The 288,358-nt window shown below is 38.2% G+C and overlaps 4 protein-coding genes across 6 annotated transcripts in view; 3 read left to right on the top strand and 1 right to left on the bottom strand.

Annotated features, from left to right (window-relative positions):
* Positions 1-56,712, top strand: part of LOC121327578 (ralBP1-associated Eps domain-containing protein 2-like) — a 63,227-nt gene extending 6,515 nt beyond the window's left edge. The window contains exons 2-20 of one of the 2 annotated variants that reach the window (XM_041271682.1): positions 11,609-11,732; positions 13,008-13,186; positions 13,574-13,688; positions 19,169-19,275; positions 21,329-21,467; positions 22,840-22,903; positions 24,841-24,989; positions 27,017-27,111; positions 29,013-29,090; positions 30,012-30,099; positions 30,392-30,475; positions 34,331-34,379; positions 35,252-35,388; positions 36,593-36,651; positions 38,371-38,463; positions 43,122-43,205; positions 43,904-44,055; positions 45,649-45,754; positions 54,471-56,712. In XM_041271682.1, the coding sequence (XP_041127616.1) occupies positions 11,609-11,732; positions 13,008-13,186; positions 13,574-13,688; positions 19,169-19,275; positions 21,329-21,467; positions 22,840-22,903; positions 24,841-24,989; positions 27,017-27,111; positions 29,013-29,090; positions 30,012-30,099; positions 30,392-30,475; positions 34,331-34,379; positions 35,252-35,388; positions 36,593-36,651; positions 38,371-38,463; positions 43,122-43,205; positions 43,904-44,055; positions 45,649-45,754; positions 54,471-54,539 (1,971 nt within the window). In that variant the 3' untranslated portion in view covers positions 54,540-56,712. Of the gene's footprint in view, positions 1-11,608; positions 11,733-13,007; positions 13,187-13,573; positions 13,689-19,168; positions 19,276-21,328; positions 21,468-22,839; positions 22,904-24,840; positions 24,990-27,016; positions 27,112-29,009; positions 29,091-30,011; positions 30,100-30,391; positions 30,476-34,330; positions 34,380-35,251; positions 35,389-36,592; positions 36,652-38,370; positions 38,464-43,121; positions 43,206-43,903; positions 44,056-45,648; positions 45,755-54,470 lie in introns of both variants that reach the window. The other variant, XM_041271681.1, reaches the window with a different exon arrangement.
* Positions 56,713-69,635: 12,923 nt separating this feature from the next.
* LOC121327921 (Nance-Horan syndrome protein-like) lies at positions 69,636-212,531 on the top strand. 2 transcript variants are annotated; one of them, XM_041272266.1, is made up of 9 exons: positions 69,636-70,122; positions 193,461-193,613; positions 196,323-196,459; positions 199,367-199,429; positions 201,869-202,085; positions 203,279-203,410; positions 203,918-206,935; positions 207,399-207,522; positions 208,157-212,531. In XM_041272266.1, exons 1-9 carry the CDS (start codon positions 69,843-69,845, stop codon positions 208,749-208,751), a joined length of 4,719 nt encoding a protein of 1,572 aa, XP_041128200.1. In that variant the 5' UTR covers positions 69,636-69,842; the 3' UTR covers positions 208,752-212,531. The 2 variants fall into 2 exon arrangements, with proteins under 2 accessions (XP_041128200.1, XP_041128201.1); XM_041272267.1 differs by having other exon boundaries at positions 69,637-70,122; positions 201,869-202,064.
* Positions 212,532-234,017: 21,486 nt separating this feature from the next.
* LOC121327770 (retinoic acid-induced protein 2-like) lies at positions 234,018-256,209 on the top strand. Its single transcript, XM_041271965.1, has 2 exons — positions 234,018-234,312; positions 253,505-256,209. The coding sequence occupies exon 2, from the start codon at positions 253,603-253,605 to the stop codon at positions 255,262-255,264; it is 1,662 nt and encodes a 553-aa protein (XP_041127899.1). The 5' UTR covers positions 234,018-234,312; positions 253,505-253,602; the 3' UTR covers positions 255,265-256,209.
* Positions 256,210-258,520: 2,311 nt separating this feature from the next.
* LOC121327769 (sex comb on midleg-like protein 2) lies at positions 258,521-288,050 on the bottom strand. The gene is made up of 14 exons (XM_041271964.1): positions 287,955-288,050; positions 286,560-286,628; positions 284,868-284,938; positions 284,157-284,391; positions 283,400-283,486; positions 282,825-283,070; positions 267,222-267,499; positions 266,794-266,929; positions 265,763-265,966; positions 264,790-264,972; positions 264,226-264,351; positions 262,948-263,238; positions 261,157-261,320; positions 258,521-260,569 (listed from the first exon to the last, which is right to left on the bottom strand). Exons 1-14 carry the CDS (start codon positions 287,974-287,976, stop codon positions 260,444-260,446), a joined length of 2,238 nt encoding a protein of 745 aa, XP_041127898.1. The 5' UTR covers positions 287,977-288,050; the 3' UTR covers positions 258,521-260,443.
* Positions 288,051-288,358: the final 308 nt, after the last annotated feature.

Raw genomic sequence — 288,358 nt, 5'->3', positions numbered from 1 at the left:
AGTTTTTGATTGTGCGTTCAGTGGGTTGCGCTGTGTTACTGTACATTATGTCACCAAGATGCACACATGGGTGGTTAAGTAATTTTGTGGAAGGTTGTGCCTGCAGGATAAAATAGGTATAGTTTTACCTATGGAGTTTTAGGAGAAGGGCTAGTTGAAACCATAGAAATAGTGTGCAGCAGTCTAATGAATTCAAGATGGGTCCTTAGCCACCTCCCCTGTATTTGTATGAGAGAACAACAGATACTATAAATTCACTCGCTGCACAAAGTCTCCTTAACTGTTTTTTGATACTGGTACACGAAAACTTTCATTATAAAAAGCTAATCAAACACTTTTACTAGATTCTAGCTCTTCTACTCTTCTACTACTGAATTATCAGGCTCCACCTGTATTCAAGCCAACAAGGAGTTTCCTTCACTGTGTGATGTCTCAATAAAGTGGCAGTTTAACTGCGAAATGACGTGTACTGGACAACATATATGCTGCTAGTCTGAGAGTAATGTTCCGTTTGATTGTGGTAGAGGCTGATGTCAATGATCCTGAACCCTTGGATTGGAGGTTCGTCAGGCAAAAAGAAAGGGAATGTGCTCCTGGACTGTATTGCTTGTTTGCCAAGAGGAATGCCATTCTCTGCATCAAGCTGTACTCTGTATATGCAGGACTGAATGGTGATCTGCTCACTATGTACAGCCTCAAGAGCTGCTGGGACTAACAGTCCCTCCTTGAAAGTGGATCATTGTTTTGTAGCAGAACTAAGTACAATACCATAACTGTCCAAATAAAAAGACTAGCAATCTGGCAATGCTGTAGTGCCATGTCCATACTGAACCTTTCCAGTGCTTTAGTTGACATTGTAAAATAAGAGTTAGAATTTATTTTAGCATGGGCATAACTGTCATTGTTTGAGTGCTAGTGCTAGACTGTCCCAGTAACGTGCTACTATGATTGGCAGTTGGTGGTCTCAGGTAATTGATTCTGTTTTACACTGTTTTGATTGGACACCGCTCTCCTGCATACATCTGATAGGCTGAACAGACTTTTGAATGTCAGTATGCAGTATGTGAGTAGAGGTTTATGAAGTGTCACCATTGGACCCCTACCGTAGGCTTTTAGGAAGCCTAAACAAGATGTGATTCTTTTAAAGTTAACAGCAGAACAAACTTTCCCTGGAGAAACTATATTTCAGAAGTAGAAAATGGATAAGCTGAATGAAATCTCTACAAAAAAAAAAAGAAAAACACATTTCAGTGCTGTACTTTTTGGTTTTAATATTGATTCCCTGAAGTTCCACGAAAAAAAACAACTAGCATTTTTTTTTGTTTTACATGTCTGTGCTCCCTACTTATTTAACTATTTGATTAATTCATGGTTTGACCATTTTGACAGTAAATTGTAGAGCACATGTACAATACGTTATTGTGTAAGGACCCTTCATCATTTCACTACCCTCAATATTTCACATATGTTTTAAATGTCAGATTGCAAAATACAGGAGTACTGTGTTTATTTAACCAGGGTGAACGCTTGAATTCACTGAAGGGCTTTTTATCTCCACTCAAGATTTACTACTGTAGGGTCACATTTCCACAAACATTTGGTAAGTAGTAATTAAATTGAACAATCAGAACTTGATTTAGAGCAAATATTTTTGAGCAGTTAGGTGCCGTGCCAAATGCTGTCGTTGATAAGTTTGTGTTTTTGCTTTCTGGTTAGGGTAACCCTGCAGTTAAACATACAGCAGCTGTCGTGAAAATGCTCATATAACTTATCCTTAGGTCCGTTCAGTTGATCCAAACGATGACGGATCTAAATACCACCATCATTCAAGTATTAAATTAGGACCAAATATTGTGCTTAGTTTTAAAGACAAAAATGCACACTGTGTTTGAGATGTTGGTTTATTGAATTAAACAATGGCAGTATTTAAATTTGTGCACAACTCTGGTCCTCTAGATGCATTCTAATCGGTCCAAACTTGGTTAATTAACCCTTACAGTACCAGGTTCAATGAACTCTTAGAACCTGCAGAGTTGTGCACCACTGGTTTGGATCAGACCTCAGTCTTTTAATTATTATGATTTAAGAATAAATATCTATATGGTTTTGGGTTTGCATGCCTCGTGGGTCAGATTCTAATTAATCTTACTGGCAGTGCAGATTATTGCTCGGTTTGAATAAGAGAACTTTGCAGGCAGTATTGAAAGTCTGTGTTTAGTTTGAATCCCTGTTGTGTATCTAGGTTCCCGTCTAGCATGCAGACAAGCCAGCCATGTGAGAATGTGGCTGGCCTGGTTAGTCTCACCTGTTTGGAGGTGAATATGAAAAACACAAGAGGTCAAGTCAGATTGGACCATTAATTTCCAATTTGACTTGAGCACATATTAGGAGGACCTGGAGACAGCTCCTCAGCTTATTCCAGCTGAGTTTATTTGTACAATACAGACCAGAGCAACCTTCATAGACTATGCTTGGGTGTTGCCTTTGTTTTGCATTGGGTTTATTTATTTTTTGCTTATTGGAATAAAAATGCAATCTTCTGTCTTCTGTTGTCATACCTTACAAAAAAATGGGGAGATGTGCATCTGATGTCATTTTTATTTTATTGTTTCATTTAATTTGTAATATACTGTTGATTTTTTTTTTTTTAACTTCTGAATATTTTCCTTTTGTTATCCCCACATGGGACACATATCCCTGGCGACAGAGATATAATAAAGGTGGCTGTACACATACAAGAGCTGCTGCATCCACAGTTTGTTTCATATCTTACATCTTACATTGACCATTTTCAGTGTGTTGCAGTGAGACAGCTTAATGGTTACATTAGTATACTGCATGAGGGGTCCAGTCTTCTTGCTTCCTGTTTTCAAAGGTTCTTCCAGTCAAACTTTCAAAGCTACCAGTTAAATTGGTATGTTTTGTTCTTCAAGGTCTTTTATTTTTTAAATAATTCTCACACAAGTTTATTACAGTAGGTGTAATGGATTACAACTTATACAAGAATGTTAATACTATTTAATGTCACCATTTTCTTTTAAAGTGTACTAACCACCTGCTGCTGCAAGTAGAGTCAAGCTTGAAGGCTGGGCGTTCAGGATATAGTTTTATGAATGTTCATGTCACTGAGGCCCTGCACATATATGTTCATATAGTTTAATTTGTGCTTTGTTTATTTTTCCTTTTGGGTTTTGTGTTTGTTTTTGTTATGTAGTCAGACTCTCCACCTGAGATGCTACCTGCTGTGTTTAGTTGCAGGGAAAAGCAGCTGGGCATTGGCCATCTGCAGATCCCTTAGCAGGTGGGTGTGTCCGGCAGAGTGTCTTGCTTTAAAAATGAGCCCCTGGCACACCTCCATGTGGAGAACAGAGAGGCCAGAGTAGGAGGGTAAGGAACAAAACCTTTGTGAGCACTACCGAAGACACGGCCACTGTGTGTCTAACCAAGGTAGCTATTGCAAACAATCATTTCGATCGTTTCAGGATGCTTAAAATCCCATTTAAGTAGAGGTAGTGTGTCAGCAGCAGGAGCCCCTGTTATAGCATGTTTAAGGCAAACTCTTATTTTCTAGCTGTGTTCTGACAGCATGTTTCTTCTGGGTTTTTTGTATTTTACGCTACTATGTATTGTCGCCCGGCTGCTATCATTGCTGGTACCTGGTCATGGCTTTAACTTTGTATTGCAATACAAATAAATCCTGCATGCCTGAGTGGCATGACAGTATTTCCTGTGTCTCTCTCGTTTTGTCAGCACATAACATACGCCCCTGTCACAGTCACAAAGAAAGAATGGGTTGTTTTGAGCTAGAGAACTGCTTATCAAGTTGTGATCAAATCTGTTTATGTTGTGTGTTATTGAAAATATCAGAACCTGGGGAGTATGTGAAGGAACCTGTCTTAATCTTCATATATCACACTTACATTTTAACAGTTGGATACGGTTGAAGTGTACTATTATTTGTATTTATAGCATATATTCTGAATTATATAGCTAATTAAAAAATACTTTACATAACACTACATTTATAGTATAGCATTATGTGCTTTGTAAAGCTTTATACAATGCCTGTATGATGCGCAGTTTGTTTAAATTCCCAAATGTAGCTTTGCTGGGACTTTTCTCTCCACCCCACTGCAGTACCTGAACAATGAGAGGTTAGAAGCTCTATTTAGCACTGGAAGCAAAACCCATTTTAAAGGGCAGCAGCTTTTAATATACAGATCTGGTATTAACACCATAATATAAATACTTAAAATAATTATGGAATTTCAAGCAAAATAACTGTAAGGAGCATTGCCCCTTTTAAAGCGGTAACCTGTTTATTTAAAATGTACTGCATACACTTTTAATTATCTGTAAAAATCAATATCAAATAAATGCTTCCAGACTTCAGTGTCCTGACACAAAGCCTGCATTGACAAACCTGTCCAGCTGCATTGTCTGTCACGCTCTCAAACCCGTTGGAAACCACAACCGGAATTGCGTTTATAGTTAAATCGGCATGTGAGTAAAATTGCCGAAGTTAATTTGCTACAGTGAAGGGAAAATCAAACAAATAATTATATTACCAGCCAAATAGGGAACCTGGGAGTGAGGGGTAAACCTGAAGGCATGTGACTTTGTAATTTAATATAAAAGTACCACACAGACACGTGGGGGAAAAAAATCAAATTAAAAAAAATTATTGGTTGAACACTATTTCTGGTGGAGAAACCAGAAATTCCGCCCTTTTCACCCCCGGGAGTTTTTGTTCGGACATCTAGAAAGCGTCGGACCTTTTGGAGCGGTTCCACCCGAAGTGCCCTTATACTCACCTGGGGGCAAACCGCTTGGACCTGAAATAAAAGGAATAAAGAGGGAACTGAAATAGGGAAAATAACTGAATAACTGAATGACTGAAGCGCCCGTGGCGCGACTGAGTCTCTACTCACCTTACATAAATACGTACTGCTCTGTTGGCGAACAGGGGAAATACTTGACTACAGACTCAAGCTGTTTTTGTTTGTTTGTTTGTTTGTCTGTGTAGTGAGGAACAAAGAAGAAAGTCAGTTAGGCCTGGAAAAGGGCTATTTGTTTGTTTATTTTTGTGTAAACAATAAACTTACCGTCCTCCCTTCGAGAAACTCCTGTCTGGACCTCCGGTTTTTGGACATATCCACTTACCTGTCTGTCACAAGACCTTTAATTATATTGCTTGCCAGTCAGTTTCAAGTTGTGTAAAATTAACATGCTTGTTACAGACTGCAGTTACGGCTTGAAAAAGCTCACTTTTTGAGGGATTTTCTCTCAGATTTAAGTACTGTACCAGTATAACAACAATGTTGTGTAACAAATGTGCTGAATTAGGCAACAAGCAAGCAATCACATGACCAAACTATGAGTATATTTGTGGCCTTCCTCAGTAATATTTTTGTAGGATATTCTCCTCCAAATCTCTGTCAAACCGTATTACCACACAGACGTAGAACATTTATTTTGGAGAGCAATATATTTATTATTTAAATGTGTTTAATATTCAGCCAAAAAAGTGGATGTGATCAAAAAAATGTCTGCTGTTCTGAAGCCTTACTGTAATAATCTTTCTTCTGTGTGTGCGCCACTAATCTAATCTGTAATCCTTTTCACCAGGTGCTTGGGTCTGTGCCCTGCCTCATGTGCAGCGTGTTAAATATTTTCTGTGGTGCGCTGTGGCAGTGACTGAGGTGATTTGCCACTGGCCGTTGTGATGGATGTCATACAGATTCTTTTATCTCTCATCAGAATTAATCTTGCTTTAATCCTTTGATAGCGCTGGAAGAAATCAATTTGCTGTGCTTTGTTTCAGAGGTTTCAAAGCCTGCACGGTGTGCCTACATTGCTGCAGATTGGAAGCGGTCTGGCTTCCCTTACAGGAGCGCTGCTCAATATCAACGTTTGATTGCTTTGGTTCGATATCTTCTACCTTTATTTTGATATTCAGGAAGCAATAGCTTTTGTATTAATGTATAGTAACTAGTGATACTGTACCTTGCTAAAATAGCACCATTACTTATACAATACAATGGCGGCTGGTGGCCAAAAAAAAAACAGGGAGCTGACCCCATGCATTCCCTAGTCGCAAGCCCGCATCACAGAATGCGGAATTGTTGGTTATTCCCAAGCTTAATAAAATAAAAATGGGAAGAACAGCTTTTTGTTACAAAGCTCCAAAATTAGGGAACGACGTGCCCATTTTGAGAGGGAAGCTGGGACTTTTAAATCTAGATAAAAACTTTTTTTATTTTTTTAAATGAGTCTTTTTTTTTTTGTTTTAATATTTTTATTTATTTTTTTAAGTGTAAGATTTTTATCTTTTTTTTAATTTCACAAGTAAACTATATTTTAATTCCAATTTTATTACATTTTTGTATCAGACTTTTTTTCATTGTTCTATTTTTACAAACTACTTTTAATATCTTATTTTAAACAATTTTTCCTGTAGTTTCAAAACCAAATACAGGATGATTTACTATATTTTATGAATTTCAAAATTCTCTGCTTTTTAAATGATACACTGCCTGGCTGGCCACTTTATTAGGACACTTACCTACAGTAATATCCGTTCGGTCACAGTTTGCCCTGACCATAGCCATGGCAGAGACTCCACAGTGTCAAAGAACATTCATTCAGAGATACAGTAGGCAGATTGATGCTGACCTACAAACTTTGAAAGCATTTTGTTTCTATAGTAGCTAGGATTGATCGGGGTTTACAGTAGCCTTTTGTTTAGCAGGGTCTTGCTGTTATAAATTAACTATCAGCTCACCAGAGAGTTTAAGCTGAGCAGATTCATTAACTGTGAATAATCAATGGATATTACTTGCTCTCTTCGGAAGAAACGGTAAGAATTTTACAGAACTCGTGAGACCAGTTGTTAAACAGAGGTTAATAGGGAGTGGGGTTGTACATTGCCACAATTTAGGGTTTATAATGTACAGTGTGTAACCATTTGTCAGCTTCTTGCTAGGTTGAAAAATGGTCTAATGCGGACCTAATAAGTCTGGTGTTTTGTTTAATAGACTGCACTAGAATAGTGGTTTAATGACTGTCATGCCCTAAACTCACCCGGGGTTAAAAGTGCTGCTTTATCAAAAAACCCACATTAACATCAACTTAAACAGCATCAAATTCTTATTCTCTGTGAGTATTATAAAGTCATTACTGAATCGATTTCAAAATATCTGCTTTCTCAGAACACAGCAAGAGAAAAAAAGACATGACTGCTCCCTGGAGTGGAGCGTCAGCAAGCGTCCTGCTGCCTCATAAAGCTTTGATACATGTTGCATTTTACTTGTGTGTTGAGTGCGGCTGTGGTTTTCATTGGACTTGCTCTATAGTGTACTACTGTAGAGGTTTTTCTTTTTTATACAAGTCGCAGAGCAAAAGCATATGCAGTAAAATATACAATTCCTTTTCGATAAGGATCTACCAGTAACCTGCTTCATCGCAGCCCTCTTAACAAATCATCCTTCGGGTCTCAGTTTCATCAGAATGATACAGTCTCTTTGAAAGTACAGGTCATGTGAGTTTCATTTAGTGTGTGAAGGCTGAGGTTTAACTAAAGGCATTATGATGTTGGGTTTATATATGTGATATGATATAATGTACAGTGCTGATTCTGTATATTAATATACTTCCCTAATGAAGTAAGATAGGTACTTTCCCTATAGTCTTCATTGTGGAGTGGGTAACGGCTGCTTGAATGCAAACCTTAAAACACTGGCCTATTACAGGGAGGGGCATGAAAATATTTTCCTATCTATTTTAACCCTTTCAGCCCTAGTGGGACCGCTAAGTCCTGCCACATCTTAGCGCCGTATGTTATAACGTCGGAAATAACGTTGGACACTCACCTAGGTCCAAGTCGGTGGTAATATATAAATATATGTATTTCATGTATACTCAGTAAAGAGGTTTATTCTGCAGTTCGACAAAAATAATTCAGGACTGAAAGGGTTAAAATCAAAACAGTATTTTCTACACTATTTCTATTTCAAATACTTTTAGAGTCTTTAATTGAAGTATGTGTATATATGTGTGTGTGTGTATATATATATATATATATATATACCATGCCTTGCAAAAGTATTCAGACCCCTGACCAATTCTCTCATATTACTGAATTACAAATGGTACATTGAAATTTCGTTCTGTTCGATATTTTATTTTAAAACACTGAAACTCAGAATCAATTATTATAAGGTGACATTGGTTTTATGTTGGGAAATATTTTTAAGAAAAATAATAAACTGAAATATCTTGCTTGCATAAGTATTCAACCCCCACACATTAATATTTGGTAGAGCCACCTTTCTCTGCAATAACAGCTTTAAGTCTTTTGGGGTAAGTATGTACCAGCTTTGCATACAGTGTCGGAGTGATTTTGGCCCATTCTTCTTGGCACATTTGCTCCAGGTTGTTCAGGTTGGTTGGACTACACTTGTGGACCGCAAGTTTCATATAGTGCCACAGATTTTCAGTGTGATTGAGATCAGGACTTTGACTGGGCCACTGTAGGACATTCACCTTTTTGTTCTTGAGTCACTCCAATGTTGCTTTGGCCTTGTGCTTGGGATTATTGTCCTGCTAAAAGGTGAATTTCCTCCCAAGCTTCAGTTTTTTAGCGGACTGAAGCAGATTCTCTTGCAGTATTTTCCTGTATTTTGCTCCATCCATTCTTCCTTCATTTGTAACAAGATGCCCAGTCCCTGCTGATGAGAAGCATTCCCACAGCATGATGCTGCCACCACCATACTTCACTGTAGGGATGGTGTGTCTTGAGGCATGGGCAGTGTTAGGTTTGCGCCACACATAGCGCTTTGGCCAAAAAGCTCTATCTTGGTCTCATCTGACCACAAAACCTTTTCCGACATCGCAGCTGGGTCACTCTCATGCTTTCTGGCAAACTCCAGACGTGCTTTCAGATGGTACTTTTTGAGTAACGGCTTCTTTCTTGCCACCCTCCCATACAGGCCAGTGTTATGCAGAGCTCTTGATATGGTTGACTGGTGCACCATTACTCCACTCCCAGCCACTGCACTCTGTTGCTCCTTCAAAGTGATTGTTGGCCTCGCTGTGGCTTCTCTCACAAGTCTCCTTCTTGTTTGAACGCTGAGTTTTGAGGGACAGCCTTTTCTTGGCAGTGCCTGGGTGGTGTGATGCAGCTTCCACTTCCTGATTATTGATCCAACTGTGCTCACTGGGATATCCAAACACTTGGATATTATTTTGTACCCTTTCCCTAATCTATGCATTTGTATTACTTGATCTCTAACTTCTGGTCTTCATTTTCCTTCAGATTCACAGCCTTACCAATGATCCTTCAACAATGGGGTTTTTATACAGAAAATGTGACAGCAACTTTAATGGTTCACAGGTGGTGGCCAATGGTAAGGTAATTGTGTCCTCATTAGGGCAAATTCTGTCATCGGTGCAAACTGGGAGCTTCCACAGCACAGGGGTTGAATACTTATGCAAGCAAGATATTTCAGTTTTTTATTTTTCTTAAAAATATTTCCCAACATAAAACCAATGTCACCTTACAATAATTGATTCTGAGTTTCAGTGTTTAAAAATAACATATCAAACAGAATGCAATTTCAATGTACCAGTTGTAGTTCGGTAATATGAGAGAATTGGTCAGGGGTCTGAATACTTTTGCAAGGCACTGTGTGTGTGTGTGTGTATAATATATATAAAAATAATGTATGTGTGTGTATATATAGAAATGTATTTGTATTTATATATCACAACCAGTACACGATGTCTACTGTTTATAAAATGCTATTCGCAAAATTATTACTATTTTCTATTCAAAATACATTACTGGCAACCTATTTTGTATTTGTATTTGAAATATATTTGTGGAGCACTATGTTCTGTGTAAATAGTTTCCTTGACTGTTTTGCCCAACCCTGGCCCATTATATCTGTAAACCCTGTTACACAGCAGAAGAAGAAGAAGAAGAAGAAGAAGAAGAAGAAGAAGAAGAAGAAGAAGAAGAAGAAGAAGAAATTCTCAGTGATTAAAGGCTGTAATGGCAGAAGACAGCTCAAGTGCACTGTTTGGCAGTAAATGCATGGTAACAGTATACAGCACTGGCCTCTTCAGACTCTCTTCAATGCAGCAAGCATGAGTATTGAGCAGCAACCTCCTCCTGAAACACTGAGGTGGGACACAGTGCTGCATAAAATCAATGTGGTTTTACTGTTTGATCCTGCAGTAGAACTACTTTTGGATCACAAAACTGTTATATAATACACAATTCTCAATTATTGGACAGTAAAATCGACTGCTCCACTTATATAGGGATTTCAAGCTATATCCTACAATACACAGTGCAGAATTCATATGTTGCAAAAAACACAATGTCATAATGGCTTTTACTTTTTTATGTTTTCATTTTGATTGAAGATAAATTAATTTATTTGCACTCCAGTTCCACTGTTGACTACATGTTCCCGTAAACAATACCATGTTTATTTGCTTTTACACTGAACAGGCCCCAGAGTTATCACTTAAGTAGCATTCCTTATTCCTTACCGACCTTTGCTTTCTCTATGAATCCTGGATCTTTGATTAACTTGATACACTTACAGGATTGCAGAGTTCTTCAGGTGTAACCTTGCTTTTGTTTGTGCAATACATGTCTCCTCTGTAGTTCTCAGATCTAGGACTACATTTGCATTTAGGATACAAAGCCCAAAACAACCACAGGGAGGCTATGAAAGGGACTGCAATCAATTGTTATTTGCAGTAGTTCAGTGGTCATTCAGATTTATCAATATTTAAGTATAGGATATAGTTTACATACATTTTACTGGTAGTGGAAACTAAGTAGTATTTTAGTCCTCTGTATTCATTCCGGCCATGTTTTGTAACTTAATTAAAAAACGCTAAATATGTCGCACAACAAGAGTCTATTGTGCAAGTCAAAAGAGTGGAGTTAATGCCTTTACATGGAACTGATTTGCAATCTTTAGTCTGCAGTCTACAATTGCATCTTCTTTGTGTTTCTTTCTATTTCATTGCGAATCTAATTAAAAAGAAAAAGGGACCAGTGCTACCGTACGAAGTGATGTAAAACCTGACTGGGTTTCCTACAAAGAATAAATCAACTCCTAAAACACAAACGTTTCTTATATTTTCACTTAGTGATGTCATTGAAATGATGTCATTCTTAACATCATATTTTGTCTGGGAGTTCTAGGGGGGCAGGATGCGTGAGCTTCCTAAGTCTTTTTTAGAACCACACTGGAAAGATCGTCTTGGTCATTTCACATTATTACAAAAAAAAAAAAAGTTTCATGTATTAATTGCTAAATACTGAGATTGAAATCTGCAGCTAAGAAAATACAGGTGTTCATTTTCCATGTACAGTATTGCACCCTAGATTTGTTTCTTTCTGCAGAATTGCAGTTTTATATTTATATTTTATAAGGGTACAAGACACTAAGGCTTTTGTTTTGTTAATGGAAATACTGGCCCCAGTGGTCTCCTTTGATTATAAAATATAGTATCACTAAGAGTGTGGGACCTATTGTCTGCAGGATGACTTATCTTGTTCGCTTTTTGTTTGTTTCCTCATCAGGTCACCGAGCTGTGTGGAGCAAAGCGCCTGGGATACTTCGGTACTGGGCAGTTTTATGTAGCTCTAAAATTATTAGCTGCAGCACAATCAGGCTTCCCAGTACGGCTCGAAAGCATTAAAAGTGGTAAGTAGTAAAGCTGTGGTCTTGTGAGCATGGAACCAGGAGCTTTCAGTGCAGGGATTCATTGCTAATGAGAAAAAAATGGGTGGCCATTCAGATCTGCAAGATACATACTGTACTGTCCCAGTTACAATATATATATATATAGGTTGCCAGTAATATATATATATATATATATACACACACACACACACTACTGGTCAAAAGTTTTAGAACACCCCCATTTTTCCAGTTTTTATTGAAATTTAAGCAGTTCAAGTCCAGTGAATAACCTGAAATGGTACAAAGGTAAGCGTAAACTGCCAGAGGTTAAAAAAAAAAGTTTAGGTTACCAAAAACTGAAAAATAATGTACATTTCAGAGTTATACAAAAAGGCCTTTTTCAGGGAACAAGTAATGGGTTAACAACTTACAGCTGTTCTGCAGCAATAGAGGTAAATTAAGCCTTGAAAGTTGATGCTAACAATTCCTACAGGTGTCCCAACTTTTGTTGAGTACTTACAAACCCTCTGTCTGTATAAAAGCAGTGTTGGAACAGACTGTGTTACTGCACCTTCTTAAGCATTATTTGGACAGTATTGTACTGCAGGAAGTAGTATATTGCTATCATAATGGCAAGAAAAAGGCAATTAACAAAGGAAGACAGACAGACCATTATAACCCTTAAAAGTGTAGGTATGTCAGTGAGTACAGTTTCCTACACCATCACAAGGCACTTGGAAACTGGAGGAAACTCTGACAGGAAGAGGTCTGGCAGACCCAAAGCCACAACAGAATAAGAAGACAAGTTTCTGAGAGTCAACAGCTTGCGTGATAGGCGGCTCAAAGGACAAGAGCTTCAAGCACAGCTTAACACTGGTCGAAGTAAGCAAGTCTAAGTTTCAACTGTAAAGAGAAGACTTCGAGCTGCAGGTTTGACAGGTCAAGTGGCAGTAAGAAAGCCATTGCTAAGATGGCAAAATAAGAAACAGAGGCTTGCCTGGGCCATGAAGCACCGCCAGTGGACTACGGAAGACTGGAAGAAGGTCTTATGGACCGATAAATCAAAATTTGAAATCTTCGGTTCATCACGCAGGGTTTTTGTATGCCGTCGAGTAGGCGAAAGGATGGTTCCTCGGTGTGTGACACCAACTGTCAAACATGGAGGAGGAAGCGTGGTGGTCTGGGGCTCTTTTGCTGGATCCTGCTCATTTCAACTTAAAGTTTCTCATAAAGTATGTTTAATTACTATTATTTTGATTGCAAGTTGTGAGTGGTGTGTTTTTTTGTTTCTCCCAGAAATGCCACTTCCCAGGTTTGTGGGAATGAAAAATGATGCTGAGGTGCTGAGGTACCCAAACCATTCCCAAAACACTGAGAGCCAGGGGCTTCACCTCGGGAAGCCGTCAGTGACAATCGCCCAGCCCAGCCTGGACAGGAACGCCCTGAAACGCACAGAGAGTTTAGGAGATAAACAGGTAGGACAGGGCCTGTGGCTGAGGCTTTAAGCCTGCTATATAGACAATGAAGTCAGTTAGTGCTAATGTAAATGTATAATCTCTAACCTTGGGTGAGAGATGATGATATTAACAGGCAATGCTGGGTCCCATACCATACACAGTGCTGTTCCATAGTTCTCTTCTATTACATACAGTGGTTGGACAAAAATCCTACAACACTGTCATTCACTACGGACATATGCAGCTAGAGGGATACAATGCCATTTATTGCCTTCCGTGCAGTGCAGTGAAAAGTTCAACCATTATAGCGATCATAGTACTGGCTAGGAAAACAGATTTGAAAACAATGAAGTATAACTTTAATTCAATTTAAACTTGTAGTTTGATTGTATGTTCTTTTAACAGGAGCCCTGGTCGCCTCTAAGGTCACCTCCCAGTTCTCCTTCAAGCTCAAGCAACCAGGACAAGCCTCTGAGCTATACTTACAGGAAACAATGGAGCAGCACGGAACAGCTGACAGGTAGAGAAACCAGACACCCAGCAGCATCTGAGACGTGTTGGTGGACAAGATCCCATAGCACTCAGAGTAGTGAAAAGTTCATTTCTGTACATCTTCCTTCTCCTATTAGCATGCACAGGGCACTGTTAATGACTTCATCGAGGGCGTCTTCCCCCATTCCTTCATTAATCAAGTAGTGTGCTCGCTTCTGCCCTGCATTCTTGCTCTTTTTTACATTGCATTGACTAAACAGATGTTCCCTAGACAAGACTGAAAGAGCAAAATAAAACATACTGTACCCTGGCTTCCATGTTAGAAACTAAATAAAACTGGGCTGCCTAACCCTACAGTGATAGCGTTCCTCTAGTGTTGTTAAAGACTGTGCAGCACCAAGGGGTTGCACGTCCTCTGCATGTCTTGTTAATTAAAACTGTCTCGCTTTGGACTACTAGTGTTCAGTCACCTGTGACAGTAACCTAAATTAACTGTAGGAAATGAAATGGTTTAAGGGCCGAATGCTCTTTGTCAGATTTATTTTTTTGTAATAAAAATTTTCTAGGTCTTGCCCTCCTTTTCATTTTAGATTTCTATTTGATTTGGGAACTTGGTTAACCTGCCAGTTTTTTCCTTTCAAATGTCAGTCTTTATCCAGACTTTACTGGCTAAGTTTTAAATTCTCCAATTCAGTGTTAAAACACTAAATGCCAGGGTCCCTGATTGGCTCACCTGGTAAAGGCACAACCACGTAATATGCAGGGTGCGTCACACAGGAACAGGTTCGCATCCTGGCTGTGCACTTTCATTGCAGGTGTAGTTCAGCAAAAACTAACCCTTTCCTGCCATCTCTGTATAATGTTTTAACCCCATATTAATGACGGAGACTTTTTCAAATTAGAGAGCCACTCTCCCCTTGCATCATTGCTGATTCAATTTTAATGTCTACTGGGGATCATACTTGCTGGAGGACTTTGAATAAAAACAGTCTGTGCTGTTGTTCTTATATATAGTTATATCCCTGACTCAAAGAAATGGAGCAGAGGGAGAGCGTTATTAAGTGAGTGTAATTAATTGTATGTTGTAGGAGCACACTTTGAGTATGGTTTAACCACCTTGGAGACTTTGACAATCTTAAAATACACACAATACTGGTACTGGTACTTTAATAAAGCATGTGCTCATATTCCTAGAATAACTGCACATAAACCAAAAAATAACAACATTCTCTATCCCGGCTTGTCAGCTGCTTGAAAATCCATTATTGAGTATAATGCAGAAAGAAAACTGATAGTACTATATACAAACTGAAGGCATCTGTAAATAATCACCTCTGCAACACTGTGGACAAGAGAGATTCTCTAATAACCTCTCAGCATGATATACAGTAGTGTTTCATACAGAGGTACAAATAGGTACATTATATTGGCCAGTGTTGAAAATGTCAGTTCTGTAGAAAATATTAGAAGTATAACAAAAACAAGTGTACAGAAGGATGAACTCTGTGTAGTAATGAAATGTAAAAATAAAAACAAATTATATTGTAATGTAAAATTGGAAAATAAGCCTTTTGACATTGAAAAAAGCTCCTACTGCATAGGTTACAACATTCAATTTGATGAACCTCTTATCGTAACAGTCCCCTAGTAACCACCTGTGTTGCGTGCAGTGCGGCTCTGCCCCGTTGCCATGGTTGCACTGACCACCTTTACAGCACAGTCTACAGTCATATGAGAGGGTTGGCAGTGAAATGTAGTATTTTAAATGATTCTTTAGTAATGTAAATACCTATCCAAAATGTTTGCCAAACTTCTCCAGCAAACTAAGATTCACTTCTGATAGCTGTGTAGATTAGGCATACGGTAACATCTTCTTTCAAGAAACTTCGTTTAAGCCTTCCTGTCTCACCCATAAGCCTTACTGATAGTGCCATAGTAATATCCTAGACTGTGTCGGAGGCCATTGGCACACACAGAACAGTTTTGTGAAACCATTTTTTTATTATGCGGTGCCTCAGGGTTTCGTTGAAGAAGAGAGCTGTAGAGATTATGATAAGATTAGCTGGGTGTGCTGCTGCATGCAGTGTAGTACAGACAAGCTCCACAGATGCACAGACTAGAAGCTGCTTTTTTTTATCTGGATTCCAATTATCAGAGTTCCCAGCAATACTTGTTATTGCTGCAGTTTGGAAATCTAATGAGCAAACGCTTGACATTTGACCCTGGCTTTGACCAGTGGCGTAACGTAGGTTTCAAAAGATGAGGGAGCAGTTTCTGTAGCTCTGGCACTACAAATTCAAAATTAAATGTTCATTTTATTCATATTGGCGCCTTTGGGGTCATGAACATCCTTTTTGGAGGGCAGGAGGGATTATTTACCAGCCACTCTACGAAGATAAGGTCCCAGTGTTCCAACAGAAAATATTTTTTATAGCATTGAGACCATGGACATCACAAATGGTGTCATAATTGAGAATTCTCACAATGAAAAGAAAAAAAAAAAAAAACTACTACCAGGCTCCGCTTTCTCCTCTCTGCTTACGATCTCCTTAATGCATTGTGTGCCAACTCTGCCTCAGTTAATTGGCATTTCCGCTGGGTCCTAGTGGAGATTTATGTACTGAATAGTGATTATACTAATAAATAATTGATGAATACAAGTTTTAGTAGTGTTGCAATGGGAGGTATAATCACACTAAAACATAGCTCCCAGGGTTTTTGTACTCTTAAAAAATGTGGCATGTTTATACACCAAAGACTACTATTTGTCCTTGAAGACTTTTCAAACTCATTAAGCCTAGAATGGGATACACTCCCTCCTTTATGATCCATTTTCAGAGAACTAAGGAGCAATCCCTTCGACAGTCTCAGAAAATGTAAGTGGCACAGAGCCCCTGCTGGATGTAGTTGCAATGACCCTAAACTGTCTTTGGGCAAACCCTGATCGCTCTTGCGAAAGATTGTTTATGCAATAATATTGCTAGTTTCCATATCGCATTTTCTTTATCCCGAAACCAAAACTAGCCATTTTCAGTCCATGAAAGGGTTGGAGACGGGTATCGCTTGTTTGGGAACAAAACTAGGAAGGCACAAAACAGCAGATGTCAACCAATCACAGCTTACGTTCCAGACCTTCCAAAAGAGGCGGAAACAGGAAGAATGCTACCGAAAACAAACAAAGGTAAGCGTCTGATCATGCCGCTGCCCAGGAGCCTCTACCTCCACCTGAGGCCATCCCCTCCAGAAGGGGAAGGGGCAGGGGCCGGAGACGGAGATGAAGAAGACATGGCACCTAAACATCTGGAAGACCTCTGCTTAACTGGAAAATCCCTCCAAATAATAAAAAAAAATATTGCAGCTTAATAAACATTCTTTTGGTTTACATTTGTAGTTTTATTTATTTTTTTACACATTATCATATTTAAACACTCCAAAATTTTTTTTGATAGACTATTTCAAAGTGCAATGTAAGGCTTAGGACATGTTGGAATGTGGGAATATATGCGATTACTCTGGTACAGTTTATGCATAACATATATCTGCATACCTACCTACATAAACCTACTTCTCTACAACACTGCGGCTTCTGCACAGGGCTTCATTGTAGTGCCCCTCCGCCTCGGTCTGTGGATTTTTCACAGGTGTTAAAAGCCAGGGGTGGAGAGGATAGCCACTCTAGGAACTCAGAAAATATACATAATCAGCTTAACGCAGTTACCGCACGTATTACTTAACAATACAGTACTGATATAACATGATGTATAAAGTATTAAACACACATGCACTTACCAAAGAGGTGACCTGTGCTGAGGCGTCCCTCTTTGCCAAATGCTTCAAGGGGACTTTGCCACAGAATGTAGGAGTCATGGCATGATTCCGGGAAACGTGATACAACGCTGGTGATTTTGCATTCTAATGTTGTTGTCATTTGCACACAGAGGAAACATTTTCACTTCAGATAGGCACATGCGTGTTCCCCAGGAGACTTGATTGCTCTATGAGTGCAATCAAGGGCCCCTATTATAGTGGGGAACCCTCCTACACTATGGCTTTCAACAGGTGGAAACTTAATGAATTGGTCAGAAGCAGCCACCAGCGCATCTGTCACAGATGCTATGACGTTGCTGGTAGTGTCCTGGCACGCTCCCACTGTATCCCTATAGTGGTTTGAAAGGAGCCGTGGCATAGAATGCCATAGCGACACAGACTGCACTGTGCCTTTAAGAAATGAAAAATTGCCCGTGGACTTCAAAATAAAAAAGTTTGTCGTGGACACAATAAAGACCAATAATAAAACAAAATATTGTATATCTAAAACGCTTTATCATCACCGAAAGAGGCATGATAATAATAGGCATAATACATAATATTTGATACTGTAAATTATTAATTTTAAATTATTCAGTGTTGTGTGGAAGTGTTTGATATGTTAGTGGAGTACCTTAGTGGAGTACTTTTGTGTGTGCGTGTTTAGTTTTATTTAATTATTTTTACTATTTGCTTAATACGCAATAGTTTCGACAACTTAGAAGTTGAATATAGAATCAGGTGCTGCGAAAGTCTTGCGATGTGATTTATACCTGTAATTGATTTGGTCGGTTGAGAGCAAACCACTCTCCCTTCTCAACCCACTTGTCAAAAAGCGACAGCTGCTTTTTGCAGCGCAAAAAGGGCTTGTTTTGGTTCCGCGAGATTTCCCTTGGAATTTTTATTGCTTTTTATTACCGAGAATTCTTTCGCGTCCTCGTTCGCCAAATTACCTATGTTTTACTACGTAGTAGAAAGTGAACTAAAATCAGTATACACACTGCAACGTGCTCTCAAAGTCTGTTTTTATTCCATTTGAAAAATCTGTATTTTATGATTTCATTTTACATTTTGTAATTAACTCTTAGTTAAATGTCAAAAGATAAAAATGGTCATGCCCTCAGCTAGGGCTGTGCTTGTACTCCCACTCATGAATGTGTTGATTTCAAAATAAGAAAAGTTGCCTTTCCCTCACCTTTCAATTGCGTTGGGCAATAAACTTCCCCAGTGAGTGTTTTAAAATCTGTTTGGAAGGGATTTTTCCTTTCACCTGGGGCGCTGACATTGGTATTGCTCTGCTGTCACACTGAGGCTGTAAATAATATTGTCATTGTCAGTTCACAGCCTCAGCAGGGCAGTAAAAATGTCAGCATGAGATGAAAAATGTGCTCCTAGTCGGTTTTTAAAACACCCAGTGCGACAGTTAATTGCCATTGATTGGTACCCAATTGTAAAGGTTAGAGAAAGTTAGCTTTTCTTGTTTTGAAATCAACACATTAATGAATGGATTTGTTTAATACCTGACGATAAATACGAGAACAAATATCAGCACACCCCTACCCCCGACCATACCTGTGCTTGAGGCCAAAAAACGTAGAGGACCACTCATGTAAGAGTTCTACCAAAAAATGACTTTGTAGCATTTCAGGCAGTTGTCCTCCATTTGTTACCATTCTCTCTTCCTGTGTTTGCCTCCTACAGCTTCCTATGAAAGTAAACACCCGAGTCGGCCTCTGTTCCGGCAGGAAGTGTCATCTCCTAGTAACTATGGATCCAAATCTTCACTCACGCATTCCTCAGTCACGCAGGTAAACACATTTTTAAAACTGGTGTGCTGCCTTTCATTTGCTAATTTGAGAAATAAGCCATGTGTGTCTGGAAGGACGATCCTGGAGATCAGTCCAGACTGTCTGTCCTTCTCATTCATGCCCACTCTTCTTGAGACTGGTTTCAGGCCTGGGTTAAATCAAAATGATGGAAGTATAGCTATTGTGGTGCCATAAACTTGTGTTTAAATCAGGCCTCAGGCTGGTGTGGAGCAGAGTGGTGAAAGATTAGCACATTACCCACTCTGCCAGTCTTGATTTTAAAGGTATTATTAAAGTAAATTACTATTAATTCACTTGTTGGAGAGGAATTGGTCATGTCATATAAAGGTTTATTGGCAATTAAGCACCCTGGAAGTGCTAATAGTTAGTATTAATGCTAGTAAATCTGCCATCACCACTCTTTAAACACTACAGGCAAGAGGAAGGGAGCGCGGTCCAAAAAGATCTAGGACTAGAGGATTCTGTATTTCTCCCTAGTCAGTGTATGATGAAATTGCTGGTGCCTGGCCTCTAACCTTATACAGCCTATGGGGTCATGACACATTTTTATTTACCCCTTTCACACAGATGAGTTACGACGGCTTGGAACCGGCACTGATGCTGCATTTTGGTCTGTGTGAATTGCCTGTACTGTCACAGCCATCATATTTTAGACCGTCTCTGAATCACCCCCTAAAGTGCTTCAGAGACGGTACTGAACTGTCTTAACTGCCTGTGTGAAATGCTATGCCGGTACTGAAGCGCTATAGTGGGTGTGGATTAAAAGACAACATTCCACGTGACTGTATACCGGACGTGCTATTCAGCCAGGTAAAATGTTTCTCTTCCCATGTGGAAATGTTTTTTCCCCTCTATACGAAAATCTTGGGAGTGTTTGGTTCCAAAATACATCACCATGTTGGTGTTCCATTACCCAAGTGGAGTGTTCACACGAGCATCCTTTATATATAGCAAATACCAGCATCCACCATATTTGTGCTCTCTGATTTTGCCTGAAGAGCTGGACTCTCTTCCTTTTAAATATATTGTGTTGTCGCCTTTGTAATAAAATACGCAACCTACATTATGCCTGAAGCTCCTGCAATTCAACACATAACATGTTATAGATTGTATAATATAACTGCAAATTAAAAGCAAACAAAATTCAGCCAAATTTACTACTTATGTTTGATTTGCATTTTGTTTTTTGATTTTCTTCGGTTTCCATTGCCATGAAAACGATTTGTTGACTGACAGGTATGAAAGTTGTACTCACATGATCCCTTTGGCTGTGTGAAAGGGTTATGACGGTGTTATACTGGCATCGCACAATTTTGTGCTGTGTGAAAGGGGTATTAAAGCCAGCCGCTTTGAGTTATTGACTTTGACTTCCTTACACACAGCTGTATTCTTTAACTGTAGGTTAATGTAATGGACTATTCTGTGCCACAGGAGGAAGGTTTGTTTTTCGCACACGAATACCATACAGAGCTGCCTCCTTGTCTTTTTTGTTTATCAACATGTTCATATGTATCAGTACGTGTGCTGTGTTTCATAGTCAAATCTCTCTTATCTTCATTATCAAAACCTTTCTTAAACAGCCTTTATTGTTCTTGGTGTATGTGTGTGTGTGTGTGTGTGTGTTGTGTGTCTTTGTTTTATTTAAAACTCCCAGGTATTAACCATTCCAGATCCTCCTTTGACCATTCTGGAAACCTGTTGTACAGGCTGTCAGAAAAATCTTGGTTCTGTGTGAATTTTAAAATTGAAATGGAACCATACTCATGAAGCCAGGTCCATTGTTCACTTTCTGTTTGAGTACCTGTTGGTTGATTATGGAGTGCATGTATTGTGCTTGAACTGTATTGCTTTTGATATTTCAAAATTGTTTTTTCAATGCTCGTACGCCCTACATATAATTATCTTAAAATGATCATCACAGCATATTTCTCTAGGCAGCTTTGAATATCCTTTCAGCTGCCTGTCTGTGTGCGAATGGGACGTGTTAATGAACAGTGACACTCCCTTGATCAGAGCCTGCTTGCCTCCACAGGCCCGTTCAGTGGAGAGAAGCGCAGAGGAGGGCAGTGCTGATTACCACGATGACCCCTGGAGGATTACTGAAGAACAGCGGGACTACTACACCATGCAGTTCAAATCCCTGCAGCCAGATGTCAGCTCACTCATTTCAGGTAGAAGCAAAATTCTAAAACAATGTGGAGGGTCTGCCAATGTAGATAGTTTAGTTATTTTGGGGAAGGGGGGTTCTATTTTAATTATGTAAACCGTAGCAGATTTAAATGCAGAGCCCTTTAAATGACCATAGAATAAAATGGTATAATGGGGTGCAAAGATAGTATCCTATAGTATACAGTAATACATAATATAGAATAGGAATCTATTGTGTTTTTGGGCAGTGCTGTAGTATTTTTACATGGGTCTATATTCATCTTGCTAGGGTTTTCCCCCAGGGGTGAAGATTGACATTAATATTATTATTATTATTATTATTATTATTATTATTATTATTATTATTATTATTACATACAATAAAAAGGCTGATTGTGGATTGAAAATGCTGGTTAATAGATGTATGTGTAGATCATTAACATTGACCCCTTGGTGTTATACTGTAGTTGTGTCTTGGCTCAGTGGTATGTCATCTTCCTTTTGTACAGTACATGAGAGTAACAGCTAGCATTCTTTTAGTGTAACTGAAAATCTTTTCAGTATTAATAATCTGTGAGCCTAATTTACACCTGAACCTGTTTAATTGCATTCAGCTGTGGCTGATTAAGCACACAGAGACTGAAGTGGGAGAAAATTCTATGGGAGCATTTCTGTTACCCTGCTGCGAATGAGCACTGCACTTCTATTTAAGCAATATCTAAAGGGCGCATTGAGGAGGTAAAAGTTTTATCTAGATGAATACTCTGTTTCTAGCTATTATGTGTCACATGCTGTGGGCTTTCCCTTATTAAGGACCTGTATTTTAACAACATAAGAAGTTACAAATGAGAGGATGCAACTTGGCCCATCACTGCTTGTCCTGTTCCTAGTAGCTGATTGATCCCAGAACCTTGTCTAATCTTTTCTTAAAGGATTTTAATAGTTCAGCATCAATAACATGGTGTCGTTACCCATTCCATACACTCGCCACTCTCTGTGTAAATTAAGTCTTTATCCTAAACAATAAACTCCCAATGCCCTTTGCAGTTGGCACTTAAAAACAAACTTCTGATTAATAGAAGGTGACATTAGTGTGCTCTGTTGAGCCCACCCCAGTAGAGCTCTATAAAATAAGCAAGCATTGATCTTTGCAATTGTAGAAACCCATTGATTTTTGTATTACTTTAAAGCTACAAAGTCGCACATAATTTTTCCCCCCTAACAGTTTATTTTTTATTTATCTTTGGTGCAAGCATGGGACACTCTTCATAGAATTCTAGATGTCAGAACTAGTTCCATCAGCCTTCAGATACTGCACTGTACACCTGACATGTTCCAGGTAATATCCCAGAAAATCTGTACTCACACTATTGTTATTGTGCTTTATTTTCATAGGTTCTGTTGCTAAGAATTTCTTCACAAAATCTAAGCTTTCAATACCTGAGCTCTCCCATATATGGTAAGTATAATACATAATATAAAATATTATAATCCATAATAAATACTTACTAACATAAATACATGCTTTGTGATTGTAGTGTGACAAAACCTAGTAAGAGAGGGATGCTCACACTTTCATGTTCAATGCTGGGCCCCAAACCCTTTTCACAAAGGGTAAACCGTGATCCAATCCAAAATGACACCTAGGTACAGTACAGGGGGTCTCCTACATCACCAGACATTTCGCTGCTTTGTAGGTACCTGTCTTGGAAGTAATCCTGGTAATTGCCCAATCTTACCAAATCAAAATATTTCTCATTTTTTCTAATTGCGCTACAGTTCTGCTGGGATAGCTTGAAAATAGCGGATTGTTGTACTTCTACTAAGCTTACCGCTTACTTATTACAATGGATGCTTTCCAGCCCCCAAGGAATTTGGGGCCTGCTGGTACAGAGCTCCGGTTGACAGCAGGAACATGTATTAAATGGCTTAAACAAGAATTCAAGAGACTTTCTTGTGAGACTTTGTATCCAGTCAGTAGTTTTCATGGAAGGCAGTATTCTAAAAACAAAGCAAAACAGAATATCTGTGAAAAACAAGGTTGTGCCCTGCAAAACTGGTTGTGGTATTACAGCATATATAGCAGTGTTCATAATTCAAGCCACACAAGTAGTAAGCAAGGTGGGGGTGGTGGTGGTGGGGTCCTTTGAATATTGAGAGACTTCAGAGGGAGCAGCACATCGGCTCTGTGACACCCACAGGTTAGGGAGGCAAAATCTTTAGGGACTGTTTCTCCTCACTTCGCTATGTGGACCCAAATGTTGAGGTGCCGGTGGACACCTGCAGGACTTGCCACTGTGTTTCAAAGGCCTGTAGCTTGCTGACATCCGCTGTAATGCTCCTGGGTGTAAGAAAGGAAATGGGACTGGTCGTGGGATCGGAGAAAGACCACTAACCTTCGGTTCTCTTGAGCGCTTGTTGGGATTGCTGAGGTGAAGGAACTTAATTGGACTTTCTAAATTGAGGTAAAATAATTGGGGACAATACATTTATAAAAAAAAAAGTAGGCAAAACCTGAGTAGCTGTTTCAGACGAGATTTCCTATCTCTGTGTGAAGCAATCATGATATGGACCCACTAAAAACTAAAACAAATAGATGATTAAAGTTGATGTAGCTAACAAAATAATTCCATTAAATGTATTTGTCCTGCACTTCCATTGGCTACATAGGTCTCAAATTTGGCTTTTCAAAGAAACAAATGTAGGAGCAAACGTGTATTTTAATGATTTACAACACTCTGGTATCTGATATCTGGTACAACACAGGGTTAAAGAAAGTTCTCAGCTTGCTTGCCTTATCTCCAGGAAGCGTGGCATTTCTCCTTAGTAAAGTCTCAGGGATCAAGAATGTTATTGACTGCAGTATTAAATATGTTTAATTTTTTTTTTTTTTTGCTGCTGCATGTGTTTGTTTTAAAAATGCACATTTTAGACATCCATCGTTGCACTGTACACTACCCTGCTTCGACATGCTTGCAAAAAATGGATACACTATTATCATTATCAGTATTGTAAGATGGATTCACAAATGGGAACTTATTTGGTGACAAAAACATACAGACCAGTTGTCTTCATTGTGTTGACTGGACACACACCTGCTGTAAGTGACAATTAAGCACTGCAATAGCAGCATTGTCAACTGCAATGAGAACCGATGTAGACCTTTGGACACACACTCATATATATTACTCTCAATAGATTGTCATAGAACAGGTCTATACATCTGTAAGTATGCCCATTATTTTGAACATACAGATGCAGGTTTTAACTGCATTATAAATCTTCTAATTGAGTGTAAAATGCAAACTGATAAACTACCCTAAAGCACCAGTTGGGCTTATTTCAGTCCATTCCATGTCAGGATGGCCACTCTTCTGTTTGCTTCTGTGTTGGTAGGGAACTCAGCGATGTTGACTGCGATGGAGCACTGACGTTGCTCGAGTTCTGCGCTGCCTTCCACCTCATTGTTGCCCGTAAGAACGGATACTCTTTACCAGAAAAACTGCCGCAGACACTGCAGCCTGGTTTTCTGCAAATAGATGCAGGTAATTAAATTATTTGTGTGTATGGTACAGTAGATTAATGTATGGAACTCTTTGTTCTGTATTCTAAGCTGTAACTGCTGCAGCTTTCCAACCAATACATAGTATGGTTATAAAGTCATCAAGTGAGTGCTAAACATATTTTACTAGCATCACCATTGGCACTAAAAGACCCTGTAACAGCAGGGCCGTTGCACTGATTGACTTGGGCACTGTTTGTCTCACAGAAGGGTTCAATCAGCAAGATAACACCTGAAGCACGCCGCAGAATGAAAACATTTTAGATGATAGCATCCTTTTAAATCAGTTAGGAAGCAGCTTTGCTGGACCTGTATAAATGTTGGTCACATTCAAATGCAAAATAATCAAAAACATTACTGTTACACAAGCAGTGAGTCACAACAATTCTAAAAAAATACTTTGACAATCATGCACAAATACAGTGCCTATAGAAAGTCTACACCCTCTTGAACTTTTTTTTTTCACATTTTGTTGTGACAGTGCCTCAGAGTTTCATGCATTTAAATGAGGATTTTTTTTCCACTTACCTACACACCATACTCCACACTGTTAAGGGAAAAAAAGTTGTTACTGAGAAAAAAATTATGTATTAAAAATAGAAAACCAAAAGATCATAATTGGATAAGTCTCCACCCCCCCTGAGTTAATACTTGGTGGAAGCACCTTTGGCAGCAATTACAGCTGTGAGTCTGTTGGGATAGGTCTCTACCAACTTTGCACACCTAGATTTGGCAATATTTGACCATTCTTCTTTACAAAACTGTTAAGTTCCTTGGGGAGCGTTGATGGACAGCAATCTTGAAGTCATGCCACAAATTTTCGATTGGGTTTAGGTCAGGGCTCTGACTGAGCCACTCAAGGACATTTACCTTTTTGTTCCTTAGCCACTGCAGTGTAGCTTTGACTGTGTGCTTTGGGTCATTGTCATGCTGAAAGGTGAACTTTTGTATTTAAAAACTTATGTAAAATCTCTGTACTTTGCTCCATTCATTATCACTTCTATCCTGACAAGTGCCCCAGTCCCTGCCGATGAGAAACATCCCCATAACATGATGCTGCCACCACCATTCTTCACAGTAGAGATGGTGTTCTTTGGGTGATGCGCTGTGTTGGGTTTGCGCCAAACATAACGCTTTGCATTTAGGCCAAAAAGTTCCATTTTAGTTTCTTCAGACCACAAAACTTTTTGCCACATGGCTACAGAATCTCCCAAGTGTTTTTTTACATACTTCAGATGGGATTCAAAGTTGACTTTCTTGAGTAATAGCTTCATTCTTGCCACCCTACCATACAGGCCAGATTTGTGGAGTGCTTGGGATATTGTTGTCACATGCACACTTTAACCAGTCTTGGCCGTAAAAGCCTGTAGCTCTTGCAAAGTTGCCATTGGCATCTTGGTGGCCTCTCTGATCAGTCTCCTTCTTGCTCGGTCATCCAGTTTGGAGGGACGGCCTGATCTAGGCAGGGTCTTGGTGGTGCCATACACCTTCCACTTCTTAATAATTGTTTTGACCGTGCTCCAAGAGATATTCAAGGCCTTTGATATTTTTTTATAGCTATCCCCTGATCTGTGGCTTTCAACAACTTTGTCCCAGAGTTCTTTTGAAAGTGCCTTTTTGCTCATGGTAGAGTCCACTTAACTTGGTTTGTGATTTTGAAGGTGGTTGGTTACAGCTGAGCTAATTTAGGGTTGCTATTACAAGAAGGGTGGATACTTATACAATCAAGCTATTTCAGTTTTTATTTTTAATTAATTTTCTACAGATTTCTAAAATATTTTATTCACGTGGAAGTTGTGGAGCAGGATGTGTAGATAAATGAGAAAAAACAAAAACAAACAATTTTAATGCATTTTAGTTCCAGGCTATAAAGCAATAAAAGGTGAACAGGGGTGTAGAGGGTGCAGACTTTGTATAGGCACTATATGTATTCTTTATACATATAACCTGTGTTGTTATTAATAATAATGGAGTATAATGGCCAGTAATTATTATTTTTACTTATTTTAGTGTCTCCCAAAACAAAGCGTGACGGTGCATTTTTGGGTTCTTATTCTGAATTGGTGCCACCAAGTCAACAACAGAAAGAACCAGCTCATTCTGAGGTAAAACAATATTGTGTTTTTTAACCTAAATGTTGCCCTTTAGAAACACAGATATCCACAATGTTGATGCTGTTTTTGCAAATCAATAGGCTGTTTGTTTCTTTTCAAATATATTCACTATCCTTTGTCAAAGGAATCTTCAGTGTTTTCAAAAGGAACTTGGATGCAGGCAGGAGTGGAGCTGGTACACGCTGCATTTTTGCTTGATTAGTGTTGGTGTATTTTCTTAAATATATAATGGTGCAAACCGTGTTAGCTGCTTTTCCAGTCGTGTTCTGAGTTTAATGCTAACTAGACATTTACACTGCCTCCTCTCTGGTGCAAATGCTTTGAAAGCAGATAACTCTAGCCCCTTGACATCTTTTTTTAGTCTTGCCAAGAGTCTGTGTCACTCTTGGGATGATAGACTAGGTTGTGTCAAGCCAGGCCTGGCTCTCAAATTAAATTTGCCACCTCTCAATGTAAAGACATTACAACAATAATTACAACAAAAGCAGTAAAAAAAAAAAAAAACACCACCACAAATCAGAGCCCCTATGTATAGACTGGATATATATCATGGTGATCTACTTTTTTATGATACTAATAGCTTTTTGTGTACTACCACGTCTAACAGATTACAAGAGTTTCCAGCAGTTTCCTCTAGCCTCCATAATCTAATACCCACACTAATAATATAGCTCAGCTCAGAGGACAGTTCTTGCGCAACCTGGTGCCATCATCAGCCAGATGTGGATTCTGACACAAGGTCACTAAGCAATTTATGGCAGATTGTCATTGCATTGTCGGAAAAGGCAGTCATGGCTATTTTGCTATTGGGGTGCAGGATTCAATTCATTACGACTTTCTGCGCCAAATTTAAAATTTGATTGGCTCCTTAACTGAATAAACCCTGCCACCTGAGGTCAGGTGTTTTTTGTTGTTTTTTTTTTTACATTTGCTGTGAAGTATTGCCATGAATTGTTGTTGCACGAAAGTGTCCACTGCAGCGTGCAGCACAGACACTGCTCCAGCTGCTGACGTGCATCTCAAACCCGATGGTTTCAGGGAGATACAAAACCATAACTATTAGAAGTTACTAATATATCACTGATATATCACCAGGAACAGCCTCTGTGGGCCATTCTAAGAAACTGAGATCTGACCACCGAGTCAGAAGTCATTGAACAATGGTGACTATCCCACCAGACAATTGTGTCCCTAAAATTACAGTGAGAAAGAAAAGTAACCTCAGGCAATGTAACTTTCTATTTAACCTTAGCAATGTGCAATAAAACTTGACTACTATTACTGAACTAAAAATTAGAACTTAGAATAGAAAGCTATTTCCACTTTTCTTATGCTGCTGTTGCAGTGTTAAAACTGCACTTCACTATCTGAAGTATAGCATCCAATCGGTCAATGTCCTTGTGGAAATACATTTCCCAAAGCTATTCACGCTATTTACCAAGTAGTGCTTTTTTTTTTGGTTTGTTTTTTTTGTTTTTTTAAAGTAACGCAATTAAAGGAATAAGAAACAACTTAGGACTATTAACAAGCCCCTAAGTATCTCTGTTGCTTATTTCTGGTTTGGTAACTTTATTGGCTGTTTTGTTCCTTTCTGAAAAACCTAATGACAATTTGGAGTAAATAGCTCTGAGAATGTATCTTTTTCTAATTATATATGAGATAATATAAATTAATTCTGTATTTGGGAACTGAATTTAAAATAAAGACAGTAATCAAAGAGCAGTATTCTATTTGTTGTCAGCACCAATTACAATTACAAGTATTTGTTTGTATAAGTTAAACTGTTGGTGTCAGCTTTTAATTGTTATACCTGTTTGTTTAAACTATTATAGGGGATTACATTGCTGCTGGTGGTGTTATGTAACCTTTCTTACTGTGTGTTGTTTAAGCAGTGGGAAGCCATCAATGAACTACCCAGAACACCGGAGCCTCTCATTGTATTTAAAGATGACTCCAGAACTGCTCCACAGGTAAGCGGTTCTTGCAAAGCCCATTTAAGATCATCTTGGTTAACATTAAGTCCTGGTTTCATCATTCTGTTGTCCTGTGTTTTTTTTCAATTGTTTTTTTCAATCAAACTTCATTATAAGAGATTTCAGTTCTATTTTTCCACAGTCAAATTATTGATTCTAAATCTTGTAACTAAAAGTGGCTTTGAAGAGAGCGGGGCAGATATATTATTGATGAATAAATTCACAGTTTGTGCTACGAATCCACAGAAAACCGATTCATTGATAAAACCACAGTCAGAAATTTTCAACAGAAAAAGAATACCATTTTATTAGGCAACAATCATTTTAAACAATTATTATAGTATTACACAGTTTGAAAACCAGACGATGAGTAAAATCCATCAGTTTCGTGTCGTCCTTACAGCCCACTTATGTTTTGCATTTTAAGTACTTTTCGAAAACCAATCGCTGGCAATGATATTCAGGTCTTCATCTGTTTTAGGTTTAACAAAACCATCAATAACTTTAATCTCTGAAACAATTAATTATTTTTTACAAATTCAGCACTTAATGTTGTTTATCCCTTAATTAACAATTGTAAACACCATGGTTTACCAAAATGTACCATGTCTCCCAGTGATTTACAATACTTTGTGTGTAATACCATGATAACTGTGCTTTTACTATTCTTCAGTACACTTTTACTTTGCTAAAGCACATTTAGCTTTTTTAAGGGAGAATTATTTTTGACCTTTCAAATAAAAAAACTCTAAACGTAGATCTACCCCAATGACCTACTTTAACCCATGTAGGGCCCCAAATACAAAATATACCAGTAAGAAATCATTACATGCATTTCCCAGCATTTAGTTATTTCTGAAATTGGGTGAGCAAAATGCATTGATTGGTCTTAGCTTTTCTTATTTGCCTTTTTTATAGGAAACAAACACAGTAGAATCCACATACCCACCTTTATCTGATATAAGCACACCGAAGCAAGAACCAAGGATTGACAGCTGCATGTCAGGTAGTGGACTTGTTTAATTCATGATCTGTGTTTTATGTTATAATTATAGGTTCTGATTTTCATTCACTTTTCACAGTTTTCAGGTTTTAAAAAAATCAAGTTTCATTTTTGAACTTTTAAGAACGGACAGAACAGTGTGAAAACAAATAAAACACGGGATGTTTTTCTTTTTAATATACTTCCATTTAGTACCTTGTAAAAATGATCCTGATCGTTGTTTAAGTTTCACATAATGAAGTGATCTGTCAGGTAACAACTTCATTATTTTTATTTTTATTTTGGTTTCCTGCAGCCTTTAGCCCGAAGAGAAACCCAGCTTTCAAAGACACGTCAGCTGAACACAAACATTTGGAAAATACCTCGGCTGCTAAGACAGGTAATGAGCGTGGCTGCAAACCATATAACCACAGAACAGCTTCAGAGACAATGAATTGCAATATCAATAAAACTTGATGTGGGTTTTATTAAATCGTTAACTATATATACAGTATAGTGTGTTCCTTATTTAGCAAGCAAAAATAAATAAATAAATACACTATATAACTTTCAATGTTGACCACTCGTAAAAACTGGGGAAGTACTGTAGTACTGATTGATTCTAAAGCTGTCAAAGGCATCATTAACCATTTCAGTGCCCAAGATGAGAAACCTTGTATTGAAGAGAGCAAAGGTAGCAGTGTATAATGATCATAGAATAAGCTTTGAGGCACAGAACACTGCCCTGGTCTGATCACTTTTTTACCTTTTTAGAAAAGAAAATGTAGTAAATATTTATTACAATGAAACATATACGTTCTTCAGGATCAGGAGTTCATGTTACTTGGTTCTGAAACTAAAGAGGCCACATAAAGTATAGAAAACACTACACTATCTGTTTCTAAAAAAAACAAGTTTTTTCATTTAGATTATATCAATATATTTTGGTGATGTTACAAAGACATACATGAAAACATGCAACACTGGAACATTTGAAATGTGACACTGCATTCAATTTACTGTGGCATTGTGTTTGATACTTGGCAATGTCAAAAAGTCAGGATCCAGGGAGAAGGAGTTACAAATTCCCCAGCTTGACCGATTTGTAATAAGTCACTTCCCACTGCTCGTCCAAAGGGGACTGGAGATGAATACTAGACGATGGTGTCATCCCAGCACGTTTGCCCTTAGAATCAAAATTGGCACCACTGCAGCTTTTTCTAGAAAGAAGCCGTCAACACACTCTGACCTGGCTGATCCGTGAAGCATGGTAAAGCATTAATGATGTTCATGATGAAATTCACTGACCCGTGTGCCAATAACCCTGTCTGGTGTTGAAATAGTAATAGAACCAGAGAGGAAACTGGAAAACAGTGTATCCTATATGTATCAATGAAATGGGTAAGGGCTGGTGCACACTGTTGCTATTGAACTGCAGTGATGTTCAGTTAAACATATGTATTTTACCACTTATAATAAAGGTCAATGAATACATCTAGCACAATAACCCCAAAAGTGAATGTGGGTGGTAGGCAAGCTGAATGAGCCAGAACAGCACACAGGGAGTTACATGTAATGGATTTTTACAAATCACAAAAAATAATTAGACAGACGTTTTGATGTGTTTATGTCTTTTGTTTAAAGTAGACAAAGATTTTAGCTAATGCTTCCTTGCTTTTTGGATAATGCATCAGGCTTTGTCTATTTGACTTTCCTATAGTATTAATTTGCAAATTAAATAAGAAAGGATAGCATTGAAGACAATTTGTTAAATGTAAGAAATCTGCTAGAAATATTTTGAACAAAAGAAACAAAAGGATAATACACCATGCCTGCCTAATAGTGTTTAATATGGCCCTTTTAAAAGTTTACCATGATAGATTTGCACATATTTATTTTCAATATTTATATTCTGCATTTTCCAAGGTTAACCATGAATTTTGCTTAACCAGAGTTTTTTTCCAATCTTCTTTGTGCTTTACCATACTTTTACTGTGCTTTACTACACTTGTCAATTTTTGTCATACCATAGACGATAGTAAACATTTATAAGGTGTATTTAAATGTCTTAATGTGAAATAAAAGGACTGATGAACAGGGTTGTTAGTAATATTAATGACACTGAAGAGGGCTGTGTTTTGTTCCCTTGTTTTAAATGCAGTTGGTTTAAATGTAATTCTTACTGTAATAATTGACAGTTTGGGTTTCAGTGTTTAAGGCTACATGCCCAGGTTAAAAACTGAAAATGAAATACTTTCTGTCTCAGCAGAGAAATGGCACACTGGTTGTTAATTGCACGGGAAAAAAATAAGATTTTAAGGATGGTGTTATTTTAATGCATTCACTATGAATTCTGTTCATTTCATTTTAATTACAGAGCACTTCACTGAACTCTATTTACCTAGAAAAGACAGATTGAGGTTTCTCAGAATGGTTCCTCTCATATGTCATTTTCTCTACCCTATTTAATTTACTGCAGTAAAGTTTTCAATCTTTGACCTGTTCGTGGCAGCTGGACCAGAGCATTTGTTACAGCGCAGTGAAAGAAATAGAATGCAGATGGCAACAGCAGCAGTAAGAGACGTAAGGGTCACAGCTAGGGTGGTGCTGTGCTTTCTTTTTTGAACAACTTGAGAGCAAAACAACACTTTCCATTGAAAAAAAAATAAGTTCAGACTGGAGGTTAAACAGTACTAAGAATAACAGACCAGAGAATTATGATGACAGTAAGTAAATTAACTTTTTAACTTTAAACACTTAATCATAAATTATGAGGTAACACTATCAGAAACTTAGTCATGGAGACAAACTTGTCAGCTAATGCCTTCATCAGTTTTTAACAGCATTACTGGACTTGGGGGTACATTTTATCCATGGCTGATTCTAGTGAGGTATAGATTGATCAAGTTACTTTTAACTTTTAGTTTACAAAAGAGGTAATTTGAATCATTTTTATAAAGTGTATGCATAGGTAATGCAGTATGTTGGAAAAATGTACTGTATATATTGAGTATTTATTAAAAATAATAGCAATGTACAAAAGTATAACTTTTCTACACATTGTATAATATAGCAACATACATATATAGAAAGCTGTAATAGCATAATGTGTAAATATTGAGATCAGAAATAAGGTGGAGATGAACCAAAACATTTTACTTAAGATAATAATAATCTTTATTTTCATATAGTGCCTTTCATAGTGGACCACCATCACAAAGCACTTTACAAGATACGAGACTAAGGTGTGTGAACTATACACCAGCTGCAGAGTCACTTACAACAACGTCTCACCCGAAAGACGGAGCACAAGGAGGTTAAGTGACTTGCTCAGGGTCACACAATGAGTCAGTGGTTGAGCCGGGATTTGAACCAGGGACCACCTAGCTACAAGGCTGTTTTTTTTAACAGCCTCCTGTAATACAGTTTTTAAATAAATTACTAAATACAAAAACAAAACAAAAAAACAGCTTCAAATTGCAAACTCATGTTTTTTTTCAACCCCTTATGTTTTGTATGCAATTGTTGTGGGTGTTTCTAATTGCACTCACTCAAATGTGCTATGTACTGGGTTTAGCTGCAGCTCTTGTTGCCATAGATCTCTGTAACCCAGGCTTAATCAGCCCGTGCCTTACAGTCCGAGCCAGTTTAATGAACTGGTGCTAAGGATCTTACTTACCAAAGACCCTTGGACTGATACAGCCTGGGTTACGTATGCCTATAGCAGGCAACTAGAACTTTAAAGCTGCTCCTGAAATCAGGTAAAAGTACTTTACGCAGAAAGTACATTTTAAAAAATAAATCAATATCATCTGGCTTAGAGTGAATCTCCCAAACCAAATGGTTTAAGATTTTCAATTGACAGTCTGTTGAACTTTGTGATCCATCTCACTCATAAGGTTTAGCCCATTTGGCTCATTTTCAGAATATCATGACTGGACACCTTGCCATTCACACAGCAGAAAAATCACCTGCAAACAAATCATATCTCAGACATTAACCGTGGCAAGCTGAAAGCAAAATGTGCAACACACTGTGAAATAGGCATAGAGAAGATCTGAGCAAATCCTCATGTCTTGTAGAGTAACTCCTGGAATCATTTATCTCAGAGGCTGGTGACTGATCCCTTTAAAACACCTGCAAACACCTGCAGACATCTAGATCCAAAATGTTTGGAGGTTAAGTGGTTAGTCATGAAAGTGTTTCCTTAAACTCTGTAAGGAAGCCTTCACTTCATGTCACTGTTTGTTTTCAGATCCTCCACAAGAGCTGGATCTCCAAGTAAAGTCAAGAACAAGACAGAGGTAGCATATTCTTTTATGAGTCTAAAGCTGTCAAGCAAAATGTACTGCTGCATGTAGTGTCCAGGGTTATGATTGAGGTAGTGCATGTAAGGCAGTACTTCAGCTCTGTAACTGCTCTAGCCAACTGGCCTAGCTCTTTTGGACAGTGGATGAGAGTCTGTACCCAGTCTCTCCGCCTGTGCATCGGGTTGCCTCGCCCTGTGATCTCCCTTCGTTGGCCAGAACACTAGCACCTTCTAGACTGTATACCCAATAACATAAACTCATATTAAAACATATACACAGTAGTAAGGTAGGAGATGGCCAAACATTTTGTTGGGTGGCAAATCAGATTTAGCATTTATAAAGTTAAGTGTTTGTGAGATGTTAAAAAGAGATCATGTTGGGAGTTAGCAGCTGTTTCAGAGTTAATGTAGAATAACTGAGGAACATGTGAACTCTGTATTTTGCCAGAGAAGAAATCGGATATTGGAACATGAGTTTCCTAACATGTATAAACAATAGGCTATGTCTGGTAAACTCTGCCCTTTCTTTATTTAAGCCTTTTTTTTGCTGCTTCAGCTGTGGTTTTAGTCTCTGTATAGTTTAAAATTCATAATGAATATAATATGAAGAAACACAAAAAAACATGTTCATGCCAGCTTTAACTGTCACGCAACACTTCCTGCCTAGCTCATAAAAATATACTCCAAATTCCACTTGGATCTAGAGAGAGGTTTACTTGAGGTTCCATTGCTTAAAGAAAATGTACTATGTACAGTATGGAATTGTTGTGAATGTACTCCAGAATGTGCATTGCTGGTATTCTAATGCATGCGAACTTGTGTGAATAGTGGCTTCTATTCTAATGCATCTTGCTAATACCCAATCAGATCGTACTCCAGCACCTCAATAGGCGATGCCATGAAGAAGGTTGAGGAGCCCCCTACACCACCCCCGAGGCCACAGAAAACACACTCCCGAGCATCTTCTCTGGACCTCAACACAATCTTCCAGCAGAGTAGTCAAGGTGGCTTAAAATCGCTCTTTCTTATAATGCAAAACTGGTGGGGGAAAAAAAACACATTGTCACATCGATTACATACAGCGCTTCCTTGTTGTTTTTTTTTTCTGTTGGATAATTTGAGAGTTTGGTTTCATGCTTTAGGCTGTGTGGCAAGTCAACTGTACTTGCACTGTACTTTGCTGGCCTTCAGTAATTCACGTTTTTTCGTATTTCATAGATAACAACGGAGCAGTGTACAGTACACGCACATTCAATCTCTAAAAAAACAATCAATATCAGGGCCTATATCCTGTCAGTTTTGCTTTCGAATAGGATATCAGCTAAGCTGTCCATGACAAGCTGCTACTTGTCCAGGGGCATACCTGATAGACTGGACTGTTTGCTTAAAAGGTATGTGTTGAAGTAGGGTTCTGAATGCAGTTGATGAGCTAACACAGCAGAGAACTATCAAAGGGACCAAAATACGAGTGTTAACTAAAAACAGGTCAAATTTTATTAATTGATTCTATAGTAAACTCAACACATATTTTAAAAAGACTTATAAAGAAAAAAGACTCATATTTGGTGTGGATACCAAATAATGCACCTCATTGGGATACATTCTATATTTGATGTTTCCCAGGCAACCCCAGTAACAAATTGCAGCTGTTTTTGCATCTTCATTGGATTCAGTTTAACTAGGGAATAAAAAATAATCAGTTTTGACCGAGTACACGCTTGACTTCCTCTTAATTCATAATAAGAACTTCCCCTTGTCCTTTATTACTTTATGGGATTGTATTATTTGGCACAAATTAAAGTAACTATTTAATATTGTTCATGTTAAAGAACAGAGTTTAGAATAAGAACTATAGAAATATCACTGCCTTGTATAGACTGGAGAAGGTGCTGCCAACAGCATGGAAAGGTATATGATTTTTTAAAAAGGAAATCAAAGGCAATGCTTTAGGACTTGTCTTTCAACAGCATACATAATTGTTTCTGAAAGCTTGTGTGCAACAACAGTATGAAAAACCTTATATCATTATTGAAGCAACAGAATCACTCAATGATTATAAACATCCCAAAAAAAAAAAAAAACATAAGGGAGAAGTTAAAAAAAGACACAAGAATTGTTTTTAATTTTTTGTTATTTTGTGAAGCAAATCCAGCGTGTTGCTTGTGGTTACTATATGATTTCTAATGTCCTGTAAATCTTTTACTTTAGGCTACAAGGGTGGTTGGCTGCCCCCACCAGCACTCCCTCCAAGGCCTTTGGCAGCACAGGTATAAACCAAAGCAGTGAAGCTCCGGCACACAGTGAATTTGTACCCACTTGGACTGTCTCCCTGGGATATTCTTCAGGGGCATCCCCCATGTTTCCAAGTTGTAGCCAGTGAAAGTACAATATATATATATATATATATATATATATATATTATATATATATATATATATATATATATATATATATATATATATATATTGAGTTATCAAGCTAGTTAAACTGTAGTACTGAAATGCCAGTGTCAACGAAGGTATCAATTCCCATCTAGCAGTATGTATGGTGCTTATACAGAACAAGAATCTGTTAGCTCTCATTACCATAACAGCTTCTTAGCAAATTTGAAATAATTTTTCACGGTTTTAAATTAATTGGCCTTATCAAGTACATTGAAATGTACTTGCAATACACAACTGTTCCTGTTCACTTCCATAGGTTTATTGGGGTATTGTTCTCTAAGTTTGTAAGATATCTCTCCTTTCTTTTAATTATCGTCACGCATGACTGAAGTAGCAGTTACTTCTTTCAGACTAATGCCAGACCCAAGGCATTTTATGGTGCTGGGTCTATTGTAATGAACTGAAGTTTGATCTTTAAAACGTCTTGGGCTTGCTAGTAGTCTAATATTGCTGACATCCAAAAAAACTTTTTTTTTGTATATGGAATTGTTTCTAACATTGAAAAGTGAATCTGGGGCGAATAAAAGTTAAGTGCTTACCTCGCAACAGTGCAGTCATATTTCAAATCAGGCAGGACTAACAGGAAAAAAGGAAGCCAATTAATCCTCACTTGCAGGCAATATGGGGGACTTAATTGGAGAATAAATCAGTGTGCACACTGCTGTTCTTAAGTTGTTGGTTGATTTATATAGATAGATAGATATTGTAAAACTTCAAAAAAAAAAAAAAAGCTTAAATGAGATCTAAACCCTATTTCTAATGTTAATACTTTCTAACATTTATAAAATGACTGTAACCCGGACTTGAACCTGCTAAAGTGTGGCTTGCAGGCTAACTGCTCTGTCATCACCACTTTAAATCATACAGCTTCCTTGCGGGTGGATAGAAAACTGCTTAATAGAATCTCTGGTTAATTGAATCAAGACAAAACCTGCTTATTGAATTAACCACTTTAGGTGATTTAAAAGTTATACAGATGGGGGCTCCCGTGTGGCGCATCCAGTAAGGTGCTCCACATGGAGTGCAAGATGCACCCTATAGTATGGATGTCGCCAGTTCAAGTCCAGGCTATTCCTTTGCTGACTGAGGACAGGAGCTCCCAGGAGGCAGCACTGAATTGACCAAGCACCACCCAGGGGTAGGGAAGGTTAGGTCAGCCAGGGTGTCCTCAGCTCACCATGCACCAGCAACCCCCATGGTCTGACCATGCACCTGCAGGCTTGCCTGTCCAGGGCTGTGTTGTCCTCCAACACTGTAGCTCTGGGTGGCTGCATGGTGAGCCTGCAGTGTGAAAAGAAGCAGGCAGCCCCTCCCTGAGCTAAAAAAAAAAAATAATAATTGGACACTACTAAATTGGGGGGAAAAAAAACAAAAAACTAATTGGGAACTACTAAATTAAACATATATAATTTTTACCACAGTGTACTGTCAGGATTTCACTGTAAACATATACAAATTAATTCTCAATAATCAATAATAAATATCTACACCATGACAAATCATTCTTTGTGAACTGGTTCTGTGTTTGACTCTGTTTTTCAGATTCCACACTTTGTTTCCAGCACAGAAACAACATCACAGCAAAAGCCAGTTCGGAAACTCAACTTCGCAGATTTCAGCAAATTCAGTGAAGAGGTAAAAAGATGCCAGTGATAATACACCTGGGGTTTGTCCTGTTTGCAAACTGTCTATGTTATAAAACTAGCAAAAAAAAACAAACAGTTATTTCTTACTAGTTATATAATATTTACAGTTTTATGTGTGTTCTCTTTTTTTTCTCAAACAATTGAGGCATTGCACTGTTTGCATATAGAACAAAATCTGCTCCAGATGGCTTCCATCAAATAGAAAGAAAGAGTTTTTAGTGCTGCTGTCATTTTTTCCTAAAATGTATAAGACAAATGCTTGTGAAGGTGATAGAGAGATTATGTATTTCCAGTGTGGGATGAAAAGGTAACCTACTTAAAAATGTAAAGATTGTTCTGCAAAGGGTCATGTACTACAGTTCACTCAAAGAATGAAGGTTGACAGTAGTGTGTGGTGGGTCTGCACCAACTCATTCTAGCGCTGCTGTTTTTGTCACAGGCTAAGTTGGTCCACTGCTGTGTTGATCCTTTTCTACCGTCTAATGGAATGCTAATCCACAAAGTGCTTTCCGAAGGGGTTTAGACGAATTCATGTGCAAAGAGTAAAAAGCAGGACTGCAAAACAACAAAGCAGTAAATTGAAACCTACAAAGTATTCCTAATGAAAATAAAGAGTTTTATATTGGTCTCCAGCCATTGCTATGGCAACTTTTGATTGCCATGGAGACGTGATTCCTAGTTTTAAAAGCATTACTTGTGCTGTTTTTGAACCAATTTTGATCTATTAGAACAAATTACCTGCCTGTCATATTGACTCTCATTTTGTCTTGAGGATTTGTTTCTCTTATTTATGTTTTTTCATGTTGGTATTCAGTCGACCCAGGGTGCTTTATTAGGAACTTTCATGACATGAAACAGTTGTTGACTAGGCTTTAAATTGGGTTCTATAGAAGTCAGTCTGAAATTCTGACATGCACAGCAGTGACCTTTCAGAAATAGTGTAACCCTCTGCCTTTACATTAGTGATGCCTCTGAAACCCATCCATTCTGCAATATTGTTTTATCACTGGTCTATTACCCTGTATTACGAATTTCAGAATCTTCATCCACCAATCATAAATGACTGCAGAATATTCTGGTAGTATGTCCTGCATTTAATTTAAATAAATATATATATATATATATATATATATATATATATATATATATATATATATATATATATCATAATGGACTGCTGAAAGCTATGTTTAAAAGGTGCCTTTAGGCAATATTCTTGATTGTAAACCTAGAAAAGAGAAATCACATGATCGATTTTAGGCAGGCAAGATTTACAAGTCATGACGGGTTCCAAAATAGACAGATTCCGGATTGTAGCGGGTACAGTGTCACATCATAAGGATTTGGTTATGACTCAGAAATTATGATACAGTGTATAGAATGCCGAAATGTAGAGGGGCTAGATTAGACTATTAGACTGTTTTACTATCAAACAGAAGCAGTGATGTAACGATCCCACATCTAAATAATGCCCCATGTACAGTGAGTTTCAAACCGTTTGGATGCAAGGCCTGCTGTCAGCTGCTTATTGTGCTCCAAAGTGTTTATTTACCTGAACGAGTTTAACACAGTTTTACTTCATTTATTTGTGAAATATGATCAAGTTGTGGATTAGTTATTGGTGAGAGGTGTTATATCCACTGGATTGTTTAAGGCTATTAATAATGTACTTTTCCTATTTGGCTGTGGAATTGTATGATCTTTTCCTCTTGTAGAATGAATATGATATCCCCACAGAAGCCATTCGATGTTCTCATTAAATCATTGTACAACTCTGATTAGAGACATAAGCCAGGGTCTGCTGCAGGACTGAATTAATTTGGGGTGTTTGCATTCACCCTTATAGAGATTGCCTGTCTTCACTTTCATTATTGTGAAAACCTTATGTTATATGCAAATCTTCCCTCAGTAGAGATACAACATAGGGATTTTACAAAATATTAGAAAACACCTACCATATCACTGTCAATATGGTATAGGTCCTCTTCTGGTTTGACCATTGCTCAGTGACAGCTGCTGTTAGTTTGTGGAAGTCAGGGCTGGACTTTTCCTGAGTCTATTGCTTGTTCCCATTTGCACATATGCAACTATGATTGAGTGTGAAATTGATCCAGCTTTTCACAAGAGCAGCAGAGCGATATCAACACAATTGGAAGGCTGGTGAATTAATTTGACCTTTGTGTAAAGTTCGGTTGTATATTCATTTTTGGAACTTCTTTTGCGTTTTACAGGCTGGTTACATGGAGCAAATGGAAACATGGCATGAATCAGTTTTGAGAAACATTAATAAACAGTACATTCTTGAATACAAAACCACCTGCCAAACTATGTACTATGCACCTAAACTATGTTCCCTTCTTTTATAAAGTGCAGACTTGAATGCTCTGATTAGTCAGCCAGGTCCTAAAATTAAGCTTCATTCAACCTGTGATAAATCTTTACTTCCTCCCATATTTTAGACAGCTAACATCTGTAGGTCTTACAGGCTGAACTCATTTCACCTAACCTTTTTTTTTTTTCCTAAAAGCTTCCAAGAAAGAGTTTTCATTTGGAGCTATCGGCAGTTAATTTTACTGGTTATGAAAGTTATTTAAGACCCCCACACACATGGCAATGGCTTCGGGCCCTTTGAGTTAACCAGTTTTGTCTTTGTTCTGGACCTAAGGGGAATGCCATTGAGTTTGCATTTATATTGTGTTTATTTCAGTTACTGGTATGTTTATGGATAATTACTCACTCAAGTCCAATTTTCAGTGAGGCTCTAGAGCAATGTTGTATAACATTACATAATCCCAGGAAAGAATCTAACATTAAGTTTGTTAAGGGTATCAGTGGGCTGTACTTCTGTCGTTGTGGGTCCAGAGAAAGAATGAAAACGCTACCACACCAAAATGTTCAGCTTAAGAAGCGGAATTGAATGCGGGCCTGTAAAATATGGAATAAATTGATAGAAAGGTATGAAGCCTATTTACAGTAAACATTTTTTTAACTTAGTTTTTAAGTAGTAGTTTTAGTTTACTTAGTTTGAACACATTTCATCCTTTTAATACACTTCTAAAGGTTTAGTGAGGTATCATAACGCCATAGCAAAGTGCAGTAACGCTATAGCACAATCACTGTGAAGATTTGTTTAGTTGAGCTCAGGAAAGCATAGTAAATCAGTTAGAATCCTAATTACAAATCACCTCCCTGTTGTAAAATTTAAGTGTTCGGAAGACATCTAATTTAGCTGAGATGGGCTTCTTGTGAACCCTGATCAAAACTTTTTAGTTAACATTTAAAAAACATTAAGTGACCGAACCATTAGGTCAACATTCCTGAGTGGTGCGAAAACACACACTAACAAATGAATACTTTGCTAAATACTTTGTTATAAAATGAAAAAAAAAAGTGTTGCACACTACTGTAAAAATGCTTGTTCAGTAAGTTTTTTTTTTTAAAAAGCTGTCATCTTTTTTAAGTAGTTGAATTCAGTTTAAGAAAAGTATCTAACCATGTTTCACGTACCTGATTAATAAAGACCACGGTCTAGTCATGGTTCATCAAGCCAGCTCTGTACTTTAAGTAGGGTGTTGTTATTCTATGTTCAGGCACTGCAGACTGATTGATACACAGTATGAAGACTTCCATCGTTTATGTTGTTTGTCAACAAGCCTATGGAAAATTATTCCTGGGTTGTATTATTATGTCTTTGCCACATGATGGCACTGCTAGGAGCAAAAGCTGCTAGCAACCTGGAAGGCAAGAACCAGCAGCAAAATGCTGTTTCAGCAACAGACAACACTGTATACACAGCACTGCACATAATGAAAGTTTCATTATCTCAGACAGCTAATGGCTTAAACATTTCATCACAAATATTTTAATTAACTGAATCAAGGAAGTTGAACAAGGTTTCATAAGAGACCTGTCTGTGTGGATCAGGAACAGTGTGCTTTGGAACAAATAGAGGATACTCCATGTAATGTAGTTATTCCATGAATTTTTCAATTTATACTGTATAACAAAGGGTAACGAGAGTAAACAATGTTTAACTTCAACTCAACAGCTGCCTTTCTTTATATCAAGCTCATCACCAGTATCTCTGTGCCCCATTCTTGGGCAACATGTAGCCCCAGGATTACACAGTTGGTACCTTGTGTACCACTGAAACCCAGGACCTCTGTCTTTCAATATGCAGATGTTATCACAACAAATGCACCGCCACATCTCCCTAATCATCAGGAGTGTAGAGCAACCCTCACTGCATGACAGGCTGACTCGCGTTCCAGTTCTAAAGATTGTGTCCATAATAATAAAGTGAAAAACAGAACTTGTCTTTAAAATTAGCTGTAAAAACATGACAGTTGGACTGATAAGGGATGTGCTCAGAGAAAGCTGAATGTTGAGTTTCATAAAGATGGACTGGTGATTTACTCTAGCAAAATTTAAATCGCATTTAATTTTGTCACATACATAACCAATAGCAAAAATAGACATCTGTAGTAAACCAGGGAATTGGATCATAACTTATGGTTAGGCAAGGAGAGAGTGGGGCGCTGAGTGGGAGGAGGGGACCTCGGAGGATTTATCTTGTTTTTATTGCCTATCATGCGTGCCTCGCTTGTCGTTTTCAGTTTATAAATTGCTGTCTGATTTGCTTTGCAGGAAGAAAACGCTGTGAAGAATGATGCTCAGGGTCAGCTGGGCAAGGCCGCTGGAAGCTCGGAAGAACGCAGCTCACTTAAAAAAGTAAGACCTGTAAGTTAAATAAACATGCACTGTAACAGTGCGCTGTGATGAGGAGATGTACTGTTTTCTCCTGGCTTCTCCTTCCCACTAGCTTTTGACGTCACCAGATATTAGAACCAGAATGACATCTGACAACCTGTCAGTCAGACCTACAATCAACGTGGCTCTAAAAGGCAGCCTGGGAAAAAAGTGTTTGTTATTTGTACTCTTGCAGATCTCTCTGGGCGAGTGCTTACGTGGCACTTTTCACACTACACTTTAAAGCACCACTATATCACATTTTAAACATCCAGAATGTGCAGAACTGTCACAAATGGACTGCCCCAGAGCTATTAGTACAGATCAGAGAAGATGAAGTCTGTACTGTACAGTGAACTCACTGTGACCCAGGCTTGGGTAGTTATTTGGGGAGGGGGTCATCCTTTGGTTAATTTAAGCTCAATCTGTGTAAAACAAGGTAAGCAAACACACAAGGTTTAGGGCATCACATGATTTAGGTAGGTCTAATTTGTAATTTGTGACATTTTTTTTTTTATGTAAATGTTAAAGCACTCTGGAGGAGTGAACCATTATTACATGTGTTGTGTTTAAACTTTATGTATCATGTGCTGAGGAGAACTGATTATGGTCTATCAGCCAATGCAAAATGGACTACATACTGCACAGTAAACCTTTTTTTTTTCTTTTTTTCCTTTTAGGATATATTGCCGGCTCAGCCTCCATTGAAACCAATCCGCAGGAAATACCGTCCAGAGAGTCAGAACCTAGACAACCAGGATCCCACCCCACCCCTGCCACCTCCTTCCTCCTTCTCTGCTCCCGGGACCAAACCACATCCTCCTGTCCAAAAGTAATAACCTGGGGAGGGGCTGCAGGGTTATGACTCTTCTAGGGGTTGTAAATATGAGCACTTTAGGATAGGGATCTATTATAAACAGTTATATGTGTATATATGAGTTTTGTAATAATATATGCAGTGCTTCCTCTATTTCACAATTTAATAATTCATGAATTTTGTTAATTCACTGTTAGGCCATGTTGACAGTAAGATGTCTAAATGTTACGGTATAAAGGCTCTTAATTCACTGCGTTCAATATTTCCCTGTCTTATGTGTAGTGAAATAAAGTGGCAGCACGGTATAGTAACATTTTTCTAACCTGTTCCAGCAAAACATTTCAAAAGTGCATGGTATTAGTTCTAAGCATAGTCGATAACTGGTAAGAGCATAATTAATAACATGTTTATAGATTGTATATAAGCACTTAGAATGGATCCCTAAACCAAAGTAGGGCCAATATTGTTACCTAAGAGTTAAGGATAGGAGGTGAGTTCACCAGTCATTTCTAGAAGACTCACTGATGTGTGCAAAAGATTGCATAACAATCTAACCAAACCGTATAATTCCTTACAGAATTGTATTTATTTCCAGAACTTTCCAATAACAATAACTGGATAGAATAATACATAACAATTCTGTAACTTTACACAGTAATAATAATAGAATGGGGTAATGCATTACAAGTAAATTAGTAATGTACTGCGTGTTGGCACTCAAGCCTGAATTGTTATTGGAGTATTTGTGATTCTGTGCCTTCAGGTCATTGTGCTTGAACACTTCCCTGGTGGGGGCCTTCTGAAAGCAAGTGGATCAAAGAGATGCCAATGTGTGTCTTTGATCCAGTTTTCAAAGGATTTTTTATTGAGATATGGATTACTGGAAATGTACAGTGAAGAGGAGCCTGTTTGCCCTTTAGCCCTGGTATTATATGAACACATTTTTTTAATCTCACACATTCCTGTAGATACCCTTACAAGACATAGTAAAAGATTCAAAGCACTAACTGTGAAGTGCTGTGTATATTCAAACTCTTCTATTAAAAGTAAAGGCACTTACATTTTTTTATTAATTATATTTTTATAATTTATTAGTCACCAATTGATTTTTTAAATTTTTTTTTGTTATCATTTTCTCCCATTTTAGACTAGCCAATTATTTTTAGGCTCAGCTTACCACTACCACCCCCGTGCTGACACAAGAGCAGCGAAGACGAATACATGCTGTCCTCTGAAGCATATGCTGTCAGCTGGCCGCTTCTTTTCACAATATAGACCCACTATGCAGCCACCTCAGAGCTACAGCGTCGGAGGACAATGCAGTTCTGGGCAGCTTACAGGCTTACAGGGGTTGCTTGTGTGCGATGAGCCAAGGACACCTTGGATGACCTAAGCCCCCCCCCCCCCGGGGAATGAAAATGCTAAAATGTTGGATATTCTGTCAAAAAAAAATGTCAGTATGATACAATGTATAAAGGTGTGAGGTCATTATTTGAGGAAGTACCCATCAATAAAACTGTGGCTGATGGTTATTGATGTTTAAGTCAGTTACAGCATCTTGTGTTGTCTGCTAACAGTCATCTATTGTCTTTCTATACTACTTTGCAGGCAGTCATCCAGGCAGAAGAGGGCTATTCAGACTGCCATCCGCAAGAATAAAGAAGCCAACGCAGTCCTGGCCAGACTGAACAGCGAACTCCAGCAGCAGCTCAAGGTGAGAAAGCCTTGTCTATCTAACAACAGCTTGACTCTAAGTTTCTCCCAGCAAGATAATAATTCTCCTGATGAGCAGGATATAGAAGCGGGCATATGTGTTGTTACGTAGGGGCATTTAGCCAGTCCAAGGTTACAGAACAACCCTGGCTTAGTATTATTTAAGTGCGTGCAGGCCAAGAATTGGAGACATATATATATATATATATATATATATATATATATATATATATATATATATATATATATATATATATACAGTACTGTGCAAAAGTTTTATGCAGGTGTGAAAAAATGCCATAAAGTAAGAATGCTTTCAAAAATAGACATGTTAATAGTTTATATTTATCAATTAACAAAATGCAAAGTGAGTGAACAGAAGAAAAATCTAAATCAAATCAATATTTGGTGTGACCACCCTTTGCCTTCAAAACAGCATCAATTCTTCTAGGTACACTTGCACACAGTTTTTGAAGGAACTTGGCAGGTAGGTTGGCCCAAACATCTTGGAGAACTAACCACAGTTCTTCCGTGGATTTAGGTAGCCTCAGTTGCTTCTCTCTCTTCATGTAATCCCAGACAGACTCGATAATGTTGAGATCAGGGCTCTGTGGGGGCATACCATCACTTCCAGGACTCCTTGTTCTTCTTTACGCTGAAGATAGTTCTTAATGACTTTCGTCATGTTTGGGGTCATTGTCATGTTACAGAATAAATTTGGGGCCAATCAGATGCCTCCCTGATGGTATTGGATGATGGATAAGTATCTGCCTGTACTTCTCAGCATTGAGGAGACCATTAATTCTGACCAAATCCCCAACTCCATTTGCAGAAGTGCAGCCCCAAACTTGCAAGGAACCTCCACCATGCTTCACTGTTGCCTGCAGACACTCATTTGTGTACCGCTCTCAAGCCCTTCGGCGAACAAACTGCATTCTGCTACAGCCAAATATTTCAAATTTTGACTCATCAGTTCAGAGCACCTGCTGCCATTTTTCTGCACCCCAGTTCCTGTGTTTTCGTGCATAGTTGAGTCGCTTGGCCTTGTTTCTATGTCGGAGGTATGGCTTTTTGGCCGCAAGTCTTCCGTGAAGGCCACTTCTGACCAGACTTCTCCGGACAGTAGATGGGTGTACCAGGGTCCCATTGTTTTCTGCCAATTCTGAGCTGAAGGCATTGCTGGACATCTTCCAATTGCGAAGGAAAGTAAGCATGATGTGTCTTTCATCTGCTGCAGTAAGTTTTCTTGGTTTTTCTCTACCTTAAAATTTCTGCCTGGGAGAGACCTTGCTGATGCAGTATAACTACCTTGTGTCTTGTTGCTGTGCTCAGTCTTGCCATGGTGTATGACTTTTGACAGTAAACTTTCTTCAGCAACCTCACCTTGTTAACTGAGTTTGGCTGTTCCTCACCCAGTTTTATTCCTCCTACACAGCTGTTTCTGTTTCAGTTAATGATTGTGTTTCAACCTACATATTGAATTGATGATCATTAGCACCTATTTGGTATAATTGTTTAATCATACACCTGACTATATGCCTACAAAATCCCTGACTTTGTGCAAGTGTACCTAGAAGAATTGATGCTGTTTTGAAGGCAAAGTGTGGTCACACCAAATATGGATTTGATTTAGATTGTTCTTCTGTTCACTCACTTTCCATTTTGTTAATTGATAAATATAATCTATTAACATGTCTATTTTTGAAAGCACTCTTACTTTACAGCATTTTTTCACACCTGCCTAAACTTTTGCACAGTACTGTGTGTGTGTGTATGTATGTATGTATGTATGTATATATATATATATATATACACACACCATACCATACCTGTACAGTGCCGATAGAAATTCTACACCCCCTGAACTTTTTTCACATTTTGTTATGTCAGTACAGCAGTTTCATGCATTTAAATGAGGATTTTTTTTCCTCCACTTATCTACACACCATACTCCACTGTTAAGGGAAAAAATGTTTTTATTGAGAAAAAAAATCATATATTAAAAATAGAAAACCAAAAGATCATAATTGGATAAGTCTCCACCCCCCTGAGTTAGTAGTTGGTGGAAGCACTTTTGGCAGCAATTACAGCTGTGAATCTGTTGGGATAGGTCTCTACCAACTTTGCACACCTAGATTTGGCAATATTTGACCATTCTTCTTTACAAAACTGTTCAAGCTCTGTCAAGTTCCTTGGAGAGCGTTGATGGACAGCAATCTTCAAGTCATGCCACAAATTTTTGATTGGATTTAGGTCGGGGCTCTGACTGGACCACTCAAGGGCATTTAGCTTTTTGTTCCTTAGCCACTCCATTGTAGCTTTGGTTGTGTGCTTTGGGTCATTGTCATGCTGAATGGTGAACTTCCGTACCAGTTTCAGCTTTCTTGCAGAGGGCAGCAGGTTTTCCTCAAGGACTTCTCTGTACTTTGCTCCATTTATTTTCCCTTCTATCCTGACAAGTGCCCCAGTCCCTGCCGATGAGAAATTTCCCCATAACATGATGCTGCCACCACCATGCTTCACAGTAGGGATGGTGTTCTTTGGGTGATGCTCTGTGTTGGGTTTGCATTTAGGCCAAAAAGTTCCACTTTAGTTTCGTCAAACCACAAAACTTTTTGCCACGTGGCTACAGAATCTCCTGAGTGGTTTTTATATACTTCAAATGGGATTCAAGGTGAGCTTTCTTGAGTAATGGCTTCCTTCTTGCCACCCTATCATACAGGCCAAATTTGTGGAGTGCTTGGGATATTGTTGTCACATGCACACTTTAACCAGTCTTGGCCATAAAAGCCTGTAGCTCTTGCAAAGTTGCCATTAGCCTCTTGGTGGCCTCTCTGATCAGTCTCCTTTCTTGCTTGGTCATCCAGTTTGGAGGGACAGCCTGATCTAGGCAGGGTCTTGGTGGTGCCATACACCTTTCACTTCTTGATAATCATCTTGACCGTGCTCTAAGAGATGTTCAAGGCCTTTGATATTTTTTTTATAGCTATTCCCTGATCTGTGTCTTTCAACAACTTTGACCCTGAGTTCTTTTGAAAGCGCCTTGGTGCACATGGTTGAGTCTTTGCTTTGAAATGCACTACCCAGCAGAGGGAACCTACAGGAACTGCTGAATTTATCCTGAAATCATGTGAATCACTACAATTTAACACAGGTGGAGGCCACTTAACTTGTCGTGTGATTTTTGAAGGCGATTGGTTACACCTGAGCTAATTTAGGATTGCTATTACAAGGGGGGTGAACACTTATCCAACCAAGCTATTTCAGTTTTTATTTTTTATTAATTTTCTACAAATTTCTAGAACATTTTTTTCACTTGGAAGTTGTGGGGTAGGATGTGTAGATAAATGAAAAAAAAAAACTATTTTAATGCATTTTAATTCCAGGCTATAAGGCAACAAAAGGTGAACATTTTGAAAGAGGACTTTCTATAGGCACTGTATATATACCATATGGTACTTTTTCCTAGACACAGGTCTCTCCACTTCCTTCACACACACACAACAGACATTTCAGACCTGTTTAAATACCTGCCAGGTGTTCCTCATTCCATTAGAGCCAGGTGTTCCTTATTTCTGGCTCTAATTCCAACCTGAGGCATTCTGGGTGATGTAGTCCTGCTACCCGTTTTAACCCCAGGACTACATTTTCATTTTCCTCCCCCTACTCTGCCACTAATATATATATATATATATATATATATATATATATATATATATATATATATATATATATATATATATATATATATATATATTGTGGTATTAGTATAATTTCCAAGTCTATCTTAATTTCTGCCATTTATTTCCATTACAAGAACCTGAACTCTCAGAAGCTCCTCGTCAGCTTGCCTTCCATGTAACCATTCATTAATTTTCTTAAGACTGAAATCTTGTTTTGAGTGTCGACAATTTTTAAATGAGAAGTTGAGCATTGAAATGTCTGTAAAGGACGATCAGTACATTTGCTGACAGCCGTATTTGCTTAATGCTTCTAATAATCATTTAGGACAGTACATCAAGCCTCAGGAAGCAAATTCATTTATTGCAGTGAATTGCTAGCACTATAGAAGTGTTGTAACACTTATGCCAATTACAGAATTGCCTGTAGGAAGATGAAATTCTGAGAAAAGGTTTTTGAAACAGGTGTGGCATTACCTAAGAAAAGAAAAAAAAAGTGATCTTCCGGAACCCTGTAACAAAAGGGTCACTTTTCTGCTTCTTTAAATTGCCCTGGCGTAACCTCAGCTGTCTTTATTGTAGAACAGCTGTGTTTGTGTTGGTGAGTGTTTGAAAAGCAGCATCAGAGTGGAGAAATATATGAGTAGGATTAGTCTCTGTGACAGTTACCAACACCTGTAGAGGGCAGAGAATGTACAATGAAGAACAGCAATGCTATAATATTGTCGCCAAGAAGTATTGAGGTCCTGTAATTTTGGAGACCCCAATAGTAATTTAGTTGTCTGAATTCACTGTTTCTTGTTAATTATTAAATAATAAACTCAGAAAAAATATCAGTACTTTTAAAAAATACATATGCATTAAGAATATTATAATCTTTTGGATTTAGTTCAGCAACTTGATCAGATCAGTTTCAACTCTTCAGCTCTTGAAGAATCTTCTTTCAGCAACTTCTTGATTTTGATCCGTCAGTGTTTTATTGGTTTTAGAACTGAAGATGGATTTTGAGCTGATAGCCTTGATGTTTTCACCCTAGTATTAAAAGATTTTATCGAAAACAATATTATTGCCTGCTGGAGAATAACAGTATATTAGCTGTGTCTTACTGTATGCGTGTGTGTGTGTTTCTGAGTGTCAGTTTGTAAATCCATTAAAGTTGCTAACAATTCCTGTTTCCCACGGGACTGCCCATGATTATATTGATGCTTCCTCAGATCCCCAGTGAATTGGTAATGGTTCTGAAATGTGCATTAACTGCTACAATTGATCCCCCAGCTCTTCCACATTAAGCATGAACGGTGGTGTGCATTTCATGCTAGTATAATAGAAAGGCACATTGAGGGTGATAAATAAACCAGCCGTGTGTCCTCATCTGTTCTCTGTGTCTGGTAAATGTCAGTTACTTAAAACACACACCCACAAGCATGCGTATAGTCCACACATAGGCATACATACACATTCATTCAATTACTCCTTCAGAAGGAAACATTAACACTTTATCTGCTGAGGTGAAATTAAGTGACTTGCAGCAAACAAAAAACAGAAGTTGACTTACAGTTTGTTTCAAGCCAAGGTAATACAGCAAATATTAAGGTACCTAAATCTGCAGAGCAGTCAGACGATATTGTATTCAGATTTGGCAAGTCTTTATTTCGTGTCTTGACAATTAAACAAAAGCAAGTGACTTGCTACATAATGTTTGAGTCATGTGAAGGACAGGACATTTACATGGCACAGGGGTTTCTCATTTTTGTGGTCTAGTCACAGAAATGCACACAGCAAAGTTTAATAGCCTGTATCACCTAATAAACAAGCAAACAAGATTGTTAATGCAAAGCAGTATTGTCAAGCCATTTTGTTTTACTGACATTCAGACTTACAGTGGCCTTTGTTTACTGACACAATTTTTTTTACTAAAAAAAATCAGAAACATTATAAAATAGAATACTTTTAGTACTTCTGTTTCTTTAGGTCTTAATTACTTCTTATGGTCATACATGGACACATTTGCAGGCTGGATCATTTGCTTCGTCGGTTTGAAGCTGGTGCTGTTTTTAACAGCAGTCTTGATAGTCAGAATTTATTCCCAGAATGTCTGTAGACAGTTGATTTCTTATTTCTGTTTTTACAAGGTTCATCTGAAATAAAAAAAGAAACTTGTTCTAATTCTGCAGTACTGTGTGGCAGTATTCATCAGCTGCCAGATCCTGTCTAAGATCTGTCAAGTCAGTTACTTACAATACATACATTACATTTCTAGGCTAGCATGCATATTTCCAATATCAATCTGTGGGAAAAGAATTGCAAGCTGGACGATGTCTCTGAAGCTCGTTGTGCTTTGACTACTTGGTTGAAGAACGTGTATTAATTCCAGCACAGTATTGTTAATTGGAACTTCTTTTGATACTTTTCAGTGCCATCAGAGAAGGTGCAGGTATGTGGCAATCGAGCTGATTAGGAAAGCCGCAAAGCAATACAAAATATACCATCCTTTATTTAGATCCCAAATCACTGACACTTTTTGTCATTTACAGGTTTACGGACAGTGTGACTTTTTACTGACTATCCGTAAATTTACAGACAGTTGGCAACCTTGTTGCAAAATTATCAACAACATTACCACCTGGAATATAATAACACCTTCCCAACAGCGCCCTTTCCCATATATAATTGTGTGGGCACTACCAGGATAGTCAGCAACCACATGCAGGATTTCCATTTGAGAATCACACACATGGAATTAAAGCGCTTCCTGATCCAGAATATGCTCCCTTTCACTTGGGGGTGACAGTGCTATGTGAGTATAATCAATAGCACCCATCACATTGGGGAAGCCGGCCACCTGGTAGAGGCCCACTTTCAAGTCCTGTAAACCTGTCCTCTGTGTGGGAAATCTTATTTAATTCCCTGTGAGGTTCAGCAGGGCATGCAATACCTGCTGGAAACACCTTGAAAAGGTGGGTTTGAATCACCTTGCAACTAAACCCACAGTAGATTGAAAGGAGCCAGAGCCTAAGTACTGTCATAAACAGAGAAGCTTCACTAGACCAGGCACATCTTTATTCCTGGCAGTTGTTGGCTCAGATCATCTTGTAGCTGATCATACGAAGCAATATAATCTCTATGCTCAATCGATACCTTCCCACCACCTCCTCCTCAGTGAGGCCTAGGTTCCCTTCTCCTCCTAGGCCTCCTTATTGTTATGCATTTATTGTAATACACTTCTTATTGTAATGCATCGTTCTCTGGTATCAGAAAAAGAGACCATATTCCTCCTGTTTTGGCCTCTCTGCACGGGCTCCCTATTCAGTGTAGACTTGATTTTAAATGTTTTGCTTTTAACTTCTAAGACCCTGAATGGATTAGCACCCAGTTACAGGAATTGTTGAACCCCATTTACTCCTAACCACACCCTTATTGTTTTTAAGACAAAATTGAAAATATTTTTATAAAATAGATTTTCAATCTAATATCCCTTTCACACACAAATGCTGCTATTGAGCCATCTCTGAGGTGTTTTAGTTTTTTTTTAGAATACCGATTCACACAGCACGAAATTGCACAATCTATGCCGGTGTAATATTGTCATAACCCTTTCACACAGCCAAAGGGATCATGTGAATACAACTTCCAAACCAGTCAGTCAACGGATCGTTTTCATGGAAACGGAAAACAAACAAAATCACAAAACCAAATAAGTAAATTTGGCTGCATTTTGTTAGCTTTTAATTTTCAGTTATATTATACAATCTATAACAACATGTTTAGTGTCAAATTGCAGGAGCTTCAGGCATAGTGTAGGTTGCGTATTTTATTACAAAGGCGGCAACACAATATATTTAAAAGAAAGACTGTCCAGCTCTTCAGGCAAAAGCAGAGGGCAGAAATACGGTGGATGCTGGTATTTACTATATATAAAGGATGCTCATGTGAACGCTCCACTTGGGTAATGGAACAAGAACATTGTGATATATTTTGGAACCAAACACACAAGATTTTTGTATAGTGAGTGGGGGAAAAACATTTCCACGTGGGAAGAGAAACATTAGCTGAACTGGATGCCTCATTTAAGTACATTATCATAAAGTTCACCTATTCATTCTGATTACCATAGTGTGTAAGACTAAATTTAGCGCATGTGCTATTTTCAGAATAGTGAATTGGCCACCAAATTAAAGTGCGCACAAATTTTTTGCACGTCTTAATAAGAGGCCCTTAGAGGAATTGTAGAAATATGTCCCCCCCCCCCCCCCCCCCCCCCCCACCCCACCCCCCCCCCAAACCCACCCCCCCCTAAGGCTTAATCCGTAACATATGTTTAGACAGACCAAAAACACAATAACACATTCTTCTGTAGTTGTAAAAATCTAAAAGTAGCGTGTTAGGAACCATATACTAAACTACGGGTCAGCAGAGTAACTCCTGAGGCTTTTAAAAGGACCCATACTTCACCTGCACTCTTACCAATGCTTGAGGAAAAATCAGACCTTGAATTTGTTTGTTAACATCCTGCAGAATGAATTTTGCATAGTCCAGCAGTACACCAGAGCAAGGTCATTTGATAGATCTTATATACTGGGGGGAAAAAATGGAAGGTGTGTTTGCATTTTGCAGCATGCATATCTTGTGAAAATGCCTAATTGCAGGTCAAAAGTCTAAGCCCTGCTGTGTTTATTTGACATGAAATACTAGATAACTTCCCCTGGTTCTGTGAAATGTCTGGTTTTAAATAATCCCGAGAATCCCTCGAAAATCAGTGCAAAAAAACCCCCAAAAAAACCAAAAAGCAGTTCCAAGAACATTTGTACCTGCTGGCTATGCTTTGTAAGAAACAATAAAGAAATCTTAATATAATACAGATGGTGCCTCGACCAGTTGCAGAGCCTTATGGCACCCCCCCCCCCCCCCCACTCCATCATTGGGGTGTCCATGAGATTGGCAGGTGTTACTTGAAAAAGCTGTCCATGGAACATAAATATAACTTATTTCTCAATATATTTAGTACATCCTGTAATAATTGTCTCTTGTCTGTTTTAGGAAGCTCACCTGGATAGAATCGCTTTGGAAACCCGGTTGGATCAGCTTCGCCCTGTCTCATACTCATGACCTTCACATTCCCTTCTTCTGAGCGGAAAGCCTTCAAGCAAAAAATAATCCAGTCTTTGAAATAGTAAAGAAAGGACTTGTGTATGCTATTGTACTATAGATATAGTACAATATGTGCACAGTGCAAGCAACAGGGGACATCTGAATGTCCCCTGTTATAAAATATATATATAATTTTTTTTTTTTTTTCCAATTGAAAAGTTGTACTTTATTAGAGCCAGGGTAGTCCTTTGCACAACTAGTGACAGTGGAATTTGTTCTGTGTACAACCTTTTTTTTATTTATTGTCATAGCTGGATAACCCCTTATGAGATTTAAGACATAGCTCTGATATAGATATGACAGCGCTTTGGTGCATTTAATAACGTCTCTCTTGACAGTAACATGGCTTTAGCTGTGCTAAGACAGCTTGGGGATGTCTGAGCATTCCCGTCTGGATGGCAGCACAGAAAACTGTATCTTTACACTAGAACTGGAGCACCTTGGACATCAAAAGAAAGATACAAGAAAGCAACCAGCATCCAGTGTGTTCATGTTCTATTGATTTTCTGAATGTAGATTTACATTAGTAATACACTGGTAATACACAAGTAAGCCTCAGAATACAGTTGCCTAATGTTGGATCTGAAAGAGCACAGAAGGCTGGTTTAGGGAACACAGTAATAGAAAACCCATTATCTTTTATGGACAGGAAATTACGGACCTGAAGGATATTGGTTCTTTCCCCAATACGTATAGTGGGTACAGTTAAGGAAGCCATCAGCTTGATACTAGAGACCTTTGGATCTCTTAACAGTCTCCTACTACTGCTGGCCCCGCTTTAGACTTTCCCAGTCTATGTTACTACTGAACACTGCCAGCTACACAACCTGCCTGACTGCAGTACTGCCATTCCAAAGTGTGTTGGCATGAGAGTTCATCTTTTGCCAGTGATGAGAGTAATGCTCATCACAAACTGTAACATGACATAGCAGCGAAAATATAAACAAGATCAAGTTTTTTTCTTGTCCATGCTGTTGAGCTAGATTTACTAAGCTTTTACCCAGTGTAACGTTTTCACCACCGTCTTAGGCATGACAAATTTGGAAGTGCTACATGTTGTACTGAGTAGATCAAATTTCTGCTTTTCGAACAATCAGCAACTTGTGCATGTCGTGTTCCTGTTTTCAAGGTTGTCTATTATTTTATCTGCACACCACCAGCAAGCAGGCAGCAAATATGTATACACTGGTTAATGGCAACTTGACTGTCCTGCAAATTTCCTTATATGGGTTTCCTTACTTACCAAGCTTCAATACAAAAATGGTGCAAACACAGCAGCAAAAGCTTAATATATCTGCTCATGTGGGGTATGGGTCTGATTCAGAATATTCAAATGCAGTGTTCTGTGATGATGTACAGTATACCCTGTTTCTAAATATGTAAGGGGATGGGGGTTAATTTGTAAGTTGACAAATGAAAGCAGCAATCCTGACCTTTTCTGCGTCTTACATTCTGTTAAAGGCCTCCCTCCCCCTCAAAGCTGATAGTCCATGCCCCCAATATAGTACCTGACTGATTATATCCCCTTTAGTCCTGATTTTGTATTTGTATTTTATTCTCTAAGCAGAAAGTGAAACTCCATGAGTGATCAAATGCATGACCCGAGTGACTGAAGGGGATATTTTTCTGTTGTTTCACATTCTAGTCATATAAGCTGTTTAAATACTGCAGCTCTATCGCCCATGTGTGGGCTATGCCTAATGACTTCCCCACCCTGGATTACGATGCAGCGTTGTTTCTGAATGACACGCTCCAGCAGTAGCAGTAGAAAAGATCTGATTCCACAGCAGCTCTTATTTCAAGTGAAAATTGTTTACACTTAAGACTTACTGGTTTATATCCAGCACAAAGTTTAGATGGAAATTGTTTTCTTTTATACCACTCACAAAGAGACCAATATCCAGAATACCTAAGTTGTGAACCATTGCAGCTGCTTACACATTACAGCTGATGTACACAGCATACATACAAACACAGTGAACTTGCAATGTGCATTTCATAACATAAAAAAGCTTTGATTTGATAATTGCACGTGTCATTTTATAACACATCTACAATGCCTATAAAAAGTCTACACCCCCTTTCAAAATATTCACCTTTTGTTGCCTTATAGCCTGGAATTAAAATGCATTTTTTATTTTTCATTTATCTACACATCCTACCCCATAACTTCCAAGTGAAAAAAATATTCTAGAAATCTGTAGAAAATTAATTAAAAATAAAAACTGAAATAGCTTGGTTGGATAAGTCTCTACCCCCCTTGTAATAACTCAGATGTAAATTAATAGCTCAGATGTAACCAATCACCTTCAAAATCATACACCAAGTTAACTCCACCTGTGTTAAATTGTAGTGATTCAGATGATTTCATGATAAATTCAGCAGTTCCTGTAGGTTCCCTCTGCTGGGTAGTGCAAAAAATATCAAAGACCTTGAATATCCCTTGGAGCACGGTCAAGAAAATTATTAAGAAGTGGAAGGTGTATGGCACCACAAAGACCCTGCCTAGGTCAGGCCGTCCCTTCAAACTGGATGACCGAGCATGAAGGAGACTGATCAGAGAGGCTACCAAGAGGCCAATAGCAACTTTGCAAGAGCTACACACTTTTATGGCCAAGACTGGTCAAAGTGAGCATGTGACAACAATATCCCAAGCACTCCACAAATCTGGCTTGTATGATAGGGTGGCAAGAAGGAAGCCATTACTCAAAAAGCCCACCTTGAATCCCGTTTGCAGTATGCAAAAATAACACTCAGAAGATTCTGTTGCCATGTGGCAAAAAGTTTTGTGGTCTGACAAAACTAAAATTGAACTTTTTGGCTTAAATGTGAAACGTTACGTCTGGCGCAAACCCAACACAGCACATCACCCAAAAAACACCATCTCTACTGTGAAGCATGGTGGTGGCAGCATCATGTTATGGTGATGTTTCTCCTCGGCAGGGACTGGGGCAGAATATAAGGGAAAATGAAAGGAGCAAAGTACAGAGAAGTCCTTGAGGAAAACCTGCTGCCGTCTGCAAGAAAGCTGAAACTGGGATGGAAATTCACCTTTCAGTATGACAACGACCCAAAGCACACAGCCAAAGCTACACTGGAGTGGCTAAAGAACAAAAAGTCAGAGCCCCAACCTAAATCCAGTCGAGCATTTGTGGCATGACTTGAACATGAAGATCGCTGTCCATCAACGCTCCCCAAGGAACTTGACAGAGCTTGAACAGTTTTGTAAAGAATGGTCAAATATTGCCAAATCTAGGAGTGCAAAGTTGGTAGAGACCTATCCCAACAGACTCACAGCTGTTATTGCTGCCAAAGGTGCTTCCACCAAGTATTAACTCAGGGGGGTGGAGACTTATTCAATTATGATCTTTCAGTTTTGTATTTTTAATATATAATTTTATTCTCAATAAAAACTTCTTTTCCCTTAACAGTGTGGAGTATGGTGTGTAGGTAAGTGGGAAAAAAAATCCTCATTTAAATGCATGAAACTGAGGCACTGACACAACAAAATGTGAAAAAAGTTCAAGGGGGTGTAGACTTTATAGGCACTGTATGCTAACTACATTCTAAGGTTGATTCTTATCACAGGCCATGGGAAGAAGAAGTTTTATTCCAGCTTGATCAAATGAATAAGGGGAGGATTCCTGTTCCCCTGTGGTAATTAGGTGGGAGACGACTAGGTATTACCTTGTTTGTGCAGTGAACTTGGCAGAAGAATGCACTAATTATGGGATTAGTCATTGCATCATTTGTAATATTTCAGAAAAACAGATACCGAACACTTAAGGAATGTCAAGTGACTAGATCCGATACAAAAACTTTGTCGAAAAATATTGTGCAACAATGTACTGCAATCCATTCTTTGTTCTTTTCTATACAACATTGCGGTGCTGGTACTTCATTCTTATTCCCTTTCCTTTTTTTTGATATACGTGTGTACATTTGTACTTTGGTATATGTAAATGATATATAGCCTACAGAGAATGGTTATTTTAATGTGCGTTTTAATGGGGGTGGTTTGCATTGTCTGTGAAGGGACACATGCTGTACTGCTTTTAAGAATGAAAATAAAAAAAAGTGAAGTCAAATATTAAAGCTGACATTTATAAAAGTTTTTTTGTGATTTTTAAAAAAAAAATGTGTACATGAGCATGCATGCATACATCTTCATGTCACTATTGGAATTAAATGCCACTAACATGTGCAACTTAGATATTTTAAGACATGTCAGCTGAGTCAGCTGGTATGGTCTTGAGCTAGTCCACGAGTATAGTAGTCAAGATCAAGTTTTAAAGCCTAGCAAAGTTTGTACTCTGTATAACCCCAAAGGTCTCAGGTGTGAAGTGGAAACAGAAGATGAAGGAAGTCCCTCTTACAGGTCAGTTCAGCTGCTGTTTCCACTTCTCACCTGAAAAAGAGACCTTTGTGGTCTTGAAAGCTAGTGGATTTTACAGTATGTACATATTTATACTCTTGGATATGGACCAGCACAGCTTATCCTATTCTACTCTATATCAAAACACAACTGTATCCCTACATTATGTGCTACTCATTATTATTTGAATGTCTATATGTATGATCTATATATAATATAAATTATAGATATATATATATATATATATTATATAACTATATAATATATATTTATCCTTAAATAGTGACACAAGAGTATTGTATCACTGTGTTCTCACTTGAAGGTCTGGGAAGAAGGTTAAATTGCAGCTTTTATTTTCTGAAATAATATATGTTCAAGAAATATATGTTCAAGAAAACATGCAAACTGAACATCAACACCTATCACTTACAATACTAACTTCTTTAATACTGTGGGGGCTGGCTGAACACATCTCTGCCATCGGAGGTAACTATTTATTTGTTTAATTTTTAAAAAAAATATCTTTATTATCAGCTTTTAGTTTGGAACAGAAAAGAAAATAATGTTAAACTTATGTAAGTATACATAAGTAATGACTTAATCATAAATAAATATATAATTACATTCAATACATCATAAGAAGATGATACAACAATACTCCTTGACTCATGAGGAAAAGAATGAATAATAATAATAATAATAAATAATAATAATAATAATAATATAATAATAATAATAATAATAATAAAAGGGAACGTATATACACAAGGAATATGTTGACCTATGTCTAAGTTTGGACATGTAAGTTCTCAAAGTACTCCATGAAGGGCAACTGCACCTTGTGAAACTTGTCTTTGGAACCTCTTAATGTAAAATCTGAATTTAAGCAGTTAAAACCTTACTATGACATCATCCTTTGTACTGCTCCTTTGTGCTGGCCTGGGTCTTATTAAACGATTATTGTATTTGGGGTTTGGTGATGGTGGTACAACTCAAGATCTGGAGCTAACTTTGACAGCCACTTGGCGCTGTCAATTTCAGATACTGGCAGTAAAGGGATTCATTTAGGCTAGATGGCTTCTTTTTTTTTCATTAGAGTGGCATCTTCTCCACTAGCACTGTGCCCACAATCACATTTGCTGGTCTCCCAACTAAGTAACCCCAGTCTGAAAGCTGTACTGAAACTGTTGCTAGCCTATTTCTTTGTGACACATTAGCATGCAAACAGCCCAGAATTTAAAATTGAATGTAGGCAACCCTAATCATTCTTGCTTGGCATCATCAACCAGACAGCTTTGCTGGAATGCAGAGACTGCGACAGCTAACGCTAATGGCTCTGTTTTCCAATGCATGAAGCTGTTTTCAGCACCCTGGCACCAAATTTGCAACCCTGGGTGTTTGCTTGCCTGCAAGCCTGTCACCAATTTGTGAAGAATTCAAAGTACAGTCATGTACTGTGTGGCACTTGTTTGACATTTAACTTGCAATATGTGAATAAAACAGCTGGCACAAACCAAGTTGTAACATTAACAAGCAAAATAGGATGCTGAGCTGGAGTTTTTTAAAGTGCACGTCCTTGCCTATACAGTAAGAGAAAAAAAGCTCACAACTTAAAGAAACATATACTGTGCAGGTTAGCTCAATGCTTCCCTTACTGACATCCTTTACTGGGACTAGTCATTTATTCAAGATCATACTTCAAGCATGTAGAGACACTGACACACAGCTGTGAACTTCATAAGTATTCAGTATTAAACAGCAGATTTCAGAATTTATAGCTGAGCACAAATTGGTGGATATCCAGACAACAACATATACGTAGACCATGTGACCAGCAGCACAGGTACCAGGATGCAGTAAGGTTTTTTGTGTTACTATATAGTAAACTACATATGAATTTTAAATATGACGATGATTTCAATATAATGATCTGAACAAGTATAGTGTCAGATTGTCTGTCTATCTTGCTAATTAATCAGTGAAGGGTGGAGTGAAAAATTGTTACCTAATTTGTGTCTGAAAATGTATTTTGAAGTTCAGAAATTGATTTGTATTTATTCAAATACTAAAATCAGTATACTGACATATGAACCAGTACCTCACAGATGACTCTGATGATGCGCTGTCAAAGGAAAAGGGGGGCTTCAGCACAAAAAGCTTGAAAACCACTAGACTAAGTAGTTGCATCACGTGTAGCTGTTCAAAAACACAAAACGAACAACCTCACACTGTCAGCAGTTGCACGGCCCTAGAAGATTAAAAACCATACTTACTGTTACAAAAGGCTTTATATACAATATCACTGACAGAAAGCCAATTTAGATATTTATATTACCTTCTAAGCAGGGTAGTGTTTTATTTATTCTCTCTCTCTCTCTCTCTCTCTCTCTCTCTCTCTCTCTCTCTCTCTCTCTCTCTCTCTCTCAATATCCCGTACACGTGGAGTAGGTGGCCCAGCAGAGATAGAGGGGTAGATGTAAGTATAGGCACAGTGCAAATAATTGCAGATGCAAAACTCAAATTGCATTGTGGCCAGGCAATTATTTTGCACTACACCCTAGGTAAGCTTAAGAGCAATACAAATTACTCAGCACAAAAAATGATTCGCAGTTATGATAACGAGGGTCTCAATGATCGCATCAGTCTATATAGCGGCCGCACCTGCAGCCCAGAGGGGATGGAGTTAGGAGTACAGAGCAGTAGGCGTTGTATGACATGAGCACAAAAATACAAACCAAAAAAAAATATGTCAGAGGAAGGGCAGCACAGTCCTCTTGGCGCATGGAAAAGAAAAGTTTTCTGGGAAGCAGCTGAGAGTCCTTACGGGTGAGGTCACACAGCATGAAACAGAGTTGTCTGGAATAGCCTCAGCCAACATCAGTTATGCTAGTATTCTTAGGAAATGATATGTATTGGCCTGCCCTTTTCAGCGTGACATCCAGAATTTTGCTTAGCATGCTGGAAAAGGTGGATTGGGCTATCCCTCCAGACATTCCAGCTGTGGTCTGAAAGGAACAAGAGGCTAAGTAGTGCAGAGAACACAGCACTTGCACATGTGCAGGGATAATGGCCCCTAGATTCAATTCAGCTATTAGGTCTAGGATGATCTACAGAGTGAGATGCTTTAGCACCCTCCGTTATGCCAAACAAAGTGATCTTGGGATTGGATATGAGGGGTCTTCTTCGTCTTGCCCTTCTCCTCTAAACGTGCTCCTGTCTCCTGAAGCCAATGACAGGTCTCTGCAGGTGCATGCTTTTATACAGCTGTTAGTTATTTGCTTCTACAATGGTTTGCACCTGGTAAGAAGAGGTGTAAAGTTTTTGGAGGGTCAACAGTACAAGTACAAGGGAAAATCCTTCCATCACATTATAATGTTTGTGCCTGCTTAGTATCCAGATCCCACCCAGTATCATGCTCTTTTCTTCATTCAATTGCATTTCAATATAATTTTAATGGATTAATGATGGCAAGGTGCAAATTTGATAGCGTGTGCAGAATGCAGAATGTGCAGTGAATGACTGATTGTCAGTAGTGTATATAGTGCAGGTACAGCAGATTCAAGATGCAAAAATATGCTGCCATATAGTTTTACCTTAGAATCTGATATTCTAGTGTTTTTAATATTGTGAGTTGCAAAATTAAAGCTAAACAATTAACCCTCCTTAAATGACCTTTACATGAAAGAGCTGTGGTGTTTTGATATTAAACCCCGCTGTGATGCTGTTCGTGATCTAGACCAGCAGGACACATTGCATTGTGCCAGTGAGTTTGATTTCATTTCATCTCGGTTTGTGAACAAGCATCGAAAGCCTAGTGGCCCATTTCCAGGAGTTCATATTCAGTTCAACCTGCATCTGGAGGGGTGGTACACTGGACTGTTTAAGCAGTCTCTTACTTCCAACATGTAGAGCCCAGCCAGAGCTGATAAAACACAACGAGGACAGAATAATGTCTTACTGATCTGAAATGTAAAAATTGCAGACAGATACTTAAACACTTATTCATAATGCCTCAAGAGAAACTAAAGTGTAGGTAGTTATTATTAAAAACAGCAATTAATAAAGATTTTCCCCTGTACCTTAAAACACAATATCAGTGTATTGCTTAGTCAATGTACCATGTTGCTGTGAAGGAGTCTGGCTCAATTAAATTGACAATAATTGGAACAGAATAAAAAAAAAAAACACAAGGCTTCCTTTATTAAGGACAAACAAATTAACAAAGTTTGTTTTAAGTTCACTATAAACTGCACTGGACTAAACAAACTAAATCAAAGTATAAATGTAAGAATAGTACTTTCTGTTTGAGGTACTATAGTTACCATTAATTACCAGTATTAAGAGCAATGTTTCTTGTTCTGTATAGTGTAATAACTACCATAAAAACCGGTGTATCAGTCTCACTGGTGTATAAGTTTCCGCCCATCCTTTTTGAGACAACAATTTCAGGAAAAGACCTATAGGTCACACTGGTTTATAAGTTGCTCCCCCATTTTTAGGACCCCCTAAAAATACCCAGAAAATAGACTTATACAAAGGTTTTTACAGTAGTTGTTAACGATGCTTAGCTTGAAATAATTCTACTTTCTGTTTAAGGTTTTATAGTTTAAGAGCAGTGCTTTCTGTTCTGTGCTCTGTTACGGAAATGGATGATATCAGCTAATTGTAAGTATAGAAGCTTGCCTATTTTTCTTATAGAACGGCAGCAAGCAAGTTGCAATGTTTGAGCCATGTAAACCATCTGGACTGTCAACAAGAACTATATTCTGACAAAGAGGATGATCTGCAGTTATGTAGTAAGAATGATGTAGTTAATGTTACAGAGTAAGTAGCTTCAAATGACCTTTTTTTAATTGTGTACTGTATATATATACAGACAGAGGTATCCAGGTTTTATTTATTTATATAATAATAAATATATTATATAATATATATATATAGATATATATATATATATAATATATATATATCTATATATATATATATATATATATATATGTTGGTTCTGTAGCTTGGTGGTGGTTCTGGTATAACATCTGACAAAATAATAATATATATTTAAATATGAAACCTGGATACCTCTGTCTGTCTTTCTCACACGCTGTCAGTGGACTCCAACACCATTGTACGGAGCTGTATGTTTGTTTGGCCTGACGTTTCAATACAATAAACATAAACAACTGAGAATGTTCACATAAAGGTCTTACAGCTGAATGAATAATTCCAAGAATGTTTTACCTGACGTTCCCTTTCATGTGTGTCTCGCATTAGTTTTGAAAGACACACATGCTAGAGCCCAAATGTATTTTCTTTTAAATAATGATAGCTGGTACCTAATTAGGATAAAAGAAATCTCTGGTTGCATGCCTTACTTTCAGCTCATTTTACATTTCCCATTTCATTTCACCTAGATAGTGAAGTTGTCCCTGTTGTTGCAATGCCCTCTTTCCTACTATTAACCTGCTCATCCCAATGACTGCCGTGCTTTGCAGCTAGTGATATGTTCTGACCCTGAAAGCACTGATGATTCTTCTTGAAAGCAAGACAGTCAAACTCAGAGCCTTCTTTTACTTACTATACTACTAGATAATCGTTTTTTTAAGTGATAATAAATGTTTGCTAGAACATGTGCTTCTTTCAAACTATGTGAGACATACATAGCAAATGGAATTGGTCAGCTGCTATTTCATTAGCTAAAACCCCTTTAAGATGGTAAACTGATTCTTGGCATCCTTCAACAAGAATCCCAATATTTGCTGGAAGGCAGTATATTAGTCATTGGTGTCCAGTTACTACATTTTATCAACAGTTTAGCCTGTGCTTTATACTTGATCAGAAAAAAACCCAACAATTTAACCTCATGCCAAACTAAGACTTTAACTGTAATGTGATTTTGCCTTAGCTTGAATGTGTGGGCAGTCTCCTGATATCACCAGTTTCAGTCAGATGAGGTCATTCATTCCAACTTTACTATTACATTGTATTACATTAGACCTTGTCTACTTTCAAAGTGAAAATGCTGTTTGCTGATATCAAAGATAATTAGACATGTATTAAGGTTTAGTTTTTTTTTTAAAGTCATGTAAGCTCCTGTGCTTGGAGATATTTTAACACAAATAATGTCAGCATACAAAATTGTTTTTTTTTTTTTTTTTTTTTTTTTAATTATCAAATGCTATTTCAATTGTTTTATAATTTTCATATGCAGCTCTAGTGAGTTATTATAATTTTTTTTAATATAATTTTCATTTGAGCTCGCCCTGAAATGTCACTTTTCCTGTTCTTTGAATCATGACTCAGTCGATCAAAGTGTTTTTTTTTTTTTTTTTTTTTTGTATTTGCATTCAGTCTGAGCGATTCTGGGTTCAGCTCTAGTGAGTTATTATAATTTTTTTTAATATATCTGCCTTTCCTGTCTTTGAGCTCGCCCTGACTGGTGGAATCATGTTCAGCCAATCAGAGTGCTCTGTTCACCCAATCCATTTTCTTATTGAGCAGTAAGACCAGGCCTTCCATGTTTCTATTTGTAGTGTCCCCTAGCCTATGATGTTTGCATCATGTTCGATTCTCATTGCATTTCCTCAAAGTCTGCGCTGAGGACCGGAGCTTAACATGAGCTCAGAGCTGCTCTTCAGTTTTAGTTGCCTTCCATAGACCAGGTAAGATAGATCAGTCAAAGTGTCATCACAGAACTAAGAGCCAGCGCCATCTAGTGATCTTCATTTTGGATTAAGTTTCCTTTTGCTTTGCTGGCAATATGCTGCTGTGGACCGATGGTACTGGTCTTTGCTAATATTAAGAAACTTTGAATGGTGTAGCCAGCATTGCATACGTCTATGGAAACTACAACTGGAGAGCAGCTCCTGAACCTTATAGTCAAAGCACCGTAACACAGATTTGTCAAACACTTTGACTATATTTGAATAAGCGAATAACTAAGTTAAAATGCTGTTGACTAATAACCATAACCCAAATGAGATGTACTTAAAAACGTTACAAATAGATATTGTTTTGGTGCTTGCCGTGTAGCCTGTGGGGATTTCAGTTTTGCTTGAATACCGAGCTGAACCTGAGTGAGGACAGCAGTCTCAATGACGCCGTGACAACAGAATGCCCTATCAGCCACTCACTCAGCAGTGTACTACACCAGCCAACAACCCTATCGAGAAACACGCGCTAGCCTGCTCACTCACTACATCGCCACTGCTTACGAACCGTAATTACGTACTTCAGTGGGGGCTCTGCTGTCTGCCGCAGAGTTAATTATCGTTCATAAAAGCTCAGGTAGTAATTTTAAGGGTCTAAATTATGAATTGTAAACAAGATAAGAGGGCTACAGGTAAGAGCCTCAATTAAACTATGAATACCAGTAAACTCTACACAGACAATTTGCTTGTTTTTGATCCCGTGAAGTAAAACACAGTCTAGTAGCATTTAAATGAAGAGGTAGTGTATGTTAGAGCGGCTCTCATTTATAAATGTTATTAGTACTGTGTTGCTGTATTGCTCACTCTATTTATTCTATAACATTGTCTTTCTATTTCAGGCTTTCTTAATTAGGTATATTAAGAGTCTCATTCTGAAATTTAAAACTGTGTTGTTGTTCAAGTGTCTAACATGTTTCAGGTTACTGTAGCCAATCTTTTTACACTTTGCTTTGTTTAGGAAAAGCATGAATTAAATTACATTTTACAAGAAAAACACACATGGGATTGCCCAACAGTTACACCACATCTGGGAAACAGTGTGTCGCCTGTTCCCATCAGAACTCCTAACTCTTAGCATGTGATGTTGAAATAGCTTAATTTAGGCTTATTTCGATTAATATTAAAAACATTGCTGTTTTGAAATATTTGTCCTGTTATACAAAATTGTACTTGTTCATTAAAATGTTGCCTTTTTCCCCCTGAGTTTATCCCCGGTTCAATCCATTGAAAAAAAAAATAAATAAATAAATAAAATGTATTATAAAAAATAAAAGACGGGCTGCTCTTGTGGTTTATGATGTCCCTCAATTAAATTATTTTCTTGCAGGTTTGGTATTTTTTTTAGACTATCAGGCCTGACATGTTGTAACTGGATAAAGTTTTTTTTTTTTACTTCAATTGATTTATTTTTTTAACTTGTTCTTTGCAGCTGTTACAGTTCTGGTAGAGACATTAGCACAGGGTGGACTTGAAAACATCTCTATGGATTCACAGGTACATACCATTGGATTTGCTGAAATACTCAGTCAGAGGATGTGAATGCGCTTTTATCCCACTGACAGCCATGCTGTGGATAACAGGGAGTCAGGGAGGACATCATTTCATTTTATTTAACCTGATCATCATTTTTTTTTTTTGTCTTTGAAAAAAAAAAAATCAGCTTTTGCAGCTACTGTCATGTTATCATGCATGAATACATTTGAGACAGTAGCATAAAATATTACATACTGTAGCATATTGGTTCTAGCAGGTTGTCATACAATATGAAACCTCTCTGGCCACCTTGAAGCTAAGCAGGGTTGTGCATCGTCCAGACTTTGATGGGTGAAACAGCAGGCACAGCAGAAAGTGGCACTGGTGGCTCAGTAGGGCACTCTTCCCTCACAGCTCAACCAATGCCCTTGCATATGGACAGAGTGCGCTGTGGTGTAGGAGGCACTGCCTATTGGCCTCAGTGGCTCAAATAATAAAAGTTGTTCATATCCTGTTTGTCCCAAGATGCTGATATTGACTGGGGAACCACAGGAAACTTCAGCTCGTCAGCAAACCCTGCTGGTCAGAGGCCTGATGAGACCATGAGACCAAGCATAGGCTTCCTGGGCTGGGCCTCTGCGTCCAGGTTAACCTAGCTTCGTAACCTGGGGGAGGGGGAGGAGAGAAGTGGTTCTTTCATGTGCATGGCACATTTTCATACGTTGTCTGGCAATAGTTAAAACTGTTCCATTACACTACTGCTTGCATATGTGTGTGTGTATATATATATATATATATACACACACACACACACACACACACACATATGTGTGTGTGTGTGTGTGTGTGTGTGTGTGTGTGTGTGTGTGTGTGTGTGTGTATATATATATATATATATATATATATATATATATATATATATATATATATATATATATAAAGTTATAATGATAAAGAAACTTTGGCAACATTTTTTGACACACCCTAAATGCAACAATCTTCCTTTCAACTGCAGCAGGCCATGATTTAGTGTTGTCTATTTTGCAGTCCTGCAAAGTTTTAAAATGCTTATGAAATATTTTCTGTCTTAAATCTGACCTCTCATCATGTAAGATGACACTGGCGTATCACTACAGATACTTGGTGGTGCTGTATTTCAGTGTGCTGCTACTCATTTATAAATACCTATCAAACACATTCCGTAGGAAGAGTCTTAAGCAGGAGGACGTTGTTCTATTACCAGTGTGATCACAGAAATACACACAGGTCCACTCACTAACAGTAGCATTTATTTATGGATGTGCTGCGTCCATTTATAGGGGTCAGGGAATGTCCATAAAGTAGCCAGGACCTCCAGTTACTGGGGTCTGTTTCAATGATCTAGAAAGTGATACGGACACTTCTTACCTCCCACTAGTCGTGATTTATTGACCCCTTTAGTTACATCCTCAGAATACAAGGAGGTTTCTAAATTTGAGGGTGGAGGGATTAAGGGATCCGCCACTGTTTATATCTTTAAAATTGGCACTATTGTCTCATTAGCATGGCTGGAGTTTTATCTGGGATTAGGGCGCTCCAATGCTGCTAACACCTTTGAGCGCCTTCAAAAGAGGATCTTGTCTAGTTAAAGCATTAGAGGGTGGGGGGCTGATGGAGTCATCATGTGCACAGGAGTTTGCTGGTTGGAATCCTGTTCATGTCAAGTTGCCAGTCTTGACTGGGAGGATGACCAGTAGCACTGCATTGGCATTGCAGTGCATGGGGGATGGTTCACCTGATGGAGTCCCCTCTTCAATGGTTCAGGTTTGGTGCATGATAAAAGGTGATTGGCCTGACAGTGGGAACAGTGGAACAAGGGATGTATAGTACGTATGTATAGTACAATATGTATGGATTGTTCACACATGCACACCAATATACATTTTTAAAAAATCTATATTAAAAAAAATATGACTTCAAATGATTTTTATCACATAAAACTAAGTTCAAGGGTATCACTTTACACATCTGCAAAAATACAAATCACACAGGTCTCATATCTTGAGTATCTATTATCTACATGACAAAACATCATACCAAAACTAATATAATAATGGCAACAGTTCCTGCAAAACCGGTTTCAATTATTTAGCAAAAAGGATCGAAACTGTTTTTTAAAAAAAGAAAAAAACAGAGCACAAAATTCAAATAACACAATTGTTTGCAAACACACCTCGCCTTGTGCTGGAATATTCCTGTGTTTTTTTTTTTTTTTTTGTTTGTTTGTTTTGGACCAGATTTTTAAGATATCACTTCAACTTTATGCCACTTTTTGGACTCTGTTCAATCCCATATAAGTTGTTGGCGTTTTAGTGACTCCCTGCGGTTTAGAGCAGAATCATTCTCGATCCCGATCCAGCGCATGTATCCTATCTCCGTGTTTTGGCGAAATTCTTTAAAACCCACCTCTACTTTACAGCACTGGAAAAAAAAAGCTACGAAAGGCAACCGCTAACCAGAGTAGCAGCGAGTCGGGAGGCAGGCAGGCAGCGTTACTTTCAAACTGAGTGATCATTACTGTAAATGTGGGAAATGATGGGGGATAACGTACACCATTCGGGAATCTCGGATTGAGGAAAAAGCTGAACATTTATTTTTTCTACTGGATCTGATTTTTTGTCGTCTTTTTTTTTTTTTTTTTTGAGGGGGATTAATTTTTACTTCAAAATGCCATTTGCCAAGAGGAACGTGGAACCCCAGTTACTGTGTAGACATGCTATTCCCAATGATGAGGGCTTGCTTTTTGAGGATCTTTGCACGGTCAATAATGTGTCGCTGTCCCGGACCCTCAGACAGCTCTCAGACCTGGCCAAACACGCCTGTTCCTTATTTCAGGAGCTGGAAAATGAGATCATTTTCACGAACAAGCGGGTCTGGGTACTGCAAAGCAAAATCGGCAGAATCCAGCAAACTGCCGGCAGCCTGGATCCCAAACAGGAGGCAGTGCGTGAGTATCTGATTGTGACATTTCTATTAGCTCTTCCTCTGAACTTTGTAAAATTGATGATGTCATTCTTTATTAATTGCATTGTAGATTAGCTTTATTTAATAAAAATCCTTCAACCTGGGAGGTTACTGAGGTTAAGGGATTGATCCCTGGAAAAATGAGGACCATTGGTTGTGGAAAAATAAGGGGAGTCGTTCATTAATCCCTTGCTATATTCATATTATTATAATTATAATCGCAGTGCCTTGGTGGACCTATTGTATAACATGTTATTTGTTCTAAATGCATAATATTAATAACAGTCAAATTCTTATTATAGGGGATCATGAAGATACTGTATTAATAAAACATTTGTGTGCGCGGGATAAGGGGGGCGTGTACAGTTTACAGCGCTGATGGCAGTGGCACCGGTATTTTGCATTTAGCATTTATGCTAGTACCATGCCAACAACCCTCTTATTCCTGCAGGTAGCTAGCTATAATAATAATAATAATAATAATAATAATAATAATAATAATAATAATAATAATAATATGATTTTAACCTTCGATTTGCGGAATCATGACAAATATTTTTAAGCAAGTTGCCTGTACCCGGTGTTGATTCCATTCGTAAACATATGCAATGCCAGTGCAGAGAAAAAACAGTCTTTCCCGGGCGGAGCGTGCATCAGTCTCCAGATAAGAATTGATATATATCCATATATTTACCCTTTTCATGGAAAGCTTCCTAATTATTAATCGAAACAGTACCTATATACAATAGCAGAACACTAAATAAATATTACCTGGATTTCTAAGGCCAACGCGAGATTTGGAAAAATGTGCCTCCGGTGGACAGGTTGCCTCGGGTTATTTTTAACTGTACAATATTAAAGTCCAAATGCAAAGAACAGCAAAAAAACAAAACCAAAAAAAAAACACACCCTAGTTTATAACAGGTGGTGATTATTCATAGTCGGCCATTGATGTTAACGGTATTTAATACTTATTTAAGCTCTATTTACCCCCACCTACTGCAATTCCTTGCGATGAGAACGCAAATGATTCCATTCCAGAACTATTTAAATAATGATGTATACAGCATACAGTACATGTTCCAGGAGACAGTGACAAGCATAGCAAATTACATCTCGAATGAAAATTGGATCATTCAACGTACATTACACTTTAATCCCCCCTGTAAATAAATACATTACAGGTATTACAATGTGAGACTTAGACATGCAGTTGTCCTGTAAGCAATGGCTTGGTTCCATTACAATGTGTCAAGTTTTACAGCGGTGCGCTCTTCTGCGCCAGGGTCCAGATGCAAATTAAGCATCCACAGTGACACACAGTACTGCAGCTGAGGCAGAAGTGTACATCAGATAGACACAGTATTTAATAGAGATACTAAATGGGTGCTTTCTATACAGAGATGAGGTCTGTAACCCCTTGTTGGCTATCACCTATTTTAAACCTGCTTCAGGTTTTCCAAACAGATTGTGGGTAGATGGGGAATTAGACCCTTGGAGGAGGGGGGGTTATAATAAGAAGCTGAATAAGGGAGCCGTCTCACCGTTGTACTATTTAAAATCCAATGTAAATGAAGGCTAATCTGTTTACATATGGTATTATATATTGCACATTGCATGTTACAATCTGTCAGTGGGGCCTGCTATTTTATTCTGCTGTCACGATGTAGCAAGCAGAGTGAACCAATGCCTATAAAAAAGGCTAACAAGATACTCGGATACATTGTGAAAAGTGTTGAATTTAAATCAAGGGAAGTAATGTTAAAACTGTACAATGCACTTGTAAGACCTCATCTTGAATATTGTGTGCAGTTCTGGTCACCTCGCTATAAAAAAGATATTGCTGCTCTAGAAAGAGTGCAAAGAAGAGCGACCAGAATTATTCCGGGCTTAAAAGGCATGTCATATGCAGACAGGCTAAAAGAATTGAATCTGTTCAGTCTTGAACAAAGAAGACTACGTGGCGACCTAATTCAAGCATTCAAAATTCTAAAAGGTATTGACAGTGTCGACGCAAGGGACTTTTTCAGCCTGAAAAAAGAAACAAGGACCAGGGGTCACAAATGGAGTTTAGAAAAAGGGGCATTCAGAACAGAAAATAGGAGACACTTTTTTACACAGAGAATTGTGAGGGTCTGGAATCAACTCCCCAGTAATGTTGTTGAAGCTGACACCCTGGGATCCTTCAAGAAGCTGCTTGATGAGATTTTGGGATCAATAAGCTACTAACAACCAAACGAGCAAGATGGGCCGAATGGCCTCCTCTCGTTTGTAAACTTTCTTATGTTCTTATGTTCTTATGTTCTTATGACATTTAAATGTATGTTATGTAATGTCTTGCACTGTATAAGGTACTGTATGTATACTTACAAATATGCCGTAACAAACCTGAAGGGTTTGTTATGCTTCAGTTTGATTGAAAGTTGATGTGAAGATGATTTGGCTTTTCAACCCCTTTAGAGAAGGTCCTTATATAGCTAAGACCCCCAATCTCTCTGTTGGGGAGGTATTTTCACTAGGTGGCAATACTCAGGTGGGATGGCTTGTTAAACTAGTCACGTGTGCTACGCTATATTGTAAAGTTAATCTGGGGGGGGGTGAAAAAACACGTGGCATTGTACAAACAAGCCTATGTGGAGTCAAAGCCGTCAGAAAGAGGCTTGCTTCTTTTCCATTGGCTGTGCAGCATGCAGATCTCCTTGGTCATATAACAAACACGCTGGGGGCTCTTTCACTTCCAGAGGACTGTGTTCAAACCTGGCTTGAGTCACAAGTGAAATTAGTTGTGCAGTATTCAATTGAGTGGGAAATTAACTACAGCACCACACAACTGGCCCTGTATTAAAAGAGGAGCTGGAGACTGTCCCCTCAGGGCAGGCACTGGGCCGTGCATGTGGAGCAATATGCCCTTAATAAGAAATAATACAAATTATAATAATCTTTGTGTTTTACTATAGCACATTGCAGGCACTGCAACGTCTCAAAGGGCTTTTTATATAGCAAGTGCACGACAGAGCAAAATGCAATGGTTACAGTATGCAATGAATTTCTTCATTTGTTTGGACTATTGTTCCCTCAGAAACAGACAGAGAACATCAACACATATTAAAAAAATACTGTATATTGCCCTGTTATAGATCAACATAATATGCCAATTTATTGCAAAATACAATGTACAGTGCTAGAGACTTGAATCTTTACACATATTTCTGTATATGTCTCTGGCACACTACCCCCCCCCCCCACCTCCCCCCTCCCCCCCTCCCCCCTAAAAACAAATGACAAGTTCTTATATTTGCCTAACCATGCATTACTACTGTAATGTATTGCACACCAAGATACTGTGTCCAAAAAAGGTTTTAAACCGCAGTACACTGCAGTAATACTATAAGTATTTTTTTAAAGGGGAAACTCCCTTTGTACTCAGCAGGTGGGGCTAGTGAAAGCACAGGTTTCCTGTCTCCAAGTATTGGGTTCTTGAGAAACAAACAACAGTCAGCTTTTCTGATGCTGCATAAGATATCGTTTAGAGTTTTCTACAGATATTAAGGTCCCAGGCTGTTAATAGTTAAAATTACACTGCAGTAATTACCTATTTCTCTACTTTATAACAATACTATCTGCAAAATAATTTACTGAACTAAAACTGCAGCATATTATTGAAAGAGTTTTTCATTTTTTATCATTTTATAAGTAGGGCTGAGGGGTGGGCTTCTGTGGCCTGGCTGTGAAAATGCATTTCAAGGCAGGTTCTGCCCATTGGGTGTTTAGATATGTGAGGAACCCAAGGTTCTGCTGTGTGAATTGTAAAAGAGGGTGGGTGTTGTGGGTGTGGTTGAGATCTCAGTGGTTGGAGCGCTCATCACAGGGCCTGGTTTGAACTGGCCCTGAAGGGGGATCCTGGGATACTCCGGTCTCAGAACTCTTAACCTGACGGTGATGTGATGATGATGTTACATCAGGAGTTAGCAAGACTGTTGTGAAGACTGCTTCTCATTAAGACTCTTGCAGACTGTTGTTTATTTCTGCTTTATTTTTATTTATTTAAAAAAAAAAAGAACTGTTGTCAATTCGAAGTAAAGAGCTTCGAGAATATTGCCTAATGTTATTAAATCCATCAAAGCAGACTTAAAAAAACTTGTCTTTAAATAACTCACACCTTAAAGCTTTGTGAATAGGGCAGAGTCCCTAGCGAGTCCCTAGAGTCGCTCCAGGGTTCTTCAGAAACGTCCTCCCCCTTATCTGTCTAAATAATTGAACTGCCTTGTTATTGTTAAATCATTACAAAGCAAAGCACTGTGCCTTACCGTCTTCAAACAAATTAGAACTTTCTTAGCTTTAAACATATTTATTGTAGTTCAACTGCTTCACAGTAGTTTTCTTGAGGATACAGTTTGGTAAACAAGTGTGTGTGGTAACTGGTAATAACTGATAAACCATGAAAGAGCCTTTTGTAATTGTTATTATTACAACTGTAATGTTAAATATGAGGGTTTGGGTTGACCATTTGGATTAAACGGCATCATATAAAAAAGTTATTTCTGAAACACAGTGGATAGGAGTGCTGGTGAGACTATGCTTGTCTTTCCTTTTCATTGGGCTCATCCAGTACTGTAGATTCTTTCCTTGGGGTTTGTACAGTATGGCTTTGATGAGCTGCATTACATTCCCCTCGCAACACTGTATTTAATATGCAAATCTGGGATTGCATACTTCCTGGAATAAATCATGCTGTTGCTTTCTGCTAGATTGGAATTACATGTTAATTTTGCTGTACACTGCGCAATACAATGTGATCTGTAATGTTTTGGATGTTTGGGAAATCTTAAATAAAGAGGTTGTGTAGAAAGTATAACCAGCGACTTTATCTCCACGCAAGCTTGTTGACCCGTAAACCCTGTGTTATTTACAATCTGGTAATTATGTCTAGTTGTGCTGTACCACACATGAATCGTTTTTGTTTGTTTGTTTGTTTTTTATTTTGCTCGCTGTGTCTCGTTTGATAGCCAGAACAAGCAAACAAACGTGCCTTTCTCGGGAGATCGTTTTGGGGAATTGCGTAAGTAAAATGCTCTTTCTGTCTGATTATCTGCTTTGTTTCCCAGTCAAACCTTGTCCTCTGTTTCTTTTACAAACAAATGTTGGCTGAATGGTAAACTTGAAAGGAAAACTTCAAAAAATAAACTCTTCCAGAATAACCCTACTATTTGTAACTTCAGAAAAATCTCAGTGACAAAAAACAAACATTTACGGATGCACATTGATTTTTATATCTGTTGAAATTTATGTTCTTAGTATTGTATGATAGACAAATAATTGTTCTACCATATTTACCCTTATAAAGGGTATATATAAAGAATATTTACCGTATTCATATTTTTTTGTTTGTTTTATAAAAAAAATCACAACCACCAGATTATTAAGGCTTGTGCATTGATTAACCAGTGAGAATGCGCTATTATAGTAGATTGTTTAACCAATCAGGAAGTAAGAGGACATATTTTGCCAGTGAGGAAATATCTGTAATTTAAATAAGACTTGCCTATTACATAAACCAGTGACAGAGAGCAGAACACATTTACAAGAAACCAACAAACATTTTCTGAAAACTGTATTTAGTTAAGCAAAAGGGAAGAAAATAAAAAGTAAACTCCTACTGTAACTACCCAACCTTGGAGTCTGGAGTCGGGTAACAGCAAACGGTAATTGTTTGACAATAAATGTAAAGATGATGAGTGGAGGCATGTTTTTAAAAGGGATGTTCACTGAAGGATAAATGCAAGCTGGATGCTCTATTGTAGTCAGTGCTTGTAGTTAGCAATACAAAATGTTAATACAATAAAACAATTCACATTATGGCAGTGCTTTCCTTGGTTTCTATATTAGCCATATGTCTCTAGGGCATTAAAAGGAGGTCTTGCAACTAAGCAATTTACATACGTTTCAGCTTGCAATCCACATTTTTTATATTGCTAAATTAGGTGGGAGATTTTTTTATACAGTATTTCTTCTTTTTTCCAAGATGTCTGGCAACCCAAGCTGAGTTTTTGGATTTTTAGGCTAAAGGCTTAAAGGGGGGAGACTGTAGCTTAGTTGTGGTTGTATTGTACCTTGACAACCACACTTGTCACTAAAAAGTATTGACCTCTCTGTTCTTCCAGTTGAGCTTTATTGCCCAGCTCCCCCATGGAGTTCTGTTTAGTGGGTTCCCTTAGTTCATACCTTTAGATAATAATTACCAGAGGGTCACATACAATTGGAGGCCTGAATTCTGTGATGTCATATTGGGGATAATTTGACTCCACAAGATTCTTAGTGATGCTGATTCTGCAGTAGTGTTGTTTCATGGTGCTGAGGAACAATATTTTCTTTATTTGATTCAAGGCGTTAGGCATTGTCTTTTCTTTATTTGATTCCAGGCGTTAGGCACTGTCTTTTCTTTATTTGATTCAAGGTGTTAGGTACTGTCTTTATTTGATTCAAGGTGTTAGGCACTGTCTTTTCTTTATTTGATTCAAGGCGTTAGGCACTGTCTTTATTTGATTCAAGGCGTTAGGCACTGTCTTTATTTGATTCAAGGTGTTAGGCACTGTCTTTATTTGATTCAAGGTGTTAGGCACTGTCTTTTCTGGAATTGGAAGGCATCTGTCGGCTAATGACCGGAGTGTAGACAGGCCTTTGAGCCGTAGATTATCCAACTTTAGGATTATGCAATGAGAGCTTTTCATGGCTTTTAGCCACTGTACAAGTATATATACTTCTGTGGTGTCTCGTTGAATTCAGGTTAGAAGTGGCAAGTCAAAGTGACTTAAATAATGTGTGAAAAACTACTCCTTAATTAAGTTATAATAGGACTGTGCAGTATAAGTGCGACTGAAACAAAAGCCTCAGAAAAAACAGTTACTCTAACTCTAACAATGTTGAAAACCGAAAATCATTTTAAGACTGCCATCATGGGTTATAGGGTTGTTGCTGTGCAGCCTGCACTATAGGTGTTATTGCATTAATGTCTCAATATTGCTCTAGATCACCTGACATGGCATCATGTTTGAAGAGAATAAGTTGCTTTACAGGCACCTTATCTGTTCTGTTTACATTTTAGCATGTTGTAATAGCTGTCATTCTCAATATTATTGAGTTTCTTAGCCTACAGTTAGTGGTAACCCAAACCCCCTCTACAACTCAGAATTTCCCATTGATTAGTTTTGAGAGCATGCGGATTGTTTTCCCACTGTGTTGTAGTTGAGTGGTTAAAGTTACTGGTGTGTGTTCTGACGCACTTCTCATTCGGCATGGTACACAGATGTGTTTGGTGTTTGTAAAACAGCTGGTGTGATTGTCCCACCACTGTGTAAATGATACCCCTCCAATATACCCTTCAAAGCACATAGAGATCTACAGTATATTCCTGCTCTTTCTTTGATCATAAGTGTGACCAGTCCTTGACAAAAAAAAAACCTACTGTCTCTTCCATACTTCGCAGAGGACTGTCTGAGTTTCTGCAGACACACATTATCAGGAGGCTGGTTGTTTTGGGCCTGGTAATTTTCCCAGAGCACTTTTCAATCTAACATAATTTATTTGCAACAGAAAGACTTTTGAAATCAGACATGTAGCAGCTAATATAAATAACTTTTAAAACTAGATTGCTCTACTTTGTTTATATACTCTATATATATATATATATATATATATATATATATATATATATATATATATATATATATATATATATATATCTCATTACCCAAGGTGTCTTTTTAAGCACTTATTAAATTAAAAGCTGCAAAAGTAGCCCTACAGGCTCATAACAATGAGGTGTCAAATTTGGAGAGAACTGAGATCCACCCGTGTGATTTAATCCCAGTCTACAAGGAGTTAAAGTCAGAATGTGTATGCCTACTCATTTTTAATTTTTTTTTAAGCCGCAGTTGAATGGTATTTGCAGTTTGAAAGGAGAGTGAAATATTGCCATAACTCCTTTTCAATGGTGGAGATTTGAATTGTTTGTTGTCTTCTGCAGGTCACTTCCAGGACATGATTATTTTTAAGATCCATGCCGGAGATTGACATGGAGCTAATCTGCTGGGAAAATAGTACAAAACAAATGGAAATATTTAAAAAAGCATAGCTGGCAGGGCATCAGGGTTCAGTGGCAGAGTGCAATGAGCTGCCTGTACTGTATGGAATAAGAAATAACAAAGCTTTGGGAAAGGACTAAGGTGATGTATAGAAGTTTTAGCTAGCCTGGGCACAATTTGTATTTAAATTATTGCAGAAGAATGTTTGCAAGCTGGTTTTCCCTGCTGTAGTGAACTATATAGATTAATGTAGTGTGAGATTAAGAGGACACTCCATATGTGTGCACAGTTCCTATGCATGAGGACACTTGGATTGGCTCTCAGCTGAAGCTTTATAAGCTAAGCACCACAGTGTTTCTCCACACAGTGTGCTGGGCTATAGCTCTAAGAGAGGTTAAAGGAAGTTTAATGCTGAGCCAACTCAATCTTTTCACATAGCCACTGCATCGTGGATGCACATTCTGTACAGACTCTTCATGTTCTTTGTTTAAATACACACAATTATTCATGTCTGCAGAAGATAGACACTGCGGATGTAGCTGTTTTGCTCTACGCCATGGCCTTGTTTAGGTACTTTTCTTGAATGGCAAATACATTTTTGGAACAGAATAGCAAACATTCCCCTCACTGTAACTCTGTAATGCAAATGACCTGGCAGACGATCACTAAAACATAACGTGTCTAACCTGAAATCTTAATTGTAATCTCTCTCTGTGGTTTAGAAAACAATGCAATCAGAAGTTACAGTCCGTTGCTATGGCTTTAAAGTTTTATTTCCTGTGCTGCAGTGACCCACAGGCACGTTACAATTGTGATGAAAACTGCTCAGGACTTTCTTTAGCCAACTCATCGAGACTATCAGAATCTGCCGATATCGAATATGGTGGGTATAGGTCACAGTGATTAACTTTTTCATGATTTAGTAGTTACAGCCGTAGCTGAGTATATAAGTTACTGACGTATTTGTTTACTACTGTATAACCATGAAACAAATCTCCAAATGAACAGTCTACAATTACACTTTCACACGCTAAACACTATTAATCTGCACTGCACATAACACATACTCTTATCAAGGTAGCTTTGTGACTCCCAACGACATTCTAGCGGCAATGTATATATCCACCTATTCAGAAGACTGTGGAATATTGCTCATGCTGCTAAAATGTAACGCAAGCTACCGTTTGCAATTGCCAAAAAGAAAATCCCTCATAAACACACAGAGGTGGTCCTCACCTTGAAAAAGTTTTTTCCAAAAGAATACCATAGAATTCTATTCTATAACCTTTTGTGAGTTGTACAATTACAGTTTGTTTGTAAGTACGTTTTAGCTGTTAGGGCACTACACTATCCTTGAATAGTGTCGTGATGTCTGGTTGATGGGACAAAATGGTCACTGAAAGGATATGATTATGCTATCATGAAAACATTCCAATATCCCACAGTGGTGGTCTAGTGGGTGTGGGTGTGGGTGTGGATAGGAACTTGATTTCTGCATGAGAACCTTTACAGTGTCCAGTGGGGTTCAGAGTGACACACCACTTATGAGACCCGCCTCCTTAAGATCCTGCACAATCTCCATGTAATCAGCATTACACACTGGGCTGGAAGGGGCGCTATCTGCTTCTGATATTAGTCTGGGTGACGAGAGATGGCTCCAAAGCCATGAGCCTGTTTGCTGCCCACTCTGGTGATACTATCTTGTGAGATATACAGGTGGTACAGTCCTGGGTTCTTCAGAACAACCCCGGAAGATATCTGAGTTGTTAATCTGATTGAAAAGTACAATTGGCATTTATGAGTTAGTCATAATAAGCAGAAAGGGATTTGGGTTGGGTACGTTTAATTGTACAGTAAGTTTAGTGTTTTTTTTTTTTTTTTTTTTTTTTTTTACAGTAGGCAGTATGCTGTTGTTACACACATTTGCACTTAAGCTTAGTACATTTAGATCGGTGTTGCCTGAAAATGTGTGCTTCTCTTCTTTTTTAAGTTCAGATTGTAGCTAAAGCTCATGTTTTAGCAGAACAAGTCACAGTTCAATCTTATTCAGTTACCTACCAGTGGCTTTCCTAACTTGACTTCAATGGTGACTCTACCAACATCTTCCTTATCCATCAAACTTACCCCACCCCCCTCCCCTCAGAGCCACTGTTCACAGTATGCTGTGTTTAGACAGGTCTCGTTCTTGACGTGCCAGGTTGACCCTGAGGTACTTGTTTCAGTTTATTTTGGTAAGACTTGTAACTTGATTTTTGCTAATGAAGCCAAACCTTGTCAGTAGGGGTAGGGATACTTGGTTGATTGCATAAGAAAAACCACAACATTCAGTAGAGAGTAACCTCTTTGCACTTCCAAGTGATAGTCTGGATAGCTGGAAATGTGCCAAATTCTAGTTCCTCACAAACTAGAGCCACTAGAGGCAAAGCAGGTTCTGAATCTAAAAACAATGCACAACCCGCCCGCTGTACCTTCTCCAGCCCCAACATTCCACACACCACGCGGGCATGGCAGATAGCTTTGTTTCTCATCTTATATGCTTTTTATAAAGTGTTGTTTATCTATTATGTAAGGCCCAGAGATCTCATATTACACCATTTGTGTGAATTCAGTCATGGGTTTAATATCAGTGCTTGGTAGGCCTTTGAATAAGCATGCTAACAATTGCTTCGTGGAAGCACTGTCTAAAAAAACCTGCTGCTAACTCCCTTCCGTCTAGTCCCCTTGTTGTCATTCCTTTTTAAGGCCTTATAGTTTATGGTTAGTATTGGAAGCTAGGAGTTTCTGGATGCTAATCCCTTCTGGGTTTACTGTTTGACCCTAGGGTCAAAGTTCAATCTATTGAGAGCTGGTCTCCATTTTCCAGACAGTCTTTGTGTCTCATTTGAGTGCATAAACTAAGTAAATAGAATTTAACCTATGAAGTGGAGGTTTTAAACAACAGTGGTTGCATCAAGAAGCCAAATGTTAAGTAACCTGTTAGGTCTGTGATCATTTGAAACCCCCCCCCCCCCCTCCCTCCAGTTGCAAGAAAAGATCAATATAAGAGAAACTCATCTGGTTTTCAGCCAGTGAGAATTTGTACTTTTAAATCAGGTTGCCGATGAAGCATTTGACAGTATTATATGGTTATTATCTCTGCTATTGTACCACTGAGATTTATAAATCCAAGACATTTAGGTTTGGTGTGGGAATAGTGTTTGAATTAAGTTTTTTAGGGTGTAGTGGATATGTGCTTGGCCCATTGCTGCTTTTTTGGCAGTCTGAAGGTGTAATATTTACAGTGGTTTGCAAAAGTATTCACCCCCTACCAATAATGTCACATTTTGTTTTTTCAAACAAACTTTTTTTATTGAAATCTGTAGTGGTTAAACTGAATGCTGTTATATGATGAGGGGGTTATATGTCGGCAAAACTTGCAAAGAAAATGTACAAAATGAAATTTACTGGTTGCCTAAGTATTCAGCCCCTTAAGTCAGTACTTGATAGAAGCACCTCTTGCAGCAATTACTGCTATGAGTCTTTTTGGATGCATCATTTACATGCTTTTTCGCAAACTCCATACGTGCTTTAAGATTGCGCTTTTTGAGTAATGACTTCTTTCTTGCCACCCTTTTATACAGGATAGCTTTGTGCAGGGACTCCCATCTCAGACACATAACTTTTCAGATCTCTCAAGGTCATTGTTGGCTTCAGAGTGACATCCCGAACCAGTTTCCTGCTTGCCTGGCTGCTCAGTTTGGGAGGGTGACAGATCTGTGTAGTGCCTGGGTGATATGATGCATCTTCCACTTCTTAATGATGGGCTTCACTGTGTTGAGAGGGATAATCAGCGTCTTTGAAATTTTCTTGTACCCTTCTCCTACTCTGTGCCTCTCTACCACTTTATCCCTGACTTGTTTCAAAAGCTCCTTGGTCTTCATGGTTGCTTTGTTGGATCACTATGTGAGTTGCAGCTTGAAAGTCTTTATATACCTGAGGGAAATTATATACAAGTTAAACAACTTTGAGTACGTACAGGCTGACCTTTCACTAATCAATTCAAACAAATCATTTGCACCTGAGCTGATTTAGGGCTGCAGTAGCAAAGGGGTTGACTACTTATGCAACTGCAATTAATCTGTTTTTCTCTGTAAATCTTACATATTTATATTCTAAATGCATTTTCTAACTTTATCACTGTGGAGTAGTTTGTGTAGATTCTACATGTAAAGTCTAATTTGAAAGCGTTGTGGAGTACGCTCAGGTGCCAACAAAATGTAAAAACTTTGCAGGGGGGTGAATACGTCTGTAAACCACTGTATATGTCCTGAAATGGGCTGTTGAGGTTGCATGTGAGTGTCAAGGTGAAATAATTTAAAATATCTGTACAAAGTGCTTCTTTTCCAATCATAGCAGAACCAATGTATCTCACAGCAGCTGGGGTGAGGTGGCATGCATAACTGGATCAAGGATATAGGTACATATTCAGCTTGTCTGTTTGAGCTGAAAGGGTCCCTGTGAAAATGTTGCATTCTGCTTGTCTCTAAAATGGGATCCTTCCTTGAGACAAATGGTGCCCATATAATGGGACCTTTCCCATCATTTGGTATCTTCACCTTCTAAGTTTAATACGTGGTGAAAGTTTCTTTCTGCAGCAGCATTGCCCAAATCTGTTTTTCTGGAATTGCTATATTGTTTATTGTGGTGTTGGTTCATTTGATGCTCTATTAGTTGGTGTGTTTTATGACTGTGTTTTATGACAATGAGTACATTTTCTTTGTTACAACACGTTGTCACGGGGCAGAGTTAGCTATTAAAGTCATCAGCCAGAAAATCTACTCTGACGTTTCCCCACCCCTTCATTTTGCAGTCTACTTTGTTACTATATTCTCACTTGTTATTTCGCTCTTGCATATAAAAAAGCATGAAATAGTAAGGTGAATTGGTGAACTGTGTGTAGAGTACATGGTCTAACCATGAATGAACTAAATTATTAAATTATTGAAACATGAAATAATGAGGGACCAAATGTGTAATCGTGAACCACTTTCCCCCATCCTTTACCTCACTTATTGAACTTATTTTCCTGTGCTTTATATACTATACCTTTACCTTCCTCTTCCATGCTTTGCTATGCTTTTACCATTCTATACTGTACCTCTGCAGACTTTCAAAGGACATACCTCTCCCCAACAACAGAGTATAAAACCAAACATGCTACAAAAATAAAACATACATGGAATTCACATTGCATATTGCTAATTTTAACATGTAAATAAAATACCTGCCATGTTAGTAATTGCTATAATCACAAACAATTTCTGTGTGTCGCTGGCTACCATTTCTAACGCATTAAACAGCATGAACATGAAGCTGATAGGAATTGGAATTAGCATCCATTTACAAAGACAAAAGGATCCATACTGTGAGATATAAAATGGAGCTATGTAACGTAGCTTTCTTCTGTAGTAGCACAGGAATGCAATAGTTACCAGCACGCTAACTCTTTAAATAACTTAAAGGTACCAGCCCTTAGACATTCTGATATAATCAGATGTTGCATCTTGATTTTGACCCTATTCCAGCTGCAATGGATCAAACCCTTAAATCATCAGGAATTGAATTCCATCTTGTTTTGATACTACCTGTTGTGAACTATAGTCCAGTATGGCTTAAGAGTGCACTGGTATCTGTTTCCTGGAATGACTTTGCTGAAATGAAACTGCTGATAACAAGTTTTAATGCAACAATAACAAGCATTCTGTATAGTTTATCAGCATTCCCAGTCAGCCAAAAGCAGGGAAAAAGATACAAAGATGGGTATCATAGCTGTGATCATAATTTTAAAGACATCATGCCCAGTGGCACTGGACCAGTTTTTTTAGTCGGGCTGCTGAAAGCCATTGAACAAAACCGTAACCTTGGTATATGATGAAGCAGCTGTTTAACTATTTAACTAAAAAATGCTTTAACCACAGTCCTTGCAACAATGTTTACAGCATGCTTACCACGAAACGTTTAGAGCAAACAAACCGAAGAGTAGCGCATAATGCCATAATCCACTTAAGTACTGAAATTTAAAAATGTTTACTTGTAAAAACAGGTTGAACAGTTGTATTTTATATACAGTAGTCATTGTTGACAGAAGGCTACAAAATGTCACTGTGTACGTGTGTTTGTAGTATTGCTCCACAAAGCAGCACCCCAGTTAGTGGCATTTGGATGAGCTGATTTTAGCAGGTGGTGCCGCTGAAGAATCTACAAGAAAATGAGACATTCTTTTTTTAAGGGCTTTTTCAATAACTGTACTGCTGTATACAGTACAAGCTTCTAATGTGTTCCAGTTACTAAGCGACTCTTGTGAGATTGCAACCATGCGATTTATAAAATATCCCGCCCCTGTTGTGACAGTCAGCGCTGATTGGTCTATTATCTTTTGTGTTCAAAAGCCATGTAAAAAGACACAGTGCACTGCACACACAGCTCCTAAGATTCACCAAACTAGCAGGTTTATCATTGTACTTCATGCCAGGGGGTTCTGCCGCGCCCCGGGTACCCCTCGTTCCTGCACCCCTCATCATGCCACGTAATGAGAAGTAGCAGTGCCTTACTGTTTTGGAGCGAAAATGTTTTAAGAAAAAAAAACATTTAATGGATGGAGTGACTGAAAACAGAAAAATACATTTATTAATGGAGTCAGGCGCTTAGAACAAACGGTTGGTTTGGAACAGAGTTATTCACAGGAGCTGTAAACTGTTCACAATGTGATTGTCACCAAACTTATGGATCAAGAAGACAAACTTTTCGGCTTTTTCGAGAATTTCCTTCACCTGTAAGATGTGGAAAAGAGCAAATGCCATCATTGTAATGTACAAGATTTCAGCTCAGTTATGCAATTAAAGAATATCCGATCGTACAGACTTAGTATAAATATGTACAAGTTTGGAGAAGGAATTACTCACTGAGGCACTCACTTGTTTACAGTGAGTTACACTTACACAATCCTCGGTTGGGAACAGAGTGTTTGTTTTATAAATAATATTGTCAAAGCCCTGAGAATGACCTCGGTTGTAAGCAGCCCCAGTTTAATAAGACCTGCATGGTACCACCAAGAAGAAAAGGCAGGATATAACTTACTCTCTTGTGGTTCCACATTGCTGAATTCCCTGCATTTATTTGAATCGGCCAGCTGATTAGAATAGGATTCTGTATGGTTACTGGTACACTAGGTTGTTTTAAAAAAAAAAAAATCATTAGCTTTACAGTTCTAAAGATCATCCAGTTAAATAAGAAATGTGGAGAGATTTCTTTCAAGTTCCTTTTGCCTGGTAATGAGTGATAGCAGGCAGCAGATGACCCTAGCAGCTCTTTGCAGATGTCAGTCGGCAACTGTGGCCAGCTTAGAAGAGGCCATGTGCATTCAACAAGAGGCAAGAGGCAGCAAAAACTCAATATTAGATGTGTGCAGTAGAATCTTTTTAAGAATAGGTGCTCCCTGAAGATCCCTTTCTCTTGTAATGAATGGTGGTGTTGATCGACTCACTTGGGGTTCGCCTTTTTACTCTCCCTGATGTTTGAAGTTTATTTTATTTAAGGGTTTTACTGTAGTCATACATGCCAACAGTCAGTATATGGTCAGAACAGTCCCGATTTCTTAGGAAATGTCTTGTGTCTCAATGCATAGGGAGAAAGTCCCTATATGTATCCTTGGAAATCATTAACAGCTCTGTGAGTTCGCTCTCGCACCCTGTAACAGGGCGATGTTACATACATGGGTCGTCACTGAGTAATACTGAACCAGACACACAGCAGCGGGTGTTGACACACTACCCAGGCGCCCAGATTTAATAACAACACAGGCCTCGACACTAAGATCGTGGCATGTCATATGCAGACAGGCTAAAATAATTGAATCTGTTCAGTCTTGAACAAAGAAGACTACATGGCGACCTAATTGAAGCATTCAAAATTCTAAAAGGTATTGACAGTGTCGACCCAAGGGACTTTTTCAGCCTGAAAAAAGAAACAAGGACCAGGGGTCACAAATGGAGATTAGACAAAGGGGCATTCAGAACAGAAAATAGGAGGCACTTTTTTACACAGAGAATTGTGAGGGTCTGGAATCAACTCCCCAGTAATGTTGTTGAAGCTGACACCCTGGGATCCTTCAAGAAGCTGCTTGATGAGATTTTGGGATCAATAAGCTACTAACAACCAAACGAGCAAGATGGGCCGAATGGCCTCCTCTCGTTTGTAAACTTTCTTATGTTCTTATGTTCTTAAGATACCAACAATGATAATCCTACTGCTGGATATAAAAAAACAAAAACAAAAAAAAGCTAAAAATAAGTTTACCACACAAGGCATGCACTAACCTCACTAAAAGAGACATCCCGCTCCAGGAACCTACTACTTAATGAAACCCTGTCTATACTTGGTTTGGAATAAAATCCCCTAAACTAACCTAGTGAAGTCCCGGCTTCCTCCTGGCGACTCCGGCCTCTTCCTGATGGCCTACCGTCTTGGAGTGGAAGGGTATCGTGTAGCTGTTCTCTCCACGGGGAGGACACTCTCCTCCTTGATGTAAACACAGCAATCTTTTGTTCAGAGCCTGTCTGTATGGCAGTGCACGCCCCATCAGCCAATCAGGACCTCCCAATTTGCTCAGCTCTGGACAAGCCTTCCTGTTTACCAAAGAACCAGTCATATTGGAGAAGCATATTGTTTCCTCAGTGCTGCTGCAATATGATTTGATGTGTATGATTTTGAGTATAATGTGGGAGCCAATGAAACTTGAAGAACTGAAGTTAGCTACACCCTTCATTTGCATACAGCATTCGTTGATCATGGTTCCAAGATTAAAATGAAAAAAGTCAAAAGCGAAAAAAAAATTCTTACCAAAATAATAATAGAAACTGGAAAATGTATAAAAACTAGAACGAAACAAACAAATGTATTAATGTGGTTTCAAGAAAATGCTACATAAATAATTAAAGTATTTAATCATGATGGGAGTTACATCTGGAGGTATCAGAAATAGACAATCCCTGAGGAAATTGTCAACTGGATCACTTATCAATCAATCAATATTTATTTTATATAGCGCCTTTCATAGTGGACCACCATCACAAAGCGCTTTACAAGATAGTGAGGAATAATGCATAGTACATTAAATACAACAGTAAAAAGCTATGCAAATACATTAAATAAGGCTTGGATGTGAATTCTAAAAATTGTGGGTGCATGTATCATACGAATAAGATGGAGTGAAAAACCTGAAATAGCAATTTAGACTACATCTAATAATAGAAATCAGGCTTAAAGAGCATTGAAAGCAAGAGAGAACAAGTGGGTCTTGAGAGTTGATTTGAATTGAACGACTGTGGGACTTTATGCTGTGGCTTTAGGGTTTTAATAGATGCATTGGGATTTGCACAGTCACTCCCCACTACTGTCCCACATAAATGGAAATGTTTAGGAGTGTTTTGCTCCTAACTTCACAGTAAGCTTAGTTGGTTGTGTCATCACAATGCAGGTTTGAGTCATCTTTTAACACCCTTCACCTGATGCATGTCATCTCCCCATTAGAATAGTAGCAACTACACAAAAAAGTGTTGACTCATTGTGACAGGGTGCTTGTGTCACAAGTGTAGGTAACCGCTGTTCAGGCAATGCAGAGAGACATGGGAGGTGGAGTTGAAATGCCAGCACAGGTTTAATAACACAAAAGTAAATTATCAGGTCACGTGAAAAAGCATGCAACTCATAGGTTAAATATCTGTGATTTTATAACAGCGATACAACATTAATGAATTGTCAGGTTAATACCTACTACAGTACATTATTTTAAACCATTTGCTGGTGAATTCATGCTTTAAATGTATCTAGCACCTTCTAACACTGAAATCAGACAAGTTATTAGATTCTGTTTCTGGTACTTATGTTTCGTTTTGATTTTGCCTCCAGTTTCTAAGTGGTCGCCAGCAGTGGTGTAGTCGAGGGTATACGCAGGTAAACAGCGTTTACCCACTTCTCATGTAAGGGATACAGAGTTTACTAATTTCTACTTTCCTGTGATATGTAAAAACTAGGTTAAAGACAAGATATTTTATATCCATTTTGATTTTGTTTGGCAAGCCTCAGAAATATATTTAAAACACACACACACACTTAAATGAACTCTGTATAATAACAAGGAGGTTGCTATTCTCTCTTCTACTGTACGCGTAGAGCTACAGGTCTGGGCAGCGCATATTTAAAAAAAAAAAACTTGCTTATAATACTTAAAGAAGACAGACGTGCATCAGAATGTATCGACGCTGTGTTTGTTTGTTTTATATGAGCCAAATCTGTGATGGTGGCATAATCTGCCTCAAATGATCTCCTCACCTGCAATTCCCCAAATCGCAAATAATGGAACGTGGAGGACGTGAACGTGAAGCTACTGTCTTTGGATGCTAGTGACTTTATAGACTTTATGCTGTGGCTTTATGGTTTTAACAGATGCATTGGGATTTGCACAGTCAGTCCCCACTACTGTCCCACATAAAGGGAAAGGTTTAAGAGTGTTTCGCGCCTCTAACTTCACAGTAAGCTTAGTTGGTTGTGTCATCACAGTACAGGTTTAAGCCACAAAGAATTCAGAATGCGCCAAAGCTGTGTTTGTTTGTTTTGTATGAGCCAGATCTGTGGAAGTGACATAATCTGCCTCAAATTATCTCCTCACCTGTTTCCCCCAGAGCTGTTGAGGTTTCAACACATATTAAAGAAGAACAAATTTCAAAGCAAAAACAAAGAAAGAAATAGTTCAAATATATACAATAAATTACTTGCATCAGGATGAATTTACTTCTGCATGGTTTTCAACTTACATATAGGCCTGTAAAAGTATAGCTAGAGCATGCTTTGCAAAAGAAAAATTACCCAAACCACAAATGAAGTAAGCCCTTCTCTTAAATGACTATGGCAGCCTAGTCAATGCTATACAACTACAACTGCTCTAGTTTGGGAATCCTAACAGCAAATTTCTGGCGCAGGTAATTTGTAAATAGTCTTTCATGTAACAATTTAGTAATATTTGAACTTTGCTGGCCCATTGTCGCAGAACATTGATACAAGTCACTTGTACTGTGTTGGATATCCTTCTAGTTTTGTCATTTTCACTGTGAGCATACTGGAGTCATTTTTACAAAGTTTTGGTACGAAATGTTGTAGAAGGATTACATTGCTTTTGCTTTTGAAATCTTAATAAAACAAATGTTTTGATCATATACTGCTGTATTATAAATCTTTTCCCTTAGAACCTCTCTGTAGCAAAACATTTCAACATACATTTTTCAACAAACTGGTAACATAAATGCCAAATGGAAAAATGGAAACCATAAACACTGGGTTAAAAGCGACAACAGCTACAATAGACTGTCTGAACTAGATGAAAGCAAGGCAAGCCATAGATCTTTCAGTGTTAATATATATTGTATGATATTATAATATATTGTCTTTTGTTAAACGCTTTCTTGAGGTGACGTCTTGCAGGGCTGCCTGAGCATTTTTAGTGTTGAGGAATGCTTTGTCTGCTTTCTGTATCGCAAGCTTGCATAAAAAGATCAACAGCGACTGTGCTCCTGAAATGTTAAGAGGTAATCCTGTGACAAATAGAGATGTAAAATGTGATGTCATAGTGCAAGATTATGAAAGGACAAGGACTTTTTTTTTTTTTTGGAGAAATCATGTTACACAGGAACTCTAATTACTTTTACTGGACTATCTTACATAAATCTGATAAGCACAGTTAGCTCTGTTTTTATATAAGCTTGGGTTTTGGTTCAATATGAGACTGATGCAGATGTACAGCTTTGGCCAAAAAGATTTGCATAACCTAGAATTTTAGGATTGAGACATATTTTTAAAAAATATATAAACCTATATCAACATAACTTAGATATTTTGTAATCCAATTTAACATGATATTGTAATTCATGTAATTAACGTTGTTTTAAACAAATAAACAAAATACTGATTAGGGGTTTGTATCAGGTTAATTACAGTCTGCTTTGAACTCCTGTTGCTTATCGAGTGGAGGGAGGATGATGGGGAGGAGGAGCACATGCTAACCACAAGCCATCAAATCCATTAATTTATGGCATCCTATAGGATTTCACCTCAAACATTACTGGCTGAGCTGAGTGTGTTTGAAGTGGTTTTCAGTGAACTGTTTGTTCAAGTCAAGCAGTTAAAAGAGCTGAAAGTTAAACAAAATGGGAAACCAAATACCTACACTTTGGGGGCTGTGAAGCATTCTTGTACGTGTGTTTTAAACTGTGTTTGAAAGTGTTGTCATGAAACAACATTTTCAGTCAAGAGCTTAGGGGAAGGAAATTATAATATTTTTTAAAAGAGGAGGAGGGAAAGAATGACCTACAGGGGGGGGGGGAAAATCCATGTCGTGTAGCCCGCACCTGAACGCGACCATTATGACAGATGGAAATAATTAATATAATATCCAAAACCAAATGTTGCAAAAGTCTACTGGAAGCCATGATAGTAGTACACATTTTTTAATTTTGTCAAATTTTCGTTTTGTCAAAGTTTTGTTTGTGGAGGAACTGGCACACCCACAATATAAAAAACTACAAAATGGTATTTAATTCAATATGTTAACTTAACATTGTTCTGCAAGTTTCATTCGACTGTTATGAAGCAAAATTGTTAATTCTATAGGGTGATGCAAAATACCACAGTAAACAACCAAAAGTACTTGAATCATATTGTTTATTTTAGTTAGTTAGGGGTTTGTATCAGGTTAATTACAGTCAAAACAAGGACAACAACTCTGCACTAACAGGTAACTTGATAGGTGTTAGGGTTGTCTGAGAGTGATGGGGAGGTGGGTATACACTGTATAGGAGACACAGGACAGAAGAGGAGCTATAACCCATGTTAAATCCTGTTATAGACCGATTATCATTAGAAATGTGTGTAGCAGTGGAGGGAGGATGGAAATTAACAATTGTAGGACCCCCCAAAAAGGGGGAAAAAGTACACAGAGGAAAAAGAGTACACAGAACTGCAAACAATGCAAGGTACAAAGTCAAAAGGAAGTTTTAGAAGGCCACCCCAAACAACCAAAAACGGGGGGAGAGAAAGGGGAGGGAGACGAAAGAGAAAAGACCTGAACATTGCTAAGGGATGCGGAGCTCTAGCTATCATAAAACCAATTTTCCAAAAATTGTTTTTTCAAATTCCACAGGCAATGAAGAGAGTTTTTAAGCCTTCCAAAGGGAGAAAATGGTCATGCTAACCACAAGCCATCAAATCCATTAATTTATGGCATCCTATAGGATTTCACCTCAAACATTACTGGCTGAGCTGAGTGTGTTTGAAGTGGTTTTCAGTGAACTGTTTGTTCAAGTCAAGCAGTTAAAAGAGCTGAAAGTTAAACAAAATGGGAAACCAAATACCTACACTTTGGGGGCTGTGAAGCATTCTTGTACGTGTGTTTTAAACTGCAGCACAACTTACTGTAAATAGTGGGCCATTTAGTACAGCACATCTGTATGAAACACGGGGTCTGTCTGGTGTCCTGAGGGAGCTTGGCTGCATCCAAGTGACCGAAAGTAATCGCTTCCCCCAGTGCTGCCTGAACAGCTGACTTGGTATGGGCTTGGAATATCTAAGCTAACCCATTCTCTTGTTGTTTAGATTGACTTTGTATCACCTTCTGTTTCAGTCATCACATCCTGGTGACTTTTTAAAAGCCACAAGTTTAAAGTATCCCTGTGGCCTGGTTTCCAAAGGATGTATCAGTAGAATAGCCCCTTTAAGTAATAAACAGGGTGTTCCTGTAATACTCATTTATTCACTAATTTACCTCTTTTGTTTTTTTTGTTTTCCTTTTGTTTCTCCTTATCCTCTCCATTGTTATTGTTAAACAGTACTTTAAACCTGTTTACAGAATTATCTGCAGGCCATAAGCTTTGTTACGCAACACCTGCAGAGCTGTTGAGGAAAAGGGGAATGGCTGAATGGGAATGGGAAATAGCTCAATGGAAATAGGAATGTCTTTCTCCATAGTCTAACAACCTGAATTAGTGTAGCCTCCAGGCTTGTAATTCACATGTCATGCTATGTAATTTCAATCAAGTCACATCGCATAATGACCCCTAAAATAAGATAAGCTTTAACCTTAATATCTAAGAATGGCAGGCACACTGATATTGACAGATGTAATGCACTGTGACTTTGACAAACTTTAACTTTTTTTTATCAAAACAATGTATCCCCCCCTCAAAAAAAAAAAAAAAGAAAAACTACCCCCCAGCTCAGAAGCTTCGAGGGCCTCAAAGATTTCTTGATGAGTGGTGAGTTTAACATTTGAGCTTGCGAATAACTAAGTGTTGTGTGACTTCTGGGGGCCAACACTGTAATGTGTGCAAAGTGTTGTTCACTCGGATAACAATCTGAAGTGATAAACCAAGTGTGGTCAACTGAGACAGTCAAGCCACATGAAGTCCTTGCTGTGTCAAAGATGCTTCTTAAATTAGGTGCCAGAAGTCAGCAACATATTAGGATTTAGCAAACTATTATTGGTTAAATGAGAATATGTCACAAAAGGTACTACACTGATCTAGTTATGTCTCTTGTTTTGAGTTTCTTAATAAAAAAAAAAAAAAACTTTTTTTTTTTAAATGAGACAAAATCATTCAAATTCACGTAGGAATTTCTTTAAGATTTGTTTGGGTTGTCAGCATGCTGTGCAAATGAATCTTGTACTGCACAATGCTCTTTATTTTGATAACACATCATCAATGATGAATCCAAATAAAAATGTATAAACATGTGCTCTATTTATTTCATGTGTTTTGTATTTTCCTAAAATGCTTTTCCCTAGCTAAACGTTTTGAGTGTGTTTTGACTGTGTTTTGGCTTGTTTTGACTGTGAGTAGAAGCTCCCACAGCAATTGAGTTCAACATCTGCAGCTCACCTGTGCACTCGACTCTTCCAACAGTTTCACTTGCCGTATACAGTTCTTACGCAATACAGCCATCTGTCTTTTAAAAAGATCAGTAATCCAATCAGTAGTGTTTGGATGCAGGACCACCTTTCGACATATCCCCCCTTGCCAGCACAGGCTATTTCAGTTAGTTGAGCGAGGAAATCAACCTCTGCTGGGGAGCTGTGGGATATTCATTTTGCGATAGCCCTGTTTTGTATTTCGGGCTAGTGGGGATTCATTCATTATTGACACACCATAGAATTGTGCTTTAGGACTCAGGTCACACCTGGTGCAGGTGGGAAAAAAGTATGAAAACATCTCCAAATAGAATGACTGAAGAGGACTTTGAAGGCCCAATATTATTTTCATATTCTTTAGTACCTAAAATATATATCTTGATATATCTATGTATGAATATCTTGCCTGTAGTGAATATTAAATGTGTAGTTATTTCATGTACCAAGTAGCAACATTCCTGCTTGGAGTGACAGAGTGGCATCATGTGCTTGCAGCTGAAACTACATTTAGGAAAACTCACAAGATCTGGTTTCTACACGAGAAAGTAAACTATGGGAGAATATAAAAAACCAAACATGTTTTTGGGACACTAGCTTTAAGTAGACATAAGAAATTTTGAATATTATAACTGATATGTTTTTAGTACAGCAATTTATATTCAATTATATTCTAGCCAAGAGACTGAGATGAAGGCAGTGATGGTATGTCTGCACATCCATATGGGGGTAGGTTGGTTGTGGTATCTTGCTGTGTTTGGATTTGAGCGCCATGGCAACTGTCTGCTTTCTGTCTCTGAGCGTATGCAGGTAAAAGCAGGTAAAATTGACAGAAGAGGGATCAAATCCTCATTCCATGAATGTCAGCAGAGAATCATACTGAAACTGAATTCCTTAAAGTAAGAAAGCCCAACAAACCCACCTGACAAGGTGAATTAACTACTCTAACCAGCATTATGCTGTGATGTTTGAATAGACTGGCACACATTCTGTGTATATGGCTGGATAGAAATTGCTTGACAGACTTACATTTTGTTGTTTGAAACTTGCTAATGCCTGCCTTTAGAAAAAGCTCCAAAAGGGACTTCCTCTAAACCTGGTGATATGGCTGCATGTTAAACACAGTAAACCACCCTGTTTTGCCTGCCTGGTTGACCTGTCAGAAGAGTTATATTAATCATAAAATCAGATAATCAGATGGTTTACCTAAAACATTTCGATCAGATCCTTAAAATAAATAAATATATATATATATATATATAAAATATATATATATATATATATATATATATATATATATATATATATAGTGTATATATGTGTGTGTGTGTGTGTGTGTGTGTGTGTGTGTGTGTGTGTGTAGCTGTGTAGCTAACCCAAGTTCACAGAGGTATTAAAGACCGTCATTGTGAAGATTTTCAAAGCACAACATGCAAAAAGAACAAGGTTCGTATAAGACAAGATATCTGTCTACACACACTTTTTTTTTTTTTAAACCATATTTCTCTGTGAGTTTTCATGTTGGCTATGCTTTACTGCATTTTGCAATGCTTGTACCATAGTTTACCACAGTAAACTTTTATTCTGTAAAGTCACAAGAATCCAGCTTCACAAGAGTGAGTAATTCTGAAACCCCACTGGAACTTGAGTCAAAGTAAAACTTTTTACAGGGAATCTATAGTTCTGAAATAAGAAATACTTTAAACATAATTTGACTGTCCCTGACAATTTGACAGCTTTCTGCTTCTTAGTATTAAAGCCTTTCTGCCCTACTTTTTTTCCCCATAGATGATCTAGTTCTGGGTTTTGACAGGACTTTTAATGTTTAATTCACTTTGATATCGACTGCAGACACATCTAAGGGTCTCCGCAAGGCAAGTCTATGCAGTGTGCAGTGTGATATAATGTAACTGGAAACTGCACCCTCCCAAACACTGGCTAAGAAAAAAAAAAGTACCATGCAGTAAAACAGCTTGTGGACAGGGTAAGCTATTACCCACAGTGGGCAGAAATACCAGCCTATTCCTATGGACCCACTCCCAGAACCCCTGTTGTAAATGAGTAATAGAACTACAGTATCAAAAAATGCATTAGCTACAACAGTAACTAGGCTAAAGTATATACTGAAGCTTGTGCCTTCTTATTTGTTTTGGGCACGCCTGATTCTTGTTTTTGGCCTTCTAGTTTTGTTTGCTTTTCAATTGAATTTAATAGGAATACCCTCACAATGGCTGATCAATTGTTAGAAAAGAAAATTAGTCATACAGAAAACAATGGCAAAAGTACAGATTCCAAAATAAACAGCCAAATCTAATACGTGCACTGGCTACCACGACCAGGATAACATGTTTATTTGGTTACAATATTTCCTCTCAGTGAACGTTGCATATAATCTTGTTTCCAGCAGTTAATAAACTGAGCAAATGAGAGAAGAGGGAGCAGAGAGGTCTAGTTCGTACTACAGCACAGTCGACTGAATCCACTGAGTTGTTGTTCATTGTTATAATGCCATGGTGCTCGGATTAAGACCTAACTATCTTGGTTCTCTAAACCCCTGAGCATTTCTCCTGTGGGTATTGATCTCAGGAAATCAGCAAATAATCATTTGCGGCCTAACATGTGAGGCACTTTTAACTTTGATGCCACTGGATGGATCCTGTCGTTGTATTTTTAGTTGCCGTAAGCTTAGAGAAATGGCAGTCACGAAACATCAGTAGTCATCAAAATCAAACCACATTCCAAAAGCACCCAACAAGAGATAGAAAGAAAGTGGGTTATGTGTATGTGTGTGTGTTTTGGGGGCAAAGATGCAACAAATGAGGGATAATGATGGCATCTTTAATGAGGGCACACACTTCCATGAGTATGCAATTCAACTGAAATACATTACTGAGCAGGATCTCAATGGCATTTTCTCATAAAAATTCTGATTTATTTATCTATTTGCTGTTGATTTAGATTCCTTGCTTTAGCTGTTTAGTGCATGTTATTTCAGCCAGTTTTGAAGCTTACAGAATGGAATTATTTTTCTCTTCTTTTTGATTGATGTGCATTCAAAGAAAAACCAAATCATTAATGATCAGAGTTGCAATATTGCATTGCAGAATTGGAGCTAAAGTCATACTTTTTGAAAGGCTGTGATTGTAAGAAGAGTTCATGGTTTCACTTGTACCTTTCAGATGTAATTATGCATTAACTTCACACAGGCGTGCTGTTCTCCTACACCTTAGAGTTGTAAAAGTAAAAGTGGCCTTGCACATAATAGAAGAACAGCTTTCAGGTCTGGAAACATTATGAAAATGATGTCATTTTCTACTCTTAATGCCCACTAGCAACCAAAATGACAGCTTGTGTGACAACTTTCTTCACACAACTAGCAATTACAACGGCTGACATTTTTCCAAAAGAGGCCTAAAATGGGAACCATTTGTTTTCGACTTGCACAGCAGTGTGGAACTTATGATATTCCAAACAAAGGGTGAGAAGAACAGCTCAGCATGCCTGTGTGTGACACACAAACACATCAGCTGTTGGGGAAAGTAGAAATAGTTCTCATGGGATGTGAAAATCTAATGTCTTATAAGGCTATAGCCTTTCTGTTTCCCCCAGACAAACTGATAAAAGTTATTATTCATCCATATAAGTTGTAATAATAAACATGCATTTAGCTACAGTATTGCAAACCCAGACAGGAAGTATTGAGAGCTAGCAATGGGTCTGTAATCTTCTTAATTGTGCAACTCAGTTTTTCCTGGCAATGGAATGAAAGGCTTCAAAATCATTCCTAAATCTTCCCAAGAAGCTCTTGGGTTTCAGAAGAAAAAGCAAAGCTCTTGTTCTATTTTGCTATCCACTCCCATCTTCTTACTTTCTATCTCACACATTCTGTCAGTCTCTTGGGGCAGATTTCTCAAAGGGGTATTACTGCCGGAGTGCTAGTAGAAAATAGTTTGTTTCTTCGTTGATATTATTATGACTTGAGCAGTGTCATTGTAATGCTTTCCAGTGATGTCACATGAATTCCTGTCCTGTTCTGGTTAGGTTATGTCACAGGAATCAGGATTGCCATTGTAACAGTCATTGTGCAGTTACCATAGCTTACTGTAGTTTTTATGACGCTTTTCCATGTTTACCTGTGCTTTACTACACTTTGCTTTGCCTATACCTTATACCTCGCAGTAAACTTTTATAAAGGCTGTGGTGCTCCATTTGCTCCACGTCACAGACTGAAATAGATATGTTGCTGTCTTTCTGCATTCATAGTTGGATTATTGTGCGTATAGACTATTTTCTGATGTCACAATTATCTTTGGGGATAGATATGCTTAAAATTGTAGTACATGTTAGCTTATACATGTTTTATAAGAGCTAACTAACTAATAGCTAACCGGTCCAGTTTAATACACCTGACCTTGCATAACGTTATCTGCTGACTGTGTTTCTAATCGTTCCTAATAAGGTGGTCATGCATCAAGTATATTGTGGGTGTGTAGGAGAGACTGAGAGGGCTACAAATAAAACACTGCTATTTATTGGTATTTCAAGCCACAGTTATTCAGGGATTGAAGAGGGTGTTCCTCAGATCTGCCTTAAATTCTCATGCTCCCTCTTTCCCTCTCCCCTCTGCCTGTTGACAGTGTAACTGACAAATTCAAGGATTTTATGATTGTGTGGTAATCTCTCTGAGGGAGCCTTTAGAAAAAGCAAATCCTTTAAAGTGCAGGTGGTCTCTATTGCTCACCATATTTCATCACAATGAGATGCAGACCAGCTGTTTTCAGACCTGGACGACTTGAGATATGCCACTGACATTTTCATTCCCTGACCATTTCCAGCTTCTCTTAAGTATAGGCCTTCATGGTGTGCGAGTCAGGCCATGAAGGCTGCTACAATGACAGATGACAGTCCACAGGTAGGACCTTCTTTAATGTTACACACATTATAAACGTAGCACCTGTGTAGTAAGTGAATTGGTATACATGAATCGATGACTACATGCAAATTCAGCAAACTCTAATAAACACAAAATCGCTGGAAAGTATGTGTTTAATGTTTTATTACTGTTTATTCATATCAGAAGAATGTTTCTGGAATTTCTCTCCCCCTGTCGTTTAATTAAGATAGGGATCTACAAAGCTGGAGATACAATATGGTTTATTAAAAGTTCTCTTTCCGCCTTTCTAAAACGACATGAACTGCAAGTAATCTCGTGTTTCTCAGGAAGGAACTAGTTTTCGACCTTCATTTGTTATGCAATTGATTTTCTTTTCTGGGTCTTTAATCAATTGGTAAATGGATCGGAGAGCCGTTTGTTTTAACAAAGATGGATCTTGGCGTTAACTGTTTTCCCGTCATTGGACGAATGGAAAATCTACATGTTGGGGAAAAAAAGTGTCCTATTTTGCACATTTATAGGTCGCTGCTTCAAAAAAGTCAAAAAGAGAAACCAGGCTTTGCTGAAGCAAAGTTGCAGCAAGTCACATGCAGTTCATTGGCATTTGCTTAGTACTGTAGAACAGCGCCTTAAACAGCAGGTACTGCAGTTCCAGTTCTGGGACTGCGTACACCACTGCAGGACATGGGGCCCTGTGTGAATGAGCTAAATCAGTGCACACTCTTTATACACAATTAAGAAAAAGTACAGGAAAGAAACTCACAATCACTTTGAAAGATTTTGGTTGAAATAACCGTAAACACAAAGGACCCTTTTAAATTATGTAAACAACAGCTATATTTAGGTCCACCACTTATCACTACTGAGCTGACTTGTGCCACTTACATAGACAAGTATTTAATTTTTTTTAAATATATTTAAACCAATACATTAAACTACCATTCCAGTAAAGTAGACTAGAATAGTTCACCAGAGTTGAACAGTGGTGGAAAATGTTGGAGGACAGACACTCCTTCAGGTCAGAGAGTTGTACTGGTTAAAAAGCAGGAAATGTTTTTGAATGCCAGGGGACATTGAAAAGAGAGTCCAAACCGTATTATCACCAATCAGGATTCACATGGACATCAGCAGTTTTAATTAACACTGTGAAAGGAGCAGCTGAGAGGCAGCAATCAAGTTTCTCAACATTACAATTCTGAAGGCTGACTCTATGTCCTAGAAAAAGAAATGTGATTTCTGCTGAATTGGCAGACTCTGATTGATTGGCAAGCTTTGATTTTGCCCATTTAAAAAACAAAACAAAAACAAAAAAACACTTTACTCTTAAGAGCAAGATCAAGAAAGAAGAAAGATTATGACTTTTTTTTCTGGCTAAAAGCCTAAAGACAATATGCATATGTTATGCAAATCAGAACCCTTGTCGTATAAAACCTGCCTGCATTGAAATCCGGTGTGATATTCCAGTTGTATGCATGGAAGGGCTTTATTTTATTGCATCCAGTGACATTTTAACTCTTCAAATGGCATCAAACACCTACGCAAAATGGATGACCTCAGGCTTTCATGGCCATAGAAATCAAGGTCAGAACGCAGGCAGGAACAAGCCTGTAGTAGATTGGAATGGATTGCTTACTTAATGGATTGTTGTGGTTTTGTGGTACAGTGGTATTGTAAATCTAAAATCCTGTGGTCTAATGGAGATCTAGTGCTGGCATCACCAAGACAAGCTCTGCTTGTAACAGATGGCATACAACCGATGAAGACAAAATATTTAACTATTGCTTAACTTAGAATGTTATAGTTCCTTATAATTTATGATTTTTGAGTGAATAGGCGATAAGACTTTAAAGTCTTGGCAAATATTACCTCATACATAACTTAATAGCATTAAGAATTGTAAGGTAACATTTATAAGAAACTCAGCCAAGTAGACACATGTTTCATTTAGTGCCTTCATCAGTACACTGACACATGCACTAGCCGAAACCATATGTCTACTTGGCTGAGTTTCTTTTAAGTTATCGTTCTTTTATCTCTGGAATCGACCTATTTTACCTCCAGTAATTTCCCCAGGTTGGTGAGTCACCTGTGATACTTTTCTGCCATCAAAGGTTCTAGCATAGAGTCCATATGTACAAGAGGTGGTTACATTGCAGACTGATAGCAAGACAGTTAAAGTGGGATTTGGGGATGTTGAAATAACTTTTGTCACTACCACTGCCACTAACTTGAAGCTATCAGAAAACTCATATAATACTTGCTGTAGCTCGAGGGCCTGTGCTTCAAATGACAGAGAGAAAAAATCCCATTCAGTCAGATTGTGTCAGCTTATTTTACTTTATGACCTGTCCCTTAATTTAACATCAGAGATTAAGCGGATGCAGCTGTGACACCGGTGATATGACTCAAATGCAGCACCAAGACACTACAGCTGGCCAACCTTTGATTAGTCCAGTTAAATCTCTTAGATTGACAACATGGACCCTTATTGAGGGAAGCAGTTGCACAGGCCAGGTCCCGAGGATGTTCCTGCCATTGTAAAAGAAGGATTTGAGTATCTTCTATAAGCAAAGGAGAGAGGCATATTATCCCTCTGTACCCGCATTGCAGGTAACAAGGTCTGTGTGGATGGTAGAAATAGAAGGTGCCTTGTAGACAGATATGCTGAATTCCACATTTCTGTATCTTGTCACAGAAGGGGGAGATCATAGTTGTGTGGTAGCAGAGTTACAAAAGCTTCAAATGAGGATGGTTTGGATATTTAATGGCTATAAATATATATTTTGTAAAAGTAAGCAGTCAAAAAATGTATTGAGGTTGTGATGTCTAAATAAGCTTTGGAGGTAGTCTTTTTATTGCTCGAGTCTTGAGTCTTTGCCCTTTTAGGCAGTGTGCCATATATGTCACTCCCAATCTCATTCCCTGTAGGCTATCATTTATAATAAGAGAACAGTAAAAAAGGAGATGTCTTTCTAAAAAATATGACCCATGGTGCATATTAGTGTATAATGGGAGGCAATTTTGTCGTACATTACAGTGCAATCAGGTTTCAGTCATTAAAAGCCCCCCCCCCCCCCCCCCCCCCCCCCATTAGATGCCAGTTCATTTTCATGCAGCAAATGACATGATTTGCAAAGTATAAGAAAAGCTGGCATGGCTACACCCACTCTATTGGTAGCCCCCAGCCATTTAATTCAATTTACAATGTAAACGTCAACTGTACAAAGTGATGATATGGTACATTTCTGAAACCCAAGCTGAGTACTGAGATAAACCTAGACACTACATCAGTCTAAAAAAAACAAAAAAAACTTCTTGGGAACTTCTGAGAGAAACTCAGACTTGTTATTTCTTGAGAATTTGTGACGGAGTCCATGGGCTCCATTGCTGAAGAGTTAATAGGAACACATTGCAGAAGCTGGTAAAATTGCACAGTGGGGGCTAGGTTGCATTCTGGTTTAACTCACTGGACCCTATTTCCTCTTACCTCTTGAGTCCTGGGTTCAAATCCAACTCGGGTCATAAAGCATATGAGTTTGATGGGCTCATTCTAACCCACATAGGACATTTTTTTTTCCCACATCATAAAACCAACCACATAATTTGCCACAATTCAGAGCCATACTGGAGTAGACCGATGCCACACAGCATGGCGACTGAGCTTTTTCAGGAACAGTGTGTAGTACCTTGTGAAATACTTGGTAGCAGGGTCTTTTTTAAGTTAGTCAGCAGTTGTTTGTGACCCTAAGATAATTTCCCCTGCTCCAGGTATTGTCTGTGACTATTGCTTCCTCCAAAAATGTTATCCCCCGGGACAAGTGAATATTTGTACCCCCAGAGGAACTAATATTTGTTCCCCCCTACATGTATGTGTGTTATTTATCCTATTTTCATGTAAATTATCAGATATGACGGTAGTAAATGTGAGCAATTTTGCAGGCTGTTATCATGTATTATTGTAGGTTAGAGGGGACTGGACAGTACAAGTTTAGGGTTAAGGAAATTGGAATTAAAATTAAAGTTTCAGTATGGATTTAGACTTATATGCAAAGAAAGATTACATTTTTTGCCCCAAAATAAGGGGTACAAATATTAGGAAGGTTCTTAGGGTGAACTAATATTTTTTTCCTGGGGGAACATATATTCTCTGACACCAGTACTGCACTGCAATAAAAAGGTTCTAGCCTATAGTGAATTTAACAGTTCCATTCAAACTTGGATTGTGTAGAAAAATGTTTCTTTTCTTATTTTGTGTTCTTTATTACTGACTTGATAGGGTCCTAGGATATGAGACCGAAACACAACAGCACTAGTTTGAGCTTGAAAACAACATTTTATGTTTTGCCCAGTTAATGTACATTCTTTATGAAAAAAAAAACAAAACAAAAAGAAACATTTTATTATCATTATCATTATCAAATACACCAACGTTTGGAAAAACTACACCGCATTTTTTTTTGTTTGTTTTTTATTCAAAAACTGCCAGGCATTAAGGCTGCAGTACGTGTATAACAGCTCCAGTGTGGCAACAATCATTCCTGTACTTCCTCAGACAATGATAGCCAATGTTGCAGTAAAAGATCAAAGTCATACTTGACTAAGGGGAAAAAAAGTCCCCTTCGACTGCCAAATCAATTTACATCATTAAGACAAGAGGGGAGTAATCAAATCCTGTTGTAAATGTGCAGGAGGGCTTTCCAAATTGGATCCCTTGATTGCAGAGCGCTTCTGACAAAACGAGAAAAGGCGTATTTTTCAGGGAACTAGCTTGTGATTGCAAATGCATTTCTGTCTTTAGGCACTCGGCAACATTGAAGTTGTGGCAGCAAGCATGGAATTGCAATACTGATTAATACCACAATACCTGTTGAAAATGCAACACATTTTTATTTGCAGAATTATTGTGAGGTCCAAGTACTGCAGTACGTACTGTATATGCGTTTGCAGGCTTTTGTACATCATCCTGTTGAAATTCTTCCTTTGAAATGTGCATAAACTGTCACTGGAGTCAGGTTAATTGAGGAAAAAAATATCTATATCAAATTGTGCACAACTTATATCACTTTCAGTGCCAATTCTATTAATTAACCATTCTACATTTCATTCCAATATATCGCAGAAACCGTTTGAGAAACATACTTTCTTTAACAGAATTATGGCGTGACCTAGACCTTGACTCAACATGACAGCCATATTATGGTTGTGTGACTTTGAGTTACTGGATGACAGATCAAATGCTGAGTTATTGGCTTGAAATGTGGTACATATCTGGGTTCTATTATTCCATCAGTGCAATTTGTAGCCATGGGCATCATCCAATAATAATAAACCCTTTAGTACCAGTCATGTTCTCTGCAGTTCTCTGCAATAATGCAACACATTGGTCTGCTATGGATGGGAACAAAACATAAGTCTCTAGTTGCAGGATTTGAGCAGCTGGGAGTTCATTGGCAGTCTTTACCTTGCTGCTGCTGCTTCTGATCCAAGGTCAGCAATATTCTGCAGCATGTCTGTTTGGCGCTGTGGGATCTTGAGATCTGGTCTTTCTCCTTTACAGGGGGCAACAGCTTTCTTCCTGCAGTCCTAAAGTGACCTCTTTAAGCTCTTAGCCAGAGAATTGGAAATCTAGCTGCAAATCTATACCGACTCATAAAAATGCTGTACCCCAGACATCCTTCTACTGTATTTATTATTGTATTGATAGTGATTTTAATAAGGGGGTCAATATATCCTCAACCTTGGGACACTGGCAGGGTAATTATAGGGGTGATGGGAGGCAGTGTTTAGATCTGCAGCTTAAATTAGAGCCCATGTGTCTCATTAGACTGAACTTTCCATAAGTTATTTGTTAAAGATAAACCCTGATAATAAATAAATACACTGATAAAAAAAAAAGTAATGAGCAAGTTTCTGCTATTGAGCATTTCAAATCATCAGGCCTGCAATTTCATTAAGTAGTGAAGCCAGGGTTGGGTTCTAGGAATGTTAGTCAAGAACGTTCTTTTGCCAAAGCCAATTCAAAATTTTGGCGTTGAGTATGTTTGTATCCATGTCAAATCTGGACCATTTTAAGAGGAACAACAAAAACAATATACCATTTCCTGTCTGATTTATTATTGGATAAACACATTTCATTCAACTCCCAAGTCTGCCCAGCCCTTGATTAACAACTCTGTGGTTTTGGAAGGTTTTTTAAAATAAAAAACTAAAAGCACATAAGAAAATGCTAATCAGTCTTTAAAATGTAATGATAAAAACATTTATATAATTAGTGCCTCAATGATTTATGTATGATTACATCTTCTGTGGTCAACTCAAATGTGTTTAATAATGCAAAGCTACATTTTTTTAATAAAATAATTATTAATTCTTATATCACTGTCCAATGTGTGACTTGACTGGTGAACTTGGGAAAATAATTCAATTGAAACAGCTGTGCTTGCACATTTGTGGTTTGGTTATAAACATTCATAAACTTGAAGAAACAAAAAAGAAAACTTGGAATGATATATAGTACTGCAAGCAATACACTATGTCATTTCGATACTTAATGTTTAGTTTTTCATCATCTGAGAAATGCAATATACAAATGTCAGGGCCAATAAGGTAGTTTTTGATTATAAAGATAATTTGGTAAAATTTGAAAACTGTTAAAATTATACAAATCTTCTTTTACAAATGTATCACAGATATAGATTCAGTACATGCTACTGAATCTAGCTTTTTTAAAATTAAACACAGAAGAATTGGACTATAATGTTTAATCTATAACATTTTTCCTGTAGCTCTATTCAGAGAAATCAGTTCAATTCAATTCAATTTTATTTTTATATAGCGCCTTTTGCAACAGGTCACCACAAAGCGCTTCACAAAGGCAAAAACAATACATATTACTGAACAACAGTAAACACTAAAAAAAGAACAGAATAAAAACAAAACAAAATATATAAACTGTATTATAAAAATATGATTTTAATCTCGATAAAAAAAGAATAATAAATAAATAAAATAATAAAATAATAAATAAATAAAAAACAGTGGGAACAATATATAACAATATAGTTGTGACAACCAATACAGCTGCTGTATAAATGAATACATTTATAATTTTAAAGATTACATTTTTTCTTTTGTTATCTGTCCATGAATCTGTCCAAGATGTCTGAATTCTACATTTTTTTTTTTTTTAATTTCCATGTTCTACTAAAGCTTTCGTGACAATCCATTTGCAAGCGTTCTGCAGCTTCCACAGTAGTTCTATTAATTTTCAATACTACAGTAAATAGTTGTTGAGTTGACATCGAAATGAAAAATTAATCTAAGGTCATTGCCTGTACTGTCTCCATCTGCTAATCTCAAATCAGACAAGGGCGCCTTGTCTTCACACGGCTTTCATCTCATCCGTCTAAATGTTTTATTACCTGATGATTTTAATACACCGAAACAAGACTGCAAATGATACCTTCAACTAACGGATTATCAGTGGTTTCTATAGGTTTTTGATCATTGATATGGGACCTTTTATCTTAAGTTTTACTGATACAAGCTGTACCTTCAGATGTTTGTTCTCCTTTCTGGAGAATATGGGGAGATTAAAAGGAATTCAAAGTCTTGGCATGGCCGTGATGGACCTGTTGCTAACCTGCAACAAAGACATTTCCAAGTCCAGCGAAGCTGCAAATAATGAAGTTGTAGACTATAGCAATACAACAGAAGCATATTTCAATATTTCGAGTATATGTATTCACTAAACAGGTTGATGTGAAATCTACGATTAGGGTGACCCCTTAATGAAAATCCTTCTAACTATATCTGAACTACAGCATGCCAGCTTTACAGTGAATTTATCCACTAAAGTGATTAACGGTGAGTAAAGGGTCTGCCTCTAAGCCACGAGTTGTCCATTCGTAACTGAGTCACGGCCCCTAATAAACTGGCTGTAAAATACCATAATGGTTACCGTGGAAAATATTATGGACCCATTTCTGTTGGCAATTTAAATTTATGGCACTTTCCATACAGAACTTGCAGTAACTGGGCTGTTATTAAGAATCAAGTGCCATGCCTTCCCCTACAGTACACAAGACAGGAATAGCGTTCCATGTAACCACAGCCCACATCCACTTTGCATTCTCCTTCCAAATGCCTTGCGTATTGGTGCATTCAAAAGCAGCTGGACAGAGCAGGTCTTTGGAAATGTTAAGTTATTTTTCATGTAGGCGCTGTATGTCTGTTTGTTTTTGTGTTTGGGAAGCAGGAAATTGTTCTTGGAAATCTCCTCATAGTCTCTCATTTAATCATTTACAGGAAAACAGAAAGTTCACTGCTTTAATTCAAGGGCTAATAATAAAAGGACATGTTTGTGCTTGCACTGTCAGAAAACCGTGCCCTTGAGGATAATCAGAGGGTCTGACACATTTTAAAAACACAGTCAAGATTTGAAAAGTATCAACATTGCTACTTTCTGTGGTTTGTATCATTGAAGAATGCTGTGCATCCCATTAGGGTTTAGCTAAGTGCCCTCAACCCCCCGCACCAACCTTTCTAAGTTTGTTTGACCACTTTGTCAGCCCTACACACATTCAGTTTATTCAACTCATGCAGAAAACCACCACCAAGACTGAAAAACAACTCAGTGGGCTGGGTCCTGGCCTGGTAGTTGTGTGCAAATAATTATTATTATTGGAAAATGGCATGCACACTGCTGTGAACTTTTTACTGTTTCCAAACTCGTAATAACGTTGGCTTGGCCAGACCGCCCACATTTTGTCTTACAATTGAAACTAAAGCTGCAGAGCCAGCTTTTCGTGTGCAGAAAACTGTTCAATATTGCGCTACTTTGGGAGGGACACACACACAGGGGGGCAGACTTTTTAAGCAGTAACAGCTGGTGAACTAAAAAACTGAAACCTTTTTATTTTTTTTTTTATTTTTTTTTTTAAGTTTGCGAGCTGTCCTAGTACTGTGGGTGGCAAATCTGATGCAGGTCCCCCATATTTAGAAAACTAATAGAAGATAGTACCATCCAACAAGTACTGGTTTTCTCAATACTTGGAGTATAATGAATATACGTTCAATAACGTTACTCCCAAAAGATAAGCTGGGAGTCACACTTGTCTGACTGTAAACTATCCAAGACTTTGTAGCCACAATCAGTGACTCTTTAATCACCTAATATGTCTCCTCTCTTAAAATATAATTAATTAAAGCTTTAGGTAGCAATTGTGATGATACCCACCAGTCTGGAAAGGCTCCATTTAGATGGATCACTGTTCATTTTTGGCTGCAAAAGTTGTTAGATGTAAGTGGCAGAAAAACATGGCTGCTTGAGAGAGAGACAAAACTTGTCAGAGTGGATGTCAGTAACCCTGGTTTAATTGAGGTCTGGCTTGAATAATGTCTACAACAGGGATCTTGTTCTGGAGTCTCAGGCCTGTGTTTCTATTATGCTGAGGAGGGGCCTACCAGTGGCTGGCTGCTAATATGTTAAATTAGAGTCATTGCTCTCCAATAGAAAACAAGAAGGCTGCATGTACTTGGTTGGATATGGTCTGTCATCCGTTGACAAGACCAGGATAGAGGCCATAACCTCCTGATGAATGGGTCTACTTGTTGTTTTGTTGTGAAAGACTGTGCTTAAAAGGCTGCAATTGTAAATTATTTTTCCAATAGGAAGTCCCCACCCTGTTTGTGCTTTTTTAGTTACCATGGTAGCCAAAAAAGAGCAACAAAAAAAATGGGCCTACTATAGAAACTTGTAGTTCACAGTCAGTCACACAAACATTTTCAAAAACCTCCCACAATGTATATCTGTGTTATTCTATCTATCTATATATATATATATATATATATATATATATATATATATATATATATATATATATATATATATATGGATATTTTAAGTGAAAGTCTGATTATACAGTATTACCCTCTGTGGACTGTGTGGAAGGATGGAGCCCAAACCATAGATGAAGGAGGCTATGAACAACCTATGAACAGAAGATTTAAGGAATTATTTTGTTAGCTTCAATTACTTTAACTGTAATCCTCAAGATCTCTAGTTAATAAATGCCCCAGTTTCACATTCGTGTTTAAGAGGCCTCGTGTCCAGTTAAGACACAACCCTGATTAAAGAAAAATATAGGAGCTGTATAATAGGAGTGTATAGTGCATTGAAGAATATGATAAACTCAACACTGCTTTACACTCATGCACTAGGATCTTATTGGTGAATTACAAAATTGTGATTTTTTTTTTTTAAGCCTAGAAAAATAGAACACTTCACTGTTACAAGTTGTTTTTTTGATCAGAATATATTTTTTCCTTCTAGTTCATTTCTTTATAGGTGATGTTAGTTGTAATGTACATCCTAAAGGAAGTGCCAATAAAGTAATATATTAAATGTATTAAAAAAGGGAAGAAAACGGTTGGAGCCATCTGGAAAAACCCAGGATGCTTAAGGAACTACCATCTCTAGACAGATTACTTTAATCAGTACCTTACAATGAAGCAAAGAAGGTTCACAAGCAGATAAGAAGGTTAGTTCACCGTGACTAATTGGACTAACAGTCCTCATAGAGACTGACCCACTTAACACATGAAGTTTCAATGGGGCTTGCACTTGGACACTTTGTGAAGCATCTCGCTTTTAACTGCAGTAAAACCACTGGAAAGGGAGGTTGAAAGATTCACTATGACTCTCCTCTCTCTCTCTCTCTCATCCCTGTCTTGGGGGGGATGAAATCTCAGTGATCTGCCTGAAATATGTTTATTTGTACATTCACACACATACAGTGTACAGTATGTCACTTATAAAGCATTCGCATTTAAAGTGCTGCCCATATTGTTCATTCTGGTCTTTGTGGGTGGCTGATAATGTGTTTATTTACTTTAGAGCCAAGGTGATATCTACAGTTCTAGTGGGCAGTTGCTTGCATGACTGATAATTGCAGATCATGCAGCTATCAATGACGCATATGTGGCTGGCTACAGTTTTGTGTAAGGTTTATATTCCAAATGACTGCTAAAGTATACAATATACAATACAAATAACATTTAACAACTGGAATAAAGCATCCAAATTAAGTGGTTGACATATTATGTATCCAGCCTTATGTACCTAGCACTTGGAATTGGTTCTCAGATAATGCTATCTCCAGGGTCCTAACCAGCTGCACAACTGCAGCTTTATCTGAAAGCCATCCAACTGGATTTCCCTAAGCCCCTCCCCAAATGTAAAACAAAAAAATCTCTGACATTCGTGTTATCATAGAAAATCAAACCGGTAATGTGATATGACAAGGCGGCCCTAAGTCTGATTTGCATTCATACATACGTAAGGCTGGCCCTGGTCCTGGATTGCAGGCCCTGGGCAACATCTAAATGTAGGCCGGCCCTGGGCTGCGTTTTCTTTTTTGGAGCGTTAATATATGAGAAGACGGCCCTGAGGCAGCCCTGGGTGGCCTTTAATCACAAGTGCGAGTGGGGTCTTGGACATTAGTTATCACATATGAAGCCACTCAGCTCAGATCTGTTGGAATCTCTAGTTGCAGGTTGACAAAAGTTATCGTTATGCTTTGTGTCATGAAGTTTTTAAAGGTTACAAGGGTGCTGTCCTTATTTTCTCCTTCCACCACATACTCCACTGTAACGTAAACCATTTTGCCTGAATTTGTTCTGATGCAAAACATTCACTGAAACAACATTATGAAGACAGAACAGAGTGAGGGAAGCTTGAAGCTGTTCTCAGTAAAACAATAAGAACAAAAAAAAAAGAAAGTATAGAGTTAAAGCTTCTCTGAAATGCTGTTCAGCAGACCGGGTATTCTCTCTCAATCTATCTCTACAATTTCATGTTGGATCTTTGAGAGATCTTAATAACTTACTCTTGCTTCTTTTTGCTGCTGCTTCTTCTTGGGATGTACAATTAGAAAAGAACGATCTTGGCGAGGTTAGGATAAGCCCTTGTTGTCTGTTTTCCTCCGGTTGATGGGTAAAGTGACATGCTCCAAACTGACAGCGCTGGGACGTGCTCGTGGGCTCCATTAGAGTGCAGGAGCTCCATTGGACATTGCTGAGGTGGAAGTAAAATGTGCTGTGGCTGCACCAGGTCCATGCAATGCATCTACAAGAAGTCAGCATCAGACAATCCTGTCGTGAACAGGGTTGGTAGATATGAGGGGGGTGGGAGATACCCCCCCCCCCCAGAAGCACTCCGAGTTCTAAGAATGTTCGTCTGATACAGAGAACAGACATATGTCTCTTGTCTGTATACAGGTATGGCCAAAGTTTCACATATCTAGATTTTAGGATCTAAGTACATTAATTAAAAAAATTAATATATATATATATTTTATTAATATATATATATATATATATATATTAATATATATATATATATATATATATCATATATATATATTTTTTTTTAAATCTAGAAAAATAAATTGTGGTGCATTAGTTTCTTTGATGTTTTGTATAACACTTTCAGAAGCCATAGTAGTAGTACAGTATTTTCTTCAGTTTTTTGTGAAGTCAAAAAAAACTTACGAAGCCTCAATGATTCGCCATGGGTGCCACACATATGTGTAACTACATTATTCAGCAGACTTCATTCAACTTCATGAAGCAAAACTAATTAATTTGATATGCTGTATATTGTGGACTGTTAGAGTGGTAGCGCAAAAATATTTTCCTCTTTTAATGTGTTCTTTTTTGGCTGTAATGGGAATATTATAATAATCGATCAGAGAAATCTTATTTCAAGAGGCTGTAGTTCATTTCCCAATGACCTGCCTTATAAAGCGTTTTTTTAAAGCAGCTTAACATTTCATTTTCTTAGTTATTATTTCCTGTCCCTATACCTTTTCATGTTTGTAATGAGTCTGATTGATTCCAATTTCAATTACTCAACTACTTTGGATCAAGTTTATTTTCGCTTAGCTGACAATAGATGTACACTAGATGATGCTGGTGCTTTCTAATATAAAGACACTTTTGACTGATCTAACCTACATTTCACGTCTATGGCAGACAAGTAGAACTCCTAGTCAAAGCACTTGGATACGAATTAACACAGGATTGTCTGTAACTAATCATATGGTACAACACGGTTCTTTGCAAGTTCCTACAGACAGAAATCCAAGTTTTGGTATGTTACTGTTAAAAATCATAGCGTATTTGTTCAGATCACAGCCCACTTCAGTGGGGACGTTACGTGAGACCCGTGATTAACCTGGTGTTTGAGTGGCCTGCCCTCTGTGCCGTGCCACTGCAGTCCTCTTCAGTCACAGGCACGGAGGCAGCAAGCTGAGGATGAAAGGCGATGAGTGAAAGAGGGCTGCAGGAGCATGAAAACTGACTGATGGGAAAAAGAGGCTCATGGTTTTTTTTTTTTCACAACCTGTCTCTCAGTAGATTTAATTATCTCAAACCTCCGAGGGATCAATGAAGATAAAAAAAGAAAAAAAAAAAAACTAAAGCAAGACTAAAAAAAAAAAGCCTTGGATATTTAAAGAAATCATACTGTAGCTCATCTGGCCTTCCTTGTGTGTGTGTGTTTTTTTTCTTCCCTGACTACACAGAGAGACATGTTATTTTCTGTAATGAGACGTGCCCATAAATTGCAAATCCCAATGAAAGAAGTCTATATTTTTTAACTTTGCAGATTGTTTTGTGTATAATTACCACCGACTGTGCTTAACACCAGCTGCATATATCCGTAAAGAAATATTTAGCTTTGTGCCAACCCCAAGGTCTTTACAGTGTTAAAAAAAAATAAGACAAGGAGCATGTTTTATATGGTCTTTATATGTCCTTCTATTAATAAGTGCTAGCACCATCTAGTGCACAACAGTGAATTGCCAGCAAAACAAAAGGCAAGTTGATCCAGTGTGGAAGATCCCTAGGTGGCACTGGTTCTTAAAAAAATATTTTCAAGATCTAACCTATGTTACATGTATCTATGGCAACTGCTGAAGGGCAGCTTCTGAACTCAGGAAAAAGCACCTTTACACAGACTTAGAAAACAATAAGAAAACACTGTATTTGACTAATTGCATTAAGACGCACTCATAATGATTGCAAACACCCTAAAAACGAGAAAAATAATTTCCTCTTGGCATAAGCTGAATGTGGCAGAAACATTTACTTGGCATTCTGTCTTGTGTGTTTCCTATGACTGGGCATACATAAAAAGAACAGACTCTGTTTAGTTAGTTGAACCAGATAATTAATGAACTTTGAGTAGCTGGGAAATCTGTTCGTCTGAAAATTAGCCAACAGATTATAATCTCGCTTCAGTTGGTTGCTATCATATGGAATAAAAATCACAAAACAACTGACAGATTTTTTTTTTTTTGTGGGTTCTTAACTTTTTAGCTTTAGAAAGCATACTGAAAATGTTCTACTAAGGGTGAGGAACAGCTCATGAGTCTAGTGGCATGTTTCTTATGTTCATGAGCACAAGAAAAACATACTGTAGATACAGTGCTGGTTAATTCTTGAAATCATAATCCTATTTTGATTGGCAGTAACATTGTTATGGCCTTTGGGTGAGATTTGATTTCAACTTGAGGGACCAGGTTTGACCCATACATTTTGATTTTGCTTTCTCACACGATAGGAAAGATCTCTGGTAGACTGGGCACTGTAGCTGTCTAAACTTTTCAGGATTTGGAAGTTGATAGTTGTTTTACATGGTCTGTCATAGTCGTGGTTGTAATGTTTTGCTGGTGCGCCTTTGTAAACTTTGTATATGAGCTGTTTCATTTCAATGGGTTTTCCTATGAATGTACCTATGAATTAATATACTAGATCCTGATATTGATGTGACACAACCATCTAAAATGTCTTTGTGTGTGGGATTTTGTCAGATGGAAATGACATCATACTAGGATTATCTATACACTTTTGTACTATATATTATGAAAATAATGTATAGAGTGCTGTAAAGTACAAGGTGATTTTCACTCCATTTAAGCTTTGCTATTGACATACATCATGCAGCACCCGTACAATATTGTCTATAACATTTTTACATATAGCCATCATATATTCATTTTCCACCTAGGACATTATTGAAACAAACAAGGCAAATCCTGAAAAAACGGATGTCACATTGAAAGCACTCCCATCAATTGCCTTGGAGATGTTACAAGTTAACCTTTTGTTCAGCACGCTTTTCTTTCTGCTGCACATTTCCTTCATGGCAGCTTGCTGCAGGCTTTAAATAAGTTGCATGACCCATTTAGTAACACTGCAGATTCCTATCTTCTGATGAGTCTGGCAGGAAATACAACATGACTTGGAACCCACTGACCGAATCAAACCCTGTTGATTGCATGGCTTTATACCTGGCCCGTTGATTCATTTGTTGTCTTGCCATTATTAAGAGCATTGTGCCTAACCCCACATATTTATAAATATATGAGATCTTATTTAAAGGGGAAACGGGTAAGCCTGCTATCTTTCCTATCTCCAAAACAAGGAAAGCACACTTAAGACATTGGCTACAACTGACATTTATCAATGCTGTACAATCAATCAATCAATCAATCTTAATTTTATATAGTGCCTTTCATAGTCAACTATCATCACAAAACGCTTTACAAGATGCAGTAACAACAAGAAAATCCATAATAATTTAATTACAGAGAAATGCATAATACATGATATACAGTTTTAAAATAAACTATTTATAATACATTAAATACGGTGGAAAGTGCATAATACACGATAGTAGCATAATACATGAAATAGTACATTAAATACCGTGGAAAGTGCGTAATACGTGATAGTAACATCATTCGTGAAATAGTAGCGGCAACACAGCAGCTAATAGCAGATATCAGGCTTGGAAAGAGCATGGAAAGCAAAAGAGAACAGGTGAGTCTTGAGAGTTGATTTAAAGCGAGCGATGGTGGGAGCATCACGTACCAAAGCTGGGAGAGAGTTCCAAAGAGTCGGAGCCATGAAGCTAAATGATGTCTCTGTCCAAATCTAGACCCCTTCTAGAACTTGAGGCAAAACCTGTTTTGTTTTATTCAGGAGGCATCAAAAACCATTGAACCCTTTTTTTGACATTCAATCCAAGCATCCGCAAAACATGTTTGTCGATCTGCAACGCCGCTTGCATCCAGCACACTAAGCTCTGTACAGTTTAATGATTGTATGCCTTTTAAAGGGAGTATTGGAAATGTGCTATCTTGGACGCAGGAATGGATTACTTAGCTTATTTCAATTGGTTTTACAACAGAAAGACTCTGGCAGCAGAGAGCCCTTTGAAAAAAATCTGCTGTTTCTTAGAGTTGTCAGAGGCAATTATTGAGGGTTGCTTTGTAACATGCTGAAAGGTCTTGAGGGTCACTACCTTACTGTGGCAAGAAAAAGTTATGTGACAACAGTAATTATTCCCTGAGAGATGAATATCCCCTCAACATGGATATACAATAGCCATACATAGTTAATGCTCTTAATTAAATGCTTCTTCTTCATTCGGAGTTAATACTTGTGGTTTAGTTGTACTTTAAAACAAATACTAAATTAGTGCACCCTTGTCACAAAAATGTGCTTCACCCTTTTTTCCCTGTAAAAACAGTATTAAAGCTATAGTGGCCCACAATCAACACTGTTTAAACTGTGCTTGACTTGATCTAAAACTTTTTTGACAGTCCCGTTTGTTTACATTACCCAAAGGTAGTTTTTGCTACACCACCCCGAGGTCAACAAAGGTTGCATTTCACATTTCAAGTAGCAATGAATAAACACTGACTCTCTTGTAATGCTTTTCTTTTGAAGGGGCATCGTTAATAAGTAATCATGCATTCATTGCAAAGTGGTTAACACATTGTTCATAGATCCACATGTAATTAGTTGAGATACACACATAACTACTTTGGTAAAGATTCGTTATATTTCCAATTTGCCATTGTTCATGCGTTGAGAGCAAGCCTCACACAGTTGCTGCTTTTGGTTTGGAGCATGGTGAATTCAGTACCCATGAAAGGAGAGGGACGATGGCATTGGGTAATGGTAGCTCTGTGATATAGCACAATGTGGAGGCCTAAACTAGGAAAGACTGTAAGAGTGCCACAGAATTTCAACTGTGATCTTTCTTCAGCATTGCTGTTAAAACAGAAGTTTTCAGTCGTTCTATTTTTTCTTCTTTTTTAAAACAAGGACAGACTGTCCAAGGAGCAGGTGGGACAGTGCTTCGTAATTAGAAATATGTTCTGTTATTTCCCTGAAGCAAACTAGTTCCCGTTTCCAGCCCACACATCTCATTACATCCTATACTTGATAATATATGATTATGTTAATCCTGTTAAATACCTGTGCTGGCTGGGTTAGATGCCTGCGCTACCACAGTAAATCACAGGATGCCAGGGACTCAATGGAGTGTCATAATCCGTTAATGTTTCTGTTGCAATAAGAATATGCAGCGCACATCGTTAGATGATTAACTTCAACAACTGGACATTATTTCCCTGTCATTTTAATTTAACTGAGCTGTTGAAGGGAAATTAGTTATTGTTTGTTACTGTACTTTTGTATTTAGTTTGTCGAAAAGCAGAAGCATGTTAAACGATACAATATAAAAACACACCATGCATGGTGTAAATATCATACATACATTATTTGCATTTGCAGGGTCACATTTGAATACATACATATTTTGTTATTATCTAGGTCGAATTAATTCCTATGGGGCACTGAAGATTACACTTCATCTGTTGTACTTTTTATATACAACAGCATTCCTTGACATTGTTTTTTGGCTGCTGGTGTCATTATTATGATTACCAAGTTTTGACATTGGTATGTCAGTTGCAACATCAATGCCAGTGGATATGCAAAGCCTATAGGGCTGTGATTGGCTTAGCCTAAGGAACATCTCAGTGTATGTTTCTGGGAAACCCAGAAGAGAGGCCTGCTGCAGCTCTGCAGAAAATGGTTCCTCCCCGGGATGATCCTGTGCGTGCTCTGGGAAGTATTTATGAACTCTGCCAGGGGCTCTCAATAGCAGCCAGGCAGTTGTTATTCCTCTTGTTTTCAGAATTATTCATGCTGGGATGAGTAGAAGTACAACAGCAAAAGACCTTTCTTGCTCTTTTAAAACTGGAGATGCTTTTGCAAATATATGCCACCATGTGCCTATGGGGATGCTGTATAAATTGCCTGCATTATTTGGAATTGTTTTTATAAAAAATACACAATTTTTCTAAATGGGTACGCAAATATAAGCCATGTGTGAGGAAAAACATAAACACAGAGAGACAAAGTCAATTTACTTTTGATGATAGGTTTCCTTAAGTCATTTCTTGTTTTGTTTTACAGATTAAATGTTGCCATTGCTGTGGGGAGCTCTGAATTCAAAGCTATTGGCAAACCTATTATTGTGACATAAAAGCTACAAGCTCCCCATTTAAATATGGAAAATATATATTCTTTGGAACACCCACACGCATAGTATAAAACTACATATCATGTGTGATTCAAAGGTTGGTAAACCTGTAGCTTTTTTGCTGTACAAGATGCAGTATCCAAGGGTAAAACACATGCAAGCATGGTTCGGTAAAGCATTTTAAACACCAAAGTTAACCATAGTGAATAGTAGTAAATACATGTGAAAATGCAAATGTACTTACCATGGTAACTTATACTTCAGGCTGGGCCTTAAAATTATTCAGTAGTAAAAAACTGACAGTGTTGACAAGGCCTGCACTGGTGTATACTGTATAATATGTGACACATTTTAACATCAGTGCCAACGGGCTTGGAGTCTTCCCAGCTTTCCTCCTGGCGGGTGATGTAAGAATTCTGAAATGATGCTATCCTTTTGGACTCTTTCAATTAAAAAACAAAACAAAACAAAACAAAAAAACTCCCCATAAAACAATTTATCTTACAGATTGAGGCCATTTTTTTCTGTTGTTGGCTATGAAACATAGATTCTCCTGACACTGCAGCCTTGCATGGGTTGAAGTTTCAGACTTCAGGCAGCATCAGAATAAAGAGGTGACAGGGCAGGCTCTTTGGTTCTCACGGCGGCCTGCAGTCCTGTTCCCATGACATGTCTGACAAGGTGCCTTCCCCAGGCCCTCAGGGGAGTCTCAGCCCTGGCACTCTCTTTGGTTGGTATAATGTTACAGGACTCAATGGGAACCAGATTACCAGGTGTAATTTTAGTGGCTGTTGAAAGATGCTGAGAAATAATTAAAAATGATTAGGGAGCTAACAGTTCTGAAATTGCATCCATAATCACTCATCTAAATGGATCAGCAGATCCAAACTGATACTCATTTTAAAGGCCTCCACTGTCACAGGTGTTTTGACATCTATACTTTCAAATATATTTTTATTTTATTTATCTATTCAATTTAATCTAGATATGTACCATTCATTTAAGCTTCTCATTTAAATGCTATCTTTCTTGAAACGATCACTAGGCCTTTTTATTTTCCTCAGATATTGTTGACTTTTTATTATTATTATTATTATTATTATTATTATTATTATTATTATTATTATTATTAATATTATTATATTATTATTTATCAAAGGTGACTTACAGAGACAATATTTATCTGTATATTTATGATCTTTCCTCTTTTATAAAGTTTTATTTTGTCTTTTATCAGGTAATGAATATTGGATGTCGCTGTAGAATTTGTCCATGTATTTGTCATTTACGGTATTGTATGAAGAAATGAACACCTTATTTGCATGAGGTCAATCTAGTAAACAGAATATAAATATAGAAGTTCTTCAGTTTTACTGTTGAAGGGACACCTGGCATAGAACCCTAAAAGTTGCCCACCAGTGTGTCGTCTGCAGATTTTTATTCTGTTTTTTTTTGTTTGTTTGTTTTGTTTTTAAGGTTAAAATAATAGCCACAACTTGATTTCATATATGAAGTTGCACTGTTGTGCTCTCCATTTGATGATGAATTCTAATACCCTTGTGGAAATAACCTCTGTTCAGTTACAATAGATATGCAGCCATTTCAGGTGTTCCAGACCCCATTAGTTTTAAGTCCCCACAAAGGATATACAAAAACATACTCAAGGATAACTAATGTAGAAAGCTTAACACTGAGTGATTGTAGTAACATATGTATATTATAGCTGGCTGTGACTGATGGGGAATTTTGTATCCCCATCTACAAATTCTTCTTTTTGTTTTGTAAGAGGCCAAAACATGTCAGAGTTAGTTTGGCAGCCATGAGCTGTGGAACTGTCCATTTTCTGTGGGGAGAGGGAGAACTAATTTGAAATGAAAAGCTAATAGGCAAATAGTTTGACTGCTTTGTTTTTGCTTTTTTTTTCTTCCTCCAAAGTGTAAAACTGTGTTTCTTATCTCTGATCCTGTTTATAAACAAACCCTCTGAGTGCAGTAGTTAAAATAATGTGCTTGTGATTTTCCATGTAATTAGTCATGTTTGTGGTAAATGGCCCTAGTGCATTCCGTCTTAAAGACAAAGATTGATTTCTGTTAAAAGATATATCTTGTTTTGTAGAACATGCTTGTTTTGTCATCAAAGCTTTTGCTGTCCGCTGCTGGGACTGTGGTAAAGTTATCTTTTATCACATCGACTCAGTCTTGCTGTAACATCACAGCTCCCTTCCACTGGCAGACTCTTACTTAGCCATCCGTCTTGATTTGTGTACAAAATGAAGATGCTCTGTGTGAGATGTTGATAAGAAGTTATTCTTATTCTGAACACTGTTCACAAGTAACGCATTAACCAGCAACCAGTTTGACATAATAATATCTGTCTGGAGACAGGTCACACAACAATCTCATACATCTACAAAGCACCCCTGAATACTGATGTTAGTCAGTTAGTTACGGATTACGTAGCTGTTAGTTATGGTAAGAAAAGGCCAATGCAAATGCTTCCCAATGCAAGGATAGGCACAGGGTCTGGAGGTATACTGGTAATCGATTGTCCTCAGTGCTAAACAGATAACCGTCCTGCAAAGGGGTGAGCCTTGTGCTTTGAATACAGACACACTTTAGGTTTTGATATTTAAAGCAGCTGCAATGAGGGCATGTAGAACAGTGATAACGAGTAGTGCTGCCCTCTTGTTGGTAACATTTTAGTGTATTATTATGCAGAATTGTATCTGTGATTTGTTAATGGTCCACTGAAGGCTTCCCAAGGGAAGTTTCAGTAATTTTATGGGCCTCCTCTGTTTCCCCAAATGCTATTAGCAGATTTGTGCTGATAGCAAATACAGTATAGTGTTGTGTTGGAATGTCAAATAGCTGTCAATTACCCCGTCCTTTAGAGTTTGCGATTTATAAACTTTGAGATCATTAGAAGAACAGGCACAGCCATCCAGGTGCTGGATTCAACACCTCTCTGGAGCTCGCTAAGTGGTCTGGCAGCACTCTGCCTGGCTTTAAATAGTTCTGTCAAACAAAAGGCCAATTAGCTGCAATGAATTAATTCTCCATGCTAATCACCTATGTTTCAAGCAGCAGAAAAGAGTACTTTATACAAAACAATATAGTATACATATTTTTGACTTGACAGAGCTCAAAAGATTGAGAGAGGTCTGGTGGCTCCTCTGGATTAAAAGTTTTCAAACAGTAGTTTTGAAATATTGGTATACTTTCTATAGAGTTTTCCAATACTCTAGTGAGTGAATTTAAAAAAAGTTTATAATAAATACATCTGAAATTAATTTGGATGAAAATGTGTTATGGCTGCAAAAAGAAAGGTGGCTGAAGCTGATATATTTTCAGCACTAATTACATCATATTATGAACAAAACCCAAACTATCTCAAAGTTATTCCTCTATTAATTTGTTTACTCCCTCAATAAAAAAGGGGTTTCTAACCCTGCTGTGTTGTTATAAGTAGAATGGCAAGATATCTAGTGGTGTTTGTGATATATCATGCTTAAAAAATAAATAGATAAATAACTGAAAATGATGAAAATAACACACAGTTTCCCTCCAGTTTCTTGCTTTACATCCCTTGGGTTACAGTTAGATATTGGCCAATAATTTCCCCTACGAGCAAATCGCAAGACAGTTGCCCCCTGCATAGTAAATGTATTACATGGGCAATTAGCCCACAGTGGAAAATCGGGTCCAATGTTTTTTCTGTTTTCTTGTTGTTGGTAATCTGTATGAAAATATTTGTTTTGTTTTGCCCAGCATTGCCTCTGCAGCCAGACACATGGCTTGTGTATGTCTTGGGTGTTAGTAACAGCTGACACTTGCGGTAACTGAGTAGGAGTGATGCTGGGGTTGGTTACGACAACAAGGGGGTTACGACAACAACTCCTAGCCTGTCTAACTGTTGTAGGAAATTTCTGGAGTTGGTACAAAATGTTGTCTCTCAGGAGCCTAAGCTTGCTACAGGACATTAGTAATCATTAATATAACATAATGCTCAAGCAAATATTTTTCTGGCTAATATTTTCATGTAATCGTTTTAGCATTTAAAGTGATCATGATTTTCATGTTATCAGTAAACAAATGCACATCACAATGTGATCAGATATTGAGGTGTAGATTTTTTTGTGGCTACTCAAATGCATGTCAGGCAAGGGAAATGTTGAAATGACTGTTAACTCTATACAAACTTTTATGTACTGCTCCATTGTTTGGACTGAAGAATTCACAAATCTGGAAAATTCACAGTGTAGGACGTATTCCCTGAATATGATAATACATGAACATGTATTAATGATATAACTGGACTAATTAATGAAACTGCTGTGTCTTAGGAAAAAAGCAAACTGCTGTGTCTTACGAAAAAGAGCAAACTGCTGTGTCTTAAGAAAAAAGGCCCCTTGGTTCCTGGCAGGAATATTGAACTGAAGATGACCAGGGCTAGGAGGAGGTCATCTGGACTAAGTGAGGCTGAAAGGACAGTGAAGAGACTGTGAAACAGCACACACAAGCAGTTTGGTGTAAGACATAAAGTATAGATGTCAACCAGTCCCAACTGCAACAACAAGCTGCTGGATGAAAGGAAGCAGACAAAGGAAAGATCTTGAAGATTTGTGAGTTAAAAAGGCAAGATACACAAATGATCTCATGAAAGTGGCTACTCAGCAGAGGAAAAAGACTATAGAAATCAAAGCGAAATTGAACATTTGAACATGCTAAACAAGGTGCTAAACAAGGTGTTGTTGTATGAAATATTTCTTTAGAAGTAAACTTTCCATATACTTAATCTATCATTAATAAGCTTAATATGATATATTCTAAGATTGTCTGCAACCTTTCAGTTGAGGCTGTGTGCTTGCTTGCTTGCTGCTGCTGTTGTTGTGTGAGGAGACAGGTGGTGTCATATCTGAATTGCCTGCTAGTCAAGTTAAGGCAGTGAGAGTTTTTGAATTGTGTTTGTGCTTAGAGATTAAGAGGTTTAATTTATGACTTTTGTGATTTCTGTTTACTATTTGTGTACTTAATAAAGTACTACTATTAACCATTCCTTGTGTCTGTGTGTGAATGTGTGTTTGTAGTAAATCCTCGATCTTTGGAACACGTTAATTAAAATATTGTTAGCAAGAGAACTAATCAGCTCAGATAAACATTAAATTATCAATTATTGAATTGTTTCTACAACGGTCAGCCGTGTGGATTACAGTACATTCTGTATACAGGCCCTCTAATTCTGTGATTAAACTCTTTCTTTCCTTGGACTACACCTTTCTCTCTACAGAAAGAAAAGCATGTCTCTTCCATTTTTTTTTTTTTTAATTAAGCAATGTTAGTTTTTTAAATAGCCCTTTTTCAAACAGAATTATAGCAGACGACCCCCTGAGTAAAATCAATTCATAAACGTAAAATCACAAACCAAAGCCACGAGTTTCTGAAACAATTAAACTAACCACAACCACATTTTAAAATCAAAGGTTTATTCTGTGTTGGATAGTCTTATGGACAGCAGGTTTATGGCGTACATATCTTTTTGTGGCATTGAAGACCCTGGTGTTGGCTGAGGTAATTCAGTTAATTATGTTTGAAGTTACAGTAATTATATGGTGGTCCGGTTGTTAGAATGTTGAGGCCTAGGAGATTCTGGTGCCAATCCCAAATTAACCACTGCTGACTATGTGAGTGTTACTGAGTAAACACACAGGACCAACTTTACAACATACAATTTAGGCACTCATTGTTCACTTGGTGTTTTATCCTAACATCCCCAGGTTTATAAACATCTGAAACAAAAACACATTGGAAATGTGAAAAAAAAAAACAGCAAGTTATCAAAAGTGCCCAGCCATTTAAAGTGGAGAAATCAAAAACACAAGCCAAGTTTCAAGAAACCATTGGGGCAACCTTGGCCCCCATCTGTTTTACAGTTGTGCCTATTTGCTTTGTGCTGGGCAAGGTTGTCTCAGTGGTTTCTTGAAACTTGGCTTGTGTTTTTGATATCTCCACTTTAAATGGCTGGGCACTTTTGATAATTTTGTGTTTTTTCACATTTCCATTATCATATAGTAGAAGAATTTAGGAAAGAAGGGGTAAAACACAGACAAATTCTTCTAGCTATTTGACTTTTAAACTTATTTAACTAAACTGATTTACGCAGCTCATATTGTATGTACAACATTTAAGAAATGCCTTACCTAAATTAATGTTTTCAGGTTAGACCTTGAGAGCAGTCTTGGAATTTGTACTTGAACACAGAATGTTAGAGTTAAACACTATTCTGACCAGTCAACACTAATTCTGAATATGCCTCCTTTCAGTTCAAATATGTCAGCTGTTGCTCCTTAACACTTGCAGACTACGTACAACACTTAGGATTTCTTGATTTTTTCTGTAGTTTACCAGTTACATGACAGGGTTTTTTAACTCTGGGCAGCACCATGCTGTACGTGATTACAATCGCCAACAACAACCTTTTTCATTACTCTGGCCTGGAACATAACTGCATGTTTGTTTTCAGTGCTGTGGAAACTGAAACTGAAAGGGGCGGAAAGGTTCTCCAGCTAGACTCCGTTGGAGATTTCAGGTTTCTCTTTTCAGTCTCCAAGGGAACGAGAGAGCTCTGTCTCCTCACTCTCGGGCTCCAGAAAGAAGAGCAGTGTATTCCTGTGAGGACGCGCCCTCGATAACCTTCTGTTGCCCTCCTCTCCTAATCTCCATGACTGCAGAAACTTTGCTCTCTGTTACCCCATGCTTAGACTCACAGTGCAACAACTTGACAAACCCAGTGCCATTCTTTACATTAATAGGTCAGTATAATAACCTCATGCACCCAAACAAAGCAATTGCTCCAGCCTGTTTTATTGAGGGCCCCAGTTCAGTTTGTATAGGAAGGACATTGTAAAAAAACCTAGTAGAGGGATCCAACGGTTAAAGCCATTTATGATACTCTCTAAGCTTTGCTTTATTGTGTCCTGCACTACGGGGTATTTGAATCAAATGGTTCAGGGTGATGAATAAGTAATGAGTAGATTTACAATTTCATGGACATATTGTGTACAGCTATTTTTAGATTTGACATGGAAATGAAAACTAAAATGTTGAATATAGGGTTAGCTTTTGTCTGCTTGTTTATTTATTTTTATGAATAATATTTGTTCAAGAGATTTATATTGAACTGAACCACCTTGATGTTAACAGGACTGGACCTGTGGGACAGATGTGTAGGGTTACATTGTGATGAATTTACAATCGGGCTTAAGGCAGCTGAAGTTGTAAAGAACCTGAGGCCAGTAGTTTAACATAATGTCATCTTGCAGCAATGTACATTCACTTTGAGGTAAAGGTTGATTGACTACATTGTGAAGTATTAGCTGGGTCTTTTATAGCTTGTGACAGGTGCCTCGATATTTTGCAGAAACAGAAACGTGTCTTTGTACATGTCCCAAAATATGCAAAATGCATGTATACACTATTATGCTATCTTTGCACAAGCTACCATTTCTATATTATATTATATTATATTATATATATTATATTATATTATATTATATTATATTATATTAAACACTAATGATATTGTTTTAGCAAATTTGATTGACTTTTCTGTAGGATAAGAAGCCTGCCAGCGAGCTGTTTATCCCTCTATAATTGAATTTCCAGGTAGCAAGCTGATTAGCCCTTGTCAATGTACAGGGAACATACAAGGAGCGATGACTTCATCTCTCTTTGCTGGTCTGCTAGGTATAGGCTAAGACAGGCTTCGCTGAGGAGACACACACAGCAGCCTAACAAACTGCTTCTTTGCTAATGCTGCTGTTCATGAAGCATGATGTTGTGTTTTGGTTTGTGGACATCAGAGAAACGATAAGCAGTGAAAACACATACAGACAAAACAAAAAAAACAAGGACCGAGCTGGAGAGCAAGGGAGTGGTTTCATGTGGTTATTTAATTGACTGCTCTGTTTGTGTTCTCTTGTCTGGCTGTATTCAAACAACTGTTTGTACATCAGGGCTTTTGGAATTATAGCATTCTGCTCCCTTCAGCGCCTCCCTAATGGTGGTGCTGCCTGAGGCTGAGTCCAGACTGCTGTGAATTAAACAGGGACATGTTTCATACAGGTCCAGGCTTCTACTGCTTCAGGTGGTTAGAAGTTAGCGCTGCTGCTGTTTTTTTTTGTAATTCAAGTGAGTAACCCACATTACATGAACCAAGGAAGCACTCCCAACTTTTGCAATTTGTAATTCAAATCTGTATCAAATCGGCTTTTGCTTTGTAGATCATGCATCACTTTTAAAAAATCTGTTTTCCCACTTGGCCTTTGTATTCTTAGCTGCCTTTCTTATACTTTCAAAAGAAGATTTAAATGACTTAGTTCTATGTTGTATCTTTGAAGTAATATAAGTCACACTGTCTGGCAATACTGAAATGTATTAAAAAAGGAAACTGTTATAAAACTACAGTATATTAATGTGTTGTAATACACAAGACGTGTTTTAACAGAAATATTGTGTTTAATTAAAGTTATGGAAGAGGAACTACACTGTTTTTAAAGTAACCCATTTGAAATGGTAATAATGCTTCTTCATTTAAAGCAATTGCCAGAAGAAACCGTTCCAGTCCAAGAATCCAAATGGGCGTATAGTGCGGTCTCTTAAAAAAAAAAAGGGGGGGGGGGGGGGGATTTTTTATATATTAAAGTAGTGATTTGTGTTGAAACATATCACTGTAAATCAAACCTAAATTATAGGCAAAAATAAATGTGATTTGTATTTTGTCAAAATTTCTTCTCCACTTCCAGGCAACCTGCTAAAAGACAGCTTCTGTTACTTCCAAGACAAGTTGCTGGACTTGCGATGATGTGACAGGTGGAAAACGTGAACATGGAATTTATTGACTAGCTGGACCGGACTGCTGTATCGCACTCCTGTCAAGTGGCCCAGTAACAACTGTAAAAATGTACTGCAATGGGTTAGAATTTCACTTCATAATAGATTAACGGTTTAGTTGAATAAGTGTGAAAAGTCACTTCAGGAATAAATATTTACTTTATGAAGTAAATAAACAAAAAGTATTTTTCTTACAAAAACATTTGAATAATTGAAGAGTGAAAGGATAATATTTTTGCGTGAGACAATCCTCTTGGAAATAGCCATTGTCTTTCTTGGATCTTTCCTGCTAGTCAAAAAGGGTCTGTTTAAATTGTTCATGGAAGTGAGGGGATACAACAATGGATTATTAAAAATAGGGCAGTGGAACACAGATAAGCTTCAACAGTGTGTTCTTATTGGGTGCCAGGGAGGGTGTTATTATTCTTTATGGGGGAGGGAGTCCACTTAAACACTACAGTTTCTTTTTTAGAGTATTAAAAAGGAAAAAAATAATATAATATAAGCATGCAGACTTCAGAAACAGGACAATGACATTATTCTGCTTCACTTAGCACTAATACTTGCTTGAATTCCTCAACGCTTTTTTTTCATGATTCCCAGAGTGCTTAAAAACTAAGAGCTGAGTGACCACACAGAGAGATGTTCGCTGTCTCAGACAGCCCAGGGCGTTGTGTGTGTTCATGGACACTAAAGAAAGAAAAGAAACACAGACACAAAAAAAAGAAATGTAGGGTCATACTGCCTTAATTGTGAGACAGTTTTTCACAATGTAGTATTCACAGATAGAAGCAGCTGAAATTTGAATTCAAGTTGTGTTGTGAGCTGCTCTCAAGCATACTGTACTGGACCTCCTCTTGTAAGAATGTCAGGCGAGTTTGCAACTGATGCAACTTGTTTAAAATAATGTTTTACATGCCACTCCTGGCTCTTGAAGCTGCTGTATGTGTTGCTACTGCGAATACAGGACAATTGTAGTGCCAGCATGTCCCCCTGCATCAGGAATTGGATTCTTTTCACTGACTGCCAGGTAGATGCAGGAGGTTTTGCATACCTTATTTGCAGATCATTACATTTTGTTGCTGTTTCTTTGCAGAAAAGGTGCAAAACACCTGTCATAGGAGGGGTTTGCAAGTAACCCTGTCAGCCAATTGAGTTTCAGAAATGGTTGTTGGTTAGTTATCAAGCCTACTGGACAAAAGCATGAATTAATGCAAGAGAAATGTACAATGTGATGATGAAATCATTATAATTAGATATATTACATATCTTGTAAACACCATATCTTATTAAAAAAAAAAAAAAACTAATACACTGTCCAGTATACTGGCCTCAATGTCAGATTGGGGTACATTGTGCTCTGCACTGTAATGTGTACCACCAAAGTGTAGGATCCCACATACATATCCTGTAGGCCGAGCCAATGCAAAGAAGCTGTGCAGCAGACACGCACAGCCACGCACAAAGATTAGGCTTCACAGAGACAGGGAGAGACTATAGCAGAACAGCTGTGGCATCAGTGAGAAGGAGAACTCTGGCTGGAGTTGTTTCTGGATAAACTAGAGGACACAGGCTGCCATACTGACACAAAAGGAGGCCTGTGGGGAAGCGAGCCCAGCTCGGAGCTGCCATGTGTGGGAAACTGCGGAGGGAAGGTCCTAGTGACAGCGAGGGAGCGGCGCACTGACAGCCTGCTATCTGCTGTCTGATTGCCCTGACTTATGTGGAACAAAACCCTTGGGAGCTGTGTATGTGTGTTTGGGGGGTGGGTTGCCTATTATTAGAGACAGTACAGGATTGATATTGCTTATTAAACATGTAATTTGATCTGTTCTCCAGATTTAGCTCTTGAAACATCAGTTGACTTGGATGTGTGTCCATCAACCAAGCTACTACTATTCACCCCCATTCAAAGTGTGTCAGATCTGCAATTGACCAGCAACAGAAAGATACAGCTTTTATATTGTACATAATACATGTCAGAGATTTGCATACCTAATTGTGACAACCCTATGTTCGCTTGCCACACGCAACACCGTCTTCACTTGTCTTTTTATGTAAAACTCCTTCCAGGTGTGCTAACTTAAACTTTTCCAGTTTTAAACTAATAAACTGGACAGCTAAGCCGTTTACCAGTGTCAAGCCTATATATTCTTGATGCTCCTGCCCCATGGTAGTCCCTCCTAATGGAGCTTCTGGTTCTCTTCATAGTATATGGCTGTTCCCAATTAGCAGCAATTATTCAATTTGGGAACAGTCACATTCTCACACGTTTTTGGCACGGACAGGAATTAACCCTGTCCTTGCCAACCACTGCCAAAACACATACAAACACCAATACGATTTACAGGCAGGGCACTTGCTTTGCCACACTAATAATTAATTAATATTTATATATTTTCAGTATTTTCATAAACCCTCTAACATATGTTTCTCCCTATAGTGCAAACCCAAGCCTTCAAAAGCATTTAAAGAAAGCTTCACGAATACCTGCCTAACTTTTTACCAAAATGTAACTTTCATGTAAGTGTTAGGAAAGATTTATGTCTAGACCTGCTCTCCCTGAAAACAAATAAACAAGAACTTTTCCGTATTGTGAAGTGCATCCTCTTTAAATAGGATTCGAAATAGCCACGAGTCTAGGTAAAGTACCCTTTGCTTCAGGAGGGTATCAGGAAGGATGGTCTTGTAATGGGTATGGAGCGCACTTTACTTGCACTGACTGCTATTAAAAAGTGCCATGATTGAAACCACCTCGCAGTGCAGTGACCTGATCGACTCCCACAGACTGTGCTTGAATACAGACGAGTGTACTGACAAAGCTGCCTCATTGTAATAGTGCTTTATTTTAGTCTTACAAAGAGCTAGTGTGTTTGTATATACAGTTGGATTGCATGCCTTATACAGTAGTCAAGTTATGTATACAGTCAAGGAAGACACAGTAAACATGCAAAATACAGGCAGCACTTTCCTTTATACAATGCAGGAACAGGTAACAATTTTCCCAAACTTGTAATATTACTTGTCCCTGCTCCTACTGTTTCTTTACATTGAGACTGGACAAACTGTGTGGCACAGGCCACTAGCTAGGGGGGTTCTGAAGTGGTGAGTGCGGTCATATGGAAGAACATAAGAAAGTTTACAAACCTAGGAGGCCATTCAGCCCATCTTGCTCGTTTGGTTGTTAGTAGCTTATTGATCCCAGAATCTCATCAAGCAGCTTCTTGAAGTTTCCCAGGGTGTCAGCTTCAATAACATTACTGGGGAGTTCGTTCCAGACTCCCACAATTCTCTGTGTAAAAAAGTGCTTCCTATTTTCTGTTCTGAATACCCCTTTATCTAATCCCAATTTGTGACCCCTGGTCCTTGTTTCTTTTTTCAGGACAAAAAAGCCCCTTGGATCGACAGTCAATACCTTTTAGAATTTTGAATGCTTGAATCAGATCGCTGTGTAGTCTTCTTTGTTCAAGACTGAATAGATTCAATTCTTTTAGCCTGTCTGCATATGACTTGCCTTTTAAACCCGGGATAATTCTGGTCACTCTTCTTTGCACTCTTTCTAGAGCAGCAATATGCCTTTTGTAGCAAGGTGACCAAAACTGAGCACAATATTCTAGATGAGGTCTTACTAATGCATTGTACAGTTTTAACATTACTTCCCTTGATTTAAATTCAACACTTTTTGCTATATAGCTGATCATTTTGTTAGTCTTTTTTATAGCTTCCCCACATTGTCTCAAGGAAGACATTTCCGAGTCAACATAAACTCCTAGATCTTTTTCATAGATCTCTTCTTCAATTTCAGTATCTTTCATATGATATTTAGAATTAGGGCTTCTAGTTTTGGGGTTTTATTTTTGGTCACTTGGTGTCCCTTTTAAACATATTTTGAGCTTATTTGCTTTCTTAATTAAAAACTAATTACCAAAGGCAGTTGCTTCTTTTTACCCCCATATCTTGATTGAGTTTTACCCTCATGTCTTGATCTCACCTGATTATATTTGAACCTGCATTTTGATCTGGCTGTGATCGCTGAATTCAGTTTATTAATTTCTACTGCGTTAGTTTCTAGTAGTGCGTCGCTAATTTAAACGATCTGGTATTCAGTTATGGCTTAACAACTATTAATTAAAGTTTATTGGGAGAGAGAGATAGGGAAAATAAAAACTAGAAGCCCTATTTATAATGCACATTTTTATTGCCTCTGTGCAGTACTTTACACTTTTCTATATTAAATGTCATTTGCCATGTGTCTACCCAGTTCTAAATGCTGTCTAGATCATTTTGAATGACCTTTGCTGCTGCAATGGTGTTTGTCACTCCTCCTCTTTTTGTGTCGTCTGCAAATTTAACAAATTTGCTTACTATACCAGAATCTAAATCCTTAATGTAGAGTAGGAAGAGCAGAGGACCTAATCCCTGTGGTACTCCACTAGTTACCTCGCTGCATTTTGAGATTTCTCCCCTAATCAGTACGTTTCTGTTTTCTACTTGTTAACAACTCCTAATCCATGTGCATGCATTTCCTTGACTCCCTACTGTGTTCAGTTGAGAATTAGTCTTTTATACAGGTCTTTGTCAAAAGCTTTCTGGAAATCTAAATAAACCATGTCATATGATTTTCAATCATCCGTTATTTATTTAAAACTGGATAATATATTTGCTATTTTTTCTCTTCATCTACTATTTTGCTATTTGTATCTCTTAGACATTTTGCTTCCTCCTTGAATATTCTTTTTGCTTATAATATTAGAAGAGCTGTAGGGCTCAGGATCCCACTGTGGTTATTGCGAACACCATGCATTTACTATTGAGTGGGAAATATTCTTGCAATTTGCGTGCAGTGGAAAATATAAATTGTGGTGTCCTGTATGTTGAAATATTCCAAATGTGCACATTTAATATATTGAAATAGATTGAAATATTATTTGAATATTCATATATTCTCTGGCACCTTTCATACAATATATCAAATTAAAATAATTGGGGAATTTAGGAACAACTTAACTTGTAAAGGCAAGAATGTGTGTGATTGTAGTTTGAGATGAACAAATGACCAGGGTTTAGGCCCAATTTTCGTTCTGTTTGAACTAGTATTTTGGTCTGCATTTATGTGTACGAACCAAAAGATTGATTCTTAAATTTGCTTTAAATTTTCTGTTGTAAAACTAGGTGGCTCGTTTTGAACCATAATATTTAAAAATAAACTTTGTGAGATGGTTTGGAAGAGGGGAGCAAGGCTGAACAGGTTACAGAACATAGAGTCACCTGTCTGTCTGTTTGCTTCTCATGTGTCTCTGTGACAGGGAGACCCTGTTGCTGGTTCTTGTGTGTATGTGTACCTTTATGGAAGCAGCTGGGATGCTCAACAGGAGACCCATTTCTAAGGAATCAATCAGGAGATCCTGGCTGGGGGGCGTGCCCGGGGAGGCTGAGTGGAGCTCAAAAAGCAGCTATGCTCTAGCTCGAGGCAACTGCACGACCACAGCCGTACAGACCGGCGCTGAACGAAAGCTTGTGTTCGTTTACATTGAGGAGGAGAGCGTCCGCTCTGCAGGAACTACTACACAAAACCCTTTCACTCCAAGACGTTGCTCCTGAAGGCATTGCCCAGCCAAGACCTTGTGAAAAGGCTGTTTGAAGAGGCAGAAATCGTCGTGAGGGTGCTGGGATCCAGGAGCCGAGAAATAGGTCAGTTTAGGGGATGTTGATCCCAAACAGTGTATAGAGAGGGTTTGCGAAGAGTAATAGGTTCTTGGAGTGGGACGTACCTTTTAGTGGGACTAGCGCGTCATTTGTGTAGCAAACTTTTATTTTTAGCTTTGTTTTGTTTTGTTTTCTTTATTAAATGTATATGATGCTAGGGTTGCCATTGCTGGTACCCTAGTGTCAGCACTTGATATTAAATCTGCGCTCCTGTGTGGCTTGTCAACACCTAGTGCTCTGCCTGCCTCAGTATTGTTCAGCGACGACCAACACATGTAACAAACCCCACTGTTACAGTATCCCGATAACTTGTATCACACAGTCTTAGATTCTTTGACACTAATCCAAATGTTTAATCTTTGCCAAAAGAAAAGGGGACTGCAATTTTATGGCTGGGCTTAAAGTGAGGAGAAGATAAAAACAGCAAGAGCTTTTATACTGAAGAAGTCATTTTTTTTACTGTATGACTTCTTTCCAGGCTTGTAAATCTTTTAATTTGTCTTTTAAGAGTATACAGTTCCCACAACTGAGTTAACCTGTGCCAAGGAGTTCAAATAAGTAATGACATAATATAGCACTGGCTCATTCTTCTCTACTTATTGAGGTTAATTAAAGCCAAAAGGTCATGGCTGTGTTGATAAAGAATAGAACTGACAGGCAGGTGATGCATACAAAAAATCCAGCCTGCATTCGGTTCACACAGTATATATGTGTATAAAATTAGGGCTTTTAGAATTTTTAACACACATTTTGGGCTCTTTTGTGAAGGTAGTTCAGGGGGTGTCCTATATTTTATGACTTCTATTGAATAGGGTTGTAAAATAGGAAAGAAACCAGGGTCATAAACCGATGCGTTATCTGTGGTCTATGAGTCAAAGGTTTAACTTCAATGTATGAAAGAGTCAAGAACAGACATACACAAAGTTGGTCAAACAAGTAAAAACACAGTCAATAAGAAGCCCCCACTAAGACAGCACGTATTTGATCAGACATATGATCATCCCTCAGCTATTGGTCCATCTTTAAATTCCCTAATGTTATCTACACTAGTTTATTCTCACCATATGTACTGGTGAAGTCACCAAAAATCTAATGTAAGGCACCACTTTGTTGTTACCCTGAATGGGGTTTATTTGTGATGTGCTGTGGCCTACAGCTTGAAATGTCAGGGATTCCATGTGCATTATAATTAGTTATATGAGGGCTAGCCTTTTCACACAAAACTGCTGTGCTACACAATGCAGGTATTCTGCAATGGGTTCCTATCCAGCAACTGGAATTTCTGAGAAACCGGCAATCACTGTGTCTCCTACAAGTCCTGTGACTGTAAAACTCCCATGAGTCCAGCAACAAGGAAATAAAAGTAAAAATAAAAATAAAAACAGAAACTGAAAACAGCTCATATGTTTGTTTTCTTTTTTTATTTGCTGATATTGTAAAATCATGTGTGAACAGCACTTGACAAGGGCAATTTTACTAAATGAAGTTATACTGTAAGCTTTTAGTAATTTTACTTAGAAAGACTGCAAGAGCATCAGCCTGTTGTTAAGGCAGGCCTGTTTTCCCAGGTGATATATGGTAATCCCTCTGGATTTCAAAGTAACATAAAAAATGCTGATGTTGAGCTAATTGTTAGAAGAAAAAGAGTTAGTGGAGGTAAGACATTGCCATGGCTAAATCAACACTTCTAAAGATGTGAATTTGAGTTCATTCAAACATGCACTACAGAGTGGCTCTATTTCAAAATGTGGTTCTCAGATGGATAGGAAATTATGAAAAAGATACCCCTTGGTATTTGTGTACATTTCCCCCAGCTTGTTTGTCAATATTTATGGTGATAAGTAGGGAAAAGCATTTATGTACAGTAGCAGGTTTTGTCTAATAGCCTGCCTTTTATGGTTTCCTTTTTTGGGGATTTAATAGTGTATGCTCTACCATGCAAAAGGGATTGGGACATCCTATGTTCCAATACTGTCCCAATACTGTGCTTAAAGAGAAGGGTACCCATTATTAAAGTTTACCATAGTAAAAGCATAGCAAAGTGTAAGAAAGCATAATGAAAGCATGGTAAGGCAGTTAAGCATTATATAGCCCAGAGAAGTATGGTAAAGAATATTAAAAAAACAGAGCAAAGCATAGTAAACTCATGTAAAACCATGGGGAAGGCACAGGGAAAAATACAACAGTACTGTGCACATTTACCATGGTAAACTTTCATAAGGGATGGCCCCCATGTGTACTGTAATCCATTCCAAACCATTTTATGTACAGTATTTGTGTGTGCTTTTGTTGAGTGTTGGTGTGTTTGCACATTCTGTAGTCATTCAGACAAAGTACACAACCAAAGGTAGTGGACTGATATTTTAAACCAAAATCAAATGAGTTATTGCTGTGCCTATTCAAGGTTAAGGAAGGAAGAGTATTATATGACCGGCTGAATATATTACTGTCATATAAGAAAAATAAAAGAGAACAATGAAACGTAACAAACAATCAAAGCTCACACACACAATTGATACTCATAATAATATATTGTTCTAATATACAAGCGTATTAATGCACCTGTTGTAGTTAACTATGGACTAAATGGACTCATGTCTTTGTAAATCAGCATCTGTTTTTCCTCTGACACACATATATCCCATTCCATGTCAAAACCAGATGGGCAGGGGTGAACATCAAAGACGCAGCCCTAATAGGCACTGGTGAGGCATGTTGTAAATTTTGAAAAAGCCCAATTATTTTTTCTAATGTTTTACAGACTGTGTCTGGCTCCCAGCCAGCGAGCTACACTAACAGTAAACCCAGCCCGCTGATGTCAGACAAGATTACCTGGCTTCAGGGCTTTTGTTTGCCATGGATAGTGTGGTTTGTTAGGAACAATGATTGGTTCGGTAGCTGTGGCTGTTGTACATATAAAGAGAGGGTGGCAGTGGCTATGAGGGAAGGGGGGGCTGTCTGATTGCTGAGTCTGTGCAATCTACAGACAGATGGAGGGGTCAGCCTGTGAAACAAAAGTAAAGCTGCAGCCAGAGCATTGATATAAAAGGAATGAAATGATGAGCAAGCTCTGATGATGAGGTGCCAGCAGGAGAATTTCCTGAGTGTGCCCCCAGGAACTCATAATCTCTGTCACATCGATCAGACAACAGCCTCAGCAGACGCTAGTGTGTTTTTGTTTTTTTTAGCTTTGGAAAAAGTGTGTATGTGTGTGTGTAGGGGGACGTTACAAAATAAACAAGTCATCCTTATTCTTTGGCTACACAGAAATTGTCTTTCACAAAATGAAAAGGGGTGTAATGAAACAAATGTCACGAATGCAAAGCAAACGTTTTGCACATATCGCTGCAACATTTTAAATATACAGTATAGTACTGCAGGAGTAAAGACCTCCACCTGACCACATATACAGTACTCTTTGATTCCAGGGAAAACCAAACAGATCCACTTTTTAAAACCTGTACAGTTTCAGTGAGATCTGTCCTGGATGTAGTTCGCCATTTATAAGTGTGCAGTTTTTGGTGTACTATTCCTATACTGCAGTAATTCAAATTGCATTAAAACACCATTCCAGTAAAGTAAAGACAACAGGTAATTCTATTTTAATGCACAATAATTGTGAAACACTGCTGCTATAACCAGACAAACTGTAGTGGCAAAATGTGAATCCACAAGTATTCCAAACATTGGGGGTAGAATGTTTAGTTTACAAACCATAAAAAGCTTGTCTCACAGTGTTTACTGCCAGAATTGGCAGGTCTATTACATTTGAACTTTAAGTGATATTCTCTGGTTTGCTTTAAAGTGCTTTGAGGCAAGCTATAAAAGCAATAAATGTGGCTTGTATTTATGTTTGTTTTTTTAAAAAAAAAAAAGCCTCACAGCCTGTGATATTACAAGCTTGTTTTTAATCAAATAAAGCACCAAGAAAGAGAACATCTTGGTGACGGGGGAGCTAAATGTGTGTATGTATGTGCAGCATTGTATTGGCTGTATAGATGGAGAACAGTACTGCGTATTTGGTTCTTGCAGTACATAAAGTGGAAAAACACCAGAAAAATATTAGCATAACCTACACTATTAGGAAACCTACTGACGTAGTGTACATGAGCCGTCCAATGAAAATACCAGACAAATTGTAGAGGCAAAAAAAAAAAAAAAAACCTGCAAAACTTTCTTTATATGTGTATGACAAACAATGTAAACCATTTTCAAAAGAGTGGCTTGCCACAAATATCACCAACATCGAAATACCTCTCGTTTTCTATAACCTACTCTATACACCAGCCCAGTCCAGCTATCAGTTTGAAATCTTTACATTATCCTGTCTCGCCTCCCGTGCCTTTATTTATTTTTGAGTCAGGAACTTGGCGGGAAGACAGCAGCTTGGTTCTAAATGCCATTTGTTTGATAAAATGCAGGTAGCCAGAACATTAAATACATCAAGGAGAAACGCAGCTGGTTTTGCTCAGTATCTGCTGTGTTTGTTCAAGTCTGGAGGAGCCTTACTATTTTCCCGTATTGTATTACTGTACCAAGGTTTTAAAAACATAAGACGTTTAAAAACTACACCCTGAAAAATCTTGTTTTTTACTTGTTGGACACAACAAAATTTTATAAACCTAGTTTTTTTTGTTTTTAACATCTTTTGTTGGTAAAAGGGGGAGAACATCCCCTCTACCAATTTACCAAGGCAGAGCAGTGGTACTACAATAGCAACACTATGGATCTATACTAATGGGCAATAATAATGAAAAGGCAGTGGTATAAGCTGATGGTACCATAGTGCTAACATTTTTATATTTTGACACACCATTAGTATGACAATGGTTATTAATCCATTATTACACGCTTGATATGCATGTATTAAGACCAATATGTTACGCGAGCGAGAATATTCTTTACTTAAGGAGAGGGCATCAGACAGTTGATTTATTATGGGCCAGGTTAGGAAATTAGGAATCTGTTTCCAAGTTTCCTATGAGATGAAAAACAAGTCAGAGAGGGCTGCAGTTTATCTATATAAGGTAAAACGCTTCAAACAAACCCAGGCTCAAGCTCTTAGTTTTTTTTTTTTTTTTTTTACTGGTGTTCTGTCTTTTATTGTTAGTTGTTACTGAGTTTTCTTGGTGGTCCATTTCTTTGCTATCACAGTCTTGCATATTATAAGGAGTTGAGTCCTTAGTTATGGCAGCCAACTCACAAGACCAGCTGAATCCCTTGGTGTTTTTTGTGCTCCTGTGATAGGAGAGAACTGTGCTGGCTGTCAGGCGCATGTGTGATTCTGCAGGCGTTGGTCGGGAGCCCCGTGGGATCTGTCTGCCAATCATGGCAATGACACAGAGGATGGGTGAGGATCTGTCGCACTTCCCTCTCTCCGAGTAGTCGGGAGGCGGGGGAGGCGAAGCGGGGGGGGGGGGGGGGGGGGGGGGGGGGGGGGGGGGCGGTCGATAGACCAGTATAAATTACTCTTTGCTGTTCCTTCGCTCTTGCCCTTATAGGAGAAATGACAGTGAGTGCTGGGTTTGTAAACCTGGAATAAGCAGAACAGGAACGCCAGTGTCTGGAAAGAGAAAAGGGGAAGCCCGGCGGAGGAAGGCAGCCTCCGTAAAGAATTAACGTACCCGAGTGGGGCGGTGGCAGTTTAGTTGGGAAGTCTAGGCAACCCTGTGACTGATAGTGAGGGAACAACAAAGCATAACTGAAACACGAGCTGCACCGGATAGTGGAGGCTGCGGGATGCTGCAAGAAGCAACAACTTTTGTTTGCAGTTTTGTTATTTTGTTTTATATTACTTTTTCCTTTCACTGGCCCTGCTAACACACTCTGGGAGCAGAATGGATCCCCAACAGTTCGCCACAATGATGGACCTCCTGCTCCAAACTTTGATGAAGGCGGTGCAGCGGCTGCGAGACCAGACCCAAGGCTACAGTGGCCTACCAAGTTGACAGCAGAGGATCATCCAGAAGCCTATCTGGACATGTTTGAGGCTATGGCTATCTCTGCCGGGGGAAGCACAGGTGGCAGTGAGAACGCTGGCCCCGGCAGAGATGATGGACTACCCCACTCTGAAGGCGGTTATCCTCAATCAAGTAGGGGCTACTCCAGAGGGTTTCTGGAGGAAATTTTGGCAGGAGATCTTTTCGGCGGGGGAACACCCCTGGACCATTGCCTTAAGGATGGAATGGCTGAAGCTGGATGTGACCACCAAAGCCAGGCTGGCAGAGGTGATTGTGGTCGAGAATGCTTGGCTCCAGGGGAGCACCTGTGGGTGCAATGACAGGCACCAGCCACGTTGTTGCAGGTGGTACAGGTGGCGGAACGGTACCAGGCAGCGGAACCAACACCCGTTAAGCCATCTGGGAAAGCCGGTATTCCAGCATCACCATGACCGGCCCAAGGGAGGGCAAAGGGTCTGAGGGGGAGGGATAGACAGGTATTTGAATGGTGTGTGCCGGCTGGAACTCCCAGCACAAGAACCGGGGAAGGATGAGGTCATCCACGGGCTGCTGCGGTGTCGGACCGGGGTCTCGCGCAGTCACCCTACTGTTGAGCTCCTTTGATGACTCCTGTTTCCAACCTCCTAGTGAAGTTTCATGGCAGGGAACCAGTCCACCGAGGTGTTGGACATGCCGCTTGGAATTGCCCCGCTATGGAATATGACCTCATCTGACCAGGTAAGACTGTTCAATTACCTCAGTCACTCCAGCAGGTGGTTTTTGTCATTCCTGTGACAGTGGATGGTACACAAACCCAAGATCTCTTTTTTTTGGATTCATGGTGTGGTCAGTACCTAATACAAGAAGGTTTAATCTCACCGGGGCATAAACAAATAACAGGACAGGTTCATATTAAATGCATGCACAGTAATATACACAGTTATCCAAAGAATGCTCTAAATTAAAAAATTGGCCAGCAGGTGACGCGAGTGCAAGTGGGTTTGTGTCCTCGCTTGCCAGTGCCTGTCATTCTGGGACAGGACTGAGAGCATTTCAAAGATTGGGTGGCTGCTGTGACAGCCCTGTCCTTTCTATTGACTAAGAAAGAAGAAGTAATTGGAGAGATCTTCCCCTTTCGTGACCTGGCGTGGTTTTGCCATAGATTTAACCCTTTGCGATCCATTTATTCAGCGCTTGTCAGGCGCGTCAGGTCCAATTTATTTTCACAGTCGCTGTTTGTTTTACAGGCACTATTCAATTTTTTTTTCTTTCCCAGAGTAAAACAGGTTTAAAGGGCATTGAATCGCAAAAGGACACTCAGTACTGTATTTCCAGCCAAGCCCCGCCCCTTGTTCGCTGTATTTTTCACATACCTCTTTATAGATGTGCATATTGATAAATCCTGATCACTCGTTTTTCCACCAAACTCCTCAATAATGCGATCCAAGTCATTATTTTATTACTATAACATCTCAAAAAGCTCTGCAAATGTCAGCTACCTCCTTTGTGTATGTCCGTGTTATCTCTGTGGTGCATGGGGCTATCAGATACGCCCTTTTATGAACTTCATTCGGCTCCTATCGGTCTCACTATGCCATTGAAAGGTTTTCTCTGTTTTTTTTTTCCGGAGACAAAACAACTAGAGTCTTTTGGATGGTGTTGGACAGGGTCCGACATCGGACTGGAAAGGGTTAAGACCATCAGGACCTCAGTTTACCACCCCCAGACCGATGGGCTTGTGGCGCGTTTTAATAAGACTCTGAAAAACATGCTGCGTAGATTTGTTGCAAGTGACGTGTGCTACTGGGAGCAGCTGATTCCTCCCCTTCTCTTAGCTATCAGAGAGATGTCCCAGGATTTCACTGGGTTTTCTCCATTCAAGCTGCTGTATGGGCGGAGACCACAGGGTGTGCTCTATCTGGTCAGAGAAATGTGGGAGGAGCAGCAGGACAATTCAATCAATACTATCCAGTATGTGTTGGACCTGTGCAAATGTATTAAGTCTGTGGGGCAGTGGGCACATGACAATTTACAGCAGGCTCAACACAAATGGGAGACCCAATATAATAGGGGTGCTTGGTTGTGCACATTTCAGACGGGGGTTATAGTGCTTGTATTATTATTTCTGTTTTAGCGAAAACTGGGTCGGTACAGATTGGACACAATCTTGACAGCAAAACAGAAATGTCAGGCCCGGGTGCTGGTGGTGGTATTTCTTGATATGTTCTCTCCAGTCCCGGGGCAGACTCAAGGAGCCCAGCATCACATTGAAGCACAAGTTTGCCAGAGGCCATACCGTATACCTGAATGCAAACGACAGGTAGGAAAAGCAGAAATTGACGAAATGCTCAGGCTGGGGTTAATAGGGGAGTCCCAAAGTGACTGGAATAGTAGAATTGTTTTAGTGGATAAGCCAGATGGATCAGCTCGGTTTTGTATTGTCTTCAGGAGTGTCAATTAAAAGTTGAAGTTTAATGCTTATCCCATGTCCCAGGTAGATGAGTTGCTGGAGCACCTAGGCACGGCTCATTTTATGATGACACTGGATTTAACAAAGGGGTACTGGTAGATACCCCTAACCCTGGAATCCCAAAAGAAGACCGCGTTTTTGATCAACTGTTGAATTCCCTTTGTTTTTCTCTCAATACACAACCTGCTGCAGTCATGAGAGTAAAGTTACAGCAGTCAGGTTCCAATGGTGGAAGAAGCTCCTGTCCATACAGTACTTACTTAATTCAGCTTAATACTATCTAGAATACCTGTGATGAAATGTACATCGACATTTCTTATGGTGATTTACTAATGTTCACTACAAAATAACGTTTGCCTTGCAGACCTTGGTTATGGTGCTTGGTCCTGCAGTGTCCAGAATGGCTGTCAACCTGGCTCTAAAAACAAACAAGTTTGACCATGCACCTTGATGTTTTCAAACAAGGATGTCTTAATCATCACTTGTGTGATAAGGACTTTAGACTTTGGACCTACCCTCTGGGAGTCCCCCATCCCCGTCCTCCCTCCCCTGTGACTGTTAAAGGAGAGGATGCTTCTCTACCAATCACAACACTACTTTGAGTTTTACTCATTTATTACTTGTTCTATTTTCAATATTTACACAGACAATCCCTTCATGGGGGAGTGTCAAAGGATCAGCATTGAGGTTGCAGCATTCAGGCTCAGCAATTAATTTAAATCCGAGGCACAAACACAATGCTATTTAAAACTGTGATGTTAATGTTGCCCAATGTGTTACACACCATCATTACACTGTTTAAAACATACACCGGAAGAAGTTTTTTTTTTTAACCATCTTTTGGATGAAGTTCATGCTCACCCTTTGAGATTCTGTGTTAAATTGTAGTTGGTAGTCTCTGACTGGTTTTGAACTTTGAGCTGGCCATGGTATTTGACACAGTGACCTACTCTTCTATACCTCACAGAGGCATTTTGTCATGGCCATAGAAAAAAACTTACGCCACTCAATATTGGAAGAACTGGAATTTTTGCGACACATCCATTAATTTGTGTATAATAAAACGTTATGTAGGATAAGATGTGCTTCAATTTGGACAACACCATTTGTTGGGTCTTTGGAAATAAAACAAAAAACATGAAAACAGTAAGAAACACTAAAACTTCCAAATTAATAAGGACAGTAAAAAAAACGGATATTCCCCAATTCCTTTGCCTTGTAAACTTACTCTTGGCCAGCCACATCTTCAGACTTGCTCATTTTGGAAACATGTACAGTACTCAACCAGTAGTGATACTGGATGTGATAGTGAGCCATGTCCTCTAGAGCCTACAGGTCTGTACTGCACATCCGCGTACGTTTGAGTGCCCTGACCTTCCCAGTTAACACCACCACTGGGTGGAAGAGCTGTACAGATTTCAACACCACATGTGTGCGCTGCCCTTTGGAACACACCCAGTCCATTACTGTTTTAACATAAGCTATGAATTGTAGGTTTTGTTCAGGCGTAGCCAGATACCATTTCTGTGACCATGTCCATGGCAGCCAAGGGGCAATGAAATTCCAATAACTTGTGATGACCCTGGACTGATTATTTGCTAAACCCCACCCTGGAGTGTATCGTGCCTAGCACAGAATTAACTGCATTTAAACCTCAATATAGTGTTTTTAATTTTTGTTCTGTGTTAAAGGTGCCAAGCACAACAGGAACAATCTGCAGATGTATACATTTGATTGTTTTCATGACTTTGTCTTCACTCCCATCAGGGATTATGGACCCAGGGATCCTGCTGCCTGCTATGATATTTTTGTTAAGCTTCCTGACAATGAACTGTTTTATTTAAGAGGCCAAAATGTGTGAGAAATCGCAGGAATCCACTGGGCTTTATTACCGTCTCATAATAGTGCATTAAGTCTTTTTTTTTGTTTTTTTGTTTTTTTGGACTTCCTGGTTTGAAAAGATTTTATTTTATATTGCTTTCCTGTCTCTGGGTCGCTTGAAAAGCCTTTTGATTAAAGAAAAATGACAGCAACAAAATACAAAACGGTTGTTTCTCAGCGCTATATTTCTGTGCAGTTTATCTAATTAAGATAATTAAGCATTGCTTTATAGGTTCCCCCTTTCATTGACCCGAAGGCCTTGTGGTTGTCTCAGCAGCTTCTTTGGGGGGAGGGGACAGGGTTGTGAGTTTGGACCTTGGCTGCTTGACATAAGTTTTGGCCCTTTGTTCAGTCTTCCCACAGCTGCCACTATTCAGAGTGGAGAAATTAAAGACAAAAATCAAGGGAACTGTAGTACTGATGCTGGTATAAGGTAAGGGTAACTGTGTGTTAAAAAGTTCCTATCAAAACAATGCGATTTTAATAAGATTTTTCAATCTGTACAAAATATTACCTTAAAAAAAGGAAATGACTGTTGCCACCTTTTGGCATATTTGTACATATAATAAATTAACTGATTAATTCATTCAGTGAAAGGTATGTTTTGTGTGGGGCATGTTCTTGTATTCCCGGAGGCTTGATTAACAATGCAATAGAACAGGGAACCCCAGGTCAGAGTATTTTCTTGATTGGATCCACCTCCTAGTCCCTGACCATGAAATGGCTCTTATTTTTGTAACCGAATACTATAAAGAATCTCAATGCCAGTGATTTGAACCCTCCATTCAGGGATTGTCTTGTCATTTTTTTTTTATTAATGAAGGTGCTGGGCTTTTGTGCTTGGGGCCCTTTGATTGGAGATGGGATGAACCATCTGTTAGGCATTAAATGACATGTTTTTCGATGTGAAAGATAACTTTTTTGCCTGAAACTCCCAGATTTTTATCCACAGGGCAGACACTGGACAGTATGGGTGGCCGCTGTACTACACTATAACAATTATTTATAAAACGAAAACCAAATAAATTAGAGAGAGGGAGGACTTCACATCATTAGTATTTAAACCACATCAAAGAAAATTTGTATTAGACAAGTACAGCTATACTTCAGAGCTACCAAGAACCGCCATTTTTAAACTTTGTCAACCCTTTCTTTTGTGTTTTCTGCTCAGGTTTCTAATAATAATTTTTTTTGAAAACAGTATGATGACACAAGAACACCGAATATAATGAAATGGACACTTTTTAGGCTACTGGGAGGCCCAGTCACATATTGCGACATATTAAAATGTTGTGTTTCCCTGTAGATATTCACTATCCTTGTCTGTGCCTACTGTACTTAAAGAAGGTGAGTACCAGTGCTGTACGTGTCCAGTATTTTGCCATGTAAATGTCAAGGTGTGCACCACTGTTACTGATGCTAAAAACAAACATCAGGGAAAACTATATGACATATGTAACCAAACTATTTCTCCACATTACACAAGGGGGATGAAGTCCAGCCATTTACAGGCAAAACTGAATCCTCTGAATGTATCAGCTTCAAATTAAAGGTTACTATACAGTAATATGCAATGCATTTCATTTTGTTGATCTTCCCTAGAATACCATGCTGATTTTCTTTTGGAATAATTGCTTTTACAAAAGAATGATTCCAAATGTAAAAGGGTAAGGACAGTGGTTGTCTTTCTCTGTCTCTGACCCCGGATTTTAGTGCATTAGATATGAGAGGAATGACCTACATTCGTGCGTGTGTGCACTCTATTGAATGCTGCACATCTCACTGCAGCAGATATGCACAGGTACTGTATAGCAAAGGTCTGCTGCTCCAGTGAATCTGTAGCTTTTGGTATAGTAGTACAGAAATAAAAATATACATCATAGATTCCTATTCTGTATTCAATACTGTAGATTTAGTGTTGAGGGTATTCTGGGTAGCTCGGTGACTACCATGGGGTGAAAGCTGAGGGTATTTGTAGGCCAGGAATATTGTTTCCTTTACCCAAATTAGATACATTGCCTGCTGAAGATGTTTTGAGCAATCAGTTTGGTTGTTCTAGTCCATCTGGCAGGGTATAAAAGAGGATTTTAATAACTGTGCAAATAAACAGCCGCACCTCAAAAAAAAAAAATGAAAAAGAAAAAGGAAGTTAAACCGATCTGCGTAAGTCTTTCTGAATAATGACATTACTGTTTGGTGCTTTAATCTTTAAGTCGTTTCCATAGAAACGCCTGACAGTGCAAGCAAGTCACAGCCATGTTGATTTACATCCTTTTTAAAATGTACAGCATTGTGAATTTTTTCATTTATTTATTTATTTATTTATTTATTTTTAGTTGTAAAACAAGCAATTAATTTGTGTTTGTGGAAACCTCACTCACTACACAGCTTTCCTCCCTCTGTGAGCAAGCCTTCAAATCCAATCTATTATTTATGTACAGTTGTATAGAGCAAGTAGTGTACAAAAGGCCTTGATTTACCCCTCCCATAGGCTAATGCTCCGCAGAAACCAGTGCTGAGTACACACAACACTGCTGAGAGATGTGGAACCTGCGCAGCTGCAGTGCCCCTCACATCACCTGGTTGGATGTTCTCCAGTTATAACGCTAGGGCCTACAGTACTGTGATTTAAATGCTTGGGGCCTTCTGAGGTTTTTTTGGGCAGGTGTTTAAGTGGAGAAACTTTCCAGAAACATTTTCATCCTGTTAACACGGTGCCTCGAAATGGGTATTCTGTCCCAATTACCATAATGCACCCATACAGTTGTGCTCTACAGCAGTTTATTGGAGATATTGCTTTCACAGTGTATAATGACTACAGGCAAATTAACTTGGTGACCCTCAAGGAGATAACAAATGTCAAGAAGCTTTCAGAAGAATATGCATAAAGAAATTCCAAATGCAAAACTACTGCAGTATTTAATAACTACTGGTAGATCATATCTGCCCACTGTTTTAATTTGCTTAAACCTTTAGAATTAGCAGATGTATACTGTATATTTTAAGTTTGACACTGTGTAAGCTAATTGCTTTCTCTCTCTTTCTCTCTCTCTCTCTCTCTCTCTCTCTCTCTCTCTCTCTCTGTATCCCTGTCCATTTCCCTCCTTCTTTCATAAGCAGCTGGAAAAGAGCACTATAGCCCTCGGGTCCGTTCACTGCAGCAAATCTTATGTATTTGTTCAGGGGTGTTTTTATAGGACGGCTTGTTAGTCTCCCTGCAATGCTTATTTATAGAAAGAACGGGCTCATATATAAGAGACTTCTATATGGAAACAATCCTGTAGACAGGTAGGATTTTTGATGTGTATTTTGCATAGAAGTGATGCAGTGCTAAAGCTGAACAGCAGCAGCCAGTGAATATGCAGATGATAGGATTTCACATGACCTGTAAGTAACTGAACTCCCTATTGAATCGTTTCATAGCAGACTTCAGGCACAATAATGCTTGAATTGCTCGGCCTCTCATTTGCGGTTTGGTTCAGCTCAGTGTCCCCAGTGACCATACGGATGCAGTTTGGAAGTGTTTTAAAAGCATTTTTGGCTAAGACGGAGAAGAGCCATGAGGAATCAAAATTGTGTTCCCCAGCAGATGTGGAATTTGGTAATGAGTGTTGCTTTTCATAATATTTGAGCTTACATCAAATAAAAACACCATATTATTGTGATAGTAGAAATAGTAGCATTGATAAACGGTAAAACTTGCCTGGTTTATCAAAGAGGCTGTCCTTAAACACTGTTTCATTCTTGCTGAAACATTTTTGACTGAATTTTTCAAGTTACTTATTACCTTTCTGCACTTCTCCAAGAAGTGTGCCCCCTGATCGGAAATGCATTTTGCCTTGACATTGTTAGATTTACTGCTCAGGAAATTAGTGAGAAGCAATCAGGATTTCAGTCAAAATGGCTTCTTTGATGTCTGCCCCATGGCATGGCTTTTCATCTGTAACTATTAGCGCAGCCATGGATGATGTATTTCTTTTTTCCGTCTTTCAACATTCACTTCCTCAGGTTCAAACACTTGCTTTCCCATAGAGCGCCTGTATTTTCACATTGTCTTAACAAGCTTGCAGATTTGTGGGATCTACAGATGGGGTGGGGCTGACTGATGCATAGGCGTACATTCATCAAAGACACACAGCTATGCAGAATAACATGCATGCTCATTTGTTTGTGCAACCATAATGCATATTAATCTTTCAGGGCCAGACTGACAGTTGAATAGATCTCTATGTCCCAGCACACACATACGGTACTCAGCCTCATTCCCTAAGAACAGTTTACCACAGTAAATTGGCATGGCAATTTTCCCATGGTTATACTATGTGTAACCAATCGTCTATGGGCTTTATAATGCTTACCTATGCTTTACCATGTTTTTACTATGGTGTATTACACTTTGATATGCTTCAACAATGAGAAACTTTTATAAGGTATACATGCCTGCATACATACCTCTTCCTTTACATGTTTACATATTCATGCACACATATACCTAAATATTTATTGTTGTTATTGTTGCAGCTAACGCTCAGTTGTACAAAAGGGGCAAGAAGGTATGGTTCTTGACATAGTGTTTTTTAAAAGGAAGGAATCAGTGGTTGCACCCTTATCCACCTCTATGCCTGCTCAGAAACACATGTCAGAGTGTGACCTTTCCCTTAATTGGAAAATAAAATATATTTACCCTCCAGAAGGTATTATCTGTCACCTCTTCTGACTCGCTTAGAAGTCTATCGGGGACACTTCTGACATGTTTTTATATTTAAAGCAGCCTAGTAACTAATATCACTACTGGGAATAGTAAGATGGCTGCTGCACTGGCTTCTGATGTTTTTGAGGACTGTATCTTGAATTACTAGTAGTAAAGGGAAATCTACACTCAACTCCACATGCAAACACATCTCCACCCGGCTCTCTTCACTGATAGATGGGAGTTGAATGAGCCCTCCTTTTCTTGGCTGGTTAGCTGAAGTGTGTACTGTAAATACTGTACACAGGGAAGCGCTCTAAGCATGCATGCTGGTTTCCATAGAGATGTTGAGTTAAAAATAACAAGAATTGACTTTCTTGCGCTGCTGACATGCCTGACATGAAATGTCAAGATGTGTTTTGTTTACATTACCATGATAGCAATTTAATGTCCCATGAGACAATGAGGAGGCTATGCTAGGGAGCCCATTGTAAACAATTTAGTCAAGTAATGTGATTCTGAACTATAAGGCTATAATTCATATAGTATTGGGGTTAGGTCATTTCTTCTGGATGTTAATCCTATGAAGCAGTGTCCTATGTATTTATATGATCAAGGTAGCCAGTAGAGGATAGTTTCTCCTTTTTTAATGGGCGAACTGAAAAAAACAACATTACATTGTGACAGACAGCTTGTGCCTTCATAGCAACCTCTGTAGTTTGAGCAGAAAGAGTGTTTCAAAAGGAATCAATTTTGGAATAAGATAAGCTGTAAACCCTTTATATGGGTAATGCAAAAAAATATATTGGTGCGTATACATGTGTTTTGGAATCTATTTCGGCTTCTTTCAAAATCAACAACAGAATGACTGGACAAATTGCACTGTTCCAAATTGCACTGCATTGTTAAGCAGGTGCAGAGCTTCATGTAAGGAAACTTTAATTATGTTGCTTAATTTAGGTTTAAACTGTATTTTTCATACATTGTACTTGTTCTATACTTGTTCTATGAATGTTCATGGAGTGCTGTGGTCGTTTCACTCATGAGGATGGCACTCTTCAGGGGCTGATTGCTTATTCAGACATCCTCATTCATAGAAGAACTACAGCCTTTCATTAGTTTTGTCCTCCCTTTAGATATGTCAATCTTCTGTATGTTTGTGTTACCCATTCAGAACCAGCATGTATGCTCTATGAATTCGCCCTCATAGGTAGGTTTGTTGGGTACTGCCACAAATCCTTTCCAAATGGGTGTTTCCTCATAGTCACTTCAGGAAACAGTGTTCTCACAGAATGATCTGAAACGAGTGATTGTGGGGAAACAGGGGAGTGTAACCAGTAGGTCAGGCTTGGATCCTGTAACTCTCCCTGGTCCGGTCTTTTGGGTATAGGTTGAGAAAAGGTGTGGCTCTCGTTCCCACAATTCCCCTTGCAGCCCTGACAGACACACCACTTCCTTCAGGGAGAGCCGGAGATGTAAATAATACTCCCTGTCACTTTGTTTGGCCACTTGAAGCAAGGAAATAAGGAACTGGCCATCACCAAGATAAGCACTGATTATGACATGTGAAAGTGGCCCGTTTGTAGATTTCCCTATTTCTTCTTAATTTAGGAAGTTATCGGCTCCACGGCGCCCTGCTGTAATCAAACTTTGGGGTTACGGTCAAAATAATATAAATGACTAAATAAACAACAAAGGATTACTGACAAACATTGACTATCATCCTGCATGATGTTAGGAGCAAGCCTGGGTAGGTTGTGTCATTATGTATTTGTATAGTGAAGTGAAGAAACTTCTATCAGAAACAAATATTGATCAGAGTGTTTCCAGATTCAGAGTATAGGTCCCCGAGTGGCTCACCTATTATAGGCACAACCACGTGGTGTGCAGAGTGAGTCAGGGGAGCGCAGGTTTGCTTCCTGGCTATGAAGTCATCAGTATTTGCTGGTGAATCCATAGGGTGTCACATTAGCTTTGGCGCACACCCCGGTTGGAGTCACCCACTGCGCTTCAGTGGCCCCTACTGGCCAGGGTTTCTTCTAAAATAACATAATACAATGTAATAAAGTAACAACCAGATTACTCAAAACCAATATGTTCCTGTTTAGCATACCATGCTATTTTAAAGTGAATTGGTATATATTTGAAATAAAAAAGCAACTGCATTTTGAATATCTGCATTCGCAACACCGGTTTCAAATAGGTTACAGAGTCTCTTTAAAAACCCATTTGGAAAACTCATTGGGCTGGACTGTATGCTTGAAAAAATGATTCTGATTCAACAAGCAGGGGAGAAATGTCAGTCATCTGCAGAGGTTAGTGGTGCCAGACAGCATCTACCACCTTAGCATTGTCAAAGGGGTGACAAGCATAAAATGCCAGCTTTGGCAATCTATGATAACAAAAAAAAAAAAAATAGAAAAGAAAAGAAAACAGCTGACATCATACAAGTGGAATTCAGACAGTGAGAGAACAAAGGAGAGAGAAAGACAGTGAGAGATTCCATCTGACCAGAGGCTCCCAGTGAAAAAATACTCTTGTGACATCAAAGACTCAGGAAGGGGTGTGTTTACAGGTGTCCTCCTGCATTAAAATTTCTTCGGCTGTTTTTGGTTCGTTTGTACAGCTGCCAACCATTATTCATTAGGTTGTGGTCAATTTCAGTAGCATTTTTATGTAGAACTTGTATTATTTGTTTTACAACTAAATTAATGTATACTGTATATACAGGGACTGGTCAAAACAAATGATCATCACAACCCTCTGTACGCACGTCCCTGATTCTGTGATATATAAAAGCTGCATCTCCCTGTTGAAAGTCTGTTTCAGTTATGATGGACAAGACAGCAGATTGGATAGACTTAGATGATATCCAAGTCTGTACATCTTAGTGTCCCTAACTAGGCCTTGTAGACTCACTGCCATGTCAGTCCAGCACCGTCCTGGCTTCCCATGTTAATGGAAAGTATTCTATTTTTTGTCCCTCCACCCTATATGTGATCTTTTTCAGTGTGGTTTAATCTCAAGATATCTGTTTGTACTGCAACTACTTCAACTATGACAGACGTCCGTTTTGACAGATCTGTATAAATAAAATGAAACCGATAATTAAGAACAACTATTCTCATTTTAATCTGTCAACACATGATCTTACAACAAACAGGCCAACTTCTAATCAGTCCTGCCTTCATCCAGTTTGGCTGAATGAACCAAATCACAGCACTACTGAGAGTAGCAGGCTTGTAAAATAAAGGGGAGGCTTGGTAAAATAAACACTTGTAATGACAGACATTCAAAGAAATGTATTGCAGTGAAAAAGCCTTGAAGCCAGAAGTAATATATCTGTATTTGTGACTTTTTGTATCCACAACTTAAACACTCATTCATAAAGCTATTAAAAAACAAAAGAAATGGGTCGTTTTCAAATGTGACAACCAGTTAATTTGTTAAATTGATGTATTGCTGTTTAAAATAAGTTTATTTTCAAAAATCTCTCTGTGTTCTGTCATTGCAATTCTAAGAAAAGCAGAAATTGGTTCTAACATTTGTAATACAAGGATTTTGTGGTTAGTCCAAAAAGCAGTTTTGTTCCCCTCAAAATCGAAGTGGTTACAGCATGGAGGTTTTGTGATGTAGACTATCAGTGCTGTAGTATTGTAACAGCGTGGTGGTTTTGTGATATAGACTCTCAGTGCTGTAGTATTGTAACAGCGTGGTGGTTTTGTGATGTAGACTCTCAGTGCTGTAGTATTGTAACAGCGTGGTGGTTTTGTGATGTAGACTATCAGTGCTGTAGTATTGTAACAGCGTGGTGGTTTTGTGATGTAGACTCTCAGTGCTGTAGTATTGTAACAGCGTGGTGGTTTTGTGATATAGACTCTCAGTGCTGTAGTATTGTAACAGCGTGGTGGTTTTGTGATGTAGACTCTCAGTGCTGTAGTATTGTAACAGCGTGGTGGTTTTGTGATGTAGACTCTCAGTGCTGTAGTATTGTAACAGCGTGGTGGTTTTGTGATGTAGACTCTCAGTGCTGTAGTATTGTAACAGCGTGGTGGTTTTGTGATATAGACTCTCAGTGCTGTAGTATTGTAACAGCGTGGTGGTTTTGTGATGTAGACTCTCAGTGCTGTAGTATTGTAACAGCGTGGTGGTTTTGTGATATGGACTCTCAGTGCTGTAGTATTGTAACAGCGTGGTGGTTTTGTGATGTAGACTCTCAGTGCTGTAGTATTGTAACAGCGTGGTTTTTGTGATATAGACTCTCAGTGCTGTAGTATTGTAACAGCGTGGTGGTTTTGTGATATAGACTCTCAGTGCTGTAGTATTGTAACAGCGTGGTGGTTTTGTGATATGGACTCTCAGTGCTGTAGTATTGTAACAGCGTGGTGGTTTTGTGATATGGACTCTCAGTGCTGTAGTATTGTAACAGCGTGGTATTTTGTGATATATGCTGTATATTGTAACTGGTATTAAAGTCCTGCTGCATTATTACATTATGTAGTATTATAGAAATGTATTATATTAGTATTATTATTATTATTATTATTATTATTATTATTATAATTAGTATAGTAGTAGTATAATAATAATATTAATATTATTATTATTATTATTTATTATTATTATTAATACAGTCGCCACAGTTTACACCTTACAGAGTTATTTCGAGCAGCCTTATATCTGACAAATAGCGTTTGCCGTTTGCCATTCCCATTGATTTCAATAACAAAGGCATCATTTATACCGTGTTACACGCTGTATATTTCGGGCAAACTCGGCTATTTGGCTCTCATTATGCGCCATAAACATAGATTTAATGAACAAATGCACCGCTTTATACTGTAGTAATCGCTTTTACTAATCCACCAATTTCACCTCGTTAACTTGCCATTCACATAGATTTCAATATGAAAGGACACATTTTACTGCAGTAAAAAGCTTGACAGATCGATCAACCAGCTGTTTGCACCTCGTTACTGAGGATTACCCCTGTACTGTACCTTGGCTATTTAATCCCTGTTTGCAGTGTCAGGTTTATTTACAGTTTGAAAAAAACAGCACCGACTGCAACAGCAAGCAAGGTAAGAGAAAAGCGATGAGCATCAGCACGAAAATTCAGTGTAAATAAACTGTCTCTGCTAGATGCTGTGCGCTTGCTAAAGCATGCTTGGAACTCTGTCAGTCAGCAAACAATGCAACGTTGCTTCAAAAAACTAGGGACAGTGTGGGAATGGACCGGATTTTGGACAGGGGAAGGGGATGGGAATACTCTGTAAATAATGCGTGCTGTAAACTGTAGTTCTTGTTCAGATCTGTTAACGGTCTCTCTGTTTTGGTGCTTGTGTGATTAGCGCTGAAACACTGTCTGCGAGTGCTTTCGCGGAGGGGGGTGGCAGCAGAGGTGAGTTCAACTACTAGGATCACGTTAGTGAACGTTTGCGACCAGTTTTTCCTGATGGTGGCCTGTTCGCCTCAAAAGTTTGCTAATGAGGGGAACACTCTGAAGAGGTAGTTTGCGTAAAACAATAATCGCGAAAGGATGGGAGAAAATGTCTTTGACTCCGGGGGGATGGACAAGTTTTGTCAATTTATATGACAAAAAAGAAGACGAAAGAGTTACTTCAGGTATGTTAATATTATAATTTGACATATTTATAAAATATTGGTATTTTTCAATACAATTGATAATATGTATACATTTATTATTATTATGATTATTAATATGAATATGATGATGATGATGATGATGATGATGATGATGATGATGATGATGATGGTGATGATAAGGGTCTGTTTACTTAGAAAGAAAAAATATATTAATTCCAGTTTTAAAATAGCTGCTCTGGCCGTTTTGCTTTTGGATTTTAAGGTGTGTTGCATATTTGAAATGTTCGTGGAATGTTCAGTAAACCGTTCAACTGGATTTGTTCAAAGCTAACACTGTTCTTTTCAAAGGTTTGCCTGGTTAAACGCACCTCAGGTCTGACGAGAGCAGTCAGAGATAGGGATGGACCAGTGACTGAGAAAGGGGGAGGAACTTGGGTGTGTGTGTGTGCGGGTAGTTTGAAAGAGAGTAGCGGGATCTGGCGTCGGTGTCCAGCAACTCCGTCGTAAAATAAAGATTGGACTTGTAAAATCTATAGATCAAAGTTAATGAACATCCCTATATATCCAACAGTTTTATTGTTTTCATTATAATTAGTAGTAATTGTACGGTTATAGTATTTTTTGTGTGTGGTACCAGTATTAGTAGTATTAAACCCAAAAGCACGAAGTGTTTTTCAGATTTGTTATTACTATTAATTTATTTGGCAGATGTTCTTATCCGGGGCGACAGAGTTAACAAGTTATTATAGTATAATAAGAGCAAGTACAAATTAAGACAGGTACGGTTATAGTCATACATTTACAAATAAGTTACGGTTGCATTAAAGACATTTACAGTTAAGAGCAAGTAGAGCTTGTGCAAGAAGTAAGCAAAAACATGTAAGTGCAGGTGGAACCAGTGCACATATTGTAAACTATAAGAGCAAGTGCCAATGCATTCAGATCAAAAGTGCACATTTTTCATTTAAATGCTGGATATGTAGACTGCATCTATGGTCCGGTTTATTTTTGCTTATTAATAAATATTTTTATGAAACTTGCACAATCGGAAAGAAAATGTCTCTGTGCTGCTGAATGCACCACATGTAAGCCACAACTAGTGGTACTACATAAAAATCGCTCAACATAAATTAATTTTTCGTTGTCCGTGATTAACTTGTTTTGAGGCGTGTGTTTGACGTGTGTCAAGGTTGTTAACCATGCTTCTGATTGGTCAGTTTCATTCCAGACGCGCGACGAAAAAAAAAAAAAATAGAAACAGGTTCTATTTTAGCGACGCGACATTTTGCTTGCATCGCTCCCGACCAGTGTTGTACTCTGTACTTTTTATTACATTCATTTCTTTTATTACATTTGTTTTGATTACTGTACTGGTGATTGGGGGGCATGTTGAATGCCAGGTTATTGTATGGGAGTTTATACATGGCTTACTGATGGTGAATCATGTTAACACAAACGTGCCCGTTCTATGCGGTGGCGACTATTACTGCAATGATTTAAAACAATACAACCTACAAAATGACACACAGATATATTAGGGAACACACACATTGTAAAGGATAACAAGGTTATAGTACAGTGTGTCCTGTCATGGGCAGTTCAAAAAGATTATCATATTAATCCCAGTCACAGGAAAGCTTGTTATAGCACAGTCAATCCTGCAGCTCCTGCAAATTCTGGATTTTGCCGTTGTGTAGGACATATATACTGTATTGTACTGTATCCTGTAGTTAGATGTTAACAGCAGCTTACTCCTCATAACTGAAGGTGGGGCATTACCCTTCAAAAGCTCTACCATCTAATCATTGGAAATTAATGCGTTGGACTGAGGCTTTGTTTATTTTGATTGGCTAGATACATAATATTTATCTAAAAGCAGGGATAGTACATGCATATCAGCTATATGCAATAAATATGCTATTGTAAATTTGTCTTTATTCTGGACAGGTCAATTAAACTTGACTAAAATTAGCTAGCCTCAAGCCTGCCCTGGAAGGACCACTCTCTTAGTAGGATGAAGGAGCAGTTCAGTCTCTATGCCTATCAAATCCATCCTTATTTTTGGCCTGCAAAATGTGTCATTGTGTTGAATTGTGTGGTATTCTTTGATGCGGTTAGAGGTGAAAGGCTTTGCATTGAGCCACTGCCCTAGCTAAACCAACCTTTTGTCAGAAACGAGAACAGCAATGCCTTCTAAGAATGATATTCCAGAAGATAACTAGTGGAGCTGCTTTTCATTTACAAACAGGTGAGAGCTTCATTATCAAAGAAGGAGGAACCTTAATTGTTTACCGGTTGGGGTTTATTTTGTCAAGAAGATGTGACAGTGAGACTCAACTTCATTGTGGACTGGAGCAGGTTGCCTGCCAGGAATCTCCTTGAAAACGGTCTCCATAACAACCTACTGTCTTCACATTCCAGGGGGAATTGAACTTCTCTTACTATTGTACAGCTTGTGGTCCCCAAGTTAGGTACAGTAGTAGATACAAGTAGAATGTAGTTGTAGGTAGCATCTCTAACATTAATAAGCCATGAACAGCAAAGTTAGCTTGCCAGAATGTTCAGGCCACCATAGTACTGCAATGTGTAGCCTGTGTGAACAAACTGGCCCAAAAGAAATACAGTTTTCCAGTTGGGCTATATCCTGTGCAGCTTTAGTATATCTGAATTACATTTTATATGAAATCGTCTCAGACCGTCATGTTCCAGTCACTCGATCTGCATGCTATTATTCCCTTTGTTTTATTTTTTTTTGCTGAAGCCCAGATTTATTCGGATGCATCGTGAACCTTGTGCCATTTCTAACATGATTTAATCTGCTCGATGACTCCTGTAAGATTGATCCCTCCATTGTGTTTGCTGAATAGATTGTGTGATGCCTTCCTGACTGCTCTTCCTGCCAATGCCAATTTGTGTCGAGCCAGCTGGATGAGAGACACAGAGCTTTTGTATTTTCTATTCCTACTTTGACTCACCTATAGTGCTTATAAAATATAATGGTCTTGTGCATTCTGGAGCCTGTTCACAGCAAGTCTACCATGCTACAGCATAATATCGTACAATATACCATAGCTCTGCTAAATAAATTCAGGGCTTTTCTTAAATTTGACTAAATTAACATGTAAAACAGGGGTTAAACTGTTTGCAATCGAAGAACAAGGCCCTCAAATATTTGCTTGGTTAGAAGTTATGTAATTCTGTAATATGTTGCAAAAATAGCCTCTTTCCATTGTAATGTTTCAAGTCAAGATGTATATCAAGTCCAGGATTAGCTCTGAGGCACCGGCAAATGAGAAGCTATTGTACCATTCCTGCACTCTCTTAAAAAAAAAACAGGAAACTCCCAGGAAACCTTCACTTAATTTCTTACCCAAGAAGGCTGTATTACGTAACATTCAGCTTGTTATTAGCTTTTTTTTTTTTTTTTTTTTTTTTTTTTTAGCTTTAGGCCTTCATTTCTAGAGTTTGGCTGGACGTTTTTGTTTTGTTTTGTTTTTAAGGGCTCTGCCCAGCCCTCAACATTGTGGATGGAAGTCTGGGAGTCTGAGAATGATAGTTAACAAGTTCAAAGGTTATCTTTAAAGAAGTGTAACCAAACAATGTCACGGCTGGACGGGCAATTCCAATAAATTCCGAGTTTTATTACACTGCTGGTGAAAGGGGCTGTTGTAAAAGTAATTTAGAATTTCTGGACAGGTTTTACCATTTTTTGTATCCCCCTTTCATTAACATTTTCAAACAAGCCTACCAAGTATTGACCACTGCTGGAAACGGTAACTAGAGCATTTGTTCAACCAATTCAGGGCATTGTTTAATGGGATGGCTCAGTTATAACCATAGAAACAAAAAGGTAATTTCCAGAGAACCGTCAAAACAACCAGAACTTACCTGATACAGACACTCATTTCTAACGCGTGCTGTGACCTGTCTTCTAGTAACAATTTAGATACTATACTTACCTGTGCAGCAAGTGGCAATTACACTAAAGCAGCACTCAAATTACATCTTTCATATCTGTAGCCTGGCACTAATTTATAGTTAGCTTTAATAGTGCAGGTCAATCTAAAGCCGTATCGTTTTGTTTATTTTTAACATCACTTCTGAACTGCTGAGGGATTGCCCCTTGCTGGTCAGATTATTACATAACCATTTATGCTAATGCCTACACCAACCATGTACGGTACCTTACAATAGTGGTGCGCAAAGTGGGGGCCGCGGAGAGTCAGTAAGGGGAGCACTAGTGTGACTATGACTAAAGGGGCAGTTCTGTAAAAGGGTAGAACATTTAAAATAAATAAATAAATGACAGCTAATTCGTCCAAGTTCTTACCTTTCAAATGAGCCATTGACGATCATTCTAGGACTTGTACGACCGGAGAAATGATGTTTGAAGTGGTGAGCGTGATTGAAACTGCAGTGAACAGAGCCCTGATGATGGCTACCATGTATGGGACTACAAGTGTAAAAAAAAAAAAAAGCACTAATGTTTTAACGGCTGGGTTTTTTCCCCCGGATTTAATGTAAATCGTGTATTGTTTCCTCGATTTAACCAAAAAAAGTCCAGATTTAGCAAAATACATAAATGTTGACAGGCACATTCTTGAAAGTCGGAGTACAATGGCCACTCTGCAGCATACAGTGCTAACTCAGCATAGGCTTGCATGCTAGCTTCAGATCTAGTTGGCATTTTTTTTGTAAAAACCCAGATTTATTTTTTCAGATTCATTTAAAAAAAAAAAAAAATTTAAATGTTGAATTTGTGATACACTTATGGATTTAGCTAAATCTGGATTTTTTGCTGTTAAATCTAGGGAAAAATGTGCAGTTTACAAAATTGTATGCTAAAAGGTAAATTGTATGCTAAAAAGGTGGGCAGCATATTAAAAGTTTGCGCACCACTGCCTTAGAACACTCATACCAGATGGTCAAATGTTGTAATTGCAGGTGAACAGCAAAACCTTCAAGATACTCCAACCCCTGCTTGTTAAATAGAGCAGATAGTGCTGTTGGAAGATCTAGGCAAGGCCACCTCTATTCAAAATGTTATTTTCAGGCATTTTGAATCGGTTATGTTTTTTTATGCAGGCTGTCTGCTAGCATGTGGTAGCATCGGAGGCCAGTTCATCAGCTGGATGCCCTTTGTTTCTGCAGTTCATATTCATATTCAGCTCCTGCATGAAAAACATTGCAGAGAAACCTTCCAGAAGTGTGAACTAGGAACGGAGATGGACAGAGGAAGGTCAGAGGATGTCAAGGTGGAATGATGAATTTTGTCCTAGGCATATAGGTGTTGCAAATCAAATAAAACTATTGCATATCACCTGTTTGCATCTTTGGCGTAACTGTTGTATTTTAAGCAAATCATGAAAACAAATACGTGTACGTGACACATTTTCAATCTAAACCCCAACACTGGCATGGGTTTAGCATGAACAGGCCTGAACTGCACAGTGAGTCCAAGTATAAAGCTACTCGGGTTTCACACACAGGATTGGGGGTCATCACCATCATGTAACATGCAGTACAGCTATGGCCAAAAGTTTTGCATCACCCTACGTAATTACAGAATGTTGCTTTATAAAGTCAACTGAAACCTACTGAATAATGTTACATTGAAAATTTCCATATACTTATCAAAAAACTGACAAAAATGTAAATCTAACATGAAATACTGTACTATTATTATGGCTTCCGGTAGACTTTTGCAATATCATTTTGTAGTTTCTTTGATTACGTTAAATAAAATATCTAAATTATCTTTATATGTTGTTGTTTTTTAAAATTATTGTTATGTCTCAATCCTAAAATTTTAGGTGATGCAAAACATTTGACCAGAGCTGTATGTGCAGCTCCTTCCTAACTAGACAGTATAATACCTCCTTACCAGGGAGTAGTATCACAGAGGATGTTAATCCCAGCTCTCATTCACTCCATATGGGCTGAACAGAACCAGCCACTCAACAAAGAGGTGCACTGGACAGTTCTTAAAGGGATCGTACAGAACATACACAGTGACATTAATTCTTCCTATACATTTTTGTCTTTCTCTCTGCTATGGGATGACGCATACTTAGAAGAGATACATGACAACAATGTTTAAGGTAATCCTTTAAGGAGACAGAATTCCTTTTGAGAGTTTTCAAACAAAGTTTGTAAAATCTGCCACAAATAGAGCATATTCATTACTATGTTCGTGTCTCTGACAGGTATTTAGGAACTTTCAACAGGGATAAAGGGATAAGGACTTTGTGGAGGTTCTCATTGCCTTCAAAACCTCAGAAAACAGGGAAGCTGTTTACAGAAATTCCTGAGTAGCAGTCTGGCATCGAAAAGAGATTTGGCAAATTATTGTTTAAACACATTTTTTGGCGTCTGTTTTCCAATACACATTTATTATCTGTTTGTGCACAGTCAACTGAGATTTTTTGTGCACAGTCAACTGAACTTTTATTAATTAAAAAACATATTTCGTTTGACATTTTTATGTATTTATTTATTTTAAAGATATTTTTTAAATAAATCTTAGATGTCCAATTATTGTCCAGATCTGGTTGATTAACAGACATAAAGCACTGACTGGATTCTGTTGTAATTTATATCAATTTATTTATTTTAAATGAAACTCCTATTATTGAGATGAACTCATTTCGATTCATTCAAGGTTTACATCCTGGGAATATAGTTAAAATTGTTTCTTATAGAGCTTGGGCCTGTGATATTTTAAAAGAAAAAAAAAGTATATTTTTAAAGTAAATCTCTTGTTATGAAATGATCACCATTCCTGATAGGTAATAAAAACACCCTATACATTCTGATTGGCTGATGGTGGCTGCATGTTTTTCAGCAGATGTTGGGATTGGTGAAACTGTTTCCGAGGCCCTGACAAAGACTCAATAAGTGATGCTTATTTGCTGTTGCAGAAGTCTGATTTAATGGAGATCACAGCTACATAGTGAGGGCAGAACATTAATTAAATGTTAACATTTCTTACACTTGGCCAGTAACGTGCTATGAAAAGGGAAAGATCAGCTTAACATTTGTCAGCGCACTCAGCAGTTATTTCTATAATAGCACATCTAAAAGTACTGTGTCATGCTCTGTCATAGCTACCAAGTCAATTTGTCTTGTCTGAGGTATGTAGTTAATTGAATCTGATGGTTTCCAGCTCATGAAAATGCCTCCACTCCCACCCCCCACCCCCCAACCGCACACAGAAATGTAATCATGTGACTTGCAAAAGCACATGGTGTGTGTTCTGTTTTGGGATTGCTATTGTGTGTGCTTCAGTATTTATGGGTACATGAGATGCCCTCACAAGGAAAGCAGCAGCCTAAGTCTAAACGGTCAGCGCTTCAGAAGTAATGACTAAACAGCGTACAGCTATGGGGAATGGCAATATACAAGGTTTCTGTATAGTGCCCTGTGGTATTCCTTGTAAAAGTTTACCACAGTATTTTTGCACTCATAACCCTTACTATACCTCACTACTCTTTACAATGCTTACCTATGCTTTACCATGCTTTATTACACTTTGCTATGGTCAACTTTTATAAGAGATAAGCTGGCACAGAAGAATAAACTGCTACCAAAAAATAATAATAATAATAATAATAATAATAATAATAATAATAATAATAATAATAATAATAATAATAATAATGTCTATTCTTTTACCTTCTTCAAAAAATAAAATAGCAAGGTAACCCATTTAAGAAACACACATCTTTCTTACTTTTCTGCGGAGGGAACATAGTGAAGAATTCTGGTTTGTAAGGGGATACCGTCTCATCAATGAAATTTCAAGCTTGAGTTCCTCCCTTCAGGTCGTTGTTCTATTGCCCCGGGCGTGGTAAGAGGCATGTAATTAACTTGCTTGAGAAACTGCAGCAGCAGATGACAAAGGAACAAAGAGAACTGGTCAAAAGCCGTACGGTCTTGTTTGTGGAACTAATCATCCAGGTTTGCCGGACAGCATTATATCACTTGGTGGCTGCTGTTCCTATAAAACAGTTGAAGCTTAACACTCTCCACTTACTCTGCTGTGTGGGAACCTTGCCAAACTCAGTGTCAGCACCATTACCTCTTCATGGGCCAGGCTCTAACCTCAGAAGTAAATTAGCTTTGATATGTTTCAGATTTAGGAAGTGCTTCATTTATTTCTACTTTCCTCCCACCCTGTGAAATGACAGCTTTTTTAATTGCTTATGGTGTTTTTTGTTATTGTGATCACAGGATTCAAACAACAATGGTGACAGGTCGACTCTAGCCAAAAATAGCCAAACAATAAATGTCCATTTCTGGGCAAGTCGTTTAGTTTTCTTATGCCTTAATCATACTCTTCTTGAATTTGTTTAAGCAGGAAAATACGACATAATTCCTTCATGACAAGTAAAGAATACACATGAGGCCAATTTTGAGACAGGAGTAATGTCATTTTAAGGCATACAACTAACCAGAAACCACTCAAAACAATCAATTGACTGCCCCTCCTGCCACAGAGTTGTTTCTGGCGAGTATACCATTACATTTGTTTTAGTCGTCTCCAGAAAATGTGTCGTTCTACTAGCTTTAAAGCAGGATCCCTGAAGTGAAATCATGAAGTTCCTCAGCAGATGCTATCAGCCATCACTGCAACACATGGCAAAACAATGGGTGTCACATTTCCCATGCCTCTCTTAAAAGGTTCTGGCAACATCAATCCCCATTGGAGCCAAACATAGTCAAAGTGTGATTGAAGTAATGGACCGTGTACAGAGGGCATGTGTGGAGCAATGGTATGTCAGCGGTGATTCGAATACAAGATGTGGCCACATTATTTGGAACTTTTAGGAACAATAGTTGAACCATGTGCAGTGTTTTAAAGCTGCAATAGTAGATGAGTCAATGAAAGAGGAGTGCATGATAATAGGCGTTTGGTATAGTCGGCACAGCTGCATCAAGGGTGCTTGTTAAAATCCACTCAGTATAGATCTCCAGTGTGGAGATCTAGTCAAACTGTTGAGGGAGATGCACCCTACTGTGACTGGATGACAGACGGGCTGAATGGCGGGGGGGGGGGGGGGGGGGGGGGGGGGGGGGGGGGTTGGGGGCTGCACGAAATAAAAGCCCTTTTGAATGTGAAGAATTCCTATGTATGTATTTAGCAGTTCATAATAATTGGAAATATATGCTTATTTATTTTGACAAAAAATGTGGTCTACTTTAATGATCCATGGAAAGAGGATGAGTATGTTTTGAGATTATTAGCATGTTTAAAAATGTTGATTCAATGCTGTTGAGACTTGTTCAGTAGAGAACTGGCAAAATGTCAATTCAAATATCAGTAGGATCCAGCTTTGTGTCTTAAAGATGTCTCCTTCTTCTAATTATAGCCTGAACATGAGTTATTACAGACTAGGGAAAAGAGCAACATGGAAAATGTCCTTTCCCATGAGTGGAGAAACCACACTAGCTTCCTACGAAATGTAATAGTATTTGTGCCAGGGTTCCCATAAGAAAAGGACACTGGCACAGTTTGCGCTCCTGTTTGTGCCACACAATTCAAACCTGAAAACGGCCCAAATGATTTCCTTGCTTTAGAAAAGTTTCCTTTTTTTCTATTGTCTTGCTGGTTGCCAGTTGAACATTATTTTTAGGATTATTTCTTTTTATTTTATATTAGACTACAGCTATAATCATTGACCTGTTGTGAAACGGATATGTGTCAGTCAAGAGGGAAGCCATTATAACATTCTCTTATTGCACCTGGAGCATCTTCAGTAGCTTGCTAGCAATGACTTGGGGGCGATGATTGTCTCTGCATCCTCCACATTCTACGAATGCGTGGAAGGGTTTAGGTCTGGTGGTATTGTTTACCCCACTCCATGATTGGGTGTTTGTGCGTATCTTGAGGCATTGTAAACAGTTCAGCTCAGGGATAGGGGCATTATCACTTACTGAAAAGTTTTTTGTTTTTTCTGGAAACAAAAGTATTTCAGTACAGGTAAACAAATAGATTGCTCATCTTTGTTATCTCTCTCAGTTTGTAACTTGACAAAGAAACAGTAAACAGCCCTCCCTAACCTAGTATTGCAGTATGACTTTGGAACTTTCAATATTGTGTTTACCTGGAAAGATTAACCCATATGAAGCCTCTGTCGTCTTAGCAACCACAACCACATTAAATGCTGGAAGAAAGTGTAAGCACAGCTACTTTAGTACTCATCCAACAGCTACGTGAAGTAGAGCATACAAATCCTTTCTGAGATGTACTGAACTAAACTGTACATGTTTGAAACCCCAAGTACTGACACCCCAAGTAATGCTTCTATAATTATATAAATGGCTTCCAATTCGTAGACACAGACAAGGATTTGAAATCTACACTTGCACACTGACGGCATAGGAAAAAGCCTACAGGATTCGATTTTCTGCAGATGACCTTCAAAGCGGAGTAGATCTACAAGAGAGGTTGCAATACAATCATGCATTGCTTTATTTAATCAGCGTGATCAATTCAAGACAGCCTTGGCCAAGATGAACCACAATGCACAATTTGGTGTGTGTTCACACCCCGTACATGCCTCCTCTCCACTTGCATGCCATTTAAGAAACTGATAAGAAACAGAAGGCTCCCCAAGGTTTGGTATTGCCCCTCTGTCTTAATTACCGTATTACTTCGAATTTAAGACTCGCTCAAATTTAAGACAAAGCCCAAATTTATCACCATAAATTTGAGGAAAAAATAAAACATTCAATAATTATGCATCTGCAAAGATATAACCTGAATTACGCTTATGGAGGCAGTTTGCGATCGCCTGCTATCACACAGAATATTACAGCTATGTGCTGCTTCTCATTTCCAGTCCTGATTACTCACACCTGTTTTTCTATCAATTTGTGAACTGTGATATTGCTTGGCATGTTGAAAAATATGGGGATCAGCATTTCTGATCTGTCCAAGCTGGTAAGTTTGTTAGAAACACTGAAATTGTAAAAGTTGTCTGGATTCCTCAGGAAGCTAATGACACTTGAAAATGGCTGCCTGTACGTCATGGATGATTCGAGTTCCGGCAGTAAGTCACATTGCTGCTTGGGTATTCGGGTAGCCACATGTTTTGTTGGTGATTTTAATACACACATTACTACTGTACTCAAATTTAAGACTCAGGCTATTTTTGAGAATCAAAATGGTTAAAAAAGCGTGTCTTATATTTGAAGAAATACATTAATATTAATTCGCTTCACACATTGATAGCACCCTGTTTCTCTGGATTGAGTTGTAAGTTGCCTGTTAACTAAAGCATTATATATGTACTTGTTGCAAGCATATTCCTGTTTGATATGCCTGCCTGCAAAATTTCATCACCTGGCTGTGTACTAGTGTCAAATGCGCTGCAAGGTGGAGACAACCTTAGTGTTGAGTGGCTGTGCCAAGGGGACATTTTCTTTAGGTGACCTCTGAAGAGAAGTTGTTGTGTGATGCATAAAATATGTCCAGTTCTATTCTAGTTTTGAAATAATCCTTTTTTAGGGTGGATGCAGAAACAGAATAATATAGGGAGTCAATGTATCTAACACTGGATCTAAGTAGCACTATTAAACCATTCAACAAAAGAAAACCACTCATAATACAGGTTTTGAAACCGTGACAGATGCCTGATTTAATGATTTATAGGATGGCATTATTAAGATCAGCCATTGCTGAGACCAGTAATTCAATAGACCCTTCGTAGAGTTTATCAACCCTGGTTTTAAATGCTTTTAATTATATTGCGATTTAGTCATTTTAGATTTTATTTTCTTCATAGCAACACTAACTGACCTAGTTTTCCTCCTACAGTGATGTCTCAATCCTAAAATTCCCAGCGATGCTAAACTTTTGGCCACAGCTGTACAAAATATTAAAAGAAAAAAGTAGGCGTCGGACTGAGTTCTGATTCTACAAACACTAGGCCCTCATCACCTGGGGAGTCTTGTGATTTTTCATTCGCTACTGCACAATATTATGCCAAGCACTTGAAAATGACTGTCAGTTGTGTTTTTGTGAGGTCTGTGAAGCTAAAAAATAAATAAAAATATGTTTTTGTGTATCAGCAGCCCATTACTACCGAAGGGTGAACTGATAGACGGTATTTAATCACATTTCTTCCCAACAATAACACAACCTAACAATTAACCAAGAATACAATTCCTGTAATCCTGCTCATAAAATCCAAGGAGTTCCTTTGTCATTTGCCATCTCAAACAAGGCTGTGGAGCTGGTACTCCTAACTGTGACAATACGTGGAACCGAGTCAAGGTTAGAGATGTGTGGAGGGATACATTAAACACCTGCTATTTAGCTATAGGATCTCGCTGTTAGAAACCATTTGTGTAAGAGGATAATTGAAAAGATTTCTTTTGGAACATGATGCTTGGTGGTGATTAATTGTCATGATGTCATCCTTGATAAAGAGAAGTATCTCTGAAATGACATTTCAGAGGGCTTGCTGGGTGTAACTGGTTGGTGGTTCAGTCTTTGTACTGTACCCGCCCAAAAGTTGGCTGATCTTCACCACCACCCATTGCTAACACTGTTGACTGAACAGAGCCAAGAAACACCACTGTCTGCGAGAATCGTTCAATTTATGGTTGCTATGAAAGTCCATATTTATTTCTAACGATATCAGAAAAAGTTGGAGGCTTTACACTTTTTCTGATATAAACTTTTGAGTTTGTACTGTTACATGTTTGCATAAAGGAGTTTTATGCACCAAGCATGATAACACAAATATGTACTGTAGTTATATTCACTTCAGCATTTTCTTTTTTTTAGATTTGTGGCATTTGGCTGTATTCATAAATCAACATGCCAGTAAATGCAATGAAATCCTATGCACTGTATTAATGGCAGACTAGGCTTCATTACAAAATTACCTGCTGAAACTAGAACTAGATTTTGATAAATAGCTGGTGTTATCTGTATTGAACTGCTTTTCAGAACTGAGACTTGTTTCTCCATAGAGCATTATCTTGAATGTTGTTTGTTGAGGCTAGGTGTATTAAGCCAGAAGAGGGCGCTTTTTAAGGTTGTTCTCAGAGCTCCACACACCCAAGAAAGCTTCTCTAATTTGAATATCACAATATTCGCAAATGGGTATAATGTGTGAGCTGTATAGGATCTTACTGGGACTGTATATAACATTTCCTTTCATTTGAAGTTTCTTGTGTAATATAAATTGGCTCACATTTGATAAACTGTAAAACAAAACAGTATTTTAAGGGAGCTTTCTGCTCCCCTAGACCAGTGTGTGACTGGAGTGAAGCTAGTCATTTATCTGTGCAGCTTTGACATTGTAAGAAAAATACGCAAATAGACAGCCCTTTTAATTTAAGAAATTAACTATTTGAGTCTCATATTGCAATAAGTATTTGCAATAATGTTTTTTTTTTTTTTTTTTTTTTTTTAAATTGTATTTAGTGTAATTAACATTCTGCTACCCAAAGGATTTGGCATGATTTGTGGAATGAAATAAGTGAAAGCTATAGGCTGAAAACAATGAGTACCAATGTAAAGGAAGTGGTCCAGGCAGTGTTACATTGACACTAATTAGACTACCAGTCTTTGCACCCCACACAGGGTAAATGTTTAACAAATGCACATGAACGGTAGGTAGGCATATGCAGAAGGGTCTCTTTGAATTAAGCTTCTCCTTTTTGTTTTTAAAGCAGCAGTTGACATTGTAACTTAAGTATTCCAGGCTCAGCTTTTTCTGTTTTCCAAATCGTTCTGAAGTATTTTTTATTTCTCTCGCAGGGCTAATTCAGTGACAGGGTTGCTGTGCTCTGAGTTGCTCCAAGTGTTTTTAACCCTCAAGCTGTCAGTCCACATTACCGTGATGCGGTGGTGCTCTTCCGGCTGGCTGCCCCTGCGTGTTAGCGTTAGCACATGGCTACACTACATCGGCTTGTGTGTGTTTGTTGGGGGAGGGGGGGTGAATGGAGAACGAGAAAAGGCTTCTGTTAACATTTTATTTACCTCACCATCGCCCCCCTTTCCAGCTTCATGAGGATTTACTGCTCCAATCTGCTACTTAACATCCTTGAATTTAACAATATGGTGCGGGCTGAGCCTGCCCTGCACGGCTTCCTGCTGCACTCAGACGGACGTTGTGGAGGGCCAGGCTCACTTCCAGAATTTGATGGGATAATTATTTTATTTAGCTCCACCAACAAGCAGTTCTTGGGTGGGCTAACTAGTCAGTGTAGCAGAAGTCAGTACATGTACTTAGGTGTTGTGTCTCAACCTCCTGGCCAGACAGACCTCTCCTGTCATGGACTGTTAAATAAAATGGATGGTTAAAATAAGCTGTTAAAATAGCTGATCAATTATAACCAATTCACCATAAATAAAGAAGCTGAAATACCTCTGCATGTATCACACATGTGCTGTAATTTAACACTTAAGTTTAACCTTAAATGATAAGTATTAAGAAATATTACACTATGCGGTAACTGCTGAGGGATGGAGTTTCAAGACATCCTATAAAAGGGATGATGTTATACAAAAAGGTCTAATTAAAACCGTGCACAATAGGGGCTAAAATACCCCTCTTTTTTAATGTCACCCACAAATGATGTACTTGACTTGGCCATTTTAATCTCCATAGTATTCTCTGAAATCAACCCCATACTTTCCAGACCCTGGGTACTCACCTACAACAGGACCAGGCCAGTTATTAAATTTTTTTTTGTATTATTACTTACCCTACAAACACAGTTATGTACGATATGTGCTTCTCTGTTGCTTTTCTGTGTAGATTAATTACCATGATCTATTCCAGAACAAAAGGAGAGTGTATAACAGAGTAACTTGCTTCTGAAAAGTTGCCTGCATTTTAAAAATAAAAAAGCCTAGTGGCAGCACCTTTGGTTCCATAAATAAATGGGTTTGTGGATTTCTACAAACTTCAATGACTGTTAGTGGCCACTCTGTGTGCTGTTTTCATTCCCTTTTAGAGTAAAATGATGTACTGTAAATGGAACTGTAGCCCCTCTAGACATGATGTAAGTGTTTTTAGATTAAATATATAGTGGGGTGCTGTTTGCTTCAAGTTTTGCTTCAAGCCTTTCCTGGATTGACAGGGTATTACAAATAATGTTGAAAAAAACCCCACAATATCAAAGAATTTGAAAGTGCCAGTCTGAGAGACTTTTCTTGGTTTTACCTAGGAGATCTAGCTTAGCACTGAGAGCTCTGTTTAAAAGCGCTAAGTATATGTGTCACATGTTTGTGTTCGTAACAGAACTGTACAGGTTATATAGTTTTTATATACCCTGATTCTCAGAAAACTACAATATACATACTCTAGTAAGAAAATTGATATTTTAAAAGCAGGGTACGAATGAATTGAGTTTGTTGATCTCCACTTTAGTCACCATACCTTCACACAGCAGTCTCTAAATGTTGGGGTGTTGTGAGGGGAAGCTGTCTCTTGAACCAGGGTCATGGTCCTTCGCCTTTCATGAGCACTAAATTCACGAGCACGAAATTAAAAAAAAAAAAAAAAAAAATTGATAGCAAGTCAATTTAGACGATTAGGGAAATGCAGTTCATTCGATTAACTTATCTACCATCTCCAGGAAATGGAAGATGGTGCATGGACAGGGGATAACTGATCCAGATAAAATCACTAATATTATAACCTTGAAGTGATAAGAAGAAATAAGCCATTCAAGACAAGAGAAGAGAACCCTGAAAGTTTAATTACTCTGTATTGCGTCTGCTTTTCTTTGTTTTCTCTTGGGGCTGGAGGGCACTGGAAAAGCAAAACTAGTAACAACGGTTCATTTACCAGGTAGGTAACTCCCACAGATGCATTCCACACAAAGTACTGGAGCTGCTGCTTCCCAGATTAAAGGGTTTCCCTAAACAATCACAAGTACTTTAATAAATGCTAGGAAGGTATGCCCTCCAGATAAGACGAGAATACAGGGCCCCTTATTTCATTAACTCCAGGAAGCGCTACAAGCAGGTGGGTTACACGGAGAGAGCGGCTATTTGTTCTTGTGAGACAGAGCTTGTAAACCTTTGTGTGGAAGGTGAAGCTTAAACAAGGCTTCTTTATACGAGTGACACCTGTACAGTGAATGGCTATAGTAAGCATGGGATACAGCTGATATGGACGCTGATTATACAGAATGTGAAGTTGAGAAAAGCTTTGATAAAGCTTATCTTCTAATACAGGATCGGACACACATTGTACAGTGGAATCCGTTCAAACTAAATGGGACGAGGTCATCCTGTAACATCCCATAATATTTCTCCTCAAACCAGGTGTTCCCTGGGGATGGTTTGGTTTTACCAGTGCCTCTTGTCATGAATGATCCCTTCATAGAGATTGAAAGGGGAAATAATAGTTTAGGTTCTTGTGCTTCTTGGTACATTGGAAGCTCCATAGCCTGTTATAAATTGTTACTCACACTCCGGAACTGTATATTGTAATCAGTTCTCTCAGATATGAATCTAAATATATAACATACCTAAAAACCTTGTCTGTCACACACACCCAACCTTTTACTGTACTGAGTTGCAACATTCTTTCTTCACAGATCTTGTTGGCTTTGATCTATGTGTATCTTGATTAGTTGGCACTAAAAGTATTTTTAAAAAATGAAGACAGTACTGAAACTGCGCTGCTGGAAGTTACTAACCATCTTGTGTTGCAGGCGGACTCTGGTAAATTGTCTCTGCTGGTTTTGCTTGATCTCCCTGCTGCCTTCGATATCGTTCACCATGGGAGATTGATCTACTGCCTTGAATCCGACATTGCTATCTCCAGCTCAGCACTTGACTGGTTTAAATCTTACCTTTCCTCTAGATGTCAGTTTGTTTCAATGGGAGGTTATTCCTCAGGTTGTCTGCCAGTGACTTCTGGTGTCCTCCAGGGTTCTGTCCTAGGCAGGTTATCCAGAAACATAACGTGGCATTTCTATGCCGATGACACTCAGATTTATTTATCTTTTAGTCCTTCTCATAAACATGCTTATTCTGCTCTTTCCTGTGATATTAAGTCACAGGTGAGTAACAACTTTCTCTACCTAATTCAGGTAAACTTGGTTCCAGGCATCAGTTGAAAAAATCCTCCTCTTACTCGCTGTTCTTTGATGACAATCAACGTGAACTTGAATCTGCAGCAAGGAATCTTGAAGTTATCTTGGACCCTGAGCTCTCTTTTAATTCTCACATCCATGTGATTACAAAAATGGCCTACTTTCATCTAAGGAATGTTTCTAGAATCCCACCCATGCTGTCTCAAAAGTATGCAGAGATCCTGAGTCACGCTTGTATCTATTCAGGGATTGATTATTGTGAGTCTCTCTTTATAGGACTTCCTGACTCTACCTTGCCACGACTTCAAGACTCGTACCAAACTAAGACAGCACATTAGCCCTGTCTTGGCTTCTTTACATTGGCTGCCTGTAAAGCAGATAATTGATTTTAAGGGCCTACTTCTGACATATAAGGCTTGTAGGGAACTTGGTCCAGAGCTGGTGACGCCATACACTCCAGACCGCTCTGTGATTTACTCAACTCATGTCTGCTCTCTGTTTCTTCTTTCTGCCTTGTCTCTATGGGTGGAAAAGCTTTTTCTAATTGAAAAGTGCGCTATATATATAAATTGTATTGTATATGTGTGTATATATTAGGGCTGTCAAGCGATAAAAAAAATAATCTTAGTTAATCTTGTTTTTAATTGCATATTTAATTGATACAATTACTGCATCCATCTCATTTGTTTGTTTTATTACTGATTATTATTATTTTTTTAAAATTATTTTAAAGTTCTTCTTATTACCTATAAGGCCTTACATGGTCTTGGACCTTCTTATCTTCAAGATCTGCTGACCCCATATGTCCCTGGAGATCGGAAAATGCTAATCTTCTGATGGTACCTAAAATTAGTTTGAACTCTGTCAGAGCCAGGGCATTTAGTAATAATGCCCCTCATCTTTGGAACTTGCTTCTGGTTCATATCAGGAATGCTAGCACAGTTGAATCTTTTAAATCCTGTTTGAAAACGTATTTGTTTGGGTCTGTTTATTTGTAGCTGGATTATATACTGAACACAGGATTTTTTATATTTCTTTTATAAAGAGCCCTGCAATGCTTGCATGAAGAGCACTATATAAGTGAAATGATTATACATGACTATATTAAATATTTTGGCAACACAGTATTTGTCATGTTGTGGTAGTTTTAGTGGCAGGCACACAGTATTGCTAACTATCCAGTTAATTCAGTGTAATTACACAGCTATTCATGCTCTGTAATTTATAGTGCTAATTTTCTTTTTTAACATGACACCCACATTCAGAGGTTCTGCCCTAAGTGCCACAGATTTGATGAGACGTTTTCACTCAACATTCAACACTCTACACTGTGCCCTTTGTAGATATATCTGTTTTCTCCCTCTGTTTTTGGCTATTGCTAGCAAGTTGTTACAGTATGACCAGCTAAACTGCAGGTAAATAACATTTTACTGCACATGTGCCTGAACATGAGTAGCAAATTGTTACCAGATGCTCTGCAGTACAGGTTATAACCTGTAAGAACACAGTAATCTTTTGCCAGTGGTGCATGTCTTTTTTATGAGGGCAGATGAGATGGGATTGGACACCCGTGCCCTTCTAACACTTGGCATCTACACAAAACTGCCAGCGAAGGTGCCAGTGAGTCTTAATTGTGATTGCAGGTTTTGCAATAAGCTGAGAGAAACCGAAATCATTTCCTAGGAGAGACTAGGTGGTGCATCAAGCAAAACACTAAAGAATATTGTCCTTGTTATGTACTGTAATCCTAACTGGATTTCACTGAAACGCCTTCAAAAAGTGAATCCATCAGTAACATGCTGATGGAACACAAAAACCGCAGCAGAGCTGAGAATAAATCATTTATGCATGCACTGCACATTGTGCTGCAGAGGACAACATTACCAGGGGCACACTTTCTAACAAACGTAGAGAAAGGGAGAGAAAGACGTGACGGGGGGTTTAGCCCTGATCCAACCCGATCTGGACTACTTAAACTTCAAGAATACAGGTGTTCTCAGACTGCTTTGGGATGAGGGAAATGAAAAGGTGCATGATCTAAGACAGGAGTTGTCCTTGTGTCATCCTAATTTTTTTAGACTTGCTTGCAGTGACATTTCTTTTATGTGTCAGGGTTGCTGGGGCGATGTCGGCCTGGGGAACATGTGTTTGTAAGGGCTGGCAGACTGTGTTAAACACACACACACACACACATTCATTGAGCTTTCTAGACTCGTTTGTTTACGTTTTTTACATGATTTGTTGTGCGTATTTTTTTTGGGGGGGGGGGGGCGTACAGTGTCTATGTGCTTTTTGTGTGACTGTATTCATTCAAAATACAAAATTCCGAAATTATATCAAAATTTTATCATCCAGTGGAAACAATAAAATAAATGAGTCAATAAAATAAATAATACGTTCTGCTGTAATATGATAGAGAACCATTTTATTTTACTATTGAGAGATATTATTTACTGTCACGTGGTACGAATTATACTTTTGTTTTCCAAATTCAAAATTAAATTATTTTACATTTTTAAAAGAATATTCGAACATGAAAACCCCATTTTCATCCCAGTACCAATAATTTCACAGCTGCATATAAGTAATAACTATTTCCACGTTCACTGGAATGCGGGTGAATTGGAGAAGAACGTGGTTGAATATCAAATTGAAGGCACATTTGACTTTGTTTTGGTTGGTCTGCCAGGAGACATTGATATCCAGATGCTCTTTAAAAACCCAATACTCCATCTGTGAGCGAGTATCCATCTTTGTCAAATCGGATACAGGCTGGCTAACCCGTACTGCTGTTTCAAAACACATTTCTGCTGGGCTTGTTAGACATATCTAATAGCTTACCTACTGTATAGCAGCATGGGGCCAAGGTCAGAGCATGAGAGGGAGAGAGATTACAGAGGATTATGTGTAAGCACCAGTATTATTCCATAGACCAATGCATTATGGTTTTATTGTACTGTACTAAACAGACATGAAAAAATAGCCCTTTTAATGCTTAGTGTATGTAATATAGTATTTGCCAGTAAGGGTAGCTTACCGGTTCTTTGGGTGCAATGTTAAACAGAGCTCCTGCCAACTTTGAGGTCCCAAGGGCATCTTTTTTAACTGGCAGACCTAAACTGCTGAACCCTGGCTTTTCAAGTTTAACCCTAAAATGAAATATGTACCAGTATTAGATTTAGCTAGTTTTTCCAGTTATCTGTATTTATGAGTGTTTTTTTTTTTTTTTTTTTTTTAACTATCGCAAAACAATGGTTGAAGAGAGTGCCTCCTAGTAAATCTCCATTGTTGCTCTTAGAGAAGCACCCCATAGTAAAAGCATAGCATACCATAATAAAGCACAGTGAAAGCAAGGCAAACCCATAGATAAGCTGTGTAAAGCACAGAGAGGTATGGTAAAGCATATTAAAAAAACTATGGTCAACTTTTGTAAATGCGTAGTATAATCGTGCAAGAAGCATGGGAAACCTGACCATGCAAATTGACAGCGCTAACCTTCTATGATATCAACAGCACCTCTGTTTTGTACCTGAGCAGGCTCGAGCTCTTAGGCTAATCTGTATGATAAAGATGTGTTAGCATGTCCACACCTCTCCGGGATCCACAAACACAGCATGCGAAGGAAAATGACAGGGGGAGCTTGCAGCTAGGACTATAACCTGTGACCTAATGACCTGGAAGTGAATGTGATGCAGAATCACTGACACAGCTCTGTTTGTGTTGTAATAATAAAAAAAGGTGAGAGGTGTGAAAATGTTAAGAATCCAGTTAGCATAAAAGCCATGCAGTACTGCACAGTTAAACAGCTCTATTTTATTGCAATGTTGCCTCTAAAGTCTGTTAATTTTTAAAAAATATATGTTTTTATTGAGTTTTATGACATTTTTTGAAGACTTGCCCCAAACCAAAAGTATTTATAAATTAATATTGACAATGCCTTTAATTTGCCATATATATATATATAGCTATATGATTTATATACACTAACATATATCTATCAAATTGTATATATATATATATATATATATATATATATATATATATATATATATATCTATATTTGTATACTTTTTTTTTTTTTTTTTAGTAATATTTGTTAAACATTGTGTTAAATTCAGGAAACTTTTATGTCATTAGACAACTCAATGTCAATAAACTGATTTGTCGTATCACATTCCAACTTGACACAACAAAGCACCAATCTTTTCACTTTTTTTTTTTTTTAGTTGTATACCCTAGTTGTAATACCTCCCCCAATACTAGCAGCTTCTTTTGACACTGAAATGATAAAAAAACACATATTGACACAGCAATTGTAATTAGTCCTTGCCATCTGTGTGTGGCATGTTTTTCATCGGATGAAATAAAAACATTGCACATTGAACAGTCCCAAGCAGTAGGAAGGGTTAAATGCTCTGGGCTTTTTCGTAGCTGTGGGATTAGTGTTTCTCTAACTTGCTCCACTGTTGGACTGTAAAGAGATTAGTGATGGACCATGTAGGAACAGGACTGAACCATCTGTAGATTCCAAAGGGGGTGGGGCGGGAGGTCAGTGGAGGCTTGCAGATGTTCCTGGCTGGTTCATTTGGCAGTGCTCTCAGAAAGTAGTGGTGGTGGTGCCTCAGTCCGGGTGTAGGTCTTGTCTTCAGATGCAGATCACCGGAGCTACGGGAAGAGGGGGACCTGTGTGAGACATTTTCTTCCTTGGCTACCCCTGGTCACTTCAGGCAGGAATATCCACAGCCATGACTTTGGGATGTTGCATCCCTTTAAGGACCTCAGGTACCGTACCCTAATAGTAAACTCTGGGATGGCAAAAAGCAAACTAAAGGGAATTACAGAGAAGCTGTATTTTTTGCGGCCACTTTTGTCAGAGTTTGAGTGTTGAAGTAAATTCTGTCTCCTGTGTCACAAAGCTAGATGGAGGATACTGTAACAAAACATTAAGAGCTGAAATTTTTAGTTTTGGAACATTAAGGTTTTTTTTTTTTTTTGTCTTTTTAGATTATGTGGTTCAGATATAAAGGCATAGTAAACTTGGTGTGTGTGTCTGTGTGTGCAGGCTTTTTTTTTTGTTGTTTTGCTTTGTGTTTGTGGATGTTTGCCTATCTTCTTATGTGAGTATGTAGTTTATGTTTGTTGGTTTATTTCATGTTAAAAGGTCTTGGTCTAAAAGTGTTATTATAAGCCCTGTGATTTTCAGTTACCCTGAGGTTGTGAAAAAGGGAATAGCTGATATTTAAATGCAGAGACTTTGCTCTGTAGGGGGCCTGTTATGTTTTCTTTGGCCTGTCACCTTATTTTTGAAGACCTGGCAAGTGCTTGAGGGCTGGTAAACAACTCCAAAGACAGAAGGGGAGGACATTCTCATACAAGACCTGTGAGCACTGGTAGAAAACGCAAGTTATGTAAAAAGGCATGGGTATTTTGCCTGAAGGTGCATTTAAAGTTGACTGTATCCTAAGGGTATAGAGATAGAGTACCATAACAGAAAACCACAGCTCTCAAGTTATTAAACAGTGAGCATAAACTGTGTATATCTGAGATATTTGTTTCGGGGGTACTGAAATGTAGTATACATTGTTTTTACTCATCTGTCCAGCCTTTATTTATCTTTATCAAACAAAATCATGACTATTTTTATGAACAGTCCCTGGTAACATGTCATGCTATGTGGAATTCTCTTCTGTTGTCGTGTGCTACCCAAATTTAAGTTATTCCCTCCAGGCTATGGAAAGCGTGGCTGTCTAATGCGTTTCTGAAGTGTGTAGTGCTCCCCTTATCAGCCACCTGTCTGTGTCTTGATATCTGTGGGTAATAAGCAGGCCCGCAGTCACAGAAATATAAGGCCCCATCTGCTCATGCATTCAAATGATCCAAAACATTAAATCAGATTTTGTATCTCAGTGAAATGCCATCCAACGTATTGATGTAATGGACTCGTATTACAAGAAGAATTCAACAAAGTTCTTAATACTGAAATGACATCATCAAATCAGTTTTGATTCGTGGATTTGTTTTTGTTTTGTTTTGTTTTAATACCGTCATAGGCTGTTGCCAGAGGAATATTCTCAGTTTACCTTGGCTTCTGACTAATAGTCTTGTACTCTGACCAGCAGTGTTGATACGGTTACCGCAGTAATTAACCTTAAATTACAAGGGCCTCCTTAAAATAACATCTGTTTTGTGTAGCATTATTACTAACCAAGAGCAAGGAGATATGTGTATATATAATGCATGGTTTCACTTGAAAGATGAAATTATAAAATTAGCAGCATGATTATCATGTTGTTTGTTGTACAATCCCTTGACCTCTTGATTGGATTCCTCCCTTGTGCCCCCCAGCATTGCATATCACCTGTCTCCACAAGTTTACACAATCTAATGGAGACAATGCAGGGAGTTTCCAGATTCTGAACTCCGAGGCATCGCTTTGGGGAACATCTTTATATTGGGGAGCAGCTGCCCTCTGATTTGGAGATATCCTGTGGGATTTAAACCACCCCCCTTATAAAATGTTGCAGTGTTATCAAGCTTTTCCCATGGTTATACTATGCATTTATCATAGTTTACCATGGCTTGACATGTTTTCTTTTTTTTAATTTGCTTTACCATACCTCTCTGTGCTTTACATTGTTTACCTATGCATCTGCTTTGCTTTATTGCACATTTGATGCTTTTACTTTGGGAAACTTTTATAAGGGACACACCACACATCTCTGAGGGAATGGTTGAGGAGATGCTTGAAACTGTGCTAATAGTGGAAAGCAGACTAAAAGATAACAGTCATGAATATGAATTCCTCATGAACACGGCAAGCACGGTTGAAAGAAATGACCTTCTGCAAGTGAAAAACAATTTGCAGGTCAATAAACTTACCAATAAGATAAATCCAAACATACTTAAACAAGCCACTGACTGTGTTTTCTGACAGAAGTGGGGCCTGTTAAGAAAATCCGTTATTGCCTAATCGTTCATGCACCATTTAATGTGCAAAACAAAAATCTCACAAACCCTTTCTTTTTTTGTCAGAAATTCAGGAAAGCTGTCCATCTATCTAACTGACACTAGACGACATTTCCCTTACCACAAACCAACTTTAAATGCATTCATCAATAAAACATGTTTACGTAAACTAAACATTGTGGCACTTCATCGTGTCCAAAAATAAGCAAAGTGCTGAACCTTCACAGGTCAACTGTCCAGAATTTCCTGATGCAAATAACATTGTCTCTATAAACAATTCCCAAGTAAAAACTTTGTCATTAGTGAAACTCCCAGGTAACCAGTGAATTAAAACCTTAGAAATGTACGTTTCAGATACTGTGTGATAAGATGCTAAACCTGTTTCATGTCTCAGTGCCCTTCACAAATGGTGAGTTGCAATAAATGACTACAGAATAGAGCGATAAGCTGTTTGACATTGCTTTCAAACAGGGTAAGGAAGGGCCCAAGCTGGTCATTTACAAATGAAAAACGATGTTAGATTACATTTCACATTGTTATAGGTTCAGGGGTTTGTCAAACATGTAACTGCCTTTGTGCTCGCTCGTATTTTTTGTTTTTTTATGATGTATTTACAGAGTGCCACCTGTAGCCAGATCTCCACAGCTCCTGTACGGAATCACAAAAAAAAGCATAGAAAATGCAGCAGAAACCAGTCTGTTTAATGAATAATGTAAGCTACAAAATAAACAGTGTATCAGAGCAGGAAGGACTAATAAAACAGGTACTGAAACACAAACTGTACTGTATCATAATCGATTCATAGTTGGACAGCAAGGGTATTGTGCCACTTTAAATCCCCATGTTCATTTTTAGACAGACATATCATTTCACAACAGTAGGCCACTCAGACCAAGACTTTATGACAACAAAACTAAGGTGTATTAGAATCAACCCATCACCATGTTTTAATTTGATAACAAAGTACTGTTTTAATGAAATAGCCCAAAGCTTGCTGACTTGTTTACTTTCTCTTGGTTGTAGTTTGTGTGAAGCAAGCTTCCTCCCCCCTTTAAACCAGATTTCCATTATGTCATGTGTGAGTGAAATAGGCCCTCTTCAGCGGCTGTTTTCTGTGACAGGAGGTTTTATGAAGCATCCAAACCCTGCTATCACTCAGAAAAAAAGAGGCTTCTTTTATATACTGTAGAGCTGATATTTACAACAAAGGCATATAAAGTAGCAATCTATTCTGTTTTAAAAAAATAAAATCTACATTTAATGGTGCACGAGACCTTTAAATTCATAGCTTGGTTTGTTAAATGTGCAAAATGCTTTCACTATTAATCTGACAAAAGCCTTTTTTTTTCAGTGCCTAGTGCGCCGCAGCAGTTCAATTGTCTGAAGATAGTCCAATACATTTTTTTTTTCATTACAGCTTGCTGTTTATAGGTCAGGATCAGATTAAAAGGGATTACAGATAGATTGAAACTCACTTTTCCTGATTCGGCTTGTTCACAAACTTCCTGTTTGTGTTTACTTTGGTTGAAACAAAGCACATTGATAAACCAGAAACTGTCTGATTTTCATAGACATGTGGCATTGGCAGGTTGTGCTTCATCTTTTGAAAGAGCCGTAGACCCGTCAGGCGGTAGTAGATGGAGTACAGTGGGAGGTTAGCCCTTCAAGTTGTCTGCCTGGAATCTATGCAACAACATTAAAAATGTAATCAGGCTGCACAGGTTAATGGCAGTCTTTTGAATTATATAATATCTTTCATATAACACATTAACAGTTAAGTCCTGTTGAGATGTTTGTCTGGTTTTATTACTAAAGCCATGTTTATATTTGCCTTTTGAATTGAAAGCGATTTTAAACTGATCCATTAGTGGTTTGATATATGGACTGAAATAATTGGCTGCAGCCCAGTCGTTCTGATAGCTGTAGTTAACTAAACAGTGTACAATTTGAAAAGATGCTAGAGGCGTGTTTTAAAACAAAGATTACAGTAAAAAAAAAAAAAAATTAGGGCTGTTACATGAATCGTGTAATCTTTTGCGTGACGTCCGGTTACAGATTGCACTGCTGCAGATGGAACTGGCGGCATCCCCAGTGACAGACTAGTTCATAATGCAGATCACACACGGCAAAAGTCTTTTTCGATTACTTCAGTACTGTATATTTAGCGATTTCAGTGTTTTCATACAGATCAATGGTTGTATTTCTATCCACTAGTTTTAAAGGAAAACAGATGGTTCCTCAAGACTGGAGTTACAGGAAATAGTAATTAAAGAAATAAAGAGATTAAAGTGATCACTAGCAGAAATTGCTGTCTGTTATCGAGAAGAAGAAAATAACACTGGCACATAACTATCCCTGGCAATCAACTAGTTCCTCAGTATCTGTTTCTTATGATTTGCAGTTCCAGTGGAACACACTGGACGAGCCAAGAAGAAACCTCCATTGTTAAAGCAAATATTTATCTGCATATTCTGCCTAATGACGAAACAAGTACAATTTAATCAACTGGGAAATGCAGTACGTTGATATGGTTGACAGAACTGTCAAAGTAGAAAAATGAATGTCATTTACATTTGTAAGGAGTAAAGTGGATATTGTTTCTATTTTTATGCACGTATAGATCTCTTGATTGTGGTTGTCGTTGTTCATTTCTAACAGAACATCCCCACCGCGTAACAACTTTGACCCAAGGGTTTACCATCATTTACTTTGCATGATAATTCAGCAGTTGCTTCTTCTGCTTCTTTTTAAATGAAGGCTTATTTCTGCACAGGCACCAATACCACAGTTATTCCATACTGGGTTTATAACATTTAATAAAAAATTAAAAGTAAAACATCAAACTGTGCACTGTACAACAAATCAATCACTTTCTCATGATGCAACTTTTTACAGTTTGTTTATGTTGTTATTTAGAAGACAAATGACCCAGACTAACCGCGGTCAGTGAATGCAAGATTGGAGTCTGTCATTTTTTTCAGGCTCAGGCCTCCCAGCACCAGCCACTAGTCCCTGTGTCCTCTCTCCATGATATTGCGGTCAGAACAGAACTTCCACAAGGCCACAACATGTCCAGTTTTTATCTGGGAAGGGTCAACAGGCTGCTATGATTACTTGACTTTACTCTTTCACATTATCTTATCTCTGATCTTTGTCTAATAGTTTCTAAGGCCTGTGTTTACAGCTGCTGTGGTCTGACAGGTCTCTCCGTTAGCCACACAGCCCAGCAGCCTCATTAGTTAGCTACGTATTCTGCTCTGCGTTTGGTAATTCCATCAGGCTTCACTGTGGATACAAGGGATTAAAAGACCTCAGTCCCTGAATTGAGTTAAATTGATTCCTGATTTTTCATTCATGAATCAGGCACAGTACAGTTTTTGGTGTGGGTATGCACAATGCCTCCACTAAAAAAAGCATTTCTCCCACTACCACAAGATGTATTGTTTGTGTTATAATAAACATCTCAATATCCATTTAAACATGTTCAGGGACTGAGGGAGAGATAGTCCAGCTGGGTGGAAGTGAGATTGAGAAAAAGCATTTGTTGTTTTTTTTGCCATTTCTCAGTGATAGGTATAATAGGCGCAGTCAATTAAAGCCAAGATAGCAATGGGTTAAATGCTTTCTGCTATCAGTGGTTGTGTGCTTCAACTTAATTACAACCAGGGCTGCCAGGAGTTGCAATTAATGCTTTGGGATCAACGAAAAGAAGTTATTGTCAAATCAATAGCCCACACTTCGGTAATAGCTAGCAAATAACAAAACAAGAACAAGCAGTTGTTGTCTTTGGGGTCAACAGAGAATGATAAGGACCAGGTGAAATTTATAAATTGTGTGCTTCCTTTAAAAGGAAACAAGATTGATGAAGCTTATTATAACTAAACATATTTATAACAGTGTGATTTTTGATTGGCATTGGATCATTCTCAGTACTGGGGTATTTTTATATTGCTTGACACCAGACTTGCTATCGAAAACGAAATCCTGGGAACTACTTGCTACTATTTTGCTGAATATCTGTGCATGTTGTTCATTTGTTATGAGGTGTTACCTGCTGTGGATAAAGGTGAGAACCTACCGACATCCCTATATATGAAATATCCTCATATGTATGTTCCGTGTTCATTAGTTTTAACAGACAGAGGGACTTATTTTTGAAGCAACTGTAAAGAGAAAGGCAGATATTCTGAAAGGAATAACATGAACTAGGGACCAGAAAGGAAGATTTGTTAATGCTTTAAAGCCCTTGGAAATTCTAGTTTGATTATAAATTAAAGTAAACACAGGTACAGCTTTTTTCATCTCTCAATAAATCAATTCTTGAACTGTTTGTTTTTGGAAAACAGAGTTGTCTGCACCTCAGAGTTCACCTTTCTGTTCGCAGGGGCCTGAAGGTGGGCACAGGAATGCTTTTGATCGCGAGCAGAGCTGAATACAATTGTTTTTCATAAACGCTAGGCTGTGGTAAGCGGCTTCTCCAACTTTGGCAGGAGATGGAAGCGAATCGGTCTTTTGAAAATCGGTCCTGGATGTTGAACAAAGGAAACCTGGAGCAAAGGATCAAGCCAAGGGGTCTGGTAGTAGTTACTGAATCAGGGGTTTAGACTAGCCCTCCACTCCTGCTCCAGAAAGTCTGCAGTAACATGATGTTGTGGTTTTTGGGCTGCAGCACAAAGGAAATGGGTTACAGATGAACTGGGGCGGCTTTTCTATAGAACATCAGGTTGAGAATCTGTCTGGAGACAATAAATCCTGCCGGAATATACTGTGGCGATTTAATTCTGTGGTTTACTAGTGGAATTTTGGAAAGGTATTAGAAATAACTCCAGTTGTACTGACTGAAGAATGTGTTACAGTGTATGTCATAGTGAAATTATTTCTTAAGATATGCCAAAAAAAATGATTGATAGTATATGTACTGTAGTTTTTTATAACAATTTTTGTAATTGTAAAACATGTTTTCTTTGAGAAGAGGTTATTTAAGCAACTATCTATTTTTTAAGTGTAGTGTACAAGGTGATTCTAATCAAGACTTGCTGAATCAAGACTTGCTGACTCATTTGAATTCGGACTGTTCGCTACACGTAAAAATGAATCAATGCTATTATATGCCATTACTTTTGTAGAAAATGGACTAAAAAACTACTACATAATACACATTGCTGTTCATGCTATGTAAGTTCCGGAATAAGAAAAGGCAATTTACTTAAATAAGCCTGGCTATTTCTGATACATGAAAAAAAAAACAAATAAATGGATTTAACTTCTGTGTAGCGATGTTTACCTGCTGATGAATATTCTTTCATCTCCCTCAGGCTTGGTGTCAGACGCAGGCTGAGTGAACGAACCGTGTGCCCCAGTGAAGAACAGAACTTTCACCGATTGCTGTTTAATTGTTTAGTCATTTTAATCACAGTTCAAAACCCCCTTTCCTAGCAATCCTATCGTCATGCAGGGTCAAAGGGTAAGCACGGATAAAAAGATTCACCACTCACAAGTGAAAAAAACACACACAGGTGAATTTGGATGAACTTTAGGTGAGAGGTCACAAGTTCAGTGCACATAATCTGTCCAACTTCAAGACTAAAGATAACCCAAGTGCTACAGCCAATTGTGTACAGGCTGTGTTCACATCAAACAAAGTGCAGTGATTACTAAAACATGCCAACTGTATCATTTTAGCATCTGATCTGTTGTGGAAATGAATATTACATTTGTGTCATTCTTCAGGTTTTTTTGTTTTTTTTTCTTTAGTCATTTCTTGCCTGTTAAATAACATGAATTAGCTGTTGTAAAGTATTTTCAGTTATTAGGTCTGATGTTAAGTGTTAGCTGCATTGCATATAACCTTGTTTGTGTTTCCCATCTGAAGGACTGTATTTAAATGTCACCATATTGTTGCAGTTTATCATATGTTTCCTCTACTATGCATTTCAAAATTCAGTGAACTCCCATCCATGGTCGGCAAAGGAATAGCCTGGACTTGAACCAGTGACATCCAGGCTATAGGGCACATCCTGCACTACGTGTGGAGTGCCTTTACTGGATGCGCCACTCGGGAGCCCCTGAACTTTTTTGTATAATAAAGAGTAAATCCTCATTGGCACGTCACCTTGAATTAAAAAAAAAAAAAAACATGATTGCATGTTTTACTGCAGTGGACAAAAATATGACAAAAGGTATGTTGAGATCCATGGACTGTAAAATAAATCCAAAGGAAGGCTTAGAAAAAGAAGAGCTGTACTGTAAGATGGTCGTTATTTATCACGCAACAAGTACTGCATTAACAGATCTTGCCTGCAGTGCTCTTTTGAAACCCTGACCTAGATTTCTTTGCCCTAACACTATTGAATACTAATGACTCCTGCATCTGTAATAGAAACAGGGTAGTGGCAGGGGTGTTTGCTTGCATTATCCTGCCTTCAGTGCGCTCCTGGTATCAGGATAATGCCGACGCAGCTGTGCAGTGCGTAGCTGAGTCAGACATCACTAGATATTACAGAAACATTTGTGCAGCTGATCTTCGTGCTGGTGCAGGTGTGTGTTTGTGGTTGATGCAGACATCACTAGATGATCGCCAATGTTCTCATCAGCGGTTTAAAGCCCAGCACAGCTTAGTTTGCTTGTTGTTTTCGCACTTTGCAAGACTGGCTGTGTTGCACAATCTCTGTAGTCTGCTGCAAACTTATCTAATTTCATGGGACAAGACTGTCATGAATAAGTCACAGTGGCTGTACTGCAAATAGCTTGTATCACTCCACTATATAGGTAGTCCTTCACTAGGGTGTCGTTGTTTTGAATGAAGAGGATGAGATATCCTCTGAAGAGGACTACTTCCTAGTGCAATTTAGCTGTTTTGATAACATGATATTTTTTGGTGTTACAGTATAAGGATTCTAACACGTTTTAATTTAGCTGTTCTACTATACTGTACTATTGCGCTGATGGTCCTCCAACAGGTATATAGTGGAGGCAGCCATACGTTCAGCATGTATTTCCAACTTTATAGACTTAAATTTCATTGGAGGACCGCTTGTCCAACTGAGATGAAACTTGGTTAGGACATTCTTTAGCACACGTTATTGAGGGTATCAGAATCTGGGGGTGTACAGTAAGGTCTGTCAGTCTATCTTTAGTATGTGTGCCACACTTACATATGTATGGATACCTGTCATGGTGATTTACTTTTCCATTACTACTACTACTTCTAGTTGTATTGACAGGCAATGTGGGGATGTATATGTTCCTGCTAGCATACTTGTTGATCATGTTTATTATTCCAGTGGGTCATGCACCATGTTCAAATTTGCAATGCTTCAACATAAAATTACTCACAAGGGTGATTTAAGGACTTTGGAGTCCCTACAAGAGTCTTACAATAGTTTTGTTACAACTGGTGTGTTTTCATTTTATGCATAACGGCTTCAATTTCACCCTGGGGGAAGAGCGCTTTGATAAGTAGAGACTGTTGTGATGTCTCTCTTCATTAAAAATCTAAACAAAAAAGAGAAGAAAGTAGTTCATGGAATATTACTACAAACATGTTCATGGTGAAAAGACACCAACATGTTCTGTGTTTGCGTCACACTGGCAAATGACAGTTTGGTGTTTTGGTGTCTGCACCAGGGGAACGGCTAAAGACAACCATTGGTAAACACTTTACTCCTAAATTTAACTTTTTTCTAAAATGCTTAGATCCATTACTATGACTGACCTGGAACTTTACAGCCTCATGGTTATACAGGCCGTTGAGACCTGGGTGTACTGCTGGCTGTCCGAAGTAACTTTTTAGGTTGATTACTTTATGGGTTTCTTCCTAGTGACCTAGAGAGGCCGAGCTGGTGATGGTCAGGGGTTAAGAGTGTTTCCATGGTGACCCCTTTGGGTATAGCAGAACTGGGTACAGTGGGACTCAAGATAACTTACTTCTGGCAGTCGTTGAATAAACAAGTCTATTCAACTAGATTTGGTTTCTTACCCTTTGAACATGGATCATTTTGCTTCTAATTCAGTGACAACAAAATGGTCAGAAAAAGTGGCTTGAAAGATGCCCCATGTTTTGTTATCTTTACACCTTAACAGTGCAGATCTGTACTGGTCTAGTGTGCTGAGTGCTACTGGGACATGGCTGGTTTGAAAGGATATAGAGTACATTAGTACAGATGTGATGGCCATGTACATAAACCTGTTTACTGTTCAAGTTTTAACAATTTCTGTCCATTGTTAAAAAAATATATAAAGTCGTTAATTACAGCTAATATGTTAATTAACGTTTATTTGAAGAGTAATTCGATATTAGTTATTTAATACTGTATGGCTTTTACCATAGTATTAAGACTATTTACTATCATGCTGTTTAATGTCAAATCAATACAATTTAACAAGTAGTTTTGTATTATTTGCAGGCAGCATTTAGTGCTTTTGATTTTTCACATAACTAACTTGGCAACCTGACAGCAGTCCCTGCTGATGTTAAAGCATGACCCCTGCTTAATACTGTGGTGTAGCACTTAACTTAATAGAAGCTATTTCCGATTTGCAGATTACCTCAGCAGCCCCAGGGTGTCCTGCTAGATCTGGTTGTATAGGTATGGGTAAGGAGGTGGTGACTTGTACTGTATTTAATTATATTATAGAAGTGTCCATCTATGGTGGCCTGAACAATACACGGCAGTGGCAAATACTGCTTATTACCATACCATTTTAAAAGAAAAAAAATGGTGGGCCTTTGTTGATTTTAAATATTGAGCAAGCGTTTGCTGCAGTGCAAAGTTTGCAGCATTTTATTTTACTAAAATGGAATTCAAGAAGCGTGTACACAAAACTTCCAGGGATTTGCTTCTACTTTTTTGACACAATAAAGCCGCAGCCTCTTGCTTATTTTAAATCTTGCACCTTAGATTATTGCTAAATATCAGTTTATCACGAGACAAAATTGCAATTTTTTTCTTTCTAAGATTTTCTTCCTTACGTTCCGTACTGACACACAGTATGACTGTGTCCCTTATCCAGTTAAATTATACTCCTGTTGAGTTAAAATGTGTTAAATTCAGGAGAATATGGCCTGGTCCCAATTAATTTGCCAAATGAAGGGGTGGTGAGGTGGGGGTTTCAAAAACTCTCTGAGACAAAGAACAACTGAAAACAAACAGCCTATTCCATTGATTGTTGCAGCAGGAGGACTGGATATTTTCTTAAAGCATTAGCCAGATCCCCCTTGATGATAGCTAAAGAGTTGGAAGTAGTAATGGTGTCTTTTCCAACCCACCCCTAAGAAACCTGCCCCTGAAGATAAAAAGGTATCAGGAATCCTGCAGCAAATTCCCACTTAATTACCACTCACATTCTAGACTGTGCCTTGGTTACTGCTGCTGCTGACTCTGCAGTTCCTGTTTGTGAGAAAGCAAATTAGTGACAATGCAGTATCTGGCTTCTTCCATATAGCCAGCACAGCTCCCATACAGACTCAGCCAGGTTGTTTAGCTTGCACATCAACCAGCAGGACAAGGGAGAGATGGGCAACTCTCAGCATAAACTGCAGCCGAACAGTGGGAGGAGAGGGAAGCACAGAGGTATGACATCTTCTTTCAGGGTTCATGCAACAGTAGCACTGCCAGGACAGCAGCAGAAGCAAGAAAAATCCTTACAGTAGGAGCTAGATTGCCATCAGGCTAATGAACAGAATATTGGGAACGAAAAATGCACCAGCAGCCATGTATGTATATTATAGAGCTGTGGAATGAACTGCTAACAGGGAGGTGTGTGGTTGTTACCTGATGTTAGCTGCTCTGTTTTAATGATATATGGTACTAAGCTGCAAGCGTGACGTGTTTGTGGAAAAAGGCATACAGTAATAATTCTGTAAATCGCATGTATAAAAGGTAGTATGGGAAAGTTATATATTTATATAAACATGGCAATGAAAAGTGGTAAAACAAGCTGGAAAGCTGGAGGTCAAAACGTTCCGTTTTCATACGGTTGCTTTGTGATGTGAAACAGGACTCATTTGCAGAAAAGTTGCTGACTGCTTTATGTGCTAAATCGTCAATGTTCTGAGCCTTTTTAATTAACACAGTCTCATTTCTATTAACAGCAAGGGGTGGGGGTATATTTGCATTTAGCTGGGTAACTTTTGTTTGCGTGTTTATGGTGATGGTTTTTGACAGCTGATGTGTGAATTCAATTTGCAGTGTTGGTTGTAAAGTTCTGGAGGGAAGGTTTACTCTGTGTTGAATCGCTGGTTGTTCTAGATTCCAGTAAAAGCTAATCCTTGGCTTCTTTGTTTCTTAGGAAAAGAGTTGGCTTGTTGTTTATGCCAAAATACTGGTCCATAATGCCAGAGCTCATGTTGAAGAAGCTGTAACTTCATCATCCGCATGCACTCTGTGCTGTGAACTGTCTTAATGCTGAGGGAGGGGATTGAGTGTCTCGTGTGTTTAATCTTGGTGGAGGGAGCTCTGGTGAATACTTGTTTTGAGGCATTGTTTTGAATTAGGGACCCCCTAACTAACCCATGTTAAAAACATCAATGAATAATCATGACAACAAAACCAGTATTTTGGGGGTTTTCATTTTTTATTATTGAGATACAGTGTAGCAGTGCTTGTTCTGTATAACTGTATACTTCTGAATTTAGTGTCAGGAGTATCTGTATCTCTTAGGGTCATGCTGGTAAGCTTGTATCAAGGGGGGGTAGACTGTGTGTCAGCTAAAATAACTTTCAGTGAAAGTAAACAAACAAAGGTCAACAGAGCATGTTTTTCTTACACCAAAGACTATACAACAGAAGAACCAGGAAAACAAGCACTGCAGCAAGCTGATTTACACTGAAGCACAGACTTGTCTTATTACTGTAGGCTGTAGTTTCTAATTTCTATCTGGTTTGGTTTATAATTTCCATAAAAATGTATACAAACATTTACTTGAATTATTTTTGTTACCCCCAAATATATTCACAAAGTAATAACAAATCTTTAAAGATAAGACACATTTCTTTCAAAACCAGCTAAACTTTTTCTGTGTGTGTATCTGTTGTTTTCTGAGCTATATAAAGATACCCACTGCATTTACAGTACCTTCATACTGAAGCGCTGAGGAGTCCTGATGCCTAGACTGTGGCTCCTTAATCCTGTGAGCCTTTCACCTTTACCAGGAAGGTATTAGGATTGTATTGAATAAAGGGGGAAGGGATGACTTTAGAGGTATTCACAGCAGGAGGGACCAGGTGCTTCTAGACCAACAAATAACAGTACTCCCCAAACCCCCTTTCGATAGACCACTAAATGTGTGGCCATATATAGGAGTAATCCAAACCTATAGTATACTAGAAATTGCTATTATTCAAACAAATTGACCTTCTCTTATTGTCATGCTTTAGCATCGCTGCCTGTGCTTTACAGTGCTTTGATAAGGTTTTACTACACTGTGATAGGGTGTACGGCAGTAAACTTTTATAGAGGCTCTTTGAATTGCAATTTGTAACACATGCATTATGATGGCACTCTCAAGAAACACACTATAATTGCGAGCCCCTTTGTATGTCTCACCTCCACCCCTGCACCCCCCCCCCCGCTCCATTTAATAGGTGGCTGACCTTGTACCTGAAAAACTCAGAACTCTTCCCTTTCCTTCAAAGTGCAATCCTGTTCAATTTTTTTTTTTTTTTTATTACTTCCTATGCAGACCCAGCATAAGTAGCCCTCAAAAACGGTATCTTTCAAATTAGACCGGTAATTATGGTTTGATAAAGATCTGGCAATTCAGTGTAAATGAAATTTGAAGGGTTGCTTGGATACAGATGACTTTGGGTTATGCAGGGGGAACGGCAGCACTTTGAATGCTAATGGGCAGATGCTGGTTTAAAATTAAAAAAGAAAAGAACCTAAAAACAATGCACCTTATCTAGACTTCTCCACAGATAATACAGGCAATCCAGGATTCCGTTTCAGTATTCCAAAGTCATGATTAAAGATGACCGCCTTCTGTATATATAAGTGACATGTTCAAATGATCGCACGAGAATGATATGTCACACCCTGGACACAGAAGGTAGAGATTAGAAGAAGCAGTAATAGCTGAATGTTAATTTTATGAGCCTGGCAGTATACTTTCACTAATAATTACAGCACAATTAATCAGCTCCTTAAAACTATTTGAATTATAGAAAGTGTTTTGTTAGCTGCCTGTATCATCTATATTATTTGTCATTTTAGTTTATTTTGCCAGCAGAATTATTCCATCATAGTGAAGCAGCACATTCCTCCTGCAGGCTGAAGTGACCTTGAAATCTTGTTTGCTGATCCTAAGCAGATTTTTCTACGTTCTCGTTAATGTCAACTTTGTGGGCTTATCATCACATGTTAGGTTGTTCGCTGTTCCGAACCATCAACAATGAGCTCCAAAAGGGTATAAAAATTGATGGGAGAAGACCTTCAGTCCTGTGGAGAGGTGAAACAAGGGAAAGGAAGTCATTTTATTGCGCTAAGAAGTTCTGCTACTGAACAATAAGGGTGAAACACTGTATTGTTAAATTGAGATGCTTCATTACTGTACAAAGTATGTATTGGGCCATATTCACCAAGCGCTTTATTTTTCTAAAAGGAAAAATGTGTATGTAATAATACTGCAAATACTGCCTGAGTTGGCTCTGATGTTTTTTTTTTTTTTTACTGTTTCTTGCTCGGTCTGTAATGTTTTTGAGAATTTTGCCTTGATGAAAGGTAATTCCAATTCCACAAATAATTTCCCCTTGCTAACGTTGGCATGATTATTTGGTAAAAAGAAATCTGCTGACGTTACAAAATGAGCAAGCAATAACTAAGGTGCAATTAGGAGATCTTAAAACCTCCTGAGGTTTTCATTTGGAGCTTTGTAACTGGGGGAAATGCTTTGTAAATATGGGCCATCGGGAGACATAACCACTAGCATCATTCATTATAATTGTATGTTATTACATATAAAAAGGTTAATCAGGACTATTGCGTGCACCATCATAAGTATTGTATTGTGACTTTTGTGTATAATTATTGTAACACCTTAATTATTACGCCCTTTAACACTAAATCTGCATCTTCTAATAAAACACAATTAGTGTCTTACTACATTGCCTTTTGGGATTTAAAGTTGTAGAAGCATGACTGATCTCAGAAGGGTATCCAAGGATCAAGATATCTGGATCTAGATAATCCCTAACTGAACCTATGCCTAGCACTAGTAGTGCAAGATCTCTTCTGATTGCTCATAGAAAATATAATTGAACTTTGGGATCTAATGCAACTCAGCAATTGAACCAGGAACAGAGTTTCACACAGTGTCTGGAATATGCAACATTTGTTATACTGGATACAGTGGCAAATCGAAGATATTTTGATGATTGTACATCTCCACAAAAATGTAAAGCTTTCCTTTAGTCTGATATCGATGACTCACATAACAAACATTCCATTGTAATGTCCCTGTATCAGCCTTTGGTTAATTATCAGGTCATTGAAAAGCTGTTCATTGTAGAAGAAGGGATGAAGTGAATGTTACAGAGCTATGCACTCTACCTTTCAGTTTTCATACCTCCATGGTGGGATATGAGTTGTTTTTGAGAATTCTGTCACCAGACCTTAGGCTTTCAGAGCTGCAGGTTAAATTTTACTTTCACACATGTTTGAATTTCTATTTGATAGTGTTTGACTTAATGGTTTAATGTTACCTAGTTAATGCCTTTTTAAAGATAGCATTTTGGGGAATGTGCCAAATGGTATTCACAAAATCTCTAGGATGTCAGACAGTAACACTGTATACGTTAAGGATATCCCTCTCAATCATGAAAAAAGGAAGCATTTCCGAGTTGTGCATGCATGGGTTATTGAAGGGGTAAAGCTCCCCATGTCAAAAGTCTTGGTAGGTTATATTCTGAATTTAACCCTTTGCTAAAGAGAACCTGCAAAAGCTGCATTTCTCTTGGAAATTGTAGATGATAATCACATCAGAAGACACTGAATTGCATTTGGGTATCCTATACATTAATGCAAAATTATGAGGAACCTCTGTATGTGTGCACTGGTTTAAGCCTTAACCTCACTCTAGGTTCTCAGCGTTCTTGCCAGTGTTTTCGTTATGTTTTACAGCACTTTGCCGTGCTTAGCAAATGGTCTACCCCAATAAACTTCGATTTGGAACCTGTCAGGTGGGTGATGTTTAAAGAGTGATGTGATCAAACCTGGTGAACGACACTGAGCAATCGTTGAAAAAATATGCTGTAGAATCAAGTTTTTAAATATCAGTTTTGTTTGCGGAAAATTATTTTTAAATCAGGTCACAAAGAAATAACCAAACGGGTAATTTTACAGCAGAAAAATTAAAATTCTTCACCCGCAGATTGAGTGCCCTTTGGTCATAAGGAACTGGAAAAAGCACTTTTTTTTTGGCTCAGTGTGGGATCAAAGGATTATTCAAGCTCATTACAGACTCAGGCTTACCAGTCTCCAGTTAAAACTGAATTTGCCAGCTAATTTTACAAATCTGTTCGATATCATATGTGCTGAAGCTGCACAGTTCTTTAAGCCCCTTGGGAACAAGAAGGCAGCTCAAACTCTCAAATGCGGTCTTTCTTTCCTTAAGATGCCAGTGAATGCAATTACAGCATGGGGCCAAATTGTTAAGAGTCCTAGCCATCTAATCAGCAGATCCTGATTTCGTATTCCAGCTCAGACACTGGAAACTATAGTGATTGCTCTGCGATGTGACTCCCCATCAATTTCAAGACATGACAATGACGTTCCGGACACAATCAGTGGCATCCTGAAGCTTGCCTCCTTTTTTGTTCTGCTTCCTGGCACATGCCCAGTCAGCATTAGGACTTCTTAGATATTTTTAGTCAGCCGAAATGCATGCCAAGTCAGGATAGCTGAGCAGCTGAGAGACTGAGAAAGAATGTCTTTTGTATTATTATTATTTTTTTGTAATTCTCTGTTTCTGATTAATTCATTATTACTAAATCTTCTTTTTCAACAGGGTTAGGGCTGCTTCTGATAAGACTCCTAAAAGCCACATTTCGAAAGTGAGGTGGCATTAGATAGTATACAATTTAGTTACGCTCCTGTCTACACAAAATCACAATTTCAGAGGGGACAGAAAATAAAGTGGCACGGGACTATAATAGAATATTAATAGAAAGCTGCACACATACTTGGGAGAGTTGAAACTTAATGCTCCACAATTGCTCACAATAACCTTCGCAGCTGCATACAGACTCTGCAAATGCAGTACCTTGCCCTAACCTTCCCAATTAAGATTACTGGGTAAATAGAGCAGAAGTCACTCCCCCCCACTGGTCCTTCCAATTGCTGTTTGCCAACATGAATGGAAAGAGTAGAACTAAACTGTGCGAGTCAATTGGGATGTTGTTATATATAGTGCTTTATGTTAAACATGACGCATTCCTGAGGAAGGATATATGATTCTGGTCAGGAAAAAGCTGTGCTTGTTTGACATAATGGAAATGCATGTTCAATCAACTGGGACAAAGCAGGCCTGGTCCAGTTTGTTAACTTCTTCCATAAGCTGTATAGGATGCACATGCAGTATGGCTAATTGAATTCACTGCTGCCCTAAAAGACAGCTAGTATAAACAAGAAAACTGATAGCATCTTCTCAACCAACATCAACGTATCAAATCTTGTATATAAACTGGGGCAGGCACCACCAGATCTGGAAAAGCTGTGCAGGATGGCAAACTACTTTTACTGAAGGGCAAAGTTTGAATTGTTTTGTGCATATTTGTAGTTTGTGGTTTTCATTCCTTTTTGAAGAGAAGTATTGCTATCCCATTAAAAAAAAATTAAAAATGCTATAGCAACATGCGAAAACAGTATTGTTTCATTTAATGTACTATAGTATGTACTGCAGTGTACTATAAGAAACTACAGAGTACTTGTGGATGGTACTATAGTATATTCTTGATGCCCTATAATGGATGCCTCATTACCAGTAAACAGTAGCACACAGTACAAGTTTATTAATATAGGGCCCTTACGAGTCCTGATTCTAAACTACTCATGTCACTACTGTATGTAACAGGTAGAAATAATTGCAACAGATTGGTTGTCCATTTTATATTATCTATTAACTAAGCATACTTGATTAGCTGCTGAGTTCCCCTGTTTCCTTCTTTGTGTCCATGCTGCTGGAGCGCAGTGACTGGTTCTTTTGGATTTCCTCTAATGGCTGGCTTCCAAAAGGGGGTTGATCTTGAGGTTGAGATTGTGCCCACTTAGTTACAGAAATGACACAGCCACTGGACCTGAATCTAATCCTCTGCACCCCTGTGAGGCAGGCATCTGCGCTTAGTGACCTCTTGTCAATTCCCCAACTTGGTTCATCTTATTCAGACATAATGCCATCACCCTTCACTATAGTAGCGTGTGACAGTGATTTTCCACTCATTTACAGCTAAGTCGGGGGATATATTTTATTTATTTATTTATTTATTTTTAATATATATAAATATTTTCACAAATAGCAAATAGCTAGTGTGATAGTATAACCAGGATGTATTACACACTAGGACTTGGCAGTTCAATGTTACAGTATTTTCAAATATAATCAAAGTTGAATGCACATCATCCGATGCAGAATATTATTGTTTGATATTAAACATCAAGTATGGGTGCTGACAAAGGAAAACAATCCCATTCCTAAAATCCCACATGCCATTTTTTATGTTTGCATTGCTGGCAGCATGCTTATTAAGTTTAATTACTTGTGGTTTTATCATAATTTGATCATGTTTTCAGAGAGTATTATGTTCTGTTGTATCCCTACAGTACTCCGCATTAGACAATAATGTTATGAAAGGTGGATTATGATAGATAAATTAATCAACGGTGACATCTGTCCATCACATTTTTAATTATACAGACAGGGACCAATTGAGAACAGGTTTTCAATTACAATGTTGACCTGATGAAGGAGGGGGGATTAGTCTGGGAGGAATTTAGCTCATGATTTATATAAGCTGTGCCCCCTACAGCACTGCTTCCTCTTAACACTGTGCTATCTCAGTTGTTGAGCTCTGGATCAGAGATAAAATACTGCCCCCTCTGCTCCTGCAGCAGATTAATTACCTTGGTCCACCGTCCAAGCGTCCAAGCACTGACTAGGCTCAAGCATGCTTAGCTACTGAGAAATGCTGCGGCTCCAGTGTTAAGTGAAATCATTCTAGTAAACAATTGCACTAGTACTTCATTAATTAAAATGTACTGAAATAGGTCATTGTATAATTTAAAACCAATGAATGCATACTTTGCTGTCTGTTTTACAGTTACAGTATAAACAGATTTTACCTGAATAATTGAATGGATACCTCAGTTGGAAATATAGCTTGCTAATAAATATTCGCGTTACCTTACACAATACAGTTAAACAAATGATTCACTGAACCATCCCGTCTGGACATTTCAGGGCAGCCTAGCGTACTGTTGAAAGTTTGCTCAAAAGTTTTCCCCTTCTTTCTGGAATAAAGAAGTCCAATAGCTTGTTTTTTTTTGTTTTTTTTAAATAACACATTTTCATTTTAGATTTGGCTTACTCCCAAGGGGTGATTTATTTGAGCATTTAGTAACTACAGCAAATAAAAGCAGGCATGTCAAAGGAGATCATTAAAACAGACCCCAAAGAAGTGTTCTAAGATGCTGGATGTTGGAAGCGCTGACGGTTCCCCTGTTCCTCTCCCTCTCTGCAGCTGTGTCGAACCTGGACGTGGAGAGCAAGCTGACAGTGCACTACCAGGCCCCGTGGTACCAGCAGCGCAATGTCTTCCACCCCTCGAGCCGGCCGCCCTGCGTGGAGGAGCTGCACCTGCATGCCAAGCAGAACCTGCGAGCGCTGCGCCGAGGTGAGACACCGCGCACTCCCTTTCTGAGTGCCTCTTACTGCTAGATCTCAAAAACGCTTTCTGTTTTATGTTTCATTGTTAAGGGTTTTTTTTTTTTTTTTTTTTTTTTTTTTTTTTGGATAAGTCTTTATTAAGTTGCCAACTAAGTAATATATTCTAGGCATGCCAGTGTCTTTACATTAGTAAACGACCGCGCTGTTTGGTGAACACGTACTCTCTAGTAGGCATGCAATAGATGGCACCAGAGCTTACTTATAGAAAGACAGTTTGGTTTAATACTGTGGTAAGTATCCATATATATATATATATATATATATATATATATATATATATATATATATATATATATATATATATATGCTGCCAGTTTTTAGAATATTACTGTTCATAACCTTGTTATTCAAAGAAGGGCCCTATAGTAACTATTTGGAATAATATTTATATGTGCTACTGTTTACATAAATTCATTTGAACCTGGAAGTTTCAGTGTCTAAAAGTGAAGAAGGAAATGGTACATTCTGATTATTAGTGGATTAGCAAACATGATAATGCTGCCCCTTTGGGTGAAATGAGGGAATGTGATATAAGCTCTACAGTTAGCAGCAAAAAGCAAAAAAAATGTTGGATTGCTTTTTAACCTGTTTAACTAAAGCCTTTAAAACAATCCTATATTACTACTTGTGTATTTTATTTTGGTAAAAACAAAACATATGTATATACATGTTACCTAATTAACCTTTGTCACCAATTATTGTTAACAGGTGAGGGTCTATGATTACTGTAAATATAGGTAGCATAGGCACAAGTTTGTCATTCCTGAATGTAAAGGAGCAGAAAATGGCAAAAAACGCTCAGTTAAGCAAAGAAAAAAGACTCATTAAGAAATGAAGGTCAATCTTTAAGACAGATCGCAAGAACTTTGTAAGAGTCTGTAACTGCTGTGGCCAAGACCATCAAACGATTTGAAGAAACTGGCACTCATGAGGAGAGAACAAGGTCAGGCAGGCCAAGGGTGACCTCAGAATCACAAGTTCATTCGAGTCACAAGTCTGCGAAACCAACGATAACTGACCCGTAACACAGCTCAAAGTTGTGCAAGAACTATATGGTGAAGAAGGAAAGTGAAGGACAACTCAATCTAATGACCTGCCCTCCCCAGTCTCCAGACCTCAATCCCATAGAACTTGTATGGGACGAACTGGACAGAAGAGTCAAAGCAAAGCTACCCACAAGTGCCCTACATCTCTGGGAATTGCTGTAGAAGAGCTGGGAAAACATGTCGTGTGATTTCCTGCTGAAACTTGTTAACCAAACGCCTCGTGTTTATGAGGCTGTTATTAAGGCAAAGGGTGGCTATTTTGAGGAATCCAAGATTTAGAGACAATTTTCAATTTTCATGAACATTGCTTTGATACTCCTTATGTTTTGTTTTGTATATTGTAACATGTGTTTTCATTTTCAAGTATTTACAGAAACGTATACGATGTAAAACATTGCCAATTATGAAAAAAACTAGTTTCCAGCAAGTGTATATATGTGTGTGTATTTGTCAGAGGATTATTGGGGTGGTAGAGCACTTGGTTTTAGTTTACAGATTTAATCTGCACTTTCCTACCCCATAGATTTGTTTACTAGATACTTACCTGCATTAGCATGGTATAGTAAGTATATTTACTAAGAGACACTGCCACCTAGTGTATAAAGGGGCTGAGTTCATATAATATCTCACTACAGGTATAGGGGAGAAACTGAAACAACCAACACAGTTTTTATCATATTTTTATATTACATTTTTCAAATCCATTCACTATCTAATAAAAAGCCTTTTATTTCCACTAGTAACTGACCAGAATTATTCTAGTTCAGTACTTCTTAGGGGAAAAAAAAAAGTGAGGAGCCAATCTGGTGTCCGAAACTCAGATCCCAAACCACTAGGCCTCACTGCCTTTTTTGTTCACTAGCTAGGCCCAATGCTTAAGGAATATCAAGATATGTCACAACTATATTTGTGGTTTCCATTATGTAATCATGTGAGCAACATCGTTTAGGGAGTTGAAACCCTATAAAACCCAACTTGACATTTTGCAGCTGGGTGATTCACCACAAATGCTAATGTGTTTAAGGATGTGGTTTATATTGTAAATAGTTTGGTTCACTGTGTCCAGGCCTAGAATTACAAATACAGTCAGCAATGTAGTTGCATTACATTGTACAGAATTGTCTTTAAACCTGTAAAGTCTCTCACCATTTGTCCAAGATTACTCACAGAAAAATATGGAAATTCAGTTTTTATTAGCTATAAAAAAAACAGTTTCAAAACCCTTGCTGGAGATTTTTCAGAATAAGCCCGTTATTGTTATTGTAAATTGGTCAAGATTTTAGATTTAAATGAAGATTAGAACATCCCTGTTTTAATGGATAGATCTGTTGTGATTTGTGAATGTAGTGCTCATGATGGATGAGGGACAGTGACACCAGCTACAGCAGGCAGGTCAAAGGAGAGCTTCCCCTCACAGCTCTAAGAGAACCGCTCAGTTCTGAACTGAACACGCCCTGTATTCAGTCCTGGGTCTCTCTCAAGCAGGGAATGTGGTGTTATTGTGATGAATAAGTTGCGACCCTCAGACCTGTGTTGGATTAATACGAGGAGTCTGCTATGTTACGCTAGTTGTTTGTTGCCTGGCCTTATTGTGTTAATTCCTTTGGCAGATCAGCAACAGAGACAGCGGGCAAACAGCCGGGAGCGGCGGGTGACAATCTCTATCTCAGTGGCACCCCCGATGCCAACCTTCCCCTCACCGCGCACACTGAGGAGGCGTGAACACAGAAGCAGGCACCTGCGAACGGTAACAAGATCTTGCTCCACATGTTCTGCACCAGCCCCAGAGTTGAGGAGCTTCTTCTTATCTGAGAGACCGAAGCTTCAGCCCATGTTCCCTTCCACAACATGCATTTTATTCACTCCATTTCTTGTCCAAGGTCACTCCTTGTGCGGCAGGCATTAGTAACCCCCCTGACCCTCAGCATAGGACAGGTGTGGTTGTAACACACGCTGCACAGGAAGTGGACGTTGTTGTGACAGGATAAATGGGATTCATCCGAGTTAAACAGAAAACAAAAGTCTGAAAAAAAACAACCCTAGTGAAAAAAATAAGAACATGGTTTTAAAGCTTTGGTTATACATTTGATTTGCACTAATGCCTCATTAAATTTTATGCGCCCCATGTTAATGACAGTTTACTTTTGTTTGTTTTAATTGAACATGCTGCATCTGTCAGGAAAGACCAATGAAGGATGTTGAAATTCAACAAATGCAAAGAAAGGTAATTTTGGGAACCTGTAACTTGTGTCCCAGAATACAACAATATTTTATTATAACAGAAAATGTATAACTTTGTTTTTTTTAAATGTTTCAAATATTTTTTCTTTAAAAATCATATTAGATGGGAGTTAAGTTTTTAATTTCCTATATTGGGATGAAAGTATCCTTACAGCTTTCCCACTAGCTGGACAGGTCATCAATAGTGGATTGGCTCAATGCAAGTAATGCAAACAATCGTATAATGACTTGCCTCTGAAACACTGACCCCCAAGTGGCTTAATGACCTTATAATTGGACACATGCTCTGTCAATTGTCAGACAAAGCACAGTTATGTCAGCAAACAAGCAACAATTACCTTTATGACTACTTTCACCTTAGTGTCTGAAAAATCTTCCTCCAAAGTACCATTCGAATAGAAATATACCGAGATAAGCAAGAGGAGCGCATGATTGATTTTTGTTTCTTCATGCACATTATCACCTATTTCCTATTTCCTACCACAAAACAACGTTGTATAATGTCATGTTTATGACCGGTGTGCATTACTTTCAGTTTTTAAAAAGACACGTTTCCAGTATCCGAATTTTTTTTTTTTTTTCCAACAGTAAAGTGGTTCATATTGGTCTGACTTTTCATATTTTAAAATTCTGTTGGGTTAAGAGGCAGACTGCCTGTGTATGAATGTGAAGTTTTTTAATTCTGTTTATCCACTTTACCCCTAGAGTTGTCTGTATACAATACCTCCCGTGTGTCTCCCAGAATCAGGAAACCAGCTCCTTTTTTAAACCAATACAGTCAGTACAGTCATTAATCAAAACTCGAAGCAGAAGACAGGAGATATTTTACACATGTTATTGTTACAGCTCTGGACAAACAACACAGCCAAAATTAAGTTGGGGGTTAATGTTTGCAAGGCTGCATGAAGTTGTCATGTTTGTAAACAGTCTATTATGTCTTTGCAAAAAGCTGACCCATTGACTGTCTAAGGCAGGGTTGAGGTTGGTAACTTCTCTCATTTTGACCCTGTCCAACAGAGATGTTTAAGAGATTATATAACCTTACCCCCCAAAGGGACATATCTTGCCCTGGCTGAATCGGGCAGAGGGGAGTCATCTGAAGGTCAGGGTTCAGTTTGGTCTTTGATTACTTTAGGGTTCTAAAATTGACCGTAATTGGACAAGAGTCCACCATACAAAACCAGAAAACTGACTGTCTCTATTCAGGAGAGTGATTGGCCAAGCCAGGATTGGCACAACTTCCATCACAGCTTCTGTTCTATGCTGTACCAAGGATAGAACACCGTCCTACTCCCACCACCTCTCATGAGCACTAAATTCCCCTTTCTGTTAGTGAACACGTACCTCTTCACCATGAGAAATTCTGCACAAGAGAAACACATGATGTGAAACATGTTATTGACAGTTCTTTTATTATTTAATGTGCTGCAAACCAGGAGAGACCAGTAAGGGATGTAGAATTTCAACCAATTCAAAGAAAGGTAATTTTGGGATTGTTCTTATGTCCTTTATTTCACTGGAATGAAAATAGAAATGACACTGGGGGTTTAAATTCAAAGCTAGTCGGTAATAAATCTGCTTAATAATCAAGGATACAGTGTGGTTTCAGGTGCTTCTTATGACTTGGTAAATTATTAACAAACTGTACTTTTGATTAAGAACAGAGACTTTGTTTTATCACAATCCTGGCCTTATAAAGATTACACCAACAATATGTTTGCCATTTAATGAGGGATGCAAATATATTTTTGTTTAAAAAGATGCATTTTTAAACCATGTAATTGAGTCAAATGCATGACCTTTTTCAAATGCCCTGGTTAACAAATAAACGTAATGTTGTTTGTGACCCATTTTTATTTTTTAACATGCTGCATAAAAAAGGAGAGACCAGTGAGGGATATAGAATTTCAGCAGAAACAAAGGAAGGTAATATCGTAAAACTGTGCATTGACCAATCCTCTCTACATCCTTGGTGTTACAATAATAGCCAATATTGGCATGAACAAAATGTTTTTACCTGTTTAACCCTTTCCTAAATTCATGCTGGTGGTTTCTTAAAGGGTTGTTCAAGAGCTGAAAAATTCTGAGGCACAAGGAGTTCAACTGTTGCATACTCTGGTTCTCTCGAGTACTTTTTTATTCCCCAGTTTTCAACACTTACCACTAATTTACCTTGAAGAACTCTAGAACTGAAGGATAGATGCAAGAAATGTTGAAATGGAGATATATTCAGTTCAAAGGAATAGGAGGCATGTCTGAAGGGTGCAAATCATACACAACAACCCCTACATTCATCCAAACCCCACTCACCTTATCAGCGCTCCTTCAGACACCTCTCCTGTTTATCTGTGTTCATTTCTAAATTCATTTTATATTTGATGTTTATTGAATTTTTTTCATTTTCCTTTTGTAGTTCCACAGCACCCGTTCCTGCTCCCCCACTCAATGTTGCCACCTGACCCCCTGGAGCAGAAAGGTATTTGCTTGTGTTTGCTCATTCAGCAGTAACCGTCTCCCCTCCTGTCTTGACCTTGATCGCTCGCCTTCCGGTTCTAACCTTTTTCTTCTTCCTTTTACTCTCTTAACATTTATTCTCTTTTGAGTCTTTTTCCAAAAAAAAAAACAAAGTGACCTTGATAAGCCTTCTGACAGGTTCACCACAAGAAGGCCTGGTATGATGGTTTCAGGCACCTGTTAAGTGTTGCGGTCATCACTTGTCTCGAAGAACAGTTAAATTGTGGAGACAGCAAGAAAGCAGTGTGGGGCGCACAGCTCCTTGTGATAGTTGGTTGCCCTCATATCAATTATTATAGAGACGTACTGCAATATTCAAGTAGGGAGTAAAACTGAGTGCATTGGGAGAACCATGGTTGTTTTTCTTTACCTCAAAATAGGTTCATTTTGATAACTGCTCAATTTCTTCTTTACCTATCTTCTTTCAATACTTAATATTAGAACTGCCTGTCTGAAAATGCCACTGTCCCTCTTTGTCTGACCATTTAACTGCCTGTTATCAAATTTCAGTAAAAAGAATAAATAATAAATTGCTTCTCCTCCACTGACCTACTACAAAAAGACAAATCCATATTTATATAACCATATGTTCAGTGTAGTAACTGTTGCTAATTCTATTCTTCAAGCTGCATGGTTAACTATTGTGTGTGTGTGTGTTTGTGCCTCACTTTCCTGAATGCATTTTATAATGGGTAACCTTGTTTTCTTTTTCTCCAGGTTTTATTCCCAGTTTATTTTCAAACCTTAAGGAGAATTTTCTGACTGTTTCAGGCACATGTGATGCTGTTGAAACTTCATGAATGGCATTATTTTACTCTGTGGCCGGTGATGGCTCTCGTTTCTCTAATGAAAATTGAGTGCCTTTCTCTTTCTCTCTATCTCTCTTTCTATCACTCTCTCCCCCTTTCCTCCTACATCCAATTTGCCAATATTATTCTAAAGACGAATCAGCTAAAAATGCATTCCCTCCATTTTCTTCCTCAATAAAACTTTTTTTTTTCCTTTAGAAAGTTTCCTAGGAAACAGGTTCGCTTTTGTCGCTAGTGTTTTGTCAGTGCTGTTTTCATCTGCTGGGTAACCGAGTACAAAAGCAAAGTGTCAGCCTTGAATCTGAGCTCAGTCTGAGCTTGAGGTGGGGTGGACACATTTGGTTTTGGGTTCTGTTGCAGGTTTTATTTTATTTGTTGCTTTAGTTTCATTTCTGAGGTAAGTGCAATGTTTTTGCAAGTAATTAAGGGTTCTAACTGCATCGTTTTGTACATATGATATGCTTAATTTATTTATTTCTGTACCTTTAATTAATATAAGAAAATAGCAGCATCCCTAACTAATGTAGTTCAAAACAGAACCAACTGAATGATTCTACAACTAAAAGAAGTTTAATGTAGAAAGAGTTTAACACCGGTATGCATGTCCATCTGTGTCCAACTTACAAGGACAAGTACTGCTTAGCATTGAGCCTTGATTTTGGGTGTTTTTTAGATTTGATCCGTGCTTGTCAAAGAATGGATATGGGACCCCATGACAGTTAAAATAATGATGTGTTGTATGAATAATAAATAATTCAGTTTTTAAAATAAAAAAAACATGGCTAGACTTTGTTCTCACAAATTATCTGCATGCATAACGTGAAAGTTTTTTCATTGCTCAAATTTAGAGGCGGTCTTAGAGAGTTTGGTTTTTTTACCTTTTGATTTTGCACCACTGCTTAAAGCTTGCACTGCTGCAAGGCGCAAAACTTTTTAGATTAGTTGATAGATGTTTGCTGCATTAACCTGACAATGAAAAATTTGGCTGCGCTGAATGTGTGCTTTTGTTGTTGTCCTGGGCCATGCCTTATTAACATAGAAGTCTGCAGGTATTCCCATGGGATCTTTTTCATTCAGACCCCTTTGAGATGTACTGTGCAGCTATTAAAGTAGGCTGTCAAGTAAACAGGGCTTTGGAATTGCAGTGACCAACATACATTTGTTTTGTCTTCCTTTACTACAAGATAAGTTAGATGAAGATATTCATTCATGGTTTAGTTTGAGTTTTGACTTCCACGTTTGAAGTCTAAAACTGTATGTGGAGTGTTAGGGAAGTCGGTACCCAGCAGGTGATTTCCAGCACAATTTGTAGGATTTTTTTTCATGTCATGCCAAATCAATAAACTTCGTTTGGGCAGAGGGAGGCGGGCTTGTAAAAATGAATCAAAATAAATATTTCCCTACATTTGCTTTTGTTTTTTACATTTTTTTAAAATTAAAAAGTTGAATCAATTCTGTTTTTGTTTTTGTTTTTTTGAAAAGTGCTATTTGCACAACATTTTAACAAGGCATAACTCTTCCCAACCATGACACATTTTGTAGAAAGCAAATTACTTTGAAACACAAATAACTGTTGTTTACATTTATTTCAGGCTGTTCCACCAGCAGACCCAGACACTGATGTCATTGCATTAGGTCACAGACCAAAATGCCCAGTACCTAATATCCCCTCAACACTGGATAAGCAGACCAACTGGTCAAAAGCGCTACCTCTACCGACCCCAGATGAGAAAATGAGAATAGAGTCACAAGTGATATCATCGTGCATTATTCCCATTAATGTCACTGGTAAATTTGCTGATTTTCTTGGTAATTATTACAAACATATACATTGTATTTAAAGTATTAAGGTAAATGTTACTTCTTATTTTCAGGTGGGGTTATAAATAAGAAAATGTAGAATTTAATATGTGCTATAAATGACATTTTAAATTCTGATTATGCAGAATATTTATGTAGAATGGAAAATTCATATCTACTGAATATTCTAAATATGATCAGCCATATTCAGAATAAGAGTATGCCGAATTTGCTTGGTGGTGTACAGAGGATAATAAAAGTCCCTTTTGCAATATGCAGCATACTGGTGGGCTTCATGAAGTTAACTGCCCCGATGTTCAGTGTTGTAAGAACAAAAACAAAAAAGCAAATCATGGCTTGACAACTGAAAAGCAGCACTGTCCAAAATGGGTTGTGTTTGCCAGGAAACAGAAGAAAAAAACAAAACAAAACGGCAAGTGACTTTGTTTCATGAATGCAAATGAACCACCTTAGAATCTTAATAACGGTGTGAGATTTTATTCACCCTGGGCTGTGATGAATCAAGAGAAAATGGGGTTTTGTTCTGTAAATGGTTGCTTAGTCAGGGTGAGTTCCAACAAAATGACTCATTGCAAGTAAAATAATTGAGATGATGCCGAGTGGTCAAGTCTGTCATCACATGATTGTCATGAAGATTAGCTAAAAAAAGGAAGGAAACGTTGAAAACATGATGGTATGGCAACAGAGTGAGTAACCATCCAGGAAAGCTACAGACCAGGGGCTTGTACTACATTTCTCTAGTGATAGCACAGGGCTAGGAAGAGAGGTTTTACCCTTTCTTTTTACATTATTGCAGTAGTTTGGTCTTGTGTTCTGTTAATTGGGCTTTTTGGGGGGGAGGAGGGTTCTACACTAAACATGCACATATCCTTTTTGAGTTACTGTTGTGTGACATCATTTAAATATCTTGACACTGTGTCATGGGCCACTGGGAAAGGTGTTTATACCAGGGTGGAATAAAGAAAAACTTATCATACTTTTGTTTTGGAGACTGTAATTAAACAACGCCTTAAAAGTGATTAAAGCGTTAATTCAGCCGTATTCCCAGTTGAATCTCCAAAGTGTAACAAGTATGATGTAATGCATTTGGAATGAAAATTAATTTTAAGGTATCTGCAAGCATGCCAGTGATGTGGCAAGTTGTGCCCCACAGATTCATTAAGTGTGTTGTTTGATTGCAGGGGTTGGTTTTGACAGAGAAGCCAGTGTCCGTTGTTCTCTTGTTCATTCTCAATCAGTGCTACAGAGGAGACGGAAGTTAAGGAGAAGAAAAACCATCTCAGGCATTCCCAGACGAGTGCAGCAAGAAATAGGTATGTCTAACCATAACTGCCCTTAGCTACATTGTCAAAATTTGGCCTGTGTAAACATTTCTCCCAGTCATGTCATTTTGCCCCAGCAATGCAAGTACATACATTAGATCTTCTTACACTAAGCCTTGGAAGCCATTCAGCCTTAACACGTTATTCTAACTGTGAAATAATTTTTCAATCTAAACATGTATTAATATGATTTAGTTTATTTATTTGATAACACATTTGATTAATTCACGTTTAGACCGTATTAACAGTAAAGGTAATTGTTTTGTCAGACAGCAAAATACCAAGAGAGCATTGTATACATTAATCTGTACAGCAAAACCATAAATTAAGAATCAGTTCTTTGAATTCCCCTGGGTTAGAACAAGCACCCCTTGAGCCAATATCTGGTCAGCTGACCCTTGAGCTTCTCTATTTTATAAGATCTACTCTTACACTGGTAATAAGAAAAAGATCTGCCTCTCACAGACTTCTCTTACTTCCTGCCCTTCATTTTCCCAGATTCTGACGAATCTCCGGTAGCAAGAGACAGAAACATTATTGTGCACACAAATCCAGACTTCTCCCTGTGCCACGAAGAGCTGAATGGCCGATCTTGCACAAGAGACTCAGGCTGCCAGACGGAGGATATTCTGATCGCTGCACCCTCCCGAAGACGGATCCGAGCCCAGAGAGGTCAAGTTATCCCAGCCTCCCTCTCGCACTCCACTGGAAACATCACAGCGCTGCCAGACAAGTCTGATCCCATGTTTATTCCCTCGGTAGGCAGTCGTCTCCGCTCGCGCAGCCTTCCCCGTGAAGGGGGTAGAGTCGTGGATGAAGACCATGACAGTGATGAAGAGCTGTCACCTTATGAAGCTGAGGAGTTCCTGCCAGGACCCGAAAGGGCCATGAAGGATGAAGAAGAAAGCACGGACGACCAAACTATGCCGGAGCACCAGCTGGTCGGTCTAAAGTGCAAACAACACGTCAGCAGCCCAGACCACAACTGGAGTGAAAGAGGGAGGTCTAGGCTTCCCAGGAAAGCAGATATGGGAAGCTGTGAGATTTCTTCCAGCTCAGATACTTTCAGCAGCCCCATTCACTCAATTTCCACAACAGGAGTGCTGGGAAACCAGATAGACCACAAAGAGGATCACCAGTCCTCCAGCGGCAACTGGAGTGGAAGTAGCTCCACTTGCCCTTCGCAGACTTCAGAGACCATTCCCCCTGCTGCTTCCCCTCCCCTGACGGGATCTTCACACTGTGATTCGGAGTTGTCACTGAACATAGCTCCCCACGCCAACGATGACCGCACTGGCTTCATAATAGACCCTTACCAGACAGACAAAATCAGAGGCCACAGGGAGAGTTCCTTTACCTCAACAGTAACGGACCAGCTGGATGACCCCATCATGAGCAATGCGAGTGACAATGAGTGGAACTACCTGCACCATCAGCATGACAAGTCCTGCCGTCAGGATTTTAGCCCTCCGCGTTCCAGGGATGATGATGGAGGCTTAGAATGTCCGAGTTTCACAAGCATGGCCACCTACGAAAGCTTTACAGATAAGCCAGTGTCTGAGAAAGCAGACACAAGCTCCCACTACTCTGTTGACACAGAAGGCTACTATACCTCCATGCACTTTGACTGTGGTTTTAAAGCTAACAAAAGCTACATTTATAACTATGCAGCCATGGGCCCTGAATGCGGCCAGAGCATAAATGTTGCACCTGGTATGGGCGGATATTGTCAGCAAGATTACCCGGGCCAAAGGTCACCAGGAAGGCAGAGTCTTTCCTTTAAAAAACCAAAGGCAAAGCCAGCCCCACCAAAACGCAGCTCGTCATTGAAGAAAACGAGCAGTGGTGCAAGCGTTCCTGAGATGAAAGAACCAAAGATAAACAGCGGGCAGCACCTGCCTTTGTCTTCCAGGGAAATGAAGCTGCAGCTTGACTTGGCCAGCTCCCCAGGTCACTTGGAGAACCCCACTTTAGGCGATGAACCAGTGGAGCCCTGGGAAATAGCAAATGAAAAGGAGTTGACAGATTCCACTACATTTGGCTCAATGGATAACCATTCCTTTAAAAATGAAGGTGCTGTACAGTCTGACTATGCAGATCTCTGGCTCCTGAATGACTTGAAATCCAATGCTCCCTACCGATCGTTGTCCAACTCCAGCACTGCTACTGGTACAACAGTCATTGAGTGCATCAAGTCACCAGAGAGCTCAGAATCACAGACATCCCATTCGGGATCGAGGGCCACAACGCCATCTCTTCCGTCAGTAGAAAATGAGTTTAAACCTGTCTCTCCCGAAAAGCTGACTGGCTTGGCATCGCCATCTAGTGGGTACTCTAGTCAATCTGAAACACCAACCTCTTCCTTTCCTTCAGCTTTCTTTCCAGGGCCCTTGTCTCCAACTAGCAGCAAGAGGAAGCCCAAAGTCCCAGAGAGGAAGTCTTCGCTGTCTTCCCAGCAGCAGCAGCAGCCTTCCTCCAGAGACAGAAGTGCTTCATATAGTAAAGACCTTGAGCTACCGATTATACCTCCGACCCATCTCGACCTAAGTGCTCTTTACAATGTTAACAACAAGCCTTTAGCTCACAGAAACCAGATGCACATACTCCATCAAAACAAGCAGAAAGCTGCAGCAGCAACAGCGTCTTCTGAAGCATCAAGCTCCAGCCCTTCAACTCCTCTCGCCATCACCCCCACTGTGCTCCGATCAGTCCAGCTGCGGTCTGTCCACAAGGCCAATGAAGGCAACCAAGACAAGCTCAGAGCTGAGACTAACACAAAACTGAAATGCCCTCCTGTGACAATCGTCACTCCGCCCAGCATAATCAGGTCGCCTGAATCAAAGAAACCATCTGGGTCCCTTCAACCCTTTGATTCCCGTTCTCAGGAGTCCTCTCTAACGCTGTTAACCCCAGGAGATGGACCTTCATGGAGGGATGTAGCATTTCAGGACAACACTAAATATAAGCAAGATAAAGCAGTGTCTGAACCCTTAGGGGCAGCAACAAGTGAACCCCTTACAGACTCGTCACGCACGGAAGACAATCTGTTACTGAAGTCGCTGTTAGAGACTGAGGTAGCTCATCCAGGGAATGATCTTCTGAAGGGCCCAGATGACTGCACAGGGCTGTCTGGAAATGCAGCACACCCCGAAGAAGAACAAGAGATGATAGCTTCAAAGATCCTGTTTCCTAGCAACAGCCAGGCAACAGTCCTCAAACAGCCATCAATACATGAGCTGGCTACTGAAATGCCATTAGTGTGTCTGACGAAAACGTGTTCGCTTCCTGCTCCCAACAATATAGCGAAGAAGCTTAACTTTGATTCTTGCGACAGTTTTGACAAAGTGCCTGTAATTGTAACTTATCAATCAGAAACATCTCAAGCTTACACAATCAGTGATATAAGTAATAGAGAACAGGAATATGAAGAGACATCAGGTGTTCCTACCAGAAGTGCCTCAGAGGACAGCAGGGAAGAGGGGACAACGCCCAACACTGATGATTCATTCAGCAAAGGTGGGTAAATCTGAACATTTCTCAACACACACCGGAACTGAGAGTAACGTTTTTTAAAAAGTAAGGTCATGCTATTTTATCAGAATTCAGAAGCAGTACAGTAAACACCATCTACCTTGAAACATTATGCAGTCATATTAAGTCAGTTTGAACATTTGTAGTGTAAAATATTTTCTTAATATCTGCATTATATTTCAGTATGTTTGTATAATCATATATAGTTAAACTGTCTCAATTTGTGCATCCATTCTTTCTTTCTAGCTATTAATTGACATATATGAATCTTAATTAAAATGCATGTATAATACATATTGATTATCAAGCTAAATTTTTCAGTTGGGTATTACCATTTTTTTTGTTTTACAAATTAGAAAGTGTTGCTCAAAATACTCCCTTCCGTGAGTATCAGGTTAATAATGCTCTTTTCAGCTGTGTCCAATAATAACCCATTTCTGTTTCCTAGAATCTTCTCCGAGTGACAACTCTCTTTCTCCACTGAGTGAAGATACAAAGTCTGAGGATGACAGTGTTTTTGTATCTCCTAACAGACTACGAACCACAGAAGATCTTTTTGCCATGATTCACAGGTCAGTTTAAATGCAGTACAATACATTTACCAGCAGAGAGGGCATAAAGCATGTGACTTATTGGGTCTTCTGCTCTACTAAAATACCAAATGTATTCTTAGAAATGAATGATTTAAATAAATAAATTGGTCTGTTTTGTGGCATCTGCACCCCCGGTATTAGCATGGTTAGTGTCATAGCCAATTGTGTATAAAAGAGCACAATTTAAGTCAGTCAACTGCAAATATATACAGTACATTAACTAAACCTTTTACGCAGTTCAAATTTGATTTAATTGCAATCATTTTAGTTGTATCATTATTTTAGAAACTTTTGGATGTTTACATAAAAAAAATACTATTTATAGTTACATGGAATATACAGTTAAATAAAGCTCCCTGTAAAAATATAGTAAGCTTTGGATATGCACAGTGAATTATCCAGTTGTAGTAAACATGTCAAGTATATTGTGCTTCAATTGTGCACTTGCCATATTTACTACAGCTGAATAAACCACTGGACATGTGTAAATCAATTACATTTCAAAGCTATTCACAATTGTTTGTCTAGTTGTAGCCTTGCAGAGAACCAACTTAAAACAATGCATTTTAATATGTTAATTATGGTGAATATATTTTATTGTTTTTCTTTATAGATCCAAAAGAAAAGTGCTGGGAAGGAAGGACTCTGGAGAGATGGGCAGAAACCGACAGAGTGCTTCATCGGCCAGTTCACCGGGAACACCAGTTACCCCCATTACCCCAGGCACCCCCACCACCTCCCAGAGAGCACCAGGACCCATTTACAGGAGTGCCAAAAAAAGCAGCACCTCCAACGAGGAGTTCAAACTGCTGCTGCTGAAGAAGGGCAGCCGCACAGACTCAAGCTACAGGATGTCGGCCACAGAGATCCTGAAAAGCCCCATCGCACCCAAGTCCCCCGGCGACCTGAGCATGGATGTGCCCAAACACCCAGAGGAGTTTTCTGCTCTCCAGCAGCCCCAGCCAACAGCTGATCAGCCACCCCCTCCATCACCGAAAATGAACGCAGAAGGATTCTCCCCCAAAACCTTTCCCATGTCTGCTTCCTCCAGGCAGGGCCGTTCCCGAGTGCCCCCAGCAGCTAACAGCAGTCGCTACAGCATGCGTAGCCGGCTGTACACCACGCCAATGCAGGCCATCTCTGAGGGAGAGACAGAGAATTCAGATGGTAGTCCTCATGATGACAGGTCCTCTCAGAGTTCCTCATAGATAGATAGATAGATAGATAGATAGATAGATAGATATTACCATATCTACATTTTTTTTTAACTGCCTGTGACAGAGAAAGAGGTAATTGTCCTTAGAATTGTGACTACCTATTGTGCATATTTTAAAGACGTGTACAAAAAAAAAAACGTGTTACTAATTTGTTACTAAACTGTATGACATCCAAAAGTTTTTTTTTTTTTAATGAAGTAACTGATTGCTGACTTTAAAAAAAAAAAAAAAAAAAATGCAGGTGGAAAATCTGACCTGTCTTATAATATTAGTTGTAACAACTGGCAATACTGTTTTTTTTTTTAAAAAGAAGTTGGTCCTGTTAAAGTTAGGAAAGTAAAAAAGAATTTTCTAACGTCTAAAAGAATATCATTGCAGTCCTAATATTAAAATCAGGAGACATATATACATGTTTTTACAGGGAGCCATACTTAATCTAAAGAACAGAACCTGGTAGCCTTTGTGGAAAATCTGACAAATATGTACCAGAATGAAAAAAAAAACTGCAACTTTTTTTGTACTGTAATTATTGGTCCTTAACACTGCATGCATTCACAACCCTTCATCCTTTCACATTAATACACATGATTCAGTATATTTGAAGATATTAGGTTTTCAAACCTATGGGTTCTTTGCACTTGATACCTATACATTCGTTATGGGTACTCCTGTCATTATCTTATTTGAAGATAATTTCCCTTGTATATAAAAAAACAAAAAAAGTTGAACCTGCAATTTAGATGAATCGTCATAGTCTGAGACTGACACTTACCCAATTAGGTTTTGAGGGTTAGTTGGTTCTGTTCTGTCATGAATTGTTGTACACACAACAGGAGCAGGTTACAGAACCTTCTGTAGATAATGAAAGTAGTGTTTTTCTTTCTTTTTGTGAAAAGGTTTGGTTGTCCTCCTTTTTTTATCTTACAAATGTCAATAACAAATCAAAGTACACCATTGATGTTCCTTGGTGTTTCAACAGTTAAAGGGATATTGTCAATATATTCCTAAAAATTCATTTCTTACCTCTTTAATATCGTATTATGTGGGTTATGTATAATTCTCTATTTCCGCTTCGATTGTTATTTGACATGCTTACTAAGTAAAGATTCTGAAACGATCGCTTCCAAAAAGATTCCTCAAGGCTGATTGTCAAGAAGTGGGTTGGGTAAGGATATCAGCGTTGCACAGATTTGAGTACTCATTGATTCTCTTAAGTACTTCATGTATGTGCTTTCCCACCTCACTTTCTCCAAACAAAATTTGCTGAAATAGTTTGTATGCATGACAAATAATGATCTGAGTGAAAACAGCAACCGAGAGCCACACAGAATACACATACTAGGATATTAAGACATTAAATATTAGAAAATGTACATTATATAAAGTGTCCCTTTTTAAGAGGTTCAAAAAGTACCTAAATATTTTCTTAACAAAATTGAATTCACCTTTTAAGCGTGAAATTTACTGCTGCCAACTGTTACTTGACTTAATGTAACTGACAGCATGTGTGTGGTTGGGAACTATTATCAAATATTAGAATGTATTCTATGAATACCTTTGCAATTGTTCACACTGTTAATTTAGGTTTGGTGTTATTTGCTTTCTGGTAAATATAATGTTAAGCTAGGAAAATTGATAAATATATAAGCAGTCAGAGAACTGCAGAAATAACACTGTGCAAGCTAAAGGAGGAGAAAGCTGTGAAGCCAGTATATGCCACATTCATTAAAACCATGGCTCTTTAGAAGCAAACTCTGACAAACAAATGTTCTGTCTGTTCATAATTTTCAAATCTGTTCATCCACAGCATGCAATAAAACCAATTGAGTTCTTAAAGCAAAATTTAAATTCCATTATTCAAAGAATTAATACAAAATTATATTTACAGCAGTAAAATAAATAATTGTAAAAAAAAAAAAAAAAAAAAAAAAAAAAAAGTGTTTGATAGTGTTTTTTTTTTAAATTGTAAACTAGAGTGGGATTATCTGTTTAGTGACTACACTGGACAATCTTTTTTAGGGGTGGTTTTGTAACATGAGGGCAGAGGAAAGTGGGGCGCAACATTGGGGGAAAGAATTGTGCTACGTTATGTGAGTGACAGAGTTAAGTCTATACAAAGGGAATCTAAGAAGTACTGGTACACAAAGGCTAGTTCAAGAGCTGGAGAATAAAGAGAAGGAAAGAGATATTAATGTGGTTGAAAGGGACTTTTGTGCTTGTGTTTATTGGTGTGAGTATGAAGTATTGGAAATGGAAAGTGAAAAATAAAAACAAAAGATAATCCCAACGTGTGGATTGGTGTGAACTCCTCCCCCTCATATCAGTGAGTAATAGATACCTGTATAGTAAAGCATCTGCCGTTCTAACCAAGCTCCCTCAGAGATGGGCCTTGAAGGCCCCTCGCTCTTTTGCGACTATAAAAAGCTGTCATTTTGAAGGAGGGATTTTAAGTCTCTGCCAGGGGAAGGATTCAGTATGCAGTACTGAAACATTTAGTGAAAGGGAGACAGTATAATTGAACTTTTAAAATGCATAAGAGCGTCTGTGGTTGTTATTTTAAAAATAAAAAAATAAACAATTTAATGTAACCCTATATTGCTAAATGTTGCTTTTAGGAAACAGTCAAGTCTTTTTTTTAATTGTTAGTTGAAAACAGCTTTTGTCAATATAGGGTTTAACAAAGGCCTCGATTTAGATATATTTAGATTTCTACTTTATTAAAACAAATTCCAGGTTTTAAGAGTTTACATAGTCTCACACATCATATGAACAGGTATATTAAATCCTAGTAAGACTGAAAATATTTTTAATGATCAGATATTTTATCAAGAGACTTATTTTGTTAAGAGAGTATTTATGAAAAATCTAATAATAAAAGCTTTATTTAAAAAAACAAAACCCAGCTCCAGCTAAAACAATATCGGAGGACATATCAATCAAACAAATAAGTAAACAGAATTGACTGATTATCGTTCAGAAATAAACTGGCTAATAAGTATTTAATCCAGTCATTTGAACTCTAGTTATGTGCCCATTACTTGATTTTTCTGAAATGTACAGGGTTGCTTTATTGTGTTATTCAGTCGTTACTGTTGATAAACTTGTGTTGCTTACAATTTAGATTTCAATGTCCCACAGCCAATATAAAAATCAACTCATATGCAATATGTTCTAGTTTAGCACAGGGCACTGCTGGTAATGCAACATGTTCTAGTTTAGCACAGGGCACTGCTGGTAATGCAATATGTTCTAGTTTAGCACAGGGCACTGCTGGTAATGCAATATGTTCTAGTTTAGCACAGGGCACTGCTGGTAATGCAATATGTTCTAGTTTAGCACAGAGCACTGCTGGTAATGCAATATGTTCTAGTTTAGCACAGGGCACTGCTAGTAGTATTTTTATGGTCAAATGTATTTGCTTTTAAATATTGTAAATTCAACAATTCACTAGTAACTTAGGAGTGGATTATATCAAAATGACCAGACTGCTATAGCCATGGTATTGTCTATCTATGACATTTGCTATTTAACAGCACTATAGTGCTGACACATCCGGAGCAGCGCTATACTTTTTCAATTAATGAAAGCCTTGGAACGAGAAAATATACATTTAAAAGGGGCAGAAAAATCAGTCATGCTGCCTTACACATATCATGTAAGTACAAGACAGTTAAAGAAACATTTCAATATATTTTAAGCTATCTTAGGTCTGTTGTAACTTCCATCATTTTAGCAGGGTACGCAATGGGAAACAAGTTTGTGAACTATCATTCCAGCACTATATATATATATATATAATATATATATATATATATATATATATATATATATATATATGCACTGATGTAGATGAGTTTTTGAAGTTTTTTTCTTGCTGTACCTAAAGTTATTTATATAGGATTTCCTTTCAGACTGATAGACTTTCCATTCAATGACATAGTTCATATTTGAGTATGCAAGGTGGAAGAGTACATTACATGCTTTTGCCAAATGATGTCAAAAGAGTGCAGATGTAAGAATTAAAGGTTTGATTGCTTGTGTAAAAATAAAAGAAATAGTAAAGTAAGCGAAGGTTACAGTGTAACTGTTTTGGTACTAGAACCAGTTCATTCTGGCTGAAAAGTTACTGGTTTATGGATTTGCATCAATTTTGTATTTTTGTAATATTTGTAAATATGAACTTTTTAAATTGTTGCAAAGATGCTTCTTTTGTAAAATGTTTTCAAAGTTTACATTAATGCCAAGCCTTTGTATATTTTTGAGCTGTGCAACACTTTGTCTTGTATTTATTTTTTAGTAAACATTTGTGAAATTCCATTTCAAATTCTTCTCTAAACCATTTGCCAGGTAACTGGCTGCTTAGTAATTGTGCATAGAAAAGCCAATAAATGTGATTGCATTGAAAAATATAAACTAAGTTATGCGTTCTTCTTTTGGAGAAATTGTACTAAACAGACACACATCCCCTTTTTACCAGTTTATTTTTACACCCATTTGGTTTCTCCCCAATAATGTGTACTGATCCCTACTGGAGCAGTTTATCAATAACTGTTTGTTTCAAAATTAGCATTTATTTATTTATTTATTTTGTGTGTGCGTGTGTGTGTGTGTGTGTGTGTGTGTGTGTGTGTGTAAATGTAAGATAATCAAGTGAATTTGATTGATTTTGACAGTCATTAATCTCCCTTTGTGAGTAGCCGTACTGGTACAATATATTAATTTGAGTTGTAGCTTCTGAGGAATGTTCAGTTAACATGTCTTTTTGCCGTAATCAGTACCCAGAACACCGCTAATCACAAAACCAACCTGATCTCGATCTCACAGCAAAAACGTTATCGTGGTAACGTTTTCACTAGAATCTGAAACGTTACCCACAAAACGTATTTTAGCGTTTTTTGCTGCATCAACCACAATGCTTTGCGAGTAAAACCGTGATGTTTTCTAAACGTATATTCCCGTTGCATTTATACCTTGATGTTTTCTAAGCGTATATTCTAATTGTTGCATTTTTATCTATTATTTATTTGATTTAGAACGACCAATTTGTTTGCTTTTAAACCATTTATATTTTTACCAAAAAATGAATATTCTATGGCTTGCTCTGCGGCGGGACGTTGAAAAGAATTGCGGTAGGGTTAATTAGGGTTAACTTAGGGTTAATTGTGTTTAAGCTCCTGACTGTCTCTGTTGAACCAAATACTGTTTTGTTGTTGCACGTATTTTTATTCACTTAGTTTATGTGTTTTAAGTTACTGACTGTCTCTGTTGAACCGAATATGTTTTTACCCGTATTTTTATTTCCATCAGTAGACGCGCTCTTGATGCAAGTACAGCGCTGACACGTGTTAAGCGAGGTTTCGTGTAAATGTATAAAGGAAAAAGGCAGTGCATGTTTTATCACTTGTATAAAAAGCCCATGTACAGAATTAAAATGAATGGACATAGAATTGTCATTTTTGGTAATAATTTAAATAGTTTAAAAGCAAACAAATTGGTCGTTCTAAATCAAATAAATAATAGATACAAATGCAACAATTAGAATATACGCTTAGAAAACATCAAGGTATAAATGCAACGGGAATATACGTTTAGAAAACATCACGGTTTTACCCGCAAAGCATTGTGGTTGATGCAGCAAAAAACGCTGAAATACGTTATGATGGTATAAGTTTCAGATTCTAGTGAAAACGTTACCACGATAACGTTTTTGCTGTGAGAGGTTGACAAAAAAACACATATATGACCTTAACAAGTGATAAAAACAAGCTGTGGGTTGGTTAAAGCAACATAGTGGGAAACAACTGACTGGGCATTTCAAAAGTCAATGATCAAATCAACCTTCATATCATCTTTAATACAGTATGAGCTAGGTATCACTGGTAAATCAATAACATGTCTTAAATAATTTTCCTTACATTACTTATACAGCAATTGTTCATAGAGCAGACCATGTTAACAGTTATTATGCTTACATTTTCCAAACCTTGCTTCATGCACGATATCATTTTATGGCAGATAGTTGAGTTAATTAAATGTTCACACTTCCTTAAAAAAAAATTTATAGGGTAGCACTGCACTACATAAACATTTATGAAGAAAAGGGTGAACTATACGACCTGCTATTGGAACAAATATGTACTCATCCATTGGAAGTTCAGTTTACTGTGTTAAAAAAAAAAATGCGTACACACAATACAACAAACGGTATGACTGTCAAACGCCATAGGGTTATCAGGCTTATCTTCAAATGAACCCCATCTTTTCACACTGGTGGTTCCAAACAGATTCTATACGGAATAAGTGGAAACAAAATATTCAGGACGTTATTATTAAAGTTTTACTTTAATTTATTAAAGTTTTTCGAGATTTACGATTATGCTGTAAATACAGTATAATCGTAAATCTCGAAAAACTACTCACTTCTAAATCTTTTGTAGTCATTTTTGTATTACTTTAGTATAAATACATGTTAATTTGGATTCATATGTTGTTTTTTTTCTGGCTTTATGTGAACGAAAAGACACACATTTGCCCGTTTTCCCATTGGAAATAGTGATATTTTGAAATATCACTGTCCTGGTCACAAAAGCAAAGTTTGTGGGGAATAATAGCCATTTTCTATACTTTTGAGGCATAAGCAATTAGGAAATAACACTTACTACCCAGGAACAAAACAATAAAAAATAAATTAGTTACACAGTGATATCAACACTTTCTACTAAAATCACATACAGATGGAACACAATTTACTGACATCTCAAGTCACGGACATGAGCAGAAATCACGGACATGAGCAAAAATCACGGAAATCACGGACATGAGCACACGGACATGAACAAAAATCACGGAATCCGTGAGACTCGCGACCACCGAGACTAAATCCCAGCCCTAAACGTAGTTAAACAGGGCGGTTTGTTTTTCATGTAAAGTGAAATTGATTTTCCAAGTAACGTGCCTTTAATATATATATATATATATATATATATATATATATATATATATATATATATATATATATATGTGAGTTCGTATATATGACTTAGGTAATACGACGTTGTGAATCCATTATGCTGAGAGCTGAATTGGATTTACAGTTTTAGATCCATGATAAGATGTTCATTGACCAGTTTTCAACTGTACTGGTTAGCTGGTAGCAGCTTGTGTGAATGACACATGCCAGAAGACTATCCTTAATAGAGGGTCTGGTATCTTACAGGATTGGATATGACTATGTACAAGATAAAGTACAATTTTCTTGCCTAGAACATACTTAATTAAAAGGGCATACTTAATTAATTCATTGGAATTAATTGGACATAAATTAATTTAACATGAAAAGTCATATGATCTTTTGATCACGTTTACTACACTGATTTGAACCTTTAACCTAGTTACCTGGTGCAGTAAGTCTAACATAAAGGAGCTGAATCAGCGTCTTTGCGTCTGCATTGACAACATGCGCCGGGTTTCCAGGTGGATCATGTTTTTTACACACCTGATTGTCAGAGCTATTGGAGGTCACTGAATTGTGAACCGCTGGCCTGAATTGTACTCAACATCACATTACCATTTACTATAAGAGGTTTTTCCACGCACTGTTAATGTGCAGTAGACCTATGCTATTGAAACCTGGAGTGTCAAAATTGTGAAGGCAAGGGAGCTCCTGAGTGGCGCATTCAGGAAAGGCGCTCTGCGTGGAGTGCAAGATGCATTTGAGTAGCCACAGTGTGTAAGTAACAAGCTCATGTGTGTCTTATTAGACTTATAGTAATTCCATGAATGGATCAAACTGCTGTGCAATTGGAGTCTTATTTATATCCCTGCATCTTATTATGTAGATTACTGTTTTTTGCAATGGTTTTGAATGGTGCATGACTGGAGTCTGAAGCCCGGACTGTTTATCCACAGAGCAGGAGTAGAACATTAATGCCTGTTTTTCACTGTACAGCTGAGCTGCGCTGGGCTTAGGAGGTTGAGTTGACAATGATGGATCCAGAGGTTACAGTTGTGTTTTTCTTTGTTTTTGTTCTTCGTATATATTGCTGAAAACATCTAAAATGTAGTTATTTCTCCTCCAACTCGTTGCACGCCATGTTGTTTGTCTTCCTCGAGTGTAATGGTGAAAATCATTTACCCTACCCCTGGTCCTCCTTGGCTCAGAGTCAGATTCAGATATGTTGTGAGGCCAGAGTTTCACGGTCTGGCTCTCAATCAGCTTCACAAATAGCCAGTAGAAAACCACCCATACCATGAGGAAGTGCCAGTGGAAAAGGGATAGAAGTGTCAATGTAAGCATCTCCATCTTGACACAAAATGGACCATATTATCAATGTCTTTAATTAAGCATAACTTTTTTTCTTGAAGGAGAAAATTCACAGTTCTTATGTTCTGTGTAACTAGCGGGTGCTCTCCTTATTTCTAAATAAAGAAATAAAGGTAATTAAAGACTGGAGTGAACGCTTTGAAAGTATGCCCTAAAGGCTTTTTCTTTACTCCAGCTTCTTTTACACCATTTTCTTTGCAAAGGCGAAAGATACCCATTAAAAGTTACAGAACAACTCAGAACTGCAATTTAAGGGCTCTAGAGTATCTCAAAGTTGTTTCCCACAGATTATGGAACATTATCAGATGCTTTTATCCTTTCAGACGAAATTGTGTAAATTACACTCTGGAGAAAAAGCTATAAAATTGGCTCCATTCTCTCTCTCTCTCTCTCTCTCTCTCTCTCTCTCTCTCTCTCTCTCTCTCTCTCTCTCTCTCTCTCTCTCTCTGTCCTGTGTGCCAGCAGATAATCAGACTGAAGCTCCATGCATACTGTTGAGCACACAAGTATTGCAGAACAGATACAGCTTTAGTACTAGAAGAAAAAGCAACTCCTCATCGCTAACAACCAGCATGGTATGTAAAGCGTATATGTTGCTTTGTTTATTTTGCAGTTGGTTTTCTATTGTTAAACATTTGTTCCACAGTGTCTCTGGGTGAAAAACTAGATTTGAAGAGGCTGGGCAATCTGCTGGCCCATGTATTCATGTCTTTAAATGTGCAGTCTTGTGTAAGCAATAGGCTTTAACAAACTATTGTTGTTTTCCTTAAATATGAATAGTCTGCAACACTCAGGAATTCCTGAGACTGGCAAACTTGTCCTGTTTCGTTTTACTCTTTTCAACTCATTGAATCTGTGAATTGTTGCAAGCTCCACTCTTTTTAATTGGACATAAATGACAACAATTTTACATTAAACTCTTTGAAAAAGCAAAAGTTTTAATGTTTGAATGCACTGTATATAAGGATACACACTACTATTTTCACACTACTGTACATTTTCATATAGTGTCGAAAGGTATGTCATTTTTGATGGTTTATGTAGTTGTCATGTTTTCATGTTTACTTTTAAAATTTACTGTGACTATGAATGTCTACTAGATTGGTAAATTACCTATTGATTGATCGTTAAGTTTCTGCTACACTAATACAAATAAATAAATAAATACATTTTAAAAACTTCATACCGTTAAAATTAACCAGATAATGTTACCCGAAAGTTAAATTAAAAAAAATAATTTAAAAGTTAATGAATAAAATGTACAGTATTGTTCATTATGTTTGACTATTAAACGGTTACACCAATATTCACATATAACGCCATAAAAGCCATTACACTGTTGTTCAAACAGTCTTTATTTAAAGAAGACGAAAGTACTCAAAGGGAAATGAATGAAGGTACTGAGGCAACACTCACGCTGAGCAGGACCAGACTGCCCAACTTCAGCAGTGATGAAACCGAGATCCTCCTTACAGAAGTGGAGACGATGTTCCACAGGCGGACCGGAAACAGGGATCCCCTTGCACTCAGGAGAAGCAAGTGGCAAGAAATCGCTGATAAAATCAGTGCCCTGTCAGGAATGGCAAGAGAGCCCAAGCACTTAAAGAAGAAGCTGAATGACCTTCGTCGCAAGGTGAGAACGAGGCTAGCGAAGATCCAGGCAGACAAGAGGACTGGAGGGGCTCCATCGCCCTCCTCGCGCCTCTCCCGACTGGACGAGAGGGTCCTCGCTATAATGCCTGATCTCGCCAGAAGTACAGGGACAGGAGTGGACTCCCTTCAGGTACAGCTCAGCTCCCTTGAGGGTGAGTACAATAGTTCTATCTTTTTGTTAATGAATGTTTTTTCGGGGGGGATTTTCTTTTTATATGTTTCTGATAACATTAGGAACATTTCACTTTTATTTACCATTCAAAATGCCATCACTTTGGTTATTAAATCAACTATAATTTTTTTTTTTTTTTTTTTTGTTTGTATTTTTATGTACGTTCATCCAAACAAGCAAGGCCTGGCCACATTTAGCAGTTGCTTATTGTAAATGCTTCTTTAATACAAATTCACTTAACACACATTTCCTGTCTGTGCTGATTACTTTGATTCCAGTGTAACTGTAACTTCAGTAAAAACTGACTGTGTACACTTGGCTTAGACTCCTGATAATAAGAATTACTGATTTTGCTGGTTCCTTGAAATCGTATTAATGTTGACTGTATTTTAATTATGTAGATGACTGTGAAAAAGTCTCCAATAAATACTGAATTTGAAACAATCAGCCGTACACCACTGTATAAACAGTGGCTCACATCTATATTCGATGTGTATATTTTAACAGTGGTTTTGCCAATGTTGGCTAACTAAGTCTTCTAAAAGAACATTGTTTAACTAGGAAGTACTTGTATTTAGTGGACTGTATAAATTAGCCATTACATTTTCAGAAATGTATTTTGCAGAGGGCTGCTCATATTGCTTAGAAAGGTCTTCGTGCTGGGCACACAACATCCTTACAGGAGGTATTCCTCTTTTACTTTGTATACAGAACTGTCATTTCCAAACAAGCATTCAATATCCTCTTTAATAAGTTCTTTCTTTCTAGTTTTATGCCAGTGTATTTTTTGTATTGCTCTTAGAAAATGTGTCTTTGCACTTCATAGGTAAAATAAGAGTGGCACTTGACAGTGAATACACTAACCAACCAGTTCACCTCTCAACCGGGAAGCAGCCTGGTTACAGAATGAGCCCTGTGCTGTCACTGTCCTCTGATTATGAAACAGGTACATATAAAACAGCAGTGGAGAACCTTGAAATGAAAAGTAACATTTATTTCCATTCAGTGGCACTTGCAGAATGATGTTCTGTTCTGCATTTTGTGGCTATACACTGCCTGGCCACTTTATGAGGACCTATCTACTGGAATGGATTTGGCATCACTCTGAATTAGAAGTGCAAACTAGGTTGATCATGTGACTCGCGATCCCTACAAGTAGCTAGGCAGTACAGGTCCTCGACCCACTTTTTAAATAATCATTAACCCCTATAATGTGTCCTGTAATATCACTGTGAATAACAACATGGGGCAAGGGTCTGTAGCAATCCAGGTGTACAGGAGTGGTTTTCTAAACAAAATAATCAGCTGTATTGTTCATTTGTAAATTTTTTCTTTTTTTCCCCAGAGAACCAGTCTACCTCATCATTGGACAGACCTATGGAAGAGGGACACACTACTCCTTACCTGCTGCAAAGTGAGTTTCCTTTCACAGTTGCGTTTCACAGTGTAGCCCATGCAGGGATGGGCAACTCCAGTCTCAATCTTTGTTATATCCGTGTTCCTTATTGTTTAGTTGGACTGAGTAAACGTTCATACAGGTCTTAAAGCAGGTAGTTGTTTCAATGTACCTGTTAAACCGCAGTTGCCCATCCCTAACATGCAGCATGCAAAGAAGTGCACCGTCTGCCTTTAAATGAAACCTTGCCCTCTTTTACAGGGCAAGGTGTGACACCACTAAAGCTTCAATCAGGTCCTGGTGCGAGGAATATGACGTCCCATGAGAAAGGTGACTAGAGTTAGGGTTACTCAGTACTAATGTGATCAACATGTCTGAAATTATGTGTCCTTTGCACAAGTCTCGAAATGAACAGTTATTTCAATAAATAAAATAAAAAGTGATATTCATGAAACTGTTCTTCGCTGCTGTTGCTATAATTTCACTGTATTACCATTAAGGTATTGCAATTATAAAGTAATGCCATATTTATATAAGCTTACAATCAATCATTTTTTCCTCTGTTCTAAAGCAGTCCCAAAAGTACAATCTCCCATATCTGAGGGGGGTGGAAGAGAAGCAGGCCCCCCGCGGGTTAGGCTTGGAACAGGGAGCTTCCATGCTGAGTTTCTTCCTAGCAGGGAACCTGCTGAAAATCCAGCTAGCCATCCTAGGCACTCCACCCAAGCCAGCCCCCAAAGGGATCCTCTGCAGTGCCAAAAGGAAGCTGAGTGGAGCATCTCATCCCACGAATTGTTGTCTTTCCAGCAGGAACTTAAGGGAGCCATGGAGACTGGTTTCCACAATATTGGCAGTCATCTCGCAGACATTCATCGGGACCTGGTCCAGCTGGACTCCACCATGTCACGGATGTCAGACAGGTTAGATGCCAACTTTGCCACCCTTGCAGAGGCTCTACAGGAGCGGAGGCCAACCTCTGCTTCCACAACTCCCGAGTCTGTACAGCTACATTCCTCTCAGTCTTCCTCTTCCTCACGGAGACCAAGGGCACCTGCTGCTTCTGCTGCAGCGACCTTCTGACCCAACAGCAGACATCTCCGGGGGACTCTCGCATAGCGCCACGACACCACTCCACACAGCACTGCCACCAGGACTGGTGATCTACAAGAGAAAGCAGTTGGGTTATAGCAGGCAAAAAAATGATATATAAAATATATATATATATATATATATATATATATATATATATATATATATATATATATATATATATATATAAGATTTATATAAAAATAACAGATTTGTATATTTCCAAAATTTTGCATGAGTCTCTACGGATCAGGGATCTACCACACTAAGCTGATTTTTTTATAAATACTGAAACTGAAGCAAACCCTTCTTTCTGGTATGGTAGTTGTAGTCTGATGGTATTTTACTGTCGTCGTCGTGATTGGAGGATTTGCACTGCAAACTTTTTTCACAGTAATACTGTATATAAAAATAAGTCATATCTGTCAAAATGTGTGTGTCTCTTATGTATTTAAAAACAAAAGGCACATTAAAATAAGAAACTTCATACTGCTAAGATTAACCAGAATTAAACAATTTTGACTTTATAGTAGAGTGCTCATTTTGAGCTGTCTCTATCTATGTACAAAACCATTTATTCAATCCAATCACAGAATGTTTGGCGAATTGCACCGTTCCTTTTCAATGTTGCGTTGCTAAGCAGATGCAGAGCTTGATATAAGGAAAGTAGTTCTCCAAATGCAGCAGTTTCATTTCAATTTCAACGTGTTTTCTGTTCTATAGTTATATAAACAGAAAACTTTGATCAAATTCTATGATTATGACACTCGTGAGGACAGACATAAACAGCTGCAGTGCTCCATGAACACTTATGTTTTGTGCTCTTTATATTTTTGCTGCTTTTTTGATCTGACTTGTATAATGAAATACCAATATTTAAGTAGGCTAATTAAAAAAAATTGAAAAATGGCGTAAATGGCACTAAAATGGCATACCTTGACAAAAGTAGGTAGATCTCAAAGATGGAATTTCTCATGAAATTGCATAAAAAGCAGCATCAATTATTAAACGTTTAGGCATTGTAAACCACATAGATTTATGGAAAGAAAAATAAATACTACAATGGCTAAACACTCCTCTGTGGAGACTTGGGGTCTGTTTTCAGACTGTTTACTGTAGTGTTTAAAACTTTTATTAATGAGAACAAGTAACTCATTCATAGATCTCAGACTGCATTGCTTGTTTGGTTCTAGTTTTGCTAAATCAACAGGTGTTTTTATCCTTTCAAAATAAAAATCTGAGTTAATTAAAAGCTGGAGTAAATGCTTTGAAAATACAATCCCTTCATGTTTCTCTGTGTTCCTAGCACTTAAGAATGTTACTAAACTAATGATTACACTGGCCCGGGTAGCTGATAAGAGCAGCAGTTTTTGTATTGCGCTGTGGGAGTATCCTCAGCACTTTTATAAAGCTTGTTTTAGTAGAGCTGATTAAGGGGATGAATCTTTTATTCGCATATGCATGAATCAAGATTGTGAGGAGGGGGGAGTAATATTGTGCTGTTCTTGGTAGCTCTGAAATGTTCCTTTCAGAGTGGTTTTACAGGAGATGAAAATTTCTTATAAAAATGTAATGTTGCATGCTGTAGATTGAAATTGGTTTTGTTCTAAATCTGTTCCAAGTTGTAGTATAATCTAACTTTATTATAATGAAACTCACAAAGATACCAAGTTGCTGCTCAGCCTCTTTCTGGGAAGAAATAAAACAGTGCACATTGAATTTCAATAGAGGGTGTAATTGGATGCAAACTGGTGGGCAATTGACTTGCATGGTGTTGCTCAGTATTAGAAGAGTGTGTGTGTGTAAGAAGTTGAATTATATTAAATGTTCTAATTACTGTGCAGTTTTCCCATGTTCCAATGTATCATGGTTTCCCATGAGAATTAATGCTTGCCTGTGTTTTCACCATGTTTTACTACTGCCCTATTAATAATACTACACTTTGTTTAACTGTTTGATGTGCTTCTATGTTTTTCCAACACTAACCTCTCCTTTTCCCATACATTTTACTGGAGCCCTGGAGCCAAACCCTAATAATCCAGAGAGTGTTGTATACCCTAATGTGTCTGGAAGTGTGGCATATTTTCAATGTTTTCTTTCATTTGTAATTAAAGAGCCCTTTAATTATAATATAGAAGCAGTTTTGCTTTCTATTTATGAGATATCTCTATATATATATTACTTAGTATATATATATATCATCATATTATAGCTTTATATATACGTGTTATATTTATAATTATATATATAACAGAGGAAGTCCAGAGCCTTTCTCGGAACCACGTTGTAACCAAACAAAATGTCACCAGGTGGTGTTTATATGAACTACAGGTGTTGTTTATGAACACCAACCTAAATATGATGTGAGTATATATTTATGCCTGGTAATGTAATTGGTTTGGTTTATTTTGTCTGGCATAAAATGGGCATACCACCAAAGTAAAAGTATTGTAATGTCTTTCAATGAACTTTGTTTTTAGTGTCTGTTTAGAAATGTAATGTTTTGAAACCCTACTGGAGAGTGTTGGTCATATTGAGCTGGTAAACCACTGCTCCACCTATAAAATATAAAAATGAACAATGGTAAACCTTGTAATAGCTTCCTTTAATCCATAGTGGTGTCCTAGATTCTGGGTTTTCATAATTTTTTTTTAATTTTTATTTATCACTCCACAGAGTTCCTCAAAGAGCAGTTCCCCGAGATCATGCTGAATGAAGATGGATATGATTGGAAAGTGTTTGTGATTGCTATGAACGCCACTATCCGCAGGTTCAGATACGACCTGCAAAACTTCAAAAGAATGACCAGAGGTGACAGCCGCTAGGATGAGAACAGTCAACATCCACTTTCTTAAGATGAACCTTAGTTAAGACAATTAAATTAAAATTGAAGAAACAATTGGCAAAATGTCAACAGTGGGCATATTTCCTATATCACACAGTTGCTATTGTTAAGGCAATTTGCATATAGTTGAAAATGTGTGTGTAGTTTCATATGGAAAATGATCCTGTACTAATCAAGTTCAACTGCCTGGGTTTGATTAGCAGTAATCTTGTACTACCGAATGTAGTGAAGGTAGTCCTAGATTAGAGTTAATTGGAGTCGATGGAAAAACCAGCCGATGAAATTTTACTTTCAACACTATTTTGTATTTAGTTCAAGAAATTAAAATAAATTGAAATTGAAATGTGTACTTTTTCTGGAATTTAATACAATTCCAAGTTTACAGGTAATCATATTTAGAGTTTCCGTGTTAAAAGAATTCATTTGGAAGTAATTAGAATTGAAATTCTAAAATTCAGCACATTTTCTGCACTATATTTAAAAATTGCATTGTGAGACTTTGTTAACGAACTAAACAAATGTGCCTTAAATGGGGGCTCCTGAGTGGCTGCATGGTGGGTCTGCAGTGTGAAAAGAAGCGGTCGGCTGACGGCACACGCTTCGGAGGGAAACATGTGTTGGGGGGGGGGGGGTGTGTAGCGGTGAGCTGAACCTTAAAAATGATTGGCTATTCTAAATTGGCAATAAAAAAAAAAAAAAAAAATTATCGATTACTACATTTTTTGGGAAAAAAGTCATGTTGCTTTATTAATAATAAATTACCGAACAATTACAATATTTGACCACCAGATGGAACCAATGACAGTGTCAAACAGTCTTAGTTTTTTTTTCCTTTCAGCTGTAAATCCCATCTATTGTACAGTAATCCTGCTAGTATCTTCTCTCTGCCTACAGCACTGTGGGGCTGTCTGCCTTACACACGGTTTATCAGTCTTTCTCCTGGGCATCAATTAGAGATTAGTTAATCTGTTATAATGAGTGTCCTGCCCAATCAGAACATCTAAAGTATTCCTTGTGTAATACAAGATTTGTTTGTTCTTGGACACAAATCAGATTATATTGACCCTCTGCATATCCTAGAAGTGGACTAATAGTGTTACATTTGCAGCAAGGTCTTTATCTCTATCTTAAACACATTGAAAAGTTTGCTTGACAGGCAGGTCAGAAGTAAAGCTCTTCTGCAATCAAGATTAAAGCCTGGCTCATCCCTACTGGTATTTTTTTTTCTTTTTCAATTTGTAGATATCTGTTGTAAATGATAAAATGCTGGCCTCTCAAGTGACACTGGGATTTTCTTTTTATTGCTGTTTCTGTCACACTCCTAGGCGCTGGTGTATAGATGAACCTTTCTCATAGGATGTCTTAATAATTTCTTTCATATAATCCTTAAACATATGGTTGAAAGACAGCTCTTCCACTAAGCTTATGAAGACGGCCTTATCCAGGCTCTGACCTCTGAATGAACCCTAAAGGAGGCTTCCTGAAGCGTTGCCGTTTAACTACCTGTTTCTGCACGTCACAGGGGTAGCTGTCATAATCTGTCAATAGGTGCTCAATGCAATCTCAATAATACCTTCATTTTCTCTGTGATATGTTATTGTTGCTACCTGCCACGTTTCAGTGCTGTGTGGCACTGTCCCAGGCATATTCAATGAAACGGTCAAGTTAATTTAAACTAATCAGTACTAATCAGTACTGTACACACTGGCAGAAGCATTCGACCCTCAGAGTAAATATCCCTTACACTGTTAAGATGTTTGCAGTCATTGAGTGGTTCTTATTACAATCTCTTCAGTTCTGTGTTTTGTCGTTTTTGCAGGTGCTGTTTTTCAGTTCTAGTATCCTGCCACAGCTAAAGTCTCTTTATGGTATGTTTATTGCCAGCAAAAGAAAAGGAAACTTAATCACTCGATGGCTCTGGTTCTTACTTCTCTAAAGACACATTGACTGATCTAGCCTATCTAACATGTATCTATGGCTGGCGACTAGAACGTTAAAGCCGCCTGTGAACTCCAATGAAAGCAATTTAACTCAGACTTAGCTTGAAGCTCTTTAAACATGTCAGCCCTCTGTTTACAGCATTAGTGAACAGTAGTCCAGATGACAATTTGCCCAGGACCAAACGCAAGTCTCTTGACTGATCTACATTGGTGATTTTTGTGGGTTTTTTTGGTCTTCGCCTTTTAAAAAAGCACAAAAAATGTATAGGCAAATAAAATGACTGCATTGTACAGTTACTGAGATTTGTTCTCATGTTAGTTATGCAAAAATACAAAAACAATGTAACCTAACATACCAGTCTCTAAGCCACAGGTTCTCAAAGGAAGTATCCCCAGCTTTTGAACTACACAACAAAAGTATTAGCATGCTATAACAGTGAAATAATTTTACAGTTTGAGCAGCCTGAACCACCTCTCTTCCAAACAACATGAGATGACAGTAAGAGCCACTGCATGGACACTGCAGCTCTCTTACAGCTATAAGTAAATTAGGGTCAAATAGTATGAATTTACTATAATTGTAAGAGTCTTTGAATGAACAAAACGAGTTGTACATTTCAAGCTGTGTATTGTATTTTTTCTGTTCTATTTCATTTGAACAATTTGCAGTTTATGCAACCAAACCTGTCTCTCTCCCAAACTGAACGAGAACATCTCTTTTAACAATAAGGGACAACCTACACAGAGCATATTAACTTGTAACGCTGGGACAGCGGTTCTTGTGACAGGGTCGTGAATGCTGACACGGTGACACGTGGCTCAGCTGTGTCTGGCTAATGGCTGGAGAGACATCAATGACAAACCCAGTCGGGAGTCTGGCTCCATTTCTCAACCACTGCATACCACATTACATCAGATTTAACTGAAAAGGTATCAGACTAATGGCAAGCCCAAGGTTTTTTTGTAAAGCTGTATTGTACCTACAGGTCAGAGCAGTGGTTGAGCTGGAGTAGCAAAGAGAAAGAAGACAGGGAGAAGGGAGTAAGGCAAGTGTGATGTTTATATGAAGGCAACTGTATTTGGAACTCGGTAAATGGACAGAAAAGAGTTACGAGTACAGTATGTGTGCCTGAAACAAACCTGCCGGGAGCTTTGTATATAGAGATTTCACAATAAATCAGAGACGTAATGCAACCTCGGAGCCTCTCTGCTTCTTACAGACCTAGACATTAATCTATAACCCTTTCACTGTTCTTGTTTTAATGAAAAATAAGCCATTTTGAAAAAAAAAAATGAAATCCTCTGCTTTGTTTTCATGTTTGTTTTGCTTTCTTTAACTACAGCATGCCAATTCAACATGGTTGCGGGACACTGTAGCTCTGTGACAGCGATAGTAAATTCAGGTAACATTGTTTTAATTTACTGTCACGTCTTTGAGGGTTGGAGTCTTCAAATGAACAAAGTTAGTTGGACTTTTCAAGCTGTGTGTCGGTTTTTGTACGGTTTCATTTTTAGAAAAAGCACTTTTTTCTTTGTTCAAATGCTTCTTTACTAATAGAAGCCTTCACATGCTTGTGCTTGCAAGCCAATAACTCTCTGTTGTGTTTAGTCTATATGGAGTCTAAAAACATTGGAGCCTTCCAAAGCACTGTCTTCCAGGAGATGCAGTGATCAGGTGTCTGAGTATGTGTGTATGCTAATCTTATTAAACAGAAACAAAGATACTGGTTTTGCCCCTGAGCTATAAATTTGTCAATCCAGCAAAACCACAGCTTCCCCCAATACAACTCATTGAACATGCCCTCTAGATTCTGTTGTGGAGGTGTGATTTCATGTGTAGTAATGGCACTTGCTAAGTTACTTTCAGTTGGTAAATGTCGACAATGTGCACCGGTCAGTTGTTCCTAATGATACGTTACAATAATGTCATGCAGACACCCATTGGAAAGTCCACGCTCTCTATCTGCCTTTCACTTCTCCTTCAGTCTAATGCCTAATTACGTGACCTTGTGTAAAAGGTGAAATATCACATGCACCTACTCTCCGCATACCATTCTGAGCTCCACATGACTCATATTTATACCATGGGTGTGAAGGTACTGTGGGTATTTCGGATGATACCACTATTTTCGGGGGTGCTCATTTGAATATGGCAGGGCAGTGTACAGAGGGGGTTTCATGTCTCAATCTTTTCCTGAGTAAGACGGGATTTTTTTAGGATATTGTATGATGTTCTTGTTAAAACATGCTACTGTTCGATTTTAATTTTTTTTTACCAAATCGACGTTTATTTTAGAAAGAGTTTACCGTTGTTTTTTTTTTTTTTTTAGATGTTTATTTTTCAGTTCAATCAGATGAGTGAAATCGACCTTTATACTTAAAAAAAAAAAAAAAAAAAAAAACCCTGTCTCATTTAGAGAAGCCCTTTTATCATATTCAGCATGCCAACCATCATTACCAACATTCTAATTGAAATAATGTTTGGTCACAGCAGAGCATAACTTGTAAAGATAAAGATCCTGAGACAAAAAATGTCTCAAAAACAAACCGTAGAAAACGCAGCATATAAAAGTGTATTACACAGACTTTTATAGCATAAATTTACAAGTAAAAATAATATCCACAGAACAAAACATTAGATAGTTGAACAGAACTAACTTGCACTTATTCTTCAGCACAGCTGGAGTCACTGGAAGGTAAGGGAGACAGGCCGCTTCGTCCTGCCGTGGAGACGTCGCTCGGGGGATTGTGCACAATACTCATTAGGTATCTTCCTCTTGCGCCGCATTTTTAAATCAAACTAGTAACTGTCACCGTGTAGCAAAAGCCTACCTACACCTTAACCTTTTAATTTCAAATGTAGGTGCTTTGAGCTGGCAAATGAAATCGCACAGTCGGTAAAGGTCTTGATGATTGACAGTCATTTCGAATGAGAACATTCTGGCGCTGCTTCAGTCAACGAGATCTAGATCTGTCAGAACTGGGTGAAATGACAGTGACAGCGAAACTATACTAACAGATCACTGAGACGATCGACAGCGACTCCTAGCCATTCAGAATGGAACGGAGACGGGACAGACAAAAACTAAACAAACTATAGATGATTTCTAAATTGTTATTTTTGGTACGAAAATGAAAACTAGTGAGTGGTTCTACCGACGTATATCATATATACATTTATTTCAGTTGAACTCTCATTTTGCGGGAATTCGACATTTAACAAGCTTTATCAATTAATATTGAAAAGCCTAGTTATACCTGTTCCAAGGATTATGAGTGGGTAGGCTGTGTGCCATTTCCTTCACACTGCTAACATTTTGCATAGGTTCTCCATTACATCAGGGGTAAAATGTGTGCCCAACATGAACTTATATGCTGATACAGGCAGGGCAAGTCTGTTTCATTCACTCACTTCAAACTTCTCTATGTCACTAAGGGTTTTGTTTGCATAAGCTATTCTTTTATCCAGGTCCTGAATTTGGTATAAGGCAGCACTGGATTCTGTGTCAGCGAGGCACAGGGCATTACTCAGCCTGTCTTCCAGTTCTGCTGTATGTTCATAATCCTCTATGCCATATGAACTGTCTGGAGTAATTTTACCCTTCAAGTCAGTTAGATTGGTGTGTGATTTCATGCCTCAACTGCTTGTACCTTCTGGTTGAGGGTGGATTGTCACTTTTTTTAGAGACATCTTTATACCAGCCCTTATTAGCTGGATTTTAATATTGTTGAGTATTTCTTATCTTAGCCCAAATACATCACAGTAAACTTTTATCATTGGATTTCACTGCTCATAGAAATAGGAAATGGGGGGAAGGTTTTAATCCCTCTGAATAAATTGCACAAAGGATTCTTTTTGATGTGTATTCATATGAATAAACGGGCAGCATAAATAATTGATTATCTGTGACTAGGATTGGCAATTCAGCTGTGGGTGACTATTGACAGTTACTGATCAGCCTGAGGAGGATCGAGGTTAGGGGTCAGAGCTGGTTGGGAGGTCTGTGGAAAACTGTTGGCTCTGCACTCAAGCTTATCTCGTTTTATGACTGTCAGAATCTGAGGGTATATGGAAGCACTTTTCTCTCCATTTATTTGTCATATATTTTTACATATATGTAAAAAAAATCCTTTTGGAAATTCTTTAGACATTGAGATTTTGGTGTAAAAAAAAACCCCTATTATGTCATTTAGATAGAGTGGATGCAGGTCATGGCTACTCTTTCCTGATATAGTGGTGGGGGAAGGAAGAATATCAATGATGTGATATGCTTGTATTTTGTTATTATGACATGATAAATGCTGCATTCTTGACTTTTCAAATTTTATTACTAAGATTTATTTTTACTGTCTACATATCTGATATAAAAAACCTGATGTATCTTTGTGTGGGGAATCTTTGTTATTTTTTTTTTCTTTTTTTATAATTTTTTTATGAAAATGCTTTTGCTGCTACTGAAGCCTAGTTAGGCCAATTTAACTTCCACATCAGTTTTGCTTTTGGAGAACTGACCTAAATTTAAAACCATTCAGTCCCGCAGAGCAATATTCTGAAGCGCCTGGCTCCAATAGTAATACAGACCTTTAGATCTGCCTTCTGTGTGCATTGTCTGTGCCCTATAGGCAAAATGAAATGGTATTGAAAGGCTTCACCCTCTGGGATTTTAAATTAGCATCCCTGAATTAATTAGGTTTTAGCAATTTCTGTGTGTGAGAAAGAAGGAGGTGTGTCTAAGTTGTCTTAATTTAAATAATAATAAATGTGTTTATGCTTTCCCCATCTTCTACTAACAATTCATTATTGTGCATATATATTAAGTCTGATTAATAGCCAAGCTGTGTAAGCTGATGTACATAACTGCTCTAAGCAGCATTTTGGGTTTCTAACATGAAGAACTCTTTAAGTTCAGTCACAGACTATAGTTTCCTCCTGGGCTGGGGTGCAATGGTATCCGTTCTTTGTCTGTGGCAGAAAAGGATGTTTAACCTTCAAATAATGCTGCTTTTCACACTCTTCTACAATTAAAGACTTATTGCTGATTTTTTAAAAGACAGAATCCAGCTGACAGGCCAAAAAAATATGCCTGGCGTTTGAAGGATTAGAATCAACATGATTTTCTTATTTTGTTCCAATATTGAGGGAGTCACCTTCGCTACATTCTCGCCGGTATCTATGGTGAAAGCATGCACTGTTATTTACTATCTGTCAGGCTGAAACGATCAAGAGAGGAATTGGTAAAAGCCTTCCATATTGGTCAAAAAAAGCATTCATAAACCTATTTTGATTCAACCTAAAGTGGAACTGAGTGAGACAATTTAAAGATATTCCTCATGGAACTTCTGTATTTTTGTCACATACAAATGTTTTTTTTTTTTTTTTTTTAAACAAAGCGTGCTAACAAGGGTGGATGTTTAACACAATTTCAAACAAAAAGCGGTTTATAAAAAGACTGGAAATGAAATATTAATTTGTATAAATGAACCAAAGAGGATGGTGCAGTCAGAGAGATCCTCCCCAGCAATCTTACGCTTTCTGCTCATGTGAATGGCCTGTTTACCAGACTTCATCACAGATTCACTAGGTGGTCTCTTGCCTTGCTGGAGTCATGAGAAGGGTGCCCAAAAATAAACAAGGTGAGGGTAAAAATGAAAACAGAACTACAATAGGTGGATTTTCAATGGGAAGTATTTGCCCAGTGGGTTGACTGCTGGCTGTCTTGGAGTGATACCAATTCCCTCGAGCCAGGATTTACTAAATATGTCTTTGTGGATGGTCCAAGCTTAACCCTAGATGATGCAGGTTGTGGCTGCATAATTAAGGACTATTGAGGAGACAATGTAAAGTACCACGAGGAAAGAGCAGTTCACATCTCTCTCTCTCTCTCTCTCTCTCTCTCTCTCTCTCTCTCTCTCTCTCTCTCTCTCTCTGTGTATGTTTGTGCCTGTGGCTTTAGTCATTCTATGAAATGTGCCTTTAAAAAACGTTTGCAGGCATCCTTATGCCGCTTAAACCTGGAGCACAAATCATTAAGCTCTGGTTATACTCACATTGTCATCTTAAATTAAGCAGTCTTTTGCACATCACAAATCTTTGTTGGTTTGCCCCGATACAAAGTAGTTGCTAGAAAATCTGACCAAAATTATTTAATTTGACACATGCTGTACTTTAGGCCAACAAAAACTATAACCATGATTGAATGGAACTATTTGCAAAAGCACTTTTAGGGCAGCTTCTTTGATTGCTGGCCAGATAGAGTATTTGTGGTTTTTCCTTAAAGTTAAAGCCACGAATGGCATTTTTTAATATGGAAAACAAACGTTATAACCCCTATGCTGAAAAAGGACTACACTGGGGGTGACCTTGCCTTCTGCACTGACTGCATGCCTGCCCAAAGGACTCCCCAGGGTCCTAAACCGTGCTAAGTATAGACGGAGATTGCAGTAATCACTCACTGTTCATGAATTTTGTAGACATTAAAGGTTTGCAGACATAAGGGGGTTTAACAGTAGAATACGGAAGAAAATCTATGCTTGGAGATGAGTCCAAAATACAGGAGATTCCTGGTGAATATAGGAGAGTCGACAGGTCTGATTCTAATCAGGTAGACCAGAGTGAAACCATTACATGACATACCACTCAAAAATAATACTATTTTACTGCCCTTTTCTTTTATAATACTGTGATCGCTGTTTTCTATGGTAATTGTTACAAACTGTATCTTACAGCTCTATTGAATGAATATCCCAGAGCCCCAGACAGACACACATGTGGGTCTCTCAGTGTTACACTTTTTGAATTGGTATTCACTGGGCCATTCATCACTGTTGACAGCTAATATTACCTTCCTGTTACTTGTTTCAGCACTACCACTGAATCATTTTAGGGCAGACCAGACCAGATAAAAATGTGATTATTTTGTTGAAATAGATGAGTTTCTAATTGAGAAGCATTTTCTAAAGCTGGATGTGTCCCTTTGGAGAAAATGGAAAACGGATGAATGTCCTACTGAAATTTGGAAACAGGATATAATATCCTTCATATGAAGGAACGTTTGTCGCTATGTCAGTGATAAACAGTGGGTGTGGATACTTTATTAGAAAGTGTTAATTAAGAAGACTTATCATGAGGCAATCGGAACAGCTCAAGCATGTGACTGATCACATGATCCACTGTGCAGTATCAGGGATGGAAATAAGACTTCCATTAGGATAGCTACAAGAATTGAGGCCAACCTCACCTAAAACATTTTCAGTTAAAAGCAAGTGGGGGCATTGGACTTCAATAAGGTTTTTTGGTTATTTCCAATAACAATTCTACAGCCAGTAAAAAAAAAACAAAAACAAAAAACCCAAACCACTAATGACAGTAGTTTAAAATCATGGCTGGAGAAAGAAATATTTATTTTGTATTGGCCTTAAGTTTGGAGAAAGGGAAATTACGAATTTGTTTTGTGCAAGTTGACACCAGTGAAAGCTGCGGACCTTAAGTCGTACTTGTAATAAAATCTCCCAATCATAATCCATAAATCAAATAAAATAACATGTGTTACCGTTTTACAAACAACGTCATTTCAAGAGAGAAAATACGGATAACGTAATCGTCGTTTGTCTAGCTGGCCCAATTTATGCGAGGTCACGAAACCATTCTCTTTTTATTATCAGTCTGTTCCTAGTGAAGAAACAACTGACAGGTGAGAGGCTGACAGGCTTGGCAGCCGAGTTACCTTGCTGTGCTCCAGCGCGTCAGTGCTGTTGCTGCAGCCTGCCGCCGCTGTACCACAGAGAGAGCAGGGAAGGGGGGTCGGTGGTTTGGGTGGTGCGTGCGCAGATCACTGGATTACATTCCCCGTTTAGTTCTAGAGCGAGCTGCAGCCGAAACCCTTGCCAGGGTTTGAATAGAGGTGCTCATCCAGCGACAGCTGTTATTGGACTTGTAATCTTTTTGAAAATCCAAAACACCAAGATGCAACATTCCGCCAGCATTTGAATAAATAAGAAATTACAGTCCTGGACAAACCGCTTGTTCACGACAGCAGCACAATTAAGCGATGACTAGCTAGTTTAGGTACACCACTGGCATTATTTCTATATTAATATTGCCATTGTCCAAGCTTCAAAAGAAAATACCGCAAAGGTAAGGAACAATATCTACTATTTTGTACATTTTGTCTCAATATTTATAAGATGTGGAACATTGTGTCATTCTAATTCTAATTAGAATTAGAACGCGTCCTGAACAAACGTCTCGGGTTATTTTAAAACTCACCGACCCATTGCATAAAAAACGTCCAACCCAGAACGGACAATAACACATTTTAATGCCAACGCCTAAAACCGCGGGGTACTGGATATTTCTTTCACAGAAGCTGTATGTTGAATGTGGTGCTTGTCTGTTGAGCGTTTGTTATGATGATGAAACGTCGTATATTTAAAATATAGGTGGTGGCCCAGGTGCGTCGACACGACTGGTGCGTTTTTAAACTAAATAAATAAATAAATAAACCAATAAAAAAACAGTAACTCTGAAAAGAGCCGAGCTCTTTGTAAATCAGAATCTTTATTTTAAATACAAAAACCTGCCAGCTGTTACTTTTGTGCCCATAGAACAACAACAAATGATGACCAAAAAAGGGAATCAAACGTTCATGATGGAAGATGCTTATTCAGTGCTAAATTATGGAGTAGCACTTACTCAGATTCTACTGATACAGAACGTGCAGGCTGTTTAAAACACAATTTCTTGGTAGTACAGTATCAAAAAACACCCGTGTTTTGGGGAGAAATTAAATATCCTCGCAGTTGCTGTTTCGGGTTGGCGATATTGCCAAACAGCTGCTGTATTGTGTTGTAATTATGGGTCCCCAGAGCGGGTCTTGGCCACCATTAGAAGGATGTTCCTTGAGAAGACCTGGGAAGGTAGTGCCAGGATAGGAGCAGCAACAAAACCCGTAACGTGCTACATAAACTCTGCGGTCGAGCGGGTAGATATAGTTGGCTTTTAAAATTTAAGACATTTTTATAATTTATGTGTGGCTAAAATCCTAAAAATAAATTGGTGAGCTACACTGATACCATCTTCACACAGCTCCCCCTTTTATAAAGGACACTGTATGACACCAAATATATACTGGATAATGAAAGAAACGAGAAATGTGTCTGGTTATATTTTCAGTAAGTTATAGATAAGTTAATGTGTGAAATACAGGATACTAACCTCAGAAAAGCATGAGGCTGATGAATGAATGCAAAATAAAAGTGGCAGCAGTGTTGGCACCCATTCAGAAAATGCAGAACCCCCTTTTTTTTTTGGTGGGGTAGGGGATAAATTAGAATGGATGCCCCACCTAGTCGTTCTGCATTCGTTGTAAATTGACCCAGCACTCAATTTGCTAATTATAACCCTTTGCATGTACTATAAGATTGGATCATTCATTTTTTAGGGCTACCAATATGTTGTGATTATATATATATATATATATATATATATATATATATATATATATATATATATATATATAGTGACAAAAGGGAGTAAAATGGACAATACTATAATAATATATACATATTGAGCTATATTTCACAGATATACTGGTAATCTGATATAGAATTGCTATAACCTTCTGCAAAGTGTATATTTCTTTTACATATGGGTAAAACAGCTAGTGAATATTCATGGTTACGAATCAATGCAAGTACTGTTAAGTTTTAATTTTTGTTGTTTAAAGACAGCAGTATCCTAAAAGAGCACAGTTTAGATCAATAAGTATGGTGATTCTGTTTTTAAAGCAAACAAGCATTCATGGCATGTGATTTACCACACGGTCATAAACAAAACATTCGTGGCACAGAAGCAAATGTTAACAATTTATCAAACATCCAAGACTTCATTCTCGTTTTAAATGATCCTGGTAGATAAATGGTACAGTGTAAGGTATAGACTTCAAAACATCTGCTTATGTCACTGAATAGAGTATTCACATTTTTTATTTGATCATAGAAGTCTCTAATTGAGGCTAATCAATAAACCTATTCAACTTTTCAGGACATTACTGCGCAGAAGAGAAAAAAACAAAGACATTTACCACAGATAGTAGGTTCTGAGCTTTTGGCAGCTGTGCTGGTTTGCAGCAAAACCCCTACATTTTTAGTTTTTCGTCTCAAGAGTATGCAGATTCAAATTACATTTTCATTTCATTCATTTACTGGCCCTTTACCGTTTATGATATTCACAATCATTGGTTCATATTGCAATTACTTGGATTGTTGTTTTTTTTCATATTTTAGTCTGTGATAGTGCTAAGGAGCCTCCTGCATTGTTTACATGAAACACATTACATTGCCTGCTGCATTCCGTGTTGTCCATATCACAGCTGTTTTTTTTTTTTTTTTTTTTTTTACATATTCCTGATCGTTTTGATCCTGACTAAATGGTTGAAGATTATTTTCAACCGGGAGATGCCGCTTATACAGTATATAATTTACAGAATATACGTCAGAGATGCTGTTTGCCCAACAAACTGATTATGGATAACCCATTTATATAGATGTGTGGGCTGTGTTTACAGCATACAGCCCGCGAATGTAACATCATTAGTTATGCCTCATGAAAGTGCAGAATGACTTTAAAGTGTTACTTGCTGCTCTCCATATTATTTTTTTTAACATTGCTGATAGTTTTGATATTTTACTCCTACATCAGAGGTAAATAAACTAGGGAATTACCTTTTTTTTTTCAACTTTTTGTTCAGTGTGCCCACAAGGCCAGCACAGGTACATCTTAATAGTGTGAGCGCTAATGCAAAGAGAGGTGCTCCAATTGAAATGAGTGGCATATTAGGCGAGAAATGTATTGCCCAGTTGATTTATGTCCCACGATGTGTGTTTCAAAATATCAAGTGTCAGAAATATGTTTAAAAATATAACGCTGTGATATGGGCAACACAGGACCCAGCAAAGGTAGTGTAATGCGTTTGTTGTAAAACATGCAGGGTGTTCTGTAACGTGCTTTAACTGCTGTATGAGTTCAGAAGCTGCTCATCAGCTCTAGTTTTCTGACATTTGTTTTATATAAAAGTGGCCTCATATTAGGAAGTGCCAGCCCCATCTGGTCCATACAGTGTATTGCCAGCAATATAGAAGGAAGCTTGATCCAATCTGCATAATAAAAAGGTACATGGACAGTAAAAATAACAGAAACAAAAGGAAACGTGCTGTTTATTTCATCAATAGGACGTGCTGTAGGGCCACCATGGACAGTCAGTGTAGTGCTGATTTCACATGGAGCTGTGCGAGTCTGCAAAGCGTTTAAATTGTCCTGCATGGATACATGTCCATTCCTGAATATCGTCCACCTTCAGAAACGCATAGTCATGACTGTTGTATGTAGAAGCATCTATTAAACTAATCGTCTTCTATTAGATCTGCTTTTGCCCATCTTGCAACAGGGAGATGCAGGCTTAATATATTACAGAAAACATGTCAGGGATTCCATTCCTTTTGCATAGTAAATGAATTGTCTGGTTTGTCATCTGAGGGAGAGCCCATTTACAGGGTAAAACTATCAAGGAGAAAAATGTTTCTTCTGATGCCTTCATCAGCGTAATGAGGCCATTTAGTCAAAACACTTGTCAGAGTTTCTCACAGTTTTACCTGTCAGTTTATGATTGAGCGTGTGAAGTTGTGGATGGCAGCCATTTACTTAAAAGTGTGAGTAACATATTGCAGGTGTTTCCTATTTCATCTATCCTCTGTGCCTGACTGGAATATAAACCTGAACTGGAACAGTCCTTAGCCCTTTCAAGGTATGATAAAAATGCTTGTGCAGTTATAATCCAGTTTGAAGATGGTGAATAAAAGTAAAACCTATTAACAGTTTGTTTAAGAGAGGCATCAGATTATTTTTGTAATACATTTTTTTTTTGATGATCCTGTTTTCTTTTGCTGATGTTTGAAATCATGAGTGGCAGGGATGTGGAATTTTTGAAGAAAACTTCTTGACCAAGGAACAAAATGCTAGAAAAATCTACTAGAATATAACTTGTAGGATTTTACTTTTATTTAATAGCAAACACAATCAGTCAATTAGTGATTAATATCCATTTTTGCGTCCTGAAATTAAAGATAAAAAGCAAAAGTAATTCAGTCCAAACATACTTGGCAAAATTGAGCCCTTCTAATTTGTGTTCATGGCGAAACCAAAATTCTAATAAAAAATTACATAAAAAAAGTCAAAGTCAAATTATGTCAGACCTCATGCACCAAGAGAGTTGCAAAGAAAGATGTCTCTTGTGGCCCCTCACATGCTTGGTAGCCCCAGAAGTAAGCCGGTATTCAATAGCTCTGCTGGGGTCATACTCCTCAAATTCAGGCCCCTCAAACTTAAGAAGCATCAAATCTTGCAAGATGATGACACAATTGTTTGCGTAATTTCTATACATTTAAATCTATAATGTTTATGATAATGTCTACGGTAAATGCATTATTATGTAGGCACGTTATAAAGGTACTCTAATTACTCAATGTTTTTGAAGTTAGTAAAATTACAATACATAAATATGTAACTTATTTAAAAAGTGTTTGATTCATTTACAGTGCGAAATGGATAAACTGGATGTGAATATTAATTATATGCTTCTTTGTGAAATTCTGATTTTCCTTGATGTTTTAAAGGACTTGTGTGTTCCTGTTTTTCTACCAGAAAGTACATTCTTTCCCTTCACGACTCTTAACTGAAAAAATAAATAAATAAACACATGCCATGAGATTTACTGTCTAAATAAAATAATAATAATAATAATAATAATAATAATACATTGTATAGATAGCCTAATCTCATATGTAATTAGGTTTCTGTCATTGAAACATATTTGTCAATCTTCACATTTTAATAGTTTCACAATCGATTGGTTGTGCATGTCCAATAAATAACTAATATTGCTTTATTCAAATCCAGTTAAAAAGCATAATCATTTGAAAATATTCCAAAGTAGCATTAAAAAACAAAACAAAACAAAACAAAATGTAAATGGCAACTCCTGTTGTCCTGGAGTGGTTCTTACGTGTTTACATGTTTTGATAAAAATATGTTTTTTAGTTCTAGTTGCCATAGACTTAGAAGATTTAGGCTAGATTACTGTCTTTATTTTAGTACACTGGATATCTAGTGAGCACCAACTGCAGATCAGGTTTTTTTTATTGCTTTTGCATTGCTAACCCAGAAAAGGTGTTCACTAGAAGGCAGTAGTGCATACTAACATAAGGACAATTTGGTTGATCTAATCTGTGTCACCATATATCTATGGCTGGCAATAAGAATTGAAGAGCAGCTGCTGAGCTACGGTCAAGTCACCTTAACCACAAACTAAACCTTTAAAAAGTACAGTATAGTGTAGTACAGAGTTTTTGCAATAAGGAACACTCAATATGATTACAAATATGATAAAAAGGTAAGGGGGCTGAATTATTGGTTTTTTTCAGCAGTAATGTTAATACCTACAGTAGCTGCTACCCTAAAACCCTAACGCATGGGCATTTGTATTGCTATATTAAACTGAATTCAACGTATTTTTTAATTAAACACAGAAACAGTGTAATTAAACATCGAAACCTGTGTGTTTTATTTCTGCCTGTAGTCACTGTGATGCAGCTACACAGTTTGCATCATGAAATAATATCTTCCTCCGGATTTGTTTATGTTTTTTTTGGCCCCAGTCTGGCCGAGTGCACAGCCAGTCTGAATTCTTTTGTAGATTAGAGTGGGAAATTGGATTGTTTGATTTGGATTGGGCGTAGAATAGAATAATGCTGCTCATGCTTTGTACTCTTCTTCATCAGCTGCTGTGATTTACTGAAAACCAATCTTGACAGCCAATACAGTGCACTAGGCACTGAACTGACCGCTCTTCCGCGGCTGCAAGGAATCTATTTTGTAATGCGATCAGAATACAGAGTACATTCAATCGACTGATTTAGGCAACATCTAAAAACTGCAGAAATCTTTTGACCATAGAATATATATCATTTCTATAGATTTCTATAGTCAACAGATTTCTGTACCATATGAAAAGTTCTATAGAAGTATAGGCCTCTCCCTGTTCTGTGTGAAATACTGATTGGATTTTTATTAGTTACTAAACAGTTCTTTAGTTTTCTATGCCACCTGCATATACAGTACATTGCTGTAGAGTGCTATAGCATTATAAGGGAAGGCATAAAGGAGTACTAACTAAGCTTTTAAATGAGATTTCTTCTTGTTAACACTATTGATTTAATCTTCTGTTGCAGATCTTTTGTCTCTGCTTGTATTGCATAAAGGGGCACAGAAGTGGTTGCGGAGCATTTCAGGCACTATTGTAATAGAACCCACCTGGTATACAGAATGTAGTGAAAACAACAATATTAAATGAAGACAAGCTGAAAGCAAGGAACTAAAACAGAGCAGCACTAACAGATTGCATTGTTGAAACATTAAAATCAATTTGCTACAAGCTGATAGTACTCATCCCTTGCATCCACAGACAGTGCATAGGGTTAATGAAGACTGCGCACTTTTACATTAGATCTGATGACTGCAGTACATCTGTGCTGTAGTCATCTCTTTAGTAATGGACAAAAACACTGTTGAAGAAGAATGTTAAAAAAAAAAAAAAACACTTGTGATGCAGATGCAAGGCAGTTATGGACTTCCAGGCAGTCAGAGCAGGGAGGATGATATCGAAGGGGTCTAAGGGTTAAGTAGGTTTTGTATAAGTAGCAGAACACCTATTCAGCTCCTTGGCAGCGCAGCCCCACCTTCTTGCTGTGTCAGCCTGCCACAGTATCTTATTTATCACCACCCACTGGAGGTGTATTCTTATGTGTGTCACGCTGCAGAGCTGTATCCAGGGAACTACCACATATGATCAAGCTTGTTCAAGACATTCTTTTATACCGGTTACTGAGAGTACTAGAATATGGGGATAGAAGGAGGTGCCTGTCCGTCTGTCTTTCCCCATGTACACATGTCACACTTACTGTAAATGGTAGGAGATCAATGGTCAACTATCTTAGATTAGAAGGAGTTACATTTTGTATAGAATGTTAAATATATGCATTGTTACAGTAGGAGTGAATGAATTGTGCATTTAAAGAGAGAAACAAACAAAAAGAAAGAAACAGGGTGTTTCAGGTGTGAGAGATTTCTGTTGTGGTCATTTTAGCATGTATAGTTTGTAGAAGCTGGTGGTAAATTTTAATGCTGTAAGTGTAGCTGTTCCTTGAGGGGTTAGAAACTGATTCCTTGGTAACAGTTTCTTCATGAACGTTCCATTGGGGGCAATGGGCTAATAGAATTAGATCAGTCGTGCTTAATTGTATCTTCATTAATAGGCTTAAGTACCAATGAGGTTAGCAATTAGTCCTTTAACTTCCTGGATTCTTGTCACTCAATGTAAATCACAACACAATTTAATCTGAAAATGACCTTTTAAACAGTGGCTTGGCTGACCATTCATGGAACAGCAGCCATCTTGACATGACAGCGCAAGTTCAATGAGCTAATTAGTCCCTGCTTTCTATTTTATTAAATAATTGAATATTTGGCTTCATTAGATTTAAAGAATTGAATTATGGTTGTAATGAATTTTCATAACAAGACACAGTGCTACCCCGTTATAACGTGACCCGTTATAGTGCGGAATCGGTTATAACATGGTCAGGTCGCGGCTCCCATTTCCCCCATAATGCAATTTGACTCACAAACATTGAGTTTCATTGTTGTTTACATTACCGTATTTATTCCCATTTAAGTTGATGCTGGGTTATATAGTACTTATATAGCTCCTATGCTTGTACTGTATTTTTTTTCTTCTAAAAGTTAAAATTGTCCGTTAATGTTTCAAAACAAGTACGAAACAATACAAGTGTGTATAAATGTCCTTGGATTGTGTGTTATTTATTTACAGTTTACAACATTTATTATAAAAAAATATATACAATATTATAAAAAATATATACAATATTTAAATAAGAGTGGTATAAACTTTAAACTGGTGGAATAGAAGTTTCAATTATACTGTATATATTGTAACGACCCGGGATTCTACGGACCGTGTGTGTGTGTAAGCAGGGAAGCGGTAAGCTTGCCACAGCCAGGATTGATTGACATCCGAGTAGGCGGGGCCATTAAAAGCCCACATCAACGCGGACAGAGCTGACAGCCGAGGCAGGCAAGCTGCTGTGTGAAAGTGCAAGAATGTTTGTTGTATTTGGTGTGGCCCAGGCTGACAGGGGCCAGGAATAATCGTTCCAATAAACCGTGGATTCAGGTACCTGCAAATTGTGTGTGTCTCCTTCCTTCATTCTCAACAGTGCGTTACAATATTACTTTGGCCACTGTAAATCAGTTCGTGAACAAAAATGCCAGTATTTGTTATATGTTGTTACTTTCATTCAGCAATTTAAAACAATTCTGGTCAGGGTCAGAAGGTAAGTATTTGGTAGACCGAATGGACTAAAAATGTGCCAGTGGGAATACTCACAGATGAAGTATTATAAAGCAGTTTACCTTTGTTGTGTTTTATTTTAATGCTCCAGAATGTACAACGCCTTTGGGTCATTGACAGGTGCTGTGCTAAAATATTTTGTGTTATAGTACTGATAGGATTTTTAAATGGAAGATACACCATTTTACAGTATGAGTCTGTTTCAGTGTGCAAGGCTGTGTATTGAAATAAATACGTTCCTGCTTGAGATTGTCTGTTTGGTCAGTATGTATTATGTGTAGGGCTTCTAGTTTTGGGGTTTTATTTTTGATCCTGTGATGTCCCTTTAAACACATTTTGAGCCGATTCGCTTTCTTAATCAAACACTAATTACCAAAGGAAGTTGTTTCTTTTTACCCTGATATCTTGATGGCGTTAACAAACGACGTGCATTGATTCCGCCTGATTCTATTTGAACCTACATTTCGTTCTGGCTGTAATCGCCGAATTCAGTTTATTAGTTTCTACTGCGTTAGTTTCTAGTAGTGCTTCGCTAATTTAAACAATCTGGTATTCAGTTCAGGCTTAACAACTATTAATTAAGGTTTAAAGGGACGGAGAGAGAAAGAAAATAAAAATCGAAAACTAGAAGCCCTAATTATGTTATAGTTTGTTTAATTTCACAGTCATATGGCATAAGAGAAACGGGCCTGTGATTATGACTTGCCAGTGGTTTTTATGATGTTGGGATTAATGTAATTTCAGTCAGGATAACTCATGCGAAAGAAAGGACAATATTTATTAAAGCTTAGGCATGACAATACTTCAAGGTGTCTCTGCCCATAATTCAGTTTGCTGATAGTGGAGAGGCTGACTGTAGGGAAGCCATGGCAACAGGGACAGAATAGCTGCCCCCCCCCCCCCCCCCCCCCCCCCCCCTTTAGGAGGCTGGGCAGGAGGCAAACCCCTTCATTTCTTCTGTTTTAAGCACCTGATTCCTTCCAATAGCAGCTTTTCCAAACTGGTTCAACCAGTAGGACGTAAATGTAAGCCTCTTTAACTGAATGTGCTGCAGAAAGCCATGCTGTAAGACGCAGTTAAACAACGTAAGGTTGTAGCTGTGGCCGTGATCCAATTAGACTACCCGCAATAAAGCTGTTGGATTAAATTCAATCATGCCCCCTGCTACAGAAGATCAATTTGAAATCCACCAGTGATTTCATGATCCAGAGTCAAATTGATCATCTGTGACATCATCCATACCTTGTCCCTGTGATGGGGTTCGGATGTTTTAGGTCCAAAATAGACTCCCTTTTACAGACACAGTACACACCACACTGTTAAGAGGAATTCTGGAAGCACTGTACTGTACTGGCAGGGGCAGGGGTTGAGTGTAGAGGTGAGGTATGATATGAATGGCAGCTCCCTCTTGAACTGTTAACCCAAGGCTAATCTTACCATATTACAGTTTTGTCAGCTTTTAAAAGAAAATCACTTGACCATGAAATCGAATGCCAAGTCACAACATGGAACTAAAATGTAAACCTGTGACGATTAAGTCTGCTTAGTGGAAGGGTTGAGTTTATGCATGAATATGAGGGCAGTGACCTGAAGGTTGTCTTAAATGATCCTGACAGTTTAGGTTTTTGTAAGAGTTTTTTAATTCAGCCCTTTTTCTGACTAATGGTAAAGCTGTTTAGCTTGTGCCATTACTTGCTGTAGTAAGGTATTTTCAAGTGTTACAGATAACACTGTCGATAGGGTTTAGTGCTGCCATGGGGAGCTATGGTAAGTGACTTAGCATGATGGGCACGCAAGATGTTTAAAGTAATTGTAGCTACTATATTAAAAGAGTTTAAGATTTCTCCTATGTACAGATCTATTTCAAATGTGCGGTTGTGAAAGAAACACATGTTATGGCAAACATTTATTTTAATTTCAAAACTGGTATGGCACTAAGTTAAAGAAAATTCTATTTGGAAGCCATGCTTTTTGACTGTCTTCTACTTCTTGGGTCATTTCACCTGGTGGGTGAAATTGTCCCCACCCCTTCACTGGCTTCTTTCCTGTCAATAACCAATCAGTTGCTTCCCCTATTGACGGACATGCTTTCAGCCGGTAACATGCTTTTGCCTAGAAGAAACTGCTGATGTGAAATGACCCACGGAGTACAAGTGCAAACAGAGAACCCAAGGAAAAGGAAAAGGCATAGAAACTGAGAGTTTCCTGTAACCTAAAGTAGCACCAGATGTCATGTTTTCAAATTAAAATACATGTGCTATAACAGGTCTTTTCTTGACTACATTTACTTTGAAATGTGAAGGTGAAAATATTTGTCTTCTAAACATTGCAGTGTGTTCAGTTTTTGCTCCCTCCTGCAACAATGCTGGCGCTCAGATTGAAATGAGTAGCATATTGTGGGAACAGAAAACCGGCATTGTAGCAGGAGGGACAGTGATCTGGAGGCACTGCAATCCTTAGAAGACTTTTTTTTTTTCTCCTGCAAAAACTCCTGAGTAAATGTTGAGGAATGTGTGGCCCAGCTGATTTATGACCCACGATGTGTGATTACAAAATGTAATAGAGTCTACAGTATGTTTAAAAATATAAATCTGCAATACAGACAACGCGGAACGCAGAAAAGGTAACCTAATGCGTTTCTTATAAACATTGCAGGATTTTGTGTAACACTTTAACATTGTTACTATAGGAACAACAGGCTACATAGGAGCTGGGACTGGAAGATGGTATGAATCGGTTACCAAGGTGCTATTTTGTTATGTTTGTCAATTCTCTTGATTATCAATCAGTGACAAAGAACGGTAATTCATTCCAGAAGGTGTAATGGTGCATTGACAGTAATTTATTTATTGTTGTTGTTATTATTTTTTACTTTACTGTGCTATAACTATAGCTTGTTTTTCGTTTTTTTTTGTTAATTTCATTTTTCGGTGCGTGGGCATTTTCTGTCACAATATGTATAGTAACTTGACAGTACTTGCACACTTCAGTTGTACCTTCTTTCCTTTGCTGTCTCCCACAATGAAATCCTTGTGGTCACGGGCAAATTCTGGGGTTTTTGTGTGTCCAGGCATTTATTTACATTTCGCCACAATTTGCAATTCTGTTTTAAGATCTTCTTATCTAATGTAATACAGAGTTAAGTCCTGTGAACAAGCCTTCTAATTGTAATCTTGTTTTAAATCTTGCAGGCGTCTCCAATAGAAATGCAGGAATTTGCTGCCACTCAGTAGCTGGGGCGGGTTTAAATATTCAGATCAAATCAATGATAGATACAAGTCAGGAAGGAGGGACATTGCCTAACTGCACTGGAAAGGTAGTTTTTAATATTTTTTTTAATGGAAACGGGTGAAGTCAGCGTGAATTGAGTAACCATTTCTGGTGTTTTTTCTGTTTATTGGATATTTTTTTGTGTGTTATCGGTTTTATCGGTTAAAACTGAAATCAGAAGCCTTAGTTATAACCTCAGTTGCCTTATACTAAACTATCAGCATATATTGCATAAAAAATCTAATTATGCAAATCTCAAAAAACCTTTGAACAAAATTTGATTTACAGTAGTCACCATATACGACAATAGGCAAATATCTGTCTCGCTATCTAGGTTAGTTGAATAACAGCAGGCACACACAGCTAGGCCAGGATTTCCTCATGGAATGTTCAATGGTAGGCCTGTAAAAAGAACTATTTTTGTAAAAAGGTTCTGCCAGATATATAGCTGTCAGTTCAGTAACGGAGTGGATTCAGTGCTCTGGAAAGATTGAAGTGTGTGTGTGTGTGTGGTGACATCACAGCATGCATCTGGAATCTTGATCTCATCCTGCGTTCATTCCCTGCAAGCAGACACCTTCTACTAGCAGCCTCTAAAAATACAATTGGCTGAATTATTGGGATACAGCCAGAAAAAAAAAAAAAATTGCACTATAAATACATCTCTTTATTGGGTTTGCCTATAATATGTATCAGCTTTTGGAAGCTTTCCCATCAGTTGGGTCCAACAGGAAAGCTTGCCATTGATCTGAAAACCAATATGAATATAATCAATTACAGCCCTGACGTACTGGCAGAAGTGTGGTAGAAGAGATCGATACAAATGACTACCTAAAACATGAAGCAAAGAGGGTCAAAACAAAACCAGATAGATGCTATTTATTCATGCTGTACTAGAAAAGCATGGTGTACAATACAGACACCAAGGAGAAGGCTGGGAGTGCAGTGATGCTGCAGATGAGTTATTGCAATGGGTTTACAGCTAATTCAATATTTTTAAATAATCACATTGTAATAGCAAATGCACTGTGAGCTATTTGAAATCTGTTCTCGTTCTAGATTAAGGAAAGCTCTCAGTTGGCAGCCTGTCTTTCAGGTAGTTTACTTCTTACAATAGCTTATTTCAAGTGGAGAGTGAAACTCTCCCCAGTCCCTAAACGCCATGAACAACCAACTGCTTCTCCCAGTGGCTGACATGCTTTGCAACCAGCAGCATGCTTAGACACTGGTGAGGAGGGGGAGTGCGCAAACTGACAGCTTTCCTGGTAGCAGCAAAAGGTACAATCTCAGGTTCAAAATGGCCTCTAGCTCTGCCCTCATGCCAGCTCAGGGATAACTTCACAATATGAGTGTGGCATGGTGCTACCTTTACAGGTGAAAGTTTAATGTATTTTAGAACATACATACGTTTACCCTGTTCTCCAATCATCTTCAACATAATTGATTTTCCAGACCCAACTAACAAAATACCGTCAATCTGCAAAGCCTGTTGCACCTACTGTGCCATGTTTGCTATGTTTTCACCCAGGCATCAAAGAAACAATACTATGCATTTCTGTTATTTGCACAGTCAAATTTTTTCTTTTAAAAAGATAATTTAATATGTATTTTTGGGATGAAGACTGTCAGAGTTTGGACATATATGGGAAAACCTGTCCTCCCATTTTTTATTGTGGTCTAATTTTTCATGATATTGATAGCTTTTAGTTTTTTATAGCTGTGGCTGGGGTGTTTTACCTAGCTGAGTCTGAGAGCACATAAACATCACCAACATATAGGTCTTTTTAGGTTGACTGTTTTGTCGTTTTAAAAGCCAGTCGATAAAACTTAAATGTATAGTTTGGTCTGGTAAACTAAGCTTGAGGTGATCTGAGCGTTAGTAAAACTGCAAATTTTTTCTTGGTCACAAACAAAAAAAATCAAGTAAATGGTCTGAGGTAAAAAAAACAGTGAAATGTAGACTTAATAACATAGACCATGAGTGCAAACGCTGACCACAAAAAAAAAATAATTAAAAATTAACAAGGCACAATGGAGAATGATATTTAAATGGGAATTTTTTCTATAAAAAATGGACCTTGCAATGCTCCCAAAATATGAAGGCATGACAGGCCAGCACAATATGTTTACATTCCATGATCTCCTAGCAACCGCTGCCCAGTTCTCTCTTGAACTTGCAGAGGGTTTACAGCTGCAAGTATAAGAGAGAGCTAAATAAATTCACCGGTGCCATTGGCTCTACCTTTTGGCAGCATAATGTAATGCTCAATTATTTTAATTTGACCCCTGTCCACTGATTAAATGGCTGACGAGGATATAATGGACCTAAAATTACTTGAGTGCAGTTGTCTTGTGAAATAGGCTATATAATTATAGGTCCATTATCATAGACAGGCTTAATGCTCTGCCTGTACTCAGCCACCTTAGCAAGTCCTGTCACCTTAAAGTGTTTACAGGTTCTTACTTATTTTTTGTCTTTCTGAATCTGTATTCATGTACAGTGTAATTGGGGGAAGAAAATGCCCAATTATGGCATAGTTTCCTTCTGTTATGCACACTGCAATGTTGAGCATTGGTCGAAGTTCCTATTGTGTATAAAAGTATGAAAAGTCCATCCTCAAAATGATATTGAGAAACTATCAGCCCTGCACTGTGTTATTAATCTAATTAGTTTTTTTTTTTTCTTAGACCAAGACCCAAGGTTTCTCATTAAATAATCAGTACCCTGCCACGTCACATGACACTGTGTGTTTGCTAATGCAAGTGGTGGTGTAGTCATAGAAATGGTCAGTTTTGTAGGAATCGGCTTGTATGTGATATTTTCACTGCTTGTGAGTCCCTGCTCCGTTTGTGTTGTAAATGATTAGATAATTTAACGTTTACCTCCAACTTCCTCAGACATAAACCATTTGTGTAGGTACGAAGTCAGAGGTAAATAGGTCAGCCTCCAGGTTTGGAGCTATTACTGTCCAACACAGCATTTTATTAACATTTTCTTCAAGTGACTACATACAGGTATGGCTTATTAGCATCACTTTAACCTTCACACTGAATGCAGGCAGTGCTGGGAAAAAAACCAAAAAACAAAACCCTGATGTAAATTAGAACTGAAGACTTCTAGCCCTGAATTCTAATTCCAGTAATTAGAAGAAACCAGGCCAAGTTGAGCCCTTTAATTTTGATGCATTTTCTTCAACTCCATGGCAACGGGGGCCTAAATATGTAAGTGTTTCCATGGGGATTGTTCACACAGCAATAGTGTTTGCTCAGTGTTTTTTTTTTCCTTTTCCTTTTTGTGTTCTTCAGTTCAGCCTTGGTTTTTAGTGCGCTTGGTAAGGCATATCCAAGGACTGCGATAGCGGTACACTTCTGTGCCAGGACCCTGATTGGACCGTGATCCATTACCCAATGTCAGTGAGGTAGTTTGACCACACCCTGCTGCAGTGTTATCAATTCTGTACCTGCAGAGTCATTCCAAGTTAGAGAGCTGTGAGAGCTATGGATATTACAGTATTCCAAGGAGGCGAATCTGAAGTTGCTGAGCAAAATATATAGGAATCCCACACGTTCCACCTTTTTCTATGTACAAATCGGTAATACCGAAATGACTTGGCGTCACTTGAGAAATACCCAGTACTCAACCTAAAAAGTAAGATCATTAAGACCAATATTAAGAAAGTGCTTATCATCACTAAGGGCTCAATTGTGATGAAACGAGTGCAGTCGCAGATGCAGTGGTAAAGTCAAACGCGTCTGCCCCATAGGGAGTGGCTTCTCCAAAAGTGCGATTCTCATCAAAATAAAAACCCAGCACAAGCGCATTTAGTGGCGAAGTGACAGCTCCCAGCCAATCAGTGCTGAGTAGGTTCTAGAATCTGCTATCCAATCAGGGCCAGGCAACTATCCCTTTAAGAGACGGAATGCGCTTGCATCACCCCAAGGCACCGTTTTGAATGTAGAAGTGACGATCATGTTGAGCGGCAGTAGCACAGAGCAAGAAAAAGCAGCGCAAGTCAGAACAGCAAGTGGTAGGTCACTCGACGAGAGAGTACGTAAACCACGCGTCACGACACAGGAGATTGCTTTATTAATGTCTCTTCATTTGTCCACTACTTTTGGTCCTGGCTATTAGCTGTGCCCTACATTATTGCTTTATGTGTGTTTTCCACTTTTTTTTTTTTTTTTTTTTTGGTATAATATGTGGTTTATGTATTCTTTCCCAATGGCCTGGCCTTGTATGTGCTGACTAGGTCCTCACACTGTACTAAAATTAATCAAATATTTTCTTTATGTACCATACTTTTTGTTTCAATAAACCATTTTAGCCTAACTGTTGTTTCTTTTGTAATGCATTAATGAATATAATATTACATCCTCTCAATGGATGAAATTATAATAATAGCAAGCATGTCATCCATGATTATTAGGGGTCTACTTAAATGACGGAGAACTGACATAGGTTTTTCCGGATAGGTTATGGAATAAAATTAGGATTTTGCTGACCTGTTTAAACATAAACTGAAGTAGATCATATTTCAGAGCACTATAAAAGCCTAAAAATAGTGCATCTTTACTAAAATGGAGTGCTGTCATTTGTTAAAGGCAATCATGCAAATGCCCCAGCAGTTGCTGCTGACATTCTGTCTCTGTGTTGTGAAGACTTGCCCGTTCATTGAGACTGCACTTTCTGCATCCACTGAATTAGTTGGAAGTGTAAGGCAATAGTTTGCCAAGTTATACGGTATGGAAAGCAATTAGAAAGAGTCCCAGAACTTTGTTACCCTCAAGGGCATCTGGCATTCTTTAATAAATGCTATATATATGCAGCATGTTCATTGTCATGTTGTTTGTCCCATTTAGGAATTAATTTTATTAGTCAAACGAAAGAAAACATGCTATTCGGGTCTAAAATTCTAACTGCGTTTAAAAATGAAGCAGCATGTTGTTTGAAGTGAGGTGGCTGTGCTGGATCGTACCTGTAGTACTGATTTAACGTGGCTACAACCAACAGGAATACTTTTTGTCTGGGCTGACTTTCCAGTTTGTTTTCTGAAAGCTGTTTATTTTATGTTCTGCTCAGCAGCCTCTGTAGTGACCTTTTGTTTAATGTGTGATTCTGAAGATAAACAGCGATCGATTGTACTTTCTCCAAAGTCACATTACAAGATGTGCAAAACAATTCACCTCCATCTGCATGTAAAGTTGCTTTGGGAAATTGCTGGACACGATCCTCAGCGGAAATATACTTTGCTTTCTTTTTTGCTTTGTCATCCATTTTTGGTATTTTACCTCCAATTCTGAAAACTAGATTTTATCAACCTAAATCGAAATAACAGCACAACACTTTGTCCCACCTCCTCCTGTACAGTACAGGTCACAGAAAAAACCCACTGATAGGCTGATTAAAACATTGTTGTCATATGAACAGTAAACAAGAAAGTTAACAGCTTTGGAGTATTTTTATAAAATGGTATTTGCCTAAGAGGATTTGTTTATTTTTTTTCCTCTTTCTGTGTCAGTGTAAACGCACACAGTTGTCACTTAGGACTAGTTTGCTTTTTATAGTGTGTTCAATTGTTAAAGCTCCTGATTGCGCCACTAAATAAACATGGTTTCAGCGGGTCTTAACACAGCGCTCTGTTGTCTATTTGGGACCCCATTGCACTGTTATCAGAATCGCTTTGGCGAATATGTTAATGATACCACAACCCGAAATGTATGCTGACCCGTGGCGATGGGACAGGCTCTATATAATGGCGCAGGACATGTCTTCAGAATACCATTTCAGCGCAGTGGGTTTTTTTAACGTCCCTGCTCCATTTTTGCGCCACAGGATCGGGGGCAGTGCCGTTTGCGCTGTGATCAGAATACAGCCCCGGGTACGAGCGCTCTGTTTAATTATCAATGCAGCAGCCATTCTTTGTACAGCAACAAGTGCAGTCCATGAATATGGAACAAAATCGAACCTGTTTTTTTTTTTTTAATTTGTACATCTTCTCCTGTAATGTTCTTCTATGCAGAGGGATGACATCTGTACAAAGAAGTAATGTCTGCAGCCTCACAGCAGCTCTTCTCAAGTCTTGGGCTAGGTGATATATATGCACTATATTCGACAATTCCAGACACAAAGCTTGTCACTTGGAGAGATACACTGTAGCATGTTGCTATGGTGACCGTTGTAGGAAACTGGACAAGGAGTAGAATGTAGTGGCGTGTTTTAAAAAAAAAATAAAAAATTCCCCTCGTTTGAACAAGCAGCATGAGAACTGGAGGCAGGTTTGAGGACAGCTAGCCAGACGTCTTTGGGTGTGCACACTAGAAAAGGTTTTCACTGACATGAATCAGTTCTGTTTACATGCCAGAGATTAAAGTAGCATTCTTTTAACCCTAATTTGCAGTGGAAGGATGCCGTTCTGATGCTTCTAGTAGGTTTCCAACTGGGCTGGAAGTACCCAACGGTGAATATCCATTAATGTGAATATCTATTACTTCCTTTAATGGATGTACTGCTTCATGTCTGTGATTACAGTTGTTTAAGCAATCTGTTTCGACTCCCTGTTGTTTCACTGGAGGTTCAATAGCTTGGTTTAATCTTAGCTATTGAGCTCTGCAGACAGTTCTTGTGATTACTCCATTTTGTAACATATGGTATGTATTTTTATGCTACACAAAATGGCAGTATTTGGAACGGACTATGGTAAGGATAGATGGGGCTTGACCAGCAGTGGTGGAGGCTTAGAGTTTGGCCTCTGTCTCGCTGGCTGAGCTTTTAGAGTCAAATTGGGTTTGACCACTGAGACTTGCTTACTTGAAAATATTGATGTATTTATTTTTAATTATTTAACATCTCTTTATGTTATAATAGTACGAGCTATTATAATAATATATCGTTATTGTTTTGTAATTGCTTTTTAACTAGAAAATGTAAATTATTGATTAAAAAAAAAATGCCAGCATGACTTTTTTGTGATCCACCATTTACAAGCACTCTGATCTTTCCTCGTATTCGTCAGTGAGAAGAGAATCCTCAAAATAGTAACTACTTCATTTAAGTCACATTTGCTATGGCGTCAAAGTGCTTGGCAGTAGAAGTGCTTTTGTTCTTTAACTATTTTAATAGCAGTTATCTGTGAAAAGGGAGTCTATTTATATGGTGCCAGCATTCTTAATACATAATGACCAACAGTGCTTTTCTTTGTTGGAAGCAGCGATAGCATTTTTTAGATTGGTATTCATTCATTTGCAGAAGCAGGTAATGTAATCTGTAAAAAAGCTTGCATGGTTGTAGGATACAATTAGGATGCATGTGTTGGGCACTGCATTATGTGCCTGTTTATTTTTTCCACCCACAACATCCTCTGTCATTTGTGCAGCAACTGTCTTGCAGAACTGCACATATATTTATTGCTTATAAATTCTATGGAAGATACTCAATCACCAGAAGCCTTAATCATTTACCGTCAAACATGTAATGCCACAGTAACTAGTCTTGATGCAAAGTGACACACTAGAGACTACAGTATATCAGAGGACAGTGGGTTAATTGCTGATGGATTCAATCTCTTTTTCTTCCAGCCTCTAAAGCCAGACTGGAGACCATGAGAGCTAAATGAACGCAAACTAAAGCGGATCGGTGAAAGCTCGGTGTCGGAAAGGAAGGAACATCCCGTCAAATGGAGGATCTGTACAAGGATGCTCAGGCCAGCCTGCCCCTGGACATGGCCAGCTCCCCGACTGCAGTTAGCACCGCCAGCGGCAAGCTTGAAAATGGAATGACCCAGCTCATCACAGCCGAGGCCTGGAACATTAACCCCACTGGCATGATGAAGAAACCCCTGACCCCGCTTGTGACGGTGCCAGCTCCTCCCATGGTGACCCCTTCAGTTGAGTCTCCCACTGGGGTGGCCCTGAAAGTGGCTGCTACCGTCCTCCAACCCATCTGCCTTGGAGAAAGTCCAGTGATGCTGCCCATTCACCTGCAGGTAGCAGGAAGCGCCACTCCTCAAATGAACCCTGCTGGCAACACTCCATACGTCATGACTAGCCAAGGGCCCATTCCACTGCCACTTGTTCTGGAGCAGCATGTGTTTCAGCACTTAAACTCTCCCATGTTGTCTCAGGGCTCTTCTTGTCCCACCATATCCTTACAAAACAATGTTTTGTGTCAGAACTCTTCCCTCTCTTTCAGCCATGCACCTCCACTGGACCAGAAGTCTTCTAGCCAAGCACAAGAGCCCGGGATCCTGCCTTTATTCCAGAATCCAGGCTTTACCACCATTCTCCAGGATCTGTTCCCATCTCAGAGCAACCTGGGTCCGTCAGTTTGCCATTCGGCCGGCTCGGCTCCCACAGACGGTTTCTCTTCAAACTTTTTCCCACCACCGCCTAGCCAGGCGTATAGTTCCCCCCTGTCCCCACTGGTGCCTCCTCCCACCCTCCTCGTCCCCTATCCCGTCATCGTTCCCCTTCCAGTTCCCATTCCCATTCCCATCCCCATTCCCATCCCACAGAGCACCGAATCTAAGGGATTCACAGACTCACCTAAATCGGTCTGCACTTTGACCAAAAGCACCCAAACTGCTAAAGAAGCTTGGAGTCCCCAGCACCTGCAAACCAGTGTTGTGACCCACATAAGCCAGCTAGCAGTCTCTACAACACTACCACCCAATGAAGGGGAAGCACTCGATCTCTCCATCAAAGCCCTGCCTTTGCCAACAAAACAGGAAGTTCCTTACCAGCAAGACAGTGTCCTGGATCTCTCAATGAGTCATGTCAGGAAACAGGGTGTACCCATGTCTCATTCGGACACCAGCAAAGACCCTCTCATATCTTTGGTAGAGCGCCCAACTCGCTCTGGGGACGAATCATCCAGTGCTGCATTCACTTTAGATGTCCCACGGCTAAACAAGGGTTTTCAGAAAGTGACTTCATTTGAGTTTAGCAAACAGCACAAGTGGCTGGTGGACCCCAACAGTAACAGACCTGGCTGTGACCCCAAGTGTGGTGGAAGCAACATAGAAATTGTCAGCACGTCCCAGACAGCCAAGGTCATTGTAGCGGTCAAAGATGCTGTTCCCGCTATATTCTGTGGGAAGATCAAGGGACTATCTGGGGTGTCCACCAAGAACTTTTCTTTCAAACGAGACAGTCCTCAGGAGGCCATGCTGCAGCAGTGTTACGACGCCAAGACCCAAGCCGAGCAGCGAGATGGCAACGACCCTCTGAAAAAACCACTGAAAAACAGGGGCATCAAATTAAAGAAAATAAACTCACAGGAGATACATATCCTTCCTATTAAAAAGCAGCGCTTGGCTGCATTTTTCCCAAGGAAATGAAGTACCCACTGTAGGCTTGGGTAAATTTAGCTGGTGTTGCTTTGACAACGGTTTTTATCCTGTTCATGAATTTTAGTAAACAAAACAATATGTAAGAAAGAAAGATCCCTGAGTCAGGACACAGTCTCGTAATTGTTATTAAGATATCCAAGGAGAAACCTGCGCCTGCGATTGCTAAGCTATTAGATTCAAAGAACAACTCATAATTAAAGATGTGTGTTCACAAACTGTGGCCTTGAGTGTACCTAACCCACTGTATCCTAAACACTAAAACTGTAGGCGCATAAATATTGATGCATCATGAATATTCAGTGCTTCACAAATACATCATGAATATGTATTGCCACGATTGGCCATACAAATATTATCCGCTCCACACACACATGTATTCTCTAGTTCCTAGAAGACTAGTTGTAAGAGTGATGTTATCTTGTTTTTATGATAAATGATAAAAGCATTTCCAATGAGTAGGGGTGTACCGAGTTTCACATTTTCAGAGTAATTACTATTGAGAACTTAAGTTGTTAGGTACTGATTCAATGGAATAAAACATGTTAATTACTCAACACAAAACAATTTGATCCCTTGGTTTCCACAATTATTGAATATAAATCAATAACAATCTGGCAGTGTTATTTAATATAGATGAACCTAAACTCATTTATATTTTTAAGCGATTATTTTTCTTACCTTTCTTTTATGCTTTTGAATGTAATCGTTTTTATTTCACTTACCTTAGAAATGCATCATCTGAATTGTGGGATTGTAGTCCTAGGCAAGATGTAACCTCTGGTTAAACTCAACAAAGAAATACATATCCCAGTTTCCACAGCAGTAGTTCTTGAGTTTGGGTTAAGGAGTGGTAACATTTCTGTAACGAATCAGTTGCTTTTACTAATTTTGCAACATATTTTCATTGCCAGTTTGCAGCCTCGGTTCAGTAGTAAAAATTTGCTCGGTTCAGTAGTAAAAATGTCACCACCCAAGATGAAATTAGCTTACAACCGGCTTTTAAAACACTTACAGGTAGTCTTGGACTACTTTACCTAAAATAACATTCGTTAGACCAAGATTAGCGATACTCGGGGTCTGCGAAAGCAGCCATCAATGTTTAAGTTAATTGCCATTGATCAGAGGTTATGAAAAGTCAGCTTTTTTTATTCTGAAATCAACATATTAATACATGGATTTATTTAATACCTGCTGACAAATTCTTCTTAAAATTAATTGCTCAGAAAATGAGTAACCCATAAGTGGTTAATAATTAAGGACATTTTTGCTTTAGGCTTTTGGTACAATTTGGGTATGTGTTTTTTTTTTTTTTTTTTTTTTTCAGTTTATGAGATGGCCCAATTGTATTCTGTTTCACAAGCTCTATTTATAGCTCCTTTTGCAAATTACGTTGTCTTGTCAGTGGGAGTGTGGTAGTGTCTCTGAGTGTGTGTGTGTGTGTGTGTGTGTATGGATGTTACTCTGCTATTGGTTTAAGCTGATAAAGGTTAGGTTCTCTCAATAATATTAAAGTTATTTGAATGTCTATATGTGATAAGGGACCTTGTCTCAACTGCTACTTGAAAAATAAGCAGAGACTACCCCCTATCTTACCAGCAGGTGACGCTGTAAGGCAGTGGGCGTTTAACAAGGCATATAAAAGGGTGGGCACAAATAGTATAAGAAAACATGTGCCATAAATACTTAAAATGTTTGTAAAATTCAAGCGCTTTTTACTGGTTACAGGCACAATGAGGTTAGCAAGCCAATTGTTTATTTTATAAAACTTTTTGGTATAAAACATATTCGATAACATTTAAAAACGATGCTAAAGGATTTCACATATAGATGCATGATGCTTCCAATTTAATTATCTAATTATTTAATGTAATCATTTCACATGGTATGGAGAGGAACATTTGACTTCAATACCAATCAGTGTGTCTGTATTTGCCATGCTCTGCTGTATTGGGTCCACAGGGTCTACAGTAATAAACGAGACACACCCAGGACGGATGGAATATCTAGATCTATAATATATTTGGACAGCTGTAATATTTATTATACTTGCGATTGAAGCACACATAGTAAAACTTCTCTCACTAAAACAGAAATCAAAGTGTTACATTTAGTCGAGACATGTATTTATTTAGCAGACTTGAAGTATTGAACCTACTCTTCCTTCTTCAAAGACTGCAGTGGATATTGTCCAGAGGTTCTCTGTCCCTCTTGCTTGCAATCCACTGAGTCCTGACCATTATTTTTAGTGGATTATTCCTGTGAATAACCTGTATTGTAGCCTGTGCTGTGAAAGGTAGTGCCACAACTGCAAAGGAACACCTGTGATGCACAGTTGCTTTTACTTGCAGTTCATTTTTGTATAAAACACACATGCCAATATTTTACATCAAGTGATAGTTTTCTGTGAGGATAATTTAACAGCATAAAACTAACCCCAGCATGAAATTGTAATTATGATGCTGCTATCCATATAGCACCTAAAAAATACTGTGCAGTTGTGCATAAAATGTATGATCTTTCTTAGTTTTTTTTTAAGCCTCTGTTAAGGATAGCAGCACTATAATTAAAATTTCGTCCTAGGGCATGTGGTTTCGTTCAAGTTTTTCACCATTACAATTTTTCAAAATGACTTTTTTGCACTTTCCGCTTTTGATTTCAACCAAGGGTGGCACTATCTTATAATTGTGAAATGGCTTATTATTACTTTCGTGTGTAAATTACTTTAAATGTTTGCAAAACTCTGCATACATATATGTATACATCCATCTTGCTTTGTATTTAAGGACTACATGGGATGAAGAGTACAGTACGTCCAAGAGTGATAGACTGATATTTTTAAAAAGGTATCGTTATTGTTTAGATACTAGGTCAACTGTTGCTGTTTTATGTACTGTAAGAATCAAAGATTTTGTATACAATGACATCAGAGTAAAGACATTCTATACTAGGACTGGGGATGGGTTAGTTTTTTTTTTTTAACAATTCAGCAGGGTGAGTTACATGAAAGAAGAAAATTAAAAGTTCTGGAGTAATATGTGTGTGTGTGTTTTTATATACAGTACTGGAAAATAAAGTTTAATATGTTTTTTTAAGGGTCACTGCAGTGGAGTGTCAAACAAATTGATCAGTATTTGCAGCTAGAAAGGTGTCACGACGTGTGGCAGGAGGTTGCTGAATTTAGTAAGGTGGAAAAATTTAAATATGATAAATCTTAAAAAGGTACAGACCCAGGAAATATACAAGGAACAGCCACCATTTATTTTATTTTTTTTATAAAAATACATGATGTGAACTGGAGACAAAATATTGTCATTATTTTGACAAATCTTTTTAGACAAGAATGTAAGCCTGTAGCAGATCTATAATACAACAGTTATTCCAGTACCTGCAGTTAATAATGACGCATATAAAACATATGGCACAATAAAACAGTAAAATCTTCACAATGAAGCTGGCGGGTCAACAGAATGTAGTTGAATTTAGAAGATCCGATTACGTTCCAACAAAAAATCAAATACAAATTCTTCTCTACTAATCAAGATCTACTTAAACCTGAGGAACATTAAAATTAAGCAAGGCAATCTGTCATATAGCTTTAAGTAATCACTTTTACTTTTTAAACTAAAAGCAACTCTGTAGAAAAAGGCAGTAAGAAATCTTTACCACATTTTTTTAAAAGGACTTGTTCCAATTCTATAGAACAACATTTTATTTTTTTCTTACAATTAAAGGATTACTTTGAAATATTTTTTCTACAAAAAATGTACATTCTTCTCCCTGAAGTTTATGATTGAACCCATAAAAAAACCAAAAAACCAGGCTTGATAACAGAACCTGGAATTTCTTTAGTCACAGGCTGAGACAGTAAAAGGATACTATTAAAGCTATCACAGCTTAAAGTGAGGGTGGGGCATAAACTAAAAAATGATAAAACACAAAAAGAAGTAGCACCAGTATATGGATGGACATTAAAACAAATCTGATATCCTGAAATGTATTTCTTTAAGAACAAAATGTAAAAAAATAAAATTTAAAAAAACACAAGCCCTATTCATACGGTTGTTTAACACGGTCTGTTTCAATAAATAAAAAAGCTGGAACAAGCTTGGGGTTTATGTATTGCAAACCTTCAGTTCATAATTGTTTTGTTTCAATGACAGCCCTTCTGATTAAACCAGGTCAAAGAAAGCTAGAGGCTGGAGAGAGATAAGCACATAAGGGAGACTTGTCAGGATAAAGTGCATAGAGGGCTTAGTTTTTGCATAAGGAGGGTAAATCGATGGCGCATTAAGAGACGGAAACTGTCTCAGATAACGGGGGTTTGGCAATGCAAACAGCTTGAACCATATTATTGATACTTTTTTATTATTGATATTTTGTGAAAACAGCTGCATAAACAAGCCTTTATCTGCTTTCCTTAAATTATGTTCAGCTATTTAGAGGTTTGGTATTTACATCTGAATACAGTAAAATTACTGACTTGTTAAAACACTACAAATTTTGTATCTAATATTTGTTTTTTGTACATAGCTAACTATGCAAACTACAGAACACAGAAATATTTTTAAACCAAATGAAAAAGCAGTTTTAAGGTATTATACAATGTGACCTGTCATCTTTGTCAAATAAAACAAAAACAAAAAAAAAACTCCAGTCATTTTAAAACATTAAATACAACAAAATGTCAATAGTCATTGTCTTGCCATGTGTGGTAGAATCACGCAAACAATCCTGTCTGTGTAAAAAGATCCATCCATGTGGGTCATACTCAATTCTCTTGTAAGAATCACATAAATCAAACATTTCTGCAATGTAAACACAAGACAGAATTATCCTTTGGGATTCAGCTGAACTGATACTGATATAACATGAAAAAGAAAATCTTTTTTTTTTTCTTTTTTTGTGCAGATATAAGTAATGGCTCACACAGGTTCTTCATAGTTAAGCGAGAGACAGTGCCAGAGTTCAGTATGTTGTTTGTTTTGTTGTGTTTGCTTACTGACACGCATCCCTTTGTGACACAGCGCTAGCGTTGTTTCGCTGTTTTTTGTTTTTTTTGAAAGGAGGATCAGAATGGTAAAGCTGAGTCCACCACTGCTTGATTTTTATGTTGGTTTAGAAGAACTGGATGAGCAGTCATCTGTGGAAATACCACAGCACTAAGCTGCTAGTACTTGCTTTGTTTCAGCCTTTCAATGTGGTAGCAGAGCTTGAGAGCTGGGCCCAACTTCAATCCCATGTATTTCATTATCATATCGCTCCTCAGCAACATCAAAGCCTTCCCATCGATTTCCTGAGAAAACGAGAACATGAATTCTTCACATCTGTGCATGCAGTTTAATTTTTAATACAGGCGCCCGGTACCATGAAAAACAAAGTTCATGACACTGTTCTTCACTGACTTAGCAACGAATCTTGAATGGAAAAGTGTTGTGTTTGGATTGTAAAAATAGTTGATACAGTGCCTTGTAACTCCGCCTGGTCTGTGTAAACATGCCAGCCTAAGACGGAAGCCATTTGATTGAAACAGTGCCTCAATTTCTGCATGAGCGTGGTACTCTTTACTGTATCTATCACAATACTGTTCTTATACTGAATCAGTTCTATTGCACTGTACTTCACTGTTCACATTTGCAACAACGCAACATGAATTTATTGATTCAAGAAAAACAATTTTACAAAGTTTTCAAATTCTGAAAGCACTTCAGATATTTAAAATAACTGCATAGTGCCTGGCTGAATTGGACAAGTCACTATATTTTGAGACTGAAAATGATTAAAATGGTAATAAGGTATCGCTGGGCAAAGCTCAAATTTTAGTGCCTGAAAATGATCACCAGAGCACAGAATCAATGTGACTGCAATGTGAAAGTGACTCACATGTTTTCTGAAGAGCTCCGCATGTGGAGCCAGGGCCTGGGGGTCTGCGTCTTTCACAAACTGCATCACCTCATCTATAGACCAGACCGAGGGGTTCTTGTTGGGCACTCTGGAGGTCTCTCTGTCAGTCAGCTGAAGATCAGGCCCTGTTGTGGAACTAGCAGCTGCATAAAACACATCCCATCGTTACACAGAACCCAACCGTTCAACTAGTAACATATAACTATAAAAATATAACTATTAAAAAATGCTGGATAGTCTCAACTATATTGCCAAAAAAAACATGTTGAAAATAGCAATGTTTTCTGAAAAATGTTAGCACCTCAGCTTCATCAGCTGTAGTAGAGCTACAATATAATTTATAACTTCCTACTGCTATTTGCAGGAACATGATTCTTCAGGAGTGACTTATTGCCAAGACAGACAGGAAAGCCTTTGTCTCTAGAGCTAAAACTACTTTTAAGAATTGTAATTCAAATACTGAGCTTTCTGAGAACGTGAAATGCACGGTAGAGGTACAAATAATCCACAATCTTGACACTTGCTGAAAACATCAAAATTGAAATTTAGAAAAGCAGCCATCCTCAAGACACAGTGGCCATTGTTATGGGCGTGGGGGGATTCATTTTTATTGCTTTTGTTGACTTTGAATTATTAAATGATTCAGTCTACTAATTGTTTGCTGCAACCCTTTGGTCAAACATTGTAATTTCAGTGTTTCAAGGACAAATAGCTTCTGAATGTTGGATTTGCTTTCCTTCTCAGCTTGTTTTTCAGTAGTAATGAAGCGAGCACAATAACCAGATTAGATGTTGTACTGGACAGTGAATGAAGATTAGTTGAACATTTCTACTAAACAAACCCAGGTAACAGTTGTATGAAAAAGGTATGCTTGGGATTTGCTATAAAGTTTAAACAGTGGAAATTGCCCTTTGCAATTCTAAAATGGTCTGGTAACCCCCCAGACTTAGAAACAACTGCTGTTTATAGTTTTATCGATTTGTGACTTCATGCAATACCTGATCAATTTAAAAGCCACCGATAGCAAGGTGAAGGTTATTGCATACAAACATTAAGCAATTTGTACTTTCTAAGGTACTTCACTGCCACAGGACCTTACTTAAACATTGTTCCAAAAGTATCTAAGGCAGCAGACCTATCTGAAAAATGTCAAGGGCCTTGTGCCATCCAGAGGTGTTTAATTCCGTTCTCACAGATAGTGGTTGCTCTGGGACAGCAATACTTTTAAAGTGTATATTCAACCATGACAGTAGCCAATATGTTGCTATTTTTAACTTCATAGCAGTAAGAACCATCACACATAGTGAGCAGAGTACAATATTGGCCACACTGGAAATAATGAAAGTTAGTGCATCCAACACTGAAATCTCTGTTCAGGTCTAACTGCCTACAACAAAACCAAATTTACATCCAGAGAATGTAAATGTTTAATTAGAAGAGTACTCAGCATTGAGACAGGCACACAGAAAGCAATTCTCCATACATTAATGTCATTATATGTCCAAAAGCACGCATTGCACTGAAAATAAAACAACAGCAGCATAAAAGCAGCACTAACTAGAAATATTTAAAATCTATTGTTTCCCAAGATAGAAAAGCTCCAAATGCAAGTTGGAACTGAAGAATAGACCAGCACTGATCAAGTCTGGTAATAAAGCTGGTAGTGCTGCTTTCAACTGGTCATAGACTGTAATGCTGCTTATGTCGGTTTACACTAAATATAAAGAGATACATTACTGAAGTATATTGATTGGGGAGTTCAGTCCATACCTTCCACTCTCCTCTGCATGCGGCTGATGCCGACCTCATGATAGTTGGCGCTGCCCCCCGCAGGATTCGAGGAGATCCTGCGGAGGGGCGGGGTGGGGGCGGAGCTGGAGGCGGCGCCCACAGGCAGATGTGAGCTACGGTAGTAGGGAGAGCTGCCCTGGGGCCGGTACTCTGCCAGGTTTCTCAGGGCCGTAGAGCGAGGATTCATGGAATTGGAGGCGGAGTCCATGGACTCTTCAGAAAAGCGATGCTCCTTCAGCAGCCCGCTCTCATCATGCGGCAACGTCTCTGCTAAACACGGAGAGCGGTTTATCAAGAGAGATGCAACAATCAATTGATTGCAAGTTATAATACTATGTTTAATAATATACACAAAGATGTTTTCGGTATGTTGTAAAGAGTGTACACATTTATTTAGCTTCTTGCTTTTGTATACTGCAAGTGTCCTCAATGCATTGCAAATATTACCTGTCCGATATTTAATTAGGAAATCTGTTGCCGATTGCATCTCTCTTCATTACTAATGTCGACTTCATGAACAGTTCTGAATCGATTCATCTAACATAATATAATAATAACTGCACTATCTCCTGTGTGTGTGTGCGCGCCTTGATAATGCTCTGTCCTTAATTAAACTAGTGTGTAAGGGAAAGTGCTTTCAAGGATGTGCTGTGAATGGCAAGCTGAAGTAACCAAAGTTGATGGGTATTAACACGCTATTAAATGATAGCTATTATAGAAAAAGCTCATATCGAATTGATCCTCCACTGTACTTGATAGCCTGAAAACACTTGGACATCTTAGATAATTATTGTAGATTTCCAAACATGTTCCAGTGGATGGAGGCAAAGGACTTTGGTAATGCTCATTCTTTACAGAACAGCTATTGGCCGCTTGGGGAAGGAACATTTGTGCCTAAAACCTGCGATACAATCCTCATCATAGACACTCCCTTCATTCGGGTGTGCTTGTGTCTGAGGGACACAGCCACTATTCATGGAAGGCGTTGAACAAACACCACACAAAGCCTTCACATGACCCCCATAATACATGTACCATCTTTAGCTCTGGAGGGTAAAACAGAAACACAATAATAATCTAATTAATGAAGCCTTTAATACATCATCTCTAAGTGAACATTTGTTTTAAAACGAAAGGCGTTTAACTTTATTAAATCACAGCTATTCCGCAGATTAAAAATCTATAAAAAACTATGATAAAAAAAAAAGACTCAGTACATGGGCCAGGTATTGATGCATGTCTAGCCGAGCGTATTACCTTCTGAAGGGTGAGCCTCTGTCCTCAGGAGCTTTGGCGAGAGTGCGGCAGTGTAGGGCGGCGAGTCCTTGGAGAAACGTTTTGTTCCCCTGTTTATTGTTAAGGTTTCGGACATCTCCTCTTTTACTGCAAAGTCAAGGAACAATGAGAATTGCCAATCATTTAGGTGTTAAACAGAATTATAAAGGGGAGTTCAGGGTAACTTATAATGCAATAACCATGCGCAAGGCAAGTAATGGTAAATTTAATTGGTAAAACTGCATACAGTTCTTTTGGACAAGGTGGGAAACCTGGACCGTTCTAAAAAGCACAGTTTAACAACATTAATGTAATTTTTAAGCACAATCTTACTATCAGGTGCCACTTGTACAGAATATAGCAGATCTGTGGCTGGGGTGAAATCTCATACTATACGGCACCACCATACTCGTGGTGACATTAAAGAAACACCCAAAAACCAAACATGTAAGTACCTGTTATGTTTTCCTTATCATAGCTTCGTCTGTTTTGGTATTTGACACGTCATTACAGCTGCACTACATATAGTTCTAATGCCGGGTGTACCTGATTTGCTCCTCTCGAACTCAGCATGGCTGTGCGTGGCCCCCAGGTATGGACTGAAGGGCTGACTGCTGAAGAGGTTCTCACACTGCAAGCTGTGACACAGCATCTCCAGGAAGCGTAATACGAATGACGCACTGTTCACAGAGGGCAGCTGGACCTGGTGCTTCCCGCCGTCAAACGAAGCTGTGGGCCCACAGGAGACAAGACAGTCCTCAACACTCAACACAAACACAGGAATACACTTCTTTTCTTAACTTTTTTTGTGTTTATATATATATTATAGTATATATATATATATATATATATATATATATATATATATATATATATATATATATAGATATTATATATATTATAAATAACAATTATAGTAGGCTTTATACAACAACAATTACTAAGAACACACGTTTGCAAAGTCCTGGGAATAACAAATAAAATAGGCATGTACATTTTACTTATAATACAAAGTCAAATGTATTATTATTATTATTATTATTATTATATTAACAAGCCTGTAAAATAAGCATTTAACACTCAAACACAGGGCTTGCCATCATGAAAGGGATCCTCAACTGGTAAAGATAAACAGTTCCCAGCAGCAGGAGCATGACAGATGGCAGTGTAGGTCTGAGCTGGCTGGCAGCAACCCCACCTGGTTACCCCTTATGGGAATGCAAGACTTACTGATTTAAAAATGGGGTTTCTGCTCAGTTTGTCAATTCCCATTACATCAAGCTTTTGTTCCTGTACAAAGATGACATCAATTTTATTCTCACAACAAACTGGTGGTTCATGCTTCAAACCTATGCAGAAGCAACCTGGGCAAGCTTTTTTTATATCTATTGTGTCAAAACAGAACTGTACACAAAGAGGTTAGAGTCACATCAAGAAAACCCATTAATATTTCATACATGACATAAAGGAACAGGCACAGGAATGGGAACAGTGTTTTTTTGTACACGAGCAGCAGTACCTGTTATGACCTCCCCGCCGTGCTGTCCCGTCTTGAGGAAGTTAAAGACAATTTTGGGCTGGTAGGCACAGTCCACACAGGCCTGCACGGCCTGCTGCAGCACTATGTTGACGGGACCGGGCCCGAAATGATCTGAGAGCTGCTGGACCTGCTTCCTGTCCAGGTGTGGCCCGCAGTTCCCATGTTTGTTCACATAAACACACACTGAAAATACACCACACACACACACACACACACACACACACAAAAAGACATGATTATTTAATCTTCTAGGTAAGTTCATAGGTCAACAGCCAGCATGTAACAGTGATGTTACAATTATAGCTTTGCCAGGGTTTGAGTTCCCCACACAATGGCAAAAATGACCTAAATAAATATATCATCATAAGTAAATAGTAAAGTATGTGTGGAACACACCGAATACAACAAAAAAAGTAGTGACAGATTTGAAGAAGGCTGCTTTAAAAAGATGCCATTATGCTTTTTTTTCCTACATGGTAGGTCTGTCCAAACAGAAATTGGGAACACGTGTTTTAACTGGATCAATTTTAGCATGGGAGTGTCCTTGCCCATTTCAAGCCAAAATGGCTATCCCTGCAACGACTTCAACATTGTATAAATCGTGTTTATATTTAGGTTAGTGAACATCAGAACACAAACATACATAATGATGCGCAGAACAACAGATTCCATGGAGTCAGGACATGGAACCTTACTGTATTTCAAACTTTCTCAAGGTTTTTTTTTTTTTTTTTTCTAGGACTTCAGCTTAATGTACACTAACAGTAGATTCCATGGGATTTCTATATATATATAATTCATTATATAATATATATTATATTATATATAATAGACCTTATACCTGACATATGGAACCACCATGGACAAAGACATATGAAAAACAACAACAGGCTATTTAAACAAAAATCAGCTGCAATAATACAGATATTGACAATGCTACTCTTACTGTATAACACTGCCATTGTGCCATAATGCATGGAAAAAAGATGTAAACCAATTTTCAACTTTACCTGTGGATACGACTGCTGGGTTTGTATTGAGGTGATTGAGCCCGTCCTTTGGTACCGGAGTGCTGTTAAATTTAGTTTCCAAAGCTGCTGCAGGAGCCGCAATTATGATTGAGCTCTGGACTACTCTAGGCTTCCTCTGAAAAACAAAGAACAAAAGTTGTCAGATGAAAAAATAAATAAAAATTCCATCTTTAAAGGTTACATATAAATTCACATACTCTTCTATTTAACACATTTTTATATGACTCTTTTCTAGTTTTTTTTTATTAGAAGGCGTGTTACCAAATCCTGAAACTAGAAAACCCAAGGCCTTTTAATTAAAAGACGCCTTTATTCAAACAAATACACACTTCTAGAGTAGCAAACTTGTGCTCCTGGTGTGTACAAGAATTTAAGCAAGCAAACATAAAGTCAAATTGCTGACGTACCTTGCTCCCAGGCTTTGGGCCCTTCTTTTTGGGTTTTGGAGCGTCTGTGTTGGAGGTAGTTTTGGCTGCTGCGCTTTTCTGTTCCACTGCTGCTGCGGCGGCTGCTGCTGCTGCTGCTTTCAGTAAGGCGATGGTTTGGCTTTTGGGCCGTCGCCCCCGGACTCCCTTCCTGACGGGCAGGGGTGGCAGGGGGGCGGCTTTCTGCAGCGACTGCATGGACCGTCTGGTGGATTTGGAAGAGGTGGAAATGGGTGTCGGGACACTCTTTGGAAGAGTGACTGAAATAAACATAATGGAATTAAACTCAATGAGATGCACATCTTAACATTGACCAGCTTTCTATTTGAACAACTAACAACTCAAAAAAGGCAACTGCCCAGGGTCACAAGCAGCTGAGCTGGGGTTTTATATTCTCCCAAAACCCTAAAATATACCAAACAATGCACACCGACAGAAATATGTATCGACTACTAAACAACACCAAGACCTTGGCAAATAAGGGCCTTGGCAATTCTTTGCATTCCAACATCAGCATATTTCAAACACTCTCATAAGTGGCTTTATGTTTAATGCTAACCACAGAACAGATTTAGAAGTAAATTAAGAGACCACTGCAAAATTATCAGTTTCTCTGGTTTTACCATTTATAGGTATGTGTTTGGGTAAAATGAACATTTTTGTTTTATTCTATAAACTACTGACAACATTTCTCCCAAATTCCAAATAAAAATATTGTCATTTAGAGCATTTATTTGCAGAAAATGACAACTGGTCAAAATAACAAAAAAGATGCAGTGTTGTCAGACCTCGAATAATGCAAAGAAAATAAGTTCATATTCATTTTTAAACAACACAATACTAATGTTTTAACTTAGGAAGAGTTCAGAAATCGATATTTGGTGGAATAACCCTGATATTCAAGCACAGCTTTCATGCATCTTGGCATGCTTTCCACCTGTCTTTCACATTGATGTTGGGTGACTTTACGCCACTCCTGGCACAAAAATTCAAGCAGCTCTGCTTTGTTTGATGGCTTTGTTTCATTTTCTGCAAATAAATGCTCTAAATGACAATATTTTTATTTGGAATTTGGGAGAAATGTTGTCAGTAGTTTATAGAATAAAACAAAAATGTTCATTTTACCCAAACACATACCTATAAATAGTAAAACCAGAGAAACTGATAATTTTGCAGTGGTCTCTTAATTTTTTCCAGAGCTGTATATATATTTTAAACTTAAACTGAGATATCGACATACAAAAAAAAAGTCTACATGTTCCTTAGGCCACTGCAAAATAAAGCAGACTAGGGATTTCATACCTTGTTCTTGCTTTATAATAGTGCCATTGTGCTACTGGCATATTTCAAGGATGTGACCTTTGATCACTGCATTGCATACAGCACTTGTTCATCTTTTTTTCTGATAGTTTACTAGAACAAAAGAGCAAGTTATTCAATGGAAAGTGAAGTATTAATTCAGGGCTGGGTGAGGGGTGGGGGCAACCAACAGATGCATGTATGCTTGTTTACTTAAATTAGGCCTGTGTTCTCCAGCGAATAGACAAAAAATATAAAAAAAAAAAAAAAAAAAAAAAAAAAAAAAAAAAAAAAAAAAAAAAAAACCTGAAAGGATATTGCTCTACATTTAAATTACCCAAAACTCAAAATGATACAAAAAAGCAATATGTAGAACAAAAGCTGCTAAAAGAAAACCTTCAAACATTTAAATTAGCTGTAAAAAAAACCCACAACAAATCTAATACAAACACAAAAAAACTTTTTATCTGAAATTAGAGAATTCAATATTTAGGAATTCCCCCTTCTCTATCTCCATCTCAATGAAAAGGGCCCCTGTACTGCTAAGTGCATTTTATTCTCTTGTTTCTGGTCTCACCTCCCCCTGTCCATAATGGTTACTAATGAGTTTGAAATCCCCCTCCCTTGGGGATCCCCAGGCAGAACCGTCTCTGCTAGCTCTGCACTCACAGAAGCCAGCCTTTACAGTCCTTCTGGTTAGGTTATTATCTGACCTTCGCCTTAAACCATCACAAAGACTGTGCTCCCAGGCACAACACACAAAAAAGTGCGCAAAGTGGCAAGTTCTACAGGCATGACACTATTTTGAAAATATGTTACCCCTGTGCTTTTGCGAAATACAAACAGAAGCAGCACATGCGCATGAGCTGCACTGTTTTTCTTTTCAGAACTTCTACAAAAATGATGCAAGAGAAATAGCTTGCAGGTCGAGACGGTGTTGACCAGGATTCATGGCACAATGGGACTGGTTTAGAAGTTCAACAGTGTTCTGAAAAGAGTTTACAATGAAAAGCATCTGAAGGGTTTGGCTGGAGTGCCAGCATGGTACGGCAAATATTAACCTTGAAAAAAAAAAAAATCAGGGTTGATTATGTTACTAAAAAAAAAATATCTAAGAAGAAACGTCTAAGACAGATGCTGTTACTGTGCAAAACATGAAATCTCTCTTTTTAGTTAATCTGCTTAATTTGTTTTGTTTTAAATTTGCAATGGAACATGACGCCTGTTTGTGAAAATCAAACCACCAACAGCTTCAGAAATGAACTGGTCTTTTATAAGCAAGAAGAAAGAAGAGCAAATTTTATAAACATGAGCCCATCTCCTATATTCTATTTAAATTAAGCAAAGAAAAAAAAGCTCCCCTTTTCAGCAACATTATAGAGGACCCATACATAGCAGTAGGTACACTGCTGCACCCTGATATCTTTGCTGAAGGTCACATCGCATCTAGACGACTGAAGTAAGTCTGAACTACAAGGAAACAATTAGGTACCAGGAAGCAGCTGCAACAGTTTCTCTGAAATATCTGGATAGTCCAAATTGAAGTATAAATTATAAGCAAATAACTATCATAAAGACATTCAGCAGGTCCAGTGATAATATTGCAAATATTACAGACAAGAAAAGGCATCTTCAAACCAAAGCACTTCTTTAAGCAAGACCAATTATGCAAATTGTGTACCAGATTTTGTGTGCTCTTATGTTCAATGTGGGTTAAATAGAGGCTGTCATTTCCAGAGGTGAAAGGCTAGTGGATTAGCCCCCAGCGCCACCTAAAGCCCTCCATTTGCAAGCAATTTTAAATGAAAAAGCTTAAAAAGGTACTGCAGAGGCATATGGAGCTGATCAGGATGACTTCATTCTCAGCCAGACCTCTTGACCCGCATGTGAGCAAAAAAAAGCTTTGACTGAGATCAGCATCTTCCACAAACACGCGAATAGTTTTCAAAACTCACTACCTTCCCAAATATTTAAATTTCTCTGGCTATTCTTCTTGTTAACTTTAATTTTTACATCAGTTGCTGTTAATATACTTTAACATATTCCAAATCGCATCCATATGCTTGTAGAGTGGATCGAGTTGATTTGGCTATTGTATCACACGTCACTCATATTACCCAACAGGAATTTAAAAAATACATCACCATCTGCAGTTCTACTAAACATAATGTCCAATGTTCTTTATCATTAATTCTTGTTGAATTAATTAATTATAATGTGTCCATCATGCTTACATTTAGTTTAATATTAATAAACAAAACAGACATATTTAAACATTCAGAACTCCTGTTCATTCTTAATTTTATATTATTGTTATTCAATGAAACGGATAACATCACATTTTAAACATAAAATTATTAATATCTTATGGGAAACATACACGTTTAAAAGAAAGTTATGTACAATATTTTGAAAAATGAAACCACATTTTGGTGACTGGTGAATTACATGTTTACATTTGCAAATACTAAAAATATGCAAACAATTTTAAAAAGTTGCTTTGTACTTATTTCATTTAGGCATCCATAACATTAAAACATTTAAAAAATTGTACTTAACAGCTCAAACTATTTTTTGTATCTATATCTCTAAATGATTTAACTGTAGCAATTTACATTTATTGCATCCTTAAGCTGTTTTGAACAGATTCTATTAAAATCTTTCTAATTCCAAAGCGTTTAACATTTCTAAAATTCCCTCTATTACATACTAGCCTTTTATACACGGGCATCATGCAAGTTCAAGAATAGTGCAGGAAAAGCTTAGATCTGCACTATTACAAACAAAAAGATTAGGGCTCAGAGCAACAAGAACTCAATAATAAACTCCCTGCAACGGCTCTTTGCACTACAAAAAAGAAACGCATCTAAACATAACACACAGTACACAGTGGTTTAATTATTACCAAAAACGAAGTAAAACTATCACTTCAGCAGCCAAGCATGCATGTGGTAAGCGTAGAAAGGAAGTTCAGATTAAAAACAACAGAGAGCTTCCTACAGAGGCCAAACAAAGCAATAAACGCACCCACTGCAACAAAAGCTTACAAACAATGTAAATATTCTCACCTTGGGGAAATTAGGATGTGTTCCTTAGCAAGGTTTCGGTGAAGCCCACTGCACTGCTCTCAAGTTCACTACTCTAAAGACTAAGCTTCTCTCTCTCTCTCTCTCTTTTTTTTTAAATCTAGTAGCAAACTAGCAACAAAGGCCATGCTGACAGAGCAGCGCTGAAGTTAACAGTGAATGTGCAATAGGCTATTTGCATTGGAGTAAAGAAGGGGGGCGGGGGTGGGAGCACAGAGCTCATATGCATATTATCTGAGGTCTGTATTGACAGTGCTCATCAGTCACCTGCTCTCTCTATCTCCTCCCCTGCATTAAGCGGGGAGCAAAAGGTTAAAAAGGGTCACAGAATCCAAAAGGGAAGATTCCATGCCGTTTCCATCAGAGGGGTTTTAGGTACCCCCAAGGAGCATATGCACGGTAACTATCGCCTATTCAAGAATCCTGGAGGAACATGCTAAAAACATGAAAAAGCGATAGCATAACAGCATTTGCAGAAAGCTTTAAAAGTATGTTCAATTAACGTTTCCCTGAGGTATGATGACTGAAAAGACACACACACACACACACACACAAAAAAAAGATTTAACTTTTAAATATAAAGCTTTTACCTCATAATTACTGCTAGTAGGAAACTTTAATACTACTTTTCCTTTTACAATTTCTATTTTTTGATTTGCAATGTTAGTTACAATATTAACCCAAACCTTCTGAGATGAAACCATGTACATTAAACAACAACAACACAAACGAATAACTAACTAAGCGAGTCCCTTTGATTCCCCAGCAAACTGGTATAAAAATCATAGTTTAATGTATAGTTTATTTTAATTTCCACAAAATACCTTTTCATTTGTAGTTTTGAAAATGTTTTTTGAAAATATCTAAAAATAACACATTTGGGTTTTTTTTTTTTTTATTATGAATTTTTAAATAACAAAAACAATTTTTTTTTTTTTTTTTTTTTTTTTTTTTTTTTTTTTTTTAAATACCAACTGTAATATGATATATTCCTATTTTACCTTATTTGTTTTATACAGGTGCATTTTCACTAGGGATACAATTGCAAAGTTTAAAGCTTTGAAAATAATTTCTGAATATATAATAAAGATGCTGACCCTACTGAGTCACACAGAACTCAGAACTGTGTGTATTGATGTGACATATCTTTGAAGTGGTATTAAAACAGATTTTAAAACACCCTTAACTTTCTGTAATAAATTGTACTTTTAGAAATGCTAAAAATGTCCAGTCATTTTGTTACAGACTTAAAAATTCGACAGGATAATGTCTTCATCATGTGATGGTGGACTACGAAAGGTTATTTTTAAAAAGAGCAGTTCCCCTCTATTCCTGTAATAATCACACCAAAATGGGCTGACCTTTTAATTCAGCACATCTCAGTCGGCAGATTAAAGAGCCAGTTTACGCTTGTGAGGGGATCCTGAAATGTTTTAGAGATCAGTTTGTTATCAGGATAAAAGCCACCACACCACACATATGGTTGGAAATAGTTGGCCACTGGTTAATCTTTTCTGGACGATCACTGGATTTAGAATGTGGAAGCAAATGTGTTTCATGTAATGTAACTGTGATGCAAGACAAAAAAATCCCTTTTACAACACAAAGACATAACAGCATGACATCTAAGATTACGTTGCTTTATCCCCAGAGTCCATGCAACCCTTATAGATGCTTTCAAATTAAATTAATCCTGGATATCCTCTTGCACCAAGTGCCAGGCAGTGTCTCTAGGCACCAGTGTTTTCTAAGAGGCTCTGGTAGTAGCTACTTTCCAGACAAAGGTTACTAGTCTGGAAAAAAACTTAATGATTAAAACAGTGGTGAATTTTAAGATCTGTATCCTTGATTTTCTCATATGCACAAAAAAGCCTGCTTTATATCAGAGTGGCTTTTCTTTAGATATATAAATGTAAGCACAACTATATCTCATTATACCTTGACAAGTACCATTTTAGTCTTAACTAGCTCGCGCAGACTGACGCCTCGCCCTCTATACTTCTCTGCACAGTGATGCAAAATGCACCAATCTTTGTGAGGGTCAAAATATCCACGGTGTTCGGAGCGTGAACATCTTAGACTTTCCATTGTGTTTTCTTAGTATAGGGTGTTAAACGCTGTTTAGATCATTGCAATAAATAGACATCCTGTCTTAACCACTCGCAGTTCAGGCTGGCTGAACGCATTCAGTGACTGGATAGAGACATTGACATTGTCAATAGGGCTCATCGACTCACCAACAGACTGAGACCTCCCTTAGAAAAGTTTGCCACAGTAAATTTGCATGGTAATTGTGCAGTTTACCCATGCTACACCTTGCATTTACCGTAGGTTGCCATGTTTTTCAATATGCTTTACCACACCTCTCTAGGCTTTACAATGCTTACCTATGCTTTTCCATATTTTCACTATGCTTTATTACACTTTGCAATGCTTTTAGTCTGGGAAACTTTTAGAAGGGCTGTTTAAACAGTTACAATATTTTTAGTGTGTGAGTTTTAAGTTGTAATGTTTTAAGACTTTTATAACTAAGGTTAATGTTAGTACTGTGTTATCATGGAGTGTTTAATGCTAAAGACTGAAAAATACAGAAGCTGGAAGGAATGGGCGTTTTCATGCAAATACATGAACAATGAACACACAATTAAACAGTACTGTTGTCCCCGCCACCCTGTCCAACCAGTCTGGTTCACCGCAGTGAAAGCATGCAGAAAACAGCAAGCTTTTATAGACATTCTGCTTTTCTTTAATCACTTTCATCTAGGACTCTTCTGTTTGTGGTTGGGGGAGGAGTTTTAACACATCCCTCACCTCCACACAGCTTATTTCAAATGACTTCTTTAACAACAACAACAACAACAAGAACAAGAGGATGGTTCCAAAAGGATTAAGGGCACATTAACACCAAAAATGCATCTACATTTCCTGAATTTACAACATCTGTAAGAGGATTTCCTTTTGAATTATTTTTTAGCGAAGCTGCTTTCTTCAAATCGGATTGTCTGAAGGCAATGGGTTGAAGCTGTTTAAGTTGAGCTGCTTTTGCTGGGTATTTTTTTTATTAATAAAAGGTAAGTTTAGCCGTGCATGGTTTTATTGTTGTGTTGCCACTATATTAAGCAATGAATGAATGGGATAGTTTTTCCACATTCTGTGTTATATCACATATGCAAATTTGCTTTAGTCCATTTCATTAACAAAATTACAGGTAAACTGGATGGAGTGAGAGAGCATGCAAGGACCATGTTTTGCATGGTCAGATTGTGTCCTGCTATAAATATTTAACAACTGCAAATTGGCTAAATTACTTTAAAAGCAGCATACTCCAGTCTGTAGATCAATGTGGGGACATTATTACCAATACAATCAGATTAAGAGGTACAAATAGAACCCAGCTGGAATGCTATAGCTCTTCTGCTAAAAACACAAATGGCACAAGAAACTGAACTTTCAAACTATTTACCAAATACCAAAACACAAGCCTAAAATAAACCCTGGTAAAAAAAAAAAAACCTTCTGTAAGATGACAACCAGTTGGTTATTTGAAATATTTATACATGCAAGCTTACAGTGCACATACAGTTTTGTTATGTTTTCATGGGAGGTTTCTATGTTATAACTTTGAAAATGAGTAAAGAGCTTAATAACTTTGGGGGAACAAAACAATTACAGACTGTTCGAGAAAGAAAAATACAACACAAGAATCTACCCACTAGCTACTAATACTGTAGGTCTGTGAGCACAATCATTTGTGAGCGCACGCACACTGGCACGATTTGCCACACGAGAACAACACTGTTTTAGTTCATTCCAAGGTACAGTGGCTTGTGAAAGTACTGACTCCCCTTGGCATTTTTCCTATTTTGTTGCCTTACAACCTGGAATTAAAATGGATTTTTGGGGGGTTTGTATCATTTGATTTATACAACATGCCTACCACTTTGAAGATGCAAAATATTTTTTATTGTGAAACAAACAAGAAATAAGACAAAAAAACAGAAAACTTGAGCGTGCATAAGTATTCACCCCGCCAAAGTCAATACTTTGTAGAGCCACCTTTTGCAGCAATTACAGCTGCAAGTCTCTTGGGGTATGTATCTATAAGCTTGGCACATCTAGCCACTGGGATTTTTGCCCATTCTTCAAGGCAAAACTGCTCCAGCTCCTTCAAGTTGGATGGGTTCCGCTGGTGTACAGCAATCTTTAAGTCATACCACAGATTCTCAATTGGATTGAGGTCTGGGCTTTGACTAGGCCATTCCAAGACATCTAAATGTTTCCCCTTAAACCACTCGAGTGTTGCTTTAGCAGTATGCTTAGGGTCATTGTCCTGCTGGAAGGTGAACCTCCGTCCCAGTCTCAAATCTCCGGAAGACTGAAACAGGTTTCCCTCAAGAATTTCCCGGTATTTAGCGCCATCCATCATTCCTTCAATTCTGACCAGTTTCCCAGTCCCTGCCGATGAAAAACATCCCCACAGCATGATGCTGCCACCACCATGCTTCACTGTGGGGATGGTGTTCTTGGGGTGATGAGAGGTGTTGGGTTTGCGCCAGACATAGCGTTTTCCTTGATGGCCAAAAAGCTCAATTTTAGTCTCATCTGACCAGAGTACCTTCTTCCATATGTTTGGGGAGTCTCCCACATGCCTTTTGGCGAACACCAAACGTGTTTGCTTATTTTTTTCTTTAAGCAATGGCTTTTTTCTGGCCACTCTTCCGTAAAGCCCAGCTCTTTGGAGTGTAAGGCTTAAAGTGGTCCTATGGACAGATACTCCAATCTCCACTGTGGAGCTTTGCAGCTCCTTCAGGGTTATCTTTGGTCTCTTTGTTGCCTCTCTGATTAATGCCCTCCTTGCCTGGTCCGTGAGTTTTGGTGGGCGGCCCTCTCTTGCCAGGTTTGTTGTGGTGCCATATTCTTTCCATTTTTTAATAATGGCTTTAATGGTGCTCCGTGGGATGTTCAAAGTTTCGGATATTTTTTTATAACCCAACCCTGATCTGTACTTCTCCACAGCTTTGTCCCTGACCTGTTTGGAGAGCTCCTTGGTCTTCATGGTGCCGCTTGCTTGGTGGTGTCCCTTGCTTAGTGGTGTTGCAGACTCTGGGGCCTTTCAGAACAGGTGTATATATACTGAGATCATGTGACAGATCATGTGACACTTGGATTGCACACAGGTGGACTTTATTTAACTAATTATGTGACTTCTGAAGGTAATTGGTTGCACCAGATCTTATTTAGAGGCTTAATAGCAAAGGGGGTGAATACATATGCACGCACCACTTTTCCGTTATTTATTTTTTAGAATTTTTTTAAACAAGTTATTTTTTTCATTTCACTTCACCACTTTGGACTATTTTGTGTATGTGCATTACATGAAATCCAAATAAAAATCAATTTTAATTCCAGGTTGTAAGGCAACAAAATAGGAAAAATGCCAAGGGGGGGTCAATACTTTCGCAAGCCACTATAGATAATCACTGAAACTTGTATTAAATAAACCAGAGTTTTGTATCACAGCTTATCATCCATTTTTGACCAATAACATCACAAGCTTGACCCTCCCCCTCCTTCTTTTACATAATCCTACTCACCCTCCCTCAAGAACGACAGTACAGTTTATTTGAGAAACAGTAAAGTGAGCAGCCCATCACTGTGGTTGGTATGTGACTAAAATGTGGAAAATACAAAAGTTTTGTTGTTACTTCTGATCTTGTCTGAGCCTTGACCCCTCCACCCCTATCCTCTCCTGACCTCACAACTGCTTGTCATCAAGGTCACGAACTGCAAACTCCCAGGGGAGACTGAAGCTTGAGATAAGTTCAAGGGGAAGGTGCTGCAATTATATGAAAAAATTAAATTGACTACTGCTACTTTACACTTACCTTTACCTTGGTTTAACACATTAAGTGGCTGGCTTAATCTTACACATTTATCAAAAAAAAGTGTTGTTGTGTAGCTTTACAAGACCAACAAATTATCAATCCAGCAATGGCAAATGTTCAATTAACGTAGTAACATTCTTCTCATTCCAATTTCTGTCACGTACAGTTCTATTCATTATGTGTGATGCTTAGTGTCATAAATCACTGGTACCTCAACAACACAACATAACATATGTTCACCGAAAACAGTTTAAGAGGAAATGAAAATGTACCAGGACACAAAAAAGACATTAACTGGAATTCCCCCAAGCAAAAAAAGACAGCTTTCAATCATGAATTCACACAGCCTTAAACAGAGGCATCAGTAGTGGTTAAAAAAAGAAAAAACTGGTGAGATATTCATGCTTTTGACAGATTTAATTATATATATATATATATATATATATATATATATATATATATATATATATATATATACACACACACACACACACAGTACTGTGCAAAAGTTTCAGGCAGGTGTGAAAAAATGTTGTAAAGTAAGAATGCTTTCAAAAATAGACATGTTAATAGTTTATATTTATCAATTAACAAAATGCACAGTGAGTGAACAGAAGAAACATCTACATCAAATCCATATTTGGTGTGACCACCCTTTGCCTTCAAAACAGCATCAATTCTTCTAGGTACACTTGCACACAGTTTTTGAAGGAACTCGGCAGGTAGGTTGGCCCAAACATCTTGGAGAACTAACCACAGTTCTTCTGTGGATTTAGGCAGCCTCAGTTGCTTCTCTCTCTTCATGTAATCCCAGACAGACTCGATGATGTTGAGATCAGGGCTCTGTGGGGGCCATACCATCACTTCCAGGACTCCTTGTTCTTCTTTATGCTGAAGATAGTTCTTAATGACTTTTGCTGTATGTTTGGGGTCGTTGTCATGCTGCAGAATAAATTTGGGGCCAATCAGATGCCTCCCTGGTGGTATTGCATGATGGATAAGTATCTGCCTGTACTTCTCAGCATTGAGGAGACCATTAATTCTGACCAAATCCCCAACTCCATTTGCAGAAATGCAGCCCCAAACTTGCAAGGAACCTCCACCATGCTTCACTGTTGCCTGCAGACACTCATTCGTGTACTGCTCTGCAGCCCTTCGGCAAACAAACTGCCTTCTGCTACAGCCAAATATTTCAAATTTTGACTCATCAGTCCAGAGCACCTGCTGCCATTTTTCTGCACCCCAGTTCCTGTATTTTCGTGCATAGTTGAGTCGCTTGGCCTTGTTTCCACGTCGGAGGTATGGCTTTTTGGCCGCAAGTCTTCCATGAAGGCCACTTCTGACCAGACTTCTCCGGACAGTAGATGGGTGTACCAGGGTCCCACTGTTTTCTGCCAATTCTGAGCTGAAGGCATTGCTGGACATCTTCCAGTTGCGAAGGGAAGTAAGCATGATGTGTCTTTCATCTACTGCAGTAAGTTTCCTTGGCCGACCACTGCGTCTATGGTCCTCAACGTTGCCCGTTTCTTTGTGCTTCTTCAAAAGAGCTTGGACAGCACATCTGGAAACCCCTGTCTGCCTTGAAATTTCTGCCTGGGAGAGACCTTGCTGATGCAGTATAACTACCTTGTGTCTTGTTGCTGTGCTCAGTCTTGCCATGGTGTATGACTTTTGACAGTAAACTTTCTTCAGCAACCTCGCCTTGTTAGCCGAGTTTAGCTGTTCCTCACCCAGTTTTATTCCTCCTACACAGCTGTTTCTGTTTCAGTTAATGATTGTGTTTCAACCTACATATTGAATTGATAATCATTAGCACCTGTTTGGTATAATTGTTTAATCATACACCTGACTATATGCCTACAAAATTCCTGACTTTGTGCAAGTGTACCTAGAAGAATTGATGCTGTTTTGAAGTCACAGGGTGGTCACACCAAATATGGATTCGATTTAGATTTTTCTTCTGTTCACTCACTTTGCATTTTGTTAATTGATAAATATAAACTATTAACATGTCTAATTTTGAAAGCATTCTTACTTTACAGCATTTTTTCACACCTGCCTAAAACTTTTGCACAGTACTGTATGCGTGTGTGTGTATACATAAGCAACATATGTGAAACATTCTAAACCAAAACCTACTTAAAGAAAAAAATACAAAACTAAAATCATATCCACCGCAATGTCTCCATTCTCATTTGCAAAGACTCCTATATGAAACCATTACAGTACAACTGGCTGACGAGCTTGCTTCACACTCTGAATTTGTTTTGCTTGCTGTGAGGACAAATCAGTCACTACTACACTGTCTAGCACCCCTTGTCCAGGCTGCAAAAGAAACATTAGACTACATTACAATACAGACACACTCTAATGTATAACAATTACACGATCATCTATCCTTTAGATACATTTTCAGGCACTTAAATCTTATACTCTTGAAAGACTACACTACCCACCCATCAAAGATTATTACACTGCTGTTTACCAGAAGAGAGTTATGTGCATCTTGTAACTATCTCAAGGCTTCAGGCTGCGGCTGGTTTAAAAAATATTACCCAACTAAGACATAAAATATATACATAAAACCAGCCATAACTTAACACAGCTAGGCCAGTCTTATTTAGTGGTAACCACAAAAACAGATGACCACCAGCCAGTAAACAAACCAAGCTTTACATGCAAGCCTCCTCAAATACAAAAATCTAAAGCAGCCATTTTTTTTCATTATAAAAATAACCCCTATTTGATATAATGAAGAACTAATTTTTGTTTATGTAGCTTTTTTTCTACCAGCTGTAATTACTTTGTGTTGGTGTACCACACATTGGCACTGCTGTAATACATCTTATCTTCATATTCCTGTACTAGTTGTCATTTAGCCCTGGCTTCACTATCAGTTGATAATATATAGGGGGGGGGTCTGCCTGTCCGCACATTTGTCAATCTGTATGCCGCACTTACATTTTTGCATATACACTAATCCACCGCATAGAACCTATGCTTTTTGCTGCTACGTAAATTACCCGACGCAAATGTAGCACACAGCACTGTGGCAGTGCAGGAGCCCTGCACAGGGAGAGGGGTTTTGTGCAAATGTACATTTTAAATAGAGTGTATTTACTGTAATTAATTAACAATATACCTGACGCTCCTGGGACAGCCTGCCTGCTGTGTGTGATTACCAGCTATGGATACTAAATAGCAGATAGGTGAGTTAAAGCAGAGCGACGGGTATAAAAAGGTTCCATTTATTCACCTCAGGGTTGATGCAACATCAAAGCCAACTGGGATAAAGCTGAAGCTGAAATTCACTGAAACGAGTGAGTGTGTGTGTGCGTGAGTAAGTGCGACTGAGCTGGAAAGAACCGGAACCTGGGATGGACACCGAAGAGTGAGTAAGCAAGTCGAAACTCTAACACCCGGGCGACTAGCGGTTCTTTTATTATTGAACAGAGAAGATTAGTTCAGAGAGTGCAGATCCCATCAAAGTTTGATTTCTCTGTGTTGTATGTACTCTGTGCGCTACCATATGTCATGTAAGCTGTTCAGTGTGTGACTATGTAAATAAATCCTGCAGAAATATCAACTTCAACCTCCGTCTCGATGGCCTGCCTGCATGCGAATGCATGCACCCCCAAAGCAGACGGTTACCCTAATAAAAGCAGAACCTCAAAATAGTAATTGTCTGAACATAGTAATTATTAGAGCTGTGTATAATGGTATTTAAAACAAGATTAATTTATCCAGCTTTTTACATATCGCCCTTACTGCAGCTCTAAATATTCTTTGTAGATCCAGCTATCAAATCCACTTGTTCCCTCCTCTGAAGCCATTTTGTAGCAAGACGATATGAAAAGCACGCGCAGGGAACATCCAAGGTTTGACTTGCACTGTTGAAGCTCTTTCTGTTTCCATGTTATGCATTGGCCGCCGTCCTTTTTTTTAATGCAACTAATTAATATATATTATAATATATATATATATATATATATATATATATAATATATATAATATATATAATATATAGTATATATATATAATATTATATTATATATGGTGATATATAGCTATATATATATCTGGTGTGAGGACCCCACTCGACTGACCATTGAAATGAGCTCCGGCACCGGTTAACCTTAAGAGACGTGGGGGTGTGCTAATTATCCATGAATGGGACATTTAGCTTGCAGAGGTGGGAGTGACAAGTTACTGGAAAAATGTAATCAGATTACTAGAACACACTACATGTAGTGTGTTGCTCTCCAACACTGTATATAAACTTAGGGATTTTGAAACTTGGGTATCTGGTGTTAATCAATTTCGGTGCAGATGTATGGGAAAAAAAAAATCATTTTGCATTCTTCCACAACTTGTTCTTTGTGCAACCACTTTCATTCTGTGCTAAAACAAAGAAAAAAGGCTGTGGAAATTTGGCAATATACAGTTGTTTTTTTTTTTCAGAAAACTTGTTAACCCCAATGATACTAACATTTCCATTCAACGTACACAGATACCTAATGTGAATACACAAAGTATTACTAAGTCTATCAGATCAAAGTGTCCCAACAGTAATGAGGTCAGATTGAGCCTTGGCTTGTGGTCAGTGGGGATGTACTGTGGTTCAGTGTAATGTCATCTCATTACTCAGTCTTGTTAAAACCAAAATCTAACAGCCAACACACTATAAAGCACTCTAAAACCACAGAGACTCCTCGTCTACTGACAGTATGCAAGAAAAACGCATCATAATGACTGCGGCACCACAAACTATTCATATTGCTTCAGAGTCAGTGCGTTTAATTAGTGAAAACTGCTGCTCTAACTGTACCAATTTACCTGCCACGTGTTGTAACACGAATCGTTAAGATGATGTACGAATTGTAAAATAAACAATTTGCAAAGCATTGGTGATTTTGAAGTGTGCATGCCTGCTTTATAACTAGGAATTTCATCTGTTACTTTAACACTTATAATATTTGAACACTTAGCGTTTTGCCATTAGTTATTTTTATTACAAAAAAGAAAATTAACATGACACTGACTTCAAAACTTGGGGTCATGAACATACACATAGACAATCCTATTTTTCTTGGACTGACTATGTACACAAACATTGGACAATATTTTCCCTTATTGACAAATCACAGGCACTGCCTCCTTCACAGTAAATGCATTACCTGGGCAACTTGCACACAGCGGGAAAACCAGGCTCATTAAGTCAAATTCCAAGTCAATGTGAACAACAAAACAAAAAACAAATAACATTCCCTTTCTACTGAAATGGGAGTTGGGCCCTTGGCCTGTGCAATGCTTACCACTGGTGCCAGGAGGCTGCAAGCTGTGCTTGGTCAAGAAACACCACCCAACTGGAAAGATGTCTCGCGAGTCGTACTTGCACCAGTAGTCAAATGCCCCTCTCCAGCCGTCGAACATGATAAATATTTCATCGCCTTTAACTTCTCCTATAGTAGCTGGACAAATCAAATAAGGGTTCTTCCTGTCCACTGCTTCCAGCTTCATCCCAGACTTGAAACTGTTCTGCGGGGGCCTGGGAGGTTCCTAAAACAGAAAGGAGGGTTAAGAAACAAATCAGTCTTTATTACAGACTGCTTAGGACCATTCAGCTAATCACAGAGAAAGTTGTACGCAACAACACATTACAAACAATTAAAAACAGTGTGTGTCTTCAACAAGCCTTTGCCTGTTTGTTGTATTGCTCCAGTTTTAAAAATGAACAAACGAAGTTGAAGTCCATGACTTTTATTGGCCCATTATAGAACAGACGGTTTACTGTACATTTAACTAAATAACAGCAGCAGGAGCTTTCTCCAGAGATACAGTTGGGGGGGGGGGGGGGGGGGGGGGGGGGGGTGGGTGGGGGGGGGGCGACTTTTAAAAGCTGTGGAAGGGGCCATTTCTGCTCCACTTAGTGTCCTCAAAAGAAACATTGGCCATGAGGAGGCATTCATTCGAAAACCTGGGAACACAAAAACAGATAGACAGATAGAGATAGATAGATAGATAGATATAGTATGTTTCAAGCAATACAAAAGCATCAATATTGTAACTTGTTATTTGTTGCCACAGCACCCCCTTGTGGCTCCTCTAGATAGGTGATCTTTGTCATTAGTGCAGATTTCTTACTTACTAAATATCTCAGTATCCCTGAAGAGATAATCGTCTCCTCTTTAAGCGATGAACCGAGATACAAATAATAATTGGGCATTCCAAATTGGGGAGAAAACAGGGGTAAAAAAAACTATTGACAACAAATAAATTTAAAAAAAAAAAAAAAAAAAAAAAGGATCTGCATTAGGTTTTAATGAGCAATCCGTTTAAGTGCAGTGCTACTTCAAACACAATCAATTTACTAACAATGCTGAAAGACTGGGAGCAGCATTTGTAGTCCTATTTTACCACCAAAAATTATTTTACTGAATAGTGACTGGCAAGACTGGCACAATATTCAACGTAGAGTTGTCCTTGGCAGTCCTTAGCCAGAAACCTAAGGCAAAATGAAGATAAAATGTAAACGTACTTATACCCAGTCCAACTCCTGGCTCCTAATCATTGAAATATTATACTTCACTGAAGTTAGTTGTAAAAGCCAGGACAAGCCGTGTTATCAGGTGCAGAGGTGTTCTCACCGAGCGGTGGCTGCAGCATGTCTCCGTTCTTCTCACAGGTCCCTATGGGCTGGATGTCGGAGGAGTCCACCAGCCTCCAGAAGTCATTCTTGTTGTCGCTGCCGTCGAGCCGCAGTCTCAGCCGGGCGCCCGTGATGCCCATGACGGTGGCGATGCACACGGAGGTGAAGTTGCGGGGGTCATGTGCTTCTAGTTTCATACCGACTTTAAAATCGTTGCTAGGTGGGTTTCTAGACTAAGAGAAAAAAAAAAAAAAAAAAAAAAAGGTGTGAGGAATTTAAACTTCTATTAAAAAAGAACTTGTCAAGCCATTAAACTAATCTAAGCAGCCTGGTAAATAAAACAGATTTTACAACCAGTGCTGTAATAAAACATTTTGTATTTCTTTCTGTATTTTCAAATTACAGAAAGAGTTGCATATTAACAATGTTCCGAATAGGCCGCATTTCTAGGCAGATGCAGAGCTTGATACACAGAAAATTCCCCAAATTCACGTACTTACAAACAACAGCCTCCATTGCCAGAAAAAAAAAAAACAAACCCTCTTTTACGACTCGTCCCCTTGTACACTTCATGGTTAGTTATGGCTTTAATGTTCACAATTTATTACAGTATTCGTAGAGGGCAACAAAGGCACAGCAGAACTGCAAGTTACTGGAACCACAATGATCCTGCACACTCCCAGTAAAAGGTATTGAAATTGGAACAGACCTGTTTAAAACAATGCGAGGGAGCTGGGGTAGCGCCTGTCTCCTTCAGGTATTCATCCCAGCTGAAGCTTTCTGAAAACAAACAAGACACTTCAACAGTGTGAAGTCAACAAGCTGTTTATGAATAATGTAACAAAGCAGAATTTTAGGACTTACTGAAGTAGATTCTAGTTTCAGTGTGGCAGTGTTCACAGGAAAGAATAGAACATTAACTTGCTTAAAAGTTTGAAACAAAGATCACAATTGATTTAGTCTATTATAGCACTCATGTACAACCCGAGAAAATAAACTTGTGTGATAATTAACGGTTACGTGTGTTTAAAAAAAAAAAAGAAAGAAAAACATACATTTAGGTGAGCACTTAAAAAAAACAGTTAGTTTCTGAACAAATCTCAATTTCAGTGAATTTTAAGTTTCCACTATCGTGTGTTTTTGAACTGTGAAGGATTATCAGCATTTCCTCGAGTCCCTCCCTAACAGTCCTCAATTCATTTAAGGTTTTAAATTGCTTCTGAATGTACAGCCAATCGGAAACAGCATTTGGGTCTATGAAATTATCCTGTTGTACAAAGCACTGATTGCTCCTGCTGAATATTGTGCCTTGAAATTAAAGCCACGTTTTTTTGTACAGAATATAATTTATATTTCAAATTAATAGAAAATGCTGCTTAAGATCACAGTGAAGCTGGCGCTGCCAGGCTTAAGAAGCTTAGAAGTAAGCTTCACTTGCTTGATATGGAACGTAAAAGAAGAAAAGGAAGAAACCAGGGGTCTCCCCCAAACACATTGCGGACCACTGCAGTAAGACTGGCACTGCCAGGCCTCTATGGATGGAAGTGAGCTTCACTTCCTCTGAGGAGGAGGGGTGCTAGAAAAGAAGAGGAGGAAAAAGGATAGCCAGAGATATCCCCTTGACTCGCTGAGAACCACCCTCGCTGAGGTGAGACTGGTGCTGCCAGGCCTCCAAGGTTGGCATGCGAGGTTATGTTACCCCAAGGTGAGCTGTTGCAAAGGGGGTGTGGCATAGAGGATGGGAGGAAGGGAGGGAACAAAAAGCAAGAAATGAAAAAAAAAGGTGTGTACAAGGGTTTAAATAGGGAAATTAACAGGTAGCAAACAGGGGAAGGAGCCATTTAAAATTATTATGTTAATGTTACAAAACAACAAGCAGCTGACTGCTAAACAAGTCCTAGCTTAAGGAAAAGAAATTTTTTTATGGTTTCACTGCTTCTAAACAAATTCAAGTATAGATCATTCAGATTTTTATTTTTTTTACAGTTTTGAAAAAAAAAACATCTTCTAGATATAAAATGTTCCAGGACAGGCCATGTGTTGAGTTGTTGCTATCTGGGATGCAATAATACAATTCTGACAGCAGAGGGCTCCCCAAGTCAATTCATGAAATCATTTGGGACTGTACCAGCGGTGAAAGTAACTTTAATTTCTTACCAGTACTGTTGTTAAATTTTTTCAGCTGAGGATTTTGTATGGTTGCTTACTTTTTTTGCAAATGGAGGAGAGCTCAGTCTCTCTATTCTTTCCATAAGAGGATATTTCAGACTGAAATTCTTACCACCACGTCGTACCAGACCGTACCGGTTTACTTTCACCTCTAGACTAGCTTTGCAGGTTCAACTCTTTTTTAGTTTTGATGTCTATTACTTTTGTTTGAAGTAGCAAGTCCTACTGGTACCTCTGTTCTGGGAGGGGCTTGTTGAAGAATAACTCTTCCCTGTCTTTTCCTTTTTAATATCTTTTTGATCTAAAAAGCAAGAGATGAACACAGTCGATTACTACAAGAAAAAAAAAATGAAACAACATAACAAGATTTGCATATCGTGATACTGTATTATACTGTGACATTAGTGTATTGTTACACGCATAAAAGAGAAATATCACAGTAAAAAGTATCCTTGAAATATGAAACATGTACGCATTTCCTGAATTGTGTGTTTTACTTATTTTGTGAAGCACCTTGGGGGTATTTAGTTCCAAAGGGCTTTTTAAGTTTGAAACTGATCCTATAATAGCCTGTCTGTCTTTAAGTAATCTAAGATACTCTACAATTAATACACTTCTACAGTTCTAGCAATATTTTGTGTCTTTTTATAAAATGTAACAATTTCGAGTTTGCCCACCATTTTGGTTTTCTCATTACAGCACTTCTACTGAGACAACAAAGCTTACATTGTTAACTGGGTGCAGAAGACATCTGAATACACTGTTTGCTTTAATTATAAACCCCCTCGGGTTAGACGTGCTCCATGACTATTAACAGAAGTCTGGGTCAAGGGTTTTCTAACAGCTAATTACTTTTCCCATGCCGCTTGTCTTTTCAGTAATCTTACTCCCTACATCATTGCGATCCACTATGTGTTAACAAAACATACATACTAAAGAACATGGAACACATCTAATTCCATCCAGCATCTCAGAACCACTTAACAGAAAGAAACAGATCCACATTCGCACCCTTGCATACAACCCCTTGAATTCAACAGCCTTCATTTTATTTCAATACTCGCCACTTCAATGGGTGTATTTTTCCTTTCTGAACAAAAGGTTTATGTAAATACCCTCTTTGTGAATGGCAAAATCTAGAACTAAATACGACACACCCTTTATAAAATCTTATAGCTGTCCTCGTTAACAAAATCAATACAGCAAATACTAATGCATTCTAGTTCATCTGTGTGATATATGCTCTACCCCATTATGCAAAAGCAGTTCCTATTTGGGCCATTCTGTACACAGGCACATGCGATTCTTCTGTACAGCTACAACAGAACATGATTTGTACGAAAATCAACCATTTCATTTCTTAACTTTCAGAAAAGTAAATGGAGACGTCAATTCTTAAGGAACAGCTAAAGGTTTAAAACAAATACTGGTATTGCATTTATTGCAGCGAGGACTCTGTCATTATCCTGCACCCTGATGTACTACGATGGAAGCATTTTTTACGGTTTTTAAGTGGAGTAACTGTCAGTTTGTCACGTTTTGTGTTCTTGTTTAATGTGCAATAATTGCGAGTTCTCAAGCTGGCCATGGCCGGGCATAAAGGAAAAAAAGAAAGCACGCCCCTTACCTTTAGTTGATGTTCTCCCCATGGTGCCCACCTGCAGGTTCAGTACCTCCTCGCACAAAAGTACCTGGAGGCAGGTGACCGACAACTCAGCTTCCTGTTAGACACGCAGTGATGGCTTCCTGTAAATGATAGGAACAAGACTTAATTAACATGGAAACTGCCCCCACAAAAGACAAAACCGCGCACAACGCTGGACAGCTGAGCACAAGCGACCAAGCAGCCAGTAGTGGTTGTGTGGTGCTTTGAAGAGGCTGCTAGCAAACCAGGACATAGGGAGATGGGGTGGAGGAGTGCTAATGGAATGGGAATGACAGCGGTACTAGTGAAGTGTTCCAAGTTAAAAGCAGCTTGTTCTAAAGATTGATGACCCCCTTGAACTGCAGTAACCCTTGAGCTTGCACTCT

Source organism: Polyodon spathula, chromosome 15, assembly GCF_017654505.1.
Source record: "Polyodon spathula isolate WHYD16114869_AA chromosome 15, ASM1765450v1, whole genome shotgun sequence".
Taxonomy (NCBI): Eukaryota; Metazoa; Chordata; class Actinopteri; order Acipenseriformes; family Polyodontidae; genus Polyodon; species Polyodon spathula.
Note: the sequence above shows the minus strand (reverse complement) of the source record. Positions and strands in the feature narration are given on the sequence as shown.

What these genes read in the sequence shown, in the direction of transcription:
- LOC121327921 (XM_041272266.1), top strand. Translation starts at nt 69,843, where the DNA reads ATGCCATTTGCCAAGAGGAACGTGGAACCCCAGTTACTGTGTAGACAT. An exon ending in TCCCAAACAGGAGGCAGTGC is followed by an intron (nt 70,123 to 193,460) that starts GTGAGTATCTGA and finishes CCCTCTCTGCAG; the next exon opens with CTGTGTCGAACCTGGACGTG. An exon ending in TAAATTTGCTGATTTTCTTG is followed by an intron (nt 202,086 to 203,278) that starts GTAATTATTACA and finishes GTTTGATTGCAG; the next exon opens with GGGTTGGTTTTGACAGAGAA.
- LOC121327770 (XM_041271965.1), top strand. Translation starts at nt 253,603, where the DNA reads ATGGAGGATCTGTACAAGGATGCTCAGGCCAGCCTGCCCCTGGACATG.
- LOC121327769 (XM_041271964.1), bottom strand. Translation starts at nt 287,976, where the DNA reads ATGGGGAGAACATCAACTAAAG. An exon ending in CATGCTGCAGCCACCGCTCG is followed by an intron (nt 283,487 to 284,156) that starts GTGAGAACACCT and finishes TTGTGTTCCCAG; the next exon opens with GTTTTCGAATGAATGCCTCC. An exon ending in CGGCGGGGAGGTCATAACAG is followed by an intron (nt 264,973 to 265,762) that starts GTACTGCTGCTC and finishes GTGGGCCCACAG; the next exon opens with CTTCGTTTGACGGCGGGAAG.